This window comes from Eumetopias jubatus, unplaced genomic scaffold (assembly GCF_037043125.1).
Source record: "Eumetopias jubatus isolate StellerSeaLion01/CBP00866 unplaced genomic scaffold, mEumJub1_p1.0 scaffold_3, whole genome shotgun sequence".
NCBI lineage: Eukaryota > Metazoa > Chordata > Mammalia > Carnivora > Otariidae > Eumetopias > Eumetopias jubatus.
This window is the reverse complement of record NW_028274809.1, coordinates 80,588,477-80,832,269: the sequence shown is the minus strand read 5'-3', so window position 1 is coordinate 80,832,269 and position 243,793 is coordinate 80,588,477. Positions and strand designations below refer to the sequence as shown.

At 43.5% G+C, this 243,793-nt stretch overlaps 1 protein-coding gene and 1 pseudogene across 1 annotated transcript; one reads left to right on the top strand and one right to left on the bottom strand.

Annotated features, from left to right (window-relative positions):
* Positions 1-1,885: 1,885 nt before the first annotated feature.
* Positions 1,886-156,430, top strand: KIF5C (kinesin family member 5C). The gene is made up of 26 exons (XM_088021710.1): positions 1,886-2,011; positions 49,501-49,591; positions 56,528-56,601; positions 63,572-63,676; positions 67,641-67,689; positions 67,961-68,016; positions 69,419-69,506; positions 75,210-75,334; positions 77,980-78,084; positions 78,462-78,610; positions 86,065-86,213; positions 97,536-97,711; positions 102,718-102,786; positions 104,669-104,875; positions 106,994-107,140; positions 113,628-113,816; positions 117,483-117,600; positions 119,741-119,817; positions 120,901-121,010; positions 123,061-123,162; positions 123,391-123,451; positions 127,584-127,655; positions 130,185-130,289; positions 132,350-132,566; positions 133,746-133,859; positions 145,480-156,430. The coding sequence occupies exons 1-25, from the start codon at positions 1,886-1,888 to the stop codon at positions 133,850-133,852; spliced, it is 2,874 nt and encodes a 957-aa protein (XP_087877836.1). The 3' UTR covers positions 133,853-133,859; positions 145,480-156,430.
* Positions 43,783-44,120, bottom strand: LOC114202573 (large ribosomal subunit protein eL36 pseudogene; annotated as a pseudogene).
* Positions 156,431-243,793: the final 87,363 nt, after the last annotated feature.

The following is a 243,793-nucleotide window of genomic DNA, read 5'->3' as shown; positions in this document are numbered from 1 at the left end:
GGAAAAGGTAGCACTAGAAAGGGAGAGTGGACATCTAATTGTTTGGCCAGCCCTGCACCATGTTCTTTTTCTGGGAATAGCATCCCTCTTCTTTTGGGAACTTTCCCACCATGGTATTCCTCAAAGATCTTACAAAGTTCCTGACTCTGATTGAGTGGTCTAGGGCTAGACAGCTAAGCCCATGCCAATCACAGACTAGTTGTTTTTTTTTTTTTTTTTTTTCCAAACCAAAACTCCAAGCAAACATCTAACCTTATCTACTGGTAGAAATTGAAGGGTGAATCCCAGGGATTCTTGGCAGCTGGGTTTCCTGACATTTGGGAGGGATGATCTGGAGTGCGAAAGAATGAGGCCAATACAAAGAGGAAACAGGGACAAGAGATAGAGTGCCTTGGTAGCCTGCCTTTTCCCTGACTCTTTAATCATTTTTTAGAATAAGCAAGATAATCTGGATTCTTCTGATAAATTCTCCTTTTGCCACAGTGGCTCCAGTTGGGTTTCTATTACTTTTTACTCTGTGAGCCTTATTTAATACACTTACTTAGTAATAGGCACGAATGGGTGACCCCTAGAGAGCAAATGGCTTAAAGTATCAGAACAAGCAGAGCAAGAGGTGATCGGAGGAAGCCACAAGTAGTTTGGTATTTGTCAATGTGTAAACATTAAGACAAGAAGCGTAGGAAATGAGGCCAATAAGTAGGCAAAAATCTGATCATGGGGCCTATATTACGCAAAGGACTTTAGAACTTGATCCTATATATATTCTGTTCATTCTATAGGTTCTAAGTAGGCATTAGGCAGAGGTTCTGTAAACCTCACTATTATTAATAGTAATTAAGAGGTTCTTAACCAGGCAGCCACAGGCAGGCTTCAGTTGTCCCCAAATCCAATGAAATCGTGTGAAAAATCTATGGGCGTGTATAGTTTATTTGTTTTTGGTTTTTGTTATGGAAAATGTTCTCAGCTTTCATCAGATATTAAAGCAGTCCCTGACCCAAAATATGTTGTGAACTGGTTTGTGCAGGCATTTTGGGGAATGATGGCTTCAAATATTCACGCAAATCTCATTTTCCCCTTGATTTCCTCACAACTCTTACAAAACCGTTCAGCACAGAGAAAATGCTCCATAACGTTTTTGCTGGACATTGTCTTAAGGGCTTCTCCTTGGAGATCATGAGAAGATGTAAAGAGATGATATAGATCTGGTTTATATAGAGATTTTAACTGGGAATGCTGGATATGACCTCCACCCTCTTCCTGACCTGGGCAGCTAGACCAGAACTGCAGGCTTTCGGAGGTGGCACCTGGGGTACCACCGCTGTCCCCAAAAGCCAACTGTAAGTAGTAGCCTTGTCCTTCCACCGGCAGGCAGAGACTACAAGTCCCGGGATGCTCCACTCTCCAGCCGGGGGGAGGGCGGGGCGGATCTCCGCAGTGACGTCACCATCCCGGGGCGAGCCGGAGGTAGGCGGGGCGAAGGGGCGGGCCGGGGAGGCGGTCGAGCGCGGTGGTGCTGATGCAGGATGGCTGAGCGCGCAGGAGCCCGGGAGGTCTGAGCCGGGCGAGGCTCGCTCCCTGCGCATCGCCTCGTCCGCCGGCCGCGTGGTCGCGGGCAGGTGGGCCTGGAGCGCCGCGCCGGGCTAGGGCAAGGCCAGGGAGGGCAGGTCTGCAGCCGGAGGGGCCGGAGGCTGATAGAAGCCTACCCTGTCTGGGAGCGGCCCGAGCTGCCCAGCCCACCGAGTTCGCGATGACCTGCTGAAAAGCTTCATCGGAGGCTGCAGGAGGCGGCCTCACTGCAGGCGGTGCGGTTCGTGGCCTCCTCCCACGTCCTGCTGAGCCCCGGCCCCCCACCCATCCCCGCGCCCCCTCCCTGCCGCCGGCCGAGATGGCGGATCCAGCTGAATGCAGCATCAAAGTGATGTGCCGGTTCCGGCCCCTCAACGAAGCGGAGATTCTCCGAGGGGACAAATTCATCCCCAAATTTAAAGGCGACGAGACCGTGGTGATTGGGGTAAGTGTCCAGGACGTGTGGTTTCCCCTGCTGCTTCGCGCCGCAGCCGGGCGCCCGAACGCCCCAGACCGCAGAGGTGTTCGGCTGCCCCTTCGGACATCCCCCACAGGGCTGCCTTCTCGCGTAGACTAGAAGAGAAACCCCCTCCCCCACTCCCTATAGTTCGCTCCCGGGTGGTGGAGAGGTGACTGGGGGCGGCGGGGCGGGCCCAGGTGGCGAGAGTAGAGGTGGGGGGCGAGGGAAGGGTTCGGCGCCGCCATTGTTCTCGGGGTGGGGGCCGTCGTGGGCCTATTGTTCCCCGTCTTGGCCACGCCGCGTGGGTAGAGTGCTCGTGTTATCCTCAAGCGGGGTGCCCAGGCTCCCCTTAGAGTATGATCTCTGTAGCCCACAAATGATTCCAGGCATCAGTTCAATTTATCGAACACTTTACCTGTTCTTCTCACGACCTTAGCAAAAGGAAAAGAAAAAAAAAGGTACTGGAAAAATCCTAGCCTCGGCTGGGAGCTCCCACGCCGTGTAGACGCGGCTCTCCACGGCGTTTCACCTTGCCCTGCGTGCAGAAGGAAAGGGGTGTGGGGAACCCTGGTGGCCTTGGTGTCCCCGGGAAGGCCTGGTGTGTCTCCTGTTTCCTCTCAACCCAGGCTGCCCTGGATGTGGTCTCCGGGTCTGACCCCTCCCCAGTGAGGCCACCTCCCACCTGGTGTCCACAGACCGTCGGATGTGCTTCGCCCTGGGTGGAGATGTGTGCTCACATCTGTGGGGCTAAGGGCCTAGAGCGCAGCCAAATAGTCCCTCTCTGCCAGGAGTAGAAGTTACTTTGTGTGGTTGGATCAACCCCCCCTCCTTCCCGCCCCCGATCTCCCTTCCTACCTTTCCCTTCCTCCCTTCTTCCCCTCCCCCCTCCCCACTTGGCTCCCTTTCTGCAGCCCGGGCTGCCGGTGGGGGCAGGGAATACCATTGGGTTTTAGTTCTTAAAGCAGTATGTCAATGAAATAAACCAGCCTTTTCCCCCGCCCTTTCACCCTCCGTTGTCCCCAGCGTGTGTAGCTGACGGTGCCCTCTTTGTATGCGAGCCGCGTGGGGAGGGACCGAGTTAATGGGAGCCTCCCGATCCCCGCTGACATATTCCTGGCAGCCCGCTCGAGGCTGCTGATGCAGCCTTCCCGTCCCCGGCATTGATTAAGTGATGTCATCCCGATTACTGAGCATGCTCCGGCTAACCCCCTCCCTCCGATTCCCCCAGTGGCTAGAGTATTTAGGTCAAGTGATTGACAGGTGACAGTTTATCGGGGGTCCCTGCCGGTGTCTGCCAAGGCTTTCTCAAGCACCAGAGGCTGACGTTTGCCGGCCCAAGCAGCCCCCAGCATCTTCCTTCACCAAGGTTGTGCCGCAGTCTCTGCGAACGGCCCGGGGGACTAGCAGGTGTTAGCAGAATGGTAGGCGGGTGCTCTCCGCGAAAGGGTAACGGAGGCAAGGCTCTGGCCTTTCCTCAGGGGCTTCATCTCGTACCCCCCTTAGAAAGGCAGCTCCTCTTGACGACCTCTTCTCCCCTCTCCATTTTCACAGTCATCGGGGAAACCATGACCTCCAAATGCTATCTGGATTGGTGTTTATTCTAAGAGCTGACCTATGAGGGCAGGGCAGAGGGCTTTTCTCTCTGCTCAGTGTTAATTTGACGAGAAGATGTATGCTACAATTATTCATGAGGAGGAAAATTCTCTACTTAATGGCAGATGTGGGATCAGCAGCCAGCACACGGGGCAGATAGTAGATTGTTTGGGTTACACCTCTCAGCTGGGATCAGCCTACAGTCTGATGTGCTATTTCCTGAGCCCGGCTGTGGTTTAGATAGAGTGGGAGTTACTGGGGACATCTAGTCCCTGCCCCTTACCTTGTAACAGATTTTTAAACAAATAGTTATGCAGCACTAGAACGTGTTCTGGTGACCCTATTTTTTTCCCCCAGAGGTTTTAAAGAAAAGACTAGAGAAGCTGTTTCTTCTTCTTCTTCCTCTCCTTCTTCCCCTGCCGCTGTCCCTTCCCCTCCCCCTCCTCCTTCTTCCTCCTCCCCCTTTCTCCCCTCCTCCTCTTCCTATTCTTTCAGTCTTCTAAGAGTGATACACCAAGACTAATGAAATAGAGTAATAAATCATCCTCTTCGATCTGTGTCAAGGCAGAGATCCTAAGAACGATATTTCCCACCTAAGTATACATTAAAACAAAGTCACTATATACAATAAGTAATTTAAACAAAAAAATTGTGGATGTGAATACGCATGTAACTCTTCAACTGTGAAGTGAAAATTTTGATTCTCTTACTATAATCCTTTAATACAACAGCTTTGAATTTTCTTTAAGATAAGTTATTTTTTCATTGAAATAAAGCATTCATATAGAAAAGTGTTATCCTAGGGTACAGCTTAATAAAGCTTTTATTAGGTAACCACTCCCTTGTAACCACTTGTCAGACTAAGAAACAGACATTTTGGGGAAGTCCCATTAGGGTCCCTCCCAGTCACTAGCTCCCTTTTGCCTTAGAGTAACCATTCTTCTGACTTCTAATGCCATAGATTAGCTTATTTTTTTAAAAATAAACTTGATGTACATAAAACCCTATAGTATGTTTGCTTTGGTGTGTGGCTTCTTGCAGGCAACGTCATGCTTGTGAAATTGACCCACGTTGTAGTGTGCAGCCGCAGGTTGTCCATCCTCCTTGTTCTGTAGCATCCCATTGTATGAATGTACCACAATTTATTCATCCATCAGCTGCTGGCAGACATTTGGTTAGTTTCCACTTTGGGGTTAATATGGACAGAGCTGCTGTGAACATTGTTTTACACCTCTTTTGGTGAGAGTGCGTACAGAACAGAAGACTGTCAGATGCTGAAGATGTTGGGACTGGGGTTGGCATGTGCTAGGACCATTCCTATTTCTAACTAATAATGTGTAATTAAAGGAAATGACCATTCTAGCAGCCTGTATCATATTTTGTACAGAGCGGAAGGGCTCCCATGTCAATTCGGTTGCAACCAGCCCATATGGTTCCGTTACAGGTGGAGACTGCCTTAGGTGGGCATTTCTTTCCTTGCTTGTAGAGGGGCAGATTGCGGGGATGACCACAGAAGGCCAGAACCATCCAGAAATGTCAGTCATCTTCACTCCCAACAGATACATGTAAAAAATGAATTTCTGTGAAGTTAGCTATTAGTCTAAATAATTCAGAATCCCAAAATTCTTTTTTTTTTTTTTTAAACCGGGTCATTTTTTTTTTCTTTGAAGTTCTGTTCAATTTTTATGGAGATGTATGCTAAGAGGGAGACTTTGGCAGGTGGAGTTTCTAGATTTGTCTTTTTAAGAAGATGTCCTGTCTTGGAGGAATCCTCTGCACCACTCTTGCATTTTTTTTCCAGCTCCTGGCAAAGCTTTCTTTCTTTGAGCACCCCCGCCACAGTCTCTCCCCACTTTGAACCCCTGTAGCATTATTATTATTATTTTTTAAAGATTTTATTTATTTATTTGACAGAGAGAGAGATAGCGAGAGCAGGAACACAAGCAGGGGGAGTGGGAGCGGGGGAAGCAGACTTCCTGCCCAGCAGGGAGCCCAATGTGGGACTCGATCCCAGGACCCTGGGATCATGACCTGAGCCGAAGGCACACGCTTAACGACTGAGCCACCCAGGCGCCTGAACCCCTGTAGCATTATTTTGTATATGATCTTGTAACTTTGTCGTCTTAGATTGCTATTAGTTTTATCATTGTCTAATGACATTGTAAGCCATGTGCAGAAATAAGGACCATCTGTGTTTTGCTTCTTTATACTTCCCAGGGCTTTGCCCACAGAAAGCACTTAGTAAGTATTTATTGATCTCTTTGTTGAATCTAGAAATCTACACTTTGGTATATTTAACTTACTTCATGGGCTCTTAATTGGCTGTAGGCTGCCGAGAGTAGTTAAAAAACCAGTTTTAAAGAGAAATGCTGTTCCTTTGAGCAGGCCTGGTAAGATAGCAGGATACCATAAGAAAATTGGGAAAGCACTACCTTCAGCTTTGTTAAAAATTAGGAAAGCTATTAACAGTGGTGGTGAGCTGGAAGTAGAGGGTGGGGATGGTCTAGTGATTAGAAAAGGGACTCCACATAAATTAATTCTTCAGAGGAAAAATGTTGGATTTATAGCATTTCTCGAAGTACTCCTCCATTAGCTGCTAAAAGGCCTGGTGAGTCAGCCAATACTCTGGTCTCTGACTATTGGTTCTGATGTATCTGTATTGATAGAAACCCTCTGTCTTGGAGAATTCCCAGTAAGTTTCTTTGAAATGGACTTTGACATTTCAGTTTCCTCACTTGGACCTTTCCTCTTGTTCAAAGTCCTAGGAAAGCGGTAAGTTCTGACCTATTTGACATCAGCCATGAGCTCTCAGCTGGTCAGTGGCATAGAAAGTGGCCTTCCTCTGCAGGAACTTAGATCAGTTGCAGGCAGTAGATAAGGCAAGAAGGGACCAAGACAGAGAGCAAATTCCAAGTTGGAGTTACTGTGGAGATTAAGGACTAAAGAAGTGAAGAAATATGGCTAAAATTTTTCTTTTTGTCATTGGTAATGGTCTTTAAAAGCAAGAACATTAAACAATTTTCATTTTAAATTTATATACAGTAAAAGCACTTTTTGGGGGATATAGTTCTATCCTAGTGGCTTTGACAAGTACAGAGTTGTGTGGCAATGCTGTATTAGTTTTCTTTTGCTGCTGTAACAGACAACTACAAATTAAAGGCTTAAAACTACACAAGTTAATTATCACCCAGTTTCCATAGGTCAGAAATCCATCAGATCAGCTGGTTTCTCTGTTTAGAGTCTCATAAGGTCAAGACCAAGCTATTGATAGGGCCATGTTCTGTTCCAGGGGAAAATCCATTTCTTTGCTCATTCAGGTTAGTGGCAGAATCCTTATGGTTGTAGGAGTGAGGTTCTGTTTCCTTGCTGGCTGCCAGGCCTGGCGGTTCTCAGCTTCTAGACTCATGGTTCATATCTCCCTTGCAACTTCCATGGCATGTCTCTTACTGACTCTTCTGCCTCCCCCTTCCACTTTTAAGGACCCATCTGATTATAGTGAGCCCACCCAGATAATCCGGCACCCTCTCTCCATTTTAAGATCAGCTGATTAGCAACCTTAATTACATCTGCAAAGTCCCTTTTACCCTGTAACATTCACGTATTCACAGATTCGAGGAATTAGAGTGTGAACATCTTTTGAGGCCATTATTCTGCCTACCACACACCAGCATACTCAAGATATAAAACAGTTTCATTTACGCCCTCTCCCCAAAAGCCCTCATGCTACCCCTTTGTAGTCAAACCTTTTCCTCTCTCTTAACCCCCGACAACCACTTTCCTCTCTGTAATTTTGGTTTTTCCAGACTGTCATAAAAATGGAATCACATATCAAGGATATTTTTGAGCCTGGGTTCTTTTACTTAACTCTTTTTGAGATTTATGTTGTTGCATGTATCAACAGAGTATTCCTTTTTATTACTTAGTGGTAGTCCATTATATGGGTATAACACAGTTTGTTTATCCATTCCTTCCACTGAAGGACATTTGGGTTGTTTCCAGTTTGGAATGATGATGAGTAAAGCTGCTATAAGCCTTTGCATTTAGGTTTTTGTGTGAGTGTAGATTTTTATTTCTCTTGGGTAGGTACCCAAGATTATATCAATCATATTTAACTATATGTTTGACTCTAAGAAACTGCCAAACTGTTTTTCAGAGTGGTTGTATCATTTTGTATTCCTTCCTACAAGTAATATTTTAAGTCAGGATTTTAAAGAGTTTATTCGGTCACTTTGTCTAAGTGAACACCAACAGTAGCGTTCAGTAGTGTCGAGATAGATCAGTCCTTCGTTCTTCTGTGCCCTAAATTCAGAGATGTTTACGTTACTTGAAAATGAATTAGTGGCTTCCAGTAAACATACCCTCTGAAACCCTGGGATGAGTGAACACAAGAGAGTATCTATAATCTCACATGGGCCGCTGAGGCCACTCTCTGTTCAAGGTGAGCACGCAGTCGGTACTTCTTAAATAAATGGGGTTGGTGGAGGCAGCAGGGAGAGTCAGACACAACTGCGTGCAGTTTCACTAGCTAGCTCTGGGGCTGTTTTTCAAGTCGCTTAGCTTTTTGGGGCCTCAGTTTGATCATATTTAAAACAGAGATATAATTACTTATCTCACAGGGCCGTTAGAAAGAAATGAAATGAAGTGGTCACAAGGGCATCTAGCACAGAGAAAATGCTCAATAAATGCTAATTATTTCCCATGTTTTCCTATTTGCCTTGTAATTTTCTCAATTTTGAGAATTAGCTTTGCCTCCCAAAATTACTGCCCTTAACTCTATCCCCTGAAAACCCTTCTTCCACGCCTATTTCTTAGGCATCTGCTCACTCCCTTCTCCTGCTTGGAAGAGCCTCTTTTTTTCATCTTATTTGTGAAATTCCTACCCATCTGTGAAGGCTGAGCTCACGATCCGTTTATTTATAGACTATATCAGCTGATCCTTTTATTTGCAATGATCATATATAGGAAAGAGAGTTGTGTATGTGTGTGTGTGTTTTACGGGTCTCTGCCTCCTTCCCCATAGTTGTTTAGTTGCTTAGTAAGTGTACCTAGATTGTGGCTCCCTTCTTCCCTTGTTCCCTATGTGGAATCAGGTCTCCATAAATGCCAGTTTCTGCATTGCCTTAAATAACTTGGGTATCCCTGGGGATTCCCCTCTGCCTCCACCTGTGCTTGTCTGGCCCAGCTCCCCTATTTAATGACAACGTTTTCCATTCTTGGCTTTTCTCCCCCATTTAAAATAGGAAACCTCCCCCACCTTTGGGTTCCCTTTACTCCCTGCCTCAGATTTCTCACCTGTGTCTACTTATTAAACAAGCAAAAACAGAACTACCTGCTCCCTAATGGTTTTTGAGTTAAGAAAAAAATAGCCCCATTGACATATCCAATTTCACCTTATTTATCTTGGTTTTGTTTTTTTTTTTACCAGGTTCTCTTTTTATGGCCGAGAAGGCTCCTCCCTTAACCATTTGCTGCATGCCAACCAAGTTCCTTTCAGTAGGGATTGACTTGTTGCATGTGTGGTTATCTGCCAGTAGCGCAGAGAATGTGGGAGAACATGGAGTTTTAGATTCCTCACAGTACTTCCCAGCAGCGGAGCTGGCATGAGTCAGACAGCCCAGAACCAGCTCCCAGCTCTGCACCTTCTTAGCTGCATGGACTTGGGACAAACTGCTAAAGTTCCAGCCTCCTGGCCTATGAAATAGGGCTAATATCACTCTTCACCTTGTAGGGTTATTGTGATGGTCACAAGAGCGAATGCACATGGAGTGCTGCGCACAGTGCCTGGCACAGAGCGGACATTCAGAAACTGTCCGCTTTATGAGACCCACTAGTGGTTATTTCTCCCTGCTCTTGTCAGACTGGCTGATCTTGGGAAAGCCCAGACCCTTCACAGCTTCCCTGGTACCCTCATGTTGTGTAAAAGAAAAAAATTGTTCTGACACTTGCAAAAATAGGGAGGAAGATGATTGTGATAGGTGTCAATACTATCACAATAGGGGAGAGAAGTGAGTCTCGACTCCAGACACAAGGGGAACAAGTTGCTGGGGTGGGTGGGTAGGTGAGGGGACTGCTACTAAAAGGACATTAAGGGGAGGGGAATTCTTGCTAAACTGACCTAACAGGATTTTTTTTAACATCTCCAAGGCCTGGAACAGTGCCTGGAACAGAGTAGATGCTCAGGACCAGATGTCTTTTGAAAGAAATAGAAGAATGCTGACCGTCCTAAGCTGTTAGATGTTAGAGCCTAGAGTTATTTGCTTGGATTTTTACCTTGACCTCTCTCCAGCTCTGGTAACTTGTTTTTCCTACTTTGGACATCTTCATGGTTTTATTGTTACTGTCTCAAATGAAATAGCCTTTTCAGTGCCCTGACATATTCCATGGTCATTGCAAAGATAATCAGACCATGCAGAAAAGCATGAAGAAGGTGTAAAAAACATTTTTTAATTTTATGAACCAGAAAATACCATTGTTAACATTCATTGTAAGTCCCAGCACTTTTCCATTCTACAAAACACCACACTTTGTTTTCAAACAAAGATAGGACTTTGTAAAAATCTGTTTTGAAACCCACTGTTTTGCTTAATGGTATACTGCAGACATCAGCATTTTTAAAGGTTGCATATAATTCTATTATATATCAAATCAATACTTTAATCATTCCCTAGTGTTAGACATTTGGATCTTTCTGCTTGTTTTTCTTTCTGTTATAAACAAAGGTGTGATAAACATTGGTGCACACATCTTTTTGTTCACTTGCCCGACTGTTGTTTTAGCATACATCTCCAGAATTGGGATTACTGGGTAACAGGATAGAGATGATTTTAAGGCAGCCATAGTTTTTGAGAGAGAGCAATTCAGAGATGGTAAATTGTCCTGTTTTATACTCTCCCTTCTTTGCCTACCAGCTGGATTTGCTGCCAGTTTGTCTCATAAGGCATCTCTTCATACCTGAACTAAATTAAATTCTTGCCAAGAGTATGTGCTCTGTCATGCACTGTTAAGCCGTAGATCCAGAACATGGCAATGCCTTCAGATTTCTAATGTAAACCATACGATTTTGTAGGCTGTCTCTTGTCAGTTTCAATATCCTAAAGGATGTTGTTTCTTGGAGGTGATCAAAAGCTAACTCTCTTGAGGCAGAGAAAGATTGAGGCCAAGATTGTAGTCTTAAAGAAAAATAGGGTGGATGCGCCCTTTCTTCTTGGTGCTAATGCTGAACGGCCTGTGATATCTTCTGGGCAGTGGTAAGTTGAAAAGGGATAAAATAGCCCTCTCAAAAAAGCCCTAGAAAGCCCCCTAGAAAGCCCCCCCCCACTTCCCCTCTAATTATTAGGTACTTTTTAAAGAAACTTACTGTATAAAATTCCAAACATGCACCAAAGTAGAAAGAATAACAAAGTGTACCCCCACGAATCTATCAACCAGTTTTAACCATCAACAAATGGCCAATTTTATTTTTTGTATACTCTCCTAAACTTTCCTCCTCCCAAAGTCACCTGATTGTTTTAAAGTGAAATCTCACGTTATTTTATCCCTAACCTATCATACACACACACACACACACACACACACACGTACACACGTGTGTATATACACACACATATATATGATCAGTTCTCTTTTAAAACCTCAATAATATTATCACAACTAAAATATGAGCAATTTCTTAATGTCAAATACTCAGATTTCCCCCCCTTGCTTCATAAATTTCTTCTGCAGCTGGTTTGCTCAAATCAGAATACTAGGTGCTATTGATTCTAAGTGAGGAGAAAAAGAAATGCTCATACATAATCGACCTTGAAGCAAGAGAAGAAAGCTTTTGCTATGGAGTCATGTGGGACAGTAGAAACACACAGGGCAATCAGGCTAGTCAGTATTTCCCCCTATCTCCCTTAACGGTGGTCACGTCCCACTTACCCTTTCTAATAAACCAGCGCCAGCAGTGCGGGGTCACCCAGAAAAGCAATTTAAAGAGCTTTGTGCGTTATGGCTTCCCCCTGCTGCTTTCCCCTTGGCTTTAGTTGGCTTGTATAAACATCAGGAAGGCAGGCTGATGTATCACTCAGTTGTCCTGGGAGCTTAGTACCACCCTTATCAAGTTGGTGCCAACTACATCCACAGCAATTCTTTTCGGTGTTTCTAGGTGTATTCGTATTTATTACCTTTTCAGTCAATGAATACCTGTCCTTGATGTGAATTGAATATTGGAAAATAAATCCAACAGAGCTGAAGGGAAAAAAATATTTATGTGAGAACAGAATTCGCTGCAACATAATACTTTAAGGAGAAAGGTTTGAAGTTGTTTTTTTATGTTTCTTATTCCTTTTCTTACTTAAAAAAAAAAAAAGCTTTGGAGGCACCTGGGTGGCTCAGTCCATTAAGCGTCTGCCTTCGGCTCAGGTCATGATCCCAGGGTCCTGGGATTGAGTCCTGTATCAGGCTCCTTGCTCAGCGGGGAGCCTGCGTCTCCCTCTGCCTGCTGCTCCCCCTGCTTGTGCTCTCTCTCTGTCAAATTAAAAAAAAAAAAAAAAAAGCTTTGAAGGGAGAGGGAGTTGGAGAAAAAGTACAAATTAAAAAAAAAATCCCAGTAATTTATGTTTTAACTTCTTAGATTGCGGTGTACGGTTGTAAGAGCTGCCAATCAATAATACTGTTTTAGAAGCTATTTATTTAAAGATCTTGGCAACACAGTTCTGGACTGACAAATCTCGGGGACTTGTCCTTTCTCAGGCCCTCTCATAGGGCAATCTCTCCCATTTCCAGGTTTCGTTTTGCCTCATGAGGAAACGAAGAGCAGTCTGCTTCAATTCTTTGAGGAGGTTATATCATAGTTTTTTTCTGAGGAACTGTCTGGCACCTCACTCCTCAGAGATTATTGATTTTCATCTGGGAACCTGGTTAAATAACAACTCATGTGACATCAGAAACTTTGGATAGTCTTGGGGGAAGGGACTTCTGCTCCTCTGTCATAGCCGCCTCCTGCCTCATAGAGAGGAACAAATTCCATTCTGACTGGTGAGTGTCCAGACCTGTCTTGGTCCTGGTCACTGGTGGGCAGGATCCCATGAGAGGCAGTCAGTTCTTTTCTGTATCTGGCCTTTGTGGTGAACTGACCTCTGCGGGGTCTGGCTTCCTGGGCTGGCTTCCAGGAGCTATTTTTCTGTCTCCTCTCTGCATGCTGCTGAGTGGGTAAGTTAGGCTGGGCCCACAGATTCAGGCCCACGTGGGCTGGTCTCAAGGTCCAGAAGAGGTTGGGTTGCAGGATGGAGGGGTGGCGAGGTAAGGAAAGTAGCTTGGCCAGGTTTGGTATTGGGATGATGGATACTGGTGCCCTACTCAAGTGGTGCCTGCATACTTGAGCAAACTCACCCGCCCAGCGGGTAGGAGGGGCTGACTGTTAGGGGAGCATTCTGGCTTTTTTGGGTCCTTTGTACTGTTGTCATCCTATAGCATCAAAACTTCCTAACTAATAGTTTATTTATATAATATTTGTGGAAAGTAGACTTTAGAAAGGAAGTTCTTTGGTAATAATTACTAAACCACACAACCTACTAATTATGTGTTCAAACAAGTGGGAAAAGAACACCCAAAGTACTGTATCCTAGAATAACAACACTTGATTGTTCATTTGTTTGTTAAATGTTTCTTAAGAAATATGGCTCTTATAAAGATTGGCTTGAGGATCTGTTTAAAGCTGTATTTTCTGGTCTAGACATTTATCCAAAAGAGCCTATAAAGTGGAAAATATATACCTATTTAATACTTCCTTAGTTTATTAAAAAACAAATATAAAGAGGTAATAGATACATTCATGGAAAACTTGAAATTAAGTGAGTTCTTTATTACTATGAAGTGTTTCCTTTTCTAAAGAGTAAAAGTAAAGTTTTTGGACTTCACTGTAATACTGTGCTGTCTAGTATGGAAGCCGCTAGCCTCATGCAGCTAGTGAGCTCTTGCAGGGTGGCTGGTCCAACTTGGGGTGTGCAGTAGAGGTAACATTTACACTGGCTTTTAAAGACAGTACAAAAAAAAAGGGAATGCAAAATATCTCATTTTTGTGTATTCATTACATTTTGAAATGGTTAAATTAGGTTAAATAACATTAATAAAATGATTTTCCCCTTTTTATTTTTACTTTTTGAAAAGTGACTAGTGGGAAATTTAAAATTATGCATGTGGCTTGCATTTTTGTTGGCATTGCATTTCTGTTGGACAGCGTTGCACTAACATTTTGTTGCCGATGTACTGTTTCTGCGTTTATTAATTTTAGCTCCACTTTGGTGTATTGACAGCTTATTGTGTGCTAAGCTAAATAAGTCAAAATTCCTGCCATCCATAACCATATCTATAATCCAAGAAAAGAAGGCAATTAAAAAAAAAAGATTATTATGCTGTGCTGGGAGTGTCCAAAGAGAAGAGGAAACAAAGCCTTGCTGGAGTTAAAAAGAGAGAAAGCACATGCAGTTGTGTTCAGGGAAACCTCTGCAGAGAGACCATTCATTGATCATTACCTCGACGCTGGGGCAGGATCTACTTCGCACATGTACAATTTGCTTCTTTGAGTTATTTTGCAGTTTCTACATAGCTGCTTTAGAGATTTCCGTTTTGAACAGTGTTGGGAAAAGATCTGAGAAGGAATGTGTGCTGTAGGCTGGTCCATCTCTCTGCTGTCACTCCCCGCTCCCCCACGAGTCTTGTGACATTGAGTGCGCCCGTGGAGCTGCGGGAAGAACCGCCCACCCGGCGTCCTATAATGAAGTACTAGCCATTAACAACAGTGGGCTGTGATGCGCTTGCAGGAGGTGACATTGGGAACACCCAAGAGGTGACAGGGCGCATTGTCTTTGAAGAATGTGATGATGCCGCCCTGCTGCCCAGCTCCCACCGCAGCCGTCCTGGGGACCACGCCACTGGGGTCGGCCTCCCAGGCAGGCGGGTTTTTTTTTTTACTTCCACTGCAGATCTGCCACTTACCTTCTGTCGGCATTCTGTGGCTAATGCTAGGAATGACGAAACCTCTGGTCCTGGAAATGCATTTCCCTTTAGCACGGGCGCCTCCTAATGAGGTCCTTCCACCCCGTGGAACAAAAGCACGCATTAGGAGGCCCGCTAGTGGGAGGAGGCGCTGTTGTGGGAACGCCTGGAAACGCCGCCCTGCCCTGGTCGCTCGCAGGTGCCTCTTTGTCCTGGCATCTGTGCAGGAGAGGTCGCCTTGCAGGTGAAGGCCACACAGCTCTTTGGAGAGAGAGTTGGTTCTGTGCGGGGAAAATCTCTCTTTCCCACCCCCCTCGTGTCCCTTTTTGTCTGGGTTGGCACAGAATTAGTTTTTCCTCCTTTGTAAATGGCAGAAACGCCATGATGGTAACATAAGCACAATACCACAACACCAGCCATAATCTCACCACCCTGCATCATCCAGCTTACTTTTTATATCCTCCTTTTCCCTCTCCTCATTCACACTTAACATTTCAAAAAATGTACTTCCGACCCTGGATATACAGTTCTGCCTTTTGTTTTTTCCTTTTTACCTAAGCCTACTCCATAAATGATTTCCCACATTATGTAGTGTCTTCAGGGTTGTAATTTTCAGTGCCAATATAAGTGCCTGCTGGGCTGATAGATCAGTTTGCTAACCCCTCTGGTGTTGTTGGCATTCAGATCTCCAGCTTCCCCTTACTCTGGGTGATGGTTTAGTGAACATCCGTCTGCACAGAGCTGTTTTCTTTTGTCGAGTTGTTTCTAGAGGATGCATTCTCCAGAAGTGGATTTACTGGACCCAATGCTGTGAACATACTTGATCTTATTAAATATTATCCCACTGCTTTCTGCAGAGACCAATTCCTACAGCCTCCAGGGATATGAGTGTCCTATTTGGCAATGAATTCATTTTTGATGGAAAGTATACATACCTGAAGCCATATTTAACATAATGTGTTTCTGATGGTATGGAAGTTGCCGGGAAGACTTTGGCATTGTAGGTGAGGACTGTTTAATTTGGGATATTGCACGTGTCAAGGGCCCCTCAGTGTACAACAGTAGTCTCCTGTCTGTTGGTCTTGCCTATATTGAGGGAAAAGATGATGGAAAACAACCCTCTAAAGTGGCTTAATTCCGGCAGAATTTCTTCAGCACTAAATTTCCTTCCAGAAGATGTAACTTATTTGGAAAGTGAGTATGGGATGTTGGAGAGAACATGCTTTTCAACTTGGATGTTTAGGACTGTATTTAGAGAAAATTCCTCAACATTTTTAAAGTTAAGGATAGCCTCTTTTTTTTTTTTTATCTTCCATTGTCCCCACTCCACCCTATCCCAAACACAACCCTAGACAACAGTGTGTTCAATATAAATATCAGGTAATAGAGTATCTCGATCAGCAGAACTACAGACAACATATGTGTTACTGCTCTTCTCACAGACCTTTACGCATCTATTTGATGGAGCAATTTTCTTCTTAGACCAGTGAAGTTATACTCGTCCCCAATTGCTTGCAAATGATTTTAATTTTAACAGAGTAGTGACAGGATATAGCAAAATCTGTTTTACTTAATACACACTTATGTAAACGCTTTACTGCATGTTCATCCATTTACTTTAATCCCCAGTACCAGCCTAAGAGATAACTACTATTGTCATACCCTTCTCTGCATTCCACAGATGAGGAATCTATAGCACAGAGAGGTTAAGTCACTTGCTCAAGGTCACACAAGTATAAGTGATTTGTGGACCTAGGATTTGGGCTAAGGCAGTGGGAATAAAATAAAACATACTTGTTCATATATATATATTATATATATATAGTGATATAGGTCTTAAAGACCTTGATTGCTTTTTGCCTGGGTTGTAATAGTCTTGGAAACCAGTTCCCTGCTTGCTGTCCTTTCCCTCTAGTCTCTTGAACACTGTAGCTAAAATCTTCTTTCTGAAGTACTGCTCAGAATTTGTCAACTCTCTGCTCGGAAACATTTAAGACTCTCCTTTGCTTACCAGAATAAATTTGAACTCCTCACCTTGGTTCCTGTGATTCAGCAGACCCTCCACCATGTGCTTCCTTCAGCCTTTTGCCATGAGCACTCCACTCCATCCCAGGACTCTGCCTTTCTCAAACCTAACCATGCACTATAGCCCCTTCTCAGTCTGCACTTTCACTCTTTTGTGCCTTTGTCCATGAGGTTCCCTTGTATCTGTGCCTCTTAATTCTTTCTTACCCCACAAGCTCACTGGATTCATTTCCTTGTTTCTTTAGTCCTTCCCTTCTTGGAATTACCCCATTCAGAGTATTGGGGTTTGTTCGATTTATTTCCTTTTTTTTTTTTTTTTAAAGTATAATTGAATAACATGGTTTGATTTATTTTCATATTCTCAGCATGTGAGTCATAATGGGTCTTTTATTTATTTATTTATTAAAGATTTTATTTTTTTATTTGAGAGAGCATGAGAGAGAGCACATGAGATGGGTTAGGGTCAGAGGGAGAAGCAGACTCCCCGCCGAGCAGGGAGCCCGATGCGGGACTCGATCCAGGGACTCCAGGATCATGACGCGAGCCAAAGGCAGTTGCTCAACCAACTGAGCCACCCAGCCTCCCCATAATGGGTCTTTTAAAAGGTGCATCATGAAGATAATTTTTCTCATCTTCAAGGAATGACAGTTTCGTTTCCTTCTTTCCACAACATACTTTTTACTCCTTTTTTCTTGTTTCACTGCATCAGATAGGACCTCCAGGATGATCTAAAATAATGAGTGAATGAATAAATGACTAACTGAAGGAGTATTTCTTCTGGTACTTATTATCTCATTTTTATGATTATATTTGGTCTGATTGTCCCTCTCTCCCTGTCCCCATAAGTCCTTCCTGACCATGAAAAGAGCTGCTAATTTTGTGTGTGTTTTGTGTGTGGCTTTTTTTGTGTGTGTGGTTTCTTTTGAGAAATACACCATAATTGGACCAAACTATATACAGGCACTACCCTCAACCAACTCAGTGTCTAGTAAGACAGACAGACACATGAGTGTGCGTGTGCACACATACACACACACAATGACAGTGCAACCAAGTGACTGACCAGTACTCAAGGTTTGTTGAGCAATAAACACCTTTAAGGTTTGAGGCAGATTTTGCAAAATGGTTCAATTTTCCAAAGAATAAAAATTGTTTGTGTTGAATTCCAAACTCTGTTTTGTTCTATTCAGCTCTTCAGTTGGCAGAGCCAAAAAGGAAAGAAATTAGAAATTCATTAAGTACAGAAATGATTGATTTCAAATGATTTCCTCTTCTACTAAAACATAGAAGCCACACACAAAACACTCTTCTCTTGATTTGCAACTTATTAGAGTTAGAAAATTATTTTAATTTGAGCTGAAAACTAGCATCATAAAGAAAGAAGGTCCAAGAAATTCTAAATTGAAGACATTAAAATTAATGAATCACACTTAAAATTCTATTGATGGTCCTCAGCTCTGGGAAATGTCTGTAATTTACCTAAATTGTCTTGAAAGGAAAAGAAATAAGAGAATTTCTTTTTTGGATGTCTGGCATTTTCCTAATAACCTGGCTATAGAGTGATTGAATTATTATTATAACACCATAGCTATTATTTTCATTTCAAGAATGTGGGTTAATTCCAGCTGAAGCTTATATTTCAAATGAGTTTTTGTGTATTATATGTAATAAATCAATACTGAGCCATAGGGTCTGAGGATCAAAATTATTTTAGACGAACCAGTTTGTTTTTCTTAAATATGGTCGATTGTTCATCCTAACTTATTACTCAGGAAAATAGAAGGGGGAGGGAAGATAAAAGAAACTATGAAAATAATCACAATCTGGAAACAACAGATGTTGGTGAGGGTGTGGAGAAAGGGGAACCCTCTTACACTGTTGGTGGGAATGCAAGCTGGTGTAGCCACTCTGGAAAACAGTATGGAGGTTCCTCAAAAAATTAAAAATAGAACTATGCTACAACCCAGCAATAGCACAACTAGGTATTTATCCAAAGGATACAGAAATAGTGATTCGAAGGGGCACATGCACCTCAATGTTTATAGCAGCACTATCAACAATAGCCAAATTACAGAAAGAGCCCAAATGTCTATTGACTGATGAATGGATAAAGAAGATGTGGTATATATGTACAATGGAATATTACTCAGCCATCAAAAGAATGAAATCTTGCCATTTGCAACAATGTGGATGGAACTAAAGTGTATTATGCTAAGCAAAATAAGTTAGTCAGAGAAAGACAAATCCCAGATGGTTTCACTCATATGTGGAATTTAAGAAACAGAACAGATGAACATAGGGGAAGGGAAGGAAAAATAAAATAAGGTAAAAACAGAGAGGGAGGCAAACCATAAGAGACTCTTAACAATAGGAACAAACAGGGTTGCTGGAGAGGAGGTGGGTGGGGGAATGGGATAAATGGGTGATGGGCATTAAGGAGGACCTTGTTGTGATGAGCACTGGGTGTTATAAGCAAGTGATGAGTCACTAAATTCTACCCCTGAAACTAATACTATGCTATATGTTAACTAACTAGAATTTAAATAAAATCTTGAGAGAAAATAAAACAAAACAAAGAAAGTAATCACAAGTGTTCAATAGCTTCTTTTTACTTGCTTTAATTTTCTTGACTTTTTATTTGAAATATAAATATTATATAAGCACTTTAGGACAATTAAAAAGATACAGGGAGTTAAAAATTGAGAAGTAGAAATGTACCATATCCCCTCTCCAGAATAACTACTGTTAACTGATGGATGTTATGTTATTCCAACATCTTTATAACTTTAATTGTTAAATATTTAATACATATAATAATGCATATAACGAAATTGGTGATGAGACATTCTAATAAAATGAACACCCATGAGGTCACCATTCCCCTAATGGCACTTTAACAATGTGTAAAGTTCCCTTGGTCACAGCTGCTGTCCCCTCATTCTAGAAGAAACCATCCTCTTAAATTTTGCTTTTGTCTTCCACCTAATATTCTTTATGGTTTTATTGCAGACATTTTTTTGGTTTGCTTCATTTTGCTTGGTATTGAATCAGTGAAATATTTATAAACATATTGTCTATGTTTTCCTGTGACCTGATCTTTTCTCTTAACATTTATGTTTCAAAATAGCTACTTTAAATTGCTGTGAGTCCTGACGGTAGGAAATAATAGCCTGTTCAGATCCAGAGAAATCTCTGGTGGCTCTCCTCTTCTTACAAGGAAAGACACCAATCCTACTGGATTAGGGGCCCATCCTCATGACTTCATTTGACTCTGTTTACCTCTTTAAAGGCCCTATGTCCAAATAGAGTCAGTCATTGGAGGTTAGGGCTTCAACATAGGAATTTTGTGGGGACATGATTTAGTCTGTAACAGGTAGTTTGTAGCAAGGTCCACTATACACTGCAGAGAGTTCAGAGATGATAAAACTCACACCTTTCTTCTGGAGGTTATACCCCATGTGGGTTTCCTGGCTTTTTCCTGATAATAAGACTAAGATTCCCCAGAAGAGAGCTCTTGGGGAGCCCTCCCAGAGAGTAACTTTGTGAGCATGCAGAGCTGAGCCTTCAGAACAGGGAGTAGAGGGGCAGGTAAGAGGCATGTCAGCTTTCCCCTGTGTTGGTGGTTGTGAGGGGGCACTCCTGGACTTTAAATCCTGAGTATTAAAAGTGGCTTCCCTGTTGTTACAATAGGGTAGATGGCTGAATAAAAGAAGTCTACAGCAGTCAGATCATTTTTATAGACATCCCCCTTTTAGGAACTCACAGTGCTGACATCTCTCCTGTTTTAGTCAAAGAGGAAAGAGAATTCCAGACAAACGTTTTGGTAAGGGATTGAGAGTGCCCTCAAAGAAAGAACTGGGAGGTGATTCTCTTAGCATCATTGTCATCTTGTCTTGGAACTGTCAGGGACTCCAAGTTCTTGTACATTGTCATGAGAAAAGACAGTAGGAACCCAGGAAGCTAAAAATTAACAACCATTTGGGACTGAATTATTGAAAATTGTCACCCTATGGAAAGCTAGCTTATTCCAGAATTCTGTGACGGAAATGCTTTTACTATAGCAGCTGTTTTCAAATTTTTTTTTTTAACTATGACACCATGATGCACTTTACTAAGAAATCCAAGATATACCCTTGACATCATAACTCTGAAATAATAGATTTATGAAACAATATGTTTAAATATGTGTGATTTGCTCTGATATTTTCTTTTTTAAATTTTTTTAAAATTTTTAATTTTTTTTATTAAGTAGGCTCTACACCCAGCATGGAGCCCAACATGGGGCTTAAACTCACGACCCTGAGATCTAGACCTGAGCTGAGATCAAGAGTCGGACACTTAAATGACTGAGCCCCTCAAGCGCCCCACAGTCTGATATTTTCTATTCTACTCAATCGCATTTTATTTTTTTACATGCTAGTTATGATCTAATAAATGTAATTTGTGAACCAGCACACAGTAGACTAGTGTTTCTCCAGTAGGGTTTTTTTGGGGGGGGGAGTTCATTCAAAAAATGAATTCCCTGTGATGAATTCAGGGAGAGCTGGAGGACATCAAAATCTCATTCTTTACCATTCTTATGTTCTGGTCAGCTTGAAACTCCCCCTGAAAGATGCTATAAGAGTATGTGATGTTTATTTGTGCAAAAGCCCCAGCTCTATGCCAGACACTGTGAGAGGCACTAGTGAATAAATTTTCTAGACTGGTGGCATGTACGTTAAAAGTATGCAGAACATGGGGCGCCTGGGTGACTCAGTTGGTTAAGCATCTGCCTTCGGCTCAGGTCATGATCTATGGGTCCTGGGATTGAGCCCTGCATCGGGCTCCCTGCTCAGTGGGGAGTCGGCTTCTCCCTCTTCCTCTGCCTCTCCCCACTCTCCACCCCCAGCTCATGCTCTCTCTCTCAAATAAATAAATAATAAAATCTTTAAATAAACGTATATAGAACACAATTTACATTTGGTATTTTTAATCGTACCCTTACTTAGTCCAAAAGAGTCTGTTTGGCACTCTGCTTCTTTTCCCCCAACTGACTCCGATGATGTGAATGTTTATCTTCGGTGTCTCCGGAGTCCCAGTTCTAGGCTCTCTGTCCTGTGTGCTCTGGGGGAGTCATGGACTAGTGGGGAGAGACTGTAGTTTGGATCAGTAGAGGTGACTCAGGCCCTGATTTTCTCTCTCCTTGAGGGTATGACCCCAGGCAAGTCAACCAATTTAACATGTCTGCAATGAAATGGAGAGGCTAAGCACTGGCTGGTGCAGTGAGAGTGAAGATGAAATGAGATCCTATCTGCAAAGCAGTCTGCACACTGTACCCATCCCCAGCACCTTCTGCGTGTAGACCATTGTGTGAAGTCCTACCTCTCTCCTAGACCTCTCTCTGCCCTATGTCCTGTTCAGTCCACGTAGGAATGGAGACCTTCAGGCATCTAGGGGGTGGGAAGTCCTAGACTGAATAGTTCTTTACAGTTGGAAAAAGCCAAATTTGCGAATTCCCCTGCAGTCAAATAGGCAGACTATTTCTGCAGTGACCTCAATGAGTGTTAAGCTCACCATTAAATCATTTAGTAGATACACAAGGTCACAGGACCCTCAAATGCATATCTCATGAGACAGTTCCCACCCCATCTGTGGTAGGCAGAAAGATGCCCACTTCCTAATCCCTGGAACCTGAATATGTTATGTGACAAGAGGGAATTGAGGTTGTTAATCAGTTGACCTTAAAGTAAGGAGATTATCCTGATTTATCCCCCTGGGTCCAGTGCAATCATGAGGGTCCTTAAATGGGGAAGAAGGAGGCAGAAGAGTCAGAACCAGACCTGAGAAAGATTCAGCCAGACATGTCTGTCCACTGCTGCTTTGAGGGTGGAAGCAGGACGTGAACCAGGGAACCTGGCCTCCAAAAGCTGACGAAGGCGAGAAAACGATCCCCCCCAGAGGCTCCAGGAAAGAAATGCAGTGCTGCTAACACCTTGACCTTAGCCCACGAGACCCACTGACGACCTCTGACTCACAGAGCTGTAAGATAATAAAGTTGTGTCGTTTTAAGCCATTAAATTTATGGTAATTTGTTATAGCAGCAACAGGAAACTAATACATCATCCCACTATTATTTAATTTTTTTTCTGTGTCCCATTTTTATGGTTTTGCAGCAGAATGCCCAACATGGAACATAATTGCAAGTATCCGGGTATTACTCAGTTTTTTGCAAAGAAAAAACACATGTATTTGCTGCAAATGAATATAGGATGAGAAAAACAGTAATGTTTGAAGGGCCCATTTTCACATTTACAACCAGATATCCAAAACTCAAATGAAAATTTTATATGAAATGGAGACATTATGTATATAGTCCTTGCTTCTAAAGTAAAAGAATTAGGTGCTTGCTTAGTATTTTTTTCAGAATTCAGAATTTTTGACCTATATAATTCTTTTGGCAGAAAAGACTTTTTAATCTTTTAAAATAAAGATTCAGTGACAAAGCACATACAGTTTTATCCCACTGTTTCCTTTTATTCATGTTTCAAGACTAGTTGCTGCTTTTATTGTTGGAAATCTGTGTCGGGTTCAGCTTTTGGATAATCAAAAATGGAAACCAGAGGAAGTAAAGTAAATTAAAGGGATTATTTTATTCTCTTGAATGAGAACATCCTAGACATGTTTGCATTTTGCCCCAAAAGAATGGATACTTAATACCCCTCACTTACCTATAGGTTCCTTAAAACTGAGTTCAGCATATTTCCTCCACCAAGTAATGGGAATTTCGGGTCGCCCCTTCACTGCTGTACCCCATGCGTAGCCCCTGCTTTCATGGCTGAGTGTAGGATGGTCCTGGGGCATTGAAGCAGCAGAATGATTGCAGATCCTGTGGAAAACAAGTGGGAGGGAGCACAGTGGCTTCATCCTGCCCTACTTCAAGCTGGGCTCAAACCAACACAGAAACAATGAAGGTTGGTAGCTGCCCCAGAATCTGGCTGCTCGGTCAGCTTTATTGAGCCATTTCTTACTCTTCGGGTCCCTCGTTTGAGTGTTCCTTGGAAAGCTACTCTGCTGATTTTGTGGTTTTTCCCATTTGCCTTCTCTGCAGCTCAATTTTCAGTATTCCCCAAAGATGTCTTTTTATTTTGACAATACTTTGTACTTCTCAGACTGCAAAGAGATGGTTTTCCTGATAATTTATGTCTCCTCATTCTTAAACCCACATCATTGTGGACACCCTTTGTCTGATAACCTGCTCAGTCTTGCCATTTTCTATTTAAAGCTTACAGTCCAGTGATCTGGTGACGTGGGCAGTGCCTTATCTGTGAATGTGTCAAGCTAAGCGCAAGAAAGTCGTCTGATCTGTTTTAAGAACCTTGGAAATCAACACTTAAAACGTCCCTCATCCTTTTCTTCCATCAACAAAGGCAGAAACTGATACAGAGACCCCTCCCTGTCTGCCAGGAGAATCCTGAGAATGGCTCTTCCCCATCACAGGGCTGGCCCGCCTCGGCTGCTTTGCAAGCTTCCCGTCTCCTTTCTGACAGTTGCTTGAATTATGAACTGAAGTTTGTTTGTTTGTTTAAAGATTTATTTATTTATTTATTTGAGAGAGAGAGAAAGAGCACATGAGAGGGGGGAGGGTCAGAGGGAGAAGCAGACTCCCCGCTGAGCAGGGAGCCCGACGCGGGACTGGAGCCCGACGCGGGACTCGATCCCGGGACTCCGGGATCATGACCTGAGCCGAAGGCAGTCGCTTAAGCAACTGAGCCACCCAGGCGCCGTGTCTGGCCACTTCTACGGCAACATCAATCAGGGAATTGATACTTTTACTTTCTAATTACAAACTGCCTTTTAGAAAGGGCTTAACAACTATTTAGTTGGTGCTTTGTCAGTAGATACTATGGATACATGGGTGACCAAGAATGGAGCCCAGGCTTAGAGTCTAGGGGGAGAAAGAGATCACTCCAGAGGCTATTACGGTGCATTATGGGAGGGCAGGTACAGGGGTGGGAGCAGAGGGAGGTCACCTGGCAGACGTGGGGCAGATGGGGTGGGGGCAGCTGTGTTGGAGCAAGCTTCACAGAGGGGTGAAATACCTCATGGAATTCATTACCAGTCTAACAGAACAGGATATCTTTATGTCACTATAGCATGTATAAAAAACATGGCATTGTCGTGGTGGAAATCAAAAGTGATGGTTGCTGAGGTGGGGTTGCTTGGAAAAGGGACACCATGCAAATGTCCTCTATCTTGTTTTAGGGGACCGTTACATGAGGGTACATGACTGTCAAAATCATTTAGAGGAATACTTCAGATTGCATTTATTACATGCAAGTTAAAAAGATTTATTGTGAGAAAGCTCTCTTTGTACTAATATATGGAAAGATCTTCAAGATACACTAAGTGAAACAAGCAAGGTGGAACACAGGTATATATCATGTCATCTTTTATGGCATAAAGGGAGAAAACTAAGAATCTCAGTGTGCTTCTGTATGTACAGAGAACTCTGGGAAGACGGGTGAGAAACCCATAGCAGTAGTTGGCCTATGAGCTGGAGAGGAATGGAATGGAGGGCAGGGAGGGAGATTTCTCACTGTATACCCTTTTATGCTTTTTGGTGTTTGAACCATGTAAACATATTTCTTACTCAAAAATTAAATAAAAAGGTAACACTTTGAAACAGTACTAAGGAGGTTTTAGGCTAAGACACCCCCATGCTGGGCACACCCATAGCAGGCTCCTGTCAGCCAACATGGCTCTCCTTCCCTCCCGGCTTGCCACCTCCTTGCTTCTGGAAAACTCTCCCCATCAATCTCTTTGGTACTTCGGAGGAAGCATCATATGCCATCTGGATAATGGCCTCAGTATTAGCCTTTTCTTAAAGGGTCAGCATCCTCTCCAGAGACTAGAATACTTGGAACAAATGTAAGCAAGGGATACTTTGTAAACATTTCTGACTTGAATTAAATAGGATCTATTACTTCTTGCCTTTCTTGGGGGTGGGCTCTACACGGAGGCGACCTCTTCGTTGAACTCACCAGGGCTTTCCAAAAGTCAGGATTGCTCATGACACAAATCCTCGCCCTCTTTCCCCTCATTTCAATGCCTCCTTTCTATATGCAGACTGGGCAGTGCCTTTTGTGGTTGGTAGGCCAAGCAGAAGCACTGCTTGTCTTCTTGGACTCCTCTTCCTCCTCAGGTTTTTTCATTTCTCTGAGTCCCGGGTTCTCCTCTGACTTTACAAGGAGCAAGGCTGAGATGGCTGCGAGCTGCAGGACATCTTTAATAAGTACCTCGCAGTCTCTGTTCCTTCACATTTCTTACCTTTTCCCTTTACATTTCTTACCTTTCAAATGAATATGCTACCAAATTTTTTTATGGGAGTCTGGGGAGAATGAAAATGGTTTCGGAGTGCTTGTGTATTCCAGCAAAGAGCCTTACAAAAAGAACATCTCACATTGCTTATGTGTATTGTTACTTGCATGCTTTGACTCTCTCCCTTACAACACACACAAGATGTATTTTGTATTATATTCTTAGCTGTTTAAATGCAAATGTCTTGTCAAAAGAACCCAAGTAAAAATAATTCTTGGCTCCTGCTGAGTTTTAGTCCCATGCCTTCCTCTTGGGTTGCCTGCTTATACCGTTATCCCCTGAAACACAATGCGTACAGACTGGAAGTAGCTTCTTGGAGCACTGTGTTGAGAATTTGAAGGCCGTATTTAAGCTGTCCTTGGGCTGTGTGGGCAAGTGTGCTGTGATCCTTTAGTGATATCTGCCATGGGGTATAATAAAGAAGTGGGGCATAGTTGTAGATATCTGCCAAACTTGCCTTAGATTACCCTACTCTAAATTTCTTTGTATCTCATAGAGTGCCGAGTGCTTTTTAACTAAGTATATGCTCAATAAATATTTGCTCATGTTGCACTTTTCTTTCTTTCTTTCTTTCTTTCTTTCTTTCTTTCTTTCTTTCTTTCTTTCTTTTCTTTTCTTTCTTTTCTTTCTTTTCTTTCTTTCTTTTCTTTCTTTCTCCCTCCCTCTCTCTCTCTCTCTCTCTCGTCTGGAAACATGATTATTCAAATAAACAAGTCTACCCACAAGAGTATGGCTACTGGCACTGCAGCCCATTTTTGCAGAGCTTATTTATTTATTTATTTATTTGAGAGAGAGCTTGAGAGCGCAGTGGGGAGGGGCAGAGGCAGAGGGAGAGAGAGAATCTTAAGCAGGCTCCGTGATCAGCTTGGATCCCGACATTGGGCTTATCTCACGACCCGGAGATTATGACCCGAGCTGAAATCAAGAGTCAGATGCTTAACTGACTGAGCCACCCAGGTGCCCCAAACTTTGCAGAGTTTAAATAGCACAATACAGTGCACTAAGGTTTAATTTCTGTGTTCTCTCCATCCTTAAAAGAACCTTGGCTAAGCTTCTTTGCTTCATAGTTTGAGCTCTGTGCAGTAGATATGGGAGATCTCCTCCGATGGCTCCTCAGCAGATGAGAACACATCTTTATTACTGTTTTTGCAGCCCTGATGAGTACATTGGAGTATTTCCAAGGCCTGTTATACAAAGGTGGCTTACTGTTTAAAGCAGTTTTAATGACTACATATTGATCAGATGCCACGTATCCAGGTAGTGTTCTGTTTACATATATTAACTCATTTAATTCTCACAAACCCAATGCAATGGTTACTATTATGATCTTCATGGCTCAGGCTCAGAGAGGTTAAGTATCTTGCCCAAGGTCACACAGCTGCTAAGTGGTGAAGCCAGGTTTTCAGCTTTTGGCAGCCTGACCTTAACCTGTCTAATTAGTGAGGTTCACTGAGCCCTTCTTTGAGTAAAAGGCAGAAACTTGCATGTCATTGGGAAGTTCCTTCTCTGGGCTCTGATTTCTCCAAATAAAGGGTTGGGCAGGATGGTTAAGATCCTTCTGAGTCCTAGCTTATTTGACTCTTAAGTTACATATTGAAGATATTTTTAAATGACTCTAGTATCCACTGTGAAATTCGACCAGTAATCTATGCATGTGCCACAGATACACAGATTGAAGCAAAGACTTGAACCTTCTCTCAGCACATACCAGAATTATAGCTTGTCAAGGGGGAGAAACTTATTTTCCCAAACAATTAGAGGACACTAGTAATTATGTTTAATTACATATTGAACGGTTTTCCTGTTGTGTCAACCCATTGTCTTAATTGTGCTTCAGAGCAGCAGGCTATTATTTTGAGGTCTGTGAGGCTTAAAATTGCTTTTTGTTCTCAGCATTAGGGGCACAGAAGAGTTAAGAGCACGGGCTCTGGACTCAGATACACTTGGTGCAGATCCTGGATCTGCTGCTTACTGGAAATTGTTGGCCCGTTCCTTAACTTCTCTAAACGTTGGTTTCCTCACATTGGAAATAATAATGGCCTCAACCTAATGAGGGTATTGTGAAGATCGCAGGGCATATATACATAGGGGTGTCTAATGCAGCATTCGGCGTGTAAACTTTTCAGATGTTGGCTGTCATATTCTGTATTACTGATTGATTAGATGTCACTGATGGGCAGTCTCTGGACACATTCCAGGCTCGAGCACTGTTGGGTAGCCCTATCCAGGGTGGATCTGGGCTCTAGCCTTTGTGAATTGCTGCGTTCTGTACTAATTCTGCCATTTCCAGTGTTTTTTTTTTTTTTTTTTTTTTGTCTACCTGGTTTCAATTTAACGTCTATGATCTTATTTTCTAAGGACAGGTAGAATGGAGCTAAGAAATGTGGTCAACCATTGAAGAAGTCATAACTGTGAGTCGCCTGAAGAGAACCATAGAGGAGTAAGAGCTAATCCTTGTATTTAGTTGGAAAATTCTCTTGGTTGTTGACAATTTTAGGCAGCACACAAACATGGCCTTAGGTGACATTGAATTATATAGTGACAAGTTATTTCCTTTTTATTCCCTTTTCAGTCCTTATTCTGTCACAGAGAAAGCCTCCATTTGGTGCTAGTCTTTAATCTCTAATACTTTGGAATTTACCTTTTAACAAAAGAAAAGAACGGATCTTAGATTTGGAGCCCTTGGCAGGCAGTGGTGTCTAGCTAGAATTCATTCCTATTGCTTTGTTTTTGTTGTATTTATTTTTCGTGCCTTCTCTTAGAGCATGTGATGCTAACTTTTCACCGATCATAGTAATGTGGAAGTTTTATTGAAAGTATATTTAAGGAAAAATGAATTGACTTAAAGAAAAATGCTAAAGCAAGAGTTTGTGGACGGTCCAGGGTGATGGCAAAAACTGTGATGGGGATGCAGTGGTTGAGAGAGCGACAGGGAACAAAAGCTTTTCCCCAGGGAAGGCCAGCGTTCAGAAAGAAGAGAGTAAGAGCCCGCAGCAGCCCCAGGAGAAGGCAGAGCTGTAGGACAGAGCCTCCTAGAAGGGGGAGGTGGGCAGGAGGGGCGGATGCTGCAAAGAGCACAGTATAGCAGTGACTGGGGGGGGGACGCGGGGGGTGGGGGCTGTTGGCATTGCTGGATGGGACCACAGTGGGGTCTTTGCTGCCACCAGTTTAGCAAAAGGAATGAGTTAGGGGAAGGAAGCAAGGACTTTATTATACTCCCCCCCCCCCCCCCCCCGCCAAAGCCTGGTGAATAGTTGAAGTAGAAACAAGGGGGACGGGAGGTTTTTTTGTTTTTTAGAATAGCAAAAATGTGCACATGTTTTTAGCCAGTGGAGGAGGAATTGGCAAAGGTGTGTGTGAGAGGGGTTGGGTTAGATGGAGCCAAAGTGAGGGCTGTGGAGGGTGGTGAGAACAAAGAGAAAGGAGCAAGGACAGAGGAGACAGCAGGAAGTCACCTCTTCTCCCACCAGTCGATTCTGCAAGTAAATTTTATCTAGTTCTTGATGTTTAAATAATTCAGCAGAAAAGGAGGGAGGAGAGCAAGTCCTAGTGCCTAGAGGGAAGCAAATGGCTGTGAAGGTGGAGACCAAGGGGATCAAAGCAAACACGGGATCATTGATCATTTGGAAGTCCCTGGGAGAGAGAGCTTGGAGGGGGGGAGCTTGGGGAGGGGGAATTCAGGGGGAGGGAGCTCGGGGAGGGGGAGCCTGGGGAGGGGGAGCCTGGAGAGGGAGAACCTCAGAACCTACCTGCCTTACCGCAGGGAGGGGTGGCTTTCAGTGTGATATTGCTGGAAACTGAGAAGGACAATGAAGTAGCAGCGGCCTTCAGACCCATGGAAGGGGAATTAGAGGGAAGCCACCTGTTTGAGGCCCTCAGGTGCTGTCTGGGGAGGCTCCTTTAATTAAGGAAGCATGGTAGAGAGAGTTGTTCCCTGAAGAGGGGCTTATCGGCCTTCAGGGGGAAGTGGGAAGTCTCCTCCCCTGGTGTCACAGAGACTACCTTCTCCTCAAAGAAATGGCCTGGGAGAGGCAGCTTGCTCTGCTTCACTCAAGGCACTAGCTGTCTGTTGTGAAGGTCCTGGGCTTCAGACACCGGAGGTACTCATGCACCCATGTGTGGAACTGAGTGCATGGCCCAGCTCACTACATGACGACTGGACCCCAGGCTTTGCCCATTAACCGAGAGGGCTGAGGTGGCTTCTTGTCTGATTGCCGTGCCCATGTGTTTGTGTCCCAGGCTAAGTCAGACATGGAGCATGTGGGAACAGAGTGGCCATTGGGATCATAAGTCCTTTGGGACACATCTGATCCAGGGAGAAAAGGAAAGTCCTTTTGTGTGTGTGGCCCTAAGCCCAGAGCTTCCTGACCTCATATCCTGGCCTGTGGGCACCAATGGAAGGTCGGGGAGAGAAAGGTGAGCAGTTGACAGATGTGGAGCTGCCTTTTGTGGCTCAGGTGGCCCAGAAGGAGGCAGGTGTAGAGATCACTATCCCTCGCATCCTACTGTGTAGTTCAGGGCAGGGATAGTTGAATGGTTAGAGATGTAGGCTGCGTATGGGGTGGGAGCCACTCAGCAGTCTCTCTTAAGATAAAGGTAATTTCCTGTCATTAGGTTCATCTGCACATCAACCTCATGGTCTCCAGACAGAAGTCGTTTGCCTTGTCTCTGTCTCATATCTTTCCAACCTAATTAGTTACTATTGCTACCATTTCCCTTAAAAGTTTTGGCTGGCCTGGCTTTTCTTTTATTTCAGCATTGCCCACGGTCAATGGAATTGATCTGGAAAAGCGTTCTAGTGTTTACCAGGCTGAAAATTAGACTTTTCAAGGCAGCTCAGACGATTACTTGTGGAATCACTATGCAAATTCATTTTCCAAAGAAATGCTTTGGAGACAGAGCGGGTAGGTAAGTCCCGGCTCCTTCCCTCGAGAGAGTTGCCACTCAACTGGGGAAAAGACATATATTCTCAAAGACAGAAAATAACCAGAAAAAAATAAAAAAGACTTACCAGTGAGTGGGATTTGAAATGGCCCTTGAAGAAAGAGTAGGGTTAAGAGGAGGCATTTGTGGTTTGGCAAACAATTTTAGGGACACCAGGACTCCCCAGGGTCCAGCAAGATCCCACTGTCTGGACATTCCTTATCTCATTTTTATCTTCATCTGCCAGGCTGAGGGTGGAAGCCTTTTCTTCTGTCCTCTGGGGAGATGGAGAGCAGCTGTCTCAATTTATTTTAAAAAATACCGTGAATATGTTTTAATTAATAACCCTCCAAGATTCTTTCCTTCCAGACAAAACAAAGCTAGGTCTATCAATCCAGTTTCTTATTTCTAACCCTTCAGTCATCTTAAAGAACCACCCTGGCCTTAGCAGAACAGAACAGGCATTAAGAATTTGGGTCCTTGTTGGGGAACCCGGGTGGCTCGGTTGGTTGAGTGTCTGACTTTTGATTTTGGCTCGGTTTGGGATCTCTGGGTTGTGGGATTGAGCCCCCACTTAGGGCTCTGCACTCAGCGGGGAGTCTCTTTGGGATTCTTTCTCTCCCTCTCCTCTGCTTCTCCCCTGGCTCTCTCTCAAATAAATAAGTAAATCTTGAAAAAAAAAAAAAAAGAATTTGGGCTCTTGTTTTATCCCACACTTATTCACTGGGTAATCTTGTGCAAGTCATTTAACCACCTTTAGTAAAATGGGTGTCCCAATATTATCTACTCCATGGGGTTGTCTGAAGATTCTGTGAGGCAGTTTTTGCAGGGTACTCCCCAGTGTACCCGGTTCTAGTAGCTGATAGTGTTTTCTTTTCCTACCATTTCCCACGTTACACTTAGAATTGGTCATAACTGTCTAGTGAGGTGCTGATGATTAGCACTGCTAACATTCTGAAGGCTGCTTAAAATAGAAAAGAGTTACTTTGCCTGAAACTTCGCATTTTTTAGGTTGACACATTTTTTTTATTAGTCCTCTTACAGAATAATAAAATGGAATGAATCTGTGAAGTTATCTACATAATGAAGCCAATGTGGCATAAAAGCAATGAAGTCCCTGAAAATATCAGTCAAATTTCTAGTGTCAGTTTAACCCTAGCCTTTACAAAGTTTTAAAGGACCAAGGAGTGAAAAGCCACCTTTCCTTGCTGCTTCTTTGCCTCCCCTATCAGACTCTGGACTTTCGGTACTTAGGGAATGTGTTCTTCTCGCTTTTGGTTTGCTGGGATCTAGCAGTTTGCCTGACACAAGGGACCACCAATCATTATATGGTAAATAAATGAAAGTATTTTTGCCTAGAAAATTTTGAAAATAGAGGGAGAAACTGTAGTTAAGGAGCAGAACCCTGGGTGGTTTCAGGAGCTGGTGTTATCAACTCCTGGTCACTCCAGCCATTGTGAATTCCATTGTCTGTGCAGTGGAGTCTCTTGATTTCCTACGTGGTGTGGTTCAAGGAGCATGGACATTGCGGTCAGACAGATCTGGGCTCCATTGTGGATCTGTCACCTACCGACTGAGTGATGTTGGGGAAACTGTTGTCCCTGTCATATGGGGGTTTTGGCACCATTTCCACAGGATAGTTGTGGGGATGAAAGATGTGGGCATGAGCAACTCTGTGCCTCGGGCTCTCTCTTTGCCCTGATTTCTGGACTACTCGGATGACTCCACAGTTGGCATACTTTACCTTGGAGGTCAGAGGAGGAGAGGCAATCTCTTAAGAGTGTTTTGAGAATAAAGATAAATAGGTCTTTCTGTCTTGGTCAGCCTTGTTGGGTTGACTTCAGTAGGCAATATGTGGCATGTGACCCTGGTATGGAGATCAGCGTGTCAGACTCATGGACAATTGTGGGGTTTCATCGTGTGCTTCTTTGTCATCTCTGTGGCATGGGCCCACCTCCTGACTCTACCTCACAACCACCCTCTTCTTTCCATCTGCATTGCCCGTTCCGCAGTCCAGGCTGCCCCTTGTCTTTCTGGACTCCTAAATGACCTCCTGAGTGGCCTCCCTGTTTGTCTTCCCATTCCCTCCCCAAACACCCAAGTCCTCGCAGAACAGCTAGGGTAATACTTTAGAAAGAGAAGCCACATTGGGCCATTCCTTTGCTTAAAAGTGTATTACAGGATGGATGACAGGGCTTTTTAGCACTAGGCCTCTGCCTGGCTCTTCCTCCATCACCTCATAGACCTTGCTCCTTGCGATGTCCAGATATACCAGCCCACTTTCTAGCAATTTCCTAGCTCAAGGCGGCCCTTTTTATGTCACCTCTACCTGGAGCACTCTGCCCCTTGCTCTTCCTGTAGCTGGCAGAACTCCAAGCCTGCGCTCTGATGTTACAGGCTCAGAACCCTCCTCCCTGACCCTCCTCACTTCATCACATCGCAACACTAGCAGAAATTATGTTATGATTTGGTTGCTTACTGCCTGTCTCCTCCCACTCTGTTAGAATGGAAGCTCCACAGAAGCAGGAACCCACGTCTCGTTTGTGTTCCCAGTGTCTGGAGGAATGCCTGGCACATGAAGGGTTCTATCAGTATTCACTGAATAAAGCAGTGAGAAGAGAAACTCTAAATCTGTAAGAATATAAAGAGTACACTTACCATGATGAGCACTGAGTAATGCACAGAATTGCTGAATCACTATATTGCACACCTGAAACTAATAGAACACGGTGTGTTAACTAACTGGAATTAAAACAAAAACCTTAAGGATATATGAAATATGTTCAGCTGTGTGGAGGAGAGTGCTGGTTATACCAGTGTTTAAGAGGTTGTGGTGATATTGAGTGGAATCCGAGAGGGGAGCTCTCAGTGCTCACATGTATAAGAAAAAAAGTGATGTTTCTGGGCTCGTAAGGGACAGGAATCACCGCTGATGCAGAAACCCTTTTGGATCTTGAGGGCGTCTGTGCGAATTGGACCCTGTGGTCCGGAGTGTGGGATGGCAGGAAATCATGAGCTTTGAGATAAGATCCTCCTGCCTTTGTTGCTTGTTAGCTGTGTGACTGTCACTTGCTATCCTATTTTCTTACTTCCCTATATGCAAACCAGGGACAATAACCCAAGCCTTCCATCATTGCTGCGGAGATTAGAGCTATTCTATGCCTGACACATGCACTTACCTCCTCAATAAATGGGAGCTCTTATTTTGCGGTGGAAATTTTCAAAATACTATTAATTCAAGCCATGGCATCAGGAATTCAATTTAATTAAACAACTGTTTAATCATTTTTATTTTATTTTTTAAAGCATTTTTAATAATTGTCATAAATGCTGTAGGGAATCCAAATATGGATAAGATAGAAAACATGTCCTAAATAAATAACTGAACATCTAAAAATAAATAACTAACTAAAAAGTAACTAAAAGGGTAAGATAAGTTAAAATGTTAATAACAAATCCATGTAGAGTACTTTGCAATTTGTAAAATGATCTTTGTATGCTTTTCATTTTAAAAGAATAGCATTTTATAGACTTTATTTTATTTTTTAAAGTAACCTCTACACCCCACATGGGGCTCAAACTCAGAACCCCGAGATCAAGAGTCGCATGCTCTACTGACTGAGCCAGACATGCACTCCTTATATGCCTTCTATTTGTTGGTTCTTACTTCCATCACATGAAGCAAATGTAATATAGGCTTCATGACCCTTTGCTCGTCAGGGACCTCTCTGAGCCTGAGCTTGTCACTAGTAAAATGTAAAGAGTGGTAGTTAACGTTAGAGAGTAGTTGTGAGAAATCTATGTGATGACCCAGGAAAATCATAGTGTCTGGCAGGAGAGTCATTCGAATATATTATACCTCTCCTGCCCCAATCTCTGGCCCTGGATCCTAACTTCTTTCCATAACATGCTGCTTCCAGATGACTATAATATGGAGTAGTTTGTGTCAGAGTCCTCCTGGCAGAGTATCAAAGTGCCACAGAAGTTGAGAGAAAGAGAGAGAGAGAAATGACATCTATTTGAGAGGCTCAAGAAGAGCCTTTATCTTGGGAGAGATAACATTTGGCATGAGGCCTAAAGACCAGGTAGTGTTGTGACAGATAACAAGGTGAAGGTATCAATATGCCATTCCATGAGAACAGTTAGAGCAGTGAGGTGGATGCATGGACGTCACTGCAAGCACATGCTGGGGTGTTGGGTAGGGAAGGATTCGTCTGCGAGGGGAGGTTGGTAGGTCCCGCACTGTGGAAGGCACCTATCTGCAGGGTATACGTACAGTAGGGCATCTTAGCAAATGGTTGAGTGCTGTCTTTAGGAATTGGGTCAAAGCCAGATGGATTTGGCAAAGGATGTAGAATAGAGGTAGAAGAGATAAGCAGACCCCTACAAGGCTTTTGCAGAAGTCTAGGTGAAAAGTGGTAAGGGTAGTTGAGATGCCAGGCAAGAGATAGACCAAATAAATGAACCATGACTCTGGAAGCGACTGGGTGATGGTGGTCAGGGAGAGCTGTGGGCAAGGTAGCTTGCGCTTTTCAGCCTAGATGACTGGTGACAGTGGTAGATGGAGGTGGGTGGTTTGGAAGAGGTGGAGGAGGAAGAGAGCAGTGAGCTCTCTCTGCGACGTGCATTGTTTGGGGTATGTGGGGACCTCCAGGTGGAGGTTTTAATCAGACAGCTGGTAACAGGGTTTGGGGGCTCAGGGTTAGAGACGGACTTGGCATTTTCTGCACACAGCTTATGGCTGAAAGTACAGGAGTGTTTGAGCTCTCCTATGGGGGTGAGCACAGAAGAGGAAGCTGCAGAGGAGAGAAGGGGCTCAACAAGGGGGAGGGCGGGTCTGTTCTCTATTTGGAGTTGGCAGCAAGGAGAACTGGTGTCAGGGGGAGAAGGAGGAGGAGTCAGGAGGGAAGAGGCTGAGCAGAGTGAAGCCTGGGAGACAGACAGCGCATCAGAATTTCAACAGGCGGGGCTGGTGTGTAGCTCTAACTGGTTTTTACATTTTGAGGACATTGTGGGCTGTCAGAGGTCTTAAGATTTGGTGATTAAGAGGCTGCGGAGACCTCTAAGAAAGCAGCTGAATGAGGGCAAAAATTGGATGGCAGAATGTGGGGTGGAGGGGTGAGGAAGTAGGGACAAAACCGACTTCCGGGTAGTTTGACAAAGAAGGCAGAGAGAGGCGATAGTCGGAGGGAGGACACAGGAAAACATTCACAGAAGAAAACACAGACTCCTTCCTTTTCCTAAAACATGCTTATAAAGAGGGAGGTATTGAAAGGAAATAGAGTGAGAACTGATGAACACAGGGTTCCCTTCTCAAGGGAGAAGGTATCAGGAAGCAGCCCGTCAGCTAACTCAGTTGTGGGTGCCTATTAACCAGTTATTACCCTGGATAGTTGAGCGATAGCTGTTTGGAGTAATCGGTTTAAACAGTTTTTTTGCTGGTCCCTCCTAGGCTGGATGTGAAGGAGGTGGCGTTTGGCTTTGCTGCCGTCTCCCTGCCACCCTGATTTTCCCTACTGGCCCGGGGAACTCCACTCCCTCCCTCTCCCCAGCACACATACCACACACACACACACACACACACACACACATACACACACACACACACACACACACACACACACTCTTCGCTGAAATGAATAATTGGTTTATCTGGGTTCTATTAACTAATGAATCTGATAAGCTAAGTGCTGCTCCTGGCAACAGACAAGAGCTATTTCTGATGACAGTTAGCCTTCTAGAGCCAGAGTCTCTGTTGTCTTAGCCATTAAAGGTTCACAGGGTGGAACTTCAAGTCGGGAATGACGGGCAGGGCAGGCAGAAGTGTGGGGAGATTTTGCTCATCCACTCTTACCTTGTTTGTGCCCACCCAGCCCTTCTAGTACCTTAAGCACTGAAAAATATGGTGCCCGGTCCTCCAAGTAAAATTTAAAATCTTTTAAAAGATGCAAAGCTTCTATGTCAGCTACACTTAAGAAAGCTTCTTCTAGATTTTCTGATTACACAATTGTGGCTGAATTCAACAACAACAGATCTTAAAAAAATTGTTTTTTGGTGCCCCAAGTACTTCATCTGTCAGTTGAGCGATCTGCCTCTGCCCCTATGGACCAAAATTTGGTTCTCCTGGATGAGGACAGAGGCCCATTGGACTGGGATGCTTGCCTCTGTGTATCCTGAGTTCCAGCCTATCCATCCTAGACTTAGCTGGCTGGTGAAGGCCTATTTCGGGTTTGTATCAGTAGCCCTTTTATGGTGCTGGTGTACTCTCATCCAATGGGGGTGACACTTTGAACACCAAACGTGACATAGCTATGCTGAACTTGATGACTGTTGCTGATTTGCACTAATGTAATTATTCTACTCTATGGGACATTTTTTTGTCCTGTGTTTTATGGGAGTTATTTTATTAGTAATAAGTAAAAGCCCACCATCGCACTCTGGGTTTATACTGCATCAGGTTTTAAACCCAAATGTATGGAGTTCTTAGAAAATCTATGGTTGAGAGTTAAAATATGTTCTTGGAGGATCAATGACAAGATGCAATATGGTGTTATGGGTAGAAGGCTTGGCTGGGAACCAGAAATTCTGGATCCTACTGTCAGCTCAAATTGTTGCCTTCTACATGCTCATGAGAAGTGACTCTCCATTCCCAGAAAGGGAAGCTAATTTTCCCACCCAGCCTGTAAAATCATGAGGTACAAATGGAGACAAGGGGTCTGGACATACCATAAGAGCAAAACTGTGGTCCAATACATGGGAAAATTAGAATTCTATAAGCTGTTTCTGAAGAGTGAAAAAGAATTAATAGAATATTTGTTCTATTTGTAGTAAATATTTGCAGTGCATGTTTATCAGAAGCCTCTGTATGCACCATACCTAGCCAAGTGAAAGCCTGGGCAAAAGTTTTATATTTCACGTTTTAACTAAAGGGAAGACACTGCCTGTGCCACCATGTGGCTTCCCTCTTGGAGATGCCACTGTGCGTCTCGGCCTAACTGGGAGAGGTTGGCAGGATGATAATTTGACTGGATGGCACAGGGCTGTGCCAGGAAGCTGCCCCCGGGGCGATGTGTCCCAGAAAGAGGGCTTGGAGTTTTCTGTGCTATCTTCCACTTGGCAAACTAAGTCCTACATTCTACCTTCCGTGGAACGGCTTTACACTCTCTTTCTAGTGAGGAAAGTTTGATTTTTTTTTCAGACTTGACTTGGCAGAAAACCAGATCTGCGGAAAAACCTATAGCAGCAATTTTTACTCATTTCTCCTAAGTATGTAAAACATCGAGCTCACGCCAGTTTAAAGTTTACCTTCTCTTGTTTGATATGTGGTCAAGACTGGAGCTGTTCTTATGGGGAAAATCTTAGAACATTATTATTGCACATTAGAGCTGGAAAGATCCAGTCTTTCCCTTTATAGAGAGGAGGAGGCCCAGAAAAATAGGCAAATTGTTTAAGGTGACAATATATGAGGGGCGAGGTGCTGGACTAGAACCAGTTTCCCTGACTCAATCTACTAATCCCTGCATCTTGTCAAATTAGGACACAGAGCAGTTAAATGGGGAAGACTGGCGGGGGGTGGGGGGAGGTCATTATATTTTGATATGACATGAAAATCACCTATAAATAAGCACCTTATTTTTGCAACACAGATTCCATTAATTTCTTGAACAGAAGTAACACTTGTGTCTTCATTTTGCCTGTTAGCCAGGCAATAATTCTGAATTTCTTCATTATCACTTGGGCAGTTCGCTTTCCCAGAGTGTTTTTTTCATGGCTGTCTGCGGTCCTGATGGTGCCTGTGTGTCCACGCAGCGGGACATTTGGCAGAAAAGAAAGAATTTTAGCCTGGTTTCCTGCAGGAAGAAGGTTTACAAGATTCATTCTCTTGTGCTGCCTTTGTTCATTCTTGAGACATGGTTGGCATCACTGTGGCAACTCGGTAGAAGCCAATTGTTGCTTCTTCGGTTTCATTATAGGCTCTCCTGGGAGCAGCCTTGGCTTTGGCTGGAACTGGCACCAGCTGCCTTCCTTGGGGCGCAGAGCCAGTGTGGGGAGGGGGATGGGAACGTCTGGGGCCGGTGCTGGCTGAGGGTTTATATCCTCAGTTACAGAGTCATCCTGGCAGAGGTGTGGGCAGGCAGCAGAGCGGGGAGGAGAATGTTGGAGGTCTTCATCGTGAGACTACATCTGGACATGGGCAGATTCGTGGACGCGGGACAAGATATAACAGTGTTGGGGATAAACGGATGGTCACTGCCAGGTATGGGTTGTGCACAGCGGAGTTTTTTCTGCTTTGGGAATTTGCAGCCCAGCCTCAGATAAATGGGAAGGTGGGTGGTGGGGTAAAGAGGAGTGAAGGGGTACAGAAAGACACTGTGAGACTCCATGACTGCTGAAATCTTGGAGGTGGGGGATGAGAATGGTCAGCAGCAAGTAAAGTTTCTGGGACCCTGAAGAAATACAGTGAATAAGGGTTTCCTCCCACCACCACCCCCAGCCCCCAGCACTGTTGCATGGTGTCTTGCCACCCTAACCTCCTTGGTGCTCGTCTGGCAGGCCTTAATCAGCAGCAGCAGCAGCGGCAGACTTTTACTGAGCACCTACTCGGTACCATTATGTACAAGGCACTCTGCTAGGCTGGGGCCTTCATGAGCCTGTAGTTCTCCTTTGTGTAAATTGGAAATTGGTAATATTCCGGGCAGAAGTAGTCCCATGGGCCCAAGACTTGGCAAGTGATCAGCACCCTTTTATGGAGAAAAAGGCACTCTTTTTTCCACATGAGTGTCCTAGGCCCACAGCTTGTAGACTTTTAACAGGGATTTCGATTTCCATTCACCCCCTTGTCTGGATTTCAACCAAGTGTGATGGCTCCATATTTGACAGTGATTCAACACATCCAGACTCTCTTAGGAACTACTGAATGAAAGAGCAAAATGTCTAGGATTTTGTTTTACTTTGGGCTTCACCAGAAGCAGGCACCGAGACAAGGATTCAAGTGCAGGTTTCTCGGGGAGGTGAATCCAAGAGACACTGAAGAAGAGTGGAGAAATGAGGCAGGGAAGTACAGGAAGCCAATATAGTATGTGTCCTCGTGCAAGTTACTACCATGGGCAACAGGGTTTCAGCCCAAGAGGAGCTCTGGAGCCAGTTTGGAATACATGCCTCAAAGGGAGCTAGAGTTTTTACCCCCACTCTGATCAGTCATTGCATGAGGCTGCTACAGGCTCATGAAGGCCCTGGCCTAGCAGAGTACCTTGTACATAATGTACATAAAGTACCTTGTACATAATACACTACCAAGTAGGTGCTCAGTAAAAGTCTGTTGCTGCTGCTGCTGATTAAGGCCTGCCAGTTTGGAATACATGCCTCAAAGGGAGCTAGAGTTTTTACCCCCACTCTGATCAGTCATTGCATGAGGCTGCTACAGGCTCATGAAGGCCCTGGCCTAGCAGAGTACCTTGTACATAATGGTACCAAGTAGGTGCTCAGTAAAAGTCTGTTGCTGCTGCTGCTGATTAAGGCCTGCCAGATGAGCACCAAGGAGGTTAGGGTGGCAAGACACCATAAAACAGTGCTGGGGAGTCGGGGGGTGGGGCGGCGGGGAGGAAACCATTATTCACTGTATTTCTTCAGTGTCTCAGAAACTTTACTTGTTGCTGACCATTCTCATCCCCCACCTGGGATCTGTCCTTCTGGCCTGCATCAGGAGACAGGGAGGGCTCTTGCAGCCAGAGAAGGCCTCCGGCAAAGAGATGCATGCAGGTAGTGGAGGTCAGGCTAGCCTGCATGGAAATGGTGAAGATTTAGAGGACATCTGCTTCATGTTTACAGTTGGTGTTATCACAGCAGTTTCTGGAAGGCTCCAAAGCTATAATAGCAGAGTTGGTGAGTCAGTGAGTACCTGCACAAGACATAGCTCCTCACCTTTCCTAAACAGTATTTATGGCTACACATTAAAATTTTATTTATTTTTAGAGTACAGAAGATAACCATGGAATAGTTAATTTTGCTAGGACCCTCAGAAATTAAAGGCCTCATGGAGCTGAGCTTATGAGTTATAGACCTAGGGGCCTGGAGATGCTTGAGGTTTGATTTGGCACTAGGCTGTTGTACGGGCTTCAGGATGCCAAGTCTTTGAGCTGGTACATTGTGAGTGATTATCACTTATTAGTAATCTTTCCTTTAAGGGGTCACTGCTTTCTGAGTTTGGTGTAAACCTGGTATAAATTGGTCTAAACTTTTTATTACAGAATAACACTGACCATGACTTAAGCATCTTCTAGAATGTTGGGCACTGTAGTAGATCCATTTTTTTTTGCCTGAATATATCTAATTTTCACAATACTGAATTGTGGATCTTATTGGCTCCATTTTACAGATGAGGAAACTGAGCCTCAGAGAGGTGGGAGTTATACCCATGTTTATGTGAATTCATTTACACCATATGTTGGTATGCTGCCTTCCTGGACAATACTCAGTATTAGCTACTGGAGTGAGGAGCACAGAAACCCTATCATAAATCCCTTTATACGCCCTTTCCTTCTAGTCCACTGTTCTCGTTCCTAAAGCACATGGGTATGTATAATTTATAGTTTCCGTGAGATTATTCCCTCATCTGGACCACTTTGTACATGTTAAGACAGCAGTACAACAGTGTCTTACAATGCCTAGAAACATCTCTGTATCCATGTTTTATGTTGAAATAAATTTTAATGATGTGTTAAGTGTCAATTATAAAAACTCATGAGGGGCGCCTGGGTGGCTCAGTCGGTTAAGCATCCGACTCTTGATTTTGGCTCAGGTCATGATCTCAGGGTTGTGGGATCCAGCCCTGAGTCAGGCTTAGCGCTGGGCATGGAGCCTGCTTAAGATTCTCTCTCTCCCTCTTCCCTCCTTCCCTCCCACTCTCTCTCTCTCAAAACAAACAAACAAACAAAACCAACTTCTCCTGATATAAAAATCAACATCACAAAGAAATGCCACTTCATACTCACTAGGATGGTTATAATAAAGAAGACAGTAACAAGGATGTGGAGAAATTGCAACTCATACAGTGCTGGTGGGAATGTAAAATGGTGCAGCTGCTTTGGAAAACAGTCAGTTCTTCAAAAAGTTAATTCCTATAGAGTTACTACATGACCCAGAAATTCCACTCCTGGGTATATGAAGTGAAAGGAGAAATGAGAGCAGATGTCCACATAAACACTTGTATATGAATGTTCATAGCAGCATTCATAATTGCCAAAAAGTGGAAACAACCCAAATGTCCATCCTGCTGATGAATGGATACATAAAATGTGGTTAATCTGTGTAATGGAATATTATTCAGTCATGAAAGTGAAAGCTACAATATGGATGAGCCTTAAAAACATACTAAGTGAAAGAAAATGTTGGTCACAAAAGCCACGTGTTATATGCTTCTATTTATATGAAATATCTAACAGAGGCCAAGCTATAAAGACAAGTGCTTAGGAAGATGGGGAGTGACTGCTAAGGGGTACCCAGTTTCTTTTTGGGGTGATGAACATGTTCTGAAATTAGATAGTGGGGATGGTTGTCAAATCTTGTGAAGATTCCAGCAACCACAGAATGTACCCTTTTATTAAAGGGGTGAATTTTATGGTATGTGAATTACATTTCAATATAATAACACAAAACAAAACTTGTTTTGGCATGATATTTGTGTTGATAAAAAATGAGTATCAACATTAACCCAAGGACTTCCTGCTTTTTAGTTAATGTTTTGGAAACATTCTTTCAGGTTGTTACCAAAGCCCTTCAGAGTTTAATTTCTCCTTGTGCAAACTAATACAATGTTTTAGTGATGTCTTAACCTTGGACACCTTTGGAGTCCTTCAAATCAGGACAAACGCACACAACTTTTAGGAAGGAAGCACATCTGTCCTTCTTTTTCTCTCTGAGATGAGAGAAAAAAGATTTAGACAATGAACACAGCTCCCAAAATGAAACAAAGCAATGATGTTGACATAGGCAGGTCTCTTGGGCCTTGGTCTGTCTTGTTCTGGAGGACGGTGCCGGGTCTAATGCTTCAGGGAGGCAGATTTAAATCAATATAAGGACACAACATTCCAGCAGTTGGAGCCAGTTGAGTTTCAAGAGCTCATTGTCACTGGTGAGGGCTTGTGGAGACGGGAGTTGCGCACTGAGAGGAGGCTGGAAGGGCTGACTTGTAGGGTCCCTATTAACTCCGAGAGGCCGTGATTCTCGTTCCCCTGCATTACTGCTCTGGTTCTCACAGCAATGACTCTTCGCTCAACGAACTAATCAACTGTGTGCTTGGAAATAATTTAGAATTGATTGGGAAGAATGCAGGAAAAACAAAACTCCAGAGGCTCATGCATGTTGTTTCTTTGATGTTCAGGGAGAGCAACTAATTCTAAAGCCAGAACTTTTAGAACACTAGATAGGGAGCCAGGAGGTCTGGATTCAGGGTACAGATCTGCTCCCTACCTAATTGGCTGTGGGTGACTTTCTGCAAGCCATCTACCCTCTCCTGACCTCAAGTTTGTTTATTTGTAAAACACGATGTTGGGTTGGGCTGACCTTGAGGGACTTCAAGGCTCTGAAAAATTCTAGAATTTTTCTTAATAACTTCCAACCTTTTCATCCCAAGTCTCTCACGTGCTCACTCATGCCTTTTCCTAGGCTCTGTTTGTCTTTGGCCTGTTTTGTTTTGTTTTTCCCTCGCATGTATGAACTCTTTAATTAGGATTGAAAACCATGTCCAGTACTGCTTGGTTGCTTGCATCTCTGTGTGTGCCACCATGCCCCTCACCACTGTGCCTCAGGAAGGATGTTGGCAGGAGGGGGCCTCCCTCTTTCCCAAGACCAGCACAAAGGCCCCAACTTCCATGAAAGGCTTATTACATACAGAGGGGAGGGGTGCAGCCCTGCTTGGCTGCCGCTTTCCTCATGGCTGCAGGACGTTGCCCAGCTCCTCTCTCTTCGTCTTGGCACAAGTGTGTGTCCCCATTCTTTTCTTGATGAACCTGAGGGCATGCTTGTCCTTGGAGACCTCAAGGAGCGCCATGGCCCACCGCTTCTGTTGGGTGAAGCCACACACCTCTCGCATCGTGTCTTGCATGGATTTCGTGCGCTTGGTGAGGCGCCTGTGGCAGTGGCTGTGCCTTGGCTTGTTCATATTCTTGGTCACCTTGTGACCCTTGTTGAGACCCGCAGCCGTAGGGCGGCACAGAGCCATGACTGCTGCTTCTGACGGGCTCCTCCTCGTAGTTCCTTCTGTGCCACGTGCGTGCCTACTAGTGCTCTTGCCAGCCTTGCCCTTCATCTCTGATCCTAGGCCCTTCTTTCCTCAGCGGTTCCATGTCAGTCCCACCTTCATGGCCAACATTTCCTTGACTACTGTAGGCTAGAGTAGGGGTCTCTGACTTTTGTCACCTCATGAATCACTTCACTTCAATCTATCATATTAGTCCTAAGCATCTGCTGTTGGTGTGTCTCCTACTTTTCCAGTATATCATAAGCTGCTTAGGGAAACAGCCTGGTGTGAAGGAAGAACACTTGAAATCAGAGACTTCAAGTTATTTTCCCAAAGGGCCTCAGTTTTCCAGTCTGTGGCATGGGAATAGTGACATCTACCTCATGGAGCTACTGTGAAAAGGAAATGAGATAAAACAGAAAAGGATTTGGATCATCATGGTTGGTGACAGTGTGGGTAGTGGTTGGTGACGGTGCGGGTAGTGGTTGGTGACAGTGCGGGTAGTGGTTGGTGACGGTGCTGGTAGTGGTTGGTGACGGTGTGGGTAGTGGTTGGTGACGGTGCGGGTAGTGGTTGGTGACGGTGTGGGTAGTGGTTGGTGACAGTGTGGGTAGTGGTTGGTGACGGTGCTGGTAGACGGCACTGAGAAGGTGGCCAGGAGAGGCTGGAGAGACAGAAAGAATTTGTCATCTCTTGTACTTTCAAGAAGGAAGTCATGTGGACACCGGGCACAGAGACTGAATGATTGTTCTCAGAAATCTGTTCCTCTTCCTAATACTCCTCAGTGTCTAAAGATAATTCCACAGAGCGAGTTTAAATCTTGCTGTGGAAATTTAAGGGTTTTTTTTTTTTTTTTTACCCCTGTGTCTTTCTTTCTTAGTAACGATAGAGAAAAATCATTCAAATCATTGGGCACCTTTGGTTTCAGCCCTTGGTTGGTCTTAGAGATTATTATTAGATTACTTCTCCATTATCTCTTCTTGGGTAATTAATTTCCATTTCCTTAACATCGCTCCTGGTGCCCATCTTCTAAAGGTTGAAGTGGGTCTTTCACTTTCCTCCATCTCCCGGAGTAATATTCCTTCCAGGCTGGGGAACAGTTGTTGGGTAATGGTGGGTCAAATGAATTAAGAGGCAGGCCGTATGGTTCATGGACACTTTGCTCTCAACAACTTGATAGGAAGTGGTTTGAATTTTTTTTTTTTTAATTTGAACTATAAAAATGTAAGAACCATCTGCTGTAATTTTTTGCCTGTGATCCTGGTAAGTTATTTAGTTAGACTGCTCTTATGCAATTAGCCACTCTCTGTGGAGGCTTTTGTGGCAAAACCGGGCTATTTCGTTTCCAGTTGTAATGTATATGGAGTGTGCGTGTCCCGTCCAGATTCCTTTCATAAATTGCAGCAGGTTTGCCTCCATGTAGTGAGCTCTTGGGATTTATATGGCTTCTGCCTTCGCTGCGTAAATGCTTTAATTGTAGTGGTCCATTCGATTGGTTGAGAATACATCACACACTAATTGCTGTGGAGCAAACCGAATAGAGTAATGTGATAGAGAGTGATTCCAGGATGGGGCTGGGGCTGCTTTAGTTAGGGGCATGGAAGCCCTTAAAGGAGGAGCAATTGGAGTTGACATCTAAAGGGTGATAAAGAAACAGCCAAATGAAGATGTCTGGTGAACCAAATGAAAATCTGCAGTGAGAGAATTTGAAGGGGAAGGAAGTGAAGAGCAAAGGCCCCGAGCCATGGAATACACTGAGGAAGAAGCCAAGGAATAAAGGAGTCCAGTGGGCTACATTGTAGTGAGGCAGAGGAGAATGCAGGGACGTGGGGGTGAAGAGGGTCTAGTCGAACAGAAGCCGGTGGAGGTTTTTAAGGGAGCATTTGATATCATTTGATTCACAGTTCTAGAAAGCTCAGTCTGGCTGCTAAGTGGAAACTGGATTGTTAGGAGCGAGAATGTGTCAAGGACACCAGTGAGGGGACTATAGCTGTTGTCCAGATGAGAAACCATGGTGGTGTGGGCTGAGGTTGTGTGGTATAGATGATGAAACACGATCAATTTGGGATATACTTGGGATATGGAATTTACGGGACATACCTGATGATTTTGGTCTCTTACTCAGATATGGAGCACTGGATGATTCATTTTTGGTCAGTTAAGTTTTATATGGCTAATGGAATCCAAGTGGCAATGTCCAGTGGGTGATTGAGTATCTGAATCTGGAGCGTGGATGAGATTTGAAGTCTGAAATGCTCATTTAAATTATGTGAAGGTCAAGAACGTAGACAGAGAGGAGGCTGAGGTGTCTGAGTCTGGGATACACCGTCGTTTAGAAGTCGGAAAGAGGCACCAGCAAAGGACTCTGACAGAGAGGAGCCAGAGAGATCAGAGAACCATGTGCTGAATAGGTGCCTGGAAAGTGAAGTGTCTCTAGGAGTAATCGGTGCCCTCATCATTCAGTTTCAAGTGTTAGCACTCTGCACCCGTATTAAAATGTTAGTTGAAAGATGTATTCTGTAGCTGCATATTTAGTGACAGCTAGAGCATGCTGGGCCCAATGCTGGTCCACAGAAACCCTCAGCCACAGTGGGATCAGAAACGGGGAGACTCTTGTCTCCTGGGGACCAGGGGAGAGGGGGTTTGCTGAAGTCTCTCAGGGTTTGTGAGATCTTCATACCATTACCAAAGTAGCAAAGAGTAATTTGTTGTTGTTGTCGTTGTTAAATGGCAGTTGTATATATAGCTCGCATGGCTAGGCCACAAATCAGTTCTTGGAAAATAATCTGTAACTAAATTTTAATTCTCAATTTTAATTTCAAGAGTCGAAGGTTCACTTAAAATAAAAGCCTATATAGCCAACTCAGTGTATGAAAAGACAAAAACACTTTTTAACTTCCTTATAGTCCAGTCCTGATGAGAAGTCTCAGAACAAATCATTTTCTAAATTTTATCTTTTCTTGAAGGCAGTTTCTGTTTGGGAGTTAACTTCAGCTTATGGAAAATTGTTGTATTATCTGTTTGTCACTTGATAAATGATATTATTTAAATGAGTAGTAGAGATTTCTTGCTTTCTGCCTCTCTTCAAGTGAACATATAATGTACTCCAACAAACATTTTAGGTTGAAGGGCAAAGTTGGGGAGTCCTCTGTTTTTTTGTACAATTTACCTACCATTTTCCCTGCTGTAGTTAAGTGCATGTTCTCCAAAACCCAAAGCATGATTGTTCTGGAAACAAGATGGTTTATTTTGGTGATTCTTACCAAGTTTGGAGAAATAATGGATTTGTTTGAAATTAAGCAAAGCTGCAGTTTCTTTTAAGAAGGTTCAATGGATGACAAATACTTATGCAAACTCTGTAAATGTTTATTCTAACCTTTTACCTTATTGACATTTAGTTAATTTGTTGAATAGATAAAGCTAATAAGAGTGTAGTGGGCTGATAGTTGGCAATAGATAGTGGTGAGAAATGTTCTCTTGGTTATTCAACCAAGTACTTGGTTCACTAATTGAATGAGACTTGCTGAGAACAAAACATCAGAAAATAACCTCTTTCCATAAGTTTAACAAAATGACTGACTCTGCTGCTTTGTATAGAAATAAAATCGTGGGGCACCTGGGTGGCTCAGTCAGTTAAGCATCCAACTCTTGATTTTGACTCAGGTCTTGATCTTGGGGTCGTGAGTTCCAAGCCCCATGTTGGGCTCCATGCTGGGTGTAGAGCCTACTTAAAAAGTTTTTTTTTTATGGTACCTCAGAATTCTCCATTTCTTCTAGGACCAAACTGTGGAAGTAGCTCATTTACCTGGTTGGCCCAATCCCATTTTCAGAGACTAAAATCTCAAACATAACACCTGAAGCATAGGACTTTACCTATGTGCTGCACTACCCACAGTCATGAATGAGTAAAACGCCACGCCAGTCTGACAGCTGTGTACTTTTGCGTGAAGGTTATAGGATGTAACAAGCCTTGTCCTTGGATCTCTCATGAGCAGTTATCTTTGTGAGGCATTGGCAGGACTGTCCTGGGGTAAAGGGTCCTGGTGTCCGAGCCACGTGTAGGAGGTGCAGGATGGGAGTGAAGGAGACTCTGGGCTCTCCTCTTTCCTTCCCCTTTCCTGCCATCCCCTCTAACCACTAGGGGAAAATGAAGATGAGGGGCTGCCTGGGTGGATCGGGCTGTGGGAAAGGGCAGGGGGAGGGCCACCCCTTGTCTGGGTGGTGATGGTGGGAAGAAGGCACTGTTGCGGGGGGGTGGTTTCTCCCTGGGGAGAGGCCGTGTCTATCTCAGCCTCCGCCTTCCATGGTCCTCAGGACTGTGCCTGGCACGTAAATGCCCAATAACTCCTTGGTGAACGTTGAGTGGTTAGGGGTCAGGGCTCACATAGACCAGGGCAGAGTTTCTTCCCTTCCTTTCTGACAGTTACTTCCTCGAATGGCACATGGCCCAGTGTCAGACCAAACCCCAAGATCCTACACCTGGGGCAGTCACTTGATTTATTTTTATTGTACAGAAGAGCCCTCTGTGACTTGGAGGCCTCCACCCAGTTAAGGCATCACTTATACACATGAAGAAAACGCTAGAATTCTTTGGGATTCAAAGCAGTAATATCTTGCTATGAAGAGCGGCATCTTAAATTTGATCATGGCATCTTCCCATTGAATAAAATCCAAGCACGTTCTCTTAGCTAACTGTGCCTTGCATTAAGTGGCTCCTGATTTCCTTTCTCACCTCCTTTTGTGCCACCCTCTAGTTCCTTAAACACTCCAGACCCCTTCCTGTGTGCTCTACCCTCTGCGCTGTCTTCTATGTTCTTCCATGGCTCTTCACTTGCCTCAGTCTTTCTGATCCTTTAAAGATCCACTTAACTGGCATTTCCTCAGGGAGGCCTGCTTTGCTCTCTCCATCATCCCCTCTGTCTCATTATTTTATACCTAGGCATTTTGTAGTTCCCCTGGTGTTTGCTTTCTTGTTTATTAGCTTTCTGCCACACTTGAGTGAATGCTTTGTAGGCCGGACTGTTTTCTGATTTGGTTAGCCGCTAGTCTAGTCCCTGGTTCAAAGGAAGCTCTCAAAAAGTAAATGAATGGATGAAGCTTCAGCTTACTTTTCATCAGAAAAAGTGTTTCAAGTAAAAACAAAAAAAAACCTTTTTTTTTTCTTTCTTAGATTCTCAATGTGCAAAACATATATGCCCATCATACGTGTGTGTTCGCACTGTAATAATTCCCTAGTCTTGGTATGGAACTGCCTTCAAGGATAGGGTTTGTGATTTAGTGCCTGTGGTCTAACTACTATTAGTGCTTTTTATACCTAAACTTCTAATGTGTTTTCTCCGCCCTTTCGTTTCGTCTTTTTTAGCAAGGGAAGCCATATGTCTTCGATAGAGTGCTGCCTCCCAGCACGACCCAAGAGCAGGTTTACAATGCGTGTGCAAAGCAAATTGTCAAAGGTAAGTGCTATTTCTTTATTTCCTCCTGGGCCTTTCAGAGTAATTGAAAACATTATTAAGTGATATTTGCAGCCTAGGAATCAATGTGCCTTGACTCTAAGCAGAGGCCTGCTAATTGGAAACACTGAATTATTGCCCGAGCTCTGGCCCTGATTTGCTATGATGTCAGGCAAGTTCTTGAACCTCTCTATACCTCCTCGCCAAGGAAATTTCTTTATTCTTTTGCCACCTTTTTGGCAGAGTTATTCTGCCACCTAGAAGCTTAAAAGCTATGGTCACACTATTTCTGTAATGGTTTTAAAATACTGCTGTAGGTATGAGGCCTCCTTTTTACTTTGTAGGAGACAAAAATATATTTCTGATGCTCCAGTTGTATATTTTTGGCTGATTTATTTTGTTCATCTGTCTCTTCAGGCAGAGGCCTTACACGTGGAAAATTCTTGGGCACCAAGGAATTTTCTGCAGAATCATAAAATCACATCACCTTGTTGGTTACTGAGCTGTTCTTGCTACTCAGCATTCCTTAAATATACTTTCGTCTAACCCACTTTCAACCTTTCCACCCAGATACCAACATTTGTTCCTCCAAATAGATAGCCTGAAGCCTAAAATTGTCTTAGAGATCAGCTGTTTCCTCTGGGACTGGCCTTGGCCCTGAAGGATTTGTGTCAAAATCACAGCAGGGAGATGAAGCAATTTACACATTGTTCTACCTTGCCCTTCCAAATCAGGGGCAGGCTGGAGCTTGCCTTGGGGGAGCTTGCCATCTGGCCAGAGCCGAGGGGCATCTCCTGCTACTTTGTTTTTCGTCTTCGAACCTTAACCTTCAACTCTGAATGCTATGACAGCTGTGCTCTCAAATGTCCTGATGTTGCCACCTTTATAGGTAGCTGTAGATTTAAAGAGCAAAAAAGCAAAAACAGAATCCAAAAAGCACCTTGTCGTGCAAGATGTGCTTGTTTTTGGAAGCTGAGCTGACTAACCTAACTATTTGAAATTCATGAAAGCCAGCCCTGGGTGCATCTGTTCGATTAGTTCTGACCCCGGACACCTGCGTGGGAGATGCTGTCAGTATGTAATGTTCCTCGCTGAGGTGTACGGTTGTTCAAATTCCGGTTGCAGACATCGATTAATTTTGAGGGTCTTCACAGTAAGATTATTACAGAAAACAGAAGAGAAAAAACATGCCTGAATTTGGGCTTTTCCTGAATTAATACTGTGGGCCTGTATCTGGTGGTAATGTTTGTTTTCTCTCTACTTCTATTCTTTGTATCTCTTCCTGTCTAAAATGTTTTCTCTCTCTCTCTGGAGTGTGTTGTTGTAGTTTGCTCCTAGGCAGCCTTGCTTCCTTTCCATTAGCAGACTCTTCCTTATTTTTATTAAAGTAAGATTAATCACATGTGAGCCATAATTTCCCTCTCTTTCTCTCCCCTTCCATTATCAGAACCAAATAGTATTTACCACGTGCTGTGCCAAGCATGAGGTCCATTTAAATACATCTCTAAGTTGATGTTGTAATTAGAGATGGGTGCACTCCAGTTTTTAAAAATCCTGTGATTAACAAATAATCATAATCTTTCAGTCTTCATTACTGGAGAAGTTGGGTCTCTTTCAGTGTCTGGTTTTTCTGAAATGTCAGAAATAGGCAGTCCTTGGAAAGTTCTTGTGAAGATGTGACCTAACTGGATAACTTGAGGCCCAATATATGGTGAGCTACAAAGAAAACCATTTAGGGTAATGTTGGACTCTGACATGACACGATAAACTGATATTTTTCAGACACTATAAATGTAATGTGAGCATACTCATTTTGTAACAATAAAGAGTTCTTTCTTCTTCCTTGAAAGGAAATTATTAGGGGATGACGAAGGCCTAATTTAACTTTTTTAAATATCCACTGAGGCTAGCATGAGGGGAAGTGGCCGTGTTATTTCTGCATCAGCAAGGTGGAATAGTTACTAGGTACAACTGAGGTTTCTTTTGCCGTGACAAGTCCTATTTAAATCAGGAAAGGAAGGTGGTGCTGTAGGGGCCTCTTTTTCTAGAGGCCAGGAATTCAATCGGATAACTTCTGAAGGTCACCGCAGCTCCCGCAGTTCATGGTAATGTGGTGGACTGGTGAGATTTTCTTTCAAGGCTATCTGAACCCTGAATGTTTTTGAGATCAGGAAGATTCCTTTTAACTGGGTGGCTTTATTCTCTCTTGGTTTTTTTCATTCCCTTCACCTTCACTGGGTTTTTCAAAACATATTTCAAACATTTGATTGTAGAATTCTGGTACCTCCCACACTCCCATCTCTGTCTGGTGTGTGTTTTTCAAAATGTTGGCCTGAAAGAGTATGTAGAATTCTCCGTTTCCTCCAGAAGAGCTTATAGGATTTGTGACTCTCAGCATGGTAAATAGGAAGGTTTCTGTGGACGCGCTAAGAATTAAAAACCATGGTTACTGCTCGTCATTGTTGGAAGTACGGGGACCTATGTCCTAGTCTACAGAAGTCACTCTGGACATTTGCCTTTCAAATTAACTAGATGTGGACTCTTCAGGGCTAGAGAAGGTGGTTCCTTGTTCTCTAGATGTAATTTGTTTAGGCTTCATTCATTTGGTTGTTTATTTTATCCATTCCTTTATGCAAGGATGTTAAGTATTTACCGTGTGATGTAAGCACTGATACGGACTAGAGTCACCAAGATGTGTAAGACTGTCTGCAAAAAGCTTCACGTATAGGGAAAGAGACAGATGCATCCGTAGGTATACCTATGGGTAGTACGTGCTTTAAGGTGGCCGTGTGCAAAATGCTGTGGGATCACAGAAGAAAGTCACTTGGGACCGATTTTGGTGAGTGGGGATGAGGATTGGGGAATTAAATTAAGGAAGGCTTCTTGGAAAGGATAGGTCCTGAAGACTATAGAATGTAGCAGGGCTGTACAAGCACAAAGAACAGCAAAAGCGTAAGGACACAGATTATATGGCATGTTTGGGAGATTTAGGGTGTTGCAGGGTACCTGGGGGCTGGGACTTAAAAAGATAGGCTGGATCAGAGTTTGGTGGAAATGGATGGGCTTTACCCTTCAGGCAATGTGGACTCATTGACAAGTTTTAAGCTCAGAATACTGTAAGATCTACTTTATTACATGATATGTGACTCTTAAGAAGAAATATATATATATTTGGCTACCGTTAACTGTCAGGCACTGTCTATGCACTTTACATATGTTATTGTATTTTTTAAGTCTCAACAATTTTATGAGGGGTGAGCATTATTGTTCCCGTTGTACTAAGGAGGAATTCGAAGTCAAATAACTTGGCCAGGTCAGTTAGGGGGTGGTGAGGCTGGAACTTGAGCCTGAGTTTGCCTGTCTTCCTTGAATTTTTCTGCACTATCCTTCCCCCACTTTTCTGGTGAGCTCATAATGAGCATTTAGTAACAATTTATGAGTTGTTACTTTTCTATCAGGCCATATGGACTATTGACCAAGCATTGCAAAAAGACAGGGATAGGAATGGCGGTGGGGAAACGGGGGAGGGGGAGAGAATAGAGATTGCGGTCCCAGAGCTGTGGGGTGGCCCTGCCTGTCTTCCAATAGCGAGATGCATTTCCATTCTGAAGATGCAGCAGAGCTCTTCCCCTCAGACTGGCTGGCCCGCCGTTCTGGTTTGCCACCAGTGTGCGGTAGGTCTGCCTGGGGGCGTATGTCCACTTGAAGAGTTTGGTTGGCCAGCCAGAGCCTTAGGATCCCAAGGCAGGGATGACTTGTCGGTCACTCTTGCCACTGACAGGCCACCATTCTACCTGGGGAGTTGGTAGGAGGCCATGACAGCCTTCTCAGGAACTCATATGATTACATTGTCCCCAGAGTCTTATGCAACAGTGAAACTAACTCTTCTGCTCTGGCAAGATCTGGACTCAGAACTAGCAAAACCTAGGATGGAAAACTGGCAAGAGGCGAGAAGTTGTTTTCAAGTATCCCACTCTTCACCCTCGTCTTCCCACCTGCAGTGGCCTCTCTCTTTGGGTTTGCTTGGTTGCCGGACGGACGTGTGCTGTCTTTGGGGGTGCCACTGGCTGTGTGGCGTGAGCTGAGATCACATCACGCCAGAGCCTGTCACAAAGCAGCGTTCTGTCTGGCCGAGCTGGCTCCTGGCTCTGCGGCTGGCGCATAGACATGGTCATTCTGCTACAGGAGAGGCTCTGAAACAAATGCTTTCCTTGGGCCCAGGAACCGTCACTCAGTGTGATGAAAGTGCCTTTTTGTGGGCTGTTTTTCTGTTAGGGTCGGGTGGGGGTGTTGTGTGGCTCGGTGTGGCGCTCTCCCATCCTGCTTTCCTTGGCGGGCGCTCCGGCCTCCCCCATCCCAGCACTCCAACCCAAATGCACTGTGTGTGCTCACTTCCCCTTCTGCTTCTCCTCTCCCCTGATAATCAAACATAGACGAGGTTAAACACACCAACCCCCACAACCTGGAGTTTGGAAGAAAATTGAGAATGCTGCGTTCGAAGAGCTTTTTCTTTTCTTTTTAAAATTACCATTTAATTCACACTTGAGTTGATAGAGGGCATCGGCTCTGTTCAACCTTGAACACTAGAGATAGGTTCTCCAACAATGAATTAATTGTAACATGATTGTAAATAGTACTTTAAAGACCAAGCCGAGTTTGTTCTGATGGGGTTTTATGTGCTCTCTTTTCCTTAAAAAAAAAAAAAAAAAAAAAAGTAATTGCACCCCGTGTTGAAATAGCAGCGACAGTCAAGGATTCTCCAAGTAGAGTCTCATGTGTTCCTTAGCCCCCTGCTCCAAAACAAGTGGTGCCCTCCATGAGCTCTTGTTTCCCTGGATGTGTCCCAGACCTTACCCTGCAGGAGTTTGGGGAACAGTAGCTAACTAGGAGTTAGTAGGATTGTGCATTCTGCTTAGGGAGGTTGGGTTCGGAGGTGTGGCCCCGTCCAGGGGAGCCTGATTCAGGTGCCCTGGCCCCACTGCTTCGTGGCAGAGGAGGAAGCATGTGCCGGGTTTTCTCTTGTCTGTGGGACTCTAGCTCTGAGCTGAGTTTTCTTTAGGGTGCGGCGCATTGCTCAGAGCCACCCCTGGCGTGCATGTGCACTTGCAGGGTCCCTAGTGGCCTCTTAGGAGCCGCAGAGGGAGCTGGACCTTGGCCTCGGCCTCCTTACCCCTGATCTAATAATGCCTGGGCCGGTAGGTCCCAGAGTGCCTCCTACACAGGGGCTGAAGGTAAGGAAGCCCGTTCAGTTTAGGGGGAGATGTGTGATTTCTAATGAACAGAAGCTTTAGTGCTGTGACTGTGGCTGGCATTCCTGGAGTTGTTTATGCCACGAATGTAGAATTTTAAAAGTACAACCGCAGGGTGGGAACCTCTTTCCTTGTGTCCCTCAAGTGCATTGCATTCATGGTCGCTTAGAGGCTCCCCACTCTGAATTTGTTCTCTGAACAAGTTGGCATTTTCGTGAAAACTGAAGCTTGAACCTCCAACCCTTACACTGTGGTCTTCAAGTTTTTGCTTTTCCTGTTCCCCAGGAAACCATTAACCAGAAGTTTGATGTGTGTGAACATTCTCTCCCTCCCTCCTCTCTCTCGATATAGCTTGACACAAACTCTCAAGGGCTGTTAGGCTTAAAAAAAAAAAAAAAATTCTGCTGCTTGATTTCTCTTTTTTGTTTTTTAGCTTCCTGAAGGAAAATCCCACTTTCTTTTCCGACCCCAGTTCACACTCCAGTAACCTCAGATCAATAAAATGTATATTGAAAAAATTTTTAGAAAAGCTAACAAAAGAACAAAAATTACCTGGCATTATGAGATTCAGAGAGGCCAAAACCACAAACCAACCAGCCTAATCAGGGCCTGAGCTGGAAGGAGCTGGTGGCTTGGCTTGATGAGTGAAAAGGCCAGTGGCCCCGAAGAGGACACCTCAGGAGGGGGGGTTCCTCTTGTTGCCCCCACTGTCCTTTCAGGAATGAGACTTCCTCCCCTTATGTAGAGATGTTGGGTCAAGGATATTAATCATGTACTATTTCCCTTTTGGTGATATTGATGCAGATGAAGGAGGATTGAGGGAAACGAGTGCTAAATATATTTTAATCACCTCTGCTGCGTGGAAGGAATCCCCACAGATAATCTTCAGTGCAAAGCAGCCTCTGTCTGCACGCCTCCCCCGTCCCTGTGTGAGATGGAAGCCAGCCGGCCGTGTGCGGGGCTTTGCACAGTGTGCTCATTGTGTAATTAAAAGAAATTCCTGACGCTGATGGGCCTGGGCCGTCCTGCTAGCACAATCACCGAAAAAACAAAGGCCCTAACTTTGAGTGAGGGCCCCGGTGGTTTCCGGGCTGATTGGATTGTCCCCGTGTGGCTGGGTTTACAGAGTGGGGCCCTGTCCTCCCCAGCTCTGGACTTGCTCTGTTCTGAAGGGGCTCCAGACGGCCTTCCAGAGAAACATCCCCAAGGAGCTCACCTGCACCGGCGTTTCAACTGACCCAAATCAGATCTTTCGGAAAGAAACTCTATTCCATATCTCACTCCAGAGACTCAGGACACTGATAATGTTTTTCTTCCTCCTCTTAGGAGATCAATTTAGAGAAGAAAATTCAAGTATCTTTCTGCTAAAAAGAAAGCGTACTGCTCGATATCTGTCTTAATGTTGATGTTACTAGGAGAGAGGGTGTCTGCCTCCTTTCTTTCTTTCTTTCTTCTTTTGCCTCTTTCTTCATTAATATATTCTGTAGGAATGTGAGTACATTTCTTATTTGTGGAACAGTTTTTGCTTTTATCTCACAATTCTATTTAAAATGCATATGGAGTTGAAATACATCATTTGTGTGAAAAATGAGATGGGCCATTTGGAAAATGTAATTTTTAAAATATGGAACCAACACTAGCATACGATCAAAGTAATGAGTTAATTTTAATTTCTTTTTCTTGCTTGCAGATGTCCTTGAAGGTTATAATGGGACGATTTTTGCATACGGACAGACCTCATCAGGAAAAACGCACACCATGGAGGTAAGATTGTGGCGTGCCATGAGGCATTCTCTGGGGGGCTCAGCAGCACTGTGTGACCGGCCACATTCAGGGGCATGCAGCCCCTTGACTGCGCGTGAGAGAGTGGTTAAGGGACTGGTCATGTTTGACCAATTTATTTTGTATTTGTGGAGTTTCAAAATAATGGTAATAAAATCTCAGGGGTTCAGAATTTTAAAAAAATCCTTTGTTGGTAGCTCTCTCAAAATGGTAATATAGTACATTCTATAAAAAAAGACATCAGTAAGCTAAACGGTGGTGTGAGTATCTTTATGGACTGTGACCCTAATCTCAACTGAGAAAATCTGTTGTGAGAATCGTTTATACTAAGGAAGGCTACTCCGGGGAGGTGAGTTTCCTCAGAGGAAATTAAAAAACTGTAGGACAGAGATGTAAAGAAGTTGGCTTGTGGACCAAATTCAGCCCAGAGACGTATTTTTGTTTGGCCTGCACCATGCGTTTTAAAAATTTTTTAATTTATTATTATTATATGTATTTTTTTAATTGCAGGCAGTGCTTAAAATGGGATGATTTCACACAATTCTGAGTTTCCAAATTTGGTTGAGAATTCTGAAGATCCTACAACTGGGCGAAATTTCACCATAATATAAAGTGTAGGCTTCACTAGCTCAGAGATCATCATTGTCTTGTTCACCTGTTCATTCACATTTCTGAAGGAAAACCCCACTTTCTTTTCTGACCCCAGTTCACACTACAGTAACCTCAGATCGATAAAATGTATATTGAGAAAATTTTTATTTCTAGTGCATGGAACAGCGGCTGTCATCCAGGAGGGGTTTGATAAAATATTTGTTAAATTGGTAGCCTCGGGATGACCGTGGCCAACCCTTGTGTGTGGGCTGTGCGGTCCAGTCCACGCCAGCCTCCTGCATGCACACTGTGAGTACAGACTGACGAGGAGCATCCTCTGTCGTTAACGTACACACCTGACCTCTGTGGGCGTGTGAAGGTGTGAGCCCAGCTCAAAGTCTGTGGCTGTGGAGCCCTGTGGCTCCAGGCTGTCTTCCAGACAAGGCACGTCTGCAGATAAAATTGGCCCCTTTACCTCTTCTTTCCCTGCTTTTGTCCTCCTGTAAGCCCTTCAGGGCCGGATATTCTTCTAAGGCTAGGCTCCCCTGACAGATGAGAAGAGTGGTTATATGGTTACAAGACACTGCGCAGAGCAAGTTTGGGGAATTCAGCTTACAAGCAGCAGGGCAAGATGAATCCTTGATCCTTCAAGCTTAGGATTTTCATTTACGGTACCCTCCTGGGAATGTTACTGAGAGACATCTGCTGCAGAATCAGTTTAGCTTTATGAATCATTCCTATTGAAGAGGCGATTTCAAAGGCATGAGGCTAAAACTCTTGGGGCTCTGATGTTCTGCTCACACCGATTTCAAGTGTGTGTGTGACTCTGGGGCATCTCATTTCTGTTGTGTTGACTCACTTTCACCCATTTTGCAGGGGACAGTGGCTCCGAGATCACACAGATTAAAGGAAGCACAAGGTTTATTTGCCACTGCTTCTGGACGGAGCAGGACTGTTCCCTGACACCTGAGCCTTGGCCACACTCTCCTCTGCATCTCCCATTCTTATGCAGTACACCTTGGAGATGCAGGCACGGCCCTTTGCCTTCGTCTCTTACTGGGTCCCAGACCCTTATAACCTTCCCGGCACTAGCAAAGTTGCAGTTCTGTATTTCCTAAGTACTAGCAACTCCAGTAGCCATGACAAAAGCTCCTTCATAGGCCATAAGGCCTAAGCGGGGGGGTGTGGGGGGGACATCTCATGAGGGTGTCCATCAGTCTCTAGGTTTTTGGAACATTACCAAACAATATACAAAATAACAACAAAAAATGCAGTATTTAGAATCCCCCAAACCATAAGGACTGTTTACAAGAGTGACCTTTTTAGCTTTGGGATTAATTTGTCTTTGGGAAATAGGTATTTGCTCAATGTCAGAAATTTAAATTGTAAACCATCAAAGGAGAGACCTGTCCCCAGAGTAAAATCTTAGTTTGTGTTGTGTTGGGGGGGGTGGGGCGCGAATCAGTGGGTGTTAGGAGATGGCAAAGACGTATGCCAGCTTTTTAAAATGAAAATCGGAAATGTTTTGTTACATGAGGGTATCTGGAGCCCTGGGCGTCTGACAGCATGAGCCTTACAAGGCCTGCAGCACCGCTCAGCCAGAGGGGTTCGGGGGGACCTAAAGGGAACTGGCTTCTAATGCAGGTTACTCTCACAGTTGCCTAAATTCTGTAGCTTTTCCATCCACGTCAGTTTTAAAAGGTTGATTGCAAGGGGTGCTTTTCTTTATCCTGACTTCTGAAGATCATGAACTTATGCCCATAGGAGGAAGGGGCGGGGCGGAGGGGAGCCCTTTCCTAGCCCCACTCCCCAACACACACACTTAGTCTGGTTCTTTCTGTCCAGTGGGTATAGATTGGAGAGAAGGTAGGAGATATGTTAGCCGAAAACAGGAAAGGAGGAGCCCCGAGCTGAAGTCGTAGAGACGGTGGGAGACTGAGAAATCCAGGACCCTGGAATGCAATTAAATTAAAAACAACAACAACAACAAAAACCCTGCAGGGCTTGCACCATCTGAAAGGATTTTATGTATTCGGAATTATACATTGTGATCTTTCAAAGGCTTTTTTGGAAGGGGATGTTAACTCCCTGAATGGACAGAGCTGTCACATTTTAAAGCTGTTTTTCATTTTAATCCCCTCATTTTTGGTCTGACATCCAGTGGTGATTCCATTACCTTCTATTGAGGAGAATAAACAGATAAGCCTACGTGAAATTGGAAAGATTAGCTTCTGAAGATGGAGCATTTAAGGCGGATTTTCAGTAAAAATATGAAACACTTGACAGTGTTGATGCCAAGGTTGGTAGGACACCGTCATGCACTGGGCCCAGGGCGTGTGTGGCCAAGTGTTCCCAGGCCTGGGTTGAAGGAGGGCTGCTGGGGGGTGCTGGCTACACGGGGAAGAGAGGGCTGGACCTTTGTTCGGCCTGTGGTGCTGGGAAGGGCTTCTCTGGGCCCCGTGCCTGGCTTTACGGCCCTCCTTGGCACAGATTTAGATGGATGAAGACACGCTGTTTTTCCTTCTGCTCAAAGGGACACCTGGAGCCCATGGAATGGTGCAGGCCACCCCACTGCTGAACCGAGCCTGCCGAGGGATTTTTAATGGGCCTGTCCGAGGGCATTGGTGCTCGTGTGAGCTGACAGGCTGCCTGCTTTCCCATCTTAAGTGTTTCAGGAAACTGTCCTGCTTGGGAGGTTGAGGAGGCACCTGGGGCTGGAACAAAGGGAGTCTTGTTCTGTGGTTGATGGCCAGCGTCTGGTTTCTTCTTTCACACGTGCCCCAAGAAGGCCACATTCAGAAGTGGGAGAAGTTTTTGAAGAGGATTATGTAGGATCCAAGTATAAAAATGTTCTTTTTGTTTTCTGAGAGTTAAAAAAAGGTGATGAAGTGGGACACTCCTTTGCTACTGAAATCCATCCCGATCCTTCAGCCAACTGAACTTGTCCTGACTCTCTAGAAGGGCATTATTCTTCCTCAGTTCCTCTGCCTTTGCTACATTACTGTCCTCTCAGCTTCCCTGCTGCATCCCCTTTGCCCACCCTCATCTTCCTCCTCTCTCAAGATTTGGTGTCCCTCAAGGAAGCCATCCCATATCACCCCAGCTGGAAAGCACTCTTGTTCTCTGAATTTTTACCGCTCTCTGCTTTTTTACCACCTTTTGTTGCCTGAGGTGACTACTGCATATGTGTAGATGTGTATTTTATTTGCAAAAAAGAGTGAAGACCTTTATGGAACACCTATCTCATGCAAACACACCACACACATCAACACCCCCTCAACACCACTCACACCACATGCTACATACATCACACACATCCATACCATATACCACGTATGCCCCCCCACGTGTGCGCACGTGCACACACACACCACACATCAACACCCCCTCAACACCACTCACACCCACATGCTACATACATCACACACATCCACACCATATACCACGTATACCCCCCACGTGTGCGCACGTGCACACACACACACACACACACACACAACACCACGCACACCCACATGCTACATACATCACACACACCCACACCATATACCACGTATACCCCCCACGTGTGCACACGTGCACATACACACACACACAACACCCCCTCAACACCACGCACACCCACATGCTACATACATCACACACATCTACACCATATACCACGTATACCCCCCACGTGTGCTCACGTGCACGCACGCGCACACACACACACACACACACCACACCACACACATCAACACCCCCTCAACACCACGCACACCCACATACTACATACATCACACACAGCCAACACCATATACCACATATCCCCGCCCCCCCCCACACACACACAGATTGTCTTGGCAGGCTCAGTTTACTGAACATAAAGGCTCAGTTCTCACCAGTCTTGGGCTTATGGGCCAGATCAAGCATCCCAGCCCCGAAACCTGTGGTAGATTTGAGTATTACTTCTATGACCGTAGGAATGGGAGGTATCGTTGTGCCTTCTCCAAATAAACGTGTGCTTCCCTCTCATGTGATTTTTGGGTGTGGGCTTCAGGGAAACGACACAGGGAGTATCCCAGACTCATGCCTGGTTCTGCCTTGGTTCTTACCCTGACAAAGGCAAACAAAGGGATGTCAATATTTGTATAAGCTAGGAATCGATTGGAAGATAAATCTTTTGGAAGGGAAAGCATCTAGGGAAACAGATTTGAGTCATTTATAAATGATTTTTGGATTATCTCTCATCCTTTGTCTGTGGACCACTGAGTAGAAGCTAAAGGATTGTGATGGATTATTGAAGGGTTCTGGGGGGAGCGTGGGGGGCACTCCTCAGGCTCTCGGGTGGATTGGCCCAGTGGCCTCACAGCATTTGACTGGACAGAGATCTGTGTTTTCACTGTTCATGTCATTTCTGTCAGCAATTTGCACAGTCCCGAGCCTGTGGGGTCCAATATTTGATGTTTATGATGGCCTATGAGAAGTAAGCTTACCAACATTTGAGAGATTCTGAGTCTCAGTCATTTAGGGCTGTTTTCCTAAGATATATTGTCATGGCCTGGGATTGAAATGTATTTTCAGACTCTTCAGGTCAAATAAACCATTACGACTGCTTAATGAGAACCTGATATGAGCTCAATAATATAATGCTAACATTTATTGTTTCTAAGCACCTTATTTATACTGCTTAACTTAACTTCTACAATAAATCTATGCAGGAGGCACTGTACTAAGTGTCCTAAGCAGTGGGAAGAAATACATATGCACTGGCCATCTTGCCCTCAAGGACTGTTCAGTCAAAAAGCCATATAAACACATCACATGATTTAGGATTCTTAGCACATGAGGGCATTCCAGGGGAATACCCATTTTCCCAGGTAAAAGAGCTTTGCCAGAGGCCAGATGTATCTAAATTCAGCTTTTCCCTTGCTTTCAGTAGAATGGAAGGTTAGGGATCAGGTGTGCAAAGGAGGATTCATAACGTAAAGCGCTTTGTGGCCTGGAGTTAGTGCCCGAGTCCACGTGACTTCTTGCTTTAGGTAACTCAAATGTTGGCTTGAAAGTCAGCCTGTCAGAGAGGCACTATGTGGTGAACACCCCCCCCCCCCAAAGAATACAGAAGATCTGATTGAGGAAAACAAAGCAGATCTTCCAGGTGTCAGGCAGATTTAGAACAAGGATATGAGTCATAGGGTTGGTAAAGGTTGCTGAGTGAAGAGTAAATGGGTTTTGTACTTTTCTTCCAGTTCCATTTTTCCTAGAGTTTTGTAACTTTCTGAAGGTTTCAAAAACGCTGGGAATTCTGTTGCCAGTCATTAATTTAGACCTGCACACTTTGTGTTTGTGCACTGATGCGCAGTTTAACATGGAACAGGACAGAACTTGGAGCATGGGAATAAGGAAGGCTCTCTGGGAGTCCTTGCTGAAGCTGCTGTTTAAATACTTCTAGAACTCTTGTTTAGAAATTGCTTTCAGATACTATGGCATATCTTTTTGAAAATCTTCAGAAGCAGAAGCAGCAAATCTGGATCTTTAAAAATGGATTTAGTAAAATAGTTCAAGTCACAGAAAAATTCATCTATCCCTTCACCCCTTGGATAAAATATCTCTCAAACCTCCTTAGGGTTGGAGGAGGTTGCTGGCTGCATGTAGAAGGGAGGGCTGGAGCTCTCTGGTAGAAAAAAGGGATAAAAGAATAAGAGAATATCTTACAAGTGAATTTAAGTATTAGAAATAGCAAAAAATTAAAAAAGAAACAGCTAAAAATTTTTTGTAACATTTCAGGCTGGGAATTATAGACTTTTAAGAAATTGATAGAATGGCTTTTCTTGATTGGTTTGTGAAGTGATACTGAAGGTATTTCTAGAATAAGATTATTAAAATTTTTGAGCAATGATGACATTAATGAAACTCTCAGCTCTCAAGCTGGTTTTATTAAAGCAGATTAATTTGGACTTACACATTCTGATCAGTTTGTAAAAATTTCAAAACAAAGACCCATTTAGTGTGTGATAGTCACCATATAATCCCAGTCCTCCTGTGTTCCTTCCCTCCTCCTTTCTACCCACACCCTCACCCACATACACCGATTTGCTGCCCTGAGTGGCAGCAGAAGCAAATATTTCCAAGCCCCAGAGCCTGACAGAACATCTAGCTCTCTCCTGCTGGGTAAAAAGCAACACGTTGAGTTATTTCCATGAACTTTTGGGCTGTTCGCACGTCAGGTGGACCTCCAAGGATCTGGCAATGTATGTGTGTGTGTGGGGGGGTGCTCCCTCTTCCACAGAGTTCTGTTATGAAAACCAATGTGGTTCCTTCTGTCTTCCACATGTTTCCTGGCACTCTTTAGCTGCCTGTGCTTGTGTTTTTCCCTCACTAGGGGAAGCTACATGACCCTCAACTCATGGGGATCATCCCAAGGATTGCACATGACATCTTTGACCACATCTATTCCATGGATGAAAACCTGGAGTTTCACATCAAGGTAAGTGCTATTGATTAAGTCTAAAGAGGAAAAACTGGGCCCCAAATCATGTTTTAGTTTTCCTCTTTTTATGTGTATATAAAAGATTGTTTTGATCTATTTTAAATGAAATGCTGTGGTAAGCAAAGCAGGTGAAAACTAAGGAAATATCGAGATAAAAGCCTTCTTTAGGATGGAATCATCTTGATGGTTATCTGAATTCTACCCTTTACCCAGTGGATTTCTATAGATATGACTGGAATGTGTCCGTGATTGGGTTAGGACAGCATTTCCCAAAGTGTGTTCCATGGAACACAGTACCTCATATTATTAATAGGTGGGCTATCAGGGAAAAGGCTTATGGGGCCAGATAAGCTGGGAAAATGTTTTGTTGAACAGTGTTAAATTCATCACAAGTTTAATATGCTGTTATGTAATCCAATTCTACAAAGGGGACATGTAGTAGATTACATTTTCCGGCTTATTTGCCTGTGTACATATTTTTCCCCTTTTGAGGTTATGATGGACTGGTGTTTTGAGGGGCACACTGTGACAAGTGTTGGGGAAGGGTGTTATCCTTCCTGGTTTTTGTTTTTAAACCAGAACCTCTGTTCCAACTTAAATTTGAATTGAAAGAGAGATTTTTCCTCTCTTAACTATAGCTGTTAATTTATAACACTGGATATTAAGGATACATTCATTGGAACTCCTTTGTTTTCAAGTAACTGAAAGCCACTTGTTTAAGCAAATAGAGGAAGTTGTTACAAGATACAAAATTTGTTAGTAGGCGTGGGGCTCAGGGGTTGTGGAAAAGCAAGGAATCCAGACCCTGCTCTTCCTTTTAAAATTTTTTTTAAATAAAAAAAATTGAGATATAATTCATTTACCATAAAATTCATTTTTTAAAAGCGTACAGTTTGATGGTTTTTATTATATTCCCAAAAGTATACACCTGTGACCACTATCTGATTCCAGAACATTTTCATCACACCCAAAAGAAACCCTACCCCGGTCAGAGTCCCTGCATTTCTCTCTGCTTGCTTTATCTCTTTGGGGGGGGTGGGCAGGGGGAGAAGGCACCATGGCCACTCCTGTTCCATATCCCTTATTCCCAATTCCTAATTCCCTAGGGAAGGGGCTCATTGGCCTAGCCTACAGTTGGGTTGCCCCCAGCTCCGACAAGCTCTGTCCAGGATGCACATGGCTGGCTGTGTCCCCACCACAGCAACTGGGAACGGTGTGGACGGGGGATGGGGAGGAGACAGGGTCAGTTCTAAGAAGAAGACTTGGAGCAGAGCAGATGAGCCAAGAGGCTGACCATGCCTTTTGAGGCAGGGACCTTGGTGCACTAGGCCCATCGTTTTAGAGATGAAGAACCTGAAGTTTCAAGACATAGCGCTGGATGGCCAAAGTCACACATCGGTTATTGGCTGAGCTGAGATTAGACTCTTGATCTGACCAACCCGACATGCAGCACCTTTCCCATTATCTTAAACTTCCGCCCTTGCTTACTTCTGCTATGTACCTTTCCTAAATTATATCAAAACAAGGCAACAACTACTTGCTCCATCATAAATTAGATCCAGGAAGTCTTTTTACTTTACAAATCCTTTTCCTCCCTTCGTTGGCTAACACAGGTGTCTCCTTGCCAGGGTTCTTTATATCGAAGGATACAGAAGCCTGTAGCTTTGATGGGATCAAGATTTAGGAGCTTACTACGTCTTTAAGGCTGTTTGCATTTAAATACCTTAAACTACTGTAGGGTTCTTACGGGATAATCCTGGAATAAGATGTTAAACCAATTATTGCCCTCAAAGTAGGGTCTTGTAGTAGAATCTTATTAAGGTAAGAACAGCCCCAACATAGGGTGGGGAGAGGGGGGTGTTGGGAAGAGAAGGAACAGCACCCAAGGCTCCAGGGCTGAATTTACAGTCTTCCTGTTCTGCATTTGTAGTTATGCTCACTTATTTCATATATCATAATTGCAAGTGGGCAGGCTAGCTATTGACTGCTCCATATTTTGAACTGAGTAGTGACAGTCTTAGTCAAGAAAAAGAGGCTTGATTAAAGCAGTATTGAAAATCTGTTCCTTAAAGTGAGCCCCATAGAGGTTCTAAATGTTATTTCTGAGCATGCTATGTCTTAATGCAAAAGAACACCTATTTATTTTTCTTCCACCTGGTCTCACAAAGTATTTGAAATGACAAAAAAAAAAAAAATCGTCCCCCCCCGTCCCCCAAAAGCAGCCAGTATCTTCTGTGGTAAAAAGAAATTAACAAATCAGAGGTTATTTTTTTTCTTCTCATATTAAATGTGAACAGGATTTTAATTGCCATATTTGCTAAATATGTAATTTATGACTGCTTCTTAGTGTAATTAAGTTCTCTGCAATCTCTGGAAATAAGGACACATGTACATGTCAAAGATAACAGGAGTCTTAATGAAACTAGACAATTTTGAGATGCACAGAATGGGTTGGAACCAGGGTTGAGTTGGCTACAGGGAGGCTGATTTAGAGATGTCTTAAGATTAGAGGTCAAACAGATCCTAGGATTCCAGCCACAGGGAGAAGTTTCAGGAGCAGTGAGTCTTTCCAAGGTCAGCTAGATGTGTCTTTGACGCACGAGGCTTGGTGACTGGGGAGTTTGACAGATAATCTGGCAAGCTCAGGTTGTTAGGCAGAGGGCAACTTGGAGGGGATGCCCAGCTACACATTCCAGGGTTCGAAGCCAAGACCCCAGATCTCAGAGGAACTGGGAAGTCAGGAGGCTCCAGGACAAGGTAATGAATGGGACTGAGGGGTGAGGACTAGTACTGGTTGGGGAGGCTTCACTGCCCCCAACCAGAGGTCCAAGAGCTAGGATGCAGGGATGAGGTTTCACCTATGGAGTTACACCCCAGCTTCACACTGTCCTTTCAACTTTTTTTTCTTTCTTAACAACTTGTTTGTTGATTCCTTTGTTTAGGTTTCAACCCCCCCGCCCCCCCCCCCATGAACATGAGAGAAAGAAAGTTGATCTGGGAGGTGGAAGGCAGGTGTAGACAGAGTGCAGAATCCTAGAGAGATTTTTGATGTCATTAAGTCCAATAGTTTCATTTGACAGATGGGAAAACCGAGGCCTATAGTCTTGGTTACATGTGAATTAAACCTCCACGGTCACATGTCTAGTTCAAGTTGTTCTCAGGTGTCAGCTGGTATAAGAACCACCTAGGGAGTTTAGAAACCAATTCCTTAGTTCTTGGAGATTCTGATTCAGGAGGTCTGCAGCTGGGTTCACGACTCCGCAGTTTCTACAAAGGTCTGAGTGAAGCTGATGCAGGTGGGGCTGGGGCTGGGCTCTGAGGATAATTGATTGGAAGGCTTCCTTTCCTCCTCACAGTCTAGTCTGTCTCTCACTAAATCCCATTTTGTTCCAACCTTTCCTGGCCTCCCCAAAGCTGGCCACCATCAGCAGCTCTCTCCCCATTACCTGGAGCTCTTGTAGCTCCAAGCAAACTGCCCTTATCCCGATCCCCACTTCCTTCATGCAGATGTTTGGACCTGGTCTGGTGAGGGGGTCAACATCATGCATGAGGAGATGCCAACTGATTTTGACAATTACTCGCCAAGACCGTTTTCTGTTCCAGCCTTGGTCCTACCTAGAGGTTTGCTTGGTGCTCATCGAGGGTGAAGGGTAGAGTCCACCTGTAAGTGGCTGTCTAGTGCACAATGTAAGGAGCACCTGAATCGAGACCACAGGGGCTGTACAGCGTGGGGGGTGGCCCAGCCCGGCGGGGGCCCGCAGAGCAGGCTGACGTAGCAGGAAGCAGGAGAGCGCAGGAGAGTCGGCTGGGGCTCTGTGCTGCAGGCCTCTGGATCCAGCTTTCTGCCCTTCTTCTTGCCCTTCTTAACTGTGCATGACGAAGACTTTTATGAGGTCTAATAATGATATTTTTCAAATACAGCATGGCATTTCTGTTTCAAACTCAATTTGTTCTTAACTAGGTTTCCTATTTTGAGATCTACTTGGACAAAATCAGGGACTTACTCGATGGTGAGTAACCTGAATGCTTGTCCTCTATTTGTTCTTTAACTAAGGTCTAGGGAGGTTGAAGTGATTCACGGCTCTTCTGCTTAAGGAATTAATGAAAGTTTGTAGAGATGTTTTATTGCCTTTACACTATCTGCTTATTCTTAGCCAAGGCTTAAACTTGTGTATGGCAAAGAGATTAGATTTGCCTATCTTCGGTAACAATTTCTCTTTTCCCTTCAAGACAGAATCTTTAACTTTTCTTTTCTCCTCTGCATGTCGTCATTATTTGCAGTGTCCAAGACGAACTTGGCTGTCCATGAAGATAAAAACAGAGTCCCGTACGTAAAGGTATGAGGAAGCCTTGATGATGCAATTGACTTCTCTCCTGTCACTGTCATCATAATGGTTACCAGATATGCCCCGAATATTCCCTATAGAGTGTATGTAGGTGTTTCATCATGTTCCTTATATTTAATATCCATCTGGTTAAAAAACAGACATTTGATTTCTTCAGTCGTATCCCTGTGTGAATATATCACAGATGTCTAATCATATGAGGTAAGTGGAGAAGTGAACAAGTATTTATTAGTCACATGTAGAGGCTTTGCCAGTGGAGATAATTGTGTATACTTTGCAGTGAGAGCAAGCCTATCATAGCATTATGCTGAGAACTTCAAAGTGTCTAATTAAAGTTGGTGGCTAGCATGAAAGGCAAGGCAAAATTTCATCCATTTCTTTTTCTGTCACTGGTGTTCTTTATTTTCTGTTTCTACTGCTGTTGAGTATGCACAGGTACTTAAAAATCTAGGGAAAAGCTGGCATTTCTTTTATGGTTTACTTCTGGGTTTCCTAGGGTTTGCTCAAACTTCTCTTTGATGTAGAACTCAAGCCATAAGCCAGGAGGAAGAGCTGTTGGACCAACATGGCAGCCTTTGGAGAAATGGGAGAATGTTTAGCTGTCTTCAAATAGAGTTGCTTTCCAGTTTTTTGTTTTTTTTTTACTTTTAATAACCAATTTTTAGATCAGTTTTAGGTTTACAGAAAAATTGAGCAGAAAGTACAGACAGTTCTCATCTACCACCCCCATTCCCTTATTATTACTATCATGCATCTGTGTAGTACATTTGTTATAACTAATGAACCAATATTGATACATAATTACTAACTAAAGTCCATAGTTTACATTAGGGCTACTCCTCATGTTATTTAATTCTACAGGTCTTTTTTTTTTTTTTAAAGATTTTATTTATTTGAGAGAGAGAGAGAATGAGAAATAGAAAGCACGAGAGGGAAGAGGGTCAGAGGGAGAAGCAGACTCCCTGCTGAGCAGGAAGCCCGATGTGGGACTCGATCCCGGGACTCCAGGATCATGACCTGAGCCGAAGGCAGTCGCTTAACCAACTGAGCGACCCAGGCACCCATAATTCTACAGGTCTTAATAAAAGTGTAATATCATGCATTGTCTATTACAGAATCTTATAGAACAGTAGGAAGAAGATACCAGTTTGTTTGTTTTAAAGATTTTATTTATTTATTTGACAGAGAGAGACACAGTGAGGAAGGGAACACAAGCAGGGGAAGTGGGAGAGGGAGAAGCAGGCTTCCTGTGGAGCAGGGAGCCCGATGCGGGGCTTGATCCCAGGACCCTGGGATCGTGACCTGAGCCGAAGGCAGATGCTTAACAACTGAGCCACCCAGGCGCCCCAGCTTTCTAGTTTCTAATGGTTAACCTGATCTGACTCTTTTCCAGGGGTGTACCGAGCGGTTTGTGTCAAGCCCCGAGGAGGTCATGGATGTGATAGATGAAGGCAAAGCAAACCGACACGTGGCTGTCACAAGTAAGCATGGGGTGGTGTTTCCTCCCCTGTCACTTGGGATATGAATGTCTGCTCACCCACTGGGAGGGGTGGGTAATGAGGTTCCAAGCAAATAATGCCGGGGAAGGCAGTTATGAAGCAGTGGCTCGGAAGCAAGCACACAGGAGTGTGCAGGACGAGAGTGTCTCAGCAGGTCGTGGGAAGCATGCCTTCTGCCATTCAGGGAACTCTCGGGAATACTGGGTGAGGCTCGCTGGGCCCTGGTAGCCCCCTACATCTGGACACTGGGGAAAACCACCAATCAACCAAGGAAAGGGGGTTAAAAGTCAGCTTCTAAATAACCACGTTATTGTTCAGGTTAAAAAAAAATTGCAAGCCAATACATTTTATATGCCAGTCATATGTGTGGAAAGAAACCCCAGTAGATTTCTACCCTGTTTAGAAAAGGACAAGAAAAGCAAGGAGGAGCTCAGGAAGTGGAGCTGGGAGCTTTATTGAAAACCTTCCTATGCCATGTTAATAACAAACACATTCAGGTCAGCTTGTTTACCTTGCAGTTCCTTCCTTGGTGTGCATGCACGTCTCTGGGAAGCAGGTCCTATGTTAGAGCAGCAGAGGTTCCGGTCCCCCATCTTTGGGTTGGCTGTCTCATTCTGAGGGGTATGGACAAATCAGAGGGAGTTCGTAGGAGGAGTTGAGAGAACTAGGGATTTCTAGCTTGGAAGAAAGAAAAACTCTGAGGAGAACATAGGGACAGTGTAATATATTTCTTAACATGTTCAAGGTGCTGACATTAAGAAAGTCGGTTTGCTTTGTATGAACTGCATGCGTAGGCCACCCAAGATTGTCGAAGCTACCAGGAGGCAGGTTTTGACCGACCACAAGAACTCTGCTCCTGATAGCTGCCCCAAGGAAAGCCGGCTACCTGGAGGGGGAGGATTCCCTGTAGGGTATACAAGAGATGGAAGCATTGGTTGGTTGACTGGTCTAGCCTAAGTCTCTTCCACACAAGGCTCTGTGATTCTGTCACCCAGTACCATAATTCTCTACCTTTTCTGTACTTCTGACATCCTATCAGAGGATATTCACACATGCGGCAGATTTCACAGGTGAGCCTAGACTAATGTATACAGTGTAGGTTAAATTCCACGTCTTTCTCTTCTGCTTTTACATACACTTGAAAGAACGTAAGACTGATATTCTTATAGTAATAGCATCTCTCATTTATGAAGAAGTTATTTATTTGAATTTTTAAGCTATTGTTAGTTGTGAATTATTCTCGGCATACTTGACAATCCATTTTGGCCCCTTGGTTCAGAACTGTAGGTGCAGAACATTAATTATTTTTCTTATCATTCTGGTAAGGTGGTTTTTAAAATTACGCATAACAGAACTTACCATTTTAACCATTTTTAAGGGTATAATTCAGTGGCATTAAGTCCACTCATAATGTTGTGCCATCACCACTGTCTATTTCCAGAATTTAATAACCCCAAAGTTAAACCCCGGCCCATTGAACAATACCTCCCCATACTTCCCTGGTAACCGCTATACTACTTTGTATTCCAGCGAATTGGACAACTCTAGGTATACCTCATAGAAGTGGAGGGGTACAAGTCCTCTTGTGACTGGCTTGTTTCACATAGCATAATGTCTTCATGTTGTAGCATATGTCAGAATTTCCTTTCTTTTTAAAAATGCTGAATAATATTCTGTTGTAGGTATATATTACATTGTTTGTTCATTCATTCACAGATAGACTTGTGGATACTTGTGTTGCTCCCACCTTCTGGCTATTGTGAATAATGCTGCTATGAACATGGATGTATACATATCTGTAGAAGTTTCTGTTTTCTCTTCTTTTGGGTATATATACAGAGGTGGAATGGCTGGATCATATGTCAACTCTACTTTTAATTTTTTTAGGAACTGCCACATTGTTTTCCATTGTAGTTGCACGCAATTTTACATTCCCACCAACAAGAGTGCATGAGAGTTCCAATTTCTCCACATCCTTGCCGATGCAGAAGTTTCTATTTTTGTTTTTAACAGCCATACTAATGGGTGTGAAGTGTTATCTCATGGTGGTTTCGATTTGCATTTCACTAATGACTAGTGATGTTTGGCATTTTTTCATGTGCTTATTGGCCATTTGTAGGTTGTCTGAAGAAATGTCTGTTCAGGTCCTTTGCTCATTTTATAATTGTTTTTTTTTTCTTGTTGATTTATAGGAGTTCTTTGTATATTCTGGATCTCAATTCCTTATCAGATATACGATTTGTGAATATTTTCTCTCATTCTGTGGGTTGCCTTTTCATTCTGTTGATGCTGTCCTTTCATGCATAAAAGTTTTTAATTTTGATAAAGTCCAATATATCTGTTTTTTACTGTTGTTGCTTCTGGTTTTGGTATTATTTCCAAGAAATTATTGCCAAATCCAATGTTATGACGTTTTTCCCCTATGTTTTCTTCTAGGTTTTATTGTTTTAGCTTTTACATTTAGGTTTTTGATTGCTTTTGAGTTAGTATATGGCCTAGGTAAGAGTCCAACTTCATTGTTTTTGCATGGGGATATACAGTATTCAGTTTGGTAAAGAGACTTGTTTTCCCATCAAATGGTCTTGACACTCTTGTTGAAAATTATTTTACCATTTTATGTGAGGGTTTATTTCTGGGCTCTCATTTGTCCCTCTCTATGTTTGCCATTATGCCAATGCCACACTGTCTCATTATTGTAGCTCTGTAGTAAGTTTTGGAATCAGTAAGTGTGAGACCTCCAATGTTGTTCTTTTTCAAGATTGTTTTGTCTATTCGGGGTTCCTTGAGATTCCTTATGAATTTTAGGATGGACTTTTCTATTTCTGCAGAAAAACATGACTAGGATCTTGATACTGATTGCATTAAATCTCTAGATCGCTTTTGGTAGTATTGCCATTTTCACGATGTGAAGTCTTCTGATCCATAGACAAGGAATGTCTTTCAATTTATAGGTATCTTCTTACATTTTGTAGTTTTTATTCTTTTAAAATTTTTTAGAGGATTTTATTTATTTATTTTTTAAGTAATCTCTACACCCAACATGGGGCTTGAACTTATAACCCTGAGGTCAAGAGTCACATATTCTACTGACTGAGCCAGCTAGGCACCCCTCATTTTGTAGTTTTTAATGTACATGTCTTTTCCTTCCTTGGTTAAGTCTGTTCCTAAGTATCTTACCCTTTTTGTTGATATTTTATTTTATTTTATTTATTTTAGAGAGAGGGAGAGAGTGCGTGAGTCGGGGTGGGGGCAGAGAAAGAATCCCAAGCAGGCTCCATGCCCAGTATGGAGACCGACGCCAGGCTCGATCTTATGACCCTGAGATCATGACCTGAGCCAAAATCAAGAGTTGGATGTTTAACAGACTGAGCCACCCAGGTGTATCTCTTTTTGTTATATTTTAAATGGAATTATTTTCGTTTCAGATTGTTTATTGTTAGTATATAGAAATGCAACTGATTTTTACATATTGCTTTTGTATCCTGCAACTTTGCTGAATTCATTTATTAATTCCTACATAATTTTTGTGGAATCTTTAACTTTTTCCCCCATATATTCTGGAAAGATTTTTTTGGGGGGCCACCAGAGGAAGCAGCTTTTATTCACAAGTTATCTCCAGAAACCAAAAAGATTATGTACCTCCTTTCAGCACCTCCTATCCTTCCTGGAATTCTCGTTGCTCCACCTGGGGAAGGGAAGAGATATAAATTGCTTTTTGGTTTTCCAGAGCCCCAGTCTTTCCCCTCCCTCTGTAGTCTTAGAAATTCAGTAGCAATACTGTTGTTTATTTTTTCAGCATGCCTGAAGCAGCTACTTAGTAACAGTTATGGGTGAAGGGGTGGGGAAGTAGTTGGATGATTAAGAGTGATGCACAGAAAACAGGAACATAGCCTATCAGAGGCCCTTCTGTCTTGCCTCAGTGGCTTGATCCTTCATTGGTTGCATTTCTCTTTACACTGGATCACACACCTTTCTGAATCAGATTGGGAATTTCCACTACCAGCCATGGAGTCAGCCCCAGAGCCATGAGATGAGCTAGTCCAAACTTGGGCACATTCCTGGCCCACAAAGGCTTAAAGGGCTCGGTCAGGCATATTTTGCCACCCCTTATACATCTTTGCTGTTTTTCCATTGAGTTCAGGGGCTGTAATTTTTGGAGCCGTAGTAGGATATGTGATAGGAATGTCAAACTTCATGTCAGACTCATAGTTCAGGAGGTCATGGATGCACCAGCATTTTCCAAAACACTGAGTCCCTTCCTTGTTGGACTCCGGTTGGAATCAATCATTGTCTGCATTCTTGTTGTTTTCCACATACCAGATAAGAGACTGATATTCCTCTTTGAGTCCTGTACCCCAACTCATGATCTTGAGGTCCAGTATTAGTCTTCAGCCATCTTGGACAAGGGTGCCTGAAAAATTGGTTTTAAGAAATGATTGCTAGTGGGGGTTGACGAAGACTATCCCTGGAATCTCTGCTTGCCTAGTTAACAGAGACCAGGGTCCAAAATGATTTCTATTTCTATTTTTTTTTTAAAGATTTTATTTATTTATTTGACAGAGAAAGAGATAGCGAGAGCAGGAACACAAGCAGGGGGAGTGGGAGAGGGAGAAGCAGGCTTCCCTCTGAGTAGGGAGCCCGATGTGGGGCTCGATCCCAGGACCCTCGGACCATGACCTGAGCTGAAGGCAGGTGCTTAACTGACTGAGCCACCCAGGCGCCCCCAAAAAGATTTCTATTTCTAGTACTCAGTACTAATGAAGCATATTTAATCTTTGAGAACTTCTACGTGCCTAGTATGGGTTATAGAACTCTAAGGAAAAAAAGTCTTAAATCTTAAGGTCATAATCCTTCCTTAAGAAAGCTTGTGATATTACGGATAAGGCAAGGCTTACACACATGACGAAGACGGAATACACTGGGTCCTAACCGCGATGACAAAGGCTGAGGGACTAAAGGTGAGGGGGGAGGAAGCTGTGAGCTCTTTGTTCTTTTTTTTTTTTTTAAAGATTGTATTTATTTGAGGGAGAGAGCACGAGTGTGAGAGCACAAGCAAGGGGGTGGCAGAGGGAGAAGGAGAAGCAGACTCCCCTCGGAGCAGGGAGCCTGACACGGGGCTGGATTGCAGGATCCTGAGATCATGACCTGAGCTGAAGGCCGATGCTTAACCTACTGAGCCACCCAGGTGCTCCAGCTGTGAGCTCTGTGAGGCCGAGGGTCCATGGGGGCTTCAGGCAAAGCTAGAGAATCTGTTCTCTTGAACCATCCACTAAGATTCTTAATTTCTTTGCCATGTGAAGATACTTTAAATCTCTCTTGTCTTTTTAAAAGAAACCGTGGTCTCAGATACTTTTTAAAATTGGCTGGACTTTATTTATTTATTTATTTTTTTAAGATTTTTATTTATTTATTTGAGAGAGAGAGCACGAGAGGGAAGAGGGTCAGAGGGAGAAGCAGACTCCCCGCCGAGCAAGGAGCCCGATGTGGGACTCGATCCTGGGACTCCAGGATCATGACCCGAGCCGAAGGCAGTCACTTAACCAACTGAGCCACCCAGGCGCCCCAAAATTGGCTGGACTTTAAAAAATGGAGCTGTTGAGCATGATTTGTTGTGCTTTTTAAATGAGAGGCTTGCTACCTAAACTTCTTATTCTTTGCAGAGCAGTAAACTATTTTCCTTTTCAGACATGAATGAACACAGCTCTAGAAGTCACAGTATCTTCCTGATTAATATTAAACAAGAGAATGTAGAGACCGAAAAAAAGCTCAGTGGGAAGCTTTATCTAGTTGATTTGGCTGGGAGCGAAAAGGTAATTGGTTCCTTATTTGTATTATCTATAATTTTCCCTGTTATTTGCTTCAGTGTGCAATGGTATAATTTTTATACCCTTTCTATTCCCTGGTTTTAAAGAGCTTTTAAAGTTTCTGGTATTGTGCCAAACTGCTATTAAATTTCACCTTCGTTTCCCTGCTCTCTTTTCTGGTCCTGAAGTCACAGGAGGTGCTTTGAATGCCAGCTCGGATTTATGCTTAATAGGCCCCAATTGATGACATTAGGCAAGTGCTCGTGTGTGCTTAGCCCGGTAGAGGCAGTTTTGCACATGGCGGAGGGACATGACCTTCTGTGGAAAGGGAAGATCCCCGTGTTGCACCGGATTCAAATAGGCCAAAAACGGACTTTGCCATTGGACCGTGGCAGTCCTGCCCCTGCACGTTTGTTTGCTGATAGAAGATCTGGAACCTGGGGCTGTCCCTGCATTCTCTGCTTCTCTCTGCAATGGGTGTGGTCTGACAGGGCCTCACGTGGGCAGCCTCCCACTTCCTTCAGGCCACACACCAGGCGGGTAGCCAGGGGTGTGGCCCAAAGCCCTCTCCCTTCTCTCTCTGGTTTTGTCAGGGCTCTCTTTTGGCATCTGTCCCATGCTCTCCTAGGCACTGGCTGAGGTCATACTCTAGACCAAACAGGCTCCCCAGAACCTTCTACCTGTTCCCTCCTAGCCTCACCTCCATAGCACACTGCTAGAGGAAGCTGCCACACCCTGCCTGGGGGCACTGCTCCCCTCGGGCGACCTCATAGAGCAAGTCCCTGTGCACAATACCATGTGGCCTCCGTCATCGCTGACAGTGCTGACTCCCCAGGGGCCAGCCCTGAGGCTCGGCCAGTCTCCTGAGCTGTGCAATTGATCCCCACTTACTGCACCCCACCGCTGGGTTGCTACACGCCACATTATGGCCACTAACATCCATGTAAGTAATGGCTACTTGAAATGTTCTCCTGTACACATCTGTAAAGCCATGAGCGCAGTCATGTGGATGTTCCTGGAAGATTATCTGGTTGGGAATCTAAAATTTTACTGGTACAACCTTGTAACTTTAATGAAATAGACATGCACCAGAATAGGAAGACGGAGCAGCATCATTTAGTTCTAGACTGAACGTTGGCAATCAGGCTGTGCTTTGCTGCCGCAACAGCTGTGTGGGTCTGGAGAAAGAGCCCAGTGGCCCCTTGTTCTTCCCGAGTTTGCTCTCTTTCCCTTCTGAGCACAGAGGGAGTGTTTGGGGCTGGAAACAGCTCAGTGCTGCCAGTTGAGTGTGGAGGCCTGTCCTCTGCAGTGTCAGTGGTTATTGCTTATGATATTTGTGGGGCACTTTAAAGTTGCGGGCCTGTACCTTGTTTCTTTCACTCCCATCTGTCTTCCTTTGCCCTAGATGTGTCCACATGAATGTGTCAGTCAGTGTGATCTATTAGAACGAACTCTGGGCTTTAATCCCCAACTCCCCTAAATGGTTCTCTTGCCTTGGGCTGGCAGTTTGACATCTCTGGAGCTCAAAGTTTCCTTGTCTGTGGAAATGGAAGGCAGTTGTACCTGTCTTGCATATTTCGTGGAGTTCAGATGCTCAGATAGGAAAGCACCTTAAACCACCCCGTGTGAATAGGCTGTTATGGGTGACCCGTCAGCTGTATTGTTTCTCTGTCTGCAGTGGTGTCTATACACACCCAATTCTCAGAGAGATGAGTATCTATCGTGTTTGAAAACACTGCCCCCCCGCACATGCATTTGTTTCTATCCCTCAGAGTCTCTCCTTTATCCCTCATGACCGTCAGTCTTGGTGCAGTTTGTGGTCAGTTCCCTGCCGTCCTGTCTTCAGAGCGGAGCTGCTCTTCCTGCATTGTTTGTCCAGCCAGCTGGGCTGGGGAGCATGTTGGCTTCCCTTTCTCCTTAGCATCTGTAAACTGCTCTCTACCTAGAGCAGAGACTGTCAATAGCAAATTGCCAGGAATAACACAGCAGAGGAGGAACCGTACGTGGTTCCCCTGGCTGCAGAGAAGAGACAAGTCCACAATGTAATATACACTTTCTTGACTTTGTGATGCCCCCAAGTATCTTTCCTTTTGGATGGTCATTCCCTTTTTCCTTGCTAGCAGAGTCAGTAAGGCAGGGAACAGAGAGTCTGGACAACCCCCCACCACCTCTTGTCCTTTGCCTGAAGGTGGAGCTCATAAGGTACACTTCCCCAAAATGTCCATTCATCGTGGCCAGGACAGTGTTTTCGCATCACGCTTGCCCCTGGGCTCTCTCCGGCAAGGAGGCCGTGGCTCAGGCTGGCAGGGCCCCAGCCTTTCGGTAGTGACAGCACTCTTGGAGCCTGGTTTCCCTAGATGGATGTCCCCCAGGGAAGCATCTGCAGCTCCACCACTGGAAGCATTTCAGCCATTCCCCTAAAACCTAATTGAGAGGAAAATGACAACAAGACAGAACAAATCCCCAGCCTCAGGCACAAGGGGAGGTTTGATCAACATGATTCTTACTTACTTTTATTTTTTCTTGCGTTCCAGGAGGATTCACATCCGCCTCCCTCAATCCCCAGCCCTGCGCCCTCCTGTGAATTGGAATTTTCTACTCTGTGCTTTTGCTGTCCTGTGCAGCTCACTGCTTTCTCTTCTCTCTGGTAGGTCAGCAAGACCGGTGCCGAGGGGGCTGTTCTCGATGAAGCTAAAAATATCAATAAATCTTTGTCTGCTCTTGGAAATGTGATCTCTGCCTTGGCAGAAGGGACAGTAAGTGATCCTATCCCCCTCTATTAAATGATATTATGAGAAGTCACTATTTGGGTCTGTGTCCTCTCTTTGCCACATACCCCAGAGATTAGTTTGTTTTTCTTTGGAAAGGAGCAGAGGGAATCCTGGCTGTAGACATCCTACTTGCTGGGAGATCTAGTCCATTAAAATGTATGAATGGTGATGCTAATTTCCTATGACCCAGGTCCCAGACTGGACTGGGCACTCTAAACGTTGGCCAAATCCAAAGGCTGGGCAACAAATTCTTATTTTACACATGTTTCTAAGCCCAGTGTCCCCATCGGTAACTTGCTTGTGTTTTCTCTGTGAATGGACAATGGCTGTAATAGCCAATACTTTTTTTTTTTCCTAAATAGAAAACACACGTGCCATACCGGGACAGCAAGATGACTCGGATTCTTCAGGACTCTCTGGGTGGGAACTGTAGAACCACCATTGTTATTTGCTGTTCTCCCTCTGTCTTCAATGAGGCTGAGACCAAGTCAACACTGATGTTTGGGCAAAGGTGGGTGTGGTCTCTCGCTCCCATCTGAGTGAATTGGGGAGGGGCTAGTGTCCTCGAGGAGTAGAAGGAGGAGCAAGCAGTCCCTTACGAAATTGCAGCTAGCAGGTGTTGCTTGTAAACCTGAGGCATCGTTGACCGAGGCCAAAAGAATGTTTTAAAAGAATCCCCAGATATATGCCAATCAGAGGTATGATATTTTTTAAAAAATGCTCAGACTTATTATAGATGTGACTGCTGGTAATTCAGTGGAGTGTTGCTTTTGTTCTTCACGGAATTAAGTCTTATTCTTGGGTTCACAGGATTTCAAGTGTGTACAGCTCAAGACTGATAGCTACCTTTAATTCCAATATTTGGGAACCATTACAGAGTTGTTAATAGAAAAACCAGAAACTTGGATGAATATAGAGTAGTTGCATAAATATAAAAGGAGGGGCGAAGGAAATCCTCATACGCACCCTGGGAGTGGGAGGTACACTGTGGGTACTGAGCAGAGGGCACAGTGGCGGCCATCTTCCCACCTTTGGGAATGTCTGAATGAGATTTCCGGGATCTCGGAGAACTAACAGGTGGGCAGCAGGACAGTGTGGTAATCCCAAGACAACATTCACGTGCGTGGGTTAGTGCGGGCCTTCCTGCCCCATCCTGCCCAGCACCCCCTGCTGCCAAGAGCCCGCCTCCTTCAGCCACGGCCCCTTGGTGCCAGTTCAGTATGTGGGTTCCCGTGCCACCATGCTGTTCAATTCTGAACAGTTGTGCAGTCTTCAGAGAAGTCACCAGTTCTCTATGGGCTTCACCTGCCTTATTTGTAAACGGATGCACAAAGCTCTCCCCCTGCCTTCCTCCTGGGAGTGTGTTGTGTGGTCATGCTTGAGAAACAGGTTAAGATGTCTAGAGAAAGGACAGATGGGGGTGGGCAGGCCACATGGGAAATTGTTAGGGCTTATTTAAACCGCATTAAACCCCAGCCATTTCCTGAGCCCACAGCAGAATATAGAATTACGCAGTCATGGCACCTGTGGGATGTCTAAATAAATAATAATTACATTGAACTATTGTAGAACTAATCTATCTTTTAAACTGGATTTGGGTCCTTTACTTCTCAGATCACTTCCTCTAGTAGTCAAATGCTTAGGTCATTGGATTGCGGGAGGATAACGCCTACTTTTCTCAAGGGTCATGGGTTACCTATAAACCAGCATCTGCTTATGGGAAACACAGAATACTGTGGTGATCAGCTTGCCTGTCCTGTCTCTCCTGGTTTCTTCATCTTAAGCTTTAAGATTTTTTTTTCCAAAGACATGTTTGAGCAAACCAGCACCAAATGCATTTATGGAGGAAACATCTCTTTAAAAAAAATTTCTGACTTGCTAAGTAAAACTAATCTGAATCTTTGCAAGCCAGGGCTGTCCTGGGGCATGGGCTGTCTGTCTCAAGGCTGCTGCTGTGAGTGGGCATTTGCAGCTGTCTAGAGGAAAAGTCTCAGTGTAAGTCCAAATGATTAACTTCTTTCTTCTGACCTTAGTGAGGCAATCGTCAGCATTGTCATGATCGCTAGGGCCCAGCACGTGCTGGGAGTGGCAAATCCTTGTAGCAGTTCCTATCTCAGTGTGTACAGAAGATGACATTGAGGCTTGGACTCAAAGCTGTTAGGTGCTGCACATGAGCCCACATAGCCAGTAAATGACTAAACGTGTAGGGGACTGTAGTATTTGACCCACAGCTTCTTCTATGCAGGCTGCTTGATCAGGATCCTCGATGTGCTCGGGCCTCTGGGTCAGTTCCAGTTTTGAAGCCAAGTTCTGCTACCGATCCATTCCTCTCTCCTGTTTACTTCTCTCCGAGCTTCTCTGTCCTCGCCCGTAGGGAGAACTCGAATGCCTACTTCTGAGAATTGTTGGGAGGATTAATGAGTTGCTTCAGCTTTGACTGAGCACAGGGGCGGGCTGGCATGTGGTAGGGTGTTCATAGGTTGCAGGTTTCCCTTTGCCTCCCTCTTCAACAGTGTGCAGGCTGGGAAAGTCCCAGAACAGATGGGACCTGCATGGAGTGGAATGGAATGTATGGGATAGACTGGGGGAGCAGGGACCGGACTGAGTGACATAAAGTAAGAAGGAAGTTTCTAGAATGAAAGACTAAAGAAATACTGATGCTAATTTGGGGTTCCAGGAAATAAAAATAAAATGTCAATTATCTTTCCAACTGGAATAGGTTGGTCTGCCGTCTTTTATCAGAGTCATCTGGATACTAGGCTCCATGAAGGTAGGAACGGGGGTTGTCATCCGCGTCAGTCATCCCAACAAGCATCCAGCACAACTAGTATACGGTAGATGGTCATTTCATAAATGCTTATTGAATGAGTGAACAGATGAGTCAAATGCTTGTTGCGTAGGATTCCTTAGAACATTAGGGCAGGTGTTGAACTGTGACACCATTATGTCCAGAAGTTTGGTTAGGTTTAGATCTGGTGTGTTTTCCAGCTCTATAATTAGAAAGGTGTGAGGTTTGGTTCCTCTCCCTCTATCCCTTAGTTAGTTAATGGATTCTTCAAGGACATCTAACTTCTCTATGGAGCCCATACCTGCTTTATTGTTAAATGTACGCATTAAACCCAATTACACAGCAGACACGAGTCTGAACATCGGATTAGACATGGTATCTGATAGCTAATGAGATTAAGCACTTTGAACTCAGAAAAGACTGCTGGGCACATCTCAAATTCAGTGTAACGAGTGTTTATTATGCTCTTGTTGCAGGGGTGGCCAGACCTTAGGGCTGTACGAGGTTTCTTCGTTATTCCCATGTGGTTCTTTCAAGGACATGAAATCAGTCCATGTTTGTTGCTAGGCTATTTTACTGTATTAATGCCCTGAATGAAACAAAAGTATGTCCTTTGAAGCAGTAGAAACATGATAGAGTCTACAAATGCCCGAGAGCAGCCTACCAAGTCAGCACTCTTTAGGATTCTAGATTAGGTACTGGAATTAAAAGGGAAAAAGGAACACTGTCTGTTTCTTGGTTTCAGTGATGAATTCTGGCTCTTGTATTTGGTCAGACCTGTGTCACCCTGAGTGCCCAGCATTGTGCTAGTAAAGAAGTAGGAACCATTTTCTGTGTTCTCGAGCTTTTAATCTAGTTAAGGAGGGGACACTTGAATTTCTAGGCAGCCCAGAGTCAAAAAGCTGAACTGTGGGAAAACAGAACACTTCCTGCTTTTAAGGGATAAGACACTCAAATTAGAACACTTTCACTGATTTTTTTTTTCTTTTGGCTTCCAGCATTTTTTTTTTTTTAGTCTTTAATTACTCTTCCAAAGTACTTTCATAGCACTATTCAAAAAGGATATTTGTAAGTTTTAGAAGTATGAACTCGAATCACCCAGTTACCTTGGAAGCCTATTTAATGTACCTTGATGGGGGAGTAATGAAGGAAAAGGGGGCCCCCTGGGGGCAGACCTATTAGTTTGGAGTAGGCCTGAATCAGCACATCTTTGACTCAAAGAGTTTTGATTGATCTAGCATGAATAATTCAAAGACTTAATTTGTATGTTGTACGTAGAAGGAGGAGAATTGGTAATTTGGGGAAAGTAATACTCTTCTTTTTCTGAAATGTACTTTTTTTTTTTTTAATTTTGCCTCCTCTTGCCCAATTTCATGGAAGCTCAATTAGTCCTGAGTAGTGTGCATGCAAAACTCATGTCACCAGAGCATGATAGCAAGTTATCTGCAAGGGTAAGAGTGAGCACTTTGGCCAAGGGAGACCCTTGGCTATACTTCTGACATAAAATGGAAAAAGACTCAGATCACCCCCTGTTGCAGTGCCTGTTGCTGAAACACCAATAAGGTTAATTTTTGCTCTTAGAGGGAGATATACTGTGGGGGATGGAAGTTTAACCAGGTGCCAAATCCTCATCCAAATCTGTCATTTCTCAGTGTTTCTCAGGAGACTAGAGCTTTTCAAAAGACACAAAATTTAGAGCTTTTAATTTTTCATTCCCTATACCCCCGACTCGCAAGCAAGGAAAATGGCCTCACCAGGAAATGGGAAGATGCTTTTTGCATCAGTCATGTTTCCAGAAGAAGGTTAGGTGTTTTATGTGGGAACCAGAACTCAAAACACAATAGAAGGTGTGATGGTTTATGTGTCAGCTTGGCTAGGCTGTAGTACTCAATTATTTAATAAAACACTAATCTAGGTGTTGCTATGAAGCTTTTTGTAGATGAGGTTGATATCTTCCATCAGTTGACTTTCGGTAAAGCACATTGCTCTCAATAACTTGGGTGGGCCTCATGCAATCAGTTGAAGGCCTTAAGAGCAAAAACTGAGGTTTCTCAGACAAGAAGAAATTCTGCCTCAAAACTGCAGCATCAATCCCTGCCTGAGTTTCCAGCCTGCTGGCCTGCCCTGTGGCTTTCAGACTTTCCAGTCTCCACAATCATGTGATACGTATAGAGTTGTAATGTATAAATGAAGGAAAATGATGAAAACAAGAGGTAGGAAGATACCAAGAACAAACATCTTTCTGGCTCTTCCAGGGAGGTCAAAGTAATTAGAAGAAATTCTGGTGATATGAAACATGTATATGATTTAGAACTATGACCCCAAAGTATAAGTATAGACAAATATTGAGGAATTGGGTGGGGATGGGATTTATCATGTAGAGTGATGTGAACCAAATAGTTCTAGGAAGTCCCCTCTTCAAAAAGGGCTTGACTCAAGGGCCAAATTATGAGAATGGCTGTAGAGTGTTGTCACCCATGGGGGCTTAACCTCGGTGGTAGACATGGACATGGCTGGTAGTCCTAGACGCCTGGACATATGCTTCCGAACGTGTAAACTGCAAATTCAGGGACAGAGAGACCGAGAGGTGCTGGGCAGGAAATAGAATGCTCGAGTACAGGGGGGCAGGGTCTTCCTTCTACTCCTCAGTGAAATATATCTAAAAAAATCCTTTTCTGACTAACTGACTCCCTGTGGGGATCTCGGTTAGAAGATGTACTGTGGTCTCTGCTCTTTGCTGTGCTTGGTCTGGTGGTTAACATTCTTTTTCTTCCATTCTTTTTTTTTTTTTTTAAGATTTCATTTATTTATTTGAGAGAGAGAGAACAGGAGGGGAGAGGGGCAGAAGGAAAGGGAGAAACAGCAGACTCCCTGCTGAGCAGGGAGGCTAACGTGGGGCTCAATCCCAGGACCTTGGGATCATGACCTGAGCAGAAGGCAGATGCTTAACTGACTGAGCCACCCAGGCGCCCCAGTTAACATTCTTTTTCAAAGGTGGTTAACATTCATTAGCATTGAGGTCTTTTAAAAACTGGGTCCTGGTTCCCTTCCTGTGGGGAAAGGAGGATGTTATATCTGGGGCAAGTCTGGATCATATATTATTTAAGCAGTGCTTGACTCTCTGAAGCAAACAGAAACAAAGAAAAACTGCAAAGCAGAAACCCTGATAACTGTACCCTGAAGATGTGGCTCATTAGCGCTGAGCGGGTCTTGCCGTTTAGGGCATATACGTGAGGTTAGTTAAGGTCTTCCCCTAGCCGTGGGTAGGATTTTGTTCAGTGTCTGCTATGGATATAACTTCTGGAATAGGCGTTTATTTCTATATACATCTTGGGGGCTCTGGCTAAAAAACCTGAGGGTATTTGGGAATGAAGCCTCAAGACACTTCTCTATTCCTTTGGGAGTGATAAGGTCACATTGGGTTTAACCAAATGTCACAGTGAGATTGATGTATAAAAATGGTGAATGAGCAGTAAATTTATGGCTAGAGTAAGGCTCCTGCAGATCACTGGTTTGTTTTCCTATATCGGGGAGATAACATCCCTGAACTGTAGGGCTGGGTGGTATTGCTATTGCTATATAGCTTCAGAGAGGCACAATCAGCCTATCACTGCCAACGGGTGTTAGAAGGCGAGGTGAGAGTGGCAAGCTGGCGTGGACTGGAAGTAGTAATAACATTGCCGTGATTGGAAAAATTAGACTTGAAGCACTTCTGGGGACAGAAGCCTCAAGCTACAGTGAACAAGGGTGAATTTTACTAATTCTTAAGTGGAGTCTCACGTTGACTTCATTTCACTCCTCTTTTGACAGTTGGGTTATTTAGTTGTCTGCTTTAGGAATTAATTTTTGGAATGACATCTGTAGCCCTGGTGGGGGCTGATGAAATTTCTCTCACTGAAATAGAAATCATGTCCAAAATGTCATTTCCTGACAACAGTAATTAACCTGAATCACACATCAGATAATGCTGGCAAATATGACAGTACAAGAACTTGTGGGAGTTTAAAATGGAAAAGTGGAGAGCAAATAAAACAGGATATCACCTTTTTAAATGAGGTTTCTGCCTTCTTATGAAGTAAATAATAAGTGGGATTCTGTTGTGGTCAGTTTCCTTTTTCACTGGGCAGGTCTGCTTGTGTGTTCATTTCTGTAGGTAACTAGGTGAATCGTGTCTTTGTCTTTGGTGTCAGCTAGAGCTGTCACTGCCTTTGCTCTCATCACTTGCTCCTTTGAGTAACTGTCCAGACATCCACTGTGGCATCACCTCCCTCCCCCCGCAGCCATACGCCCTAGAAAGTCACTCTATCTCTTATACTGGGAATGACAAAATGGTGGCCCTCAGACATGTTTGGTTGCCCTACACGTTGTTTTGGAAAATTGTTTGAAACTGGGAGATACAAATAAAAATATTCAAGTGCTGACTTTCCTTGAAACATGGGATGACCTGAGAGGAATGGGCCCTCCTCTACTCATATATGGTGACAACTGCCTGTGATGGGGGGGGGGGGTGCGGCGCGTGTGCTCAGTGGGGAGCCTTGGTTTCCCCTGACTGGACTGAAGCCATTAAGTGGCCCGCCTGTCCCGGGAAACATGTGTTGACATGTGTTTCAATGCATTGGGGATGATTCTAGGTACCAAATGTGAGTAACAGAAACAACTGATTGTATTACTTCAGTCTGTAGTTTATTGGTATGAGAAACTGTAAGCTCTGCAGAGCTGTAGACTTTGTCTCAGTTGTTTTGGTATAACCCTAGTGTTTCCTAAATGTTAAGATAGAAAGGAAACTTACTTAGGAAGACGAACCTGGCAGGGCCATGCAAGATGCTTAGAGAAGGGTGCTGAGTGCTTGAGAAAGACCGTCACCTTAAGTCAGGGCTGAGAACATAGATGAAAATGGTGGCAGGGGAACAGAGAAAGGTGGCTCTGGGACATAATTCAAGGGAAAAGCCTTGGGATTTAGACTTGGTAGGAGGGAAAGGAGAAAAGGGAATAGTGAGTGTGGAGCCTTCAGGGCAGCGGTGCCAGTAACAGAGCGAGGAGGCGGTAGGTCCCAGGGTACCCCTGCTCCCCCAGTCCCAGCCTTCAGATGCGAAAGCATTTGAGGCTTAATTGTATTCCTGATGTAGCTAATGCTAATAGCTACTCTCAGAATTTTTCCCTTCTGTCTTTGACCCCAGGGCTAAGACCATCAAGAATACAGTCTCCGTGAATCTGGAACTGACAGCGGAAGAATGGAAGAAGAAATACGAAAAAGAGAAAGAGAAAAACAAGACTCTGAAGAACGTTATCCAGCATCTGGAGATGGAGCTAAACAGATGGAGAAATGGTAAGGAAGAATGAGGCATGAGTGTGTGTGTTCCTTCTCCTGGGACAGCTGGTATCCTGGGACACTTGGGAAGGAGGGGATGATGGCAGAGCTTGGTCCTGCCTTGCAACAACCTGTGTGAATGAGCAATGTGTTCTCATTGCCTAGCACAGCTCCCCTCCCCCCCCCCGCCAACCCCGTCCCTTGGCTGACAGGTGTGCTTAGTTGTGGGCAAGTGACTATTTGCAAGGTTGCCTTAATCTATTTCCAATGAGATGCTCCTCTGTCTGTTAGTGTAATTCTCTCTGGTAGCCACGTTTGAGGTTTTGAGGGCAGCGTCTGAGACTTTGTGGCTCAGACTGCTTTTGATTAAATGAAAAATGTCATTCTCTCCTATGTGAGTTTTGTAATTGACTTGGGGTTAAAAGTTACCGCTGGCAAATATTTGCATTTTGGGGGGGCCAACTGCTCTTCATGCTCTGCTTCTTCAGAGCCAGAAATAGAGGATTCCTGAAGCAGCCTTGTGCTAAAATGGAGTCTTATAGGCTTATTTCGTGACTAGTTCCCCCCCCAAACACATTCTCTTTGTTTTACTCAAAGAAAATATCTCAGAGAGCTGACACACACTGGGTGGGTGGGTTGTGGGTGAGGCGTTGAAGAGGGTTTCCAGATCCAAGTGCAGACAGATTATTTCGGAAATTTTAGCATTGTGATGGAATTAGAAGGTATAAGTCTTTTTTTTTTTTTTTAACTGAAATAATAGGCAGGTTGGTGTGTTTGTAGGGGCAGAGTGGATAGATGGAGATTCAGGCTCTTTGCCTTTGCGTCCACCATGTATTTCAGGCACTGCCCTAGACCTTAGTCTCTTGGGCAAGCGTAGGAGCCTGGGGGCTGCCAGGCAGGATGGGGGTGGAACCCGCCTGTGTGTAACTGCAGAGTTAGCGGCAGATCTTCTTGTGATTCTATGTTTGCCACTGTTTTTTGCTAGGAAAGGTGGGGTGCCAATGACCTACTATTCAATGGAAAAACAATTGCGAAGCAAAGCAGGATTCAAGAGAGGTTCAAGAAATGACCTAGTAGCCTAAATAACACAATTCTTTTTGGGAGATTTTCTAGCTGCACACATGTTTTGAAAGCTGCTAGAATAATTGAATAATTCAGCACCTGGGGCCGGTGGATGATTCCTTGCGATTTGGCAGGAGCTAGGAGAGTGGGGAGGAATGGTTGGCAAGGTGAGGAGCAGCCGTATGAAATTTTGTTCTATTTCTGGGATCCTCTTGGGTCAGTTCTCTGCTGGGCAACTGGAACATTCAGTAACACCTTTTGGTACAGGGAGGGGGGCTGGCCTTAGAACATTGAGCAGTGGGCAGCTAGCCTTGTTGTTTTCTCTTCTGTCCTGTCCCTTGCCAAGCTCTCACCCTGCAGTCCTCCATCCCTCCACCAACTCTGTCCTCTGGGGTTGGCCCGCTGCCCTGTTTGCCTAACTCACCCTCCTGCCTGGCACTCTCTCCTTGATTTTGGACTTTTAACTTGGCATCATTTTAATTGTTTGTCTCACTTCATCCACCTTGCAGATCTACTTAGAAGTACACTGTTTTCCATGTCCCACAGGGTGAGATTCTACATAAGCCCTTACATACATAATTTAGGAAAACTCATGTATGGTTTCTGGCACATGATAGACTTTCATAGATGTGTGTTATGTAAGCATGTGTTTAATCCATTGCTGGAGTGGAAAGGGTGAGCCGTCAGTCATGGTCTCTGCCCTTACAGAGCTTACAGTCTGATGGGGGAGACAGACTCCAGCCTCAATCAATAAACGTATCTATGCTGCATACCAAAAAGGGAAAGGATAAGGTACTAAGTTATTATAATGGGCCCTGACCTTGATTGAGAAGTTAGTGAAGGTTTCCCCCGGTAAGCCACCTAGGGAGTAAGCGACCTAGGGAATAAGATCTGAGAGAAAGAGAGCAGTTAGGAGCAGCAAGGTAGAAGTGGGGGTTGGTGTGGAGGAAGCCACATTTACAACATCCCGAGGGGCAACTTTGAGGGGGGCAGCAGCAGGAAGGCCAGTGTGGCGAGCTGGGGCAGGGCAGTACTGGCCTGAGTTGGGTGGGAGGGGTAGGCAGGCCTGTTCTGTGCAGGGCTAAAGAGTTTTGGTTCAGGATTTTGGTAATTATCTAGGAAGCAATGAGAAGCCCTTCAAGGATATTCCACTGAAGATCATATGATAAGATTTGCATTTTTGAAGATCCATTGGTTGTGTTGGAGAATGGACTAGAGAGTGTAGGAGAAGGGCCAGGAACAAGGATGGTCTTCCAGAGATGGGGTTACAGTAGTTGAACTGAGAGACAGGGCAATAGCAAGAGAGAGACATGGATGGACCAGAGAGGTATTTAGGAGGTAAAATCAGCAGGGCTTGGTGAGGAGCTGGCTACAGAGAGACAGAGTGCCAAGTTGTCCGGCTTGCTGTGTTGGATGGAGGGTGGAACCATTTACTGAAAAAAGAAATGCCAGAGAAGAACCAGACTGGAGACAAGGGAGATGTGGAGGGGAGTTCGAGGGGCCTGTGGAACATCCGGGTGAAAATGTCAAATAAGAAGTTAGGTCAAAGGGTTTAGAGCTCAGAGGCACTGGCTGAGCTAGGGAAAGAAATGTGAGTTGAGCTTTAGGAAGTACATAAAGGCATAGGTAGGGGTGAGGGCCTCTGTAGAGAGAGGGCAGGGAAGAGAAGAGGGAGAGAGAGTCTTGAGAGAGACCCCCCCTCCATGGTTACCATGTAGTCACTGAGTGAATGTAATAGAGAAGGGGATCTGCAGAGCTCTCCTGTCCTCCCAAGCTAACATTTATGTTTTAAAGATAATTTTTGGGGGGGCACCTGGGTGGCTCAGTCCATTAAGCGTCTGCCTTGGGCTCAGGTCATGATCCCGGGGTCCTGGGATCGAGTCTCATATTGGGCTCCTTGCTCGGCAGGAAGTCTGTTTCTCCCTCTGCCTGCTGATCCCCCGGCTTATGCACTCTCCCTCTCTCTCTCTCTGACAAATAAATAAATAAAATCTAAAAAAAAAAAAAAAAAAAGGATAAGTTTTCTGAAAGCAAAAGTTTTCAAATGTAGAGAACCAACTTCAGTGATACAAATTTGAGGCTGGAAGTGAGGCAGGTGGTGGCATTCCGGAGCTGGTCCTTGGAGCAGCTGTGAGTGAAGGACTGTCTCAAGGACTAACTATGTCCCGCATACAACAAAAACAACCCCCGGCTTTTTGTTATGCTAGAAGGCTCACCCGAGGTGGCTCAGTCGCTGACGGAGCAGGGATCTGAACGTAAGGCAACTTTTGCAGGTCTGCTGTCTCTCTACTGCCTGTGCGGTCTGCATACAGCCCAAGTGGTTTGTGTTCAGGCCAGTTAGAGGAGCGTGAAAAATGCCACACCAGGAGAGAAGGGACCGGAAACTCCTTGGCAGTGTCCCGCGCACCAGGCCTAATTCCTCATCGTCATGAGAACGTGGCTGGTTCGTGTCAACTGGAGAGCTGGGAGTTTGGGAGGTGAAGTTGAGAAAGAGGTGGTGCCCTCCACTAAAACCCAAGTGACAGGGTATTTACAGCTTTCTTTTGGAATTTGACCCACACCTTGGCTCTGAACTTGTAGGAGGCAGCCACTGAGTTCACCTCAGCGAATCCTGGGTGTTGATGTTTGCACATTGTGGGCTGAACAACTGAAAGCAGCACGGCCCATTGTATGCATTCTCTGCTGGGAAAGAGAGGTCTGTCTTTGCATGGTGTGTTTATAATTTTAAAAACGTTTGGCTGCTCTAGCTGGGGAAGAGCAAGAGAGAAGGAGCGGAGCTGAGGAAAAGTGTGCAGGTATGTGCACGCTTGTGCTTTCCCCTTTCTGCTGTTCTGTAGACAGAGGCAGGGAAACCAGGGAGTCAGAGAGTGAAAGAACACGCTGTCACCGCGGCAGACCGGGTCCGGGTGGGTCATGGAAGGTGAAGAGGTCCACACAGTTGGTGGTAATGGGACTGTGCAGCAGGAGAGAGCGTTCCCAGCCCAGAGTCATTCAAAAGGTGTGAAACACTACCCTATTCCATGCCTGTAGGCTAGTTCTGCCCCAGACCTCCACCACTACCAATTTGCAATTCCTTCTAGTTTCATGGGCTACTTCAAAATGCGAGCCTGGCAGTTTTCTCCTCTGGACATAGTAGAACATTTGATTCTCAGAATATGGCCACTGACTGGTATATAATTACACCCAGCCTTCATTCATTTCTGCCGTTGGCTTTAAGGCAAGGCTCAGGGCGTATGCGTGCTGGCTTAAAAGGAGGTCATGCCTTGTTTTTATAAAGAAGGAGTAAGGAGAGCCACTCCGCTCCCCACCGTGCCAGGCTCCTTGGGTTGCACGGGATAGGAATTGACCCTGCTTAGGTTAAACAAAACAGGAAAGTATGAGAAGTCTGTGAATGACTCACAGAACCAAAGGACAGCTGAGCAACCAGCCTCATCTGGCAAAGCTGGGACTGCTCCAGAGATGCAGGGCTCATAAGGGACCACACCTGGCGTGAGTCCCCTCTTGAGTTTTCTCCCCCTTCCTTGCATTATTTGGATGGGGGAGGAGGCCCAGGAGAGAAGGGAGATAACTGTGCTTGGTGGTGTGCTTCGGTTGAGGAAGCCCAGGGCCCTCTGCTGTGTCCTCTGACCAAGCCTGCACGTGTTGGGAGAGGTAATTCCTCATAAGGAAGTTGTGGTGCTGAAAGGAAATGGGTGTTGAGTGACTGAAAAACACCTGTCCAGTACAATCTACTAGTGACATCTTGTGGGCTGAAATCGATTGACAGTCCTCGGAATCTGGAAGCTCTGTTGGCAGCTTCAGCCTCAGGGATTTTGTTCAGCCTACCTGCTTAAGGACAGATAGATGGAGTGGGCAGTTGTCGGAAGCAGGATTGTTTTCTTTTTTCCAGCTCTGTTGTTTGTTCATCATATACATGGAAAGGACTTGAACAATCAATCTTATAAATGGGGATAGATTCAGATAGCTGCATTCAGAATGAAGAATGGCTCCCAGTTCACCCTGCCCTGTCCCCTCAGTACATCTGGAAGGCTCTTGATGGGGAGGTTGGGGAGGGAGGGCTGAGGGCCCAGGGCCATGACCCTCAGAAGGGGATGGGCCCACAGTTCCCTGCTGCTGCCAGATCAGTCTTTACACATGCCCTCTTCTCTGATACTTCTTTGAATATTGTCCTTTAAAAAGCAATCCCCCACCATTCCAGCAACCAGTGGTAGGGGGGTGGGAGGGATGGGGTGGCTGGGTGATAGACACTGGGGGAGGGTATGTGCTATGGTGAGCGCTGTGAATTGTGTTAAGACTAATGAATCACAGACCTGTACCGCTGAAACAAATAATACATTATATGTTAAAAAAAAAAAAGATAGTAGGAGGGGAAAAATGAAGGGGTGGGGAATCAGAGGAGGAGACGAACCATGAGAGACTGTGGACTCTGAGAAACTGAGGGTTTTAGAGGGGAAGGGGGTGGGGGGATGGGTTAGCCTGGTGATGGGTATTAAAGAGAGCACGTACTGAATGGAACACTGGGTGTTATATGCAAACAATGAATCATGGAACACTACATCAAAAACTCATGATGTAATGTATGGTGATTAACATAACATAATAAAAAAAGTATATGTAAGCCATGTAAGTGAGATTGTATCTCTTATGAACAAACACTTGGGCCTTGAAATATCAACTAACAGTCGGTATTTGATATTAAGAAGTGACTGTGTGTGATATTAATTAGTTACTGAGCACCTTGAAAAGATCTGTACTACATATAGCAATTTTTTAAGCATTTTCAGATTTATTTAATTTTTGTAACACTAAGATAAGGTATAAACATTATGCTAACTGAATTAAGTCAGACACAAAAGGCTAGCAATTGTGTGATTCCACTTAATATGAAGTATTTAGAGTAGTCAGATTCATTGAGACAGAGAGTAGAATGGTGGTTGCCAGAAGCTGGGTAGAGGGGAAAATAAGGTGATCTTTTTAAGGGGAACAGAGTTTTAGTTTTGCAGGATGGAAAATTTCTGGAGATTATGGTGATGGTTGCACAACAACGTGAACTCAACTATATACTTCAAAATGGTTAAAATGGTAAATTTTAAGTTACGTATATCTTACTATAATTTAAAAAATGTCCATGTTAAAAAGGGCCATAAAATGGAAAATAAATTTTTGAACCATTAAAAAAAAAAAAAAGCAATCCCGTTTTACAGGGGCTTAAGTCAGAAAAGGAGGCCCTGAAAATCCAGGTGTCAGAAGTGCAGGGAAATGACCCAACAATAGGGCTCATCTGCAGGGTCTCTTGAATAATTAAATATAATATTAAATAACAGAATGGATGTAGATTTACCCCGTCTGCTGAAGTCATGCAAAGAAATGATTTCATCACGGACTGGGAAGGCGTGGAAAAATCAGCAATCTCTAGAACAGACTTGTTCTTCACAATTTAAACCCTGCCAGGCCAGCAGGCTTGGTTTCCCTAACTGGCTAAATCTGCAACCTGGAGTCTGATCACGGGCTTTGTGGGACCGGGTGGCCTCCATGGCTCACACACAATTTGTTCTTTTAGCATTAAAGATATGGAAGATGGTGCCTGCCTCTCTCCCGTCCCCCACCTTGGATTCATGACTACAGTAGATGCACAGAAGTCAGCGTTTCATCTGAGACATCTGATTTGTTAGGCGCTCTTCTTTTGAGAGCATAGGCAAACACTAATAGAAATACCACTAAGAGAATGGTGGGGGCTATTCAAGTGGTCAGGACTGTAGAGAGATTTCAGAGTCCTGGGTAACCAGTTTATTAGAAAATTACTCTAGGGGTACCTGGGTGGCTCAGTCATTAAGTGTCTGCCTTTGGCTGAGGTCATGATCCCAGGGTCCTGGGATCAAGCCCTACATCGGGCTCCCTGCTCAGCGGGGAGCCTGCTTCTCCCTCTCCCACTCCCCCTGCTTGTGTTCCCTCTCTCGCTCTCTCTCTGTCAAATAAATTAAAAAAAAAAAAAATCTAAAAAAAAAAAAGAAAATTACTCTAGAAGGGATTAGAGAATGTCTTAAGCTGCTTACAATATTTTTAGGAACTAAGGTGAGAGATGCTATTTGTGTGCAAAATAATCCCATAAAGGAATGACTTTTTTTTTTTTTTTTAAACCTCACATTTATGTCCTGACATCCAGCTGCTCTTACCCATCTGGCAACTTAAAGATTTCCTTTTAGTTTCTTTGATATAGAAATTACCTACCATTAGGTCCGCCACTGGGCCTGTTTAATTGGTATTAAAAGAAAGCACGTCCTTTGCCTGATCTGCTGTGGTTTCTGACGGAAGCTGTGAGTGACCAGCCAATCTCTGCCCATGGAATTGCTGAGAGAATGCAATTACCTTTCTATGTCCTCCAGAGGCTTTAGGGACTCAATTTATGAAAAGGATAACTAGCTCGTTGCTATTTCATGTGTGAAATTTTAATGAATTACTGGCAGTCTAATGGTTTTCTTTCTTTTTTTTTTTTTTGGAAAAAACAAAAAACCAAAAAGCCTTTTTTAGAATTTTTAACTAATAGCCCTAACGAGTATTTTTGATTAATCTGTCATTCTTGTTTATTGCAATTGATGGATTTTTACTTTTTTGTAGAAACGCTATTTATGCCCTCGGGAGGTTTTCATTTTATAATTAAAATGCTCTGCAAACCATGTAGGTGTGCTCCAAGTGAATGGTCCTGTGTACACACAAATCTTTTTAGTCCTTAAAGGTAATTACATCTGACAATAGGAAATGCCAGAATGCTTATTTAAAGAAGGGAAAGGTTTCTAGTGGGAGTGGGGGAAGCTTTCATTGTAGGAAATCAGATGCTTTACAGTATTATAAGCTCTTTCCCTATAGACAGCAGGTATAAAGCCTCAGGGCATGAACTAAGAGAAATTTGCTTTTAATGCAAAAAGGGGAATAAAAATAAAAATAGATGCGCCTCTTCATTTGGTGGTCCTTTCCGATCCCCACCACAAGATTATAGGACATTTTTTTTTTTTCCTCCAGGGTTTGTTTGCAGCTGTCTGCCTTGTTACAATCAGTTGTTCCGTAATCGCCTCGTGGGGGCTTCTCTGGAGACTCAGTCCACTGCAGTGCAGGGAATATTCTCGATTAACGTGGTGAGATTGCCATGGAGACAGATTGTCGAGTGTCAGGTCTCTCATAGCGTTGGGAATTTACAATCCCCAGGCGTGTTTGTGAGCTGGACAGTGTAGTTAGCAGGGAGGCTTCTGGAAGTCATTTCCTCGGTCCTTTGAAGGGTAGCAGTGTTTGGGGAAACCAGTCCTCAGTTCCTCTCTGGGCAGGAGCTGTGCTCTCCCACAGCAGCCTGCTGCTTTTGTTCCTGCTTGTTGCTGCTTTGTTCTCCTCAGCCTGAACGGTTGCTGTAAAAAATAATCCTGACTGCCTGACCTTTGGAATATAAACTGGGAAGAGCTCATTGTTTAGATGCAGCTTTGTAGGGGACATGTTGATGCTTTGATTCATAGAATTGTTTAAGAGAAACCAGAAAGTCTGCTGTAGGTTTTGAATATTGTTTTAGTAATAATAAAGCTGAAAGGGACTTGGCGTAGCTACATTGTGTTTTATTTTTGGAACTGAGATACAACCACAAAGGTATTGCGAAGACCTCAGGAACAATAATCTCAGAATAAGTAAAAATATCTGCAAAGCCTGAAGAGTTGACAATTTGTTAGGGAGAGGACAGGGTAAGAGATGGACCTTAATAATACCTTTTGTGTTTTTCTTTTTTCTTTTTTTTACATATACTATGTTAATTAAATCTTTAAAACAATACCATGTTAAAGGCATTATTTATTTATTTTTTCCTTTACGAAAAGGCAAACCAAGAGGTGAAGCAGGAGATGGGCTTGTGATTAGTCAGTGAAGAGGTGCAGTGTGGCTCAGCATCCTGCCACAGCACTGGAGATGTTATGCGGTTTGTTGATTACTCTCAGGGTGCCTTGTAGCAGCATTGGCTGGCTTGATGGACCACACTCTTCTTGGACAACTCTGGTACTCAGTGATGCTGTGATTCCTCAGTGGGACAAGAGGGCAGATTTAGGGTCCCTTGCTGCTGGGTTATAGGGGTTCATCCCTGGGCTCCTTGGCTCACTACAGCCTCGTGGTGGCACTGACTCTCAGCCACGTGGAACCAAAAAACACGGGGACTGGGTCTCTTCCAACTGTGTTTGTATCTCACCTCTGTACTTGGGGCCAGTTGGCATAGGATAATAGGACTATGTTCTGCCTGGTTTCTGGTCTAGTACGGTTAAGAATTTCACCATCATGCTTAAGCTGAAAGATTCAATTCGTGTTGCACTGGATTGCCCTGTTCACAAAGTTCAGAAGGTAGAGCTGAAAAATTAGAGATATGGTCATAACCCAAATAGGGGAAAGATTTACGAAAATGTTCGTGGTCAGTTTCTCTGGAGAAGGAACAGAATTGGGAGGTAGGGGTGAAGGAGGGCTTTATAGTTTTTGTGTATGTAATCTGTGGTTAGAAAAAGATAGATATATATATTTAAGCAAAAAAAAAAATCCTTGGGAACTAGAACATGGTACTGCTTTTATAGCCTGTGGATTTAGCAGGCTGTACAGAATATAGATCCTTTAATTGAGTGAAATCCAGTCTGCACACTAAGGTCGTTGATGGATGTTTTAAACTAGGAATTGGAACTGAATGAAATATTGATTTGGTTCAGGTTCAGTTCAAAGGCTACTCTGATATTCTGGTTTTGTTTCAGGTCAATAATTTTAGAAAAAGGCGTAGGTACAGTACGGTCTAGTTGAGCTTCAGATGAAAAAAGGGTTGACTCAGTCTTATATTCAGCAAAGGAATACTTTATTCCAGGTTCTGCTTCAAATGGAACTGTGATCCAAAAACGAAATCACTGGATGTTAATTTTATGGGACAGGGAGGCCTTCCTACCATTTTGTAATTATCAGGTGAGATAATGAAATCTTAAGCAGCAAAGCTAACCCATCACAGAGTGTTTTGTTTATATTGAGATAAATGTGTACAATGTTCAGGTGGCTTCCTTGAGGCATGATGCATACTGCTAATGAAGCCACAGATGAGGGGATCCAGTTTTTTGGGGTTTTTTTTGTGTGTGTGGGTGGTGTTTTTTTTTTTTTTTTTTTTTTTTTTTGAGAAATTTCCTTTGTCTTAGGGCAGTTTTCCTCGGGACTTTCCACAAAATGCATTTTATGGGCTGAGAACTGGGTGAGGCTTGGAACATTGCAGATGCTCACTGATTGTAGCAAACGGAGTATGAAGTTGATGGTAAACATTGTGATGGAAAAGTGTATTTGGTTTTGGTTTGCTTTCCAAAAAGATGTTTGAGAGACTCAGTTGGGCCACATGGTTTTCATAGACTCCTTTTTATGCAGTCTGTCTTTACAACGTGATTTTCTTGCTGGGGCTGGCCACTGACCAGCTTGAGAACTTCACTTTTCCCCCTCAATTTGAATAGTCAAGTTTGTTAATGCTTCCTTCAAAGGCCTGGACAAACACTGCTCTGCAGATCGAGAAGTGGTATGTGCTAGTCTGCAAACTGAGAAGTGGTATGCAGGGTCTCTGCACGATATTCTGGATTGGCTGCTTTTTCTTTCGTGGGTTTACTTGACATCATAAGAAATTATTTCATTTGAACTCTCCAGATGAGCCAATTAATTCTGACCTCCTAGGGGAGAGGATGGTAGTAGAATGTGTGTTTGTGCTATGTCGGTCAGAGCTCCTGGTTCCAGGGCTACCCTGGTTTTCTCCTTCAGTTTTGGAAACTCTCAGATTCAGAGGATTATGGCCCTGCAGTGTTCTCTTCAACAGTGGTGAATTTCCTTGATTTGGCTGTTTCTCCTAATGAAATTGTGACCTAATTAATTGGTAATTAAGATGCCTCAGAGGTTTGTTTCCCTGTGAATCAACCACTAGATAGAATGTGATTCTAGTAAAACCCCAGAATATTCCCCCAACAAAGGAAAGTGTATGCAAGCTGTATTAGTTAAGAGTGGTTGGTGGTGCCAGTGTACTTAAGTGATGCATCACAAGACAGGAAGTATTATATAGCCTTCTTCTTCCTTAGACTAGTTTTGGTCAGTTAACTACAACCTTTCTTGTCAAATAGAAAGAACACAAGCTCCAACTCTCTACAGTAACACTTTATTGTGTCCTCTGTGTCTTTTCATGGGAGTGGCTATTTTTGGAACTCTTCCTGTAGAGTTACATGCTGAATTTCTTCAATCCCCAAATCCTCTTGTGCTTTGCAGGAGAAGCTGTGCCTGAGGATGAACAGATCAGTGCTAAGGACCAGAAGACCCTGGAGCCCTGTGATAACACCCCCATCATAGACAATATTGCTCCTGTTGTTGCTGGCATCTCTGCAGAGGAGAAGGAGAAGTATGATGAGGAGATCTCCAGTCTCTACAGACAGCTGGATGATAAGGTCTGTAGCCAGAGATTATAGTCTTCACTCCGGCACCTAGACTAAAGGTGGCAGGTCCTAGAGCTATTGGCCAAAAGCAGCTTCAAGCCCCATGGGACTGATGCGGGGCTGCAAGTCTGATGTTTATGTCTGTCTTCCTAATATCTACCCGAGCTCTTGATTGGGCAGACTCAGGGAACTTGAATCTTGTGGAATGGAAACTTCCATGGAAGTTTGATTGGAAGACTGGAGAGTTGGTCTAGATAGAGAGATAGTCTTCACTTCTGGACATGGGACCGGGGCTAATCACTGCATGAGAGTGGGGGTGGCGTGAGTGTGCATGATCTTTGTGTAATTGTCCCTTCTATTTTTCTCTGGGCCTGCACCTCACCTCTTGAAAACTTCAACAGTAGTGCCAGCTCTAGGGGCAGGGTGGTGTCTTCTAAAGCTGAATGTGTTCTTTCATCATGTAGCTCTCAGGCCCTGGGATGAGGAACCAATGGTAGTGGCGTGTGGTCTGACAGCTTTTCCTTTACTGGTAAATCTGTTTTCAGGGGCATATTCCTGAATGAAGTAGTTTGGACATGCTGTCCGGTTTGTCCAATTTTATGGCAAACTTTCGGGACTCAAATAGTCATGTAAATGCACAGGTTGGACCAGAGGAAAAGAGACCGTGGAGAACAGTGTATATCGTTCATCCCCAGTGAAGGTCGGGTTAGGAATCCCAGAGGCATAGGAAATTAAACTGATGTCTCACGTGATCTTGGCGTATTGCCCTTGGAATATTCTAAATCCTTTCAGTTCATTCCATCAAGGTTGCTGATATTTTTAGTCTGATTTAATCTTTTCTGCTGTGGTTCGGCTCAGAGTGCTTGGGGACACCTCTGGTTTGGCTGAAACAGCTCTGTTATGTTAACATTGTCATTAATCTTATAGGCCTGTCTATTCTGAGCGAAGCTCAGTCTGCATCACCTTTACAAGCAAAATGTGAAGCTAGTTCTGCTTATCTGTGACTCTGGGAATTCACACTGTAACACAGTGGTAAACTGGGGGCCCGCTACCCTTCTGGTAACCTATTTAATGAGATATTCACACCCGTGAGAGCTGGGTTAATTGCCCTTTAGGCACTTGACATACTGTTATCCTTCCATTTCTAACCAGATATGATTATGCAAAACCTCAAAGTAAGAGAAAAAGAAGATCAGTAGTAAGTTAACAGTGTATACAAGTTCTTGATTTCTCCAAAGAAATGCTGTTGTTTAAACATACTGCAATTTTCTTTTTCATTTTAAAATTGAGGGGTTCACTTTAGTAATCCCCAAAGAATTTTGGTTGAGGGATGATAACCTGATTCTATACCTTGCTTTCTGTGAATAGACTCCTGCCATGGTTGGAATTGGGATCATTTACTTTGGTAGCATAAGGAGCTTTCACTGATCTGAGGGAAATGTTAGGGTCTTGAATGCAGCTTCTGAGATGTAGCGATGAGGACTGAGTCATGAGAGGGGAAAATGCCATGCCTTGGGGGTATTCAGTTGGTAGCTGGCGGAGCTGATCCTAGAGTCTCTGCCTCCTGATGACAAGCCTAGGACACTTCCTGTTATATCCTTTTCCTACAGCGCATGCTTTGAAGATCCTCTAAAGCACACATTTCAAGGTTAGCATTTGTGGTCTATCACAGGGGGTTGCTGAGATCTGAGAGAGTACTGAGCCCACAAGCCTCAGCCAGAGAGGGCACCAAAGCTGGTGGTCTGACCTTAGAGAGTCTACCCATGGACTGCCTGATTATGTCTTATCAGCTGTCATTCTTATTTGTCCTCCTCTTAAAGGTTTTAGAAGGTATTTCATGCTTCTGTTGAGATAGGTAGTTCGAGACATTTGAGAAAACATGAGTTGGGACAGGGCATCTTCATAGATTATTGAGTGGTGGAGCTGAAAGTAGGTCCAGGTGAGAAGCTAGCCCAGTTACGTGGGGGTTACATGACTTGCCCAAGTTTGTATCCCCTGTAGGTGGCAGAGGGGGAACGAGGTTGTGTATCTTCTGACTCCCAGTGCTGTGGTATTCGCCCTTTAAATGAGGAACGTGTCAACCCTCATGAATCTAATGAGAACGTGGTGGGAGAGAGACTACACGATCTCCTCCCAGCCGCCCCCTCTGCCCCTCTGTCTTGTCCCAGGGGTCTAAGGACAGGTACTATCCCAGGCAGTACTGTGTGATGGAAAAACATACACTTTGGAGTCAGACCTGTGTCTTAAATAATGCTGAGGCTCGGACTGATGAATGGCCTACCCTGCTGAAGATGTTTTTCTCATCTGCAGCATGGGGCTCATTTCTGTGCCCTCAAAAAGTTGCAGGGGGCATTACAAGTTTCTAGTGTGTAGCAATTGCTCAATAAATAGTAGCTTCTTTCTCTTCTGGGTTCTGTTTACTTAAGAGAGAACACCATCCTATGTGGTATGGGGGCGGTGCAGAGGTGGTTGCAAGCAGGGTTATAAGAAGAGCAAGTTGGTGTTGGCACTGTTTCTTTTATTTCTCAGCTCCAATACTAGTGTTCTATTGGAAATGTGTGAGAGGAATTAAGTGTAAGTAGAAATATGTCGAACCGTATTTCACTAATTACCATTGCAACGAAAACATTTTTTATAATTAAAGGTGGCCAGTGACCAACTGACAGCTCACCATTTCACATATAAGAAAATTCAAGAATAAGAATATTTTCTGAAAAGTGCTTTGAGATCTGTTATATATGGACTAGGTCTTAAGAGTCAGCATCAGAGTGAGCATGTTCTAAGAAATGCACTTGAATGTATAGATAGAGACTGCACAGCACATTTTATTCTGGGAGTTTTGAAAAAAATTTAAAGATTATGATAGACTCCGCTAATTCCTCGGAGAAGTTGCCTTAACAAAGGGTAAGTGCAATCTTGGAGGGGTCTCTGGTACAAGTGATTCATGTTCTTACAATGTAATCCTTGTTTCCTCACATCCTTCCCAGATGGGCTGGTGGCCCTTGGTTTCTTGCTGTACCTCAAAAATCTTTGCACCTGGCTTTTCACCTGTCAGGGAGGAAGCCTGCACTTTCAGGCTTTGAAGTGAACACAGTCTAAGAACAAAGGGCTGGCTTCATCGTTCTGCTTCTCTCCTGATTTATATCACTTGTAGCCCTTGCTTATATATCCCAGGGGAAGGGATGGTAGCTACCTGATGTTAAACTCCTTGAGTCTTTTATGTTAAGTTGTTTATTATTTATATGCCGAGGAACATAAACACAAAATTGTTCCTGGTAACTGACATTCTAAATTTATAAAGTACAAGAGGAAATAGTCTCCTAGTTGTGCAAGTACCATTTTTTGGCAGCTTCACTCTGGTGTAATTTCCCTAATTCTCCCGCCAGAAATCGGATTTGGGGAGGAAAGTCATGAGCATTTTATTGAACCATTAAAGAAACACGGATGTAAAAAGTTCAGTAGAAACAGGGCTCCCCAAACAGAGAGATAAAGCCAAAAGATGTTCTACACAAGGGAAAATGAGATACAGATCCTGTAATCCGGATTTTGGGATTTTCTTGCTTCACAGAAAGCATTCACTGTGACACTGAGTCCGTCCGATTTAAATATATGCATAGACACGACCAAATAGGTTAGGGAATATCCATCCCATGGACAACTGGGGTTCTGCGACCCAGGAGACGCTTGAGTCCACCCCTGTAACCTCACCTCTGGAAAAGCCAAAAGGTGCGGTGCAGAATTTTTCTTGGCTGCTGTGAGAACACCTGGGCGGCACAGAGAAGGACCCCAAATACTGACTCTGACTCTACTTGGGTTTAGAGCCTAGAGGTGTTATCAAATAGGATTTTCTCCTGTTTTTAAAGGAGGGTACACATGAAGCCAAGTTGTTCTTTGCTGGCTAGGCTTCACATTTGCATTTGAATTCATGAAAATCTTTGTAGGGAAGGCCAAGCCCCCCGTGGTGAAATGTTGTCTGCCTGCTGCTTTGCCCAGGCTGGGTGGACGACGGCCCCCCGGGAGAGGCACACGTCTTAGCACCGGCCCGGGAGGCGAGGGAGGCGGGGGAGGCGGGGGAGGCGGGCGCCCTGGCTTTTGTGGCAGCAACACCTAGTGGCAGGAAATGAGAGTGAGGGAAGCAAGTTGCCTTTGGGGAGATCATTTCCTACTTTAATGATAGGCCGGAAAGTAAGCATTACTTTCCCACACTTCCTAGAGTTTTATTTGTTTTGTTTTTTTAGACTGGCAAGAAAATTAACTTCTTTTTAATTTTTTTTAAACATTTTTTTTATTTATTCATTTGACAGAGAGAGACACAGCAAGAGAGGGAACACAAGCAGGGGGAGTGGGAGAGGGAGAAGCTGACTTCCCGCGGAGCAAGGGAGCCCAATGCGGGGCTGGATCCCATGACCTGAGCCAAAGGCAGATGTTTAACAACTGAGCCACTCAGGTGCCCAAGAAAATTAACTTCTAATCAAGAGGGAGATCTGCTAATGCTGAAGATTAATTCTCTAGTGAATGTTTTCCCATCTCTCTAAGTAAGAGATTTGAGGTGGAAATAACGGATCGCTCCTACTGATCTCATGGCAGCATTCCTGGTCATTGATGTGTTTGACGAGATTTGGAATATGAATATATTATAGTGCAGATGGTAGAAATTCACTGCCTTATTTTTTGTTAGCGTCTTTGAATTGGGAGGGATAGCTCTAAAGTCCCTTTTGATTCCCAAACCCTAGATCTCTGATTTCTAGATGAACAGGATTTGAGTTGAATGTGTAGGATATTATATATCCCAGAATACCCAGATGTTTCACCTGCTGAGAAAGGTGGGCACAGAGGTATTTTAACCAAATCAAGATCCCAGAGCCAATCTCTCAACTATGGGGAAGCACCCCACCATTCCTTTCATCTTATTAGCAAGCTTACGGCTGAGACCCTGGTATCTGAGTGTCGTCGGAAAACCAGGATATCAAAAATGACATAACTAACCCAAAAACATTAAACATGATGTTTTGTTTCAGGATGATGAAATTAACCAGCAGAGTCAGCTGGCTGAAAAGCTAAAGCAACAGATGTTGGATCAGGACGAGGTAAAGAATGCAACAAATTTTTTTTATGAAGTTCTCTTATTACTCTTTGTTTTTGATGTTTGTTCCAGAAATTTAATTTGCAAAGAATTTTTTTAAAAATCATTGAATCATGTGGACATTTCTTGGTAGATTTCCTTTCAGTGCCTGTTAAAAGCTGATTTTGGAAAATAAATGTCTGACTTCGTAGAGTTCTGAGGTTTTTGAGAATGAGTAGTTGGTTGCTACACTTAGTCTTTGAAGAGCAGAGATAAAGGAGTTTGGTGGTTGGGCAAGGGTGATTCTAATTCCTCATACCCAGTGCCCAGCACTCCTATTGCTTGCTGTTTTAGTTTTTTTTCAGCTTTGAAATCAGCCGGCTCAGGTCTTTGATGTACACTGTGTTCTCGTGTTATCTTGTAGGAAGTAAAAAACCAAAAAAAGCCCCACAAAAAACAAAAGTAGAGATGGAGGGGAGGGGCAAGCAAAGAGGAAAGGTGTCTAAGTGCTTAACTAGTATGTGTTTGATATAGTAAAAAGGAGACAAATTGTTTTCAGTCTTTCCCTGGACAGCATTCAGTTCTCCAGTGAATGTCTTTATTGTGGTGTGTTTTGCTAAGTGTTTTACAAACAGGCACCTAAGCAAAGGATAGATAGCCAATCTGTCAAACATAGATGATTAGTGCCTCTCTTGCTGAGGACCATGAAAGTATTTTTTCTCTTTTGTGTGTTAGGGTGCTTTCTGCTTTTTTGCTAAAAAGCTGTGGATTGGATCACCTGATACAATTCCAGCAGGTGGCTTGGGTTCATGACCCCAGTCCCAGCCTTCCCATGGACCTAATTCTCTCTATAGCCATGCCTTTCTTTTCTCCTTCTTTTTCTTTTTTTCCCTTCATTGCTCCAGGGCAATGATTATGCCCCCTGTCCAAACACTTTCCCTTGGCAGGGGGATCATCTATGCCTTTGCAGTCACATCATTTAAAATTGATTTTTCTCTTAGCTTTGGTTGGGTCTTCCATCTGCTTAGTGTTTCCTGCCTTCTTCCTCCCATTCTATTCCTTTGCATCTCTAACTTGGTACAACTGCCTTATGATAAACTTACTTTGTGTAACATTTAAAATGCAATATTTTTTTTCAATACTGCCAAGGCAGTATCTGTTCTATGTAGGAAAATCAGAAAATACAGTAAGCACAAAGATAATGAAAACACCCACAAGCCTACTCATTCACTTTTAACTAATGTTAATGTTTAGTTAACATTACATACATATAACATACATTCACAATGAATATTAAGAAAAACTGACAATTGTCCTTTTTCGCTGTTTTGGTTGACTCTGAAATTGACCTGTTTACCATGTGGAATAAGGATAATGTTAACAAGCCATGCAAGTATTATCGTCCTCAGAGATGACTCCCTTCATTCTTTGTTCAGCATTTGGAAGAGCCAGCAGCTACTGACTGTAGGGATTTTTGATGTGTAATCAATTCTTTGAGTTCAGCCTATGCAGCTTTATACTAAAAAATAAATTAAAAAACCTGAAAGAAAAAGAAACAGATTTTTGAAGCCTCAATGCTATTTTTTTTTTATTATCTAGATATACAGTAGGATTTCTAGTCATCCTGAGCATCCTATCTGCTTTTTTTTTGAGAGTGAGTGCGTGAGTGAGGGCGGGAGAGGGCAGAGGGAGGGAGAGAATCTCAAGCAGACTCCATGCTCAGTGTGGGTCCTGACAGGGCTCAATATCATGACCCTGAGCCAAAATCAAGAGTCGACGCTTCACCGACAGAGCCACCCAGGCACCCCCCCCAATCTCTTTTTAAAATGACTTTATTTTGGATACAGCACAGCACAGAAACCCTTGAACATTACATTTACCAGTTCCATACCATCTCATTTCCCCAGCTTCTGGCTTCCACGAGAAGAGACTATGAGAAGATCCAGGAAGAGCTGACACGTCTCCAGATTGAGAATGAGGCAGCCAAGGATGAAGTGAAGGAAGTTCTCCAGGCCCTAGAAGAGTTGGCTGTCAATTATGACCAGAAGTCTCAGGAAGTGGAGGACAAGACCAGGGCCAATGAGCAGCTGACTGATGAGCTGGCCCAGAAAACGGTTGGAGCATATGCGTCTAGGGGACGGGACTTTGGGCTGCCACTCCTGTACTTAATGTTGATGTCTGTTGACAGACACTATGTAGGAAGGCAGTTGGCAGAGTGGTTTTTCAGTGTTAGAGGCATTCTCTGAAATCTTCCAATAATTGAAGTACTTCATGTAGGTGACTTTTGTCTACTCATTCCGGAACTGAGGATTGTTTTATATCCAGGGGTTTTATAACGTTAGCAGGGATGTCTTGTGAATTGTCAAGAGAGTGCAGACTCTGGAGCCACAAAAAGCCTAGTTAACATGGTGACTTTACAACTGTGAGGCCTTAGTTGAGACCTTTAAACTTTGTGAGTATTCATTCCCTTATCTGTAACTAATGGCATTAGTAACAGGCTCCTTTCAGTACCTGAGAATTAGAGACCATAGATATAAAGCACTTAGTGAAGGCCTGTGCATATGTTGCAATGCCAGTAAATACATCGCAGATATTAGAGTACCAAGTGAGTGTGAGTGACCGACGGAAGGTACGGATTCCACTTCTTGTTTACACCCTCCTGGATAAACCCATCCCTTCCCCACAACTTCCTGTCCTAGCTGAGGACTGACGGCCCTGGTTGGTTTGTTGGCCCGTTTTAAGCCGGTGCTTCAGTCTGCCTATTTCCTAATTTTCGGATTCTCCTGGGGAAGGGTGCCGGTTGTGCACAGTGAGCGAGTAGCAGGGCCAGCGAGCATTCGGTGAGGTGGCTGGTGGTGGGATGTTTCCATTTTGTCCTTTTCTGCTTGGAAAATGGGTGGTGGGAAGCTGAGTGGCTATAACCGGCTGCCCTTGGCACCTTGGCTCAATGGCCTGGTGTCATGGGATTGTGCCCAGCCTGCTGTGTGGAAAACATCCAGTCCTCCTGGGCAAGGAGTAGTGGATGGTGCAGGAAAGCGCTAATCTGCTGACCATAGAGCTGATGGGAAATGCTCCTAACTCTGTGTATGCAACTGCATGAAGGAAGGCTTTTTAAATGGCTTCCCAGGATGGGAACTATTGCTTCTGTGGGCTTTAAAAACTGAACGAAATAAGCAGTGGCAATGCCAAAACAAAACCAAAAAGAAGCAGGAAAACAAACCAGAAGTCACCTAGGAAAGGAGGAGACTTTGATTTTCTCTGCTTACTGTTTTCTGCAGGATTCTTTAATGAGTCCTTCATATTAGTTGTATCTCAAAACAATGAAGCATTTTCCATAATACAGTTCTTATTTTCTGCCAAGCCCAAGGATTACTAGACTGGTTTAGAGTACTATTTTTAGTCAGATCATGAAAAAAATGCTCTAGTGTAATAGCCGAGTATGGCAGATTTGCATAAGTGTCTTTGCATTAAGCTCCATAGCTCTGTAATTTAGCGAAATTATTTTCTTTGTTGGTTGAGTTAGTACCAAGACACCAAAATACAGCTATTCTGGTGATGTGGAGAGTTCATTAATTAAGTTAGTTAGTTCTAAATATCTACATACATGAGGGATGGAAAAGAGATGGGTTGTTGATGTTTGGCAGTAAAATGGAGCTACTGCTCTACATTAAGATGAAGACTCGGCCAGTTTTGAGAAGAGATGAAGAGTGTTCAATTCGGCTTCATTGGGAAGATTCAAAAACTTTTTAGAAGTTATTTTCTAGACTCAAGAATGTCTCTCTGAGCCTTCCTGACCTGTCTGTTAGGAAATCAGATGGGAATTTCTGGAAATGGTCCAGGGAGCAGGTTTGTTTGGATGTGAGGTGGGGATGCTTGCAGGTGTGTTTGGACCCTGGAGAATGAGGACTGAAACAGAACATCTCGTGGGTAAGAAGACACAATCACACCTTATCAACCTGAGGGCTCCTTTTGGACTCTATTTTTAATAACATTTCACTGACCTGCAAATTGTCATGTGATATGTAGATATAACATATCAGACCAGGTCAGATTCTCCTTTTTATCAAAGAAGGCGGTGCTATACTATAGTTTGACTTAATAGGACTCTTTTGTTGAAATTGCATGAAATGGTAAAAGAACTCCATCCTACGTTATGTTGTTATTCTTTGCAATGCAGTGGGTATGAATTGATGGGCAGCTCTTTTAATTTGCTGTTAAAATGTATTTTTCAGACGACATTGACAACCACACAGAGGGAGCTGAGCCAGCTACAAGAGCTTAGCAACCACCAGAAAAAGAGGGCTACTGAGATCCTGAATTTGCTGTTGAAGGATCTGGGGGAGATAGGTGGAATTATCGGCACCAATGATGTGAAGACTGTAAGCCAGCCCCTCTCTTCTCCTCTCTACCTGCTCCTATAATGGTGTGATCCTAAGCAAGCAGGGTCTGTGTTTTATTCTCCTAAGTATCCAGGGCTCGGCGTAGTGCTTTGCACCTGCCACATGCTTGGTAATACTGGAATGAACAAACCAAGGGCTGATTGAATGACCTAAGTGAATGATTGGCTGGGTACCGCGGAGGAGAAAAAAATTACCTTTCACATATAGGAAATGTCTTCAAATTTTGGTAGGCCTTATACACATCGGGTTATTTCTCAAACTTATATGCTAATGTCACAGGAGTTTGGAATTGGATAGGTTAAGCAACACTTCCAGTCTCAGAACTGTGTTTCTCCTTTTCTGTGAAAACTCAACAGAATGAAAATTCCCTAGCCAATCAGTATGAATTAGAAAAGCTTTCAGCTGAAAGTAATAGGGTTCTAACTGTGGCTTAAAAAATAAATCCACATTTAATTATTCACACACAATACGAGAATTTTGTGCAGAATTTGCTATTCAGGTTGTGATCTGTATCACCTGGGAGTTTGTTGAACTCTGAACCCATAGACTCTTGGGCCACTGCAGACCTACTGAAATTAGAATCTGCATTTTAACAAGATTGCCCAGGTCAGGCTAACCTTATTCAAGTTTCGGAAGCAAATTTTGATCCAGTGTCTCAACGACGTCAAGGATTCAGGCCTTTTCTTTGTTTCCTTTCTGCTTTCGTTAGCTTGTCACCTTTTGACATCTGTAGACATTTGTGTCATGATATAGCAAGACAGTTGCTATAGCACCAACCATCTTTTCTTCACACAACCGCATCCAAGGCAGGATGGGCTGAAGGGGCAGCCAGCTCTCATCAGGAGGGAACTATAGCCCATAAGTCCCTAGTAGATGTCCCCTTATACCTTATTAGCCAGCATTGGGTCACATGGTCACCCCAAATTACAAGAGAAAATGAGAAAGCAAAGAAAATAGTACTGCCGTCATTGGTGTCAACCAACCGTGATTCATCCCCTAGAGTTGTGCACATTGGTACCACTGACAGCAAGGAAGTAAGGGAGGTGGGGAGAAAGGGGGTGGTATGAAATTGCCCATGAGCTAGGAACAGAGGGGCAGGAGAACGCACAGAATGTTGTCAGCCGCAGTATGGAGAGAGAGAGATCTAAGATGGAGATATTTTTAAAAATAACTTTATAAGGGTATAGTCTGAAAAGTTTTGATATATTATACTCTCATAAAACCATTACCACAGTAAGATAATGAACGTATTGCATATTGCATGGGCCACTTAATCACCCAACGGTGGGTGGGACTGTTTCTGGTCTCTAGTCTATTTCATTGATCTAATTGTTATGCTGAAACCACCAGTTTTGATTCCTGTAGCTTTGTAACGATAACACTGCCCCAGGTACGGAGTAGCCATTGATACATGGGGCGGATTTTGGCAAGCCAAGGAATGCTATTACATTGCTCAACTGCCACTTCTGGAGCCCCTGAAATCAAATTCTTTGAGGTTAGCCTTTTAAAAGGCTGAGTTCTACATCAGTCTGCTTTGTGGGAACACTCAGGTTTTGAGCTGGCATTGTTAAATACTAGAAAATGCCCCCCCAATTCCTTCTGTTTATAGACACTTCTGGGAAACATAGAAATCCCCTCTTTGATGATATCACAGATCTAGGCTTAGAGTATACGACCTCTTGTAAACCTGATCATTCTTTCATAGGACCTCTATTGTAACTGAACATTTCATGAATCTTTGCGAAAGAATCTAATTTTAGCACAGAATTCTCAGATACTGTAAGATTAACCCTATTCAGCTCCAGTTTGGTGGCTTTATGTTTGGGGATTTAATTTTTAGAAGCATGCATTGGTGTTGAGTTTCCGAGATTTGGGTGATTAAGTGGCCCATGCAATATGAAGGTGGGGCTGATTTATGAGAAGTTGGTGCCTGCTGCTGATAACGATAAAGGAAGATATTTTTATGCTACGTTCTAAAATAGAGCTGATGAGAAATGCTAATGAAATCAAGGAGTGTCTGGGTGCTTCGGCATTAAAAAAAGAGTCTTTACCTTTGGGAACCTGAAGTATGATTGAGATTATTTTTAAGTACTTAGCTGGATGTTTTCAAGATATTTTTGGATTCCAGACATTGGATGCCTTAGTTAATTTCATTGGTAACTAGTTATTTTCATTGATAATTCTCACTCATAGAGCATCATATTCTTAATCACTCTGAGTTTTTTTTTCTTAACAATTATGATTTAATCATTAGGGGAACGAGAGCTAAAGGGTGGGAGCTGTGTGACTTTGGGCAATTCACTATACTTCTCAGGCTTCATTTTCCTGATTTGTGCAATGACAAGATGAGCCCTCATTATCTTGCAGGTTGTCAGCTCAGAAATTGCATGAGTTATACATATATTTCTTAGATCTACATTGTGGCTATACAGTATTGGATATGAGTACTCAATTGACAGAATTCTTTTATCAAAGAAAATGATCAGATCAGGGAGACCTTTGTCAGTGATCTTGTTTTTCTTCCTAAAACCCTATTCAGTTCCCACACGGTGCCTCCTGGTCGTACCCTGGGATGAGGGGAAAAAGGACTCTCATTTCCAGAATATAACAGGCCCAGACAGCAGGGAAACAGAAGAACCCATATTTCTCCAGCTCTGTCATGTCTTGAAACATTTTCAGAGCCCAGGCAATACTTTGTTTAGTCTACAAAACAAGATGAGACCACCCAATGATGAGATGAGCCTAGAGGTCACTTTCTCTGGATTTATTAGTGAGCTTTCTCTTCTTGTCGTTTGCCTATATCACCAGGCTTTCTTTATTTTTATTTTTTTTAAGATTTTATTTATTTGAGAGAGAGAGAGAGAGCAGGAGCAGGAGGGAAGGGTAGAGGGAGAAGCAGGCTCCCCGCAGAGCAGGGAGGCCAACGCAGGGCTCGATCCCAGGACCCCGGGATCATGACCTGAGCTGAAGGCAGACGCTTAACTGCCTGAGCCACCCGGGTGCCCCAACCAGGCTTGCTTTCTTTCTTTCTTTCTTTTTTTTTTTTTTTTAAAGATTTTATTTATTTGAGAGAGAGAGAGAAACAGCATGAGAGGGGAGAGGGTCAGAGGGAGAAGCAGGCTCCCTGCTGAGCCGGGAGCCCGATGTGGGACTCGATCCCAGGACGCCGGGATCATGACCTGAGCCGAAGGCAGTCGCGTAACCAACTGAGCCACCCGGGCGCCCCCAACCAGGCTTTCTTTAAAACAAAGTTTTCCAGAAGTCTAGAATAGAAAGTTGAGGTAGAGTAAATGAAATGGATTGGATTAGCTGTCAGATTTTCTTTCGACTTTGGGTCTGGGTGAGGTGGAGGTGAAGAATTTCAGGCAGAGGAGGGGCCCTGGGCCCCAGCAGCCTTTCACAGGGACCTTTCTGTGGCTGGGCCAGACATGCAGATAAACTGCTCCAGATTCTGGGCCTGAAATCAACCCTCACCATCAACAGCTCCATTCCTATCAGCCTCTTCCATACAGCCTTGGATCTTTTGGGGCCAGGGTCTTGCCGCCAGGCAGGCTTGCTTCTCCAGTCCCCTCCTGCCTATCAAGCTCTTGGAAACAACCATATCATGACTTAGCTCTGTACCGTACTGACAAAGAAAATGGACATTTCTGAACATTAAGAAAAAAAAGACTTCTAGTCCCATTCTGACTTTTAGGTGTTGGAATGTGAACAATCACCTCACTTACCTTTTACTTGGCCTAGAAATGGCACCTTACACAATAACTCCATGCTCCGGAGCCCTGGGGTGGGTGGGGATGGGGGTGACTCCTCTGTAGACAGGGTAGGAGGGGCAGGCAGCATCTGCATTCCCATGTAAAAGCAGCCTCTTCTCCTGGATTAGTCAGCTCTACTGGATCACACAGCTTTAGTGTATACTGTCAGACCCAGGGGAGAGTTAGAAATAACATGTTAGTAACAAACTTGATTCTCCTTTTTGAAATAACATTTTACTGGGATTACTAAAAACTTTGAATTTACTTGAATGACTGAATACATGAACTCTTAAGTGGTTAAGACAAAACAAAACAAAAACAAACTCAGCAAAAAAAAAACCTTTAGGGTAAAACCATTTGGAGTAACTTTTTTGTTGTTGTTGCCCATCAGATTCAAAATCTCCTCTTAGATTTCCTAGGACACAAGTAAGCTCCAGAAGTTATGGTTCTGGTTTGGGGGGAAGAAACATCCAACTTTCATTTTGGAGGAAGCTCATTATTGTGTGTACTATTCTACTCTTCCCCAGTACACACGGGATCTGGGCATGGCGTACAAAGTGTCCTGGTCTAAAGACAGAGCTAGAGAGGAGGAAGTGTTTGTTCTCTTCCCCGAATGCCCTACTTGTTGGTCCAGTGGTGTTTTCCCACCAGAAGTGGGGGGAGGTTGTGAACTCCACCTGAAAGACATGAACGTTCACTTACCTGTCTACAGAAGTTGGACAAATATATAGGACATACCAGGGGAGGCTAAAGAACAAGCTTCTTGTCTCTGTTCCACGTTGGGCCAATCACAAAGGCGGAGGAGCAAAACTGCACTGAAAGATTGGGGGCGTTCCTCACCCATTCTCTTCATGCTATTGGGTTGTAAGAAGGAATGCAGTGAAGAATGGTGTTGGTAGGAAACTCATTATTGGCAGGCAGAATTAGAAGTGGCTCAGCAAGAACCTCCATGAAAATAAAACTAGGTTTTCTTGCTGTTAACATAGGTTCTGCTTTGTGTTGATTTGACACTGTTGTCATTTAACACAAACACTGTTGTGGAATCCTAGGGGAAGGTTGACACCAAGTTACACGCACTCAGTGTGGTCTGGTATACTTCCTATCTGCTACCAATTTTCAGGGTTGATAAACGATTCCATATTCCTAGCTCTTAAATGTTTACAGAAAAAAAAAACCCATCATATGATGAGTTAATGACAGCAATGATGACAAAAGTGGGCAGTTATAATGTACTGTGGAACATTAAAACCATATTTGGAATCGTTGTCTTAGACCCGGCTGAAGCTTCTATTTGTGGGCTGGGTACTGGAACGTGCTCTTGTGTTCTAGGTGCTAGGTGCTAGAATGCCCTCTGGTGGTTAAACAAAATATGCACACAGTTACTCTGCTCCTCTGATTAATGGCCCTTTAAGAGTATGTTTGCATCTTGAGAGCAAATGGGTTTCTATCCCAAGTATCTTGCTTCAGTTTTTGTTTCCGGTTGAGCTCTGAAACTCAGGTGCCAAATATGAGATCATTCAAAATGCTGGCTTTCAGAATCTTTCTTTCTAAAGGTGGATTTATATTGTCAAACTCTCAGGTAATTTTATTTATTTATTTGAGAGAGAGCTAGGGGGAGGGGCAGAGCAAGAGGGAGAAAGAGTCTCAAGGAGATTCTGCGTTGAGCATGGAGCCCGATGCGGGGCTGCATCCTATGATCCTGAGATCATCACCTGAGCTGAAACCAAGAGTCGGACGCTTAACCGACTGAGCCACTCAGGCGCCCCACTCAGATGATTTTAAATAATTTAAGCTAGATTTTTGTCTCCTTGGAAGGGGCAAGCACATAGAGACAGGGAAATATTGATTGGTAGTAAATGAAGTCATGTAGGAAAATCTTCATCTAAAAGGGCATTTGGTTGGGGCGCCTGGGTGGCTCAGTCGTTAAGCGTCTGCCTTCGGCTCAGGTCATAATCCCAGGGTCCTGGGATCAAGCCCCGCATCGGGCTCCCTGCTCCACAGGAAGCCTGCTTCTCCCTCTCCCACTCCCCCTGCTTGTGTTCCCTCTCTCGCTGTGTCTCTCTCTGTCAGATGAATAAATAAAATCTTTTAAAAAAAAATTTAAAAGGGCATTTGGTAACGGCACATTCTTAATTCATTAGATTTTTGTTTGTTTGCTTAACTGAATACTATATAGAAAATCCTTTTAATTTCAACCCTTCCTTATAGAAGCATATTCAAGACATTGGACTACTCTCTCTGAATAGCAGACTATAGAGAACATAATTGAAATTTTGATTGGAGTTCTTATAGGGACTCAGAGTCACCTTTAAAAACACTAGGGCTTCCAACTATTCTAGAGATGTAAGGTATTGGATGTGGAAAGGAATACCTTTTCAGAGTTATCTCTTTTTTAATCTTCAGTGTCTTTTTCCTCTAATATCATGGCTTTCATCCTAAAAATTAGTTGTAATGAAAAACCTGCCTGATTGAGGATTATATTTAGTAGAGGTTTTTTAATTCCATCTTACCCGAGGTTTCAGAAAACTTGGGCTATATTTATATAGTGAATATATAGTAATACTTAGCTATCATTTTCAGCTTGTGGTCCTATAATTAGGGATTCCTGAGCAGAAATCCAAAGACATCTTGAGGCTCCGTGGACAGATTTTCGGGGCCCCGTGACTCTCTGGGAATTGTAAGCAATAGTTGAGTGTATTCCTTCCTGTACTCAGTTGGCGGACGTGAATGGAGTCATTGAGGAGGAATTCACCATGGCCCGCCTGTACATCAGCAAGATGAAGTCGGAGGTCAAATCCCTGGTGAACCGCAGCAAGCAGCTGGAGAATGCCCAGATGGACTCCAACAGGAAGATGAGTGCCAGTGAGCGGGAACTGGCAGCGTGTCAGCTGCTCATCTCCCAGGTAGGTCACCCCTTTCCCCTCATTTCACTCCTCTGACCTCCTGAAATCTGCTTCCTCTGTGCTCTTCCTGGGTCTGATGGCGCCTGACAGCGATAGCTGATGGACTTCGCTTTATGTGAGACTTGTCCGTGGGCTCCCCAAGCAATGAGAGCCCAGGCTTACGCTGAAGGCTAGATAGATTTTGTTGTGTGAATTACATGAATTACCTTCAGTCCCTTTTTAAGGGATGTGTCTCCATGTTTCTATCTGTATATGGATTCATAAGTAGGTAGGTAGAGATTATGATGAATGGATGAGATTGGGTGGAATCTAAAACTCCTTGAGCTAAGGTAACATTCCTTCATCTTTTAATCTCTACCACAGGTCCAATTTAATGTGTGAAAACAAACTATTTGCTGCTACTACTATTATTAATAATAGTGCAGGTATCATTTTTTTAAAAAGATTTTATTTATTTGAGAGAAAGGGAGCATGCGTGTGCATGCACACACAAGTGGGGGAGGGGCAGAGGCAGAGGGAGAAGCAGACTCCCCGCGGAGCAGGGAGCCTGATGCGGGGCTCGATCCCAGGACCCCGAGATCATGACCTGAGCTGAAGGCAGACACTTAATGACTGAGCCAACCAGGGGTCCCACTAGTAGTAGGTAGCATTTTATTGAGTGTCTACAATGCTCCACACACTGCACTAAGCACTTCACTTGCATTATCTCACTTGATCTTTAAAAAAATCCTGGTGGGCAGGTTTTATTATTATTCCTGTTTTGCAGAGGAGGAAAGTGAGACTCCGAGAGATTAAATACACGGTTCAAACTCCTACAACCAGTGAAAGGCAGATCTGGGATTCAAACCAAAGCATGGGTGAACACAAAGCCTTGAAGGGATTTTCAAGCCCCAGGGCACATTTCGTCTGCTCAGTGAGGTCTGGCTGCTCTTCTGCCCATTGAAATGGCGTTTTCATTTTAGTGGGGTGGTTTCGGAAAAGAGCAGCCTCGTTTCTGGTCTGCCACTGATATCTGAGCTTGGTGTTTGGGGCTCGAGACTTCTGGGAGTGTTGCCGTGAGGGCTGCTTCACAGCCTTAGACCAGGCATTAAAACAGCTGAAATCATTTGCAGGAAACTGATACCAGCAGGGAGTGGTGTATCAAATAATACTGAGAGACAAAAGCGTATGTCATTCTGGTATGCTTGCAAACATGGTAACATGTCGTCATGGAACCAGCTCCAGCCACCTCGTCTCCCACCATGGTAATCTAACAGATGCAAATTAACACATCAAGTTTCCATTTTATAACCAACGTAATAAGCAAAAACACATCAGAAAGATTATTCAGTGTTGGTGTGGGATGGTGAAATTTATATACATTGCTGAGAAAAGTATAATTTGGTCAGTCCTTTTGGAAAGCACCTTGGGAATCAAAAACCACAAAAATGTAAGTACCTTGGTCCAGTAATTTCATTTATGGTATTTTTCATCGGTAATGAAAATGCAAAAATTTTATTTTATATGTTTATTTCCTGATTAGAGTGTGCAAAGCCTATATGGAAGATGTTGAGTGCAATATTACTTACGTTATGATAAAATAAAATACCCAAATGTCTATTGATAGGCCAATGACATTAAGTTACACGGAAGATTCCTTTGCAGCTCTTAGAAGAAAATTCTAAAACATAGCCATTTGGAAAGTATGATTATATAAAGGTAAATGAAAATGAAAAGGCTCGGTTATATTTATGCTGTGCCTTGTAACTTTATACAGTATGCATTCATACAGATAAGGCCAGAGAATAGTTGCTAAGTTAAGCATGGTTTATGGGTGGGGGTGCTTGGGTGGCTTGTCGGTTAGGGGTCAGACTCCTGGTTTTGGCTCAGGTCACGGTCTCAGGGTTGTGGGATTCAGGTCCATCAAATCCGTGCTCAGCGCAGAGTCTGCTTGTCCCTCTCCCTCTGCTCCTCACCCTGCCCCAAATAAATAAATACAGTCTTAAGAAAAAAAAGAAAGAGTGGTTTATGGATGAAATCCATACCACTTCTTTCTGCATTTGCTTTACTATTTGACATTTTTATAATTTAAAAAATTGGAGAAAATGATAAACACTAGGGCAGAGTACCTACACCTCAATCCAGGTCACCTCCTGTGCTGACAACATGTGCTTTTGGCTAGTCCTGCCCCTAACACTTGGAGACCAAGGCAACAGTACACATGGAGGTCCCTCAGTCTGCAGCCCACTGTCTTCCCTTTCCATCTGGATGCACTGGCCCTTCTGTCCTTTGTGGGAACTGATAGCGCTGTGTAACTGTCAGCTCTCATCTGTGTGAAGTGATGGCAGGAGCTGCCGTGCCAGCCCTGGGAGTGGCCTTTAGGGCCACTGGAGTAGGGAGCTTCTGGGTTTCCAGTCCTCAGAGTGTGGTCTGGAAGGGGACATGGGTTCCCTGTGGCATGCCCCCTTGGCATACGCATTCTTTGCTCAGTGGAGTGAGTAAAGCCAGAGGATGGCCGCAGTGGGGTGTTCACAGTGTGGGGCCCAGGACTGAGGCTCCAGCTGCCCAAGTGTGACAGGGACATTGGCTTTGGGCGTATGAGACCAGAGTCAAGAATATTAGCATATTAGAATGTTAAAGCTGTGTTAGCGCTTTCTCCGTTAGCAACGGATTATAGCTTGCTGTTGGGTGCTACTTTGTACTCTGTTACCATTTACACAGAACCACGTATTTAATCATTATTTCCTGGGATTCAAAAGTAAAAGAAACCTTGGCTCTTTATTTTCCGACATGATCTAAGGAATCTGACAAAATATTTCCAGCTAAAATGCTACTGTTTTCTTTGTTTACAATCATCCTTTTCATCAAAAGCTGTGCTTATAACATGACTGCTCTGAGTCCCATTTCCCAGAGGTTATTTCATGAGCTTAGAGCTCAGTCTCCAGGGTTTTCCTGCCTTAATGTGAACGTGGTAGATCTTGAGTGTATTTCCATCAGCTGGAAAGGGCCCACTGTCTTTATTCAGTCAATGAGCTTCCATTCATTCATTGCTTCCACTAATATTTATTAAGCATTGACTCCATACCCTCATGGAGCTGACAAGTAAAAAGAAATAGATAAATCATGTCGAACTGGGTGCTGTAAGAAAATGTTGGGACCCGAGTGATAAGGACTCTGGGTGGGTAGGGTGGAGTGCTTCCTAGGGAGAGGGGGATGTAAAATGCAAGGTCTCTGAGACACGGGAATTGGTGTGTTTGAGAGAGAGGAAAAGAAAAGACACAGTACTTGATTCTGGAGACAGAATCCAGAGGTGCCGGTTCCAAGAATGAAACCTCCGCCCTAGACATTTGCCCAGTTATTTTCTTTCCAGCACACTGTTTTCTGCGAGGAGAAAAACCAGCTTGGGCTTTGGCATCTCGCTTAAGCGGATGGTGAGGAGGGGCATGGCGATGAGAGGGGTCGGTGGGGAATGAAGCAGAGGAACACAGGGAGGAAACAGAGGGCCATGTTAGTCCGTGGTCACAGATCCAAAGCCAAGGGCAGAATATGCATCATTTGGGAGCTGGTACTGGAAAAAGGGACTCAAGAACTCCTCTATTGCATTTTCCCATCGGACAGCCCCAGGCAAGCCAGGAAGGCCGTCGCTAGTCACTCACGCCTCCTTCTCATCTATTTGTTTATTTAAAGCATGAAGCCAAGATCAAATCCCTGACAGACTACATGCAGAACATGGAACAGAAGAGGAGGCAGCTGGAAGAGTCCCAAGACTCGCTCAGTGAAGAGCTGGCCAAGCTCCGAGCCCAAGGTAAATAGTCGACTACTTTGCAGGTGTTGAGCTCTTGGCCTACATCAGATACTCTCTAGTTGGCCGAACTCATGATGTTTAGTTTTGCTCGATTATACCATTTCTAGATCTGCTGAAAACAATGGAATAATTGGGGGGGTGGTTAAAAAAAAGAAATATCTAGAAGATTGCCCCCACCTAAAATCTACTCCTCTTCCCACTTTCCTTCAGTCCACCCTGTTGCCTGAGTCAGAATCTTCTCTCTTCCACCTCCTGCCTCCAGGCTGTCCCCATGACCTGTCCATTGGACCTGCCAGACGCTTGTCTGCTTCTGCTCATTTCCACCTTCATTTTTACTATCCTTAATCCTAATTAAGAGTTGTGGCTACATCCATCTGTGGAGGCTCTCACCCCACCTGCTCCAGGCCGGCCGCTGTGCTGCATCCCAAGGAACTATTCTAAAATCACCTTCAATCTTGTGCCTAATCCCGTGCCTCTGACCCTTCCATGGTGTCCCACTGCTCTTAATATATATTGAGTCTGAACTTCTACCAATGGCTACCTGCACCCTCCATCTTTGGAAACAGCTCTTCCCTTTGCTGGACAGCCTCCTGATGCCCTTTGCTTAGGGAAGTGCCTGACACATAGAAACACTCAATAGATATGAATAAATAGAAAAAATTCAAGAGAGGTAACTAGAAACAAACCAGAACAGATTTAAGAACAGACGCATTGTGGTGAAATGGAAGACACATACCATGACTTGCAGTGAAAATTGTTAAGAGTCCTTTTGGAAAGCATTTTGAAAATAAATAGTAATAATCATAACACTTGTCATACTTTTTGATCCTCAAATCTCAAATATTCATTGCAAATTCCTTGTATTAGTGGGGGAAAGAAAAGGAAGCCACCTAAATGTCCAGCAGTTAAACGAGCTACGGGATGTTAACAGAACATGTGCTTTGTTTTGGAGATGAAGTACGTGCAGGCTGTGGGGCCATGCTGACAAGGCGTCCTTAGATTAAAGATCATAATATGTAACTTTATCTTTACTGTGGTTATAAGATGTAGGAATCAATGGATACTTGTGTTCCAAGGCCTGCAGATTAATATTTGAAATGAAAATGGTTTTGATAGGGAGTAGGATTGGTGATGATGTCACCCTTTTTTATTTCCTTTATTAATATAGGAATATGTTAATAATATAATTTACTTTCTCAGTAAATACATTTGTTTCAAATGCCAAGGCAAATTGAGAAAGATCGAGAACATCCTTACCCCTGCTATGACCTTGTCATGTTTTCTTTATGTGATAATGGATGAATGTTAGAGATAGCATGCTCCCCTTAAGACTTGACATGGAAAAGAACTTTTCTCTCTTGTAAATGGCTTCTGCAGTGGTGCCACGAAGTAGAAATAAAATAGAGGTGAGAAGATCTGAAATAAAGTAGAACAGACTAGCTAGAAAGCGTAATGACTTGAGTGACACTGTTCTAAACCATTTTGCCGCCCCCTCCCCCCGCCCCAGCCTGCTGCTTGCTCCGTGTGCCCAGTGAATACCCCTGGTCAAGAATAGGCTGGGACAGGCTCCCCCTGGAGGTGTGCCACGCACCAACTATGGGGGCCTTCCTGTTTAATCTGGACAGTGTTATTTTATATTTCTGTTTTCTTTGTTCTTGTCCTTAGATTTTGTTTTCCTGCTCTAAATTCTTAGAGAATAAACAGCCTACCCATGGGAGGTAAATTAGTTCTTTCTGGAACTCCAGTAGTGGCATGCATCCGAATGCCACTAACATTCACAGAGTGCTTGCTAATCTGCAAAGCAGGGTACAGTACACCGCCTCAGGCGCTGCTCACCAAGGCCAGGGGCAAGGTCAGACACAGCCGGGGCAGTTCTGACCTCAAGTGGCCCACTCCCAGGTCAGCACCCCTCCCCCTCCCGCCGCCCCTCCGCTGGAGTGGGCAGCCTCCGTGGGTCAGAAGTCTCCCCCGGGAGGTCCGAGCTTGGATAGCATGGTCGTAATTGGTCATGTAAGCTCATGTTTCACTCCGTGGCCTTTCTTCCTTTTTTTTGGTCTTTTATCTTTTTTAAAAATATGTTTACTTTTGGATGTGAGTCCCACCCGTTAAATCTTCAATCATCATTTAAAATTCAAAACAGAAAAAATGCACGAAGTCAGCTTCCAGGATAAGGAGAAGGAGCATCTGACGCGGCTGCAGGACGCGGAGGAGATGAAGGTGTGTACGCCGCCCCTTCCCCGGAGCCCAGCGTGCGTTTGGACTGCGTTTTCTTATTCTAGGAAAATCTGTCTCCTTTGGAGACGCGTGGGGCAGTGTAGGAGGGAGGGGGAGGGACCGGTGCCCGGCAGACAGAGCCATTCTCACAGTGCGGCCTGGTCCAGCACTGAGAGGAGGGCGGAGGTGTCCAGAAGCCCTGAGAGGTCCGCGGCTAGTAGGCATGCTGGGTTAGTCCGGGCTTCCTCCCTGCTCCTGGGGGAGGGGAAGGAGCAGTCCCTCCCGGTCCCCGCGTGGGCCACACTGCCGAGCTGAACTTCTGAGGAAGTGCTTGCCCTTCCTGTGAATGAAAGAGAACATCTCTCCCCTTGACCTTTTTAAAGAAGCACTCCAGATTTTGGATTTGCATCGTACACATAGAGAGGTTTATTTTTGGTCACATGTAAAGTAGTGAAGGAAAATGTGGGAAAAATGATTGGGAAATGATTTTTAGGTGAATAAAATGAGATAGGGGGTGTAGAATTTTGATTCATTTTAGGCAAATCTGCAAGTCCCGGTGGATGTAAGCCCATAGGTAAAACAGTGCCCATGGCATGAGCCTGCTCCAGCCTTACCTTGATGGGCCCTCCTCCTGGTTTCACATTGCTTCGGTGGAAAGGTCTCTGAATATCACCATAAATCTGTGCAGTGCTCAGGGAAGGGACAATTCCCTAAATTTCACAGGTGAGGAAGTGTGGCTCACACGGGTTACATGGCTTGTCTGCGGGCACCTGGGTATAGTAAGAGGTCTGTGCCCTCTGATTGACCTGGCGAGAGAAGCCATGTGGCTCAGGTGAGCTGTAGAAGGTCATAGGAGAGCTTTTTTTTAATTAATGGGCTGATCTAGCTCCTAGGGGCCCGCTGGGTTTTATCATAGATCTTTGGGTTTTGTTGTGCCAGTAAAGCAAGGCGGGTTCTGGGGGCCCCAGTTTTGGGACTTGACAGCCGAGGGACATAGGGTAGGAGGTAGAAGCAATCCAGGGCTTGTCATGGTGTGGGCTGTGAGCCAACGAGCCGGTGACACATTTCTCTTGGCCTGGCTTGCAGAAGGCCCTGGAGCAGCAGATGGAGAGCCACCGGGAAGCTCACCAGAAGCAGCTGTCCAGACTTCGGGATGAAATCGAGGAGAAGCAGAAAATCATCGATGAGATTCGGGAGTGAGTCGGCCCAGGGGCTCTCGGGACACAGGGGTGGGCATGGCTCTCGGGGCAGCCTGGAAGGAGCTTTGAGCCAAGGGCAGCTTTGAGCCGAGGGCTGCTGTCCTTGCCCTGCGAGCTCTGTGCTCTGCCCTGTGCGCAGCGGGCTAGACGTGCAGCTTCCGATGTCTCTTCTCCCATCTGGAGCTGAGCCTCTGGGGGCTCTGGTGGGGCAGGTGGCAGGCGGGCGCGGCCACCCTTCCTCGTCCCCCCAGGAGCCGGGGTCACGTTGGTGACTCGGCTGGGTAGACACATGCCCTTGTAGGCGGAGACACAGTCTGTAGGAAAAGATATACCAAAGAAAACCAAAACCCAAAAACAACCCAAACCCTACATTGGTCCTGACTCAGGGATTCTGATAGGCTAATAAATACTCCAGAGAAGACAGTCAGCTCCTACTGCGTCCTCACCCCAACACCTAAGTGGCTCCCTGAGCCACCTGGTCACATGCACACACTTCTCAGGGTCCCGTGTCTGTGCTCACGGACCTGTGGCTTTGCCAGGATGGCGCCCTTGCAGCTTGCCTCTGGTATCACCTCCCGCAGGGCCATTCTCCCATCCTGTCACAGCCACTGAAGAACCCCTGCTCCATAATGACCTCTCCCCTCCTTTTCTCTGACCTTCCCACCTCGTTGTCAAAACAAGGCAGCAAGCTGGGGAGTGCCTTCTGGATCCTCTCCTTGAGGATTCTTATATTTTTGCACAGTGAGTGCCTTGGCAATCTTTGAACCTCTTTGCAGAATAATGTTTTTAAATGCCCCCAAATAAAAGATGAGTGAAAATGAAGAAAACCAGTTATGTTGAAATACAGTTCCATCCACTAACACCCCCACCCTCATCCCCAAGATCTAGACTAAAGCCTCCCTCCACTCCCGCTTTCTGCAGATGAAGAGCCAGATTTCTGTATGGGAAGCAAGGCAAGGTTAAATGAGTTTCTTAGGGTCATATGGCTACGTAGGAATCAAACTGGAGTTAGAGTTTAATTCTCCAGGCTACTGATCCAAATCTCTCTTCACTGTGTGCAAGCTGCTCACACAGCACATTTGCATTTTGAAAGAGGAGAACGGTAACGGTAACGAAGCAAAGTGTAAGTGCTGTGATCTGGGCTCTGTGCTCACTGCCTACCTAAGGCGAGTCCTTAGCATCGTCTTTGCCCTCCTCCTTTTGGACCACCCCCCGTGCTGTTATTCATGTTGTTCTTTCCCCTTCAAGCATGTCCTGCGTTCTTTATTCTGATTAATCACCCTCGATATGTTCAACTGGAGGGGGACAGCGGGGAGGGAAGGAGGGAGGGTTGGTGAATGAGTTAGTAGATGGACAAGTTTCCTTGGCCTGCGCTTTCAAACAGACTCTGGGTTTTCCTTCAGATAGTGTAGAATCTGTTCCTTTACGGATGCACAGGTAGGGCCATACAAAATATTCTATGAATACCGCATGCAAATGTTGATGGAGTGCCCCCAACCAGATGGCAAGTTTCTTTTTTTGCCTTAGACCCTGGGCTTTCTTTGTATTTCCTCTCTCTGTACCCCCCCTCCTTGCAGACTTCACACAGTGGCGCTGTCCCTGTGTCAGCCAGGAATTTGGACTTAGGGGATGTTTCCAGATCATCGGACCACAGAGGAAGGGATGGGTGAAATGGCCAAATAAGATTTCCTGAGTGGGTGTGTGCTGTCTGTAGGGCAGACAAAGCAGAATTCTTCTGACTGTGCTCTGTTTTAAAATATCAGCCCTTTTCCTAGCTCATTATTTTCCCCCCAAAGCTCTCGCACAAGCCAACTATAAATATAGTCTCAAAGCCTTATGTTTCATGCCTCTGAGATGTTCCCAGAAATTAGTTTTCACTTGGGCAGGGAGGAAGCTGTGAGGTTGTTCTCTGATCCCTCAAAATCCTCCAGAATTGCTGTGTTTATTGCACAGAACTAATGGGGTTGGAACAGAACCATGTCTTTAGCTGGGTGCCTCGGAATTTCAGACTCATGTGCAATGTATTGCTTTTTCCCCTCAATTTCAGTTTGAATCAGAAGCTGCAACTGGAACAGGAGAAGCTCAGTTCTGATTATAACAAGCTGAAGGTGGAGGACCAGGAGAGGGAAATGAAACTGGAAAAGCTCTTGTGAGTGCACCTGAAATATTTCCTCTGTTTCTCTCCTCCCCACAGAGTCTTAGGGAAGTCTACCTCTGTGATTCCGATTCCTAAATATTCTGGTTAGGTTGGGCCAATGTAAAAATAGAGCCTATTTCTGTGAGACGGTTAGTTGTGTTGATTCATCCATAGGTGCAAATGGTATCTGGAAATCTCTGATGGCCCTTTGGTGGTTCATGATCCCTTTTTGTTTTTTAGATTGCTCAATGATAAAAGGGAACAAGCCAGAGAGGACCTCAAAGGGCTGGAGGAGACAGTGGTACGTCAGCATGTTTCCCAACTTGTTTTAGTCCCAAAGACCCGATTAGCTTGTGATTTGTTGAATTTGCGTGTTCTGAAACTTGTTCTGTGCCCACCTTTCTCACATACCATTTTAGACAAAATATTTAGGCAAATACCACATAGTTAGACATTAAGACAAACACAAATATTTAGACACACCATTTAGATAAAATATCCCATGGAAAAGTGAGAATTGTAGAATTTATTCCCCAGCTCTTGATACCATGAGTAATTCAGTCCGTCTGTCCGTCCCTTAGTGCCGTAACCAGGGGCCGAGTGAGAATTAAACTGACTTTTGCAAATCAATGCCTGAAACTTTACCGACTTTGCACATTGTGACTTATTTCCATTCGATATTCAAGAACACCTGCTAAGGGCTGGCATTCTTCTAGGTGCTTGGGTTGTATCAATAAATGACAAAGACAAGACCCTGGCCCTTGTGAAGCTTGCCTTCAGCTGAGGGTGAGGGAACAGACAGTGAACAATAAGGAAGGAAATCATGACCTCCATTACATGGTTATAGGAAGTGCAAAGGTCCCACAAGGAGGTGATGTTTGAGCAGGGACTTGAAGCAAGTGAAAGAGGAAGCCATGGGGATGTCTGGGGGAAGGGCCTTCCAAGCAGCGGCAATAGCCTATGTCAAGGCCCTGAAGTGAGCCCGGGGTTGGCATGTTGGAGAATAGCAGGAAAGTCAGTGACGCAGGAAGGAACAAGAGATAGGCACAGAAAGGTCAAGGCAAGAGTGGTTGTAGGCCAGGTAGGGCCTTGAGACCCACAGGTTTTGGGGCACAAGAGTGACAGATCAAAAGGCTCATCATTTGAAACCCTGGTTGGTTTTCTCCATCCTACATCTGAATTCATGAGGTCTGCTCTGGTTGACTTCCATTTCCGCTGCTCTGAGGGCTCTTGAGAGTTCTGCAAAGTGCCACACAGCCTGTGTTTGAAGACAGACTGTCCCAACAGAGCCTCTCAATTTGGTGAAAACATGTCCGGTTATTTTACATGATAAAACAACAGAGAGACTGTTGTTTAGATACAGTCATACATTTTTTTTTTTAAGATTTATTTATTTATTTATTTATTTGAGAGAGAGTGAGAACACATGCACACAAGTCGGGGTAGGGGCAGAGGGAGAGAGAATCCTCAAGCAGACTCCATGCTGAGTGCGGAGCTCCATTTCAGGACCCTGAGATCATGACCTGAGCCGAAATCAAGCATCGGCCACTTAACCTACTGAGCCACCCAGGCGGCCCAATATAGTCATACATTTTGATTCCATTCATGTGTCATGTGAATTTATGTGGGACCATGCCTCCCAAGAATCTGGTGACTCCAGGCTGTAGGCAAATTGTTGCTTAGGGCCGGACCTGATTGTGCACTCTCTTTCCTGGGCTGCTGTTAGTTGCCCCTCAAAGCCGGGTAGAGAGACAGAGGGGACCGTCCACTCAGGACAGAAGTAAGATGACTGTGGCTCAAAGGATCTCCGGCCTTTCCAACATGGTGGAGAAGGTGGTGGATGCCCGGCTGGCTCTGGGGGAAACTGAAATGAAGCCATGAAGTTGCCTCATCTATGTCTGTTTTACCGGAGAAGTGATACCCACAGTTACAGATGTTTCTAAACATTCAGAAAAATATTGAACTTTAAAATTCCCACTAGCCAGAGATAAGTGACATTTCAGTACCTTCCACCTATGAACCACCATCCCTGCCCCCTCCCCCCACACACTCGCCCACAGGGACAGACCCACTGACACATTGGCTCCCTTTCTCTCTCCTGCTCTCACTCACCACTCACACACATTGCATACATCCACATGTGAAACCCCAAATCAGATCCCCACAGCATGTGTCATTTTAGGCTTGGATGTTTTCACTTAACCTGCTGTTGGAATCCTCCCCAAGCTGTAATGTTCTTCAGCAACATGCTCGCTTGGCCTTGGCTGACCTTACTTGAACTCTCCTTAGCTCTGGCTTCTTGAGTATTTGGGTGGGATGGGGGGTGAAACCTACCGTGTAGGGGTTGGAGCCTGAAGCCCACCGCAGGGGTTGACGTTGGAAGATGTCGAGGGTGTCTTGGGGCCCTTGGGCAACCACCTTTTGCTTTAACAGGAGACTTTGGGCTCTGGGGCTGGACCTCTCCTGCTGTGTTAACAGGCCTTGGGTTTTCACCTCTCTGGGCTCACCCTCGCTGTCCCCTGTGACAGGACGCTGAGCCCTGAGCTTTTACACAGAGGAGAGTGGCCTGTGACAGGGAAGGTTTCAGGGAAGTGAGTCAGGTGGCGTGAAGAAATGATGATATCGTGGAGGAAAATTCATTGCTGCGGGAAGCCAAATGCTAGCTGCCTAAGCTTAAACATGCAACGTGCAACCTGTTTTAAAGGTTTTTAACCACCCATCCTGAATTGTTGAATTCACCTAAGAACAAACAAAAATGAGACAAAGGTGCCAAACTCAGGACTCTGTGGTATTTGGTATTTAGGCCCCGAGGAAATGCCTGGCCCTTTGACAAGGGACCCGTGTCTCCTCATTTCCCTGTGGTGTGGTGGCTTTTTTTATGGAAAATGTTTACTATGGTTGCAGTTCAGTCAGGAATAAAATCCCTGAAGCAGGAGAGAGAACATGCAGAGCAAGGGCTTGGGCTGGGGGGCGGGGGGGTGGTGCCGAGATCCTTGGGCAGGGGGCCTGGACCGACATGTCTGTAAACGCGAGCTCAGAGCTCACCCCGGCGTCTGCCCTGGAAGGCGGCTAGGCCTCGGACAGGTGCCATGTGCATTGCGTTCATAAGGACCGGCCTGTTTGGCTTCCTGCACAAAGTCATTTGCCTCATCTGAGGAAGCAATTGACTTTAGGTGCCTCTTATTTCACCACAGAATTGCAGACTTGGACCCAGTGACAAGACCTTAAATTAACACAGAACTTTTATTTCAAGAAACTTAGTGTTTCCATGGCTGTATAGCCTGTTTCTTTTTCCTGTGAGCATGTGCAGGCTGCATCCCTTGACATTCTGTGTTAAGAGTAGGTTAACTTAGACAAATTGAGAAATTCAAATGCAAGTTTCTCTCTCTCCTCCCTCACAGGAAAATATCTTGCAAGGAACTAATCGTATCTCCAGTAGTAAGAACATGAAGACTTGAATGGGAGGAATTATTTTCGTTTTCTGATCTTGTTAACAAAGGTCACCAGGTTTGACTCAGAGCGTTGTCTTCGCAATCTAATTCCTAAAGTTCATTTATAGAAAATAATACAAAATGAAAAAAAAATCCCCAAGAAGTTAAGTACAACATAACAATATTATGACAACAAAGGGAAACAACAAAAGCCTACTGAAGAAATGGCTGTCAAATATGGTGCATCAATAAGTTAATATTAGCCAATGTTTACTGAGCACTTACAAGGTGTCAGAAATGGCTGTAAGAGTTTTATAAGGATTACCACATCTAATCTCAACAACAACTGTGAAGCAACTACTATGTTTATTCTCCTGTTACAAATATGAGAGCTGAGGCACTGGAAGGTTAGGTAGGTTGCCCAGGGTTACATGGGTATAAGGCCCACCACCTGCTTCATCCACAAGCTCAGTGATGTAAAGCCAACGCACATGGCCCAGGGCTAGAAGGGGGCGTGGAAAGAGGAAAAATGTTGGTCTGCTAGGAATGGAGAGATTGTGGGTGACTTTTCCGTTTAGACTTGCTGGCATTTTGTGTAATGTGTACATGATAAATTAGAGGAAAAAAAGAATCCATTCTGGTACAACACAACCAACTAGGAATTTTTGTGAGAAAAGGTGTTTACTTTTGTGGTTGAGGGGAGAGAAAAAGTTCTATTGAGAACACCGCTAACAAGTAGGCTCTGTTCTAGTTTAGTTCATGATTTGAGCTCCCAGTCTCTGCCCTCGGGGAGGTCTCGAGACGGGTGGAGGGGTGGACGTATGTGGTAGGAAAGCCAGGGGAACTGTGGGAGCCCCGTGGCCTGGATGGTAGGCTCACAGAGCAGGTGGGAACCGCCTGGGTTGTTGGGGCAACCAGATGGGGATGGTCTGGTGCCCGATGTGTCCCGAATTCAAGGTGTCTCCCGCACTGCAGCGTCATTTTCACAATCTTCCCTTCCAGTCTCGGGAGCTGCAGACTCTGCATAACCTCCGGAAACTCTTTGTCCAGGATCTGACTGCCCGGGTTAAAAAGGTGAGTTCTATTTTGTGTGAACATGACTGAGAAGAAAAGGAAGATGGACAGAAAGAATCATTTTCTGTTGAATCACTCGCTTAAATTGGGGCTGGTTGTGCTTAAAAATTAATTACGTCAGGCCAGAAAATGTATTCAGAGAATGTACTGGGGGCAAAAAAAAAAAAAAAAAAGTACTTGGGAATATTTTTCCATCGGCTTTTTTCTTAGTAAAAGGAAGTTATAATCCTCTCCCTGGCCTTTCATTTCAAATGAGCACACACCTGTCTGGCTGCAGCATGAGAGCTGTTGTGCATAATGCGGGGAAAATCCAGGGGGTCTGGTCAGGCACTGCTGCCCTGAAGCTTGGTGAGCAATGCCAGAAACCCAGAGAAATTAGAGGCAGGGACCTCCCGTTTGCCCGTGAGGGGCCGTTCGGGGCTGGGTCGGAGCGTATGAAGCACTTCAATGTGCGTCTTATTTGCTCTTCCTGGCAACCTCGTGTAAGTGGTTCTTACTGTGTGGTTCTGTCTTAGTGGAGATAGGCTCAGAGGTTAAGTAACTTGCCCAGGGTCACACAGCTGAAAGAGCTGGAGGTAGGATGGAGTCCAGGTTGTATGACTTCTGAGTCTGGGTTTCGGTGATCCTCGTGCCTCACACAGTGATCTCAGAGAGTCGCCGTATAGCGAATCCCAGAGCAGCTTGCAGAAGTTTCAGGAAGGAGGGAGAGGTGGGGGCGGCAGGGGGACTGCTCTTTAAATATGTTTAAACATGATACAGGAGGAGCAATGGGCCATAGCCAGCTGTGTAGTAGGATGGAAGGAAGGTGTATTTAGAAGTATGCACATGTGTGCCCATGTGTCTGTGTGAAGGAGCCAAGGGAAGGAGGTGAAATATATATATATATATAGGGGTTGATGGAATCAGATCTGAGCGGGACAGAATTAATAGCATAGATGGATGTATCAGCTTGGTAAGGGGAAGGGATACAACTTCCCAGAGAGGAGTAGTGGAGAAGTGAGATGGAGATGGTTGCAGGACAATATATAACCGTGGAAAGGTGCATCCGACGACTTTGATCCTCTCAGTTAATGTGGAGGCTCTGTCCTTGATGGTGAAGGAAGGGAGACAGTGGAGAGCCCACAGAGCCTAGAGAAAGCTCAGGCAGCCCAGGGGTGGGGGGTGGCGGATTTGTCAGGGATGAGTGAAAGGATTGCCGAGCAGTGGTGTGAGTACCCAACTGAAGGTCAGAGCATGGATTTGCCGTGGCCCCTGACAGCATGGTTCCAGGCCTGAAAACGAAAATAAAGAAAGGCAGAGAATGATAGAGTTTAAGGCCCGAATGGCAGTGGTGGGGCAGGTAGGTAGTGACCACAGTCATCAAAATAGAAATGGCCATCAGACCTGGACCAGGTAGGAGAGAGAGGCCAGAGCAGAGGCGATGGAGAGGGAGACTGCAGAGATAATGGCAAGGACTGGAAAAAGTCAGGGAGGAGGGGGTCCGAGGGAGCTTAAGATCAGGCTTCCCTGATTTCATGATCTAAAACTGTCGAGAAAGGACCTACTTGTACACCAGTGGCTCTCACAGTGTGGTTATCTGGCCAGCAGCTTTGGCATCACCGGGGTGCTCGCTAGACATGTGCATTCTCAGACCCACCCCAGGTCCACTGAAGCAGAGACTGGGGGTGGGGCCCAGCAATCTGAGTTTTAACAAACCCTCCTCTGGGCAAAGTTTGAGAACCCTGGATATAGACGGAAGAGACACAGGTTTGAGATCAGCGTGCAGCCATCACCTCTCAGAAGAAGAAGGAGGGATGATGGTCCCCTCTGTAATCAGACGCAGCAAGGATGCCTTGCCATTTTTGGGCTCCAGGATGTGTTTGCCCATGTGTTTCTCAGTTTACGTCTTGGCCCAGGAGGGCAGTTTTTGTCCATTTCAAGATCTGATGAATTTCAAGAGTTTATCCATGCGCTCAGATGCTGTGACTAGTTTGAGATGGATTCATTAAGTAATTTCATGGGATTGGAAGCTGAAGGGACAAGCAAAGGCCACTGAGACTTCCTGTTGGGACCACAGGCACTCGCCCAACAGCTTGGTGACTTATCTCAGTTGGGATGTTTGAAGTCAGATTTAGGTCTTAGGTTTATGTTTTCACACTGGTTCTTCTTAATGAGTTTTGGAACAGTTCCTTTTGAGAAGAAAAGTCTATTTACCTACCTGCAAGGGAGAGGTAAATTTCACAGAGAGAACTAATCTGTATCTTTCAAAGGAAGATTGGAAGTTTTGTTTGGTTTTGTTTTGTTTTCAATTCTCTAAACTATAATGCTCGGAAAACCCTTGACATCAGCCAAGGGAATTCATTGGGAAGGTCACTGAGTCTCAACTTGTAGAACCTCTGTTTATTTTCACTTTCAGAATAACCTTTGGTGGGATTGGGGTGGTGGTTTTTTACAAAGATTTAGAATGTTGTCCAGCTTATGCTGGGTCGGGGGGGGGGGCCCGGGGGGGCTGTGGGCGGGGCTGCCTGCTGACCACGGGTGTTGGTACAGAGCGTGGAGCTGGACAGCGATGACGGAGGGGGCAGTGCTGCCCAGAAGCAGAAAATTTCCTTCCTGGAGAATAACCTGGAGCAGCTCACGAAGGTTCACAAACAGGTAGGAGAGTTGTGCCAGCTTCCTCTGATTCTCTTACTCTCCCAGAAAGAAGCCCCACTGTATCTGGCCACGGTTCGGGAAGGAGGTTCTGCATCACCAGGGGACATTAGTGCCAGAAGGATCCTTGGAGTCCTTTAATTAGTCTTCAGTGACTTCCCTTATATATAAAAGTCTTTTATCGAAGCCAGATGGAAGGAATCGGAGTTTGAGCTCTTGGGGTTTGGGAAGTGGGGTGTTCAGAACCCTGCCCTATCATCCTGCCTCTGGTTCCAGCCTTGGACCCACAGGCTGCACAGAATGCAAAGTGAATACCACCGAGTCGGTTCAGGCCCCTTATTTTTGCAGATGAATAAACAGACCGAGAGAGGAAGTGACCTGCTTCATTTTCTCTCTGCTCTGTTGCCCTATTTCTTGGGCACCCTCTCCGGTTCTTACGACGCTCTGGAGTTTATCCAGAGGGACAGCGGAATGCATGGCCAAACCTACTGGTGATCTAGGCAGTTGTTTTTCTCCTTTCTGTATAAATACGGGAATGTTCATGTTTCCCCTAAATCCTAAAGATTCGGAATGTGATAAAAATGGTCCAACTTAGGGCATGTGCTATGGTGAGCGCTGTGAATTGTGTAAGACCGATGAATCACAAACCTGTACCCCTGAAACAAATAATACATTATATGTTAATTTAAAAAAATGGTCCAACTTGTTGGACCACATGATTAAGGGGATGCATCTCTCTTGGGCCTACATCCTCTTCAACATTACCTAGGATGGCATTTTTCCCCAAAGGGAGGATGACAGATTCAACATGGTTGAAGTCATTCAAGCAAATTACTGATGAGAAATATAGAAGCAAAAACTGCAGTTTGAGTTGCAATTAGTGATTTTCTAATTCACTAATTTGAAATAGGGCTCTGAAATTCATTATTTTATGAATTCAATGAATATTTTAATAAATATTAAAAACCTGCTCTCTGCCAGGCACTGGAGCTGGTAGAAGGCAGGTGTAGCCTTGGGATGAGTAACCTTCATACAGCATTGATTTTCCAAAACTTTTCTGGATCCACTGGGATTCACACAATGGGCCTCTTATATACTCTCCTTTTTTATGGGTGAGAAACCTGAGACGTGTAGGGGTTGGATGACTTACCAAGTCAGATGTCAGGAAATAATAGAACTGGCTCTTGAGCCTTTTTTTTTTTTTTAAACCAGCGCAAGCCTGTTGCTTCTTTTTCTTTTTTTTTAATTTTAAAAATTTTCCTTCATCTTATTTTTTTAAAAGATTTGTATTTATTTTTTAATTCCATAATTAACAGACAGTGTGTATTATTTTCGGGGATCTGTCAGTTCGGCAATCCCATACATTACTTAGTGCTCATCACCGTAAGTGTCCTCTGAATCTGCTTCACCTCTTTCACCCCCCCCCCCCCCCCCGGGCAACCACCAGTCTGTGGCCAGACCACCCTGAACACGCCAAGTCTCACCGTTACTTCTTAACCGAGGGTCTTAGGTAATAAGAGAAAGAGCAGTATCCCAGAGTTACCTGTGAGTCTCTGGATATGTTGCAAAGTGGGTCCAAACCACATGCTGGTGGAGACAACGCGTCCTGCACGGGAGGAGGCCTGCGGAGAGCTCTAGAACATGCACGCCTGTACCCAGTGCTTCTGAACTTGCTAACATCACTCAGCTTTCACACGCTAGTGCCAGAGTAGCCAAACTTCCTCACACTAGCTCCCCGACCCACGCAAACTGAAGAGGAAGTAAATCCTGCCCACGCCTGAAAGCTTCCTGTGACCGGAAGTGGCCGTTAATTTCATCCTGCGTCCCTCCCCACTTCATTGCACACAAGAGGCGTGCATAGCAGGTTGGAGGCGCCGGTTCGTGATTTCCATTTTCCTTTGGGCGCTCCCAGCGTTGGTGGTCACATGGACGTCCCGCGCCCACCTAGCGGGGCTGCTTGTTTGGCGCAGAGTCCGCTTCTAGCCGCCTTCCTGTCACCGTCTGCCCCTCCTGCCAGCCCCGTCGCCTCCTTGGTAAGTCGCCCCCGTCCTCTCTCCCCGCAGCTGGTCCGGGACAACGCCGACCTGCGCTGCGAGCTGCCTAAGCTGGAGAAGCGGCTGCGTGCCACGGCGGAGCGCGTCAAGGCCCTGGAAAGCGCGCTGAAGGAGGCCAAGGAGAACGCCATGCGGGACCGCAAGCGCTACCAGCAGGAGGTGGATCGCATCAAGGAGGCCGTGCGAGCCAAGAACATGGCCAGGAGGGCCCACTCGGCCCAGATCGGTATGTGTGCCTCTCCCCCGCACCCCTCCTGGAAGGCAGGGCTCTGCTGCTCTGGGCTGTGTGCTCTGGAACATCTGCCAGGCTATAGTCAGGGCCTGCATCAGCTGGGCCAGCTGGCGCCTCCAGGCACCCTGCATTCTTCCCGGGAGAATGGCAGTGTCAGGCACCTGCTTCCTTATCCTGAGAGGTTGCAGCATACACATTGTGGTCTTCAGAGCTGCTGAGCTGAGCAGAGAAGGTAGCCAACTTAGGCTGTCAGCTAAAGGTATTTGGCTGTAAACGGAGGTACGTTCTCACAAGCACTAGAATATTTGGCTGTTTCTCAGTGAGGCCCAAAGGCCCCTTCTGTTCTGTACCAGGCAGACCGGGAAGGGGCGGGGTGTAGCCAGAAGCCTCAGGGAGAGCCACTTGCAAGGGCACGTTTGGAAGCACCTTGGAAAGAGCTAGGCTGGCCTCCGTGTGCAGGGTGTGGATCCCAGCTGGGAAAGGGGCCTGGACGTTCAGCCCCTGCCAGACCTGGATTTGGGCATTTTGCCTGAGCTGGGAATGGGGGTGTAGCAGCTAAGTCATAGTTCCCAGGATGGAGCCACAGGCGGTAAAGAGATTTAGGAATGTTCTCTAGAGAGCTTTTCTTTTTTAAACTGAAATGCCTCCCAATAACGTGTGATACTATTTCCCATCAGATAATGCTGTGCAGATGTTTTGTAAACCAACAACTTCATGTTTCTAGTTTTTAGATCATACCTTAGATTAATGTTTCATTGCATTTATTGGATTTCATGCTCTTTGTAAATCCGGAAACTAGAAAGCTTCTTCCCAGAAAAGTGCATCATAGGCAAAAACCTGCACCCAGTTTCAGGGGCTACGCAGATGCCCTTGGAACCCAAGTGTTCCCTACGGATCGGCCTCAGAGAAAACTGGAAGTCCTTCTAATCTTCCTCAGCCAGAATTAAAGTAATTGATATATAAGTTCTCTCTGTCCCCTAACCACTGGGTGCCCTGGATTAGCTAACTGTACTGTCTGCGAGGGCAGACATCCTGTTTTCAGAAAGGTCTGATGCTTGATGAGAACTGTAACGATAAAAATTGTGCATCTTGGTTTTCACATGTGACCTGTGGGCATGTGGGTGTGACCATTTAAGCCCAGTCTGAATGCTCTGTCCTTTCTGTCGGATACAGCCAAGCCCATTCGCCCTGGACACTACCCAGCATCGTCTCCGACGGCCGTCCACACCATCCGAGGGGGAGGAGGCGGCTCTTCAAACTCCACTCACTACCAGAAATAAATATGAAGTGAGTCCCTGGTGTCAGGGGTGGTTTCTGTCTGGGGCAGCCCTGGGGCAGGTCCCTGGCCCTGCCTGGTTCTCATCCGTCTGCATGGGCCCCTCCAAGAGCGAGCAGTTTTGCTGTCCTGGGACAGGCCATAGGGGCGTCAACTCAGTGCAGAGCCTCAGGCTCTTCTCGCTAGGGCCACCTGGCGTCGGGGACACTCCAGGGCTGGATGAGGGTGTGGCAAATGATTCACCTGAGCTTGCTTCTGTCTGTGGGACTTCCCTGTGCCGCTGGCTTCCAGAAGGGCATTACCTGTTTGTCAACTGCTTTCGCTCAGAGCAGATAGATGTGGGTGGTTGCTTTAAGTTTCAGGAACTGACTGTAAAGAAAGAGCCAGATATAGAAAGTAATATTTTTGTAATTGCTTTCTGAGCTCAACAAACAGGGGTTTTTAAGAATCGTGCTAATTTATATCTAGGTAGGTCAGGACCACTTTTTTCTTTGAGACGGCAGTTTATAAATTTCTCTTCCTACAATCTACATGCGTGATACTGCTCTACCAGCAAACAAACAAACAAAAAGGGATACACTTTAGAAAAGAGAAGAAGGAGAGAGCACAAACTGTCCTTTTGTACTTGAGATGGAGAAAAGAGGTTACTCATTGGGCAGGGCAGACAGACAACTCGGTGGCCAGAAAACTGTTCAGGAAAACTCTTGACTTTGCACCAGTAACCTGTGGATGGGAGGGGGTAGCTCCAAATGCTGTCCTTCGACTCAGCTCTCAGGAAGCTAGCTTGCAGGATGGGCCAGCCGGCATGGCAAAGCTGCAGTGTCAAGGCCAACACCGGAGAGCACAGAGTCCTCTCCTGTCCTTTCTGATCAAGGTACGGGATGTGAATGTGAGGGGCTGGAGCCCTCTCTCGGGATATGACAACACTGCGAAGGCTCACGCCAAAACTGCCAAGGAGGAAGCTTGGTGCCTTCCCCCAGACGGCCCTGTCCTGCGCTGCCCCAGGCAGCATGCCAACGAGCAGGACAGGCACAGATCAGATTAGGGAACAGGAGGGAAGGCCGAGGGCGGGCAGCATGTCCACCGCCATCTGCCGTGTCCTAAAAGGGTGGATGGGAAATGGTCTTGGCAGCGGGCCACCCCATTCAGATTTGATCGCTTTCCCTTACAGATAAAATAATTTGGATGTTAGAAAATTGTTGTCGGTATTGGGGCTGGCCCTCAAAGGGAACTGTAAGCTCCTGTGAGGCAGCATAGGATAGAAACCTAAACCGGTGGTTCTGGAACTTGGGTGGGTGTCAGTATCACTTGGCGCCTGGAAGGCTTCATGAAGTAGGGCCTGAGCCTTTGTGTGTTTACCGAGTACCCCTGGCGATTTTGTTAGCCACCAAAGTTTGGGGACTCCTATCCTGAAGGAACTGTGGCATCTCTAGGGCAGAAGTGGATTTCTCTGTCATGTGAAGGAAATTTGAGGGTGGTCTGTCAGTGGCTGGTAAAGCGACTCTATAGTGACAGCAGAAAGCTCGCCTTTTAAGTTTAGAACCCCTGTCCTCAGCAAGTACCTTCCTTCCTCAAGGTCACCTCAGTGACTTCTACTCTTCTGGCTTTCGTGCCTACACACCATGGTCAGCAAGCAGAGAGGAAGCCGGGAAGAGGCAAAAGCAGCTTCTCAGCCGAGTCCGCTTCCTTTCATGGCCCTCCTGGAAGTCCATATAGTGCGGATACTTGCGTCCCTCCGGCCAGATCTGAGGCATGTGACTGTGTCTAGCTGCAAGGGGGCTGGAAAGTGGCTGCTTTGAGCTAGGCATATCACTGCCCCATGAAAGAGTAGTGTTCTTTATTTTTTATTTATTTTTAAAGATTTTAATTCTTTATTTGAGAGAGAGAGAGCAGGAGCAGAGGGAGAGGGAGAAGCAGACTTCCTGCTGAGCAGGGAGCCTGACGTGGGGCTTGATCCCAGGACTCTGGGATCATGACCCGAGGCAAAAGCAGATGCTTAACTGACTGAGCCAGCCAGGTGCCCAAGAGTACTGTTCCTTTGCTGAAGACGAGGCGATGGATGCTGGGTGGGTAACCAGACCCTGCGTTGACTGAGCACCTACTATGCAACAGTGCTGTGCAAATGTAGTATCTACATTACCCCCTTCCATGTAAGCATGCAGAGCACTGGCTGTGCTTGGCTCCCAGCAAGCTCCCAATAAATACACTGGCCCAGGGATTCTGGGGTCCAGAGACTGTGCAGTGGACAGCCACTTTCCACATGCGATCCCATAAAGGGCTGTCGACCCACCCATGTTTTGTGTAAGCTTCATACGACCCAGTGTTCCCCTCTCACACTTGAGATTGAGAAGCAGTGGGTCTGGTGAGACTTTTAAGACCTTCAGACTAACAGAACCACCCTCACCCATCCTGGTGGTCCACTGCTTTAACTTGAAGTGTTATAAGTGGATTTGATTATTTTATCTGCAGTTAAAGCCCCCTTGACCCACTCTCTCCGTGCATAAAACCCCTGCAGCTGGGCTGTTCCCCACGTCACAAGACAAATAGGCACCTTTCTGGTTATCAGGATGGCGGTGTGGTAGAGGGGCCTGGCTTTGGACAGGATACCTGGGTCAGGTGTTAGTTAGGTCTTCTACTCTCTTTAAGTTACTTACCCTCAGAGTGGGCTTCTTCGTCTGTGAAATGGGGAGAATCCTTTCCCTGGACGATTGGTTTTGAAATGAGGACTGACTGAGGTCATGCTTCTAAGCTGCTTGGCATCTAACAAGTGCTCCATCAAAACGTCACTGCTGTATAGAGTAGCAGTGTGCTACTTGGCATGCAGTAGGTGATGGATGAATGTTGGCTTATAGTCTCCTTTAATTCACACAGTCGTTAGAAAATAGTTTTTAGTCCCTCTCTAGCCCTAAATTCTAACCACTGAGTGGAGAAGGCCCATGAGTGTCCTATTTGATGCTATGACCAGATATAAGGTGTTTTAAAGTTATTATCATTTATTCATCTAAAGGTTATGAATAAGAACATTGGCTATTTTTAAGAAAAAGACTGGGTATTTGTCAGTGGAGGTTAAAAAAAAAGAAGGATAGTAGCCAGTGAAGTGGGAAATTATAACTGGGAGTGAGAAAACGCAAAATCATTTAAAAAAAAAATAATTGGAGCTGCCCCCTCCCCGCCCACTGTCAGGGGCAGGGGGAGAAGATATTTTCGAGACAAAGCACAGGCACCGCAAATAAAAGTCATGAAGTTGAAAAAAAAAAATTGGAGGTGCGCCTGGGTGGCTCAGTCGTTAAACATCTGCCCTCAGCTCTGGTCACGATCCTGGGGTCCTGGGATCGAGCCCACATTGGGCTCCTTACTCAGTGGGGAGTCTGCTTCTCTCCCTCTGCTCCTCCCCCCACTCGTGCTCTCTCGCTCTCACTCAAATAAATAAATAAAATCTTTTTAAAAAAATGATTGGAAATGTGGAATTCATTGCTTAGTTGGGATCAAAACCTTTTGAGGTGATCTTTCCTGATCTTTGAGATGCTCATTCTGAAGTGTGTCTTCCTAGGGAAAAATGATCTCAGCTGCTGACTCTTCTTCCCAGCTGTCTTGTTGAAGCCAGAGCAGCGTATTCATACTTGGGCAGCACCTGGATATCTTTGGGGTTTCTTTGTGCTTCATTTCAGGTTTCAGAGAACACAGTCACAATGAGTATTTCGGTTTATGTTCAAAGTTTCAGAGCGACTAAAGATGCCAACATGGAGAAATCGGAACTCAGGATACTGCTGGCTTCTATCTCAGCTAGGTCAAATCCAGGGGAGCTGCCAGGGGGAGGAGAACAAGTACCAACCATGAAGTGACTGGGGAAGAGTAGCACAGACACTGGCAGGAAGGTGGGGCTGGCTGGCATATCTGGGGAGTCAGGAAGGCTGATAGGGCTGGAGCCCAGAGAACACAGAGACCTTCATAATCAGGGTTGTCGGGGAGGGAAGGAGGGGCCAGGTAAATGAGGCCTTTGAGCCGGGCCAGCAGCATAGAGTGCAATCTGAGGGTGTGGGGCCACTGGGGACTCTGGGCCTGGGAGTGGTGGGACCTGGTTCATGACTGGGAAAGGCGACCCTGTGCTGGACCCCATGGAAAGGATGGTGTGGGGGGGAGTCAGAGCAGGGGCTCCCCAGAGGCTCTTGCGGGGAGATGGATAATGTAGGAGACCGGAGAGTTACAGGCAGGGGGTACTGGCCTCCTGAGAGGAGCTGCAATCCGGAGCATAGGCGGAGGTGATGGGAAGGCGGAAGAGGAAGGACAGGTGCCTGTAGGTGGTAGATGGGGTGGCAGGGCGGTGGGATGGATCTCATCTTAGTGTCTGTTCTCTTGTGCAAGAAGCCAGGTAAGCAGCAGGGAGGCAGGGAGATGCTGTTGCAGGCTGGAGAAGAGAGAAGGTGTGAAGTAGACCTCTGAGGCAGTACTGAGTGCCTATCCATGGCCCCACATTCAATGCAGACATCATTTAAATATCTCGTTTGGCTCCCTGGCTCTGCAGGCCCTGCGGTGGGACTTCCTTCCAGGTAGTGCTTTGACTAGCCGCTGGCTGCTTGTTCAAGTGTGTCCACCAGATGGCGCCAGTGGGGCACCGCTGGAACCTCGCTATTTTCTAAAAGGCTTTGAGGCAAAAGGGTCTTTTGACTGTCCTTTAGGCCATTATTTCTTGGATTTGAATAGTAAATACAGTACTTTTAAGGGGATAAAGTTCTCATATTACCCAGAGATTTTTTTTAATTATAATTAGGTATTTGCAAATTTACAATAGCATATACTTACAGATCTTACATAACTATTAAATCAAAACAAATTTAGAAGTTAGATCGAAATGAACCATAAACCAAAATCAAATTACCAACCTTAACAGAAGTTAATAAAAGGTGGCTTTTCTCTGAAAAGAGCTGGGTGCAATGTGATTCTGGTATGTGTTGCTTCTAGTAGAGTCTCGCTTATCTATGCTCCTTCTGTGTACCATGACGTGGCGGCTCACTTCTTTCATTCCCTCTCTGTGTGAAAACCACTGTGGAGGGGCACCTAGCTGGCTCATTCGGTAGAGCATGTGAGTCTTGACTTTGGGGTTGTAAATTTGAGCCCCATGTTGGGTGTAGAGATTACTTAAAAATAAAGGCTTGAAAAAAGAAAAGAGAAAGAAAAACACGGCAGAATCACTGCATACCTCCAAGCCATTTTGTCATCTTGTGGCTGGAACACATCGTTGTCCTGTTGCATCCAACTTTAGCTGAAGGATATTTAAGTTGTGAGTAGTATCCACTTGGTCAGAGCATAAAGCATGTGTGGGGCTGAACTTGCATGGGAATGCTTGGTTGCAAGGTAGTCACCTAGATAATCTAGAATACCCACATATTTTTTTAAAAGATTTGTTTATTTGAGAGAGAGAGAGTGGTGGGAGGGGAAGAGGGAGAGAGAGAGAGAAGCGACTCCCTGCTGAGGAGAGTCTGATGCGGGGCTCGATCTCACAACTCTGAGATCATGACCTGGGCCAAAATCTAGAGTCAAATGCTTACCTGCTTAACCAACTGAGCCACCCAGGCACCCCTAGAATATGCACATATTAATGCTTTAGATTTTTGTGGAAAGAAAAACATAGAATTAAAAATACTGTGAAATAAATGAAATGCCCAGGATGCCTCTCACTTTGTTGATGTAGGTAGACTCTGATATTTTGAGGACTGTACTTTTATTAAAAAACCATATATATTAAGTCTAGAAATCATAGCTTATAAAGTTTTGGGGTGCCTGGGTGGCTCAGTTGGTTGAGCATCCAACTCGGTTTTGCCTCAGGTTATGATCTCAGGGTCCTGGGGTTGAGCCCCACATCAGGCTCTGCACTCAGCTTGGAGTCTGTTTGTCCCTCTCCCTCTGCCCGCCCCCCCATCTCAAATAAATAAATAAATAAATAAAATATTTTTAAAAATTAAGTTTTAATAAACTTTGATAAAACATTTGGTAAAATCACAGTGGTAGAGCCAATAGGAACTCATTAGGGCTCTTACAGAAGAAGCAATTCCATGTTTTTAGACTGTGATTTCATGCTTTGAGGCATCAAGAAAACAGCCCTAGAAAAGCATGTCTGCGATTTATAGCAGGGTCTCATGGGTGAATGCAACTACAAAGAGCCATCCAAGCAGACCAGGTGTTCTGTTATGACCTCTGATTTATGTGACATTCCCTGGATCGGTGACAGTCACTGTAGGATGGCTCTGTCTTCAGGTTTTACTACTTTAAGAACTTTATTGTGAATATATCTGTTAGTTGTTAGTAAAACATAATATCTTTACATTCTTAAGTGGTGTGCTGGAAGCAGACACAGAGCACAGATCTCCAGGCTTTCACGACTGGTCCCTTTTGCTGCCATAAGGTCATCTGTGACTGAGGCCCTGAAATCCTGGACCCTATGTTTCCTGTGTGCCTGTCATAGTCAGGGTCTTCGGGCTTGGCCCAGACATTTGGAATGCACAAATGGTTTTCTACTCTTAAGTCTTATCACAGGGGCGCCTGGGTGGCTCAGTCATTAAGCGTCTGCCTTCGGCTCAGGTCATGATCCCAGGGGCCTGCTTCTCCCTCTCCCTCTGCCTGTAGCTCCCTTTGCTTGTGCTCACACTCTGTCAAATTTTAAAAAATCTTAAAAAAAAAAAAAAGCCTACTTGTTGCTTAATTGTCACAGTAAGCTACACCCAAAAGGGGAAATTCCAAGTGTACATTAGAGACAGGAAGTCCAGTATTTTCTAAGCTAGCACTTATTAAACCTCAGACTTATTTGACTCTGAATGTCTTTGGCCATTTCCCCACATTTACTACCTTCAGCTAAAGCCCTAAACTTCAGGGGCACGTAGGCCTCCAGCTCTTTTGTCTTTGAACTAGGAAGTCTGGCCGTCCCTCAAACCCCCACCCCGCCCTTCATTGTTTTCCTCCACCTCAGGCAGAATAGAATTTTCTAAGCTTTTGACTACTGGAACAAAAAGGCAGCCCTTCCCTGTTTAGTCCTTAGGCAGGCTGAGCTTTCCAAGCTGGCGCTTCCTCATTTATACTCTATTTGCTTTTCTAAAATCTCTGTCTTTCCTTGTTACTCTTCTCTCTGTCCTGAATATCTGGATCCAAACCATCTTGCCTCATTGGTGGGGTTCACCTTGACCATTCTCCTGGTGATGATACCCACTTAATCACAAATAAAAAATGTTATATGTACCTAAAATGTACAAGTTGCCTTGTGCCCACAGCAGAAATGGGTTCGTTCCCCACATGGAGGGTGGGCGAGAAGCTGCTTTTGAATTTAACCCTCCAAAGTAGTAAAGTCAGGGCACACATGTGGTCTACATCTGAGCCGCTGGCCCTTCAGCTTGCTCCTGCTGTTGGAAAATCCTAGCAATGAGATGATTGAGTCACAAGAATGTGAACGCCTCTCTGCAGGGGGACTCTTTGCTACCTGCAGGGTACGTAGCTGGGTGATTGTGGGTTCAGGATACGGAGCTGGGCTGCCTGGGGTTGAATCTCAGTTTGGCCATGTACTAGGTAAGTTACTTCATCTCTTTGTGCCTCCTTGTCCTCTGTAAAATGTGCCAAATGACTGTACTTTTTACAGGGTGGCTGTGAGGATAAAATGCATTAATACACAGAGAGCTTAGGCAGGTGCCCGGCACAGAGCAGGTGTGTGGCGTTGGCCCGTGTTGACATTATGCCATCCTACCTTCTACAAAGAGGCCAAGTGAACTGTCAAGATCACACATCTTGTCCTTGGTGGGTCCTGGACCATGAACTCTGATCTGCTGGGCAGCAGTTCCCAAACTCCCTGGCCTTAAGACCCTTTGTAGTCTTAAAAAGTATCAACATCAAAGAGATTTTATATTCCTGGGCTATATCTCTTGGTATGTTTTATATTATTGATGTAAATTGAAGCAAAATTTTAAATATCACTACTGTTAAGACACATGCCACTTTTAATGAAACATAATTATTTTCCGAAATGAAAACTTGGCAGAATGGAATTGCTTTGGTTTGCAAATGGTTTGCACATCTCTTTAGTATTTGCCTCAGTGGACAACACTGGATTCTCATATCTGCTTCTGCGTTCTCTCAGTTGCAGTGTCTTATTTTAGTTGAAAACTGAGCCTTGTCACTCCAGACAGGATTCTTAGGTGTGGAGAAGTTATGATCATAGCACCTTCTTTCTCTCTTTTTTAAAGATTTTATTTATTTATTTATTTATTTGAGAGAGAGAGAGCATGTGAGCGTGCACGAGTGGGAGGAGGGGCAGAGGAAGAGGCAGAGGCTTAACCGACTGAGCCACCCAGGCGCCCCCATAGTACCTTCTTCATCACAGGCTTGCTCTGAGAATTGAATGAGAGATGTGAAAGAAGAGTGGAAAGTCCTAGGAGAGTGTGTGGCAAAAATTAGGGCCTCACAAGTATTAGCCAATGGTGTGTCGTGGGGACAGACCTAAACAGCATAGAGAAAGCGGGACTCAGGGAGAGGGGCCAGTAAGAAGTGCAGGCGGGCACTACGGACTTGGAAACCAGCATTGTGCGCTCAGAGGGAGCAACGGTGAGGGCCTGGAAGGAAGAACGATCATCCCCCACAGCAGATTGCATTGATGCCGCTGCTTCTCTTCAGCAGTGATACATAGAGTACAACTGGCAATTCTTATAACGTGGGCACTGAATGGTAGAAAGGCAGGAGAAAAGATAAAACTACGTACTGTTTAGATTAAGCATAAATCCACTTGCAGGCAATTGCAAAAGCCGAAGTTAGGGGAAAACCTCTCAATACTTCTTGCAAAACCCTTGTATAATTTGCTTCTTTCTTCAGCCTTCTCACCCCTTCTAAAGAAAGGCTATTTTATTTCCTAAGCCTGGTCACACGTTGCCACTCTTGAGTTACCATCTCCAGTTTGGCAGAGGTGCAGGGATGGCCTTGTAGTAGGTCGCTTGGGCCAGTACCGTGCTTTTCAGGAAGTAACAACTCTGAGCCATCCAAGAGGGTCAGCAGAACTGGGTTTTAAATGTTCTCGAGGTTTGCCAGCCTGTCTGGGTTGGCCGCTCTCGGTGATCAGAACGGTCAGAAGTGGTTTCTCCAGGAGCTAACCCATTTACTTTTATAAGTTCTATCCATTTTCTCTCCTAAATTTATCAGAAGAGGTGAACATTCAGATAGTTGGGGGATGGATGGGAGTATGCCAGTTGACTCCTTTCTTCTTGGGCCTACTGGAAAGACTGCGTCGGCAGACAGGCTGGAAAGATCTGTAACTCAGGATGAAGATGGACCCCCTCTTTAGAACAACCTTTATTGGTGGACTCCCTGTGTTTTTCCTTTTGGCAGCCTGTCACAGTCTCTGTCTTCTCTCGCCGCCCTCCTTGAGGTGACTAAGCAGGTTGGGTGTCCTTTGTGGCCCCCTCTTTCTTCTGTACCATTAGCCAGAACGTGCTGAATCTTGCACATGGAGGGGTGGGGGATTTGAATGAAAGGTCGGCTGGTAGAAATCGTTGGACTTCACGGTCTGTGGGCATTGTTGAGGCCGCCCCATTGAGCGTGTGTCTAATGCTCTGTCAGCACATTAAGCCCTAAAGGCATGCAGGAAGACCATCTCATCTGACCAGGGTGGCCCATAAGTGATCCTGAGATGGTGTGTTTGGAGAAATGAACCTGTAAGGAAAGCGAAATGGGGATTCGAGCGGTGATATTCAGAAAACATCCCTGCGCCGCTTTGTTTTTGGCTCAAAATGAATTTAAATGACCACTATGACCAGGCATTTGGAGTTTTCATTTCTTGTCCTAATAATAAGCACAAAATCTTACCAGAGAGGCTAAACATTAAAGATGCTCTTCCCATAAACAAATCTCTTTCTCTGACATCTAAAAATGACCTGAATATTACCATATAAGGTTGTTTAAGCCATTTTTTTTTTTAAAGATTTTATTTATTTATTAGAGAGAATGAGAGAGAGAGAGCACATGAGAGGGGGGAGGGTCAGAGGAAGAAGCAGACTCCCTGCTGAGCAGGGAGCCCGATGCGGGACTCGATCCCGGGACTCCAGGATCATGACCTGAGCCGAAGGCAGTTGCTTAACCAACTGAGCCACCCAGGTGCCCCTAAGCCATTTTTAATTGAGCAGCTTTATACCTGTGAGTAGTTACAACACTGGAGCAAGAGGTGGTAGTTACCGAACGAGCTCTCTGGGTTTTTAGTTTTGTGTCTGGGGGGAGGGGGTGTTGTAAAAAGGAGCATGTTCTTTTCTTCCTCTTCTTTTTCTCCTCCACCCACTTTGCTGTTACGTACTTGTAATACCTTTTTTTACACCCTGAGTTTTTTCTGTTGATTTGTAATTTACATTTTGCTTATTTATATAAACTATGTGAGGTTGCTTACAATATTATAACATATGAGTCGGGAGAGTAAAGAGAAACACGTTAGAGGGGAGAGAGCGTTGTAGCGGGAATCTGAGACGGGTGTTTACCAAAGCTGGCCCTGAATTTGGATCTAAGCCTTCTAGAGGCAAAAACAGAAAGCACAACGTGTCAGGTTACGGAGTTCCTTTTAAAATCAGATGAGCACGTGGATTTTTCTTAGTGTCTATCATATTTCTGTGCCGGGCATTTCCCATGTCTCTCGAGGATAAGGCTCGACATACCCTTGCTATCACCACCTCCCCATCCCAGAAGCCCGGTGAGCTCTGCACAAAACCTATGGGAAGACCACAGACAGACCCAGGGCTTCCAGCTGGTGGGAGGAAGCTGAACCTTTTGGTTCCTTTCTAAAAGTAGATTTTACTGGAGTTAGTCCAAAGGTGACAGAGAGCAGTCCGGGCTGGCTTCTGAGTCAGCACTAGCCCAGGCTTTTATCCTAGAGACCTGAGCATGATCGGATAGGCCTCTGGTGGGAAGTGGGGTGACATCCAGGGGGTGCCCTCTGAGTAACTCCATCAGCCCAGTCCAGTCAGGACTAGGAACCTCTTTCCTGGGTTAGGGGCCATGTCTGACCTGCCTCAAAATCCCTGACAAGTGTGAATGGTGTTCCAGTCTCCCTCAGGAATGCGAAAATGCATTATGTTTCTCTGAATACCACCAGTGTCAATAGATACAGACTTTTGGAAGAGACTGTTGTCAGGGCAAAATCAGTAAGTAGGAAGCTGTGCTGTCCACCACGCTAGCCACAAGCCACATGTGGCTACTGAGCGCTCGAAATGTGGCCAAGTCCACATCGAGATGTGCCTAAAGTATAAAACATACACCACACTGCAAACATTGTGGGAAAAAGACTGAAGTAGCTCCATAGTGATACTATAACATAAGATTTCTCAACACATAGTACTGATCACATGTGGAAATGACAATATATTGAATTTCTTGGGTTAAATAAAATGTTATTTAAATTAATTTTACTTGTTTCTTCCCACTTTTTAATGTGGCCACTTGAAAATTTAAAATTAAATATGTGGCTCACATGGTCTTTCTACCGGACAGCACTGGTCTAAATATCTAGAATGTTTATCTAAATATCTGATTACCCCAGATATTCCAAATACCAAAACATTTGAGGAGTGAAATTCCACTGTGTCTTCTAACTCCCGTGTTCTCTCTCTGGTTCTCTCTCAACAGATACGGCTCTCCACGTAGCATGTCAAGGACTACATTAATCACCAATTCCTTTATTTTCTCCCCGCCCCCCCCCCCCACAGTTTCCATTTTCTTTTACACTTGCTTACCCCAGCCATCTGCAGTACACTGGTTTCAGATATTTGAGCTGTGTAGAATCTCTGTGTGTACAGATGTGTGCTTGGACTTTTCTCTTCCTGAGAAATCCGAAGGGGCTGATTACAGAAGATCCGCTTACTCCTGGGAAAAAGGCCCAGGGACTAGGCCGTTGGGTGGTCTCTGGGTGGCCCTCGGAGCCTCCTTCCTTGGTAGTGTGCCGTCCTAGCAAACGCCCTCACGTGCCAGTCCCTTGGGGGGGGGATCAACCAAGTGCCATGGAGGTGGGGGGCTCATGCTCTGCTGCAGCTGTCTGGTTTCCTGTGAAATAAACACATTCCTTTATATTTTTAGGGAACAAAAAAAAAAGTGCTGCTACAAGGTTCAAAATTTTCATTCTGAACACTTTTCCGAAACAAATTACCCCAAAGAAGCATTTTGAATCCCCCAGGTCACATCTTTGGATCTGTAAAAACACCTTTTAGGAGGGCACCTGTTAAGAAGCAAAGCAAATTTCTTCAAGGCAGGAAAACAATCTGACAGTAGCAATGTAGAATGTGTTCATTCGAACACATCCATGTAAATGCAGAAAAACATAAAATTCACCTGAGCTGCTTGCTACTAAACCTGCAGCAACTAGTCTCAGCCAGCCCAGTTTGAACATCCTTCCTTCAGAAGTGTTGAAAATGCTGCAAAGTTGGATGATTGGAAATGGGGTGGCCCCCTCCTGGCCTCCTCCTTCCTGATCCTACTGGAGCTCGCATTGGGGATGGCCTCTCTCCGTAAGGGAGTCATCTTAAGCCTGGAGGGGGTACGGCCAGTTGAAATCCAGGATCAATTCCAGCAGTTGGAAAAGGAAGCCTTGGGGGAGGGTGGCGGGAAGTGACTGACGCATTTTTGTGCCTACGAATAAGTTGTTATTTTAACCCTTCATTGCTGAATGTTTATTTGACTTCTTTCTCTGGCATCAGATAGATTCATCTTCTTAGGCATAATGTGAAGAAATCAGTATGGATGGATTTTTTTACGTTTAACTATTGGTTTTTTCCAACATACGAATTTAAAGTTGAATCAACTTTTACTTCCAGTTGCGGATTTTAAAAGGATTGATTTCCAAGTAGGAAAGTCTTCAGGGAAGCTGACAAGGATTCAGTTAACTTGGTCTTGTGTGCTGCTACTAGTTTTGACAAATTTGAGGGTAAGTCAGTGACAACCAGACCAATCTCAGTGAACGCACCCATCTGATCTCGGTGCCTGCCCAAGATGAGTGAGCTGGCACTGTCCCTGCTGCTGTCACCACCGGAATGAAATGTAGGCCGGGAAGACATTGAGCTTTCTCTTCACTGTGTGAGTTGTAGTTCGAGGGCGTGTGTGTGTGTGTGTGTGTGTGTGTGTGTGTGTGTGTGCCTGCGCATGCACAAGGCACTGAGGACTGTGAATTGACTTCCAAACTTTTCTTGTATAAAATTTCCCTAACACAGCAAAGCTGCTTTGACTTAATTTATTTGTTAAATGTTGCACTTTGTTTATATGTGTTTTGTTTTTTTTGGGGGGGGAGTAAAGAGAAAGAAGACCAATTCTAGTGAAATATTTATTTCACAAAGATGACGATTTTGCATTCATTTACACTTTAAAAATGCTTTTGATTTTCTTCTATTGCCAGTACTTGCCCGGTAGAGCTGCTCCGTGACTATTTGCAGTCTGATAGAAGGGTCCTTGTAGGGCAGGTTTTGCAAACTTTATCAGGTAATAACATATGCCATAGATTATAATCTTGCTGTGAATATGTTTGGCTCTGATTTTAGAAGCTAAAACATTGGTCTTGGAGAGGATTGCCAATTAATAGTTGTCATACCACTATTGTCTATTATGCAACTGTATTTACGTGTGGAAATTGAACAAAGGTCAATAATTCTTTTTTGGGGCTCTCGTTAATAGATTGTTTTAAATTCTCCCCAAAGTAACTTTTCCCTGGGTACCCCTTTTCTATTTCTAAAGAATTGCTTGGCCCTTTCATGTTTCAAAAAGAGCCACACGTTTCACCTGTAGTCCCGTATTTTTTGATCTCCACAAAGGACTCACAAAATTCACACGACTTTTATTCACAGAGAAAGTTGGCTTTGATGTCTCTTAAAGATAATTCTGCTACTTGCTGATCAGCCAGTCAGTTCACCTAGCTTCAATCTTTATAGGACCTCAAAATTAACTTTCCTACACTGTGACTAAAGGGTGGGCAGATTATTGGAATGGATTCTACAACATATTCAAGTGGATCCCTTTAATTACTTTATATGATAAACTAAGATCAGGACCATATCCTCTGTAGGCCACTTTTTAAAAAGCCACATTTATGCAACTTTCATTTTTTTAAAAATTATTACTCCTTTACATTTGTACTCTAACTATAAAAACCGCACTTCTGAATGGCTGAGCCTGTGATTATATTTTTGATTGTATGCTACTTTTTGTGTGAGAGAGAGAGAGAGAGAGAACGTGTGTTTCTCCTCTGTGAATAATTTTATATCTCATGCTTCTTCTTGAAAGTTTACTTTTTGATGTTCTAAGGGAATAGCCAGATGGTTTATACAAATAATGTCTACCTGCAGGATGGTGGATTGTTAAATTAGAGAAATGCTGTTTGGGATATCAAGGTTTATGGTTGGATTCAACTTAACCAATTACATTTTTATAATGGAGTATATTCCTTCATTGACTGTATTATCAATTCATAAAGTGCTTTTTAAAACTCTAAAAGATTTATGGTTGGACACTAAAATATATTAATGCCAAATGTGTTTTGGTCAATCACAAGAGAATTCTGTACAAATACTGTACAGTTTGGTTGTTTGAATGGCAGGCAGTAGGGAGAATAAGTGTGGAGTAAGACTTAAAGGAAATAGTATCATGTGATTACAAAAATTAGAGTTCATAGAAATATTGGGATAAACGAAGAAATAAAAATATTTGTCTAGAATGTAGCATCTAGTAACTTTTTGATGCCCTGACTTCGCATGAAGGAGTGATAGTTCTGTCCAAGGCCAGACTGAGCCATCACCAAGACTCGTGGGGAATTAATAGGTTCTCTTTTCCTAGAGGAATAACTGGAAGCAAATAAAAGTCTTAACAGTCCCCTCTTTGAAGTGTTTTTGTTCTGTTTTGTTGTTTTTAGCAGGGCAGAAGACATTTAGAGTCTGGCTACATGACCTATTGGGGAAGTTTTTCACTGGAAGGGGACAGGGGGAAGGTTTCACTTCATTGTCTCACCCCTAATATTTTGAGCGAGCTAAAGGAACCATTGTAGTTTAAAATGGTTTCATTTAACACTAACAATTTAGCCTTTCTAAAAGTATTGAACAAGGGCTAGGTAACTGCCGAAGGAAGCCTTGCTCCATGAAGTCTGCTTACACATTTACATCTTGTGCACCAGTTTTAAAGACTTTTCATCGTGTGCAGATATAAGGGGAATAGGGCATTCTGTAGGATTATACATGTTTAGTTTGTAAAGTATGTAATGTGTACTGCAGATGTGTGTTCTGGGGCTTTATGTATCTGTACAGTAGCTTTCATTAAAAAAAAATTTGTGGACAAACTTGTTTTGGTGGTTCGAGGGGGGAAATGGCCGTTTATACCAAGTAATGATGCTGTAATATATAGTACATGTAACAAAAGATCTGGAAGTAACCCTCCCCTGGCCCCTGGGGAATTTTGGTTATCCTCTAGGTTCTAAAATGAAGATGTGTGGATACTCTGGCAGACTGCATGATGTATAATTTGAAAAATACTAAAAGTGGAAAATAAAATTGAGTTAAACTTTGTCTGGTCTGTTTTTTTTGAGTCATCCTAAAGGCATTCCCATTGAAGGCCTCAGTGCCCGTGTCGGCATGAACCATTGGCCTCAGAAGAAGAGTTCATTTCAGCGGACAGCCACTCAGATTCAAAGCATAAGTAAAGTCAGCCTTGACCTTTCTGCCCCTTCCTTGGCTCAAATATCTGTTTTTATTTATTTCTTAGTGAGGAACCCAGAAAACCTGACATTTGTTCCTTCAGCACTGAAACGATAGCAACTGATATAAATAAGCGCCTTAAACTTTTTTTAAGGTAAGATTGAGTTAAAGGTCAGTAGACCAGGGTAATAGCTGAATTTCTTCTTGCCCGAGTAAAGCACTTATTCCAACAATATGTTAGCGCAGCGGTATTCTTCAGCTAATGCATCGGAGCCCTGCACATGTTGAATGTTGAAAGATTATTGGCATCTTTTGGAGAAGGTTGGCATGCTTGTATTCCTGTTTAACCTACTGATAGTATTAATGTATAGGTCTGGGGTCTTAGGAGAGGACGTTGGAGTGTGAAGCCTTTGGAGAATAATGAAAGGCAGGCTGCAGGATGATTAGATGTGCTCTCAGCAAGGAGACTTACGTAGCTCAGGTCACTGGAATCCTGTGGCCACACAGGCATTGTGTATGTGAAATACCCTCATTCTTGGTTTGCTTAATGTTGCATGAGAGCCAGACAGTAAATTGCTTTAATCAATTAAAAACGGGAAGGATGGATGCCAAATGAACGTTTGGTAAGTGGGATTGATTGAGGGCACTGCAAATGATGTGCTTTTATGATGTCTTACCCATCTTGCTTGAAATTGTTACTCTCCAAAGAACTCGGAAGAGGCCGTTGCCAGATATCAGATTGTTAAAGGTGACTTATGTAGTAAAACTTTAAATGTGGATGATATTTAGGCGGAAGCCTGTGCATTTAAGATGGGAAAGCAGTCCTCTGAAAGAACTCGATGACAGAGCAAATTTCAGCATCAGTGGGCAATGACCCCACAGGTCCTAGAATGCAGGGGCTCTGCAATGCAGGAGCATTGCACGGACACCCACTGTTAACTGGGTTCCTGCAAGTCTTTCTCGACATTTCCTGTTCCATCAAGCCCTGAATGATGCTCGGGCTATGCCTGGGAAGTACAGAGCCCGTGAGTATCTGTGGGAGAATGTGGAGCTGAAGCCATAGCCTGCAAAGGTAATTACTGATGACGTGTGTATTGGCGGGTTTAATTGTGGCATTTGTGACAGGTTACATCTTGTGATTTGTCTTCTGTACATGATAAATGGAACAAGAAGGAGGCATCTCTCAGGTGACACATCAAATGAAAATGTGGGCTCACTTGCCAAAAGGCATCCTGAGCCATGGGGTTTTTACTCTCCCTTTGGCGTTTGCTGGTTCCTCATCCAATCTGCAAAGAATACACCAATTTCTGTGTGGTTAGTTGGGCTCAGAATAGTCAAAGACTTGCAGGGAACCCTTGTGGATCTTTCCACTTTCTGCACTGTGGATGGTGAAGGCTGGAATTCATCTGCTTTGCTCCCCCAGCGCCAATGGCTCAGTTTGGGAGCCCCTCCTGGTCTGGCACCCTCCAAACCCTCACCCCTCCCCGTGACCAGACTGCAAGTAATTCTCATAGGCCTGCTCTTCAAAAAATGTACCAGAAGTCCTATTTGACTCCTTCAGAATGTATACATCAAATTAGAGAAATTGACAAACTTGTTCCAGATGCCATGTAACAGCACCAGAACCTCAGAATGCTCAGAAAGCTGCAGGAAGGAGCCAGTGAATGCCAGAGACTGTTCTGGCTGTGTGCCAGATACTGTTCTGGGTTTGGGGTTTGGGGCCGGTGCTTTACATGCATAAACCCATCTAATCCGCTTAACCCCACGAGGTAGGCACCATTATCTCTACTTTAGTGGGGAGGAAACAGGCACAGAGAGGTTTGGTCACTTGCCCAAGGCCTCACAGCTGGGAGGAGGAGTCAGGATCGAAACCTGGGCGGTCTGGTCCCCGAGGCCTGTGCTCTGGGCAGCTGGTAACACTGCGTCTCAGAACAGTGCTCTGTGTGTGGGGTGGGGGTGGGGGGTGATACCCACAACCAGCCTCAAAAATCCTTTTGTGAAGAATTTATACAAAGTTTTATACCTTTGCAACTTTTCTGTTTTCTCCTGTCAGAGGAATCTGAGAATTCCTTGTTACTTGAATTACGTTAGGCCGTCGAGGGCCATCGAGTGCATCTGGGCAGGAATCATCAAAACAGTAATGAAGGAGGATGCCCGCAGCAGGGGTGCCTGAGAACGCACCTTCTAAAGGAAGTCTGCGCGCCCCAGCGGTTGTCAGGATCCTTCTTCCATGCCACAGACACTCAGAAGGCTGCAGTCACTCCTGTCAGTTCTCTACTGTTTGCTGTAAGAATTCAACTTAACTCATGTTGACTTTTTTTTTCTTCTCTTTAGGATGTTGATGATCTCTGGTTGCTTTTTTTTTTTTTTTTAGATTTTATTTATTTATTCATGAGAGACAGAGAGAGAGAGGCAGAGGGAGAGAGACGGAGAAGCAGGCTCCCAAGGAGCAGGGAGCCCGATGCGGGACTTGATCCCAAGACCCTGGGATCATGACCTGAGCCGAAGGCAGACGCTTAACCATCTGAGCCACCCAGGCGCCCTCTGGTTGCTTTTTAAAATATATAATCTATGTCCTCTGCTGTTTAAGCTCCCAATAAAGCAGGGTTCTCTTGCCTCATCTGGGCCAGCTCTAATGGGAAGTCTGAGGGGTCTGCCTTCCCCAGGTCTCTGTGAAGCCTTGGAGGAGGCTGCTCAGGGAGCCCCGCTGAGAGGAGCTGCCCCTACCTCACCTCCAGCCTTGTCAGGATGATTAATAGAGTCTCCTTTTAATGCTTTAGGTTTAGAAAAAGTACACATGCCAACCATAGCACACATGCATCTGCAAGTCCAGCTACAGAAAGGGGCAGAAACAGTAAAGCGGGGTTCCCTTGTGAGCAACTCCCCCCCACCCCGCTTTACCATAGACTCCATTTACCTGTGCCTCTCCCGTCTGAGGGTGCTTCTTCTGATGGGCTACCGCAGAGTTGGGGAGGAAGGCTGGTGGCGGATTCCTCTAGGTCAAGGGTTGCTGCCTCCTTCAGGCAGGCTGCTTGTCTTCCCTGCAGACCCCATCACCAGCCTGGCCTCTTCTCTGCCATGCAGCGCCCCCTTCTGGGGCATGCATGCAAAAGCAAAATACCCCTGGAGCACTGACTCTCGGCAATAGCGCTGCTGAGTAATTCCAAAATGGAAGTAACGAGGGACTTGGGACCTGGCTCCCACTCTCCTTCGCACTGACCAACTGTGGGATTGTGGTGACGTTGTTTAGCCATGCAGCATCTCAGTGGCCTCATCTCCATGCCTGAATTACGGAGATGCTTAGCCCACCACTCTCTACTCTTCACATTTGGCTGGAGGATCAGACGAGAAATTGTGGGCAAGCATTCTATGAAAGTGCTACTTAAATAGAAGAGATTGCTGTGTCAAAAGACAAAATTCAACTGAGTGAGGTTTGACGATCTCACTGGCTTTATTCAATGATTCATGAATTGGGCAGCCTGAATCTAGCGGATAGAAGGGAGCTCCGAGGAGGGGTACTCTCCTTGACCTAGGGGCAAGGAGGGAGTGCGAACATAGAGGCAAAAAGCACAGTGGTCCTGGCAAGGTCACTTTCCTTCGGGGGGTGGCAGGGGTCTGTCAGGCACAACTAGGTGATTCCTAGTTGACTGCTTCAGGATTCCATTTTGGGAGAGCGGAAACGAAGTGTCGGTTTGCGCTTAGGCCAAGTGACTCCTTTTGGGGCCTGTTGTATTGTTCTTGATAGTTATTATCAAAAGCTTCCTAGGAGAAGGTATTTTCTCCTTGGACTGCAGCGATGCCTTTACCCGTCACCCCTGCTACTTAGTGAAGGAGACACTGGGAATCATCTGATTCAACCCAGTGAGATTGTCCAGGGTTCTTCCTTTCCCACACCTCCCCCCCACCCCTGCCCCGTCCTTTTGGGGAAAAGCTGCTCTCAGGCTGTTGCACGGGGAGAGAATATTCCCTATCCTCCCAATGACTGCAGTGAGGAGGGTTTGGGGCCGGTGTCCATCTTTGTGCCTAGAGGGCTGCTCACGCCCAGGACTCCTGTGCATGCTCTGCACTCAGGGTCCTGACGCTGCCTCATGAATCAAGTCCACTCGGCGTCTCCAGAATCACAGCTCCTTCCGAGAGCCTACATCCCAGCAGCATCTTTATCGGAGCTTAACAAGCTCCCCAAAGTGAGATGGGAGGCACTCAAGGAGTCACTTAGCAGAGCCAGAACACAAAAGCACCCCTGGCTTCCACCAGCCTCTGGGAGCAAGCGGCCTGCTGCCTCTGCTAGGAAGAGCCTGGCATCTGAAAGCTCTGTTCCTGGCCCCACATGCGAGCCAGGTACTTGCTGTGCCGCGCAGGCTGGTCTGTCCTCGGCATGTGGGCCTGTTGCTCCCAAGCACATGACTTAGGATCATGACCTCTGCTTTCTCCTTGTTTCCTTTCAGGCCGTAAACCTAAGAGAAAACAAATCCAAAGAGGTGGAGTCACCCGTCCAAGGTCACGTGGTTTTGGCTCTAGAGCCCACATTCCTCCTCTTACAGTTCTCTGTGTGCCCATCTCAGTTTTCTCTTCCTAATTTCCCCTATGACTTGTAAGTCAATCGTGCCTTTTATAGTGGTTTTTCACTTTACTTTATTAAGCCAATAAACTGGGGAGTCCTTGGAAGAGACAAAGTGCACATCACCAGTACTTAGCGTAGAAAGGAAGGCTACGAGGGACATTAGGACTCACCTGTCTGCACCCGGCAAGGTTAATTGACTCCCCTCACCTCAGCCACGGAGAGCGGGAGCCCGGTGCACCGGCTCTCCTCGGACACCACCAACCCTGGGCCTGCCAGGCCTGAGGCTAGTCACAGGAACTGCGATGGCAGCGGGCGCCTCTCTGACATCACATCAGAGAATGTCTGATGCAGTCCTAGGTCACATGTGTACCGTATGCCCAGAACCTGGTGATCAGCAGTGGACTCCGGCAGTTTATAGACCAGGGTTCCAGTGGTTCCCACTCTTCTCTGTGCTAACCGTGTGCCTCCCGCACTATGCATGGCTCATGATAATAGCTAGTTCTTCAGGCGAGTCCTGGGATCTCTTCACAAGGTACGGGCGAGAGTGGTACCCTTATTCTGCCCATATGCGGATGAAGAAACTGAGGTGTGGAGAGGTTTAAGTGTCCAACATCACAGAGCTAGGAAGAGGTGTTACCGGCTCTAGAGCGCATATTCTTAACCACGAGGCTTAGGTTTCCCAGGGTTCCGTGGTTACCAAGGAGCCTAGAGAGATTAGGCTGAAATCCCGTTTCCCTCCCCGGCCAGAGCTTATTCACAGACCTAAGCCACATACAGGAGCAGTTGAACTGTCCACGTGATGGACTCAAAGTCTTCTGCCGATACGTTAGGAAATATTCGAGCACCTGCTTTGTACACAGTGTTATTTTCAAAGCTGGAGAGAAGTGGTGAATAAGACAAGACCGAGTCTTTATTCTCTTAGAGGCAATTATGAACTAGTGAGCACCACTTTCTAATATGACTTAATACGTTTAAGTGCTATGAAGAGAATAAAACAGGGTGCTGTGATAGCAAGTGGCCTGTGTCTACTTTGAATGAAGTAGTCAGGGAAGGCCTCCGTGGGTGACTGAGGGAGCCAGCCATGCAGAGATCCAGAGACAGTTCCAAGCAGAAGTAAGCGCAAAGGTCCTGAGGAAGATTTTGTTTGGTGTGTTAGTGGTAATCGAACTCTGATTTTACACACAGAATTTTCTCTGCACTGGTATTTCATTTCCTCATTGACCTAGCAAATTAAAAAGATGATCAATATGTTTGTGTAACCCTCAAAAGTAAGAAATAAATTTGGAATAATCAAGAACTTCTTTCCTGGGTTTAGAAATACACCACCAAAGACATTTGGACATTTTTGTAGCCAGCAGTTTTGTAAGCAGACCCATAACTTTATAGTTTCAGTGTTTGTTTTGAAACCCAAGTAAAAGAGGGCAAGCAATCCCCAGCTGATGTGTTTTATTTTTTTTTAAAGATTTTATTTATTTATTTGACAGAGACACAGCGAGAGAGGGAACACAAGCAGGGGGAGTGGGAGAGGGAGAAGCAGGCTTCCTGCCGAGCAGGGAGCCCAATGTGGGACTCGATCCCAGGACCCTGGAATCACGACCTAAGCCAAAGGCATACGCCCAATGACTGAACCACCCAGGCGCCCCAGCTGATGTGTTGTAGAAAGCCAAGCAAATTCACACTGATCGGTGGGCCCTGAGAGTGTAAGGAATAATACTGAGGAATAAACATGGAAAAGCTGATTTGCTGCCCAGCCTCAGGGTCAAGCACAGGCCTGAAGGGGGGCCACCTGCATCTTTTTACAGTCTTCTCAGGGAAATGCAACTTCTACAGTGTGCCACCTTGGAAATTTTGCTTGCTGGCCTCGTATGTGAGAAGTATGCCCAACACACTTTGGGGAGGTTATTTCAACTTTCTGCTACTTTAGGAATCTGTGATTGGTGAACATCAAAAACCCCAAGAACACCTGTGTGTCCTTGGCTTCCCTTGGAAAGCGCGGAGAGAATTTCACCAATCGAAAAGAAAACATGCTGGATTTTGTCTGATCGTTGTTGAGCCGACATTTTTGGGTGTCCCTGAAACCTAACTTGGATAACCCTCCTTGGCACCTGCAGCTGCTGCCTCTTCTGTCTGCTTCAGACTCATTTCTTGCCAAGATCTGCCAGGGAAGCCGTGGTTCCCACCGTGGGCCTCACACAACTACATGGCAGCAGACTGAAGTTCCCTGTTCAGTGCCTAATGAGCCTGTGGCTGTAGGAAGTGAACAAAGCGTCTACATTTTTGCAGGATGTCACTTGAAAGTGTTCGCTGAATAGCCTCAGCTGTTCAAATAGTAAAGCTGGATACAGTGGGGTGTGTGGAGGGGGCGGGTCCTGGGGTGGGTGAACAGTCCTGGCAAGAAAGGTCTAGGCCTCCTTGAGATTTAACGGGCTAACACAGATGTGGCTGCACATTTTATTTTTCTCAAAAAAGCCTGATTTCAAAATGGGTGAAGGGGAGTGGGAGATGCAGGCTTCCAGTTACAGAATGAATAGGACGTGGGGATAAAAGGTGCAGCCTGGGGAACACAGTCAATGGGACTGGAATTGTTGTTTGCGACCCTCGTGAGCACAGCTTAATGTATAGACTTGTGGGATCACTATGTTGTACGCCCAAAACTAATGTCACACTGTGTTTTACCTGTACTTCAATTAAATAAACAAATAGAAGGAATAAGTTTGAAAAAAAGTCTCATTCTGTTGTTCTTAGAGTGCTGCTCATGTGAACCTGGGCTGTGGAAAGAGTAGCATTTCTCTTCCTTTGTTCAGGTGAGGTGAGGCCTTGACGCAGAGGGGAGGGAGGCCGGTCCGTGGATTTGGGGTGGAAGCTGCTTCAAAATGAATGGGTCCCCAGGCTTATTTCTGCACCTGAGAAATGAGAAGTTAGATGAGATGAGTGTCCTGGGCCTGCCTGTGGGTGAGTAGCTCTCTTAGTCAAAACCACTCTGCTCTCCTGACTCAGAATTCTCAGGAGCGTGACCTGCATCTTGAGCAGGCATCACCGGTGATCCCCCTCCTCCAGGATGTCTGGGAACGGTGGCCTGCACCATCTCTGACAAGTCTTCCAGCTGTACGACTCCTGGCTAAGTCTGGAAGGCCGTGATTCCTAACCAATTTTGAGACCCAGACCTCCTTGCAAATTTAAGGACAGCTGTGGATGCTCTCTTTAAGAAAAATGTATGTAGACACAGAATACCGAATCCAGTTCCAGGGTCTGTGGGTCTTGATTAAGAAATTGTACCCTGAAGTCAGCTCTCAGAAGAGAGGCTAAGCACTTAGAACCATGCCTGGGATAAAGTAGCAACTCCCTGAAGGTTGTTCCATGTATGCCTCCCAGCTCCTATGATACACTAGTACTATCTTCATTTTATAGATGAGTAAACTGGGGCATAGAAAGATTAACAGACCTTGTTAAGTGGTGGCTGGATTTGAACCCAAGCCCATCTGATAACAAAGCCAGTGAACTTAAAATTCTGGGTAACCTAATAAAGTGATTATCAGATTTGTCTACCTGAATTGATGGCTCTTTCTTTCTACTGCTGGCCACTTTCCTACATCTCTCCTGTATCGGTTATAATTAACTGAGCGGTTACTATGTACCAGAACTGTCCTAGGCACTTTATACATATTGTTTCATTGAAAAATGTGCTCAGAAAATGATGTACAGTATTAAGGGAACGCAATGAGTTCTATGTAAAGGTAGGGAAGAAAAGGTAAATAATATCCCAAGGCTCAGAAATTTTTTAGTTATTCTTTGGATACTTTCTCTTTCACTATACAATCAGAGAACTAGAGATAGAGAAGAAACTGAAGATTTCCTAGTTCAAGTATCATTTTTCCTAGGGACTGGCAGAGAATAGAAACATGCATGGTCATTGGCGCTGTGCTCAAGCACTTCATATGCATTATTTCACTTAACCTCACAATGGTATCAGACCTTCATATTTCAGATTCCCCTTTCAAGCAAAGAACTTCCAGCAGAGACCTTGTCTGATTTCACGCTTGCTTGTTTTCTAAGTGGGAGAAATGCACAACTAGACAATTAGGGAACTTGCCCGGGGCTACTCAGCAAGCCCTGAATGGAAGGGGCGGGGGAGGAGGAAAGGGAAGAGAGAGTGAGAGAGAGAATGAATGAATGCCAGGGCAGAACTTGTGCCTTCCTGATGATGATTCCCAGGCCAGTTTGTGTGACATCCCTTACCAGACTGGCCCAGCCAAGATCACACACATAGTGGGAGGATCCTAAATCACAGGGGATCACATGCTCCACTGAGTGAAACCAATACACAAGGGCCGGGCCCACTTTGTGTGGGTGAGAACGGGAGGGGCTCCCAAGCTCAGTCCCACGTGCTGGTGCAAGTGGCTGTCCCAAATGGCAGGACCCTTCCTAGCCCCACCCTGGGACACCAGCCTCCTCACCTACCGCATAGGGAGTACAGCTGGAGGAGGGCACACCTAAGTAGGGCATTCTCTGTAACTTTTTAACAGGTTGGCCTTGCCCAGTGTGAAGCAACTAGCCAGGCCATACCACATCTTCAAACACCCATCTGTGCCAGACTCATGATGAAGCAGGATGTGGGGGGGGGGGGGTCCAGGCCCTAATAATGTTGAGCCTATGTTGGGAGTAGGGGTGGAGCAGACCACTTGGCCCTGACCTCACCTTAACAGACAGCCTCTAATTATGGCTTTGAGGTTTAATAGACAGTCATAGAAGTGTACTGAAATAGTTCTAAGTAGGAATGTTCTCCACACAATTTTAAAGTTGTGCAGTGTTTCCCGTAGTGTGCTTATAATGGATTTCTTTAATGAATCTTGAGATTAACATGTGGGTAGCAGCATCACACATCATTGGGTGTGTGTGTATGTGTGTGTTTGTTAAGGCTCATTTGCTCAATGGAAAAAATATACCACACTCTTTGTGTCCTATTTTGACACATTTTTTCTTTTTGTTTAAATGGATTTGATTGATTGATTGATTGATTTAACATAACCTCTATACCGAACGTGGAGCTCAAACTCACAACCTCAAGATCAAGGGTCATATGTTCTACTGACTGAGCCAACCAGGTACCCCACACCTTTTTGTTTTTTAAAACTGTTAGGTCCTCAGTAAGTGTGAGTGGCTCACATCACGCTTGCCCTCTGAGAGCCCTGGAAAGACCACCGATTAGAGATCTCAACAGAGGACCAAACACAAGCCCCATTTCTGTACAAGTTCTATCCCCACTCAAGGCTTCCTGGCTACAGGACCGACCATCACCAACAATGCCCAAGGCTTCACTCTGCTACTGGCTGTGGGATCCTGGGTCAGTCTTACAAACTCTGGGCTCTTTCAACAAGTGCAAGGCTGGCAGGACAGCATTATATTTCTGAATACCCCTGCCTATGACATCTTCAGAAGTTAAAGATTTGTTTGACAGCTTACAAAGATGCCCAGGGGTATAGACCTCCCACAAGCCAGCTGCCTGGCAGGCATTGGGAAGGGAAGTAAGCGGTACAGAGAGGACGGGTGGCTTGGAAGCCTGGCTTCTTGACTCTGGGTTCTTTTCTGATAAAGTAGGAGAGATGCTGGGATAATTCTGGCCTGTAGGGACCAGCAGAAGGCTGGACTCAAAAGTCTGGGCCACACCTCATTTGTGCGCCAAGTAGTAACTGAGCTCATGCACTGTCCTGCATTTGTTCAAGGCTCTGGTTATTTAACGGTGGACAGAGGAGGTTCCTCCCCTCTTGGGGGGAGGATATCATTACCTGAAATGATCTTATTTATAGCTTAATGTTATTTTACAAAAGGGTTGGGGGTCATCTGGGCCCACCGTGGGTGAGGTGCGGATGGCTTAGTGTGGGATGGTTGGAAAAGGCCTGAGTTTTTTTTTTTTTTTTTAATATTTTATTATTTATTTATTTATTTATTTGAGCGAGAGAGAATGAGATAGCGTGAGAGGGGAAGGGTTAGAGGGAAAAGCGGACTCCCTGCTGAGCAGGGAGCAAAAGGCCCGAGTTCTTCCAGTTTCTGAACTAACTCACTTGTGCCCTTGGCCCAAGCATTTTCACCCCGAGGGTCTCAGTTCTGGGTTCTCGGTTTGTATATCCCACAAAGAAAGGGGTTGGCTTCCACTCTTTCGCACTGGCTTGGTCGCTTGGTCCGGTCAGGCTCACGCTCTGTGTTCCGTTTCCCGCCCGGGCCTCCCTTCAAGCCGGCGGAGGATCCCTGAGGTTCCCCGAGGAGCCTGAGCCCCGAGCAGCCAGCTCCTGGGCGGGGCCCACCTGTCCCGGCCGGGTCCCCTTGCGGGCGCCCCAGGTGGCTCTGGCGGGGAGGAGCCGCGCCCCGCCCCGCCCCGCGCGGCCGCAGCCAACGCCGGCCCCCGGCAGGAGCGCTGGGAGCCGAGGCCGGGAGCCGGGCTGGGGCGCCGAGAGGCCCGGAGGGCGCGCGCGGCGCAGGTGAGCGGGGAGGGCGCGGCCAGCTGGGGGCGGTGGTCGGCCGCGGCCGGAGGACCCCGCGCCGGGGACCTGCGGGACCGCGCGGCTGCGGCGGGCCGTGGAGGGCCGCGGTGCGGTGGAGGGGCTGGGGTCCCGAAGCCAACTGGAGGCGAACAGCTGGGCACATCTGGACCGGGCGGGGGCGGGGTTGCCAGGGCGCCGCCGAGCGCCGTTTGCGTGGCGCTGGTAGGGGAGAGGGGAGGCTGGGGGACAGGGCTGCTGGGGAGAGCGCGGAGCTGGGGCGGGGGTTCGGGCCGTGGAGGAGCCGAGAGGAGCTCCCGCCTCTCCCTCTGCGGCGCCGCACAGGGGCCCGCGTCCCTTCCGCTGCTCTGCCCGGCTCTTTACTTTTCGGTGGTGGTGGTGAATAAACGACCCATGCGTAAGGCTTAGTTAGTTCCCTGGGGCTTCCGAAGAGCTGAGTACGCTCGGCTGCTCTGACTCCAGGGGCCGGAGGTTGGAAGACTGCAGGTCTGTGTGCCCTGGGGCGTTGTGGGCATGAGGGTGGAGGTGGAGGGGTGCCTCCATCTCCCAGGACCCTGCGATCCGAGGGAGAAAGGGGGAAAAGGTCTATAGTGCTGTTTAAATTCTAGTTACTAGCTGTGTGACCCTGAGCAACTTACTTAACTTCGCTGATGCTCAGTTTCCTCAAAGGCAAAATGGGTATTATAGTCATTAAAATAGCCTTAAGTTATATGATGTTCATAAAGTGCACAGCACAAAGCGTGGTGAAAGTTCTCTCCATTTTTTTCCCTACGTGATAATGTAGCACTTTATGCCTCCCAGAGGTCTCCACACATTTCTGAACAGAAGGGAGATCCAGGAGGCTCAGATTACCCGCCTTTAGGGGAAACCCTAGGAGTGGTGAGGTGTGTGTGTGTGAGTGTTTTGGGGGTGGCATTTTTTTTTTCTTTAATCACTCTGACTTGCTCACTGCTAGACTCCTCTCAGGCTCTTTTACTTCCTGATACCATCCTAGAGGCAGAAGATTGAGAGGTGCCAGGACAGACCCTGCAGACAAAAGGGGCTTAGCAGCCCGCTTTCATCACCATCGACTGTGTCAGAATTCTTTTGAGTTGGGTGTTGGTCACTTGAAAATTGATGCAATATAGAAATTGGGTCACATAAATGAAAAAGGCTGAGGGTTTTAGCTTCAGGCATAGCTACATCCAGGGGCTCATATGAGGTTGCAGGGCTCATTCTCTCTCATACATATCTTGGCTCTTTTCACCTTCTGTGTTAACTGGTTTTTAGTATGAGGTGATAAATAGCACTGGCGCCTTCAGGTTTATCTCCTCCTTTAGAGAGAGGGGGTGGGGGGAGGGGAAGAGTCTCTCTCTTCTTCCAGCTCTTTCATCCTCATAGCAAATCTTACTGATATGCTAGCCCGAAGCTGGGCCAAGCCATCTCAGTGGATAGGCAGTGGGTTTCCAGGATAGGAGTGAATACTTTACCCAGGTGCCACCAGTGCCTGGGGGATTGGTTCAGGTCCAGTTCAGCTGTTGGAGACTGGGGAGGGGCAGTTCCCAGTGAGAAGTCTGCTTCGGCACAGATAAAAATAGTACATGTCCATTGCACTCTCTCTGCCTTTGCTCACCACCACCTAAATGAAGTCCGTAGTAGAGTGTAGACTGCCTGGGTGCCGTATTCAGTCTGTCAGTCATCAAGTCTTTATCCAAGGCATGGAGAGCATCCTGTGTATTCATCCTTCCATTCATTGTTTTGTTGTTCATTCATTCACTAGGACCAAAATGGAGTCACTTATGCTAAGCCCAAACTGAGACTTAACTACAGTATGCCAGGGCCTCTGCCAAGGGTGAAAATGATTGCTTTGGAGAAGCTCATCATCTGGTGGGAAAGGCAGATGTGCAGATAACAGTGCCTGAGAATGTCTAACTCTCTGGGGATATAGGGAAGGCTTCTCCAGGAGACGGAAGTTGAGCTCTAAATTGGAGACGGTAGGGCTGCTCTAGGAGAAAAAAAGCCTGAGGGGCTTCCCAGGCCATTGTGGTGGGGGATCAGTGCTTGCTATTGTAAATAACGTGATTTAGGTCCCTTAACTGTCTCACTTAAGAAGTCCTTGCAGGTAGGGGGTTCACAGTGGTCACGGCCCTCGTTTGGATTCGCTTGCTTTTCCCTTCTCTGCCACAGGATGACTGCAGCTCCATTATGGCTGCCGGTTATAACACCCAAAACAGAAGGGAGGGATGGGGTTTGTCTAGATAAGGACAAAATGTCCCAGAAGTTCCCTAGGTCATTGGCCAGAATGGTCACATGCCCACCCTAAATCAGTCACTGGTAAAGGAGAAGAAGGTGGGCTATGATTGTTTTATCCACACAGTCTTCTGGAGCTGAGAAAGGGGCTCAGCTTCTCTGAGCACATCGATGCCCCGTATCTGAACAAAGCTGGAGTTCTGTTATCAAGGAAGGAAGTGAGACGGCCTATCAGGCTGTTAGGTAGGCAGTCAGTCAATGGTTTTTCCCACAGGCAGTGACAGATGATGACAGGCCTGGCCTGTATGGGCAATCAGGAGAAGTTCAGTACAATAGAGTACCGGGTGCGGCTGAGGGGTGACAGGAGTGAGGCTGGAGACACAGGTAGAGACTCTAACATGGAGTACCCTATATTAGATACCACTCTGGCTCTCACTAAGAAGCGTAAATCTTGGTGCCATTCCTCAAAGAACTTACACTTAAAATCTGCAAAAGTTTTTCTGAGCTTTTCATACTCCTGTTGGTAACAGCAGCAGTGGCTTACCTTATCGTGATGATTCTGTAGGGGTGGGTTAGGGTGGAGGAGTTGGGGGGGGCATGTATAGTTTGAAGAAGCCTCACAGCTGGTTCTGCTCTGTGTCCCACTCCCCAGCACCTCCCCTTCACCTTCTCCCATGCCCTTTGTTGAGAACGCTTTCTTGTTCTAAATCATGGCTGCGTTTCAGTATTGTTAACCTGTCTTCAAACTAACAGGCTGGGCCTTGGTGAAGATGCAGTTTGTGGTGGATCCTGGGCAAGAAAACAGTTCTCCGGACAGTAAATCCAGTAGGTGAATACTCTATAGTTGTTTTAGTAGGAAACCAGCCTCTACTGCCTATTGCTTTTAAAGCATTTAGCCTGTTTTCATTTGAAGTATGGAGTGCTGCTTTTTGTTTCCATTTGATATGGCAGACATTGGTGGACATTTCGGAGTTAGATTGGGCAAAAAGGGGTGCATCCTTAATATCTCGTTAGCACAGAAGTTGGCAGAAAGTCTTGGTCACTAATCCTGAAAGAAAGGAGGGAGTGGAGGGCAGCATATTTTGTTTCCATCAGCAGTGGTGCTATGGGATGGCCAGGATCATTGGAAAAACATGAAGGAATGGGTAGGGAGAGATGCCTTGGGCAGTCATTGATTCACAAATATTGAGCATCTACTGTGTGCCAGATCCTGTTCTGGGTGCTGAGGATAAAAGAGTACACAAGAAAGACAAATCTCTCTGCTCATGGTACTTACAATCTACTGGAAGGAGACCTATTTATTTATGTTCTGTCTCATATTTCAAGTGATGAGAAGTACTATAAGAGAAAAAAGTTATTGTCAGAGGAGAGGGTAGTGGAAGGGTGGGCAGAATGGGTGAAGGGGAGTGGAAGGTACAGGCTTTCAGTGATGTAATGAATAAGTCGCAGGGATGAAACACAACACAGGGACTATAGTTAATGGTATTGTAACAGCATTGTATGGTGACAGCAACTATATTTGTGGTGAGCGTGGACTTGTTGAATCAGTGTGTTGTATATCTGAAACTAACGTTACATTGTGTGTCAAATGTATGCAAATTTACAAAAAAAGACTCTAAAAACTAAAACAGGGTAAGAAAAGAGTGCAATAGTTGGAAACCAGCTGGGCATAGTGCTGGAAATCTTCAAGGTTTATTCTTTCTCTGGTTTCCAGCAGAGAAGTATGGCCTGAGCAGGCATGATACTGGGGGGAAAAAGACATTCACTTGGAAGAAGAGGGTTACATATTGAATGACTTGATTTTAAAAGATTTCTTTCATGAAGAATCTCTTTGTTTCTTTGTTATACTTCACATTGTTCCCAAACATGATTTACAATGACTTACAAAATGTGATACCAGGTGGTGAGAAATAAGTGAAGAAACATGAGCAAAGGGAAAATAAGAATCATTTCTTTCATCATTGGGTTCCAGAACTGTTTAGTTTTGGTATCAGGAAGGAGGAAGTATGGTGATTAAAAATGTGATTCATGTTCAGGGCTCATTACTTAAAAGGTGAGAAAATAAATTTTTATGCCTTAGAAAGTTATAAATTTTTTTGTGTGTGTTTAAAGAGTCAATTTTATTTGATAGGAAAATTAGTCTCTTTAGTAAGGACTTATATGAAATTTATCCCTTGAGTTCAATGAAAACTAATATTTTCTTTTTTTTTTAAGGTCAATATAAAGTGCATCAAAGGTTAACAGAGATCAAAACCTAATTCTGGGGTCAAATGATATGGAACAAAACAAATTGGTGAGAGGCTACATTTTGACCCAGAATAGACTGGAAAAAATGTACAAATTCAGATAAAAATTTATAGCTTTTAAAAGTTATGCAGTAGTAATTTTGATTGCCTATTTTTATTGGGTTGTTTGTTTTCTTATTGTTGATTTTTGAGAGTTCTTTACATAATCTGGAATCTCAGAAATGTGTTTTGCAAGTTATTTCTCCCAGGCTGTGCCTTATATTTTTATTCTTTTAACAGTGTCTTTCTCAGGGCTAAAGTTTTTAACTTTGATAAACCAGTTTATCAATTTTTATTGTGAATCAGACTTTTGTTGTCATATCTAAGAATTCTTTGCCTAACCAAATAGTTTGAAAATTTTTTATACTTTCTTCTAGAACTTTCATGATTTTATGTTTTACACTTAGGTCTGTGATCCATTTTGGGTTAATTTTTGTATGAGGTATAAGGTATGAGTCAAGGAATTTTTTTTTTAAGGATTTTATTTATTTATTTGACAGAGAGAGACACAGTGAGAGAGGGAACACAAACAGAGGGAGAGTGAGAGGGAGAAGCAGGCTTCCCGCAGAGCAGGGAGCCCGATGCGGGGCTCGATCCCAGGACCCTGGGACCATGACCTGAGCTGAAGGCAGACGCTTAACCGACTGAGCCATCCAGGTGCCCCATGAGTCAAGGAATTTTTTTTTCTTTTTGCATATGAAAGTCCAGTTGTTCAAGCATCGTTTATTGAAGGGACTATGTTTCCCTATTGAATTGTCTTGGCATTTTTGTTGAATATCAGTTGGTCATAAATGTAAGTGTTTATTTCCAGACTCTCAGTTTTATTCCATTGATCTCTATGCCTATTTTGTGCCAACACCACCTCTGTCTTGATTACTGTGACTTTATAATAAGTTTGGAAAGCAGATCGTGTAAGTCCTCCAACTTTATTTTTATCCAGAATTGTTGTGGCTCTTTTAGTTCCTTTGCCTTTCCATATAAATTGTAGAATCAACTCGTCAATATCTACAAAAGCCCTGCTGGGACTTTGAATGGGATTGCTTTGAATTTAATTTAGGAAGAATTGACATCTTTACAATATTGAGTCTTTCAGTCCATGAAGATGATATATCTTATCTCTCTATTTGTCTCTTTGATTTTTCTATTACCATTCTGTAGTTTTTAGGATATAGATCTTGTGTGTTTTGTTAGATTTATACTTAAGTATCTAATTTTGGGGGTTGCTATTGTTGCTAGTATATAGAAATGTAATTTTTTAAAAAAGATTTATTTATTTATTTGAAAGAGAGAGTGAGAAAGAGCGAATGGGGGGGTAGAGGGAGAGGGAGAGAGAGAATCTCAAGCAGACTCCCTACTGAGTGTGGAGCCCAATGTGAGGCTCCGTCCCACAACCCTGAGGTCATGACCTGTGCTGAAATTAAAAGTTGGACACTCAACTGACTTGAGCCACCCAGGCACCCCTGTAATTGGTTTTTATATATTGACATTATATTCAGTTACCTTGCTAAAGTCACTTATTCTAGGGGGTTTACTTGTAGATTCTTTGGGATTTTCTACACAGTCAATTATGTCATCTGTGAATAAAGAGAGTATTATTTCTTCCTTCCCAATCTGGATACCTTTTAGTTATTTATTTTTTGCCTTATTGCACTGGCTAAGAATTCCAGTACAATGTTGAATAGGAGTGGTGAGAGAGAACATTCTGGCCTTGTTTCTTGTCATGGGGGAGAAATAATTAATTTTTCACTATTAAGTATGATGTTAACTGAGGCTAGATGCCCTATGAGGTTAAAGAATTTCCGTTGTATTGAGTTTACTGAGAGTTTTTATTATGGATGGATTTTGAATTTTGTTGAATGCCTTTTCTCCGTCTATTGACAAGATCATGTGATTTTTTTCTTTATATTTGATATGGTGAATTATACTGATTGATTTTCACACATTGAACCAGTCTTGTATTCTTGGGATAACTTCATTTGGTTGTGATGTATTTTTGAAAGAGGCTGTGCAGGATTGGTATTGTTTCTTCCTTTAGTGTTTGGTAGAATTCATTAATGAAACCACATGGGTCTAGAGTTTTCTTTGATAGAAAGTTTTTAACTAAAAATTTAATAGGTATAGGTACACTTCAGGTTACCTATTTCTTGATAAGTTAGGGTAGTTTATGTTTTTTAAGGCATTGTTCTACTTCACCTAAGTTGTCAAAATATGGAGGTAGAATTGTTTGTGGTGTCCTCATATCATCTACTTAATGTCCATGGAATCTATAGTGATCTTCTCCTTTCATACCTGATACTAGTAATTTGTGTCTTCAATTTTTTTCTTATTCTGTCTAGAAGATTATTAATTTTATTGATCTTTACAAAGATCCAGATTTTGGTTTCATTAATTTTGTCTGTTTTTCTGTTTTCAATTTTATTGCTTTCTGCTCTTTTCTTTATTTCTTCCTTCTCCTTGCTTTGGGTTTATTTTTTTGTTTTCTTAAGGGGTAGTGCATATTACTGATCTGAGATTTTTCTTCTGTTTTAATATAAGCACTTAGTGCTATACATTTCCCTCTAACCACTGCTTTAGCTGCATTCCACAATTTTGTTATGTGTATTTTCATTTTCATTTATTTAAAATCAAAATATTTAAGAATATACCTTGAGAATTCCTTTTAATCCACATGTTATTTGAATGTATGTCATTTGATTTTTAACTGGGAATTCTCCAGAAATCTTACTGTACTGATTTTGAATTTAATTCTACTATTGTCTCACAGTATCATTTGCATGATTTCTGTTCTTTTAAATTTGTTCACCCTTGTTTTATGGCCCAGAATATGCTCTGTCTTGTTGAATGTTCAATGTGTACTTGAAAAGGATGTATATTCTGCTATTGTTGGGTAGAATGTTCTAGAAATGTTAGGTCTTCTGTGTCCTGATTTTCTGTTCACTTGTTTTATCAATAACAGAGAGACATGTTGGTCTCCAACTAAAGTTGTGCATTTTTCTATTTCTCCTTTTTGTTCTATCACTTTTTGCTTCATGTATTTTGATCATCTGTTCTTAGGTGCCTACACATTCAAGATTGTTATGTCCTCTTGGAGAACTGATCCTTTTATTATTATATACTCTTTCTTTTTATCCTTGTTAGTATTCCTTGTTCTGGGTTCTACTGCTTTGGGTGTTAATAATATAGTTACTCCAGCTTTCTTTTGGTTAGTGTTTGTTTCCTATATCTTTTACTTTTCTTTTACTTTTAGCCTGTCTATGTCTGTATATTTAAAGCAGGTTTCATGTAGACCTTAGAGTCTTGCTTTTTTAACCGATCTGACAATATCTATCTTTTAATTGGTGTGTTAGACCATTCACATTTACTATGCTATTAAACTTAATCAAAATCTACCATTTTGCTAGCTGTTGTTCTTTCTTTCTTTTTCCTTTTGAGTTCCTTTTATGATTCCCTTTTATCTCCACTATGGACTTCTTATTTATGCTTCTTTTACATTTTTAAGTGATTACGCTAGAGTGTGTGTGTATATATGTAAATATATACAAACATATATATATATATAAATATATACCTTTAATTGATCAGAATCTACTTTCAAATAATATTATACTGTTTCCCATGTAGTGTAAGGACGTCAACAGTAGTATATTTCCAATCCTTCTCTTCTATCCTTTGTACTTATTGTTATCATCATTTTCCTTTTACATATGTTGTAAACACAACATTGCTGTTATTTTTGCTTTAGACCAGGGGTTAGCAAACTTTTTCTCTAAAGGACCAAAAAGTGAATATTTTTGGCTTTGAAGCCACATTTGGTCTCTGCTGCATATTTTCATCATTTCTTAAACAATATTTAAAGAACATAAAAATGATTCTTAACTCAAAGGTCATACTAAAAGAGACTATGGCTTATAAACCATAGTTTGCTGACTCCTGCTTTAGACATTCAGTTATCTTTGATGGCAATTAAAAATAAGAAAAAGACAAATTGTTTTTGACTTTCATTTATTCCATTTCCAGCACTCTTCATGTCTTTGTGTAGATCCAAGTTTCTGATATTATATTCCTTCTGCCTGAAAAACTTTATTTAGCATTTCTTATAGTGTAGGTGTCCTGGTCATGAATTCTCTCAGTTTTTGTCTGTGCCAGTCCTTTTTTCTCCTTTTTTTTGAAAGATATTTTCACTGGGTCTAGAATTTTGGGTTGACAGTTTATTTTTTCTTTCAGCCCCTTAAAGATATAGGTTCATTGACTTCTTACTTGCATGCTGCTGACAAGATGTCTTCTATAATCCTTATCTTTGTTCTTTTATATTTAATGTTTTATTTTTCTACCACTGCATGCAATATTCTTTTTGTCTTTGGTTTCAGCTGTTTTAATAAGTTACACCTCTGTGTGAGAGTGTGTGTGTGTGTGTGTGTGTGTGTGTGTGCGTGCACATGTGCACATGTATGCACATTCTTGGTATTCATCCTGCTTGGTATTCTTGAGCTTCTTGGATCTGTGGTTTGGTGTCTGTCATTAATTTTAGAAAATTCTCAACAATTATTTCTTCAAATATTTCTTCTGCTCCATTTTCTTTTCTCCTTCTGAAATTTGATTACACCTATGTTAGAAATTTTGATTTGTTCCACAGCTGTTGAACACTTCATTTTGTTTCATTCTTCTTTTTGTTGCTTCTTGTTTTAGTGTGGGTAATTCTGTTGACCTATTTTCTAGTTTACCGACTGTTTCCTTGGCGGTGTCAAATTTGCTGAAGAATGTTGAAAGCCATCTTCATTTCTGTTACTGTGTTTAGCCTTTCAAGTTTTTTCATTTTATTCTCTCTTACAGTTCCTATCCTTCTGGTAAAATGAGACATTTAATCTTCTGTGTTGTCCACTCTTTCTGTTAGGGTCTTTTACAATTAATTAAGGTTGTTTAAAATTTAGTGTCTGATAGTTTCAACATCTGTGTTATATCTGAGTTTGGTTCAGTTCATTGCCCTCTCTTGGCAGTGTGGTTTCTTTCTTGCTTTTGTATGCTCTGTATGTTTTGTTGTGAACTGGACATCTTGTGTAGGACACGAGAGACTGAGATAAATAGTTTTTATGTCTGGAAATGGGAGTGCCTTTCTATTTTTGCTAGACCTTTAGTGTGGGCAATTGATCACTGTAATCAGGATTTGAACTGGATTTGAGGTTTGTTGTTGGTATGGTTATTCACAGTGCACCACACACTTCAAATTCCTCTTGTGATACTTTGAGTTTGGAATTGGGGCTGGTTGGCCAAAGGGCTTTTCTTACTGTCTGTCTCAGTGTCAGCCTTAGGTCTTCCTTTTGCACTGTGCCTCAGAGTGGTCTGGCTCCATGCTCTGTCAACTTTCCCAGCAGTATTCTGTTGTTATTTGTTACTTGATGCCTGTTAGCCAGTGTCCACGTACATCCACTTCAGGTAAACAAGTGCTGTCTTCTCTCTTCCTGTAGGTGTCTGGTTCTCCTTAGATTTAGGGCTAGTTTGTTTCCGTGTGACCTCAGCTTTCCAGTAGAGTCAAGAAAGCTCTAGACTTGCCATTTATCTGGCTTTTTATTTGTTGTGAGCATGGGAGTGATGCTCTCTTCAGCTCTCTACACCCTGAGCAGAAATTAAAAGCCTTGATATGATGTTAGTCACCATACAATACATCATTAGTTTTTGATGTAGTGTTCCACGATTCATTGTTGGAGGAACATTGTTGATAGCCTTGTAATTGTTTTATGTCCTCCCATTTTTTCCATATTAATAACGCATTATCCTAAATAGCTATACATGCATCTTTATTTTCTGAAAGACTGTGAACTCCTTAGATGCCAAGAAGAATATTTCATTCTTCCTGTCCGTGGTGATCAGACCAACAAAATTAATTTGTTGGAATAAATTTAGAAAGCTATATTCCCAGTCCAGAAACTTTGGCCTTTTAGCATTATCGCTTCGCTGACAGTTGTACTATCAACCTTATCAGCTTACCAACACAGGGCTTGATAGCCATGTATTTACTTTGGGAAACAGATAAACTGGGTAATTTAGATGAACTTGTCACCTTAGGATTCACACATAAGTGACTGTGGCAGGTGCTCGGGGAGATGTCTACTGTTTCACAGCTTATAGCCTGAGTGGGGACACACGACATGCCAGGTGGGTGTCAGCGAGTACTGTGGTGGGTAAGTGCTCCTAGAGGTCACGGAGGAAAGGAAGGCCACATGGGTGGTCAGGAAAGACTTGATTCGGGCCTCGAAGCATCAGACACATGGAGTGGAAGGTGTTTTGGAGTGGGGGGATTTGGAGGGAGAAGTAAGCTATTTTAGCAGTCTCCCAGACTCTACAAAATCTCTGCTGTCTCCGGGAGTGACTTGGATCAATAGGATCTGAGAGAAACTGCAGGTAAGATATAGAAGAAAATCTAATTTAAATTATTTCTATAGCAAGGATCGACATCTACAGAAGATAATAGGCACAGCTCCCCGTCCCCGCCCCCCATCTCAGCCTTCAGAGTCTCTTACTCTAACTGATATAGTTTGTGTGTATTTCTGGAAGCTACTTCTTGTCATGGCAAGGTTAAGCTTTCCAGAGACAGTTTCAGGGCTGGTAGCTTTAGCAGTCAGTGCCTCTTTGTGACTTCTGTGTTTTAGATCCATAGCCACTGACCTAACTTTTTCTCTATTTTCTGTTCTCCGAGGACTCTTACGCAGATGCTTTATTAAGAAATGTACATTCTTGGGGTGCCCAGGTGGCTCAGTTGGTTAAGTGTCTGCCTTCGGCTCAGGTCATGATCCCAGGGTCCTGGGATCGAGCCCCACATCAGGCTCCTTGTTTCGCGGGGAGCCTGCTTCTCCCTCTCCCTCTGCCTGCCACTCCCCCTGCTTGTGCTCACTCTCTTTCTCTATGTCAAATAAATAAATTAAATTAAATTAAAAGAAAGAAATGTACATTCTCAAAGTATGCTACATCTACCACACTTCAAGATTGACTTCATCTATGAGACCATCTTCTGAGTATCCTTGTTCAGAGTGAAATGGTGACACCCTCAAAATATTGCATAAAAGCCAGATACAGCATCACTGGGGTCTTACTGGAAACAAACATTCATGCGGGAACTATTTTACTGCAGTGAAAAATAGGGATGGAAGTATATTATGAGAAAGGCATTATGTGTGTGTTACTTATTGTTTAGCAAGGGGTGGGGACCACAGTTCTTAAGCAACAACAGAGAACAAAAGTGAAGGCTGTGCATTAGCCCCTGCTGTGCTGTACTACAGGGTAGGTATTCGTATTACCGAGAAGCAGTACATCATGCTCTTCCCCTAGAATCCAGTGCCGGAATGGTAGTTTATCTCCTGGGATGAACTGAGAAATAAAACTAGTAGAGACCTAGATAATTCTTCATGTTTCTCTTTTTGCCTTGGCAGCCAGGAAACCCAGAGCTAAATGTAAAAATACTCAACGATGTGGTAACTTTATTTCAAGTTCTAAGTGCCAAGATTTCCTGCCTTAAATTATATGATTTCACCTTTTTAAAAAGAGTAACTTTTGCTTTTTTCTTATTACCAGGGTGATACATGTTCATTATGGAATATGTGGAAAATAATAGATTGCACCACCAATCAGATGCTTTCCCATCACACAGAGATAGTCACTGTTTAAGCCATTCTCATTTCTTCTAAGCATGTATGTCTTTATATGTACATATATGTAAATATATATATTTACAAAAATGAAATGATACCTTTCACACTGTATTAAAACTCTTTTTTTTAGTCTAAGCTTTATAATCATTTTCCATGTCATCATATTTTCTTGTACAACATTATTTTTAATGGCTAGTATATTTCATCATGAGGCTGTATCTTGCACATTTAGCTTGAACTCAGCTTTTTGCTATTGTAGACAACTCTGTCCTGTACACTCTTTTGTAGCTAAATCTCTGAGCAGATCCACAATTATTTCCTTAGAATAGAATTTCTAGAAGTGACACAATTAAGTATTAAAATAATTAAATAATATTTTTAGGGCTCTAGATTTATATTTGTGTTGCCTCCAGAAAACATGAACTAATCTATTTTATCACCTAAAATTTTGAGAATGCCTCTTCCCTTGGTCTCCTCCAGTACCAAGATCATTATTTGTTAAAATCTGTATTAGGATGCAGAATGACTGGCTTTTGGCCAGGTGTGGAGGATTTATGAGGACCCCATGAAGCAACTATGAATCTAGACAAAATGAACAGAAACAGCCTTTTTTTTTTTTTTAAGAGTTTATTTATTCATTTGAGAGAGAGCGTGGGGAATGAGTTGGGGGAGGGGCAGAGGGAGAGGGAGAAGCCGACTCCCTGCTGAGCGGGGATTCTGATTTGGGGCTCAATCCCAAGACCCTGAGTTCATGACCTGAGCCGGAAGTCAGACACTTAACCAACTGAGTCACCCAGGTGCTCCCAGAAACAGCGTTTTTGTCACTCTGGTAATCCATCAAAAGCATATAACAATCTGAGAAGCTTTTGTTCTTGAAAAACTGCTGAACTTCAGGTAAGAGCAGTAGGAATCTGTAGCATTCTTGCCTGGGGCTGCCCCCATCTCGTCACCACTCCCCTCGGTGGGCTCAGAGACTTGGCTCAGCAAGGGAGGTCATGTGGACCAGCCCCTGTGCTGCCAAGATCAAAGGGACTCACCCAGTTTGCAGTGGTGGGCCATGTCTGTACCTTCAGGGTATTTCCAATATTCTGATCTTACAAACTACATTGCAGATAATCTTTATAACTAAAGTGGTGACATTAATAATTATTTACAGAGGATATGTTCTTAGAATTTGAATTATGGTATCAAATTCGATACCTGTTTTCAAAACTGTCTTTCAAGATGTTTTACCAGTGAACATTTTCACCAGCAGTATCTCACCATAATTGTTATTGTTAAGTTGAGATAAACACACATGCCATAAAATTTAAACTTTTATAGTATACAATTCCGTGGTTTTTTGTATGTTCACTAAGTCGTGAATTATCATCATCATCTAATGCCAAAATGTTTTCAAAACTTCACAAAGAAATCTCATACTCATTAGCAATCATTCCCCGTTGCCGCCTTCTCTCGGCCCCCAGCAGCTTTTAATTTACTTTCTATTTCCATGGATTTGCCTATTCTGGACATTTCATATAAATGGAATCATTCAGTGTGTGACCTTTTGTGCCTACTTCTTTTACTTAACATAATGTTTTTAAGATTTTAAGGTTAATAATGTTTTCAAGGTTACAGCACAAATCAGTCCTTCATTCTTTTTTATGGTTGAAAAATATTCTACAGTATGGATATACCACATTCTGTTTATCGGTTCATCTTCATGGAGGTTTGGGAAGTTTCCATTTTTTGGACTATTGTGAATAATGCTTCTGTGAACAATTATGTACATGTTTTTGTGTGGACATGTGTTTTCAGGTCCCTTAGGTATATACCTAGGTGTGGAATTGCTGGATCATGTGGTTATTCTGCTTAATTTTTTGAGGAACTGCCAAGAGTTTCCAAAGCTGCTGTACCATTTTACCTTCCTACCAGCAATTTTGTGAGGGTCCCCATTGGTCCACATCCTCACCAACACTTTTATTATCTGTCTTTATGCTTATGGCCATCTTAGTGGGTATGAAGTGGTATGTCGTTGTGTTTCCAGTTTGCATTTTCCTAATTATGATATCGAGTATCTTTCATGTGCTTATTGGCCATTTGTATATCTTCTTTGGAGAAATGTTTACTCAGATCCTTTGCCAACTTGAAATCAGGTTATTTGTCTTTTTATTGTAGAGTTGGAATAATTCTTTATATATACTGGGTACTGGACCCTTATCAGATGTATGATGTGCAAATATTTTTTCTCATTCTATAGGTTGTCTTTTCGTTCCCTTGAGAGTATCCTTTGACATACAAAAGTTTTAATTTTGATAACATTCTATTTATTTATTTTTTTTCTTTTTTCACTTGTGCTTTTGGTGTCATATCTAAAAAACCATTGCCTAATCCAAAGTTACAAAGGTTTACACTTATTATTTTCTTCTAAGTTTTATAGTTTTAGCTCTTCCATTTAGATATTTGATCTATTTTGAGTTCATTTTTATATATGATGTGAGTTAGGGATCCAAATTTATTTTTTTGCATGTAGCAATCCAGTTGTCCCAGCACCATTTGTTGAAAAGAGTATTCTTTCCCCATTGATTGTCATAGCTTGTCAAAAATCAGTTGACCATAAATACATAGTATACTTATGTACTCTCAATTATATTCTATTGATCTATAGGTCTATCCTAACGGTTGCTTTGTAGCACTTTTGTTATTGGGAAGCGTAAGTTTTCCAACTTTGTTCTTGTTCAGGGTAATTTTGCCTATTCTGGGTCCCTTATATCTTCATATGAATTTTAAGATTAGTTTGTTAATTTCTGCAAAAAGCCGGCTGGGATTTGATAGGGATTACATTAAATCTATAGATCAATTTGAGGATTATTGCCATTTTAACAATATTAAGTTTTTCAGTAATGAACATGGGATATGCTTCCAGTTGTTTAGGCCTTCTTTAATTTTTTTTAGTGATGTTTGGTAACTTCCAGTGTTCAAGCCTTGTATTTCTTCTGTTAAATTTATTACTGAGCATTTAAATTTTCCTGGTGCAATTGTCTTAATATCATTTTTAAGTTTTTGTTGGTAGCACATAAAAATGCAATCGCTTCTCATGTTTTGATCATGTATCCTGAAACCTTCCTGAACTTGGTAACTAGCTCTAATAGTGTTTTAGTGAATTCATTTAGATTTTCTATAGAGAAAATAATGTCATCTGCAAAGAGAGATAGTTTTACTTCTTTCTAATACTGATGCTTTTTATTTCTTTTTCTTGCCTAATTGCCTTGGCTAGAAGCAACAATACAACGTTGACTGGAAGTGTTGAGCAGACATCCTTGTTCCTATGTTAAGTTCCTGATTAACAAGGTGGCCAATATTATTTATGATATTTTTTGATGACCTTTTTTATACTCTAAGAATCTGAGTGATGGAGCAGGAGTTGCTGATTGGTTTCTCCTAGGGAAGGAACAAACAAAAATTCCCTTTTTCCTGTGCATTTGAAGGTTTGGCCTGGTAGTTAATAGGAAAAAAAAAGTATTTTAATTGAAGAATCTACTTATGTGACATCTAGGTGCCAAGGAGTTTGATTAATGCTTTCTAGGATATAAACATTCATTACTTAAAAATAAAACTTAAATTTTCCCTGCTAGTTTTTCCATCCTGCCTTTCCATATATTGGTTGCACATTATATGCTTCAGGTACCATGCTGGGATCCCAAAGATGAATTAAACACGCATGGTGTCTTCAGGGTGCTCATGGAGAAGTCCTGGGGGAGACAGATAGGAAACAGGGAGTTTAATATTCTGGCAAGTGGTTCCCATGCAGGGTAACCTGTCAGAAGGAAACAGGTAACAGATGTGGGTTTCCCGCTGGGGGTTTTTAGGTCTCAGTTTGGTGATGGAACATTCAGATTTCACTCCATAGAATCAAGGAATTTTAGAACTGGAGGCTTAGAAATCCTTTATCCAACTCCACATTTTTCAATAGGAGTAACCTCGTACCTCATTCAACACTTGCTCTTCTCTCTCATCGGCAACTCTTCTTTTTCTGAAATGTTTTATCTCACACACACATACACACACACACACATACCTCCCTTCACACAACATTTTCTCTAGGGAGGCAATCCATGTTAGGCCCACTTCTTGGCTCCATTTGTTGCGTCTGGTAATATAACACCAGCCTTGGTGCTCATCTTCAGTATGACTCATCTAGGAGTCCTGCTTTCGCTTGACTGTGAAGACTACTGGGCATTGTCCCTTTTGTAGGTCTTATGATGTGGAACTGAGAAGGATGGGGACATTATCCAGCTCCACATCCGAGTTACCCAGAAAGCTTGCAGGAGGCCTCCTGCTCTGTTTCATTGTACTTTGAATTCTCTTTGTAAAGAGCACATTCCATTTTAATCTGGTCAATTCGGGAGATTCACTAGGATGCATATAAAGTCCTACCTGTATGCTTGCTGTGAAGTCATCTTTCCAGAAAAGAATGAAAGTGGTATTAACAAAAGCAATGGAATAGACACACACCTTAACAAGGTTTACAGTTTTTGTTTTATAAGTCAAGTCAGAATCGCATGGTACATATGCTTCCATTTTTACTTTGCTATTTAAAAAGAAACCTTTTACTCCAGCTTTATTATTTATTATTACAATTAAAATAATATCAGGTTACTTTTTATCATTCCACTGGTAAAATGGAATGCAAACCTTATGGTCTTAGGCTACAAAAGAAAATGAATTGTCCCCACAAACCTTTCAAGCTTAATTAAACTTTTAAACAAATATGAAGTTCTAGTTTCCTTTTTTCTTTTTTATTACAATGCGTTTTTTCTTTTGATTACATGAGGGACTGAGATAAGGATGCAGAGCTGCTTTCTGGTTCACACTGTTTAATGCATATGATACAGCAGCCAGTTCAATCAGAAGGGAAATAGGAAAATAACTACTCTATTTGTGCCTTGTAAGCGCTTTCTACAGTCCCCTCCAGTCCCTATGATTAAATGTTGGCTTCTCTCCTTGCAGGCTTCTAAAATGAAATTAGAACGTGAAGCAAGCAGCATTTTAAGACCAGGCACAAATACTGTGTAGGGCCAAACCCAGCAAATTGAAGAATCACAGCATTGCAAGCAGTCATTTGATTCAGTGCTGAGAGAATGCAACAGAAAACAAAAGGGGATGGGAACGGATCCTGAGAAGGTTCTGGGTCCTGGAAAAGCCGCTGAGGATTTTTCTATGTTGGGGGTCAGTTGGGGTGGGGAGAGGAGGAGGGCATGGATTGGTGTTCAGGGCAGAGCTTTCCCTAGTGTGTGTGAAAAATGCACCAGTAAAACATATTGTCCTCAAGTTACTCTTTACCTCAGTCTAAGCCCTAGAGTGGCCCTGGGACTTGCTAATGGGGAAGAGGGGAGGTTAGGGTGTAGAGGGCCCCTTCTAGAAAGGGGGCTGGCACTGTGTAGAGGAAAGAGTGTTTGGACTGGTAGTCAGGACCTGAGTCCTGTTCTTGGTCCTTCTGCTTTCAGGCCACGTGACCTTGGATGAAGTCACCTTACCCCTCTGAACCATGGCTTCTATACCGCAAGATGCAGATTTGGCCTAAACCTGTGATATCCAACCCAAACTCCCAAGCCTCCACTGAGGCATCTCAGAGGCTGTCCCTACACCAGCAGTTGGGGTTCCTGGCCCCTCTTTCCCAAAGGGAGCAGCCTCAGTTTCCCCTCTCATATTTATGCTTCTACAAGCTGTTGTTTAAGCTAAGAGAAAGGTCCCTAGAGAATGTTTGAAAGCTCCTAGATGGCCTGATCTCAAAGATCTTCTGGTTCTTGCATCCCAGTCATCTGTAGCTCTGACATCCAGTCCTAGGGGCCTGTGGCAGGGACCAAGGGACACCCACTCTTCTGGCGTCTCCCGCCTTTCTCAGGAGACACCAGGAACAGAAACACTACTCTTCAGGGTCAGCGAAGCTGCAGTGGGGAAAGACGGCCTGTGCATATAGGATTTCAGCCTTGGACTCGAGGAGCAGACCATTTCACCCCTATTGACATAGGTTCCCCGTGGCTCCAAAGATTAGGGCCCGGCTAAAGCATGTGGCCTGGGAGACCTGTGATTTTGAGGGCAGCTGTGGCCTCTATCTTGTGGCCCTCATTAGCTCTCCAACAGGGGCTGTCAGGTTGCCTAGCCCTGAACCTTTACTGGGTGCCTCTGAGGCCAAGGAATAATAACCTGTCAGCCACAAGTTGCGATTCTGAGAGCCGGCCTCTCCCAGGAGCCATTTGCTGGTTCAGATTAAGTAAGCCTTTTCTCCCCACGTCAAGTCATCACCTATCTGGGCCCCGCCTTGGGAGTCTTTTCCTTTCACTCCTTAAGAATGTGCCTTCCTCTGCCACAAACTTTCCTCCATCTCTTTTGAAATCAGAATGCGTGTACTTTTGTGTTGCCAGGAGTGAACAGTGAGGGAGTAAGCCTTCAGTTTCCCCTCTGTTTCAAGCAAAGATTGTGCCTTTTGTTACTTGTCCCAAGATGCTCTGGTGAACACATAAGCCTGGGAGGAAAGGTTTGGCAGAGGAAGCCGTCGTGAAAGAACTGTTTTAACTGAGGAACATATAGCTGGAGACCCAGGGGTGTTGAGCAGTTTAATTAATGTTTATTAGAAATGGAGACGTGCTATTTAAAAATGAAATTTAAGCCTCCTGTCTCCATATCCATTTCTCTCTCGTGTCACTGCTCGTCTTGCCTGCTTTTTAACTTAGCAAGCTTTTATTGAGTTCCCACAATGAGACTAGGCACCTTGTTGCACACCGGGCTGACAGAGATGAGTAGGACCTACGCCTTGCCCTTAAGGCACTCATGGCTAGGCTGCCGAAAGATGGTAATAGAGCGGAGTGGTCTGTGCTTTTTTGGAGGAGGTCCTGAAAGTTGGGAGAACACTCAGGATGAGCAGCCACGTGCCCTTGGCTGCGGACAGGAAGTGGTTTCTGCAGGGGGAACCCTGGGACCTGTGTCCTGGAGGAGGATCTTGAGGTGGTCAGAAAGGAAGGGGAGGGCATTCCGGGCCGAAGAAGCGGTGGGTCCAAGGTGCGAGGGAGTTGAGTTTGTTGAAGTGTAGGGGCTTAGTGTGCTTGAGGGCCGAGCTTGAGGGAGGAGTGAGGGGGAGAGAGCAGGAGCCTGGATGGGATAAGCAGAGATCAGGCTGTGAAGGACTTGTAATATTTTACCAATGTACTTGTCAGTTTGGATTTCACCCCAGGGTTTGAGAAGCCACAACTAAATTTTAGGCAGCTTGGGACAGGAGGGTTTGCAAGGCTGTTTAGTGTGGCAGTTATGGGCAAGGGCTCTGGAGGCAAGTGACTGGGGTTTGGTCCTGCCTTTACCACCTTCCAGGTGTGGGTAAGTTACTTAACTGTATCTCTGTTGCCTCATCTTTAAAATAGGGATAAAAATCCTATCTGTCTTATAGGGTCCTTGTGAGGAATGAATAAGTAAATTCACCTAAAGCTCTTACAAAATGGGTGCATAGGAAGCACTTACTAAAATTTAGTTATCATTTTTTGGGATGCGGAGCATTGTGTTTTCCATGAGCAGTCTCCTTAGACTGTGTATCAGTTAGCTATTCCATAATAATGCCATACAAAAAACACTCTAGAACACAGTGGCTTAGAACAGCAATTATTTATGAAGGCTCTTGCAATTGCGGTTGGCTCTGGGGTTTGGCTGGTCTTCGCTGGGCTTGACTGAGCAGCTGTGCTTCAAGCTGTGACGCAGCTGGGAATTCAGGTTGGGTTTTCATCTGCTTCAGGTGGGGTCCAAGCTGAGGGCAACAGCTACCTGGGTCGGCTCTTCCCAAGGCCGTGGCAGAGCTGGGGGGCGGGTAAGAGGAAACCTGCAAGGCTTCTTACTGCCTAGATTCCTTCCAACCAAAGCCATTCACAGGCCAAGCCCCAAATCAAGAGGCAAGGGATTATTTGATCCCCATCCGTGTGAGGAGCTGCAAAGGCACTTGGCGAAGGGCATGAACACAGGGAGGGCTGGGGGACTGGGGCCAACAGCGTGAGGTCCCACAGGCTGGCAACTTCCAAGAGGGAGCTCCGTGAGGGGCAGAGTTAACACTCAGCTTGGGCAGATCTGAACTCTAGGGGGCCTGGCTTCAATTAGTGACCTTCCTGCGCTTGTCCCAATGCTCACCTCCGGGCCTCGCGAATGCGTTCTTTCTCCTGGGTCTTTGGAGGAGACCGCACATTTTAGGGGAAAATGTACTGGTGTGGGTTTGACTGTAGACGCTGTGGGATGAAATGGGGATGATAATATTCTCCCATAATACCCATGAGAAAGTGTGGAGGGGAGCAGAGGAATGCTCTGCAGCCTCTCGCGGACTTCCCAGGCTGCAGTGCTATTCTCGAACATGGTTTGTGGCAGATGTGAACAGCTATGATAAGACTTACTGTTTAAACCCAACAATAAGCTGTGCGTTTGTTTATATGTGTTTTTAGATATCTCTCTTGATACAGTGGAAGGAATTATATCTTTTCCTGGGCTCCCTGGCATTTGCTTTTTATTCCCTGGGAACCTCCTGTGAGGCGTGGCTGACTCTTCAGTGGACAGCCGTAGGCAAATGCTGGGGGAGAGGCAAGGGAGAGGCAGGTTGGTTAGTGTTTATGGGCATGTAAATATACCTTGTTCTCCCAGGCTCCTTAGGAGCAGGACGGGGACAGTGATGGGAAGAGTCAAATACGGTTGCTTTGCCAACATGTAAAATAATCTCCCGCTCCTCCTGGGCCTCCTTTTGCTGCATGACAAACGCATCCATTCTTCTCCAACAGAAAAGAGAGAAGCAGGGACAGGGAGACTTCTCTGTTTTATGTATGAGAACATAAGTATATTATGAAATTAAATAACAAACATTTTAATATGCCAGTCATTTCTTAGATTAAAAAATTAAGCACGATCTCTAAAATTACACTTAAGTATAATATTAAATGGGGCAATTTTTAAAGATAGGGGTTGGAAATATATTCTAGAATTTTCTGGTAATGGAAATAACAAGTAAAACATTTAGCAGTATGATTGATATATATAAAATGCTCAGTAAATCTTATTTTATTTATTTATTTTTTAAAGATTTTATTTATTTATTTGAGAGAGACAGAGAGAGAATGAGAGACAGAGAGCATGAGAGGGAGGAGGGTCAGAGGGAGAAGCAGACTCCCCGCTGAGCAGGGAGCCTGATGTGGGACTCGATCCCGGGACTCCAGGATCATGACCTGAGCCGAAGGCAGTCGCTTAACCAACTGAGCCACCCAGGCGCCCCTCAGTAAATTTTAGCATTGATGATGATGATGATGATGATGTCTAGAGAACTTGTCCATTTATTGGTAGAGAGGATCACAAAGATTACAAGGCTGAGGACTCTCATCAACTGCCTTATTCCAGAGGAACCTCTCTTGGACATTCCTTCCCTATGTGGGAAAGCAACAGGCAAATGAACCCAGAAAATCTCAGGTTCTAAAACCAAGCCAAGTGTACACTTTAGAAGTTACAATTTTTTGCTTAAAGTGGTTGTTTCTAAAGGCACAATTCAAAATAGTCACTGCAAGAACAGACATGCTGAAATCCTAATGGTGCAATTCTATTTTGTTGAGTCTAAAAAATAGGGCTGGATAAAATGACGAGTCGTAGCTATGCAAATGAAAAGAAAGATCATCATGTCTTGTGCTTCAGGGTATGAGTTGATGGCAAAAATCTGTCCATGTTACTTAGTAGGAGAGACGAATTCAGATGAAAACATTTAGTGATATATATATACATATATATGTACATATATATACATACATATATATATATAATTTTTTCCCTTAAGCATCGCTTATGGCTGAACTATTAAAATGTTGTTGATCTGTTGGCAGGCTTTCCTAGGTGTCAGTTGTGGGCATGGCTCAGCAAATGTGTCAACCCTTCCTTCCTTCTCCAACAAACACAGACTTTGTTTCCAGGAGCTTATATCTTAATGGGAATGGCAAGATGCAGACATTAGAAATGGAAAAAACAAGTCTAAATTTATATAGTACACATTGTGAATGGTAGGTTTCTAATATATCTGGAGGAAAAATCAATAGAGTGAAAATGACAGTTATAAATCTTGGCTAAATTAAGCAATGAATTCTTCAACTTCTTTTAGTGTTTTCAGGCCAAGGGGCCTTATATTCAGGTGTATCAGAGTTGGAATAATATTGTCTGCCACCCAGGAAGAGGCCCCTCCCCAGTAATAAGCAGAGAACTCAAACAGTAATTGGTGACTCAGCCACCATGTACTTATATGTCCTACAAATACATTCTCAAAGCCTTCTACTGAATAGGAAGAATTGATTTTAAATAGGAATTATTGCTTAGCTGACTGATGTCTGAAATGAAGGCGAAATGGCTTGATCATTTGATTTGTTTATAATCTCTTACTGAGATTTCTTATGAAACTACTATGTATATTTGGGTTTTTACTTTGAGGTTTTTGAACTTTTTATTTAAAAAGTGAGCTGGAATAACTTCTAACTACATCTAATGCCAGTGTGCCAACATTTTCAAAATAAGTCAATGAGGAAGAATTATTTAATAGATTATTTAATAAATGCTTTGCACATGATATCACTTTTTTTTTAAAGGTTTTATTTATTTGAGAGAGAGAGAATGAGAGATAGAAAGCACGAGAGGGAAGAGGGTCAGAGGGAGAAGCAGACTCCCTGCCGAGCAGGGAGCCCAATGTGGGACTCGATCCTGGGACTCCAGGATCATGACCTGAGCCGAAGGCAGTCGCTTAACCAACTGAGCCACCCAGGTGCCCCATGATATCACTTTAGACCCCATCAAACATACCATATCTTTCAAATAAACTCCACAGAGAGTTGAATAATGCAAATCAAATTATAGAAAAACTAGCAGAAAATATTTATTAGGCCTGCATAGGAACGACAATTTTCATAGCTTTACTGCAAGAGTAGCAACCAGTGAAGAAAAAACAAATAGACTTGAATATATGAAAACTTAAAACTTCTATATAAATGAAGAGACAACAGACTGGGAAAATTTGCATTAAATTTGTGACACATATATGATTAATATGTGTTATAACTTGAATATATAGCTTACTCAAATATGTAAGAAAAGGGCTGGGGCCCTAATAGATGTAAAATATAATAGCTACCATTTATTGAATATTTTTTTATGCCCGCATAGATTTACATAATCAGATTTTACTGATTGTTTTACCTACAGAATATTTTGTAACCAGCTTTCCTCACATGCCCAGACTATGTTACTAGTTAGTCTTCTAAAACAGTTCTAAAACACGGTTTTCAGCGGTAGCAAATTATGTCATTGGTAAGGAAGTACAGCCCAATTTTACTTACCTAAGTCTTCAGTGCTGGATGGTAAGGTTATGAAAATATCAATTAAGGTGATTTTCCTAGTATCTCTTCTATTTGTGAAGGCACGGTCTGTTGTTAGAGCTATGGTTCTGGAAAAATACATCTCAGTGAGTGAAACAGTGATTTATAAAGAAGCACATTCGATACTCTTTTTATAGGTAGCATCTGCCACTGAAACCTGTTTTAGCAAAAGAGGAGATAGCATTTGAGATCCCATGCTTTTCACAACTTTGCACAGCATGTCAGCATGTTTACTGAAGGCCTTAGTAAAAGAGACATGTTAATTACCATCCCTGTGAGCATCTCTAGGGTAGAGATGACTGTAGTATTCTGTGAGGGCACTTTGTCAAGCACGTCATTCCCTTATCTTGTTTTTATAGCAGAGGAAATAGAGGCACTAGAGAAATATCTTTGAGGTCACACAACAAGTTAACAGCAGATAAACATTAGAACCAGCAGCTCCAGAATTCCCACTGTGTGTAATTAGTTCACGGCGGGCAGGAAATGACAGCATTGGGGGATAAATGGCAATGTGGTGTTTGGGGACGTCGAGGCTGCTGGGAATTCTCGGAGCTCTTCTGAATGGTTAATTAAGTTAGTTTCTTGCTGAGGTTCTCACTGCATAGAACTTAGAGGCCTCTCAGCCAGGCACCTTCTTCCTTAGGGTAAAAGGAATCCGCGCGGTCACCCTCAACCGCTTTGATGGGCTGTCGAGGTGGAGGATGTTGGGTGTGGGCCTGAGTCATTTCATTTCTTAGGCTTTGCAGTCTCTTATTGAGGCAGTGTGGAGTTTGTGAGTGTGTTTTTTGCTGTGAGCTCCTGATGGACCCTGAGAAGGCTGCAAGTATGAGGTTGGAAGTAAAAGGGCAGGCACTGTTCTGACTCCTTACAAGCTCACCCCTTTCCCTGTGCCCCAGTGTTCTCAGAGTCCCCTGGAAGTGCTAGGTAAGCTCATGGAGTCCATGTTTGCCTTGTTTTGTACAGTCCTTATGAGTGATAGGTTCTGAATTTGTTGACTGCCTCCTATTCCTAAGCATCTAACAAAATCACTGTAGGAAATGATGTGCTTGTAAACTACCACCAAGAGATTTGGTGTTTGTGAATTTTAGGGTATTCAGAGACTGTCTGCCAAAGGCTGGTTCCATTGGATGCTCTTGAAAACTCATTAGGTCCTGCAATCATGATTATCTTAATTTCATTGACACCCCCCACTTTTAAAGAACATAACAAGTGTTTAATCACCAAGGGTTGATGAGAGAGAGGACTCTGTGCCTTTGCTTTAGAACTTTGAAAGGAGGTGGAATTCTGAAGTTCATTTGCTCTTCTGCCCTGTCTAGAATGAGCTGGGCATGCTGCCTGGGAGAACACAGGCTAGAATCTACTCACTTCCTGTTGCTTCAAACATGGCTGCTCAAAGTGAGGTCTGCAGATCGGCAGCATCAGTATCACCTGAGGACTTGCTAGAAGTGCACCTTCTCAGGCCACATCACCTGTGTTTTAACACACTCTCGAGGTGGTATAAGAACTTGAACAGAAGATATGCTTCTCGTAGGAAGCGCTGGAATAGAACATATAAATTGTTGAACTCTGAAAGGTAGCTTACTCAGTGGTGAATGCTTTTTCCTGATCATATTTTCTGTTTATACATTCTGACCCTTAAAAATAATTTCAGTTTTTTGACATTTTAATAATTTTCATGTCTTTTTAAAATTTGCTTTTTGCAGCACCTGGGTGGCTCAGATGGTTAAGCATCTGCCTTTGGCTCAGGTCATGATCCCAGGGTCCTGGGATGGAGTCCCATGTCGGGCTCCCTGCTCAGTGGGCAGCCTGCTTCTCCATCTCTACCACTGTGCTCTCTCGTGCACTCTCTCTCTCTCTCTCAAATAAATAAATACAATTTTTAAAAACATTTGCTTTTCATTATGACTACATTCTCATTCTAGAAGCTTCAGAAAATACAGAAAAGTGTAACGTAAAGAGCAATTTATTCCTCAAGTACACTTATTGATAACATTTTAAAGGTACCTTTTCTGTCTTTCTGTGCATCAGTTTTTAAAACTTCATGTTTTTTTTTTTTTCCCCCAATTGTAGACATTGTATATTATCCTTCTGGAAAATCAAGAAAATAGGAAAAAACATAAAACAGAGGACAGAAAGCATCCTACATAAGCAAGTGTTTGGGTTTTACATAGAGTTATAAAGTGCATTTCATAGTCTTTGCTTCTTTGGTTTTAGAGGATCTTCTCAGATAATCACTGTCTTTAGTTCTCATGCTACTTACAGGTTCTGTTTCTCCACTTACTTTTTAAAATTTTATAGAAATTAAATAGAATTCTGGTATAATCATTAGTGTCTCAAATAGTTATTTTATGGTCGGAATGGAGAATTTATTAACTTCTTTGTGCACTTGAAAAATTGACTACTCACCAATGGGGCATATTTTATATTATTTATGAATTCTCTTTAATCAGAAATTTCTTGGGGGGTAGAAAAATCTTTGCTTTTGAAGGATGTGTGACTACCCTCCTCTCAACTTGCCTGATAGGTTGTCTTCTGGAGGAGAAAAGGAGGGACTGGCTAGATTCCTGATCCCAGGAGAAAATCCTCTGCCGCTCCTTAGGTCGACTGGGTAGAAACTTCTAGATGTTTGGGGAATACCACTGCAAGGAAGCAGGTTTTGGTTACTTGGGCTCTTCACGGAGAGTGGAAAAATGCAAGACAGAATGAATCTTTTTGTCCATATTCCTGCTTTTTTAGGTAGTTTGGGAGAAAATTGGCATGTGATTTTTAACATCTGTGGAATAATGGGCTTCAGCATTTGCGGCAGGGCGGAGGACATCTGGTTGTGATTTTCCCTGTAACATCTTTGCCATGCTTTGTTTTGGAATACACCATTGCCCTTGATAGTGCAGAAGGTATTCTGTCAAGTGAAGAATTCACTGCATTTTTTCTGTCCATGGACTAAACTCTTTCTCCAAGTCTACTTGTTCTAAGAGTACTAGATGCACTTTACCATTCCGATGAAGCCAGTTCAGAAACTAAAGTCACAAACAAGTATTTCCACATTTCAAACTTTGCCTTTTTCAGAGAACATTAATAGGGATTTAATGTATATTTCTAAAAATGCTAAGTAATAGCCCTAAAAACTCTCTTCCTTCTCTCCTAACTGTTGCGGTTCCAGATCGCCTCTCCTCAACACTCATTGTTGCTCCTCTGGTCCATACCTTTCTGAAGTTCCAGTCACTTCTTTCCAGGAAGTTCTTTATTATGTAGATCACTTTAGCTCCACTGACTTCTATCAGCTCTCTTTCTGGTAATTTCCAACTAAGGATAGTCTTGGAATGACCCACCAACAGGAGTTTGTCCATTTTGTGGGTAGGTAGGTAGGTGTGGCCTGGCAGAACCTGATGGGGAAGGGTTGTGACTAGTCATTAATAATAGCTGTTTTCTATTACACGGACTTCAGAGTATGCCCTGTAGTCCATGCTTGTGGCCTTGGTGACCCAGGCTGTGTGTTCTTAAGAACAGTAGAGTCACTGCACTGAACTGTTTAGAATTTATGAGTGTTTGTTCATTGGAAAGCTGTTTACATGATGCATGAAACTGGTTGATTAGGACTGAATGGAATTGGAAGATAGCCGAGCTTAAGGTACCACCCCAAGCCCTGCTGTGTCGCAGATCTTGGTTGATAGCAACTTACTCATGTTGAGAAGCTGGTTGGGCAAGAAGGATGTGTGGTCTGGATATTGCATTAGCCAGCTTGGCATTCGAATTTGCCAAAGACGTTTGGGGCATTGCAACATTAAAAAAAAAAAAGTCCCTGTGGTAAATTTCAATGCTCCTGTCTCCTGTAATTCTGCATGTTATTCTTATACACCAGCGTGACATATTTTTATAGCACTGTTGCTCATCCAGTTGCCCCTGGTATTAAGCTGTGTTCTCTATTGTGATGCTCGGTCCCAGTTCTATAGAAGCTTACACTCAAAACCAGAGACAGTTTTCATTTTTCTTAATGGAAACTTGGGATTTTTCCCCAGGCAAATATGTTGGCTTTTTGTTGTTGTTGTTGTTGTTCTCTTGAAAATATAGAGATGTGTATTTTTTTTGAAAAATAATCACTGCAGCATTTTGAGTATATGAAAAATGGTATTACAAGCAATAACAAGCAATTTTTATTTTTATTTTATTTATTTTATTACAAGCAATTTTTTTGAAAAATAATCACTGCAGCATTTTGAGTATATGAAAGTTTGGTAAATGGGTGACTTTTCTCTGTGACTGATAAAGAGGTATATGTTTTGGAAGCATACATCTCAGTCCCTGCTCCTCTGGGATTTTATTTCTTGCATCTGTCCCTGTGAATGTTTGGCTCCAGCTACACTGACTTCCTTGCTGTTCCCCCAACATGCCAGCCGTGATCTGCCACAGGATCTTTGTATTTAATGCTGCCTTGAATGCTCTTCCCCAACTATCTGCAAGGCTGGCTCCCTCACACCCTTCAGACTCAAATACAAGCTTCTCACTGAGGATGTTCTTGGCTACCCCTCTGTAATTTCACCCCTCCTTCTGGCCCTATAACATTTTATATCTGCTTCCCTATTTTTTTGTTCTCTCTTCCTTAGCACTTATCGGTATTTAACACAGTACAGTTGACTCTTGAACAATATGGGGCTTAGGAGCCCCAAGCCCTATGCTGAAAATCCATGTATAACTTCTGACTGCCCCCCCAAACTTAACTACTAACAGCCTACTGTTGACCAGAAGCTTTACTGATAGCATAAACAGTCGATTCACACATATTTTGTATGTTACATGAATTACATACTGTATTCTTACAATAAAGTAAGCTAGACAAAAGGTCAAGAAAATCATAAGGAAGAAAAAATTTATAGTACCATACTGTATTGAAACAAATCCACATGTAAGTGGACCCAAGAAAATCAAACCTGTTGTAGTTCAGGGACCAACTGTATACATTTTACTTATTGTTGATCTCTCTCTCTCTCTCTCTCTCTCTCTCTCTCACTAGAATATCACTGTCCTGAGGGCATGGTAGGGTTTATTTCCTCTGTATTCCCAGTGCCTAGAATGATGCTTATCCCATGGAGAAACTATGATGTCATCACATAAAGCACTTGATAAATAAGGCTGGAGGGAAGGAAGAAAGATTGTGAATGACTTTTGTTGGCTTCTACCCGTCATAATTGACCTCCTCCACATTTTAGACAACCCAGTGTAAGCTAGCAATCAGCCCACTCCCTGCACAGAACAGTCTGATTTTGAGGTGAATTTTGAGGCTCATGGGTGCTGGCAGGCTTCACGGTTGGTGAACTCTCGTCAGGATTTGGCTTAGACAGGCATGTTCCGTGAAACCAGTGAATGCCCCGTCTCTACACTGGTCTACTATTTTGTACATTTCTAAGAAGTCAACGGGTAGTAATAGATGGAGGCTGATGGATTTCTGGGAGGGTCAAGAAAGAGCGTATTTGCTGTGAGATAGGTAAATGGAATCTTTGGCACTGAAATTCCATTATCTTTTGTCCACGGATAAAAGGTGTATGACTTACTTATCATTTAATCCCACATACAGCATTAGCGGTAGTGATAGGTGAAGGGGTGTGAGGAGAGGGACTTGTAAATAGTGATAAGATGATGGGAACATAAAGCTCAGTCTGGCAGGGTCTGCCTGGGATTTTGCTGAGACCACAGCAATACTTAATTAACTGTAAACATTCTATTCAAGATAAGACTATAACAGTTGCCTTGGGGAAAATTCTTTTGAGTCACTATTTGTTTGATCTTTCATATAGTATTTTGGCTCTGCTATTCATGCAATAGCAAAGTTCCTATTATAAATGCCATTTTCAAGGATTTGCTGTATTTGCACACCAGGTCAGTCCTGGAAGAGGTAAAGGATTAGAATCACTTTAAATAGAGGTTCGGAGCGGTTTCAAACAAATCTTTAAAAGTGGAAATCCTTCCTTTCAACCAGTTGACAAATAATTATTAAAAACCAGGTTAAGTACTCTGGGGGATTTCAAAATACAGAATAAGATCTTTGCCCTCAGTTTGCTTATCATCTAGCTGTAGAAATAAGACTTTAATCAGTGTATGTGACATGATACATATGCTAAATGATCATGATGAGTATGCCTTACTGGATAATTAACAGCACCAAGCTCTGTCTTGGAGCTTTTCTAACCACGAACTCACTCATCTCATCCTCCAGTCCACCCAGTGAGGCAGGTGCTATTGGTTTAGAATAAAGTTTTGCATAAGTAGACAGTGCCGTGGGAGTTTGAGGGAAGGGGAGATAGGGGAAGCAGAAACACGTGAAGGGGAGCTAGAAGAAGGACGTCTCTCAATCTACCTCTTAAAATCGGGAATGGCTGTGTATTCGAAGAGGGAAGAGGGCATAATGGGCATTTGTGGTTTTTGCTTGTAATACCATTTTTCTCTCTTGAGAGTTCTTTTAGTCTTCCTAGACTCTCAGCACATGTGCTTCTGGTGAAGGAGACAATAAACAACTATGTCGGTAAAACATGCAGGATGTCAGTTTGATCAGTGCTTGGAAGAAAAATAAAGAAGGGCGCCTGGGGGGCTCAGTGTGTTGGGCGTCTGACTCTCGGCTCGGGTCATGATCTCAGGGTAGTGGGATCGAGGCCTGTGTCCAACTCTGAGCTAAGGGTGGGGCCTGCTTAACATTCCCTCTCTCCCCTCCCCCTTCTCCCCCTTAAAAAAATAGAGACAGGAAACGGAAAGAGTGCTGAGGTGCTGGAGGAGGGGATGTGTAATTTTAAATAGGATGGTTGGGAAGGCTAACTGAGGCATCTGAGTGAAGAGTGGAGGAGAGAGAAAAGAGCTGTAAAGGTACCTTTGGGAAGAGCCTTCTAGGCAGAGGGAACAAAGGTCCTGGGGTAGCAACTTACCTGATTTGTTCAAGGAACGTCAGAGTGGCTACAGAATAGTAAGCAGGGAGGAGAATGGTCCAGGTGAAGGCTTTACAGGCAGTGCCTGCCCAGTTAACCATTGCTTTGGTGGTGCTGTGATGCAGGAGGAGCTGGTGAGATTTGGGAGTAAGGGGAATGGCCCTTTGGCAGTTCTTCCTATTTTCCCCAGCCCTGTGCAGCTGTAGCTCCTCTTGCTTTTAACCGGCAGGCCCAGCTCGGCGGCTCTCAGTTCTGGTTCCAATGCTGACATGGGCAGAGGCACTCACACCCACCGCCTGGCAGGTAAGAACCCAGCCCACACAAGCTCAGGCCCTGGACGAGAGCACCCGTGTGAGCTGAATGACACTCTCGCCACAACCCTCACAACATATTTTTGGCCCATAATTCCGAGTTTCTTGCATTTCCTGCTTGGCATGGATATTCCTGCTGGAATGGCAGCCATCTTGGTTGGGTCCTTGTCTGTGCCTGGTTCTCACCATCCTCTCTGCCGGGCCCCTGCCTGTGTTGCTGGGAGTTAGTGCTGGTTCTGGGCTGTATCTATGGCTTTGGGGGGGCTCTCTAGGGAGTTAGGAAGATCCACTGTGCTGCTGGAGCCTCCTTTCCCCCAGTGTTTTTTGGTTCTCTCCTACCATTGCCCTGTCTTCTTAATTAACAGACGTGGAGACTGGAATTAGGCATCGTGGACTCTGGTTCTTCAGACACATCTGCGAGACTATTGTGCTAGCTCCTTGAGGCCGGGCTAGGACATGGGTTTGTCGGTCTCTGACCCTTCACCTTGCTCCCACGCAGCTGAGCCACTCCGTTCAAAGCACAGGCTATACCTGAGAGTGAGAGGATGGGGCCCTGAAGTGGGGGATGAAGATCCAGACCAGGGTGACAGTAGGGTGGGAGGAGGAGGAGGGCGGAAGTGAGCGATCTGGGGAAGGAAGCCTCAGCACAATGTGGGACGGTCTGCTTTATGGGGATGCAGTAAAAAATAGAGCCCAGACAATCATGTAAGAGTTCACGGATGAGTGTCAGTTTAGAAGTTGCAAAAGCCACGAGCACTTTCAGAGAGTCCTAGAGCTGAGTCATGACCGAGTTACAGAAGAATGTGCTTGCTGCGGAGCCCCCGCCTGTGAGAGTGTGGGGGGCCGGGGTTAGGGTGGATTAAGATGAGAACAGACATTCCAGTTAATGTAACCTCTAAAGGTCAGCCGTGGGGTCACTCCTGTGAGGACACACCCAGAAGCACACACACTGGCACGCACATTTTCGCCCATTCCTGCCTTTGGTTTCTGATTTCAGCTGCCGTTGCTTCTATAGAAATCTAAAACACCAACTTGAATGATGTTCGTAGGAACAATGAGAGTGCAAATAGGCCCGATTCTCAAATTTACACACCAGAGGTTGAGGTGATAGAAAGTTCTCTGCATTTGCTCCCTGTTTCCAGCAGTGGGACCCGAGTTTCTAGGGTGCACATGGCTTTTCTGAATCCACTATGAATCAAGGTATGCTATGGGGCCCTTCCAGTGCTGGAAAAGAGTAATTGGGTTGAAAAACGCTGTTGTAATAAAAATGTAGTATTGGCATGGTCCTAGAAGGTGGTTATCTAAGGGATATTCCTTCTTTGAAAAAAAATGCTAAGTTATTTAAGGTAAGTGGTCTCCTGGGCCTACCACTTGCTTTCCTGGGAAGGGATTAATCTGAGTTAACATTTGAGCTTCCAGAATATCCTATGAAATGCTTTAAAAGTTTGAAATGCAATTTGTTTTCTGAATAGGTAATTCACTCACGTGGTTCAGCATTTAAAAGCTGCAAAAGAATATTCGGTGACACTCTCCCACTCACCTCCTCCACTTGGCCAGTTTCTCCCTCAAGGCAACCCATGTTACCAGTTTCTGATGTATTTCGGAATCTATCAGTGTTAATGCTCTTAGAGAAAAGACACCTTGTTGTGTTTTTTCTCTTAAGAAACTTGCCTTTAATAAAACAAAGGGAGCTAATCATTTATAGCTGCATTTTGGAAACTTCTGTGATGACAAAATTCCTAGATGCTGAAATCTAGATTTGCTGCTCAGAATGTGGTCCTCAGACTAGTGGCAGTAACTAGCCCCTGGGAGCTTGCTAGAATGCAGAATCTCAGGGCCCGCTGCCCCCACCCCCCAAAGCAGAATCAGCCTTTCATAGATCACAGGTGATTCAGCGGCACACGGAAGTTTGAGAAGCCACTGCTGTGTATCCTTTTCACAACATTGGCCTTAGGTGGCAGAGTGACTGAGGTCCAGGTGGGATGGAGAGAGGGAGAGATGATCTTAGACGTAGAGTTCTCCCCACGTTACTCTTCACAGTTGTTGCTAAAGTTAAATGATGGTGATCTCTTCTTAATTTGCAGCCACAGATCTAGATGGCCTATAAACTTTGTGACTTTTGATGGTGAAATTGAAAATCTTTTTCTCCCTTTCCCTGGCTTCTCATGAATTGTTCTTAAATCTTTGGCATTTGCTGGAAATGCCTTATGGAGCCGTGCTGGCCCTGAGTAAAGAAGTAGTAAAGAGGTAATAGAAAAACCTAGAAACAGCCAGTCAGGTTTAGAGTGACAACTTCCATTTTGATGGGTACCACATAGGTTTATGGCTGTGGTTTTATATTGTGTTTGGCGGTGTGTACGTACGTTTGGTTACAGCTCACATTTCTGAGCAGTTGAGCCATTTAGTGTATGTTTGTGCTCATCGCAGCGTGACAGAATTAAATAGTTCATGGGATTCTGAAAAACTTAAGCTTTTTAAAAGTTGTCAAGCTTCTGGGAGAGAAAAGAAAGAAGGAAACTTGTTTGTTCTGTGTGAATGAAGAAATAGAGGGCAGAAATTATTGAAAGCCCTACGATGGATGACCTTGAAAACTAGTGCAAACAATTTGACTATGACTGAGTATGACTAGGAACTTGAGAAAAAATTTACAAAAAGAAATTAGAAAGGTCAGAAGACTGTATCTTTATTATTAAATGTTTCTAACCACTCAGGATTTACATTCTAAAAAGGTGAGATACATATGTATCCATTTAAACAATGCTAATGGGATACTTTTTGGGGACTGTTGTGGCTGACTTGGAGGAGGAGTGAAAATAGGCAGAAACAAAACCAAACAAGAACAAAGCCTGGCCTTCTTCCGTGTGAGACAACTAAGCCTAGGGGTTGGGGCCAGTTTTGCAGAAGGAGGCAGGAGGCTGAAGGGAGGGGCAAGTCCGGGGGTGGAAGGGATTCTAGGGAAGAATGAGTTTTGAATATGGGAAAGTAAAATGTCAGGATTTAACCCTGAAATGCGTGAGAACCCTCTTGGCAGTCTGTTACTGGTAACTTTAAAATTCTTTGATCAATTGGCTAATTACTCACCTGGACTTATTCTAACCCTAGAAATCTATTTTCAAGGAATGTCTGAAATTTTTAAAAAAATCTTCGGCATGAAGATGTTCTTTAACATGTAATTGATAATAAAAATGGGAAGTGACTTAATTGTCTAACAAAAGGGGATGGATAAGTAAATTCTACATCCATAGGATGAACATTTTATAGCTATTGTAATATTTATGATCTAAATTAGGTATGAAGAAGGATAAAGTTTGCTTGGTAAAAATAGGAAGCAATGTTGATTGTGTGATGGGAATTTTTTTAAAGACTGTTCTGGATCTAATAAATATACTATAGTGAGGATGTACTACCTGAAAAAGTGGAGTAAAAAATCCTACTCTCCTTTTATTTTTTTTAAAGATTTATTTAGAGAATGAGCGAGAGAGTGTGTGCATACACCTGTGTGCGGTGGAGGGGCAGAGGAGGAGGGAGGGGGAGAAAGAATCCTTAAGCAGACTCCGTGCTGAGTGTAGAGCCCGATGCAGGCCTTGATCCCAGGACCCTGAGATCATGACCTGAGCTGAAGTCAAGAGTTGGCCACTTAACCAACTGAGCCACCCAGGTGCCCCCCCTACCCCCGGACTCTAAGTTAAAAAAAAAAAAAAAAAAAAAAGACCAGGAGTTGAAAATGGACAGAAAACTTGAGTATCATTATTCAGTGGAAGATGTTATCATGAATATTTAAAATCTGAGGTGTTCAAGGCATTTTTATAAATGCCTTAGAATGTAGTCTAAGATTAAAATATGCTGGGGTTGGAGTTAGTTGTATAGGGAGGAGGGAGGAGGCAGAAAAACTCTTAACAGGGAGAAGTGAGAACATTCCTGACTGAGGCTGTGCACAGTTTGCAGGTCTCCTCTGCCCCCATATATGCGCTGGGGGTATTTGTAATTTGTGGAGAGGACAGTCCGCCTCTGGCTATAGATTGCCAAGCCGCTGGCTGGAATGGATGGCCACGGACGGCTTAGTGACCAGTGTCCTATTAAATGCCACAGAAGGCCTTGACAGCTCATTTTTAATTCTCTGGAAGTCCCTTGCAATCTTGAAATAAAAAGGCAAAAAATCATACTGGGTGTGCACTGGGAGCATAAGCTGCCCCTAGGGATGTCTGCAGGAAGCTCTGGAGAGCAGGGCAACTTCCCAGCTTCCCAGCAGCCCAGGGAGGTGAGGGCTTTGGTTTCTGGCATGGCTTAAAGAGCCATCTGGACACAATAGATTAACTTTGAAAAATATGTTCCCTTTGTATTAGGAAACCATTGTATTTCTGTAACACTTTGATTTTTTTTTTTTTAAAGACAATGTGATATATAGTAAGAAGTGGTAACTTTTTCAAAAAAATTTTTTTTCCCCTGGGACTCTGCTGGAGTAGCTCTTCAAAGGGCTGTTTTTTTTAAAGTGATTTGAAGGGAGTGGCTTTTCAGGTTTTTGTCCTTTCTTCTTCATGTATCTTTAAAATCGGTGAGCTGAGCGTGTCCACATGAACACATGCAAGTATAATTGCCCCGGTTTTGAGCTTACCTGTGCCACAGTGAAAAACCAACACCATTAGCACAGTGTGTGAGCCCCTGTCCTTCAACTGCTGGGTACCTTTTTAGTGGATAAATTGCAAATTGAATAATGGAAAACTGGGGTTAATCACCCTGGCCTCTACCTTTCAGCTTGTCATTTGCTGAAAGTGATCTGGTGTCACTGAGGAAAAAGGAGTTGGATGGGCATCAGGTCCCAGGGGTGTAGCCTGAGGCTAACAAGGAGCCCTTGCTCCTTGAAGGGCTGCTGCTGGCTTCAGAGGCTGTTTCTGAACTGCTCAGTCCTCCCTAAGCAGGAAAGGGAAATTCTAGAATTTACAGGAATGTGACAGGAACACTACTAGTTTGCCTTGTAGGCTGACTGGAAAATGTCTGTCATAGTGCCACAATGTCAGGCCAGAAGAGTGTCCTTGAAGGACTGAGGGAATCCCATATGTAGGAGGGAATGCTGCCCTCCCTTTGCATCCCTGCTCTCTGCCCCTCCCCCACCCTAGGTGCCTTGATGCCTGGACAGAGGCCAGTTTCCTGCTATAAACAGATCTTCATTTGTATTGGCCTTTGCTTCCCTCTCTGGTCATGGAATGCTTTGCCCCTCTCCTCCCTGTGTGTTGGAGGCCATAATTGCTTTCTGTAAACCAATGGTATGAAATGTGGAAGTTACTGTGGTCCTTTTGGGGATGAAAATCTGTGACCTTGGTTTTCTCAAGCTATTGACTGGTGTGCTTCCAAGGTTGGCACACACACTAAGGGCAACGCTCCTATACATTAGACCTGAGAGGAGTCTAGAGCCCAGCCTTTGGTACTTGTTTCAAGGATAGTCCTGGGAGTCGACTAATTTTAAAATTCAGAAGAACAAATAGAAATTTCTAAGCTAGTTGTCAAATTTTCACCTTTAAAGACCAGGAAGTATTACCACTGTGTGGGGTACTTTTGAACTCCACTTTGTGAGCTCCGTGCTGAGCCCTGTGAGGACAAGGCTAGGGTCTATAGCATTCATCCCTGGGTCTGATTTTCAGCACGTGGACTGGTGTCTAGCGCTTACAGGGGCTCAATATTTCTTCTATGAGTAGACTGCCATTTCATAATATTTAACTCTAACCATATTATTGTAGCTAATACTAAATTTAATCTAGCTATTACTGATGTTTGCTGCAATTTGGACTTTGGCCATAGTTGGTACATACCAGAGATCAATTCATAAAACCCACCCTAACACTGACTGCTTTTAGAGGTTCATTTTTATTTTCAATGGCGGCACTTGAAACGGACACCCTCATGGAAGGTTTTTGCTAGACGGATGTTTTTGGAAGACCTTGTAGATGAATTCCATCTTACAGTTCAGAAGTGAGTCTGAACTAGCCTCCCTTAAAGTCTTATTACTTATTAAAATGCCATTTCTATTCATAATCTTTTTTTCTTGCCTCATTTTCAGTAGCTACATTCTTTTTAGTAGATTTAGGCCTTTGAAAAGTACTTCATTCCTGCAGTGGGAATTAGGAGTCTGGGGGGAAGGTGTGCTAGAATTGGCTGAAATTTGTAGGACTAGGAGACACCCTTGGGGACATGCTCTAGGCACCTTTCTCTTTGGACAGAACCATCCTAAGCCATCTCGGAGGAGTTAGCAAGCTCCCAGGGAAGGAGATTTTGTCATTTCTTTCATACTTTGACTTCTCACAACTTTTTGCAGCAGACATTTTTTTTTTTCTTGCTTTCTGAATTCCAGTGAGGGCTTTGTGTCTTAAAGCCATCTACTTTATTTCTCAGTACTTGTTTCTTCATCTCTGAGATAAAGCTAGAACTGCCCTGTTAGCTGACCTTGCCAGGGCAGGGTTGTCGTCACAAACTAACACAGCGGAGTGGCTTAAACAACGGAAATGTGTCTGCTCCCCGTTGGGAGGCTGGAAGTTTGAGACATAGGTGTCAGCAGGCCCCCGTCCCCTTTGAAGGCACTAAGGAAGGATCTGTTCCAGGTCTCTTTTCCCAGTTTATGGTACTTCCTGTGGCAGTGTAATTCCAATCTTCACACGAGGTTCTCCCTGGGTGGTGGGGGGATGTCTGTGCCCAAGCTTTCCCTTAGCATAAGGACGCCAGTCATGGTGGAATAGGACCCACCCTGCTCCAGAAGGACTTCATCTTTAACTAGTCCCATCTACAATTTCCAAATTATATTGACTCTATTTCCAAATCAGGTCACATTCTGAGGTATTAGGTGTTAGGACTTCACCCTATGAATTTTGGAGGGACGGGAGACACCATTCAACCCATAACATGAGGTAAGAATGGTCAAATAGGATTGGGAGGTCTGAAGTAGTAGGCTGTGTTATTTCTCTCAAGTTCCCTGTTCCTCCTTTTTTAGAATCCAGTGTATTAGGAGAAATGCCAACCTGGGACACATGCATTTGCTGTCTGACTGGGATCCTGTTTAAAAAGACCAGATTGGAGTTAACATCCATGGAGCCTTGATTTAATCAGGATGGTCCATTACTAACCTCTAGTCTGTTCCTGAGTCCAGCCGCTACCATGCTAAAGTGCAGGATCTGGGTCTGCTACCGCAGACGAAGCCCCAGCTGCCTCTGCCAGAGCGCTGCTGGGCCCCATTTGTTCACTGGCTGCTTTGAGATCCGGGATAGAAGGTGTAATAGAGGATCAAAGGCCTTTGTAATTACATTCCCCTCCCCTCCCTGCCACCCCCCCCCCCCAGCAATTCTTGCTAATGCCTGCAGAGTTATTTGTACAGCTATTGCAGGGACTGGGTCTCATTTCACTTTACATACAGACTGTGATGTTGGCTCCTCAGTGCCTTGAGCTCTCACTTGCTTTAAGCAGATGACTTTCTGTGACACGCCCAGAGACCGTGGTTGCATAAGTCCTGTCTCTTGGTGGAGGGAGGATTCAGTTGTCTTCCTATTTTTTTTACATTTTTTGAGATCTCCTTGACCTATGACATTATTTTAATTTTAGATGGACAACATAATGATTTGATATTTGTATAGATTGCAAAATGATCACAAGTTCTAGTTAGTATTCACTACATATAGTTACCGAATTTTTTTCTTGTGACCGAAACTTTTGAAGTTTATAGTCCTCATGCTGTATATTACATCTCTATGACCTGTGTATTTTATAACTAGATGTTTATACCTTTTGACTCCATTCATTTTCCCCACCACCCACCCCTGCTTCTGACAACCACAAATCTGTTCTCTGTATCCGTGAACTTGGTTTTTTGTTTTTTAAATTCCACATATAAGTGAAATCACGTGACATTGGTCTGTCTTTGTGTGACTTGTTTCACTTAGCATAATGCCCTCCAGGTCAATCCATGTTGTTTCAGATGGCACAATTTCATTCGTTTTTATGGCTGAATAACACTGTTATATGTAAAAATATATACCATATTTTCTTTGTCCATTCACCTGTTGATGGATGCGGAGGTTGTTTTTCTGTCTTGGCCATTGTAAATAATGCTGCCATGAACATGGGGAGGTATATATCATTTTGAGTTCCTTTTTTCATTTTCTTTGGATAAATACTTTGGATAAATAAATACCCAGCAGTGGAATTGCTGGGTCATAGGGTAGTTCTATTTTTAACTTTTTGAGGAAACTCCATACTGTTTTCCAGAGTGGCTGCACCAATTTACATTCCCAAGACGGCACAAGGGTTCCCTTTTCTCCACATCCTTGCCAACACTTGTTATTTCTTGTCCTTTTTATAATAGCCTTTTTAACAAGTGTGAGGTGATCCTGCGTTGTGGTTTTTTTTCTTCATATTTTTAATTAAACTTTTTATTAAAGTATGACCTGCAAATGGGAAAGGGCACAGAGAAGAGTGCCGTTCAATGAACTTCCAGACACGGAACATCCCTGTGTCCCTGTCCCTGCCCTTTGTGCCCTTTCCTACTCCCTAGTCCTCCTTCCAAAAATAACTACCATTTTACATTCTAACAGCATTAGTTATTCTTACTTGGTTTGAATTGTATTTATATACATATTTAGAAATATATTTAAGTTTTTCTTAAAATTTTAAATCAAGTACTTATTTTATATAGTCACAGTAGGTACTTTTTCAGTGCCTGGCTTCTTTTGGTCCATGTTCTATGAGATTTATCCATGTTGTTGCCTCTAGGGGTGACCATTTATTTTACAGGGGAGGAAATAGTTCTTCCTCTACTCTTCTGAGTTCTTGGCTTAGAACCTTTAATAGAAGAGTAGCAAGAGAAAAACAGTAGTTTATTAACATGTATACCTCATGTGTCCATGAGAGACACTGAAGGAAGAATAACTTCTTAAGGCAGTTCAGAATTCAGGATTAAATACCATGTTCTGAGGGAACCGGGAGCAGGATGTAGGCCTCCTGGGGAGAGCAAACGATTTTTAGGAAAGCTGAAAGAAGGGTCCCTTAGAAGAACAGAGGAGAGGTAGGATGGTTTGTGACAAAATCTGTCTGGGTGTGGTGTTGCCTTCCAGTCATCCTTCCTGTGACAAGAGTCCGTCTTCCCTGGCTGATGAAACTCCCGGGAGGATATTTATGATAAGTTGAGCTCCTTATGGAGGATGTGTCTTGAGGCAGATAGGGGAGTTCTCAGAGACGGCCTCCCTCTGCGTTTGCTGTTTTTCAGGTGCCTTCAGCACAAGCTGTCAAATCCCTACCCCTAAGTGGCCTACTTTGGGTGGCAAGTCCTGAACCCCTGCAGTCCTATTTGGGGGTGGCATATTCTGCCACTCTTCAGTTCCAGTTGCCATATGATATTCCAGAGTAGCCTTCCTATTAGTAAGAAGTTACTGTCTTCTATAGAGTTGCCGTGGATGTAAGTACTGCCGTCCCTTGCTGGATGGTTGGCCATGCTTTTTGGGTACATGTTCATGTAATTCAGCAGCTGCCCTGCAAGATTCGAACGCCTGCCTAGCTTCCTTGGTGTTTGAAGGACTTTTTTCCTCTTTATTGTATCCGTATCCCCATGGCCTATTTGAAACTTAATTTTACCCTCTTAATAACTATCTGCAGTAACTTTAAGGAGGGAAACATCTGTTCTAGTCTTCTGAATTTTCTACCACTTACATGTGAAGAGCTGTGAGCAATGGCAAGTGGCTGATTAGCGATGGCCCGAGTAGCGATGGCCAGAAGGAACAACTGGATGAAGTCATAGATTTTTGCTTCTCTTGCTTTGATTGCTGTGGTAGACATCAGGAAGCAAGCTGGGATTTTAATTGTGGTACATTCTTTCTGATGATAAATGATGATGGATGCCGAGACAGGCAGGAATTTGAGGGGTGATTTGCATTAATGGTTTTTAGGGGAGGAGAGGGTGAACCTCCTTCTGCCCCCAGTACCAATTACCATTTTTTTTTTTCAAGCAAAGATGACTGACTCACCCTTCTTTGAATGTGAATAGTATCACAAATTGCTTTTTAGTCTTGGCTTACAGTGAGTGTTTCAGTCAGTAGCTGATTGTAGTATGTAATGATCTGCTAAAGATTGACCACATCTGGAATTCCATGCACTATGGTATGTGCCAGGCACTTAGAACGGTGTCTGGTGCATAGTACGTCTTCAAGAACTGTGGTTATCTTTGTTACTGGAAATTACTTGGGATTTTCCTTGTGCCAGCACAAGGTCCAGGGTGGCTGGACTCCATTGTGTGGTTAATAATTACCATGTAGTCAGGCGGCTGGAAGAGCTTGTCGGGGGAACCTGGCTGGGGACAGCCATAATTCAGGCCTCCCTTTCTACCTCGTTGCCTGTAGGAAATAAGGAATCCAGGGTGTGGAACAGCTTTCTCTCTGCTTGCCTGCGTGCACCCGGGTGTGCCTCCATGAAGGCAACCAGATGCCAGCACATGGGGCAGATGTAGACAGCCCTATCTGCAGGCTAGAGTCTGGAGACCCTGGACGGAGTATCCTCGAATGGGAATAAAGCAGCATGGTGGGGGGCATCACGACAGAGCAGTTAGGACGAAAAGAAATAGCTTCCTGTAGACCGTGCCAGTACGCCACACCCAGCAACAGCATTGTCTTTGTCTTCTCGCGTCTCTCTCACGTTTCAGACATCAGAGCACTTCATCCCTAAATATTTCAGAAAGCCTCTTCTAAGAGTAAGGACCTTTTCCCTTCATTACCAGAATATGATACTACACGGAAGCAAATTAACAATGATTGTTTTCTTAGGTATTTCAAATCTCCCTGCTTATTCAAAAATGTCTTATTATTTTTTTTTTTAACTTTCAGATCTAATCAAGGTTCATTCATTGCATTTGCTATGTCTCCTTAGTCTCCCTTAGAACATCCTGCACATCACCTTCTTTAACTTGGGGAGTCTAGGCTAGTTGTCTGGGAGTATGTCCTACATACGTTATGGGTTTTTTGATGGTTTCCTCACATGTTATGTACGTATTCTATCTTACAGACATCCTTAAACTGGAAGTTAAGTCTAGAAATGGGAATAAATTCAGGCAAAACATTGTCTTGGTCCATTCAGGCTGTTAAAACAAAAATTCCATAGACTGGGTGGCTTATAAACAAGAATTTATTTCTCACGGGTCTGGAGGCTGGAAGTCCAGGGTTAGGGAGTCAGCATGTTTGGGTGAGGGTCATCTTCTGGTTTGCAGGCTTCTCCTTGTAGCTTCACATGGTGGAAGGACTTAGGGAGCTCTGTGGGGTCTTTTTTTTTTTTTTAAATAAGGCACTAATTCACTCATGGGATTAGCTCTACCCTCCTGACCTAATCACATCCCAAAGGCTCCATCTCCTAATAACTAACACCTTGGGAGTTAGGATTTCAACATAGGAATTTTGGGGGACACAGACATTTAGACCATAGCAAACATTTTTGCCCAAACTACGTGATGGAGGATGCTGTGAATTTCCTGCTGTCTCAGTATTACTGATATGGAAGTGCCAGATCTTTAGACGGTAAAAGTGCTTTTCCTTTGCAATTAGTAAGAATTTGTGGGGTGGTTTTTGGCAAAGTGCAAGTATCTTGTTTCCTAACAACTCTTCAAGTTTTGAGCTTCCTTTGATCCCTGCCTCTAGCTATTTTGCTGGAGCTGCAAACTGGAGGTTTTACAATTCTTTCAGTGCTTCGATACTGGGCTGCTGGCATTCTTTAAAGAATTTTCCTCCCTCACCCTTTTTGTGAATATCACTATAGATTTGTGACTTTATATATCTAATACATCATAAGCAGTTATGGCCATGGTTCTTTTTGATACTCTGGTAATCCTTCATGTTGAAGGACACAAAGACATTTTGTTAACTGACAAGTTCTGTGTGTATAAGAGCAGAGCCCTTTCAAGGAGTTTGTTAACTATAGGCAACTGGCTTACAAACTGGTGTGTTCAGAAGTATTCCGAATGTTCCAGCAATGTGGTGTATATGTGTGTGTGTGTGGGGGGGGGGTTAGTTCTCTTTAAGAATCAGCTTTGTTCAGGTCAGTTACAAAACTGTGGGACCTAAGAAGAGCTTTGAAGCGAAAAGGAGAGTGAGGATTACATCTGGTAACTTTTATGTTAAGGTGACTTAAGTCTTTTTCTGATTGGAAGCATTATCCTTTTTCCAACTTTTTTTTTTGGTCACAGAAGAAGAATGAGGAGTGGCCAGTGGGAGAGGACAGGAAGGTAGCTCTGTTCAGAAGGCTCATCAGTGAGGACTGGGATCCCTCCAAGGAGGAAGTTAGGCTCTCTGTGCCTCTCTGTTAATGCAAGCAGCAGGAGAAAGGTCCATTAAAAACAGCTCCATCAAAATCCAGGACATTGCCAGGAAACTGTTCTCAGGGGCAGTGCCTGGGCTATTTCAATGCATGGATGCACCTTAGCTGAAGGGTTTCAAACAGAGTGGAAGGCAGCCCATTTTTTTTTTTTTTTTTGCTTCCAAAATGAAATGTTTCGAGAATATACTTCCCCACCCCCATACACATAAACACTCCCCCAGTGTAAAACAGCCTACCTATATTTGCATACATTTAAGAACAATAAAGCCAAAGGCAGCTACATCTAGAAAATGGGAAGGAGGCTCCTCGCTCTCTGCCTGACAGAAAGGCAAGGAGAAAGACAGTTGTTCTGGGGTTTGTGCATACTGGGCTTTCTTGGCAGCGCTCCCCTCCACACATTGCACTCTGTTCCTCCAGGCCCTGGAGGGGAAAAGAGCCTCGGAAAATGAGCAGTAGTGGTGCCATGAGCTTCAAGGTACCACTAAGTGCTAAGTTTAAAATCTGGTTCTTCCTTCTCTCCTTCATTTTTTTCAGTCTTACTCCAGAGTAGTAGTCACTTTGTGCTCCTATTCGACCTCATTCTTTTCCTCTACAAAATGCACCCAACAGTGTGTGATGGGAATGGAGACATCCTATTCTGGAAACCTAAAATCTGTGACTCTGCCTTGATTTGTCTATTGGAGGGGTCAGGGAATTTTTGATTCTCTTTGCATATATTCCCATTGTCTCTGTGGTGAGAATGTTGTGTCCTCACAAGATGTTGAATTAATGATAACAGGTGTATCCCGTAAAGAAGACTTTATATTTCAGAGATACAGGAATCCATCCTTTGAAGAACTTAAGTTTAGCCCAAGGTATTAACCTAGCATAGACTCATATGCAATTATATGGGCTTTTTAGCAAATGGACTGACCTTTGGAGAGTGGTTCAATTTCCAACTGACCCACTGGGTCCTAATGACTTAGATGGTAAAATGCAATCATTGTGCACTTAATATGGCTAAATCGTCTTTCTGGATCACTTCTTTCCATTTTAGACTTGCTTTGTTTTGGCTCAAGCCAGAGGTCAGAGGTATTCACAGAACGTTAGGAATGGAAATGATCTTTATCAATATTGTCAGTACTCTTAGCTTCTTCATGCAGGATTGTTCATATTAAACCTGACGTAACAAAATTTTCTATATAAGACTTAAAATATGTGGTCCACTACAAAAATCTTTTATTTTGAAGGAATATCCTGTTTCTTAAAAAAGGTTATCTCAGACTATTGGGGAGATAACTCGGGAGACCCAATGATATTGGTTATATAAGGCAAGGGAAGGCATGTTAAATCTTTAAAACTTGATACAAAAACACTAAGAATTTCTTTATTCATGTAATTATTTACTGATTTCTACTAAGTGCCTGGTACATGACCGGCACTGATCTTTTTGAAACCCACAGGCTGTAAGACCACAGCATTCAGCAACATCAATCAGTGTGCTAAGCATGGGGACAGATAAGAATGATGAAGATGTGCTCCCTTCCCATGAGTTTGGTGAAGTTTCTTTTCTTTGAATTTGGTCTGATTGGTCAAAACTATCCCGAAAATATCTGAGAGCCCTGCATTAAACACATGATACACAGAATAAATTGGTACTCAGTTCTTGATGTCTTATGTCTAAAAAGTAGAATGAACTAATTTTGGGAGAACTCTTCATTCAAGGTAAGGTTTACAATAACATAAAGCCTTATGTATATTTTCATTTATACAATTATGTTCCATTATTTGCAATAACATAAAGTCTTACATATATTTTCATTTATACAGTTGTGTTTATTCCATTATATCTCTGCATCATGTGAAGTTGAGGTTTCAGATCTAAGTGAAGGACCTAAATGAAATGAAGGGCTGTGTCCTGATATGAATAAATAAGTGAGCAAATGAATAAGTGATTAAAAAGACTGTGCACATGCCTGTCCATCTATGGTAGACTGATTTTGACCATCATTCTAGCTTATTGAAAGGTTTTGGATCTTGTTTCTGACATATTATATTTATTCCTCTCTTTTGGTTGCAAGTTTTGGTATTTTTAATAATCATACCACTATATCCTCATTAATGTTAGCAGGACAAGTCCAAGGATAAAGTCTTGAGCTATGCCTTTCATGAGCTTCCCTTGGCATTCTTTGTTTCACATAGGGACAAATCTACCTAAGTATACTATAGTCCAGTTTCTATTCTTGTCATCAAATCCTCTTTCCATCATTCTATCCATAAACCAATCAACATTTACTAGTGATTCCTGTGAATCACATATTGGGCCACTTCTGCAGTGAAAACCTGGAGAAGACATAGGTTGTAATCTAATACAGGAGAAAGCAGTATAAAAGGACAGTTTTAAGACTATGTGACAATTTCAATCCAGTTTTGAGGACCACTGGTTTAGCAGCCATTGATTCAGGATGCTGATTTGCTTGGAAAGTAGGGTGATAGTTCATGAAAGCTACTGCAGTGTCCAGATTGGTTGAGGGAGGCAAGGTTGGGAGGGAAGAAGAGTGGGAAGGAGAGAAAGAAATTGATAGAAAGCCTGACAGACTGGAAAAAAAATGCAGCTTTCAGGAACTAGCTGTTTTAATGTGTGATGGTAGAAGGAGGAAAGTAAGAAAAAGAAAGCTAGAAGGACTGGAAGTTGGGATTGGTGTGGGAGTTTGAGTTTAAGATGTCAAAGATCATGACAAGGTTAGTATATGGATAGGAGAGGGGATAGCAGAACTGGAGGGAAGGTGAAAATGTTGGTATTGAAGTCAAATAATTGTGTTGCTAGGGTGTTGTGTAGGCTAACTGCACACATGAAAGTCATCTTAGATGACAGCAGGACTTGGGATGTCATGAAGACCATGAACCAATGTGGAAGTGACAAAGCAATCTTTATAAACCAAGACAGGTGTACAGTTCTGGAAGTGGAATCTGGGATTCATGAGGCAGCAACTGTGGTTGAAGTCCCATTATCTATTCTTCCTTGACAATATAATCGTAATTTTTAGCCGAGAACATGGCTGCCCAGATTAAGACTACATTTCCCAGCCTACCTTGTAACTAGGTAAGGCCATGTGATTAAGTTCTGACCAATAGAATATAAGTAGAGTGGTGCTTACAGTGGACGTAGAGCTTCCTTAGAAGTCTGTCTTCTGGCTAACTTTAATGTGCTTGTGCTCTTATGAAATGACAGTCCTCCTGTACCATGAGGGAGAAGATACTGCTGAGGGTGGTAGAGCAGTAAGTTAAGAAATAACCTTGGCTCCTCCTGACCTTGTGAAGCCCACCCCTAGTAACTTTTCATGTGAGAGAGAATTGTAATATCTCATCTCCAAAAGCCATTGCCATCATGGGGTTCTGGGGTTCTGTCCCTTATAGTCAAATGAATCCCTCACATAGCTCAGGACTGGGGGGAGAAAGCTAGCATCAGCAGGGGAAGAAGCAACAGCTCTAAGAGAGAGCCAAATTTCAATTTAAGTCAGAAGGTGGAAACCGTGTTCTGAAACGAGATTATGGATGCTGAAGGGCTATTTCACTTGGGAACAGGGCTGCCAGAAGGTACAGTGGAAAGCTTTGAGGAAGATAGCTGCCCAAGAAAGCAGGGATGGAGAACAGTTCTGGAATGCAGAGAATTTACATTTTGGCAGAGATTGAAGAAGTCAAGGATTCAAGGGAGGTGGTAGAAGCTGACCTCAAAGACTCCAGCAGATATTTGATGTAGTCTGTATAGGTCCCGATGCAACCAACCCTAAACAGGTAGGAGACCTGATGACTATAGCAAATAGGAAGTAAGGTGTGTTGGTGTTGAGACCTGGGACAAAAATACACCCTGGTCTAATGGGATCTCCTGATAGACTGTCAAGATACCCTATCAGCATTTCTGTAAATAAGACTGGGACCAGTGTTCAAGAAGGAAATAAAGGTAATATACTGCTTATTATTCTGGGACAATCCGTGATGGTTTCTGATGATCTCTACTCTTTCTCTAAGCGCTCATAGGCCATCTCTTTAAAGATCAAGGTTAGGTATTTTCCCTTGGATTTGACATTTTCAGTAGCATATGGCTCACTAGACACAAACTGGATATTTTTATTCTCTTTCCACATGTATATTCTCACATTACATTTTGTTACCTATGGCTCTTAGAATTTGTGATTTTCTCTTTCCTCAAGACTGCTTCCTTGCATGTATTAGGAATCTGCACTTAACTTCTTCAGCTCTTGTGGGTGAATAATTTTTTTCCTGATTTATGACAGTAACTTTAAATTATTTTTTCCCACTTACAGCTCTACTGGTTTAGTGATGCATTTTCTGCTTCATCTGTGATTTTTTTTTTTTAAAGATTTTATTTGAGATGGCAAGTGCATGAGATCAAGAGGAGGGGGGGAGGCTAAGAGGGAAAGGGAGAAGCAGACTCCCCCACTAAGCAGGGTGCCCACCAGGCTGGATCCCAGGATCCCTGGGATCGTGACCTGAGCCAAAAGCAGACATTTAACCTACTGAGCCACCCAGGCGCCCCCTCATCTGTGATTCTTTTTTTTTGTGTGTGTGTGTTAAAGATTTTATTTATTTGAGAGAGAGAATGAGAGAGAGAGAGCACATGAAAGCGGGGAGGGTCAGAGGGAGAAGCAGACTCCCCGCTGAGCAGGGAACCTGATGCGGGACTCGATCCCGGGACTCCAGGATCATGACCTGAGCTGAAGGCAGTCGCCTAAGAAACTGAGCCACCCAGGCGCCCCTCATCTGTGATTCTTATCAATTACTCGGACTCCTTTGCATTAACTTTGTCCTTCTAATTATAACGGAATAAGAATTTTCTTGACTTTTTGTTTTTTTGGTACCTGATCAATTCTAATGGAATATGGCTTTGGTACCATGGAATTGATATAAAGTGGTGAAGCAATAAATGGGTAAAATAAACATGTATAATGAGAATTCTCCCAGCAAATAAGAAAATAATTATCTACTTAATTTTTGGTCCTGCTTTAATTACTTTTGGTCCCTGTGTGTGAATGAATACACATAAATAAATAGTATGTAGAATAAACTTCTTTTCTTCCTTTTTAACTGTTCATTGTGAGGATTTTAATACCAGAATGCAATTTCACTAAAAGTGAATGACCTTTGGACATAAGAATGATTGGACTCTGGCTCCCATGTGAAAAAATGAAAAAAGCTTTGTAACTTCACTTCTAGAATGCCAGGGACATGATATAATCTTGAGGACATACTTAACATGTAAAGATCATAATTAGATTTGTTGAACCAAATATCCAAAGGATTGTCTGAAAAATACCTCCTGAACCCTAGGCAGGTGGAAATGAATAGTTAGAGGAGACTGTTACTCTAGGGTTAACCACTTGGTCATTAAATTCTGGATATGGTAGCTATTAGAGCAGGAGACTGGAATTCTTGAAAGCATTCATTAACTCTCAGATGGATTCTTCTTTGGAAAGAAGAGTGAATAAAATTAGGTTTTACTTTAAACTTAGTTTAAATGAAGCGACATTTATAGACAATAAGAACATAAGTACCATTTGCAATCCCTATATCTTCATGTCTGATCCTTGTCAGTACATAGGCCTAACTTGTTCTTTGTAATGAGGGGTCTTCAAATCGCCACCATGTTGTTGCTCCTTTGCTTGGCATTGCTTAGCCACTTGTCAAAGGACATTTAAGGAGGAATGTGCATGTATCAAGTAGCAACTCCAAAAATAGCTATCAAAACAATAAAGAATCAGTAATGTCTATGTCCTTGTTCTGGCTTGTGTGACTTGTAATGTTCAAGAAATCTTGTTTTAGAAGAGGACAGCATGGATGCCATAGCTGATGGACTAAGACAAAGACAAAAGTTGAAAGGACATTTCTCTTCTAAAAAGGGTGGTGTGCAGTCCTGTGTGAGAGCATGCTCCCAGATGAACAGTTAAAGACATTTTATTCTTGCAGTGTAAATTAGTGTGTGTGTGTGTGTGTGTGTGTGTGTGTGTCTGTCTGTCTAGCTGGGCTTTCTTCCCCCCTTCCCCCCCCCACAAATGGGAGTTTGGTGAAGCACCGCAGTGATTTGTATGTACTTGGTTTGAACAATAAAACTTATTTACCTTTAGCTAATTGGGGTAATTATTGCTTTCTGTTTGATGTTCAAGACCTTGGATTCAGACTGAGAGTAAAAACATGAATGGGGCCCTGCAAGAGAGCACACGACCAAGCAAGAGATGTCAAGGAACTAGAAGGGAGGGAGGGCCAGTGTGAAGTGAGAGGGTGAGAAAGTGATGGCTAGCTCAGTAAAGGACACCCGAGGGACAGACAGATGAATGGTGGTGGGGAGAGGAGATGATGCATGGAGGGAGGGAGGAAGAGAATATGCAGAAACAAGTACAAGCAGGGGAGAGATGGGGGAGAGAGAAAAATGGAAAGTAGGGAGTCAACAAGTTTGTGGAGGTCTTGTGTTACTGCCTGAACTCCCTCTTGGTGAGTCATCACAGAGCAAAGTTTATCGGAAGCCAGTTAATAAATGGAAAACTATTTGAGAGACAAGTAGCCGATTTACCCCATGGGTTAAATTTCCTTATTTCCACTTAGTCCATGCTTTCAGATCTTGAACTTGGGTCCTGAGCTACGTTAATCATTACTGAATATTAATATGGAAATGAGTTTACTCTGTTGCAAGTCCCAGTTTCAATCAGTAAGTAATTATGAAAATTAGTCTTAAAGATGCTGTGAAAAGGTGTTGCTTTCCAGGCAATAATTAAACCTCTCAGCCATCTCTGGATGGTTGATTTTTTTTTTTTTTTCTAAACTTTCTGCAGGTGGGAGAAGACTGAGTTGCTGCTGAGTTACTCATTATTGGAGGTAGGCAAAATTCCATCAAGAGAAGGGAATGAGCAGAATGTTTTAGGACCAAAGATTAAAAGATCATCTGCTTTCTTACCCAAGGGAAAGAATTTTAAGTTTGAATAGAACCTTTAAAACTCCAGTTTTCATAGGTGTATTTTTGAGCCAGAACTCAAAAATGGAGCTACATCTCCATCCTCAGTGGAAGCCAACCAAACAAGCTTGCCAATTTCAGTTTCTGGCAATTAGTAAACAGGTGCTCAAAAATAGCAACATATAATTGTTATTATCACCATCTATGAAGTGCCATGGGAGCTGTGCATGACTGCAGAAGTAGAGCCTGAAAGGCTTGTAGGCATGCTGCCCTGGTGGCTCCCTGCACCTCTGTCTTCCTGCTCCCCCATCTCCTCCCCCTAAAAGAGAACCTCACCCACCAGAAGAACAGGACAAAGCCCCTTCGCGACTCCTTCAGGTATGAAGCCTTCGAGGACATGGTATGGATCTAGGCACTATTCTTCAACTTTACGTTTGCAAAAGTTGCAGTATCAGCAGGGTGTTGAGAATGTCCTTTTCTGCACGCCAGATGTAGAAACTGACAAGGGTGGGGGGAAGGGGTGCCAGATAAAATACAGGACACCCAGTTACACTTGAAGTTCAAATAAACAAGGAGTGCAACATTATTTGTTGTTTATATGAGACTCCCAGTAAATGCCAAGGGGCAATGGGCCCAGCACTGTCTCTGGAGCTCCGGCCCCAAACAGAGCCCCATGGACTCTGCCAGATGGCTTTGAAGGTGATCTAAGCAGGCCCCTTATCTGTACATAGTGACTGGGGCAGGGGATGGCTGGCCAGTGTAGAAGCCACCTCTCTGTGCTGAGCACAGCCTGACTTCTCTGGCCCCTGTAAATATTGGATCAGTGAATAAAACTCTCCTAAGAAATGAAAAAAAAAAAATAGAAAAAGTGACTCGATGGCTTTTCCTTTCTCAGTAAAAGGCAATGGCTGTTGATCCTTCCGGATGGAATTTTGACGGCACATCCCGTGTTAATTTGCTAAGCTAGCCAGCCAGGTTGCATCACCTCCTTTGGGGAGTGCCAGACCCTAATAGTGTGGGCTGGGCCACAATTGAGCCTGTGGTTCCCAGGCCTGTGATGTGTTGATCAGTTCTAGAATCCTTGTACCTTCTTCCAGAAGGTAGCATAGATGTAACTGGGAATAACTGTAAAAGGAAGAAGGAAGAATTTTTGGACTAGATCTTATCAGAGATTTATACAAGTTAGAGCAGGCAATAAAACAAGCCTCTTAAATTGGGTTGCTTTCCTGACTTGAGGACAAGTCTGTGGCTGTTGATTCATCAGTGAGAAAGTGTGCTTATATCTAAGCATCAGCACGTTTCTTGGGCTATTTGGTCATTCCGTCACGTACCCTACATGATTTTCAATGCACAGGCACAAGACTTATTTAATGAGGAGAGAGAAAGGAATATAATTCTTAAAAACCGTTGAGTCAAATACTGTTTTTGGTTTTTTTTTTTTTACTTCGAGGCAGTATCTTTAAAGAACTTGCAAATCAAAATTGTGAGTAATTGCTTACTTGTTGTAACTTTGCCTTTTGTTTGCTTTTTCTGAGGGAATGAACACAGAGTGGTGAAAATTCTAGGAGTTAAGAGGCCTGGCCCAGTGCTCTTTCTGAATTCTTTCCTTTGGGATTAGCTATCAATGTTGATACATTCTGAATTTCATCATGAATTCTGGAGACTTAAATCTTCTGAGGTTACCCTAACTTTTTACGTTCCCAAACTGGTTTGGATTCATGTTGTCAAAACCTGTTTTCCCTGTGTGAGTTGTGTAGCACATGCCCAACCCTAAACATGGGTTTGATTTCTTTTTGCATGGATTCTCTAAGTTAAGCTTGTTGGCTTTTTGAGTACATTGGAACTTTGACATATCTATTTTATAGACATAGATGTAGAGATAGATGTAGATATATATGTATAGATAAAAATATACAGATTTTGTCAAGTCACACTGCTTCAACAGTGGGTAGTTTAAGATAAATGTGAGCTGACGGGACTTGGATGCATTGCCATACCCTGCACTTCCACAAGGCTCTCATGGCTTTCCTACATAGTGAACTGTCACAGCAATGATCAGTGGAGAAGAATGCCTCCTGAATTCCTGACCAGCTGTTAGAACAGTTGCTTAAGTAAATGTTTCCTGATGTCCAGTGACCATTAATATTGTCTGTATACAGCTGGTTGTAAGCGGAGATCCTGGAGGTGTACTCTCTATACTTTAGTGAAATCTATAAAAAAAAGCTTTGTTATTGTTATCCCCTGGACTAGGGAAGGTAAACCAAAGCCCTTCAGACAGGACAGAAGCCCTTTTTTAAACATCTACTTCTTTAGAGATCAGAGTGGGTCTCTGAACTGCCCGGAGACTCATGGGAGGATCATACCAGTGTCAGGAAGATGGAATGCATGTTCCAAGATCCCTGTCCCTCCCCACCCCAAGTCTGGAACCCAGTAGAACTCTAAGATGGTTGAATACCATACCTCTGAAGAATGAGGTGAATCCTCATAACCAGGATGCAACCATGCTCATCTAAGGTTTCCCAGAGATCTCCAAAGCTGTGTATGTGGTATCAGGAGCAATGCCCAGTCTAGGATTGAATGCCTCTTTTTTGTGGTGGCTGAACTTGAGGAATAGAGTGTTTAACCCCAGGGACTTTTAAACTGTATTTTCCAAAAGATGGGAAAGAGAGCTAGCACTCAGGGTGAGGTCACACCTGATTACCCAGCCGAAGTTAGAGCACTTGTAAGCTTGTTGGGCCCAGCATTGTGATGGTTACTAACTAAATGGCCAAGGCCTTTGATCAGAAGTTACTTCCTAGATACATGCAGGCCACATAGAGCTGTTCTCAATGGGCATGGGCCCTCCATTATTTCAGTGTTGTTGTTCTGAATGAAAGGTTTGTCCTCCTTATGTTTAGTATGAGGCATTTCACGTTTTTGTTGTAGAGAGGACTATTTATACCAACTTATTTCCTGTTAGGAAAAGGTTGATTATATTTGCTGGGGGCTGCTGGGAAGGGATGGGGTGTGACAAAGTATGTGATAGTCTAAACTGGATCCTATAATATTAAAGAGTTGTAGCCCCTCTTCTTTGGGCCCCGGTGTGTCCTCAGAATGCTTCTCAACTCAGTCCCCATAGTCCTGCTAATTAGTTGTCATTGACACATGAGCTGATGCCAACGGCCACTTCCAGTTTAGAAGGATTATTTTCTCTGCTGATTTCTCTAGAAATTTGCCTTCAAAAACAGCTCTGTGGGTTTTTTAAAAAGCGGGGCTCAGGTTGGAGTCCTTTGGCCTTAGCAGAAAAAGGGCCAGGTCGTGAGACAGAAGGGTGGTCTGAAAGGGATTGGGCGTAAAGAACCCTTGCTTTTTACCCCAGGTCCCCTGCCCTGTCACCAATGGGCGGTGGGTCCTTGGATGGGGCTAGAGGACCCTGTAGAGGCTTAGCTTCAACTAGAACTAACCAGCCAATATATCCTCTTCTTGGGTAAGTTCAGTTCCTCCTCACTACCCTTTCCCACAGGGCTTTATTGAACCTAATCTGTCTTATTATATGGACTTTTAAAATGGTGGGTTTGTGTAAGCTATTGTAAAAGGCTGAATGAATCCATCATTGAACTTAGTAACAATTTAGAATCCTCCTTTCAAAACTACCATGCAGGGCGGGCTGTGAGTTACCCAGAATTTGGAGTGTAAAAAGCAAAGCAAGTAAAGATCTGCTTCCTGTCTGAGCTAACACTAGCCCAGAGCCCTCCTGCTGCCCACCTCTTTGTGGCATTTTTAATCCACACTCTTGTGGCTTGAGCCAACCCTTGCCCACGTCCTAATCTTGCAGCGCAGAGTTGTGTCTTCAGACAGCACACATTTATATCAAACAATAGACGCTCTTGTTGTCGGTTCTGCTGCTTTCAATAATTTATCTTGACTTGATGTTCATTAGCACATGCCATTGGCAAAAGTGCGTACCTCCAAACTTGGCTAATTACTCGGCTTCCAGTATCGGTACAGCTGAAAGGAACCTAGCCATCGTCATGAAGGGTGCTTTTCTGCCAGAGCCAGCCTTGAGTGTGGCAGGTGACAGGGACAGGACTAGCAGTGATGAGCCAAAACCGGAGGAAGTCTGGAACCATCAAGGGAAGTGTGGTGCTTCCTTTTTCTCTAATATATTCCCCTTCTGCATCCCCATAGAAGCCATGGCACAGTCCAAAGGCTGGAAATTAAAAGCAATTTGGGTGGAGAAACACCACAAGTAGCCCTAGAAATTCAACCACTGATTTACAAATTTGGTAGCAACTCGTGGAAATGCCAAGGCTTAGGGAATACTTGGCAAACCATCAAGGATAGCCGTGCCTATTGTTCATTGCACAAGGGCACTAAGCCAAAGGGTTAAGTGGGGCCAAAATCCAACCCTTGCTCTGTCTGGCAGAAGGCAGTGTTGGCCTGGAGAGATGGAGGCCTTTTGCAAAGGCTCGCATAGACCCGGTCCTCTCACCAAGCTGTGTGCACACACAGGGCTCCTCTGCCCATGGCAGGCACCTTTTCCTGATTTGTAGAATGGTGCCATTTGGGCTAATGGTGGGGGGGCCCTAATGCTTGCTCCTGGTCCTGAGAGCACCTCAGACTTTTATGGGAACTCTGAATCCATCATGGCCTCAGGAGCTTAGGAGATGGGCTCTCAGAGATCCCTGAAGGCAGGAAGCCCTGTGGCATGAGATGATTTCCGGGTGCACCTGACAACCCATGTAAGAGGCTGCTTCCTTTACCTCTTTTCAGCCCTACTCATTAGTCAAGAAGAAAGTGTCAGTTTGCTAAAAAGGGCTATCAGCGAGTGCTAGAAATGTTTAGTTAGCCACATCAGCCCCAAAATGGAGCTGAACTTAGAGCCAGAGGCTTCCGCAGGAAACTCTTGTAGGTACTTACCGCTTTAATAGTCGGTGCATTTGTGTTTAGAATGACCTATCTTTGCCAATAAGTTGATTTCTTGTTTTAGCCAAAGCCATCTTGTCACCAGCATGGACTGAATTCAGGAAGCACTGATTTAGTGTAAAAAGACCAAATGTAAGAAGTGATTTATTTGAGTGCGGTAAGAGAGAGGTCCTCACAGTAATACAGGTTTCTGACAACTTCTGCTAAGAAGACAATGAAACATTTGCACTGTGTTGGAGGGATTTGGGCTTCAAATGTGCAGGGGTGTTTCTGTGTTTGTGTGTACTCGTTCCATAAACAAAACCTGAGAGACTATGGGCTCCATGAATTCCTGAGGGTGGGACTAGAAGATGGAGGAGAGACCGCAGTTATTTAGATGTCAAGCAATTGACCCCACATTTTTTTTCTGTAGGGAAGAAATGGCTGGATTAAAACCAGAAAGTTCCAGAAGAGGAGCACTGCTATTGATACTTGACTCAAGGTCTTCCTTCATACATCCCTCTGTGTCTCCTTCATTTTGTCTTTCTCACACACGAGCGTGTGCATGCACCCCCCACCCCCAGCCAATCCATCAGTGATTCAAATCTGCCATCTCCCTTGTAGGATTCCCTGCACAAGTGGCCACGTAAAGTTCCAGGCGCAACATACAGAACTAAGGGCATTGTTTTCAGCCCTCTTCGGGTGAAAGAACATACTCAGCTGTCGGTGTGAACATGGTTGATATAACTGCAGTAAAAGCATTGTTTGGTATCCAGTGGCAATGTTAGTTTCTGTTTACATAAAGAAAAAACGTGTCATCTGATAGAAGCTCAGAAAACTGCTGCCACAGGCCTTTGAAACAATTAGCTGAGACTATTTCACAGAGCATTAAGCTTAACAATGTCAGTCTGTTCCTAAATGCTATTCAAGAAAATTTTTGCAATGAGGCCAAAACTTAGGTTGGCAGAAGGGCAACCTTGGATAGGCCATCTCATCCTTTTTTTTTGTTTTTCTTTTTTTAGGATAAAACTGACTTACAATAAACTGCACGTATCTGAAGTGTAATTTGCTAAGTTTTGATATATCTATGGGACAATCACCATAATCAAGATAATGAACACATTTGTCACACCTAAATGTTTCTTGTGTATTTTGGTAATCCTAACCTGCCCCTCTCTGTGTACCACTTCCCCTGTTGGGGAAATGCCTTCTGTCGCTATAGATTGGTTTGCATTTTCTAGAGTTTTATATTGAAAAGTTTATACTCAGTTTATACTCCTTTTTGTCTGGCTTCTTTCAGCATAATTATTTTGAGAGTCATATACGTTGTTCGCATCATTAGTTCATTTGTTTTACTGGTGAATGACATTCCACACTCCACAATCTGTTTATCCATTCACCTGTTGATGGACACTGGAGTTGTCTGTAGTGTTGGGTTATCACAAGTAAAGCTACTATGAACATTTCTGTATCAGTCTTTATATGGATGTATATTTTCTTTTCTCTTAGGAATGGGTCATATGGTAGTTGTAGGTTTAATAAACTACCACACGGTTTTTGGAAGTTATACCATTTTATGTCACCACCAAAATGAGAGTTCCATTTCTGGTGTGAATTCTAGTTCCTCTGAATCCTTGCCAACACTTGGTGACATGTAAGCCATTTTATTTCTTTGGTGGTTTTAATATTTCCTGAGTAATGATGCTGAGCATCCTTTTTGTGCTATTTACCACTTGTATATCTTCTTTGATGTGTCCATTTATAAAATGGGGCTGTTTTCTCATTATTCATTTGAGTATCCTTATATAGTCTTAATGCAAATCTTTTATCAGGTATATGCTTTGCAAATATTTTCTCCTAGGTTGTGGCTTTTTATTCTAACAGTTACTCTATCAGTTCTTTCAAAGAACTGAAGTTTTAAATTTTGATGAAATCAAATTTATCGATTTTTTTTTTAACCAGACCTTGCTTTGGGTGTCATATCTAAGAAACCTTTACATAACCTAAAGCCACAAATATTTTCTCCTATTTCTTCTTCTAGCAGTTTCAAAAGTTCAAATTTTACATTTGGATCTGATCTGTGTGGATTTCATTTTTCTCAATTGGTCCAAGGTATGGATCAGTTAAACTTTTTGCAAATAGACATCCAATTGTCCCAGCACAATTTGCTAAAAAGTATTTTTTTCTCCACTAAATAGCCATTACATGTTTGTCAAAAATCAGTTGTTCTTACATTAATATATGTCTATTCCTGAGCTCTCTTCTATTTCATTGATCTGTGTGCCTATCCTTACTTGATTACTCCTGTGTAATCTTAAATAGTTGTTTCTGTTACTCTGGTTCTTTTGCATTTTCATATGAATTTTAGAATCAGCTTGTCACTTTCTATAAAAAGCCTCTTGTGATTTTGATTGGATGGTGTTAAATCTATAGACTGATTAGGGGAGAATTGCCATCTTAACAATATCTGCCTTCCAATCTACGAATAAGGCTGTAATCCTCTATTCAGGTTTTCTTTTCTCTGTTTCAGTAATGTTTTGTTTTCAGTAATGAGTTCCTTCACATTTTTGCCAGATTTATCCTTCAGTGGTTTTTATTTTTAATGATATTGTAAATGATTAAAAAAATTTTAAATCACTGATTGTTTGCTGGTATGTTTTTTTATGTTGATCTTGTATCCTGCAACCTTACTATAATCATTTATTAGTGCTAGTAGCTTTATTGAGCCTTCTGTTAGGTTTTCTACATACATGGTCATGATATCCTCTATTATGTTAGTTTGACTTCTGTCTGGATGTCTTCTGTTTCTTAGATTGACTTAGTTTCCTGGCTGGATGCTTCTGTACAGTGTGGAATAGAAGAGATGAGAGGGAACAGCCTTGTACTTGATCACAGAGGAAAGCATGCAGTCTTTCACTGTTGAGTGCAATATTAACTATAGGTGTCTCATGGATGCTGTCAGATTCAGGAAGTTCTTCTGTTGCTAGTTTGCTGAGAGTTTTTTGTTTTTTTTCCCTCTCTTATCAGGAATAGATGTTGGATTTTTGTCAAGTGATTTTTCTGTCTCTTGAGATAATCATATGGTTTTTCTTTTAAAGTTTCTTAATACAATAAATTGATTTTTTATTTTGCTGGTGACTTTTATACCAACCTTGCATTCCTGCAATAAAACCTATGTGGTCTTGATATATTATCTTATATATTAAGTTCTTTTGCATCTGTTCATGAGGGATACTGGTTTGCAGTTTTCTTGTAATTCCTTTTCTGCTTTTGGTATCAGAATGATGTTTCACAGAGTGAGTTGAAAAGCATTCTCTCCTTAATTTTTCTGGAAAAGCTTGGGTGGAATTTGTATTTCTTCATTAATGTTTGGTAGATTCACCAGTGAATGCATCTGGGTATTTTGTTTGTGGGAATGTTTTTAAACTACAAATCCAAGTTCTTGAATAGATACAGAGCTATTAAGGTTATCAGTTCTTCGTGAGTAAGCTTTGGTAGTTGTGTCTTTCAAGGATTTTTTTTCTTTTAATCTGTGATTCTGAAATTATGGCCATAAAATTCATAATCTCTCATTCTTCTAACATTCCTTCTTGTTATTTATACTTCGTGTTTTTTCTTTTGTTTTCCTAATCTAGGTACAGGGTTAAAAAATTATTGATCTCAAAGAATAAGCTTTTAGTGTTATTTTCTTTTTCGGTTTCCTCTTTCTTTAATTTCTGCTTTTTTCCTTATGCTTATTTTGGGGGTTATCTCATTTCTAGTTTAAGGTAGAAGCAGAGGTCACTGATTTGAGGCTTTCTTGAAGCATTTAGCATTTAGGCATTTAGTGCTATAAATTTTTTTTCTAAGAGTCCCACATACTGTTTTCATCTTCATTTAATTCAGAATACTTCCTAATTTTATTTTTAACCTTTTCTTTGACCCCATGGTTGAGGTTTATATTTTAGTTTACAAATATCTGGGGATTTTCCAGAGATCTTTATTGCTGATTTCTATTTTAATTCTATGTAGTCAGAGAACTAGGACTTGAAATATTTTTTTATTTTTATTTTAATTTTTTTAAAAGATTTTATTTATTTATTTGACAGAGAGAGACACGGTGAGAGCAGGAAGTCAAGCAGGGGGAGTGGGAGAGGGAGAAGCAGGCTTCCTGCCGAGCAGGGAGCCCGATGTGGGACCTGATCCCAGGACCCTGGGATCATGACCCGAGCCGAAGGCAGACGCTTAACGACTGAGCCACCCAGGCGCCCTGAAATATTTTTTTAAATCTGTTTAGATTTGATTTACAGCCCAGAATATGTTCTGTCTTGTTAAATGTTCCATGTGCATATGAAGAGAATGTATTCCAATTTTGATGGGTATTCTATAATTGCCAGCTAGGTCAAATTGATAGTATATTCTTAATGATTTTCTATTTGTTGGATCAATTATTGAGAGGGGGTATTGAAATCTCCAGTTATAATTACGGATTTGTCTAATTCTTGCCGTTCAAGGAGTTGTTTCTCTCTCTCTCTCTCTCTCTCATATTTCGAAGCTCTGTTAATAGATTCATAAATGTTTAGGATTGTTCTGTCCTCTTGATGACAACTTTATGAAATGGCTATTTTTATTCCTAGAAATATAATGTGTTTTTCATCTCAGAGGTTGCAATTTCTTTTGCAGAAGTTTGATTTGGGATTTAAAAAAATTTTTTTTCTCTTACAAAACTTAAGAGATAAACTACAGTTAAAATAGTTTTAATGTCCTTGTCTGTTAATTCTAACATCTGTGTCTGTTCTGGGTAGTTTTTTTTTTAAGATTTTATTTTTATTTATTTGACAGAGAGAGGGAACACAAGCAGGGGGAGTGGGAGAGGGAGAAGCAGGCTTCCCGCAGAGCAGGGAGCCCGATGCGGGGCTCGATCCCAGGACTCCGGGATCATGACCTGAGCCTAAAGCAGACGCTTAATGACTGAGCCACCCAGGCGCCCCTGTTCTGGGTAGTTTTGAATGATGTTGTGTTCTCCTGCTTCTTATGGCTGGTAATCTTTATTTGCCAGACATTGTGAATTTTACTTTCTTGGGTGCTGAATATTTTTGTATTCCTGTAAACATTTTTTTTTTAAAGATTTGATTTATGAGAGAGAGAGAGAGAACGCACAAGCTGGGGGGCGGGTAGGCAGAGGGAGAAGCAGGCTCCCCACTGAGCAGGGAGCCCCATGTGGGGCTTAATCTCAGGACCCTGGGATCATGACCTGAGCCGAAGGCAGACTCTTAACCGACTGAGCCACCCAGGTACCCCTCCTATAACCATTCTTGAGCTTCATTCTAGTTAGGTTTTATGGAAAGTTTGACCATTTTTGGTAATTTTTATATTTGCTAGGTGGGACCATAGTCTAGAGTTAAGTATTCCCCACTATTGAGTGAGGACCCTCCTGAGGACTATGAATTCTATGCCCATGAATTATGAGGTTTTGTAATCTGAGTGGTGGAAATGGCAACTTTAGAACATTATGTATTATATTCCATTTTAATGTAAAATATACATATGTGTTTCCCTTATTTAGTGATTGTTTTATGAATACATCTAATGTGACAGACATCAGGAATAGAATAGCAAATGAAACAAAATCCTTGCTCTCAAGGAGTCTACATTCTATGGCTGGAGACTTATAAGGCAATAGTTATATAATATGTCAGGTAGTAATATGTGCTTTGAAGAAAATAAAGCCACGTAAGGAGAGAGAACATGATGGAGAGTGGGATAGGGTACAGTAACATGAGTGGGAATAACTCCTTGAAAAGATGACATTTGAGCAGAGACTAGAATATGAAGTAAAGGAACATACCCGGGGCTGTCGGGGGGAAGGACATTCTAGGTATTTGAATAAGTGCTGAGACGGAAGAGTAAGCCAGGAGAATGGGTTTGGCTTGTTTGAGGAAGATCAAAGAGATCACTGGGGTGCTGGTAGAAAGTTAGGCGAGTAACAGTGGGGGTGAGTGTGGAGAGAGCACAAGGACAGTGCGAGATCATGTAAGGCTTTGCTGCCTGTGGTAAGAACTTCGGGTTTTGCTCTGAGTGTGATAGAAATAATTTAGGGGTTTTGAGAAATGGTAGTGGCATGACCTGCCTTACCTTTTTAAAGGTATACTATGTAGCCATATGGGGAATTGACTGCAGGTGAAGGGCAGTAACAAGGAGACCAGGTTAAAAGCTGTATAATCACTCTGTCCAAAGTAGTTGGTGGTGGTGAAGGCATTGGGGAAATAATCAGATTCGGGATGTGGTTAGAAGTTAGAGCCTGCAGGATTTGTTGATGGGTTAGATGTAGGGTAAGAGAAAGAATGAAATTAAGAATGGCTCCTCAGTGCTTTTGTTTAGTTTTTGCCCCCTCCTTGCACTCCTGATACCCACCAAGAAAAATAGTTGCCATTAGTAGGATGGAGAAGACTGGGGGAGGAGAATCAAGAATTCAGGTTTGACCTGTTGAGTTTGAGATTCCCTATACAATGTCCATTAAACATTACAAGTCTGGAGTTCAAAGGAGAAGTCTGGGCTGGAGAGCTATTAACATGTAGAAGGCATGTGAAGCATGGGCCTAAATGAGATCACCTAGGGAGTAAGTATAGATGGAGAATGAAAGAAGGCTGAGGATTGGATTATCCTACATTTAGAGGTCAGGAGGTTGAGGAAGAGCCATCAAAGGAGACCAAGAAGGAATGGGCAAAGAGACAGGGAGAGGGACATCCTGGGAGCTAAGAGAAGAAAATGTTTCCAGAATAGAGGGTGCAATATACTGTGTCAATTGCTCTTCAGAGTTGAAGAAAATGAGGTCTTAGAATTGACTTTGAGATTTGGCAATGTGGAGGACGTCGGTGACCTTGACAAGTGCAGTCTTGTGGAAGTGGTAGGAATGAAATTCTGATTGGGTGAGTTCAAGAGAGCCTGGGGAGAGGAACTGGCAGTAGTGAGCGTGGATGGTCTTTGGAATCATGTTGTGAAGGGGAACACAGGAATAGAGTGTAAGCAGATGTCTATGCCCCATGTGCTTAGATGTCTTAAAAGAGGCAAAAGAAAGGGCACCCTGTGGTTACCTCTGAGAGAGACTGAGTGGACTAGGGTAGAGAGGAGATGGAGGAAACATTGTGTGTTTTTTTTTTTCTTCATGCTTATGGTGCTTTTAACGAGACACAATCCTCCCAAGGTTTACATCAATACATGAATGTACATATGAAGATAGAATATGGTATACATAGCATGATTAGGTTAAACCATCAGAAAAAAACTGCAGAGAAAAGAGGAAAATATATAAAGTATTTAAAATAAAGTATAAGTGGGATGAACTTTGGAATCAAAGTACTAGGAGCTTCCATACAAATCACTTCATGTCTCTTAGTCTTGACTTCCTTATTTGTAAGTAATAAATAAAAATACTATCATCAAGGGTTAGTGTGAAGCCTATCTGGAATGATGTATGTTAAGTGCTTAGAAATCAGTAGGTTCTTGGGCCATTATTGCTTGAATTTTCCATATTGTCTCATGTTCTAAAAGGGACAAAATATTCATGAATTACTAGTATACTTAAAAGTTAGAAACCCTGAAAACGGACCGGAACAGCAGTTAGTAGTGTTTGGTTCTAGGTTATCTCCTATTCAGTATAGTTTCTGTGCTTTTAAAAACCAGCAGGTCAGCGAATAGTTTAAGTAGAAACATCAGGTGATTTTTTTTTTTTTTTCTTCCCCGGGTCACTGGCTGTTTTGAACAAGAACAGAAGGTATATGGGGGCTGAGGAGGACTGAAAGCTCAGAAGGGACCTACCGTCTGAAAAATTAGTTGGAGAAAATCCAATGCATCAAAAAAATAGGGTAATGAAAATGTGATTTCCTTCATAGATAGCCTTCAAGGCCTGCATCTGCTGCCTGGGTTGAGGTCTTCTGTGTGGCTCGTGAAGAGGGTGGCTTGCAAGAACAGTTCCTGTTGAACTCTTGCCCTGGCGTCCTTACTTATAAAGTCTCCTCTCACTTCCAGGAGTGTCCCAGTGTGGATGACAAATTGTAAGGTCCCCCTACCTAAGGGACGTGGAACCTGCAGTGGTTTTCACAGGATTCGACACTGCTCTTGGATGGGTTTGCTCGAAGATTTGCATATTAACAGGGGGAGAGGATGGTGTGCCAGTAAGACTGAAAGGACGTCCGGGTCAGCTTCTAAACTGAAATTCTGTGGTGAAGTGCAGAGGGACAACATTTGGGATGGGACAGTGACATTTCCTGTCCTGGCCACATGGGGAGGGTAAGTGCGGGTTCTTCATATAAGCCTGAGGAGGCCATATTTAGTATAACATGTTGCAAACAGTAAGATTCTACTGAAAATGTAAAGTGCTTTCATATGTACTATTCCATTTGAGTCTCACTATAATATCTAGTTTGTTTTTTTAAATAGATGTGGGAATAGCTGGTAATTGATTGGGGAATAAAAGCCAAATCTCCTCATGTTCTTTCCGTGTTAACACACACGTTGGAAAGCTTTTGCTAGACTATCCAGGGAAGGCCTTTTCTGACTAGGACAAAAAGTGCATCAAGGGGGCTTCCTGGAGTGAACCACATGGTTACTTGTTTAGGAGACCAAGTTCCGTTTACTCTCGGCGGTGGCTTTGCTATGTAGGTATTCTTGCCTATTTCCAGTGTTTTATTTTAACTTAAAGATTTATTTATTTTAGAGCACACGCATGAGCAGGGGAAGGGGCAAAGAGAGAGAAACTCAAGCAGACTCCCTGCTGAGCATGGTGCTGACGCAGGGCTCCATCTCATGACCCTGAGACCATGACCCCATGACGCCAGCCAAAATCAAGGGTTGGCCGCTCAACTGACTGAGCCACCCAGGTGCCCCAATTTCCAATGTTTTTAATACCAACAAGCCAACAAACAGAATAGCAGTTGGTTGACTACTGTCAGATTTGGGTATGTGCCATTTATCTTAACCATGGGAATTCCTTTGCCTCCTTTTCCCCTCTGAAAGCCCAGTAAAGCAAAGGGAAGGAAAGCATTGGACAGAGTAGTTAAAAGAACTTCAAGGGGTTGACTTGATACCATTTTTGGCTCTTGCTTAGTACTTAACTCACATACCAATTTTTTTTTTTTTAAGATTTTATTTATATATTTGACAGAGAGATGAGAGCACAAATAGGCAGAGCGGCAGGCAGAGGGAGAGGGAGAAGCAGACTCCCTGCAGAGCAGGGAGCCCGGTGCGGGGCTCGATCCCAGGACCCTGGGATCATGACCTGAGCCGAAGGCAGACGCTTAACCAACTGAGCCACCCAGGCGCCCCTCACATACCAATTTTTATACTTTAAATTTTTTATTGTTATGTTAATCACCATACATTACATCATTAGTTTTTGATGTAATGTTCCATGATTCATTGTTTGTGCATAACACCGAGTGCTCCACGCAGAATGTGCCCTCTTTAATACCCATCACCAGGCTAACCCATCCCCCCAACACCCTCCCCTCTAGAACCCTCAGTTTGTTTTTCAGAGTCCATCGTGTCTCAGGGTTCGTCTCCCCCTCCGATTTACTCCCCTTCATTTTTCCCTCCTGCTATCTTCTTCTTCTTTTTTTTTTCTTAACATATATTGCATTATTTGTTTTAGAGGTACAGATCTGTGATTCAACAGTATTGCACAATTCACAGCGCTCACCATAGCCCATACCCTCCCCAGTGTCTATCACCCAGCCACCCGGTCCCTCCCACCCCCCACCACTCCAGCAACTCTCAGTATGTTTCCTGAGATAAAGAATTCCTCATATCAGTGAGGTCATATGATACATGTCTTTCTCTGATTGACTTATTTCACTCAGCATAATACCCTCCAGTTCCATCCACGTCCTTGCAAATGGCTAGATCTCATTCCTTTTGATGGCTGCATAATATTCCATTGTGTATATATACCACTGCTTCTTTATCCATTCATCTGTCGATGGACATCTTGGCTCTTTCCACAGTTTGGCTATTGTGGACATTGCTGCTATAAACAGTGGGGTGCACGTACCCCTTCGGATCCCTACATTTGTATCTTTGGGGTAAATACCCAGTAGTGCAATTGCTGGATCGGATGGTAGCTCTATTTTCAACTGTTTGAGGAACCTCCATACTGTTTTCTAGAGGGGTTGCACCAGCTTGCATTCCCACCAACAGTGTAGGAGGGTTCCCCTCTCTCTGCATCCCCGTCAACATCTGTCATTTCCTGACTTGTTAATTTTAGCCATTCTGACTGGTGTGAGGTGGTATCTCATTGAGGTTTTGATTTGGATTTCCCTGATGCCGATTGATGTTGAGCACTTTTTCATGTGTCTGTTGGCCATTTGGATGTCTTCTTTGGAAACATGTCTGTTCATGTCTTCCGCCCATTTCGTGATTGGATTATTTGTTCTTTGGGTGTTGAGTTTGATAAGTTCTTTATAGATTTTGGATACCAGCCCTTTATCTGATACGTCATTTGCAAATATTTTCTCCCATTCTGTCGGTTGTCTTTTGGTTTTGTGGACTGTTTCTTTTGCTGTGCAAAAGCTTTTTATCTTGATGAAATCCCAGTAGTTCATTTTTGCCCTTGCTTCCCTTGCCTTTGGCGATGTTTCTAGGAAGAAGTTGCTGCAGCTGAGGTCAAAGAGGTTGCTGCCTGTGTTCTCCTTTAGGATTTTGATGGACTCCTGTCTCACGTTTAGGTCTTTCAACCATTTGGAGTCTATTTTTGTGTGTGGTGTAAGGAAATGGTCCAGTTTCATTCTTCTGCACATGGCTGTCCAATTTTCCCAACACCATTTGTTGAAGAGACTGTCTTTTTTCCACTGGACGTTCTTTCCTGCTTTGTCAAAGATGAGTTGACCATAGAGTTGAGGGTCCATTTCTGGGCTCTCTGTTCTGTTCCACTGAACTATGTGTCTGTTTTTGTGCCAGTACCATACTGTCTTGATGATGACAGCTTTGTAATAGAGCTGGAAGTCCGGAATTGTGATGCCGCCAGCTTTGCTTTTCTTTTTCAACATTCCTCTGGCTATTCGGGGTCTCTTCTGGTTCCATACAAATTTTAGGATTATTTGTTCCATTTCTTTGAAAAAAATGGATGGTATTTTGATGAGGATTACATTGAATGTGTAGATTGCTCTAGGTAGCATTGACATCTTCACAATGTTGGTTCTCCCAATCCATGAGCATGGAACGTCTTTCCATTTCTTTGTGTCTTCCTCAATTTCTTTCATGAGTATTTTATACTTTTCTGCGTACAGATCCTTTGCCTCTTTGGTTAGATTTATTCCTAGGTATCTTATGGTTTTGGGTGCAATTGTAAATGGGATTGACTCCTTAATTTGTCTCTCTTCTGTCTTGGTGGTGGTGTATAGGAATGCCACTGATTTCTGTGCATTGATTTGATATCCTGCCACTTTACTGAATTCCTGTATGAGTTCTAGCAGTTTTGGGGTGGTGTCTTTTGGGTTTTCCACATACAGTTTCATATCATCTGCAAAGAGTGAGAGTTTGACTTCCTCTTTGCCGATTTGGATGCCTTTGATTTCTTTTTGTTGTCTGATTGCTGTGGCTAGGACTTCTAATACTGTGTTGAATAGCAGTGGTGATAGTGGACATCCCTGCCGCATTCCTGACCTTAGGGGGAAAGCTCTCAGCTTTTCCCCATTGAGAATGATATTCGCTGTAGGTTTTTCATAGATGGCTTTTATGATATTGAGGTAGGTACCCTCTATCCCGATACTCTGAAGAGTTTTGATCAAGAAAGGATGCTGTACTTTGTCAAATGCTTTCTCTGCATCTATTGAGAGGATCATATGATTGTTGTTCTTTCTTTTGTTAATATATTGTATCACGTTGATTGATTTGCGGATGTTGAACCATCCTTGCAGCCCAGGGATAAAACCCACTTGGTCGTGGTGAATAATCCTTTTAATGTACTGTTGGATCCTATTGGCTAGTATTTTGGTGAGAATTTTTGCATCCGTGTTCATCAAGGATATTAGTCTATAATTCTCCTTTTTGTTGGGGTCTTTGTCTGGTTTGGGGATCAAGGTAATGCTGGCCTCCTAAAATGAGTTTGGAAGTTTCCCTTCCATTTCTATTTTTTGGAACAGTTTCAGGAGAATAGGTATTAATTCTTCTTTAAATGTTTGGTAGAATTCCCCTGGGAAGCCATCTGGCCCTGGGCTTTTGTTTGTTGGGATTTTTTTGATGACTGCTTCAATTTCCTTAGTGGTTATAGGTCTGTTCAGGTTTTCTATTTCTTCCTGGTTCAGTTTTGGTAGTTGATACATCTCTAGGAATGCATCCATTTCTTCCAGGTTATCTAATTTGCTGGCATAGAGTTGCTCATAAGATGTTCTTATAATTGTTTGTATTTCTTTGGTGTTGGTTGTGATCTCTCCTCTTTCATTCATGATTTTGTTGATTTGGGTCATTTCTCTTTTTGATAAGTCTGGCCAGGGGTTTATCAATCTTGTTAATTCTTTCAAAGAACGAGCTCCTAGTTTCGTTGATCTGTTCTACTGTTCTTTTGTTTTCTAGTTCATTGATTTCTGCTCTGATCTTTCTTATTTCTCTTCTCCTGCTGGGTTTAGGCTTTATTTGCTGTTTTTTCTCCAGCTCCTTTAGGTGTAGGGTTAGGTTGTGTATTTGAGACCTTTCTTGTTTCTTGAGAAAGGCTTGTATTGCTATATACTTTCCTCTTAGGACTGCCTTTGCTATATCCCAAAGATTTTGAACAGTTGTGTTTTCATTTTCATTGGTTTCCATGAATTTTTTAAATTCTTCTTTAATTTCCTGGTTGACCCATTCATTCTTTAGTAGGATGCCCTTTAGCCTCCATGTATTTGAGTTCTTTCCAACTTTCCTCTTGTGATTGAGTTCCAGTTTCAAAGGACTGTGGTCTGAAAATATGCAGGGAATGATCCCAATCTTTTGGTACCGTTTGCGACCTGATTTGTGACCTAGGATGTGATCTATTCTGGAGAATGTTCCATGGGCACCAGAGAAGAATGTGTATTCCTTTGCTTTGGGATGGAATGTTCTGAATATGTCTGTGAAGTCTATTTGGTCCAGTGTGTCATTTAAAGTCTTTATTTCCTTGTTGATCTTTTGCTTAGATGATCTGTCCATTTCAGTCAGGGGGGTGTTAAAGTCCCCCACTATTATTGTATTGTTGTCAATGTGTTTCTTTGCTTTTGTTATTAATTGCCTTATATAATTGGCTGCTCCCATGTTCGGGGCATAGATATTTACAATTGTTAGATCTTCTTGTTGGACAGACCCTTTAAGTAGGATATAGTGTCCTTCCTCGTCTCTTATTACAGTCTTTGGTTTAAAATCTAATTTGTCTGATATAAGGATTGCCACCCCAGCTTTCTTTTGGTGTCCATTAGCATGGTAAGTGGTTTTCCACCCCCTCACTTTCAATGTGGGGGTGTCTTTGGGTCTAAAGTGAGTCTCTTGCAGACAGCATATTGATGGGTCTTGTTTTTTAAGCCAATCTGATAGCCTGTGTCTTTTGATTGGGGCATTTAGCCCATTTACATTCAGGGTAACTATTGAAAGATATGAATTTAGTGCCATTGTATTGCCTGTAAGGTGACTGTTACTGTATTTTGTCTCTGTTCCTTTCTGGTCTATGCTGCTTTTAGGCTCTCTGTTTGCTTAGAGGACCCCTTTCAATATTTCTTGTAGGGTTGGTTTCATGTTTGCAAATTCCTTTAGTTTTTGTTTGTCCTGGAAGCTTTTTATCTTTCTATTTTCAGTGACAGCCTAGCTGGATATAGTATTCTTGGCTGCATATTTTTCTCGTTTAGTGCTCTGAAGATATCATGCCAGTCCTTTCTGGCCTGCCAGGTCTCTGTGGATAGGTCTGTTGCCAATCTAATGTTTCTACCATTATAGGTTACATATCTCTTCTCCCAAGCTGCTTTCAGGATTTTCTCCTTGTCTCTGAGACTCGTAAGTTTTACTATTAGATGTTGAGGTGTTGACCTATTTTTATTGATTTTGAGAGGGGTTCTCTGTGCCTCCTGGATTTTGATGCCTGTTTCCTTCCCCACGTTAGGAAAGTTCTCTGCTATAATTTGCTCCAATATACCTTCTGCCCCTCTCTCTCTTTCTTCTTCTTCTGGGATCCCAATTATTCTAACGTTGTTTCGTCTTATCGTATCACTTATCTCTTGAATTCTGCCCTTGGGATTCAGTAGTTGTTTATCTCTCTTTTTCTCAGCTTCTTTATTTTCCATCATTTGGTCTTCTATATCACTAATTCTCTCTTCTGCCTCATTTATCCTAGCAGTTAGTGCCCCCATTTTTGATTGCACCTCATTAATAGCCTTTTTGATTTTGACTTGGTTAGATTTTAGTTCTTTTATTTCTCCAGGAAGGGTTTCTCTAATAACCTCCATGCTTTTTTCAAGCCCAGCTAGTATCTTTAAAATCATGATTCTGAACTCTAGGTCCGACATCGTACTAATGTCCGTTTTGAGTAGGTCCCTGGCTGACAGTACTACCTCTTGTTCTTTTTGTTGAGGTGATTTTTTTCGTCTTGTCATTTTGTCCAGAAGAGAATAGATGAATGAGAGAACAAAATGCTAACAGGTTAATAACCTCCCCAGAAAATACACTCTAAACAAATCAGAAAAGACCTGAAACCAGGGGAGAAGAAAGGGAAAGAAAAGAAAAAAAGAAAGGAAATAAAAAAAGAAAAAGATAAAACAAACAAAAACAGAACAAAACAAAAAAAACAGAATATGATCAGATAGGATCAGGCTAGTGCATAGATCAGTGCCACACACTAGATTTTGGGTGTATTTTGGTCTGTTAGAAGAAAGTGCCTCCTAAAATTTTAAAGAAAGAAAGACATATATGTACAAAATAAGGGTTGATACAATGAAGGGATGGAAATGACTGTAAAGATGAAAATTATAAAAGATTTTATAAAAGGAATTGATAAGATAAGAAGTTGTTTGAAAAAAGAAAGAAGAAGATTTAAAAAAAAAGGAGAGAATGTGATCAGGCAGCAAACTAGAACAAAGCCATATACTAGTGATTTAGGGTATATTTTGATCTATTAGAAGAAATTGTATTTCAAAATTTTAAAGAGAGAACAACTTATATACATATATGCCAAAAATAACGGTAACTACTATGAAGGGATAGAATATGACTCTAAAAATGAAAAATAAAAAAATTTTTTTTAAAGAGAGTGACAAGATGTTGGTTTAAAAAGGGAAAAAGGAAAATTAAAAAAAAAACAGTTAAAAAATTAACTTTGAAAGACTAATGAATCATGGTAAAAAAGCCATGAATTCTATGTCCAGTATTCCCCTAGCACTGGAGTTCTGCCGTTCTCAGTGATGGGTAAACTTGGTCTTGGCTGGCTGTTCGTGCTGATCTTCTGGGGGAGGGGCTTGTTGCCGTGGTTCCCAAATGTCTTTCCCGGAGGCTGAATTGCCCCGCCCTTGCCGGTCTGGGCTAAGTCATCTGCTCGGGTTTGCTCTGGGGAGCTTTTGTTCCCTGCAAGCTTTCCGCCCAGCTTTGGAGGATGAGAGTGAAAATGGCGGCCTCCAATCTCCGTCCTGGAGGAGCCGAGAACTCGGGGCCCCACTCCTCAGTGCGCCCCCAGAGAAAAGCAGTCAGTCACTCCCGTCTCCCTGGTCTCTGGCCACACTCCGTGCTCACCTGGCCTGTGACTGAGCGTTTCTATCTCTGGCACCCGACCCCGTGTGGAGTCTCCAAACCCAGCAGTTCCCTGTGGTGCGCTCCCGCGCCGCTCCTCCCGGGGGAGAAAGGGGAGTCTCCCCAGCTCTGCCTCTTGTTGGGTCCCTGCTGGAGGAGCAGTGGCCCGACTGGGCCGCGGATCACGGTTTACGGCAACCCCGAGCTGAGAGCCCGTGCCTCGGCTCCGTCTCTGCAGCCGGCTTCCCCGCTCCGATACCCGGGAGCTCTGCCGCACTCAGGCACCCCCGGTCTTTCTGTGACCCTGAGGGTCCTGAGACCACACTGTCCCGGGAGGATTCCACCCCCTCGCTTAGCCACTGGAGCGACGTCCCTCAGCGGAGCCGACTTCTAAAAGTTCCGATTTTGTGCTCCGTGGCTCTATCACTTGCCAGAAGCTGCCGTCGTAGGCCCCCTCCCCCGCCGTCTATCCTTCCGAATATTGCCGCGGATTCACTTCTCCGCACGTCCTACCTTCCAGTAAGTGGTCGCTTTTCTGTTCAGAGTTGTTGCTGTTCTTTTCTTCGATCTCCTGTTGAGTTCGTAGGTGTTCAGAATGGTTTGATCCCTATTCAGCTGAATTCCTGAGACCAGAAGAAATCCGGGTCTCCTACTCCTCTGCCATCTTGCTCCACCCCCCAAATACCAATTTTTAAATTAAGGATTACAGTATGGAATTTAAGGATTGAAAGAAAAAATAGAAGCTTATAGCCAATTACTCTTTCAACTATTTTTTTCCGAATGCACAATCTTTGGAAAAGTCTTATTATAAGTAATGCTTTTATCTCAATGCCAAGTGATATTTCATTTTGATCTAGGAATCCAGAGCTTGGATATGTATTTCTTTTTGCAAAATGTTAGCTTTTTGTCCTGCTAAATTAAGTAGTGATAAAGGAAAACTCCAATATAGCTCTTTCCTGCTCTCCTGAAATCCTATCAAGACCCCACATATCTGAGAAAAGGAAATTGTACCTTAAGGTTTAACACACAAGTCATAAAAGCTGGTCTCTGTTAAAGCTGGGCTGTCAGCAGCCTGCAAATTAGAACTCTAGGGAATGTCGAAACTTAAAGTTCATCTTTAACATAAAGGGGGTTCACACAATGCTATTCTGAGGGCTAATCTTTAGTGACAGATGTAGAGAAAGGAGTCTCAAGTGTTGTTAGGAAAACCCAAGTCTTCCATCCTAAGCACTTTTGACTTTTATTTTAGACATCAGCCAGTCATTGCCAAGAATATGTCTGAAGGGACTGATCCCAGCTATTTGAAAGGGCTTTCCTTTTGTATAAGGTACTTAGAGAATCATGTAGTATTCTGTTCTGTGGCATATTTTATATATACCATGACCACAAATAATGGTGATCCTAATGATTTTTTTCCAAACTGATGGCAGCAAGGACTTGTGAAAAGAAAGCTCACGGAGCTGGGAGGCAATCCTTACTACAACGATTTAAATTAGATTTTACTACTAATTAGACAAGTTGTTTAAACTTTTGTTAGCTCAATTTTCACGTCTGTAAACAGATCTTAATAACTTCACTGTCTACCTTATTGGAATAGTTTCATGGTCAAATGGATGATTAGATGTCAGATCCTTTGAAAAGTAGAATCCTGACTGTGGTAGACTTACAATGCTCACCTGCATCTAGTTCATCTTCATGGGAAAATTTCTCTTCCTAGCCTCTCTTGCAATTGGGCGGGTCATGTGACTCTTCCTGGCCAGTGGGTTGTGGCTGGACGTGAGTCACTTCTGGGCCAGACTAATTAGTTGGTGTAAGACCCTTTAGGGTTCTCTTTCCCTGTTTTGGTAATTTGGAAATATGTTTCCACATTTAGAGCTGTCTGGAATGCTAAGACAACACATGGAAGATAGTAATCTCAGAGAGGTGCTTGGACCTACGGTGGGCTTCGATTCAGCAAGAGATAGACCTAGTGTGTCAGAGCAGAGATTGAGAGATTGTTTGTTATGGCAGCATAACCCAGCTGATCCAGACAGCTCTATGTATAAAGAAGTTATAAAATTATCACTGTGATGATTAGTCAGAAGTCTCCCAGATTCCTCCTAATATTTACGAATAATTTGCTGGTGTTTCATATTCTGATACCTAATGGACTTGAATCTGACTGTTGCAACTGTCTTCCCATCCTCCCACCTCCAAGAATCTGCACTGTCCTTTTGGATGTAACCTGAAAGAATGAACTGTATTGGCAGTTACAACATACAAGGGGAGGTGGTAATTCCAAGAAGTAATGTATCTGGCAATTAATGGATATTCAACAAAGCTTTATTGGCAATAGGAAGAGAAATTGGGTGATATGGTCATTACCAGTGATTCCATGTAGCAAAATTGAGTAGCCAACACTCAGTTCTCCTCGCAGTTGCCTCAGAAGCAGGGTTTGGCACATTTCGTCCCTCTCTCTTTCTTGAACTCTTTTTGATCCTTGGGTTCCTAGACTCCAGCATCTTCTAGTTTTCTTCCTGTCCCAGCAGCCACTCCTTGGTCTCCTTTGCTGAATCCTCTTATTCCTGATAATTAAATACTGGAGTGCCCTAGAGCGCAGTCTCTGAAGCCCTTCTCTTTTATTTGAATCTCTCAATCATAACTGCTTTTTGTTTTATTATTGAATGATTTATTTTTTATTGATTTATACATTCTTTTATATAGAGTATTAACCCTCTATCATACATTGCTGAGAATTTTCCTCATTTTTTGTTAGATTTTTACTTTATAGTTTTTCCATGTACATTTTACATTTCTATATAATAAAATATATCATTTTTAAAAAGGTTTTTGGAATTAGTATAGGATTTGAGGAATTTGTTAATGTGTGAGGTGGTGATATTTAAACTATGAAAGTGGTCTCTATATTAAAGACCAAATCATTGGTCTGGAGATGTTCTCTGCGTTGGTACTTACATGGTGAAGGGTCATGTCATTCCAATCCATATTCTTGCTCAATTACACTTGTTACTGTAATAATAATTTATTTCTGTGTAACAACTTCAAATTTTAGTTGCTTAAAACACCAGTAATCATTTATTATCTCTCATGGGTTTCTGTGGGTCTAGAAATCAGAATTGGTTTGGCTGGGCATTTCTGGATCAGTGTTTCTCATGAGGTAGTCACATGTTGGCCTGAGCTGCAGTCATTTGAAGGCTTGACTGGGGCTGAAGGATTTCTGTCTAAGGTGACTCACGTAACTGGGAAGTTGGTCCCTCTTCATATGGGCAACTGCTTGAGTGTCCTTATGACCTTGTTATTGGTTTTTCCCCAGAGCAATTGATCTAGGAGACCAAGGCAGAAATTCCGGTGTCTTCTAAGACCCAGCCTCAGAAGTCACACATCATCACTTCTACCTCATTTAATCGGTGGCATAATAGACCAGTCTGACTTCAGAGTATGGGTTGGGGGTAGGAGAGAACATTACTAAAGGCCTGACCCCCAGGAAGTAAGATCCTCAGGGACCATTGTGGAGCCTGGCTCCCATAGCATCCAAAGGGTACTCCGTATTTGAGATGATTTCTTGGGTTTGATACATGCTTTTAAACTGAAAATACAGGAATGCCAAATGATGAGTATTCGGGTTTATCCAAGGCATTGTTAACTTTATACTCTATTAAAGTAGAAGAGATGGATGAATATTTGCAGACTGCTTGAGTAGGCCCCTCAGGACAGAAGGTGTCTGAGATAATACCAATGTAAGACCCCTAGTACACTTTCTGGAACTAATGTTACTCTTGATTTTCTACTTCCTCCATACCTCTCTGAATCCAAATATTTTGCAGAAAATAAGTCAGGTAGGGGCAAGACAATGTCTAAGACAGAGGAAAATAGCTGCTAATAATAGCAATAACTTTTACTTATTAAACACCTGCTATGTGCCAGCCAGATCTAGAACAGACTCTTTTTAATAAGTTACATCTTTTTTATTCCTTACAATAGCCATTGATGGAAATGGATAGTATCCTTTTTTTTTTTTTTTAAGATTTTACTTATTTCTTTGGGGTGGGTAGGAGTAGAGGGAGAGGGACAAGCACACTCCACACTGAGCGTGGAGCCTGATGTGGGGCTTGATCTCACAACCCTGAGATCATGACCTGAGCTGAAATCAGGAGTTGGTTGCTTAACCGACTGAGCCACCCAGGTGCCCTGGGAGTGGATATTATTCTTATTGTAAGTATGGCAAAACTGATAATCATAGTAACTCACCCAAGGTCATGGAGTATTGGTTGAGCCGAGATTTGAACCCAGGTTTGTTGGTCTCCAAAGGCTGTGGTTATTCTACTACCTCTTACTGTATCCTCTTGATATAAACATAGGGACATAAAATGGGCATCAGAAATTTGAAAAACTATAGAGTTGTGTGTTATCTGGAAAAATCTGTCAAAGGTAAAAGATCCAGGAAAACATAATCCCAGATATGAAGGCACTCTGAAAATGAAAAGTGCTTTATAAATGTAAGGTGACAGTGTTGTTAATATTATTCAGCTCAGAGAAGTGAGAAAATGAATCATGTATAATTCCTCTATTTCTTCTTCAGAGTGTAGCAGAACACCTGCCCATTAATCCTTACTCCGTTAAAACAATAACTGCCTAGCCAGGTAGTACACTGGAATTAATGTGTAATTAAAGAAAATTAGCATCCGCTCAGCTATGAAATAGGAATGGCAATATTTCAAGTTCATATATATTCTAGACAAATAAATGTTTTAGATTAGGAAACTCTGCTAAAATGTATAATTTAGGAAGATATAAAATCATCAGTTTAAAATTAAAGCATAAAGAGCTTTATGTCTGTAAAAGCATTTTGTTGTAATGTTGGTACGGTGTCGTATTTGTCTTCAGTAGGAAGACATCGTCTTTCTGACAACCACTGTCTAAAGGCTACACGCCTTGGGGAGGGGGAAAGCGTGTTTCTCTTGGATTGCCCCTCTTTTGATGTGTTTGTTGGTGGCATTAACACATTACCAATGAACTGAGATGGCGGGCTTGAGGGTGGGGGATGGTATGTAGCCCTCATTATCGTGCCTTGGCACCTGGCCTGTAGACACCAGCAGCAGCAAGAGCCTTGATTTCATTTTAAAAGGAGTTAGAAGAACGTGAAGAAGGTCATAGCCATCAATCTGTTATCACTCTGCTAGATAGGATCTCTTCAAGGAGGAGCATGAAACATATTTTAAAACCTCCAACGAAGGCCCCCAAATGACAGTGTTCATCTTACCACTTACTAATGAAAGCGCTCCATCTCTGAAACAGAGCTCAGAAGCACTGCACCACAAAATTTGTTGAAGAAAAGGATTTCGTTTTAAATTGCCCCAGCTCGAGACAGCATATACAGTTAGTATAGACAGGGAAGGAAGCATATGAAAGCAAAAAAATATATATATTTTTGCAGTTTTATTGGGTTTCATTAACTTCACATTCTTGTAAGGGGGTTGGTACTCCTTCCACTGCAGAGGAAAGAAACAGAGGCGGACGTTAAATGTCCAGCTGAAGGCTGCTTATTGATCGGAGGGTGGGAAATAGTCTGGAGGAGCTTTAATCTCTCAGAATGCACTTCTCCTATCACTGGCTGTAGCTGTGAGGCCTCTCACCCCTGTGAGGGATAGTATGCCCTTTGTTTTATTTCTAAGGAAATTTTAGAAAGGAAATACACAGTACCTAGAATCTGAGTCTTACAGCATGGGATTTAGTTTTGTGAAATTTTATTTAATGTTGAGGTGCCTGTATATTATTTTTATACAATTAAAATATCGATGTTCAAATGTATGTACAAAGTCTGTTCAAATATCCATTTTTTTTAAAAAGATTTTATTTATTTGACAGAGAGAGACACAGCGAGAGACGGGACAAAAGCAGGGGGAGTGGGAGAGGGAGAAGCAGGCTTCCTGCAGAACTTCCCAGGGCTCTGGGACCATGACCCCAGCTGAAGGCAGACGCTTAACGACTAAGCCACCCAGGCGCCCCTGTTGCTATAAATTCTTAATACTCTTTCATAGTAGCATACTAGTCCTTCAAGTTGATAATGTTATAATTTATTTTCTTACTGTAGGACATTCAGGTTGTTTCCAAAGTTTCCCCTGCTATAGGTGATGATGTAATCAACTTTCCCATGAAGATACCTTTTTTATTTCCAAAAGGTATTATTATTATTATTATTATTATTATTATTATTATTCTTTTAGCTAAACTTTTCAGGACCGGACTTAGAGGGTCAAGGCCACTTTTGCTTATGTGATTATCTTCATGGGTTTGCTTCCCTGATAGATGGTGATTTTTTTTTGTTTGTTTATATTGTTAATTTTTGAGCATCTAATCTGTACCTAGGGGTTTGCATAGTTCTGATCTGCCTGACCAGATTTGAGGATTGTGTCCGAAATGGCCCCAGCAGGATGCAGAATTCACACCATTGGTTCAAATGAGGAGAATTCCGTGGATTCTACCCACAAAGTGTGTGCAGGGTGATAAGATGGGGGAGTCCAGCCGTAGAAAACCATGGGAGCCGTGAGCTGAGGGGACAAGAGAGAGAAGGCATGTTCCAGAAGGGCTCATGGCCAGCTCTGGACAGAAGAGAGAAGGGAAGGAAACAGGGTCTCAAGAACACTTAGAGCTGCAGCCGTGGACGGTGCGGTCCCGCCTGGGGCTGGGGCTGCAGAGGGACGCTACTTCTATGGGTGATGCTGGGCTTGAAGCATGTGGGGCTGGGAGGACCCCTGCCCCCAACCTCCCTTTCCTCCCTTGCTCTGGTCTCCTGCCACTTCCTCTATTAGCCAAACCCAGCACAAGTCAGTTGCCCAGGAACCTGGGGGATACGATCTGCAGGGGCCACCCTCCTGGGTGACAGTGAGAGCAGGGCAGACAATGGATCTCAAGCTGGTGGAGGCGCAAATGACAAAAATAAACTAGCACAGTGATGATGGAAGTTGGGATGATAGTTAACATCTCTCTGGACTATAATCTCTGAGAAAGGCCTTAAATATTGCATTTCCTTTATTATGAAAACCAGGTCATGGTCAGAGAGCCAGGGGCTCAGAAAGAGCACTCAGCACTGGTGAGGAGTCCCACGTCTGTAGGCTGGGTTTGCTTTTTGGCAGTCTTCGTGGTGTCCTTCTGTCAGATCTGATATTCCTTACACCTGCTATTCCAGCTCTCCCCCAGCTCCTTCCCCCAGCCCTCGAAGCTTTGATCCAAGTATGTCTCTAGTTTCAAGGACACACTAAAGGTAGATTCTCTGTAGGAACCTGGTCACAGACAGCGTTCCACAGGGCAGTTTCTCACACTGGGAGCTGAAGACCTCTGAGCCTTGGTAACCTCCGGGGTTTGTGAGTCTTAGGTAAGGTTTTTAAGATGTTGCTTTCATTTTCATGGCGATAAAAATTTTACCTAGGCCCATCCTGGATCATTTGGTATCTGTCTTATAACTAAGCACGGGGACATGATTTCCAGTGTGCATTTAGGTTTGTGTTCAAATTGTGTCAAGTAGAACCTGTTTAAAATGGAGCATTCCTAAGAAAAACCAGGGTAGAACTAACTTGACAGCAAAGCACTGTTTGCATTTAAAGACCAAATGCTCACAGAGCAAGCTGATGAAGAAAGGTTTCACAGCACTTCTAGAAGGGGAAGTGGTGGGAGTATCCAGTCTTCCCATAGGACACGGAAGTAAATGCTTGCCGAGCTCAAAAGGACCCATGCCATGGCAGTCAGTGGCCAGTACCATATATATCCTCATTGGGGCAGCAGTGTGGTTTCAGCAGAACATGATCTAACATGTTAAACTACAGTTAATTTGAATGCTGTTTGTTCGGTAGTTTGGATTGTATCTGCTTATACATGTGCTTTGGTTTGTGTAGACAAAGGGTGATACATCTAAAGATTTTGTACCTGGTTTTATATTGTTGCTTTTTAAGGAACACACTAAAAACAACAAAGTTAACATTGGGGGGATTTGAGGGGACATTTTTCTTTTTTGTTTTTTTTTTTTAAGATTTATTCACTTATTTTGAGAGCGAGCGAGAGAGAGAGATGGAGAGAGAGAAGCAGGCAGATGGATAGAATTTTCAAGCAGACTCCCTGCTGAGCTTGGAGCCCCACGTGGGGCTCAGTCCCATGACCCATCAGATCATGACCTGAGCCAAAACCAAGGGTCAGACTGACTGAGCCACGCAGGTGCCCCAAACATTTTTCTTCAAAATAAGTCTGCATATAATTCAAGTTGGACAATTACCATGGAGTTAACCGTGGACTGGTAACCTTTGCCTCTGTGAATTGATTAAAGGAAGAAGGAAGGACTTTTTTTTTTAAAACCTCTCTTTTAGCACTAAAAAGACTTTATGAATCTTCATATCAAGAATTCATGAGGTTTTGGATGATTTAGCACATATTTAAGAAATATGATGTTAGTCAACAGGATCCCTGTGGCTCATTTGCTCCATGATTTTCTTGTTCGGGACTCTTTCCTGTGGAATCCGAGGCTGATTCTTCCTATTTCTGCCATAACCAAGTAGCACAGTGAAATCTCATAGATGTTTGGGGACTGATTTTCTGAAGTATTAATTCCATTGTTTGAAAATATCAAAGAATATCTCTAGGGGCACCCGGGTGGCTCAGTCGGTTAAGCATCCTGCTCTTGATTTTGGCTCAGGTCATGATCTCAGGGTTGTGAGATTGAACTCTATGCCCCCTTTGCACTCAGCAGGGAATCTGCTAGAGATTTCTCTCCCTCTGCCCCTCCCCCCGCTCGTGCTTGAGTTCTCTCTCTCTCTAATCTTAAAAAAAAAAAAATAAAGAATGTCTCTTAATTTCTCACTGCATTGCCCCCCACCCCCGTGTTGTATGGATTTTGAATGCAATACTTCTTGGGGGGATATCAATATGTAGTCATCTTTGGGGCTGGGAAAAACTGCCTTGTAATTATCAGTGACAGTTTTTCTACTGGGCATTGTCTTTGTGCATATAGGCAGAAAATTTATATTAACACTCAAGGCAGTTACATGCATGAAGGGAAAAATAGGGAACGGGTGTTTGGTATTAAATACACCGGTCTGTTTTTTAGGCAGGGATTATAAGACACATTATGTAACTGAGGCATCGTATGATAATATGAACAGGTATTCATGCTGGAATAGCTGGGTATTCTTGACCCGGCAAGCTTTTGTCCTTAGCAGCTCTCAGGACTAGAATCGTTTCTTTTTCTTTTCAAGATTTTATTTATTTGACAGAGAGAGACACAGCGAGAGAGGGAACACAAGCAGGGGGAGTGGGAGAGGGAGAGGCAGGCTTCCCGCGGAGCAGGGAGCCCAATGCGGGTTTCGATCCCAGGACCCTGAGACCATGACCAGAGCCGAAGGCAGACGCTCAACAACTGAGCCACCCAGGCACCCCTAGAATCACTTCTAATGCTTCTGGAGTTGTAATAACTGGGTGGTTATTCACGGTTTCCACTGCTCACTGATTCTTCTAATGGAGAGCTTCAGAGGTAGAGAGAACCTAAGTAACAGGTAAGTCTTCAGTAACTTGTTACTGGCATTGAAGTATGTTACTCACTTTCTCCCTTGCCAGTTAACCTTATGCTGTTTGCTTTAGGGCTATGTAAAAAGGAGCCTGTATTCTACAAATTAGGATTCCAATTGTAGTGCAGCTCCTCACCGGCTTCTCCCCTCACCAACACCACCATCCAAATTATGAAAAGTAATGAACTGGCCGCAGGAAGCTTCTCTGGGTAATTTTCCTGGAGGCCATCCCTAACACTCAAGACCCAAACTGGGCAACCAAGTCACAAGGAAGCCTTTGAAGATGGAAGGCTTTGGTTGTGATTTTTATTTTCTCAAGAAGGAAGTTAGTGTGGGCCGATGAGTTCAGATTGTACCTAGCAGAAAAATTCCAGGAGGAAATTGGACTTTCCCAGTCAAACATAGACCTTTCACGTCATCTCTTCCCTGCCACCCCAAAACTCTCCATTGGTGACATCCAGGAGCTCAAACACATCCTCCCCTACCAGGCAGTGAAGTGACTTCACAAATCCCTAATCCCCAGGCCTGTTTGCGAAGTTAAACAATGCAGGGCCCCAACAAAGCCCTTCACAAACAAAGCCACACCTAGTCTGGTCTGAAAGTGAAGTAGGTGGATTACTTTCTAGACACAGCTGAAAGTTTGGCTGCAAAAACACTGCCTTTTGTCTGCCTCCGGGCCTTTTCTTGGCTCAGAGCTGTTCCTCCTCTCTCAGGGACCGATCCAGAATCCCCTTCTTTCAGGAAGCACTGTCAGATCTCCTGGTTCTCCCCCACCTCCCAACTCTTCCCCACAAACTGGGGGGTGGGGCAGGTCTGAGGGGAGAAGGAAAGTGGGGAGTCCTGGTATGGTCCAGGCCAATTAGGGCCCTGGTGCCATTTTCCCCTGTTGTGAATGCAGTTCATTAGGATCATAACCCCTTTCTAAGGAACAGAGCCTCTGGGAGTACTTTAATCATTCTCATGAATTATATTGTTTAATATTTTAGTTCAGACTTTTTACCACCATGAGATACACTTTAGTTTTAGCATTGTTTTACAGAGACTGGTAAAAATACCTGTATAAAATTACCTATGCATTTACCGTCTTTCCTGCTTGTCATTTCTTGCATATCAGATATTCCTCTGGGTTCATTTTCTTGCTTCTTAAAGTACATCCTTCCCGTGTCCGGGTGGCTCAGTCGGTTAAGCATTGACTCTTTCTTGGTTTTAGCTCAGGTCATGATCTCAGGGTTGTGGGATCAGGCCCCGCATTGGGATCCTCACTTAGCGGGGAATCTGCTGGAGATTCTCTCTCCCTGTCCTTTCCTGCCCCTTGTACGTGCTTGCTTGCTTCCTCTTGCTCTCTCTCTCTCTCTCTCTCTCTCTCAAATAAATGAATCTTTAAAGTACAACGTTTAGGGCATTTCTTTAGGGAAATTTGTTGGTAGTAAACTTTCCGTTTTTGTTTAAAAGAATGTATTCCATTCTCCTTAAAAAAAAAAAAAGCTTCATTGGGTGTTCTAGTTGTTAAGAAAAATTCAACCAAGTAAATTTGAAGATCTAATTGGTTTTATTAATGGATTCATGATTCAGGCAGCATCCCTTCTGGCAAGTGGAGGGGTACCCTGAGGAGTGGTACAAAATGGAAGGTTTTTATAGGAAGGAGGATGGGGCAAGAAAGTTATTAGCAAAAGAAAAGACAGGATTGTTCCAGGCGAGATCACCGTACCTTAGGGGAACTCAGGGGTCTGACTAGATAATTTACCTCATCTTCTGGGCCCATGTGACAGATTACCTCATTGGTGCTTATCAGAAAATTCCTGACCGACCTTTTAAGACTTAACATTTCTGGAGGAGGTTGAAACTGCAGTTAGGTTAGGTGTTAAGCCCCAGTTTGGTGACTTGGCCTAAGTGATGCCATTTTGGGACTGTGGCTTCTTTTTAATACAGTTAATAGTTCTATTCTCCTAGCACTTTGAAGATTGGTACACTTCTGTCTTCTGACTTCAGTTGTTGCTGTTGAGAAATCTGTCAATCTAATTGTTGATCTTTTTTGTGGATGATATTATAACGTCATTGTCTTTGGTATTCTGCGGTATCACTTTCGTGTGCCTAGATGTGGGATTCTTTTTATTCTGCTTGGTATAGAGTGTTTTCTGTGTCTTTGTATTGGTGTCTTTCATCAACCTTGGCCATTATGTCTCAAAACTGTCCTCCAATCTCAATTCTCTCCTAGGACTTCCATTTTCAACTTTCTTAGTCTATGCTCCATGCCTCTCAATATCCTTTTAATATTTTCTGTCTCTTTTTATTGCATTCCGGTCACTTTTTTCTAGAACTCTTACCTGTTCAAGTGATTCTGTCTTCAGCTGTGGTAAATATGAGGTTTAACTTGTCCATTGAGTTTTTAATTTAAATGATTTTATGTTGTCTCTGAAAATTCTCTTGGGCTAATTTGTGAATATTTCTGGTCATTTGGTAATATTTTTTAAAGTCTCATTCATTTTCTATCCCATATTCTATTACATTAAGTATTTTTGTTTAGTACTCTCTGAGAGTGCTAAATATTTGGAAACTAAGGGTGGGTGTCCTTCTGTTTCTGGCAACTCTCATTTATGTTGCTTTATTTTCTTGTGTTTTGAGGAAATTTTTTTTGAGAGCTTATATTTGATTCAATTTAATTTGTAGCAACATTAAATTGAGAGCTTTTCTCCAAGAAGATTTGCATTTCTTGTGTCCTGGAGCTTGGGGGCAAGACTGACCTAGGACTATGTTAGCCGCCTTCAAGGGTCTTGACTTTATGAGTGTCAGGTTCATCTACCCAACCCTGTCAGGGACGGCAGCATTCAGTCCCTGAAGCTGGAGCATCTGCTCCCAGGGCAACCCTGACTGGTGTGTATGCTTGCCACTGACGCTTTTGAATTTATCTTACATTTCTTCCTTCCCTTCCTCTCTCTCTCTGTCTCACTCTCTATTTGTGCATACGTGTCTTTGGAATATATTCTGTACTTTTTTGGTGGTCAGAAATGCAATATAAAGTTTGTTCTACTTACCCAGGATCTTGTAGCAAAAGGGCCTC

Bases quoted from the DNA above. Each gene is read 5' to 3' on its own strand.
- KIF5C (XM_088021710.1), top strand. From the start codon at position 1,886: ATGGCGGATCCAGCTGAATGCAGCATCAAAGTGATGTGCCGGTTCCGG. The intron at 63,677-67,640 runs GTAAGTGCTATT...GTTCTTAACTAG, and splicing joins ACCTGGAGTTTCACATCAAG to GTTTCCTATTTTGAGATCTA. The intron at 123,452-127,583 runs GTACGTCAGCAT...CTTCCCTTCCAG, and splicing joins AAGGGCTGGAGGAGACAGTG to TCTCGGGAGCTGCAGACTCT.